At 42.9% G+C, this 288,358-nt stretch overlaps 7 protein-coding genes, 1 long non-coding RNA gene and 1 other non-coding gene across 15 annotated transcripts in view; 4 read left to right on the top strand and 5 right to left on the bottom strand.

Moving 5' to 3' along the window:
* Positions 1-129,875: 129,875 nt before the first annotated feature.
* LOC110524179 lies at positions 129,876-131,953 on the bottom strand. The gene is made up of 3 exons (XR_002473551.2): positions 131,625-131,953; positions 130,853-130,968; positions 129,876-130,755 (listed from the first exon to the last, which is right to left on the bottom strand). It is a non-coding gene; the product is annotated as an uncharacterized LOC110524179 (long non-coding RNA).
* A 25,800-nt stretch (positions 131,954-157,753) lies between these two features.
* fam43a (family with sequence similarity 43 member A) lies at positions 157,754-159,769 on the bottom strand. The gene has a single exon (XM_021603574.2). The coding sequence runs from the start codon at positions 159,521-159,523 to the stop codon at positions 158,489-158,491; it is 1,035 nt and encodes a 344-aa protein (XP_021459249.2). The 5' UTR covers positions 159,524-159,769; the 3' UTR covers positions 157,754-158,488.
* A 1,007-nt stretch (positions 159,770-160,776) lies between these two features.
* Positions 160,777-168,054, top strand: lsg1 (large 60S subunit nuclear export GTPase 1). The gene is made up of 14 exons (XM_021603571.2): positions 160,777-161,123; positions 162,774-162,900; positions 163,010-163,130; positions 163,279-163,365; positions 164,762-164,848; positions 164,942-165,002; positions 165,158-165,334; positions 165,457-165,852; positions 165,977-166,078; positions 166,193-166,336; positions 166,578-166,701; positions 166,833-166,912; positions 167,083-167,253; positions 167,412-168,054. The coding sequence occupies exons 1-14, from the start codon at positions 161,031-161,033 to the stop codon at positions 167,601-167,603; spliced, it is 1,962 nt and encodes a 653-aa protein (XP_021459246.2). The 5' UTR covers positions 160,777-161,030; the 3' UTR covers positions 167,604-168,054.
* A 140-nt stretch (positions 168,055-168,194) lies between these two features.
* On the top strand, positions 168,195-174,125 carry tmem44 (transmembrane protein 44). Of its 2 annotated transcripts, none has more exons than XM_021603573.2 (10): positions 168,195-169,613; positions 169,707-169,836; positions 169,949-170,036; positions 170,345-170,508; positions 170,613-170,699; positions 170,880-171,047; positions 171,171-171,311; positions 171,554-171,655; positions 171,767-171,913; positions 173,832-174,125. In XM_021603573.2, the coding sequence occupies exons 1-10, from the start codon at positions 169,432-169,434 to the stop codon at positions 173,958-173,960; spliced, it is 1,338 nt and encodes a 445-aa protein (XP_021459248.2). In that variant the 5' UTR covers positions 168,195-169,431; the 3' UTR covers positions 173,961-174,125. The 2 variants fall into 2 exon arrangements, with proteins under 2 accessions (XP_021459248.2, XP_021459247.2); XM_021603572.2 differs by having other exon boundaries at positions 171,551-171,655.
* A 9,975-nt stretch (positions 174,126-184,100) lies between these two features.
* On the top strand, positions 184,101-244,086 carry atp13a3 (ATPase 13A3). Of its 4 annotated transcripts, none has more exons than XM_021603569.2 (32): positions 184,101-184,479; positions 204,563-204,643; positions 220,826-220,910; positions 222,106-222,279; positions 226,953-227,132; positions 227,321-227,391; positions 228,938-229,021; positions 229,475-229,544; positions 230,825-230,959; positions 231,513-231,585; positions 231,910-232,041; positions 232,250-232,426; positions 232,589-232,746; positions 232,961-233,149; positions 233,283-233,495; positions 233,813-233,932; positions 234,097-234,114; positions 234,219-234,372; positions 234,644-234,889; positions 235,741-235,913; positions 238,255-238,383; positions 238,474-238,553; positions 238,695-238,737; positions 238,849-238,958; positions 239,138-239,234; positions 239,343-239,415; positions 239,846-240,023; positions 240,321-240,499; positions 240,677-240,765; positions 240,928-241,008; positions 242,036-242,128; positions 242,939-244,086. In XM_021603569.2, the coding sequence occupies exons 3-32, from the start codon at positions 220,860-220,862 to the stop codon at positions 243,149-243,151; spliced, it is 3,783 nt and encodes a 1,260-aa protein (XP_021459244.1). In that variant the 5' UTR covers positions 184,101-184,479; positions 204,563-204,643; positions 220,826-220,859; the 3' UTR covers positions 243,152-244,086. The 4 variants fall into 4 exon arrangements, with proteins under 4 accessions (XP_021459244.1, XP_021459243.1, XP_036833872.1 ...); XM_021603568.2 differs by having other exon boundaries at positions 231,907-232,041; XM_036977977.1 differs by lacking the exon at positions 242,036-242,128.
* A 4,953-nt stretch (positions 244,087-249,039) lies between these two features.
* On the bottom strand, positions 249,040-260,819 carry LOC110524173 (small conductance calcium-activated potassium channel protein 1-like). Its single transcript, XM_021603566.2, has 8 exons — positions 257,521-260,819; positions 257,283-257,378; positions 256,746-257,164; positions 256,340-256,481; positions 255,507-255,617; positions 253,658-253,785; positions 253,456-253,525; positions 249,040-253,359 (listed from the first exon to the last, which is right to left on the bottom strand). Exons 1-8 carry the CDS (start codon positions 259,162-259,164, stop codon positions 253,078-253,080), a joined length of 2,892 nt encoding a protein of 963 aa, XP_021459241.2. The 5' UTR covers positions 259,165-260,819; the 3' UTR covers positions 249,040-253,077.
* A 2,083-nt stretch (positions 260,820-262,902) lies between these two features.
* On the bottom strand, positions 262,903-273,201 carry LOC110524172 (coiled-coil domain-containing protein 124). 3 transcript variants are annotated; one of them, XM_021603564.2, is made up of 5 exons: positions 273,059-273,201; positions 267,114-267,297; positions 266,714-266,921; positions 266,504-266,609; positions 262,903-264,881 (listed from the first exon to the last, which is right to left on the bottom strand). In XM_021603564.2, the coding sequence occupies exons 2-5, from the start codon at positions 267,270-267,272 to the stop codon at positions 264,680-264,682; spliced, it is 675 nt and encodes a 224-aa protein (XP_021459239.1). In that variant the 5' UTR covers positions 267,273-267,297; positions 273,059-273,201; the 3' UTR covers positions 262,903-264,679. The 3 variants fall into 3 exon arrangements, with proteins under 3 accessions (XP_021459239.1, XP_036833870.1, XP_021459240.1); XM_036977975.1 differs by lacking the exon at positions 273,059-273,201 and adding an exon at positions 272,849-273,029; XM_021603565.2 differs by lacking the exon at positions 273,059-273,201 and adding an exon at positions 267,552-267,742.
* On the top strand, positions 272,608-272,680 carry trnaa-ugc. Its single transcript has one exon. It is a non-coding gene; the product is annotated as a tRNA-Ala (tRNA).
* Positions 273,202-286,123: 12,922 nt separating the features above from the next.
* Positions 286,124-288,358, bottom strand: part of LOC110524171 (N-acetyllactosaminide beta-1,3-N-acetylglucosaminyltransferase 3) — a 5,750-nt gene continuing 3,515 nt past the window's right edge. Inside the window, exon 2 of the mRNA XM_021603563.2 lies at positions 286,124-288,358. This exon is cut by the window's right edge and continues 371 nt beyond it. Coding sequence (XP_021459238.1) covers positions 287,559-288,358 — 800 coding nt within the window. The 3' untranslated portion in view covers positions 286,124-287,558.

Here is a 288,358-nt window from a genome sequence, read left to right as displayed (position 1 = left end):
CCATCCCTCCATAGGTCACTCCATAGATCCTCATCAAGATCAACACCCAGATCTTTTTCCCATCTAAGTCAGGGTTTATCTAGCCCAGGCAGTGTTAGTCCTGACATAAGAGCATCGTATACACGGGAAATGGTCTTGAACAGTGGTTGGTCTGCGTGGCAGAGTTGTTCAATAGGTGACATCTTAGGTAGGTTCCATTGTCCCTTGAGAGTCACCCTAATAAAGTTTCGTAGTTGTAGGTAGCTAAAGAAGTCCCTGTTAGGCAAGTGGTATTTCTGTTTCAGCTGATCAAAAGACATAAGAAGTCCCTCCTCGTAACAATGTTCCAGAAGAGTGATCCCCTTATCAGACCATGGTCTAAAGTTACTATTCTGGAAAAACATAGGGATCAATCTATTGTTCCATAAAGGGGTTTTAGGGGAAAGGAATCCCCCTTGTCCGAACAGCTCATGCAGTTTGCACCATGCCAGGACAGAATGTATGATTAAAGGGTTGTATATGATGTTTTTTATAGATTTTCTGTCCCATTTGTAAAACAATTCTGCCCCAGTGTCATCATTTATCTCAACCATGAGGGAGAGGGACCATTGTCAAACCTCTGAGCCAGAAACTTAGACTGTGCAGCCCAGTAGTACATTCTAAAATTGGGGAGGTTTAAGCCCCCTTGACTGTAATCAAGGGTCAGTTTATCCAGGCCAACCCTAGGGGTTTTGCCGTGCCAGATAAACCGTCTGGTCAGCTTGTCGAGAGAGGAAAAAAATGCTGCGGGAACAGGGATAGGGAAAGATTGAAACAAATATAGAAATCTGGGCAGGACATTCATTTTAATTACATTGATTCTACCCAGTAGCGTGAGAGGTAAATCCATCCATTTACAAAGGTCAACCTCCACCTTTTGCAACAAACTGGCCAGATTGAGTTTATAGAGGTTGTTCAGATTACCATCCACCATTATGCCCAAATATGTGAAGCCCATAGGCGACCATCTAAAAGGAAAATTGTGCTTGATGGTATGATGGTCAAAGACAGACAACGGTAAGATTTCGCTTTTATCAAAATTGACTTTATATCCAGAGAAAGAACTATAACACTGTAGTAGGATCTGCAAGTGAGAGAGGGAGTGTTCTGGGTTTGTTAGAAATAAGATAAGGTCGTCCGCAAAGAGTGATAATTTATGGGTATGGGGGCCCACCTCAAAGCCATGTATGTCAGGGCACGTTCTAATAGCCTCAGCCAACGGTTCGATGGCGAGGGCAAAGAGGTGGGGGCTAATTGGGCAACCTTGTTTGTTACCCCTATAAAGAGGGAAAGGGGAGGAAGTAATCTCATTGGTAGCAATCCTAGCTTTAGGAGATTTGTAGAGTGATTTTATCAAATTTACAAACACGGTGCCTAAACCGAACTTTTCCAAGACGAGAAAGAGGTATGGCCATTCAACCCTATCAAAGGCCTTTTCAGCGTCGAGGGAGACTGCGACACTAGGTATTTTGTTTTTGTTAGCAAGGTGAATCAGATCAAAGAACCTTCTGAGATTATTGGAGGACAATCTATTAATTATGAAGTCAGTCTGATCTGGGTTGACCAACAGGGGAAGACATGACTCCAGTCTCTTAGATAGCATATTGGTGACCAGTTTACAATCTGTGTTAAGGAGAGAGATTGGTCTATTGGAGGCACACTTTAGCGGGTTTTTCCCTTTCTTGTGAATTACAGTAATCACTGCTTGAGAGAAGGACTCTGGAAAGCAGTTGTCTTCTCTGGCTTTTTTAAGTACCTCCATAAGATAGGGGACCAACAGCTCCCTAAATTCTTTATAGAACTCTGGAGGAAAGCCATCCTCCCCAGGAGATTTATTAGAAGGTAAGGATTTAATGGCCTCCAACAATTCAGGAACTGAGAAGTGTTCACTCAGGCGCTCGCTGTCTTCCCCTGACAGGCATGGGAGGTTGAGAGAGGAGAGAAAGGAGTCGATCTCTGATAGATCATCGCTTGATTGGGAAGTGTAGAGGTCTTCATAGTATTTCTTAAAAGTATTATTAATTTCAGTAGGGTCGAAAGATATCTCATTAGTAAGAGTTTCTATGGCATTAATTGTCCTCTTACTTTCCTCTGCTTTCAGTTGCCATGCCAATACTTTGTGAGCTTTCTCTCCAAGCTCGTAATAACGCTGTTTTGATTTAGTGATGGCCCTCTCAGCTTGATATGTGTTCAGAATATTATATTTAAGTTTTTATTTACCAAAAGCCTGTATAGATCTTTAGTCGGGCCTCTTTGGTAGGTTTTCTCTAGCTCTGAGATTTCAGATTCAAGGGCACTCAGTTCCGCACCGTGTTTTCTCTTCAACCCTTTAGTATAGGAAATAATCCCCTCAGATAGGCCTTCAATGTGTCCCAAAGAATGAAGCTGTCAGGAGCAGAGGGTTTGTTTGTCAAAGTAAAAATATTGATCTACTCTTTGATGAATGCACAAAATTCAGGTTGCTTTAGGAGTGTAGAATTTAGTCTCCATCTATATGCTCCATTTACCTTGGTAGGAATGGAGATTGATAATACCAAAGGAGAATGGTCACTAAGCAATCTGGGGAGATACTCGACATCTAACACTCTATGAAACAGTTGTGTTGAAAGTAAAAAGTAATCTATGCGTGTGTGTGTCTTGTGTGGGTGTGAATAAAAAGAGTAGTCCCTATCCTGCGGGTGCAACTGTCTCCAGATGTCTAGTAAATTGAGATCTTTCATGAATGACATGGTGAGCTTGCCAGCTTTGGTAAGAAGTGAGGGTTTATCAGAAGACCTATCAAGAACTGTATCTAAGCACAAATTTTAATCTCCTCCAACCAGTAGCCATCCTGGTGGTACTTGAGCGACCTGAAGGAAGACATTCTGAATAAACATATGGTCATCGAAGTTAGGAGCATAAATATTCAATAGGGTCCAAGACTCTGAAAACATATGCCCCTGCACCAAAACAAACCTGCCAGAGGGATCAGAGATGGTGTTGTTGACGCAGAAGGGGATGTGTCTACTTATCAAAATTGCAGTTCCTCTTGCTTTGGAGTTAAAAGAGGATGCAAAAACTTGTCCTACCCATTCCCTCTTCAATTTCTTGCGTTCACTGGCTGTAAGATGTGTTTCTTGTAAAAACAGACTATTTTCCTTTTAATCGGGCTGTTAAGACCTTTTACGTTGAATGTGACATATTTTAGTGGATTAAGCATAGGTTGGGTTTCACATATGTAACTGAATAGAAATCTATCATATGCAGATAATTAGGAAATGTTTCAAATTTGGTTTGAGCACAAAAGTGACCTGTGTGTCTCTTTAGGAAGGAAACAAAAAACATAGAAAAAAGGAATAATTTTTTTTTTTTAAATCCCACCCACCCCGATTGTCAGACTAAAACAACAATCCCAACAACCAAACATGAATACACTTGTAGAGATACGTTGCTGCTCGCTTTCCATCTTGCTCTTACTAGCTAAACCTTGGCGTAAACTAAAACCTGCGAGCTCTCTAAGTTGAAAACAAACGTTGTGAATAGATATTTATGGCTGAATATTTACTGCCCACGGTAAGGGCTGCTTGAGTCTCTTTATGAAAGATTAACATAAATGAGGGGGAAAGCAGTGGGCCTATGCCCACTTATTGCTTCGCCCAGTAGATATGGACTAAACCAAAATATACTCTCCTGTAAATGTAATAGAACTCACTCCGGAAAGATACGGTTAGTTGAAAATGTACAAATCAATTATAGTGACCGGGAGATACCAGCAGTTCAGTTCTTGATAAGAGAAAACAAACTAACTGTATTTTATCCCCCAGAGAGACCGTCCTGGCTCAGACGTTGCTCAGTTCTTTGAGAAAAGTGTGCACTTCTCCCGGTGTGTTGAAGAGATGGCTTCGGCCTTTGTACTGAACTTTCATCCGCGCAGGGTGGATGAGGTAGCCGGTGATGTTCTTCTCCTTCAGTGCTTTGGCGGCAGGTCTAAACTGCTTGCGATGTCTGGCGAGATCCGTGCTCATATCTGGGAAAAGGCTGACCCTCTTTACCATCGATGGTGATGTCCCCTTTGGCTCTTGCGAGTTGCAGTATCTTCTCTCTGTCTTGGAAACGGAGGAACCTGATCAGGACGGCTCGTGGGGGCTCATCTGGCCGTGGTTTCGGCACTGATGTTCTGTGGGTGCGTTCGATTTCCAGCGGCTTGGTGAAGTTGATTATGCCTAGGACCTCTGGGATCCATTGAGTGAAGAAACGGATTGGGTCACGGCCCTCGCTGTCCTCTTTCAATCCCACCACACTGATATTACTACGTCTACTCTGGTTCTCCATCTGATCTACCTTGTTTTTGAGGTAGGCATTGTCCTTTTGCAGTTGTATCAAGAGCTGGTCATGTCTAGCGATGGTATCTTCAACTGTGCTAATGCGCAACTCTGCCTCAGTCGTTCTCAAAAGGAGATCGTTCATGGAGGATTTCAGGTCGTCAATGGAAGAATGGAGTTCAGCCGATTTCTTATCAATTTTCATAGAAAGACCTCTGTTACCATCCTGAATTTCCCGGAGGAGAGTAGCCAGCATGTCGACAGGCTCGCAAGAGGCTGCTGAGAGCAACAGTCTGGAACTGTCGTCTGAGTTATGAGGGCTAATGCTAATCGTGCTAGCTGTAGTGTTATCGCTATCTTGGGAATCAACTACATTTTGGTCGTCCTTCTTGCCTCTCGGTCGGAGGTCCATGGCTCTTTGGGAAGGTAAGTACTTGACAATTTATCAGCTGATGTTAGAACATTGTTTCAACATTGTTATTTAGGTAAAAATAGAATGACTTTGAAGAGCTCGGTTTGTCAACGTCTGCGAAGGCCAAATTCAATATTTTATCCCTCCAAAAAGTGTATATATTTTTTTTTATATCTAAAGGTCCTAAAATGCAATATCATATAGCTAAATGATCCATGGTATGACCATCATAAAACAATTCCCCAACGGCTTAGACTTTTATCAGCCTCAGGTTTGAGACTAGGTGAGGGTTAATAATCAGTGCCCATTCACTTCACGTCCCGGTGACATTCTGAGAGGGCTTTTGTTTGCCAATTCTGGACTCTTCTCTGGCAGGCTGAGTGGGCAGGAGGCAAGACACACTGGCACCCACTAGGACATCCCACTGAGTGCCTAATGGAGAGAAAAGAGGGAGAGGGTAGAGGTGAGGGATGATGAGAGTGCTGATAGGCTACACCTACAGGTACTTGACCCACTCACACACAAGGTTTTTTTCAAGTGAGACGCAGACACCATAGTGACTGTACACACGGACCCACTTTTGTTTCCTATTTCATAAAAAAAAGAGGAAGCTTTGAATGTATAGTCCAGTTAAATGTGTAATTAATCTATAGGGGGTATTATTTCCTTCCACTCTACCCTATGCCTACCTCCGGTATAGTGATAAAGATGTTCATTAGATAGCAGCTGATTTGATTCATATTTCCAATGTATTTACAAAATAAATCTAAAGGCAAGCTAATGAGGTCAGTCTTTTTTGGGATTTGGTCCATTGACTAGATCCTATGTGTATATACAGTGGGGCAAAAAAGTATTTAGTCAGCCACCAATTGTGCAAGTAATTTTCATCATAGGTACACTTCAACTATGACAGACAAAATGAGAAAAAAAATTCCAGAAAATCACATTGTAGGATTTTGAATGAATTTATTTGCAAATTATGGTGGAAAATAAGTATTTGGTCAATAACAAAAGTTTATCTCAATACTTTGTTATATACCCTTTGATGGCAATGACAGAGGTCAAACGTTTTCTGTAAGTCTTCACAAGGTTTTCACACACTGTTGCTGGTATTTTGGCCCATTCCTCCATGCAGATCTCCTCTAGAGCAGTGATGTTTTGGGGCTGTTGCTGGGCAACACGGACTTTCAACTCCCTCCAATGATTTTCTTTGGGGTTGAGATCTGGAGACTGGCTAGGCCACTCCAGGACCTTGAAATGCTTCTTACGAAGCCACTCCTTCGTTGCACGGGCGGTGTGTTTGGGATCATTGTCATGCTGAAAGACCCAGCCATGTTTCATCTCCAATGCCCTTGCTGATGGAAGGAGGTTTTCACTCAAAATCTCACGATACATGGCCCCATTCATTCTTTCCTTTACACGGATCAGTCATCCTGGTCCCTTTGCAGAAAAACAGCCCCAAAGCATGATGTTTCCACCCCCATGCTTCACAGTAGGTATGGTGTTCTTTGGATGCAACTCAGCATTCTTTGTCCTCCAAACACGACGAGTTGAGTTTTTACCAAAAAGTTCTACTTTGGTTTCATCTGACCATATGACATTCTCCCAATCTTCTTCTGGATCATCCAAATGCTCTCTAGCAAACTTCAGACGGGCCTGGACATGTACTGGCTTAAGCAGGGGGACACGTCTGGCACTTCAGGATTTGAGTCCCTGGCGGCGTAGTGTGTTACTGATGGTAGGCTTTGTTACTTTGGTCCCAGCTCTCTGCAGGTCATTCACTAGGTCTCCCCGTGTGGTTCTGGGATTTTTGCTCACCGTTCTTGTGATAATTTTGACCCCATGGGGTAAGATCTTGCGTGGAGCCCCAGATCGAGGGAGATTATCAGTGGTCTTGTATGTCTTCCATTACCTAATAATTGCTCCCACAGTTGATTTCTTCAAACCAAGCTGCTTACCTATTGCAGATTCAGTCTTCCCAGCAAGGTGCAGGTCTACAATTTTGTTTCTGGTGTCCTTTGACAGCTCTTTGATCTTGGCCATAGTGGAGTTTGGAGTGTGACTGTTTGAGGTTGTGGACAGGTGTCTTTTATACTGATAACAAGTTCAAACAGGTGCCATTAATACAGGTAACGAGTGGAGGACAGAGGAGCCTCTTAAAGAAGAAGTTACAGGTCTGTGAGAGCCAGAAATCTTGCTTATTTGTAGGTGACCAAATACTTATTTTCCACCATAATTTGCAAATGAATTCATTAAAAATCCTACAATGTGATTTTCTGGATTTTTTTTCTCATTTTGTCTGTCATAGTTGAAGTGTACCTATGATGAAAAGTACAGGCCTCTCTCATCTTTTTAAGTGGGAGAATTGGTGGCTGACTAAATACTTTTTTGCCCCACTGTATACCCTAAGAGCCTATCGAGTAGATTGAATAAGCAGCCATGAATAAGGATATGCCACTCCAGACTTGTCGTTGCACTCCCAACCATATAAAACAAAATGCAATAGGAGATTGTCATCTGCTGCTGTTGTGTGATGACGGAGCCAAAGTCATGCATTTCCTTTTCAGTTGTCGAGTGAAACAGAATCACTTGTATTTTTTTTTTTAAATGTTAAATTATTTTTTAGCTTGTCAAGTGAATTGTTGTCTATTTTGGGCTCTGTGGGTTATGACATTTAATTCTGACAATGGCTGTGTGTGTCCCAATAGACAAGGCAAGAACAAAGTGTGTTTTCAAGAGCGATTTTGTAGTCAACATCCAATGTACAGTATCTTTCGCCAGGCAGCTAAAACTCCCAATTTGGCGGAATATGATTAGATTCAATTATATTTTTGCAGAAAAGTAGGGTGATTTTGTTAAATATTTTTGGTAGTTTGTACTATGAATGTACTAAACATTAGAAACACCTTCCTAATATTGAGTTGCACACCCTTTTGCTCTCAAAATAGCCTCAAATCGTCTGGGCGTGGACTCTACAAGGTGTCGAAAGCGTTCCACAAGGATGCTGGCCCATTTTGACTCCAATGCCTCCCACAGTTGTGTCAAGTTGACTGGATGTCCTTTGGGTGGTGGACCATTCTTGATGCACACAGGAAACTGTTGAGCGTGAAAAAGCGTTGCAGTTCTTGACACAAAGTGGTATGGCACCTACTGCCATAAATAAAAAAATACAGACCTCTACATGCTTTGTAAGTAGGAAAACCTGCAAAATCGGCAGTGTATCAAATACTTGGCATATTACGTCATTTATGCAGCAGAATACAATACATTTTTGGACTGAATAGCAGGCTAATGATTGATTTGCAATGGTTGCATTTAGCCACTGATTCCTTCTAAACCATTCATTGTTGAATTTGCAATTTCCAACTTGTTTAATGTTTATGTCCAATGGCCGATGAGCTCCAATGCGTTTTATCTATAATTTCTCTTCATTATTTCTCTTCATATGACAAGGATTAAATCGGATTTGCCAGTAGATTGTCAACTTGATTCATGATGACGACTGCAGATGATGAAGATTTTGAAAGTATGAAGTTCACATGATCAACACAATCAATATTGAATTTTATCAATGCACTTTTAATGCACAGAGATTAGATGAGTTTCTGAGGCTCATTTTCCTGCCATTCATCCACTGCCATCAACTCATGTTCCACGGCCTCATGTTGCAAGGATCTGTACACAATTCCTGGAAGCTGAAAATGTCCCATACTCACCAGACATGGCACTCATTGAGCATGTTTGGGATGCTCTGTATCAACGTTTATGACAGCGTGTTCCAGTTCCTGCCAATATCCAGCAACTTCGCACAGCGATTGAAGAGGAGTGGGACAACATTCCACAGGCCACAATCAACAGCCTGATCAACTCAAAGGAGTTGCGAAGGAGATGTGGCGAATGGTGGTCACACCAGATACTGACTGGTTTTCTGATCCACGCCCCTACCTTTAAGGTATCTGTGACCAACTGATGCATATCTGTATTCCCAGTCATGTGAAATCCATAGATTAGGGCCTAATTTATTTATTTTAATTGATTAATTTCTTTGTATGAACTGTAACTCAGTAAAATCTTTGAAATTTGTGCCTGTTGCGTTTTATATTTTTGTTCAGTGTATATGAGTTTTGTCAACCAGCCAGTACATCGCACCACTCTTAGAAAATACATTGGCTCTTGTAGGGACGCCCTATGCTAGTTCTAAATCACTAGTGTCACTTTTCATACCTCTCTGTTGCCTCATGTCAGGCGCTACACAGATTATCTGAAGATGACAGAGTGTGTTTTTGTTTAAGAGAGAGAAACACTGCCTATTTCTGTCACTTTCCTCCCACACATGCCATTCTTTCATCCCAAGGTGCTAGTCGCTCGGTAGCATCACTGTACGGCCATTCCACACAGCGCAACGAACAGTAACCTTGCCTCCCAACGTGTAGAGTAAGGTGAATTTCACAAGCCGTTTCCTACATTAAGATAGAAGTATCCATGTAGTAATTAATGCTGACGTTTGGACAAAAAGTTGTATGTAATTTCCCTCCTACTTATAATTGGTAGCCATAGTAATTTCAAGCTGAAACAGCACTCTGCAAGGACATTCATTAGAGATACTTCACCTGTGTGTCTTCATGGGACCTGTCATTGTCTCGCGACTCTTGCCACTTATTCTGCACTAGGTAGTAGTCATGACTTGAGTCACGCACTGTAAAACGTCAATTTAAATGCTGTCTCAAATAGCTGCCTGTCCCTTTTAATAGGAAGGCATCGGCACACATTTCAGCCAATAAACACCTGTTTGAAATAAACGCGGGGTCTAAATTAATTGTTTCTGAGTAGGCTACCGTAAAGATTGCTCAAAAGAAGATGGAGAGCAACTTCATTGCTTGGATGAGACATCGGTGTGGTTTGACATGGTTGGCTCAACTATGGTGGATATAAGAGGGGCAATGGGTGAGATTGCTGCGGAAGCGTGAAATTGGGGGGTGAATGATAGGCCGATGATCTACGATAGATTTGTTATGTTTTTACTGGTCATAATAAACAGTTTGGTAGTCTTTTCAACATTTTATTGAGCTAAAGTTGTGTGCATTAAGGAAATAGATGACAGGTTCAAATAGAAGCGCCAGTTGTGTTCAGTGATTGAAGCAAATAAATGCACTGGCTATTAGAAGTTTTACGGTACATTATTCCTACATGACAAGCTTGCATTTTTCACAGAATTCAGCCAGATAGACAACGGAATTACCTCTTATTCTTACCATTTAGGCTACACACAGAGAGATTGTCTATCATTAACGTTGTGCATGCATAGGTTTGTGGAATAAATTAGAAGTTAATTAATTTGAAGAGTCAAATTTTTATACCTTATCAACATTGTCTGCATATTCATGTTGCGAAATCAGTTCCATTGAGGGGAATTTACTCCTGCAATTGCCACTGTTTGATAGTCCCCCTTCACTTGAAAGAGCTGTGGTAATGCACACCTCTCCAATTACACTTCTGTTTCCACTCGGCCTGCCAGCCCCGCTTCTGTTCTTCTGGAAGGCAGAGGAAGAAAGAGGGCAAGAGAAAGAGTGAAAGAGCAACAGAGAGTAAGTGCTTGACATTCATCTTCGTCAGAATGTGGGTCAAACTAGAGGTGGACATGGCTGCTCTAGTAAATCAAATCAAATTGTGTTTATCACATGCGCCGAATACAACCGGTGCAGACCTTACCGTGAAATGCTTACTTTTATTTTTTATTTGTTATTTTTTAAATTTGACCTCTATTTCCCCCAATTTCGTGGTATCCAATTGTTTAAGTAGCTACTATCTTGTCTCATCGCTACAACTCCTGTACGGGCTCGGGAGAGACGACGATTGAAAGTCATGCGTCCTCCGATACACAACCCAACCAAGCCGCACTGCTTCTTAACACAGCGCGCATCCAACCCGGAAGCCAGCCGCACCAATGTGTCGGAGGAAACACCGTGCACCTGGCAACCTTGGTTAGCGTGCACTGCGCCCGGCCCACCACAGGACTCGCTGGTGCGCGATGAGACAAGGATATCCCTACCGGCCAAGCCCTCCCTAACCCGGACGACGCTAGGCCCGGAGCCTGGGCACCCTTAACCACTGCGCCACCCAGGAGGCCCCCGTGAAATGCTTACTTACAAGCCCTTAACTCTTTTTCTTGAACTGCGTTGTTGGTTTAGAAAATATTTACTAAAACTAAAGTAAAAAAATCTAATCAAGAAGTAACACAAGAAATGTACATAACAATAACAGGGCTATATCCAGGGGGTACCGGTACTGAGTCAATGTGCGGGGATAGAGGTTAGTCAAGGCGGAAGGAAGTTACCCACACCGTGACTGATAGACCACTTCAATCACACAAACGACACCGTCTCCCATTGCCTTTCTCCACGTCAGACTCATTAGGCTGTTGAGGACCAGACATGGTCTCTCTCACTCACTCACACACACACACACACACACACACACACACACACACACACACACACACACACACACACACACACACACACACACACACACACACACACACAGGCCCCTTTGTCCTGTCTCTGTTACACATCTGGCCTTGAATACAGTGGGATTGGTTTGGCTTGTAGTGACGGAGGTGAACAGGTGGCAGATATGCCCTGCAACATACTGACCCATATCCCTAAGATTGTACTCCAATGATTGTAAATCTCTATTCTCTTCTCTACCTTACCATTTAAAGGACAAAGACGTCACCCCTGTGCTTCCCAGTAATGATTGCAAATTGTTTTGTTGACATTTGCCGGTATAAATGTGTAGCTTAAGGAAAATAAATAGGTATATGTCAGAGAATGATGAGCCTCAACAACAAAATAAGTTGGACAGCATGTTTTTCCATTAGTGGTTTCCTATTCCTGGTGTCCTTAAATTGGGAGACTAAACTCACCAATCAATAGCTCGAACAGTGATGACACGTGACACTGTTCTTTGAAAGCGAGTTCTGCTGGCTGCAGCAAGTTTCCATTTGCCAAGCGGCAGCAGTTATCTTAGTCTTAATTAGGCCATTTGACATCCTCGTCAGAGGCTTTATGTAAGAGGAGCTGCAGGGGGATGAGAGCAGCAGTAACAGATTCACAGAGGCATCACAGCACACTATAGTTCTCCCTCTGAACCTGAGTCAGTACCAGTAATATTGCCTCCTTCACTCATCTCCTTTCCTTCAGGACTAGAGCCTGGAGGTTTTACTGACTATCTGATCTGTCCGGGAAAAACTATGGGTCCCACAGAGGCTATAACTTGGGCCTGTTCTTTTTCCTGGTCAGGTCATTCATGATTACTGATTAATGAAAGGACTGAGTAGTTCGATCAACTGCACCCAGGAGAGATTTTTAGGGAAACAGGAAAACCAGAGGACGGCACCCACTCCAAAGGTCCTCAAATTAATGGAAAAGTGGAAAAGTGAATAAACACACACACAGGGGGATAGGAGGAGGGGCGTGCACCGCTGCCGAATCGCTGAATGACACTGATGAAGGCTTAGGCCGAAAAGTTTGTCTATCTACACACCCCTGAATGAAGTAAAAAAAGGAAAAGAAACCTTGAATCTCCTTTTTGAGTGAGGACTAACTACACAATTTTGAACTGGATAGTTTCCGTCATATTACTAACATCTACCATGGTCATTTCAAAGGAAGGGTTCATGGAGAATAATATACACTATTGAAAGACCATAGCCAGGGATCCCACTGGGCAGACGTCAGTTCAATGTCTAGTTTTGATATATATATATTTGGTTGAGTCAACTAATGCCAAATCCAATCATTTTTCCCACATTGATTCAATGTCATCACATAGATAAAAAAAAAAATTTAAAAAAGAGTATTACAATGATGTGGAAACAACGTTGATTCAACAACTTTTTTGCCCAGCGCGGTGTCTGTCTGGTTCCCCTTATTAGTTACGACCAGCTGTCACTTATACCCCTATAAGTCTAAACATTAATGGCATCCATCTCTGGCCCCTCCCACCTCAATTCATCCTCAGTGGGTGTTGTGAAGGAAGTTGACTGATTCAGTTTCCACAAAGTTGAGCTCTATAAAAGTTGAGCTCTATAGGAGCTGCCGGTCAATGTGACTGATGGGTGTGACTGATGATGATTATGTTGGCGGTCTGAATAAGTCCTTTGCGGGTAGTGATTATAGTCCTTCTGTGGAGGGATGAGGGCAGAGTAATTGAGCTTCACACACTGACGACACAGATTGGTGCTTCTACAGCGTGTGGTGACTTTGAACTCGTTTTGGAAGAAATTGCCACCTTCTGAGATGCACTACCACCCTGAATTGGTTTCAGGGAATCAGGTGTGCGGTATTACGGTGCTAACTCACGTGTAGAGTATCATCAGGTGCTACGTGGTGCCTGTGATTGAAAAATGTGCTGTCAGGCGACTGGTGTCTTTGATCGTGTGTGTGTGCGCATCAGTGGAGGCTGCTTAGGGGAGAACTGCTCATAATAATGGCTGGAGTGGATTAAATGGAACGGTATCAAAAACATATATGTTATTAGTTGGCAAGGTCTTTACTGCAACATTATTGTGTTTGATGTATTTCTAATACATTTTAAAACTTTTTCTGGTAGATGTTTCTGACGACCACTTTTCCATCTGTTTGATCAGAAATCAAAGCCTTTGCTTTTTACACATTTTTATGATGGAAAATGGTTGAAAAAAATTGACATATGACTTCATAAAAAAAAAAATAGACTCCTATCTTTAATTTGATACCCAATTTAACATGCTCCTATAAACTTCACATGTTGGTGCTCATGGGTACTTTTACATGGAAATTACCTTTGCTCCACTATGTACAGTACAGTATGCAATCATGGACTATTGAACATTTTAAATGATCTGATAAGAGGTTAGTTCTGCCTTTGGAAGTAGCAGCGACACTGAAATGAATTGCTCAGTCATCCGTTATAAAATAAACATTTAACTGCTTTAATGTTTATTCATTTGCTATATCGATTATTCTCAGATGTCAAAATCCCAAATATAAGTAAATTGTGTATTTTCATTAACATCAAATGTAGTTACCGAAAGTTCAATCAGGAAGGCTGGTCTGAATGCTCTTTTATCTTCATCCAGTAAGCATAGCATAATTCACGTTTGTTTCCTATTCTACAGGCATAGTGGGAATGAATACAAACATAATATCATCAGCATAGCGTCGCGATTCTTCTATTTCCTATTAGCCCAACCTGGTCTCAGATCATGTCCATCACAAATTTGCAAAACGTACAATGTGTTCAGAATTTGCAAAACCGAGTCTGTTACGAATTTGCAAAACGTTTGATACATGTATGTAGCGAATTCTAGCTAGGTGGCTAACGTTACGGGGTTAGGGTTAAAGGGTTAAGGTTAGGGTTAGCTAAAAGGTTTAGGGGAAAGGTTAGCTCGCATGCTTAGTAGTTGCAAAGTAGCTATAAAGTAGTAAGTAGCTGAAAAGTTGCTAAAATGCTAAAGTTGTCCGTGATGAGATTCAAACTCGCAACCTTTGGGATTCTAGACGTTCGCGCTATACATCCACCCCGACCAACCACCCTACTTTGTTTTTGCCTTAAATAAGCATCTGTCTATGTAACCATACCAAACATAACATATCAAGTTCCTCGGCGTACACATCCCTTACAATCTGAAATGGTCCACCCACACAGACAGTGTGGTGAAGAAGGCACAACAGCGCCTCTTCAACCTCAGGAGGCTGAAGAAATTCGGCCTGGCACATAAGACCCTCACAAGCCTTTCGCCACCCCCGCAATAACATCTGCTAAATATGTGTATCTGGCCAATTAAAATTTGATTTGATTTCACACAAATTTGAGAGTCCAGGATTTACTTTACTATTTTACGTCTAGTCTATGAGACCAATTTGATTAGCCATGTGTGGAATGTCATCCACCTATTTACCTTGTAGCCTATAAGCACTGCACAATAATGCACATTCTTCACACTTTCTGTTTAACCTATGGGCTCACTTTTGCAGTTATCTCTCAACCAATGTGCGTAAATCTTGGGATAAATGTATGTCAACTTATATTTATTCCCTCGCTTGCTGTTTTTCAGCAACATTTTTCGACAACAATCCACCTCCCAACCACCACCAGCTATAATAACCTTAAGGCTCGTCATTGGAACTCTTTTCCCCCAGTGGGGGGTTTTGATGCCAGCAGTCCCGCATAGGGCTACCTGCCATCACATAATTTGGCTCCGAGGTTCCCAAACGACCATTTCCCAAACTATTGAATAAAATGTCATATTGCGTTCAGTCTTTGTTCTTCATTAAGTTAAGCCTGTACAAGATTGAACTGTTATTGACTTGCACCATTTTTCATAACCCATTCGGCTGCTAGTTCACCACAAGGGCAAATATTCCAGACCTATATTTGATAATAACTTTGATCAGGTTTTTATGCAAAGCCTACGTCAAGAAACAGGCTGTCATCCAAATGTTTCCCCGAAAATCTTTGAATCATTCATTTCTTAACCATTGAATAATAGGGTATGTTACAAAAGAGCACTAGGAAACCTTTGAAGTTTGTCTATTTTGAGACCTCATCTCAGGATAAAACATTTTATGGATCAAAATGGGTCAGTCTCATGGTTTGGTTACTCATACCGCCTTTGTAGTTGTGTCCTGTGAATAGACGGCTTAAACAGGCCTGGTTGAGCTCTTGAGACAGCCTTTTCCTGTATCACACTGTTCATTATGACCAATACGGATCCACTGTGGCTGGTGACCAGGACTTCTCAATACACTCTCTATTTCCATCAGTCTTTCTCAACCCTGGCAGTCTTGCAGCACTCACATGATGGAAAATACAATGTGGCGTACGCACAGGAGAAACAGGTCAAGATGCCCTAACTCGGTAATACTTGACTTGACACCCAGTGTCATAACATGTTACGACACGGTCGTAACCAAGTCATAGTATGTCATAACAGCTGACATAACTTGTCGTAACCTGCCATAACACTGTCATGACTCATATATGGGGCGGCAGGTAGCCTAGTAGTTAGAGCGTTGGGCCAGTAACTAAAAGGTTGCTAGATCGACAAGGTAAAAATCTGTCGTTCTGCCCCTGAACAAGGCAGTTAACCCACTGTTCCTAGGCCGTCACTGTAAATAAGAATTTGTTCTTAACTGACTTGCGCAGTTAAATAAAGGTCAAATAAATAAATAATATATATTTACACATGTTCTGATATATTTTGCATTATTTTATGGCTGGTTATGACAAAAACCAAAATGTTTTCTTCAAATTATTTTTTCAAAGATTTTCCTTTCAGTTCAAAGTTTGTTTCTTAAATCCGTTGTTGTTGTTGTAATGATTTTTTTTCTTCCCATTATATTTTAAATAACTTGACACTGTCAAGAATCATTATGGCCATCCTGTGTCACTTTACTTGGACTAAGAAAATACAATTTATAACACTGTCAAGAAGCATTATCACCTTTATAATCATATAAGCCAGATAGGCATATCATGTACTTGCCCTTAAATCAGTCATCAGTAAAAAAGAGGGTGTCTTGTCCTGCTCCCAGTCATCAGCAACAGAGCATTGGGGTAAGTGTATGTCTGACATTAATGTGTGCACAATTACAATGATAATTTAATATGGTCAATAAAAAAATGTATATACCATAAACATACTGTTGTTGACTATGGCTATGGTGTAATGGAATGTTTTTCCTTGTGTGGAAGGTTTTGTGCGTTTTGACACTCTTATGTTGGTGTCATAACAAGCCATAAAATAACTACTGTGGTAGGTTTTGCTGGTTTTTACACTCTTGTGTATGTGTTATAACCAGTCATAAAATAACACAATATATGTCACAACAGGTCTATGACAGTGTTATGACCATGTTATGACAAGTTATGTCAGCTGTTATGGCATTGTTATGACCATGTCATAATGTGTTATGATGCTGGGTGTCAAGTAAGGTTTTACCATAAATTCTAGAAACGTAACATTTTCCTCTGACTTTTTACCTAGGCTTTGCTCCGTTCATATTTCTTTTGATCCTGACCAACTCCCAAGTCCCTGCCGTTGACAAGCATACCCATAACATGATGCTGCCACCACAATATTTGAAAATACTCTGTGTTGTGTTGTGTTGGATTGTTGGATTGTGTTGGATTGGAATTGACCCAAATCTGTAGTTTCTAATTTAGGCCAAAAAGTACATTTATTTGCCGTGTTGCAGTATTATTTAATGGCCTGTTGCAAGAAGAATGGATTATTTGGAGTGGATTTTTTTTATTACAGGCTTCCTTCATTTCAATTTGTCATATAGGCCAGTAATGTGAAGTGAATGCAATGTTGTTGATACTCTGTATTTTCAAGTATTGTGGTGGCAGCATGATGTTATGGGTATGCTTGTCATCCACAGGAACTGGCGAGTTTGTCAGGATCAAATTAAAGATAAAAGGAGCAAAGCCCAGGTAAAAAGTTAGATAACCTCAGTCTTCTGAAAACCTAACCCTGGGATAGAGTCTTAAATCTGCTTGAAATCAGAGAAGGTTTGAATATTGCTGTCCATCAATGATTCCCAAACAAATTTACTGAGCTTGAGCAATTTTTTTACAAAAATAATGGATATGACGTCTTAAGAGTTGTGCAAGGTTGATAGAATCTTGTTCAAAATGATTCACAGCTGTAATGGCTGCCAAAGGTTCTTTCACCAAGTGTTAACGCTGGGGTGTGAAGACAAGACATACACAATCAATACAAAAATGGTTGACTTTGAAAATGTGGAGTAGGTTGTGTAGATCGGTAGGAAAACAAGTGTAATCCCTAGATTACATTTTAAGTCAGCAAAATGTGAAATGGAGTGAGTAGACTTTCATTAGTGACTGAATGTGCATGTCTCTCAAGGATTTGTCCCTAAGCTCTCATATTGATAACAGCAATTGAACAGTGTGTTCCTGTGTTTTCTTGGTTCTCAGGGATGGTATTGGTATTCTGTGGCACAGTAGTAATCAGTGGCGTGCTGACCTGGTTTCCTGCACACTGGCTCTCTACCCACTGAGCCATACAGCAATGCTCAGGAACCATTTCCCTCAAATTTGTATCAATTATGGTGTATGTGTGTAAAGTTCGCCGTTGGTGGAAGAAGAGGAGGACCAAAGTGCAGCGTGGTAAGTGTTCATCATATATGTATTAAACCGAGAACACTAAACAAAATAACAAAGGAGAAACGAAACGAACCAGTTCTGAAAGGTGACATACACAAAACAGAAAATAATCACCCACAACTCAAAGGTGAAACCAGGCTACCTAAGTATGGTTCTCAATCAGGGACAACGATTGACAGCTGCCTCTGATTGAGAACCATACCAGACCAAACACAGAAATCCCAAATCATAGAAAAAAGAACATAGACAACCCACCCAACTCACACTCTTACCATACTAAAACAAAGACATAACAAAATAACTAAGGTCAGAGCGTGACAATGTGTGTATGTGTGAGTGTGAGAAAGAGGAGGGAAAGCCCCTCGGACAATGATCCTGCCGCAGGCGACGGCGTTCTCCCTTTACTTGCATCCGTCCTGACCTCATCATCCTCGCTTCAGTTGATTAGTGGCACTTCCTCCCCACCAGAGACCTGTCCTGATAGCAGATAATAACATCATAACGTCAGCCAGACCCCCAGGGGATGGACAGACACAAGAGCTGCAGAACACACTGCCTGTCCGTGTTTCCGTCCGTCTGTCCATGTGCTCTCTCTGTCTTTCTGCCATTCTGTCTGTCCGAGATATCCAACAAAGTGAACCAAAGCGTGGGATATCTGGTCCAGACCAGTAAGTGATATCCCCCCAAGGTCCATATCCTGTTGTGACTCAGTTCGTACTTGTGGCAAACACGCTATAATGTCAACACACTGTCCGTGGTGACGCAGAACTTCAGATCGACTGACCTGTATCTGGAGGACATTGGTATATTGGTATTGGTAATCAGCAAACAACTAGTCAACTGCTATAACAACTAGTCAACTGCTATAACAGTTGTAACGTGTATGGAGGATCATGTAGTAATGTGTAGACTACCAACCTTCCAGTGATGCATATAATCAGCATGTAAATACATTGTTTACTTTATTTGTATTTAATTTTAATTTCACCTTTATTTAACCAGGTAGGCTAGTTGAGAACAAGTTCTCATTTACAGCTGCGATCTGGCCAAGATGAAGCGTAGCAATTCGACACATACCACAACACAGAGTTATACATGGAATAAACAAAACATACAGTCAATAATACAGTAGAACAAAAGAAAACAAAAAGTCTATATACAGTGAGTGCAAATGAGGTAAGTTAAGGAAATAAATAGGCCATGGTGGCGAAGTAATTACAATATAGCAATTAAACACTGGAATGGTAGATCGGCAGAAGATTAATGTGCAGGTAGAGATACTGGGGTGCAAAGGAGCAAAATAAATAAATAAATACCAGTATGGGGATGAGGTAGGTAGATAGATGGGCTGCTTACAGATGGGCTATGTACAGGTGCAGTGATCTGTAAGCTGCTCTGACAGCTGGTGCTTAAAGCACCATATAGAATGGGATGAAAATTGTCAAAAGAAAACCAGCATTTTAACAGATAACGTCAACAGAAACACCAACTTGCAGTAAATACCCAACCAAGAGTAATTTTGCAAACATCCTCCTGAATTTTCAGTCTGACACATGAAGTCTTCCCACACACCAGGCGCTGTGCAGCGTTGGCCCTCTCCTTGAGATAGGGCAGCATTTTGCCAAACTATTCATAGAGATGTCGAGAGAAGATGGGAAAATGTGCCTGCTTGCTTTTGTGCTGCTCAACAAAACAGGCAAAAGGGTCTGAGAAAAACTGATTTCACCTCTGAGCCTGTGAGTGAATGGAAGGCTTTTTTTACAGTCTTTAGGTGGAATAATAATGTGTAAAGGCAAGCTCAGGCGAACGTGGTTCTGTCTCGAAGAAAAGCACCATCATAGGATGGAAATGAATAATGAGGCTAAATGTACTTATTCTGGCAGCTTTGCTTTCAGAAAACAGAATAAAGACAGCAAATGGATTTCAAAACAAAAATGATCAATATACGGAAATGGCTAAATTAACATTGATATATGAAAACATAGAAATGTAGCCTTTAATCTGACGGTCAATGTGATGTAGGGATTGATTTATGTTGCAGACTGAGGGACCTTTTGCACCCGCACACACCTCTCTCTCTCTCTCTCTCTCTCTCTCTCTCTCTCTCTCACACACACACACACACACACCCACACACACACACAGGCGCAGACTGGGGGTGGATGTGTGCAGATGGATGAAGGTTTCAGACACGAAACTGGGAAGCACAGAAGCTCCTTCCTGGCCTGGCTGGCTGGGGACAGACCCAGGGAGCACACTGGAAGTGCAGCACACACACTGGCACCCAAGCAGGCACACACTGTAGGTAAACACACACACACAATCATGTCTCTTTGATGTTCCTTCAGCAGCTTCCGCCACCAGTCTGGAAATACATTGTCCTGACAGGTCAAGCAATTGCAAAGCTTACTCACTCTAGGGTTGTGTGTGTGAGTGAGTGTGTGTGTGTGTGTGTGTGTGTGTGTGTGTGTGTGTGTGTGTGTGTGTGTGTGTGTGTGTGTGTGTGTGTGTGTGTGTGTGTGTGTGTGTGTGTGTGTGTGTGTGTGTGTGTGTGTGTGTGTGCATGCGTTTGTGCACAGGAAATATGTGTTTATGTCTGTTTTGGCATCATTGGGGAGAGAAGACATCACCAATTTTGGATTTGACATGGCCTGAGATGTCCTGTAGACAGTTACATAAAGCCATTACTGCCAGTGGAGTCTGTGTCATTTTAGTGATTATTTCCTGTATTATGTCAGATCAGTTTTCTGTCTCTCCTGCCTGCATCTTTTTCCCCCCATCATAGATTCTCTCTCAGCATCTATCTGGTTTTCTATTACATCCTTCTATTGACATGATGTGTGTATAATAGAATTGTGTGTGTTCACTTCAGAGACTCAGTCTATTTTGAAGACTTGTGCTGTTTTTTTTGTGTGTTTTTTTTTCTCCTGCAAGCTTTCTCGCTGTAATTGCCATGGTGACAAGGCCAGAACTGTGTGATGGATAGGACCAGCAAAAAATTCTGCACATGCCTACAAGCCTCCAAGTTGTTTGCATGCTACATGAAAGATGTTTGAACATTTGATATTAGGCTTGGGCGATAGCCAGATGGTCATACCTTCCTACCGACCTTGTGCCATCCAGATATTTTTTTGTAATACCGGCACTGAACACAAGGGGTGCTATTTTCTTTGAATTGCATTTTGGCATACACACAATACCCAACAATATAATTACAAATAAGCTGACATTTCTTGATTTCTTGCGTGTGTGTGTAGGCCTATTGTATGTGTATATGTGTGTGTGTTTGTACATGTGTCTAGAGATAATCTAAGGATACTCACATGCAGCAAAATAGCTGAGTGAGTCAACAAACAATAGAATAGCGAAGTAACTTCTCTACCGCTGTAGTGCTTTAGCCTTGTCTCTGATGTCAATCTACCGGAGTTGGAGAGCCATAGCATTCCTCTTAACTCTCACATAGAGCAGGATCTAGTTATCTGTGTTCTTTGGATTGGGAACAAGAAGACTAGGAGGCTGTTTTCAAGCTAGGTTGTTATAAAACATGTAGGTGTGTGTATGATTGAAACTTGGCAGAAGAGATGAAAGCATTTTGAGGATTTCATCTGTGCCATCGTGATCCACTGTTACTGTGGTGGATACACAGTGTAAAGTGTAGTGGAATGAAATGTAATTTTTGAAGATCCAAGCATCCAGACAATACTGAAGCCAAAAAGAACATTTCAATCTCAAAGGGAAATGGAACAGAATTGTATCAAATTATTTTATCATGCTTCTCAACAGGTGGATAATGGGATGATGGAGTTGGATAACAAAGTGCGTGCGTGTGCGTGTGGATGCTATGTTACCATGGAGACTGGACCTGACTCTCTGTCATAGTCGCACATTCTCTCCAGATATTCTCACCAGATATAGCAGTCACTTCATGTTTACAGACACCAGTAATCCCATTCCGTGCAACAATTGCCCCTAATGTGCTCATCATGACTGTTTTAGCCTGGCTATTATGGTAGTTAATGGGCAATATAAAGGCGTCTTGCTCTCATGGTGATAGAAAGGCTGGTCATGGCTCACATCAACACCCTCATCCCAGACACCGAGGCTCACTCCAATTCGCATACCCCCCCACAACAGATCCAGATGAGGCAATCTCTATTCCACTCCACACTGCCCTCACCCTGGACAAAAGGAAGATGTATGTAAGAATGATGTTAATTGCCTACAGCTCAGCATTCAACACCATAGTCCCCTCCAAGCTCATCACCAAACTAGGGGCCCTGGTACTAAACACCTCCCTCTGCAACGGTATCCTGGAGTTCCTGATGAGCCGCCCCCAGGCGGTGAGGGCAGGTAACAATAAATCTGTCAGCCTGACCATTAACACGGGGCCCCTCAGGATTGTGTGCTTAGTCCCCTCCTGTACTCCCTGTACATCCATAACTGCGTGGCCGCAAACGACTCCAACACTATCATCAAGTTTGTTGACCACACGATGGTGGTAGGACTGATTACTTCAACGAGTTGGCAACTGAACTAGGCCTCAATCCCAGTCCTTAATCCCTGGGACTCGAAAGGGGAAGCTGTTTTTTCTGTCGATCGTCAAGGCCTGTCGGCAGCCTCAGGTAACACAAAGGTGGGAGGGGTATGTCTCTTTTTTAACAACAGCTGGTGCACAATCTTTAATGTTAAAGAAGTTTCTGGTTTTTGCTCGCCTGAGTTAGAATACCTCATGATAATCTGCAAACTATACTATTTACCAAGAGAGTTTTCATCTGTATTTTTCGTAGCTGTCTATTTACCACCACAAACTGATGCTGCCACTAAGACCTCACCCAATGAGCTGTATAGGGCCATAGACAAACCAGAAAAAGACACATCCAGAGGTGGTGGTGCTTCTCGTGGCCGGTGATTTTAATGCAGGGAAACTGAAATCCGTTTTACCATATTTTTACCAGCATGTCACCTGTTTTATTAAAATTTTATTTCACCTTTATTTAACCAGGTAGGCTAGTTGAGAACAAGTTCTCATTTACAACTGCTACCTGGCCAAGATAAAGCAAAGCAGTGTGACAAAGACAACAACACAGAGTTACACATGGAGTAAACAATAAACAAGCCAATAACACAATAAACAAGTCAATGACACAGAAGAAAAAAGAAAGTCTATATACAGTGTGTGCAAAAGGCATGAGAAGGTAGGCAATAAATAGGCCATAGGAGCGAATAATTACAATTTAGAAGATTAACACTGGAGTGATAAATGAGAAGATGATGATGTGCAAATAGAGATACTGGTGTGCAAAAGAGCATAAAAGTAAATAAAATAAAAACAGTATGGGGATGAGGTAGGTAGATTGGGTGGGCTATTTACAGATGGACTATGTACAGCTGCAGCGATCGGTTAGCTGCTCAGATAGTTGATGTTTAAAGTTGGTGAGGGAAATAAAAGTCTCCAACTTCAGCGATTTTTGCTATTCGTTCCAGTCACTGGCAGCAGAGAACTGGCAGGAAAGGCGGCCAAATGAGGTGTTTGCTTTGGGGATGATCAGTGAGATATAACTGCTGGAACGTGTGCTACGTGTGGGTGTTGTTATCCTGACCAGGGAACTGAGATAAGGTGGAGCTTTACCTAGCATAGGCTTATAGATGACCTGGAGCCAGTGGGTCTGGCGACGAATATGTTGCGAGGGCCAGCCGACTAGAGCATACAGGTCGCAGTGGTGGCTGGTATAAGGTGATTTGACAACAAAACAGATGGCACTGTGATAGACTGCATCCAGTTTGCTGAGTAGAGAATTGGAAGCAATTTTGTAGATGACATCGCCGAAGTCGAGGATCGGTAGGATAGTCAGTTTTACTAGGGTAAGTTTGGCGGCGTGAGTGAAGGAAGCTTTATTGCGAAATAGAAAGCCGATTCTAGATTTGATTTTGGATTGGAGATGTTTAATATGAGTCTGGAATGAGAGTTTACAGTCTAACCAGACACCTAGGTATTTATAGTTGTCCACATATTCTAGTGAACGGTTGAAGAGCATGCATTTGGTTTTACTAGCATTTAACAGCAGTTGGAGTGCAAGGAAGGAGTGTTGTATGGCATTGAAGATTGTTATGAGGTTAGTTAGCACAGTGTCCAAGGAAGGGCCAGAAGTATACAGAATGGTGTTGTCTGCGTAGAGGTGGCTCAGGGAATCGCCCGCAGCAAGAGAGACATCATTGATATAAACAGAGAAAAGAGTTGGCCCGAGAATTGAACACTGCAGTACCCCCATAGAGACTGCCAAAGGTCAGGACAACATGCACTCCGATTTGACACACTGAACTCTGCCTGCAAAGTAGTTGGTGAACCAGGCGAGGCAGTCATTAGAAAAACCAAGGCTATTGAGTCTGCCGATAAGAATACGGGGATTGACAGAGTCGAAAGCCTTGGCCAGGTCGATGAAGACGGCTGCACAATACTGTCTTTTATCGATGGCGGTTATGATATTGTTTAGTACCTTGAGCGTGGCTGAGGTGCACCCGTGACCGGCTTGGAAACCGGATTGCAAAGCGGAGAAGGTACCGTGGGATTTGAAATGGTCAGTGATCTGTTTATTAACCTGGTTTTCGAAGACTTTAGATAGGAAGGACAGGATGGATATAGGTCTGTAACAGTTTGGGTCTAGGGTGTCATCCCCTTTTTCCAATCTTTAGGGATCTCGGACGATACGAAAGAGAGATTGAACAGGCTGGTAACAGGGGTTGCAACAATGGAGGCGGATAGTTTTAGAAAGAGAGGGTCCAGATTGTCTAGCCCAGGTGATTTGTACGGGTCTAGGTTTTGCAGCTGTTTCAGAACATCTGCTGTCTGGATTTGGGTGAAGGAGAAGCTGGGGAGGCTTGGGCGAGTAGCTGCGGGGGGCGGAGCTGTTGGCTGGGGTTGGAGTAGCCTGGAGGAAGGCATGGCTAGCCGTTGAGAAATGCCTATTGAAATGTTTGATTATCATGGATTTATCATTGGTGACCGTGTTACCTAGCCTCAGTGCAGTGGGAAGCTGGGAGGAGGTGCTCTTGTTCTCCATGGACTTTACAGTGTCCCAAAACCTTTTGGAGTTAGAAAAAGCTAGCCTTTGCTTTCCTGACTGACTGCGTGTATTGGTTGCAGTTGCATATCACGGGGACTGTTCGATGCTATTGCAGTCTGCCACAGGATGTTTTTGTGCAGGTCAAGGGCAGTCAGGTCTGGAGTGAACCAAGGGCTATATCTGTTCTTAGTTCTGCATTTTTTGGAATGGGGCATGCTTATCTAAGTTGGTGAGGAAATTACTTTTAAAGAATGACCAGGCATCCTCGACTGACGGGATGAGGTCAATATCCTTCCAGGATACCCGGGCCAGGTTGATTAGAAAGGCCTGCTCACAGAAGTGTTTTAGGGAGCGTTTGACAGTGATGAGGGGTGGTCATTTGACTGTGGACCCATATCGGATACAGGCAATGAGCAAGTGATCGCTAAGATCCTGATTGAAAACAGCGGAGGTGTATTTGGAGGGCAAGTTGGTCAGGATAATGTCTATGAAGGTACCCATGTTTACAAATTTTCCTTGATGATTTGTGTTAGATTGAGGGCATCTAGCTTAGATTGTAGGACTGCCGGGGTGTTAAGCATATCCCAGTTTAGGTCACCTAACAGATCAAACTCTGAAGCAGATGGGGGGGGCGATCAATCCACAAATGGTGTTCAGGGCACAGTTGGAAGCGGAGGGGGGTCGATACCAGGATGCAACAGTGAGAGACTTGTTTCTGGAGAGGTTAATTTTTTAAATTAGTAGTTCAAACTGTTTGTGTATAGACCTGGAAAGTATGACAAAACTTTGCAGGCTATCTCTGCAGTAGATTGCAACTCCTCCCCCTTTGGCAGTTCTATCTTGACGGAAAATGTTGTAGTTGGGTATGGAAATCTCAGAATTGTTGGTGGCCTTCCTAAGCCAGGATTCAGACACGGCAAGGACATCAGGGTTGGCGGAGTGTGCTAAAGCATTGAGTAAAACAAACTTAGGGAGCAGGCTTCTGATGTTGACATGCATGAAACCAAGGCTTTTTTGATCACAGAAGTCAACAAATGAGGGTGCCTGGGGACATGCAGGGCCTGGGTTTACCTCCACATCACCCGAGGAACAGAGGAGGAGTAGGATGAGGGTACGGCTAAAGGCTATCAAAACTGGTCACCTAGAGCGTTGGGGACAAAGAATAAAATAATAAAAGGAGCAGATTTAGCGTTTTAGAATAGATTCAGGGCATAATGTGCAGACAGGGGTATGGTGGGGTACGGGTACAGCGGATGTAAGCCCAGGCACTGAGTGATGATAAGAGAGGTTGTATCTCTGGATACGCTGGTTATAATGGGTGAGGTCACCACATGTGTGGGAGGTGGGACAAAGGAGGTATCAGAGGTATGATGAGTGGAACTAGGGGCTCCATTGTAAACTAAAACAATGATAACGAACCTAAACAACAGTATACAAGGGATATTGACATATGAGATTGACATACAGCGAGGCATAAAGTAATCACAGGTGTTGATTGGGAGAGCTAGATAAGACAACAACGGGTGAGACAACAACAGCTAATCAGCTAAAACAACAACAGGTAAAATGTCGATGACTGGGCAGAGAGGGTCGGTTAACTACATACAGAGCCTGAGTTTGCGGCTGGGGCCGATAGGTAAACAAAAAATAAATAGAATGGAGTACCGTGATTAATGGACAGTCCAGAAGGCATCAGCTATGTAGCCAAGTGATCATAGGGTCCAGGGGGCGCAATAGAAGGAACAGGGAAGCCGCGGAGCAGTCGCTACTACACTAGCACGGGGGCGACACAGCGTTTAAAGTTAGTAGCCCGGGGCTAGTAGAAGCATCTGCTCCGACATCCGACGGAGGCCGGTTGAAGGCACAGCGGATGGAGTATTCGTTGGCAGACCAGACGGGGCGCCGTGTCGACAAAGGATCCAAGCCAGATGGCGAAAGAGGTATTGTAGTTGTAGTAATTTAGTTTTCAAGCCGGGAGATGCGTCTGGCTCACGGCTAACTGGTGCTAGTTTCGGGGCAGGGGCGTTAGCCACTATAGCCACTCGGTAGCAGCGGTGATCCTGTGCCAAGGTCCAGAGCTTACGGCAAGGATCCGGTGGAGTAGTTTGTTCTAGCCGTGTTTGGTGGAGTCCGGGTGAACAACTGAGTAGGCCGGGAGGTGGGCCTCAGGGATAGCTTCGGCACTGGGTAACTCGGTGCGGGCTAGCTAACTGTGAAGATCAGGAGTAAAGTTCCAGGGATTACGGCAGGAATCTGGCGTTGTAGTGGAGAGACAGTCCGTTACTGGTAGGCTGGCGAGTATTATCTAGGCTAAACATTTTTTTTAAAGGGCTGCTATCTGTGCAGAAGGTAAAGGCCGCTAGCATTGGCTAACAATGACTAAATAGCTTGTAGCTAATTAGCTGGTTAGCTTCTGATATCTAGGTGGTTCTTGCTATAATATACAGTGCCTTGCGAAAGTACTCGGCCCCCTTGAACTTTGCGACCTTTTGCCACATTTCAGGCTTCAAACAAAGATATAAAACTGTACTTTTTTGTGAAGAATCAACAACAAGTGGGACACAATGATGAAGTGGAACGACATTTATTGGATATTTCAAACTTTTTTAACAAATCAAAAACTGAAAAATTGGGCGTGCAAAATTATTCAGCCCCCTTAAGTTAATACTTTGTAGCGCCACCTTTTGCTGCGATTACAGCTGTAAGTCGCTTGGGGTATGTCTCTATCAGTTTTGCACATCGAGAGACTGACATTTTTTCCCATTCCACCTTGCAAAACATCCCGAGCTTAGTGAGGTTGGATGGAGAGCATTTGTGAACAGCAGTTTTCTGTTCTTTCCACAGATTCTCGATTGGATTCAGGTCTGGACTTTGACTTGGCCATTCTAACATTTGGATATGTTTATTTTTGAACCATTCCATTGTAGATTTTGCTTTATGTTTTGGATCATTGTCTTGTTGGAAGACAAATCTCCGTCCCAGTCTCAGGTCTTTTGCAGACTCCATCAGGTTCTCTTCCAGAATGGTCCTGTATTTGGCTCCATCCATCTTCCCATCAATTTTAACCATCTTCCCTGTCCCTGCTGAAGAAAAGCAGGCCCAAACCATGATGCCATTGTGGCAAACTTTAAACGACACTTCGTATGGATATCTTTAAGAAATGGCTTTCTTCTTGCCACTCTTCCATAAAGGCCAGATTTGTGCAATATACGACTGATTGTTGTCCTATGGACAGAGTCTCCCACCTCAGCTGTAGATCTCTGCAGTTCATCCAGAGTGATCATGGGCCTCTTGGCTGCATCTCTGATCAGTCTTCTCCTTGTATGAGCTGAAAGTTTAGAGGGACGGCCAGGTCTTGGTAGATTTGCAGTGGTCTGATACTCCTTCCATTTCAATATTATCGCTTGCACAGTGCTCCTTGGGATGTTTAAAGCTTGGGAAATCTTTTTGTATCCAAATCCGGCTTTAAACCTCTTCACAACAGTATCTTGGACCTGCCTGGTGTGTTCCTTGTTCTTCATGATGCTTTAACGGACCTCTGAGACTATCACAGTGCAGGTGCATTTATACGGAGACTTGATTACACACAGGTGGATTGTATTTATCATCATTAGTCATTTAGGTCAACATTGGATCATTCAGAGATCCTCACTGAACTTCTGGAGAGAGTTTGCTGCACTGAAAGTAAAGGGGCTGAATAATTTTGCACGCCCAATTTTTCAGTTTTGGATTTGTTAACATTTTTTGAAATATCCAATAAATGTCGTTCCACTTCATGATTGTGTCCCACTTGTTGTTGATTCTTCACAAAAAAATACAGTTTTATATCTTTATGTTTGAAGCCTGAAATGTGGCAAAAGGTCGCAAAGTTCAAGGGGGCCGAATACTTTCGCAAGGCACTGTATAGATATTATATATATGATATATATTCAAAATAATAGCGGTTCCGTATCGCATTGGGTGAGGCAGGTTACCGGAAGGTATAATTGAACTAAAATGGAGAAGAGATTGAAAATAAAATAGAAATATATTTTTTTTTAAGATGAAAAATACACAAGTACACGAGAGGATGAACAAAACACGTCTGCACTGCTACGCCATCTTGGAATTTTGTGCAACTGAAGGCGACAAGGCGAAAAAACTCCAAATCACCTTCACTGCACACAGATAAAAGTCTCCCCGGGCGCCTATGATGTGGACGTGGATTAAGGCACCTCTATGATTTAGAGGGGTTTGGTTAAATGTAGAAGACACGTTTCGTTTGAATGCATTCAGTTGTGCAACTGACTAGGTATTCCCTTTCCCTTCCATTTGGCAAATCTGACCATAACTCTATTCTCCCGATTCCTGCTTACAAGCAAAAACTTAAACAAGAGGTATCAGTGACGCGATCAGGACTGTTTTGCTAGCACAGACTGGAATATGTTCATGGGTTTCATCCGATAACATTGAGGAGTTTACAAACATCAGTCACCGGCTTCATTAATAAGTACATTGACAATGTTGTCCCCACACTGACCGTGCGTACCTTTTCCAACCAGAATCTATGGATTACAAGCAACATCCGCATTGAGCTAAAGGCTAGAGCTTCCACTTTTAAGGAGCGGGACACAAATCTGGACACTTATAAGAAATCCCACTATGATCTCCGACGAGCCATCAAACAGGCAAAGGGTCAATACAGGACTAAGATCACATCCTACTACACCAGTTCTGACACTCGTCGGATGCGGCAGGTCTTGCAAACTATTACAAAGTGCCTGGAACTTCTCAGTGACGCGAGCATACCATACGAGACAGATAATTGTAGTACAGAGATGAGGTAGTCATTCAAAAATCATGTTAAACGCTATAATTTCACACAGAGAGTCCATGCAACTTATTATGTGAACTGTGTAGCAAATATATTATGTTTTATGTTTTTTCATCCCAGTTGGTAGTTACAGTCTTGTCTTATTGCTGCAACTCCTGTACAGACTCAGGAGAGGCAAAGGTCGAGAGCCGTGCGTCCTTTGAAACACAACCCAACCAAGCCACACTGCCCGCTTAACCCAGAAGCCAGCCACACCAATGTGTCGGAGGTAACACCGTACACCTGGAGACCGTGTCAGCATGCACTGCACCCAGGCCGCCACAGGAGACGCTAGTGCGCAATGGGACAAGGACATCCCTGCCAGCCAAACCCTCCCCTAACCCGGACAATTGTGCACCTCCCCATTGGTCTCCTGGCCACGGCCGGCTGCATCAGAGCCTGGACTCCAACCCAGAAACTCTAGTGGCACAGCTAGTACTGTGGTGCCTTAGACCACTGCACCACTCGGAAGGCCAAGCACATTTTTACTCCTGAATTTATTTAAGCTTGCCATAACAAAGGGTTTGAATACTTATTGGCTCAAGACATTTCAGCTTTTCATTTTTAATCAGTAAAAAATTCCACTTTCAATTTCATTTCAACTTTTCATTTTTAATTAATTCGTAAAAATGTGTAAAAACCTAATTCCCCTTTTACATTATGGGGTATTGTGTGCAGGCCAGAAATACAAAATCTAATTTTAAATGCAGGCTGTAACACAACAAAATGTGGAAAAGTCAAGGGGTGTGAATACTTAGTCAAAGGGTCTGAAGGAACTGTACGTAGGTGGTGCCATGCTTTTCTCCTGGAAATACTTTTTTTCTAGTGATGCATGCTGTGCAGCTCCTCAGAGAGTGATGGAGCGTTACTGGAGAATGTGACCTTATGATGCAATTCAGTCATATTGCCAAGTAGCTATGTTTTTGTTGATGGTTGCAACTTGGAAAATATGAGGTTCACACAAAATGCTTAAGTGATTTGAAGTTGTATGAACTGTTGTTTTTGATGAAGAGAACAAATGTATTTTAGATGAATTTCAATGGTTTGGCCTAGATTGACAGTAGACAGAGGGCCACTCACTGCCCATATGGTCTATGATACTCCTCCTTGGCAGTGCCACTTCCACTTCACCGCTCTGGCCCAGTGGCCTCTGCCAGGCCAGCCTTGGCATCAACCTGTGCCACTCGCCCATGGCAGGCGTTTGGTTATGGAGCCGCTTTATAAATGGCACCACTGATAGCTCTTACGCAGTGTGCCCCCCACTCAGATGTTCTGCCAGGCTGATATTCATTCCTAGAACTCGAGCAGATGCTGTGCCTCCATCTTATCGCTCTTGTAACATTGGTCACAGCTTATTATTTAGGGTCCGTTGGCCCTGTGTGACTATGCTGCTTTTAAAGACACACTGCAGTTAATTTACATAGTTGGGATTTCATTTTCTCTTACCTTGTTAGTATGGTTGGATGTATTTCCTCTGGGTTTAGGTGCAGGTAATTTCACAGCAGCATGGATCAATAATATATTTTTACCTTTATTTAACTAGGCAAGTCAGTTAAGAACAAATTCTTATTTACAATGATGGCCTAAGAACAGTGGGTTAACTGCCTTGTTCAGGGGCAGAATGACAGATTTGTACCTTTTCAGCCCTGGGATTCAATCTAGCAGTCTTTTAGTTAGTGGCCCAACGCTCAAACCACTAGGCTACATGCCGCCCCTGATAATGGGGTATTCACATATGTTGTGATCTCAGGAGAGACTGAGGAGAGAGATCAGACAACCAATAAATACAAACACACAAACTGAGATCAGAGAGGGGGTTGCAGGGGAGTACTAAATCAGCTGAGTGACATTCAAGCCCTCCAGGTGGGACATACAGTCATTAGCCGTGACTTCCCTTCACTGCCTGTAGGGGCCACCTACATTCTCTTTGGAAGCCTGCTTTGCAGTTGCTTGAACGGGGCAAACCACTCTCATACTCACAATAAATTAGTCTAACACTTTAGTCTAATCTGACATTTTTAATGAATTTGTTTATGGGGGTGTTTATTTGTATCACCAACAGATTGCTAGTGAGTCTGAGCAGCTTGAAAAGTGCAGCCCTCTATTTTTCTCTCTCTCTGTGTCTGTCTCCCTCCCTCCCTCAACCCACTGGGGATTAGTTTGGACCAGGTGCTGCTGTCCCATCTGCCAACCCCAGAGAAATAGAGGGATAGACAGTGAGGGAGAGAAAGGAGGGCATGCTTGCAAATAGGGAAAGAGGGAGAGTGTGTGATAGAGATGAGGAAGACAGAATGCACAGGGGGGTGGAGGGAAAAAGGGGATAGTCAGGGAGAGATCAATGGAGAAGAAGAGAGAAGGGAATAAGGAAAAAGTGGGAGGGAGAGGAAAGGAAGGACAGAATGAGACATGGTGAAAGAGGAATTAGGGAGAGAGAGAAGATTTCACAGATCAACAAAGAATTCGAAAACAAACCCAATTTGGATAAACTCCCATATCTACTGGGTGAAATTCCAGAGTGTGCCATCACAGCAGCAAGATTTGTGACCTGTTGCCACAAGAAAAGGGCAACCAGTGAAGAACAAACACCATTGTAAATACAACCCATATTTATGCTTATTTATTTTCCCTTGTGTACTTTAACCATTTGTACATTGTTACAACACTGTATATACAGTGGGGCAAAAAAAGTATTTAGTCAGCCACCAATTGTGCAAGTTCTCCCACTTAAAAAGATGAGAGAGGCCTGTAATTTTCATCATAGGTACATTTCAACTATGACAGACATAATACCAATACCATCGCTTTTCTTCACATATGAGCTGATAGCGTTTCTATGTTGAACTAGGTTACTATGAGGGTCGTTCTGTAATGTCATATGAGCTACACTGTACTCAAGTATATGGTACACAACATAGAAATTCAAGTCTATAAATAGTAAAAGGGCAATCGATTTGTCAAACTATTCTTCACTTCTCTTTCTCTGTCTTTGTCCCGTGTCTCTCACGCATCTCTGTCTTTCTATGTTGCTGTATTTCCCTCTCTCCCTGTGTTGTTTTCTCCCTCTTATTCTCCTCCTTCCCCCTATTTCTCCTCTGATCTTCGAAGGTGTGCTTTGCTGTTCTTTACACACTGACATACATTTGTGAATCGATGACCTACATTCAGGAAACTCTCTCTCTTTCTCTCTCTCTCGTTCCTTCTTCAGTACCTCTGTTTCTACCTTTCACACACTGCCTCTCTTTCTTTCTTTATCTATCTATCTACCTCACTCTGTCTCTTTCTCTACATCTCAATTCAATTATATCTCTGTGTGTCTCTCTCTTTGTCTCTCCCACTCCTTTTCATCAACACCCACTATAACAAACTAGAGTGCTTTTGGAAAGTATTCCAAAAAATTTTGTTACAACCTTACTCTAAAATGGATTCAATTGTTTTTCCCCGCTCATCAATCAACTCACAATACCCTATAATGACAAAGCAAAAACAGGGTGTTGTTTTTTTGTGCAAATTTGTCAAATATTTCAACTGAAATATCACATTCACATAAGTATTGAGACCCTTTCCTCAGTACTTTGGTGAAGCACCTTTGGTAGTGATTATAGCCTCAATTCTTCTTGGGCATGACGCTACAAGCTTGGCACACCTGTATTTGTGGAGTTTTTCCCATTCTTCTCTGCAGATCCTTTCAAGCTCTGTCAGGTTGGATAGGGAGCCTCTGGAGCAGGTTTTCATCAAGGATCTCGCTGTACTTTGCTCCGTTTATCTTTCCCTCGATCCTGACTAGTCTCCCAGTCCCCGCCGCTGAAAAACATTCCCACAGCATGATGCTGTCACCACCATGCTTCACTGTAGAGATGGTGCCAGGTTTCCTCCACACGTGTCGCTTGGCATTCAGGCCAAAGAGTTCGATCTTGGTTTGATCAGACCAGAGAATCTTGTTTTTCATGGTCTGAGAGTCCTTTAGGTGCCTTTTGGTTAACTCGAAGCGGTCTGTCATGTGCCTTTTACTGAGGAGTGGCTTCCGTCTGGCCACTCTACCATAAAGGCCTGATTGGGGGAGTGCTGCAGAGATGGTTGGCCTGGAAGGTTCTCCCTTCTCCACAGAGGAACTCTGGAGCTCTATCAGAGTGACCATCGGGTTCTTAGTCACCTCCCTGACCAAGGCCCATCTCCCCTGACTGATCAGTATGGCCGGATGGCCAGCTCTAGGAAGAGTCTTGGTGGCTCCAAACTTCTTCCATTTATGAATGATGGAGGCCACTGTGTTCTTGGGGACCTTTAATGCTACAGAACATTTTTGGTACCCTTCCCCAAATCTGTGTCTCGACATAATCCTGTCTTGGAACTCTACGGACAATTCCTCTGACCTCATGGCTTGGTCTTTGCTCTGACATGCAATGTCAACTGTGGGACCTTAAATAGACAGGTGTGTGCCTTTCCAAATCATGTCCAATCAATTGAATTTATCACAGGTGGACTCAGATTAAGTTGTAGAAACATCTCAAGGATGATCAATGGAAACAGGATGCACCTGAGCTCAATTTTGAGTCTCATAGCAAAGGGTCTGAATACTTATGTAAATAAGATATTTATGTTGTTTATTTTGTATAAATGTGACTTGTTTCAGGAAACTAGGTGTATGTCCCGCGTCACTACTTCACAGGAGCGCCATTTGAACGTAAACAGTTTTTTAAAATCAAAATGCGTTTCTTTGGCAGAAATGTCTTCTTGAACATGTGAACTTTCATGTGCCTTAATAACAAACGTGTATGCCATCTGTAAATACGAATAAAATTGTTCAATTACAAGCCTCTTTGGTTTAGTCGGGGAAAAGGACAGCAACCTTCCTGCTAGCTCTTGAACAGCTTTTATCCCCAAGCAATAAGACTGATTAACAGCTAACAAAATAGCTACGCGGACTATCTGAGTTAACCTTGTATCCTCATTGACCTTTTTATTTTTTTATTTCTGTCTCTATGCACACTCACGGGGCCCTACACATTCACACACACACTAACTCCATCATCTGCTCACTCACACATAATATGCACGTACATTTATACTGACTCTACACACACACCCACTCACATACAAGCTGCTGCTACTCTGTTTATCTTATATCCTGATACCTAGTCACTTTACCACTATAAATATCTACCTCCATCACTCCAGTATCCCTGCACGTTGTAAGTATTGTATTGGAAATTACCCTGTATATAGCATGCTTACGTACTTACTTATTGTGTTATGCACATTATTTCTCACCTTTTTTTTCTAATATTACATTGACTTGCCTAGTTAAAGAAAGGTTACATTTTTTTTAAACATTGTTATTGATTATTGTATTGTTGGGTTTTGAGTTTGCAAGAAAGGTGTACTTGTACATGTGAGATTAGAACTTGAAACTTGAAACATGAAACTAGACAGGTGGACAGATGGACAGACAACCATACGGACAGATAAACAGATGTACAAATTGTCAGATGGACAGAAAGACAGATGGATACCTGGTTACTGTTTTGATTGAATAAGGCAGTCATGTTCCAGTGGGGACTGAAGCCAGACTCACCCCCCCCCCCCCCCCCCCCCTCTCTCTCTCTCTCTTTCCCTCTCTCTCTCTCTCTCTCTCTCTCTCTGGGTGGCTAATGTTTCCCCAGGCCCCTACACAAGGGACATGCATCCTCCCTATGGAACCCAACACCTCTTGCTTCAGTAGACACAGAGACAAGACTTTATCTAACAGCTTTTTTGGAGGTCTGGCTGGAACCAGCAGTCTCACTTGAGCTGTTAGGGGTGACCTGTTACAAAAAAAAAAAAAAAATTGCTAGGAGTGCTTCTCTTTTTGCAAAAAGAAATCAAATGATTTGCTTCAGAGATTTGTTCTGCCTCTCCCATACTTGCTACTTGAGGTTTTCTGGGCGGTGTACTGTTGAATTTCCCACAGCTTCACCACCTCTCTGTGTCATGAAGGAGTGCTTGAGTTCTGAGACAACATTCTACATTCTCATGTTGTGTGTATGGAGCTAAAATTACAGCATTATACATTCAGCATACTGCACCACCGTTCCTCTCTTCATTCCTTTTGGATACATGCTCTTAGTTGTGGAAAAAGTACCCAAATGTCATACTTGAGTAAAAGTAAAGATACCTTAATGGAAAATGACACAAGTAAAAGTGAAAGTCACCCAGTAAAATTATACTTGAGTAAAAGTCTAAAAGTATTTTGTTTAAAATATACTTAAGTATCAAAAGTTAAAGTAAAAGTATAAATAATTTGAAAATCCTTATATTAAGCAAACTAGACGGCACCATTTTCTAGTTTTTTTTCATTTACGGCACTCTCCAACACTCAGACATTATTTATAAACGAAGCATGTGTTTGGTGAGTCCGCCAGATCAGAGGCATTAGGAATGACCAAGGATGTTCTCTTGATAAGTATGTAAATTAAACAATTTTCCTGTCCCGTTAAGCATTCAAAATGTAACAAACACTTTTGGGTGTCAGGGAAAATGTATGGAGTAAAAAGTAAATTATTTTCTTTAGGAATGTAGTGAAGTAAAAACAAAAGTTATAAATAGTAAAGTAAAGTACAGATAAAAAGTAGTACTTAAGTAATACTTTCATGTATTTTTACTTTGACTTTACACCACTGCATGCTCTTGATCAACTCTTAAATGAAAGAAAGATGACAGGAGTACTGATTGAAAAAGCTTCATCTAGTTACTTTGATGTTTATATCATCATCTTTATTTGCAACCTCAGCAACCCTCTGTATCTAGCATAGTGTTGGAGGCTATTTTGGTCAGAATGGTTTCTCCTTGGTGTGAGAACACAAGCTAATACATGCAGATTACTAGGCTTGGGCAGTATCCAGGTTGTCCTACCTTCATTCCGACCTCGTGCCATCCCGGGACATTCAATAATAAGGTTGCAAGATCGAATCCCCGAGCTGACAAGGTAAAAATCTGTCTTTCTGCCCCTGAACAAGGCAGTTAACCCACTGTTCCTAGGCTGTCATTGAAAATAAGAATTTGTTCTTAACTGACTTGCCTAGTTAAATAAAGGTAAAATAAATACAAATATTTTAAAAATACCGTCACTAAACACAAGAGGCACTATTTTCAAACACGACTGAGCCTCTGTAATCCGAAGGTTAGCAATGCTAACAAGTACATGTAAAATCACAAGGCAAATGCTAGCTAAATGCTAACGAGCACATTGCAAACCTTTTATACAGTCTCTGATATAAACTATTTGATAGATAACTACTAAGTTAACAAACCAAATACACAACTGCAAAGCATTTAGCATATTTTAGATAGTTAACTTAATGCTACTTAATGTTATGAGATATCTAGATGGAAAACATTTAGTTATGATTTCCAAACTGTAACTAGAGCACATGGCGTGTGCTGCACAACAGTGAGTGAGGCACAAGTCTCCTGTCTTTCTTTGTTTTGTGCTTGTAAACGAACACCATTTGACTGTGGACTACCGGTAAGCTTACTAATGAAAAATAATGTGACAGGTGAAATGAGGAACACAATCTGCTTTATCTCCTAACGTATTGCGCAAGTTGATTGCAGGATCAGTATATACCTAAAAAGTAGCTACAAATATTCAAATTAATAAAACAAACTTAAAATAAATAGTTTCTGTGGCTGTTTGCAAATAGCCCAGTATACGGTATGCTGCCCAAGCCCAGCAGTTACAGGCCTGATACCTCAGCGTTGGATGCAAGGAAGCCTGTAGTTGAATAATTTAACATTGGATTTCTTAACCCTCTGAAGCCCAGTACACAGTGGACAACAGCCATTTTGGTTCTACCCTTATCTATTTTGTTCAGTCACTGTCTAAAAGGCCTTGGAGTTAACCTGCCTGACCGTTCTGAAATAGACCAATAGGGCAATTAAGTGTCAAGTTCTAAAACATTGTGTGCATGCGTTTCAATGGAAAGTTCTGTGAACTGCAGCAAAATACCTTTAGGTAACTTGGCATACAATATACTATAGTATGTGTGTGTGCCAACGACCCATTTCGGATGAACTCTCTCAGCTAAACCTTTGATTGCAGTTGTACAATAAAGTGCTCTGCAGTGCCAACAAAAATGATCTTCCAGCATGCCAACCGCCACCCGTCAACAACGTGTTACCAGCACGTTACCAGTCGCCATTGCTATTGTTTTTTGGCCTGCATTTCCGTGACACATTCAGGAAGGGAAAATAAGTGCTAGCGTTCAAAAGTACAGTAATTGCCTTTGAAACCAGCATCCTGTCAGAGGAAAGGGAAGGGAGCAGGAACAGGGAGAGATGAAAGGACCAGGGCAGCATGGCCAGCGAAGTTAAGCTGATCTTAATTGAAGAGTGGAGCCCTGGAATCTGGGATTAGACAGGGGCTTTGCCTAAGATTCAATTTCAATCACTTAATGGGGATAAAAGTGCTTTGAGATACGGAGCGAGAGCGAGAGAGCGCGAGATAGAGGGATTCTCTACAAGTCTTTCCCTACAATGCTCAAATGTTGCAATGTCCTCCAGTTCACTATTAAATTGATGTGAGTGTACAGTACCTTATAAATCCTCATAACATCAGTCACTTCAACCTCGTCATTTTTTAAGACTTAATTCATTGTATCCTGGCTTCAGGGTAGCTCCAGCACTCTTGTTAATTGGCTGTGCAGCCAGAGGGTCTGCTCTTTGGGATGGCAGATAATTGGGAGGGTTGGGCCGCCTGCACTCCGCTAACCCAGTAATTAACTTTTGCTCGGCCACAGCTTCACACAGCCAGACTCAATTTGATATCGTGTGTGTGTGTGTCTGTGTGTCTGTGTGTGTGTGTGTGTGTGTGTGTGTGTGTGTGTGTGTGTGTGTGTGTGTGTGTGTGTGTGTGTGTGTGTTAGAGAGAGAGTGAACGAGAGAAAGAGATGTAGAGTCACTCACAGTTGCATTCCTGTAGTTGCCAGGGCAATGATGAAGTGGCAATTACTCTATGACTGTTTATCATAGTAGCTACCGGTAATTAACTAACAGTGCTGAGATCCCATATCTCTCAGACTTCTACTCACTGAGCACTGTTACATGGACACAATAATATGATTATTGTGGATAGTCAGATTAATATAATAGCTTGTTTAAAATGTTTACATGCTTTGCAAGAAGAACGATTTCCCTAACAATCCTGTTTACATGGACACGTCTGAAATCAGGCTACCTGATGGGACTTTTGATAAATGCAGAAAATCGCCTATCAAAAATAAACATTCTACCGCAGTGACCATGTTATTTTTGAGAAACCTTTTTGATTCTGAGTTCAGACGTATAACGTTTGTATGCAACAACTCTTTCTAAGATGCATTTCTAAGAGAACTCACTTCACTCACAATAAGAGGGAGGATCACTCGGCTGGTGCTGGCACATGCGCAGATCCAATACACCGCTGGAACACCGATTAAGCTGTTAACATGTCCTAATCCTTTGAAACATTGCTTAGGAGACCAGGTGTTTTCATCGGCGTATGCTTACTTCGATTCTGACCTCACGCCGATTAAGATAAGCAGAGTAAGGCGTTTACATGACTGTTTCTATACTCAACCTACTGCCATAATCAGTTTAATATCAAATGATTCGTGTGCATCTTAACATACTCCCTGTTTCAGAGAGCATACGGTATAATATTACCTTCTAACACACTGAATTCCCAGTGATGCCAAAATCAATTACTGTGGGATTCATGTAATTAGCCAACCTCACAACAATTTGATTCCGATGCAATTTAGTTTGAAGGGCTTTGGCTGAGGTTACAGAAGAGGCATGCTGTATTCATGTGATGGGCGTGGTTGAATTAACAATGTGAATATGAAAAATATGTTTCTGAAACAACCTTGATTGAGAACAGAGGTCATTCCGTTCCCATTGAAGCAATGAGCACTTCCCTGCCCTTGTCTTCCCCTTTTGTTTCTCCTCTACACACTCCACTCAAAACATCACAGAATAATGGTACAATGTCATGAAGACCAATCAAGCCTTTCAACCGCTGAATCTACTGTATGGTCATAGGTGACCTACTATGTCCGTTTCATGGTCACAGAATAAAAGTGGCATACTGTTTAACATTGTTTTTTTTATTTTATTATGTTAGTGTTAGTTTAATACGGAATGAATACTGCTTTCATTCATAATTAATCATTCCCTCCCTTTCTCTCTCCCTCTCTGTGTGTGTGTGTGAGAGTAAGTGAGTGAGTGTATGTGTCTGCATGTGGATGAGCATGTGTCTCTCTATCTCTCTCTCTTTCCCCTAATCCCTCCTCTCGCATTTAATTGCTTTTTTGACCTCTTTCTTTGCATGCCTCCTGTCAGAACTGCCATTATTGTTCCACGAAAGGTTTTCATAATAGAATCAGCATGTAACCTTCAGAGACTTTGGACTGTCTGCCTGAGGTGGAGCAGGAAAGGAGGTTGGGTGAGGTACAATGTACTCTCAACCCAGGAGGCCGGATTTTATGGATAGGATGCTCTACCTATTACATTATGAAAGACAGAAAGCCTTCGTTCATCTGAGGACAAGCAATCTTGAGTGAAAAGGAAAGCAAGGCGAAGCATATTTAATGTGGACAATGAATATTGTCTGTTTTGACAAGGTTGCTATGAGCCCCTCTATGCAGAACCAACATTTTATTCAAAATTGCCATGGACACAATAATAACTCATTTGTATAGTCACCTAAACTAAAGTACTTTAAATAATAAATGGCGGGATGGAACTCAGTGCCCTCTGCCCTTTTGGATAGAGCTGTATCCCTGCACATACTTTATCATAGTACACTGTATAAGGGCAGGACACCTTTATTTGACCAGATTGGTCCATTGAGAACCAGTTCTCATTTGCAATTAACCAACAGTCTGCTATAATGTAACCTCTGCTCCTCTGAAGCCACTCCTGCAGGCTGGCTGCACCAATTTGATAACAGCCCCTAACTACTGGATGTCCTTGAGTCAGGTCAAGATGCCCTCTGAATTGATGTGGGCAGAGCAGTGTGGGCCCTCACACATGATGGCCTACAGCTCTAGGAACATTTACATTTGAGTCATTTAGCAGACGCTCTTATCTAGAGTGACTTACGGTTAGTGCATTCATCTTAAGATCGGTGGGGAAACAGTCATAGTAAGTACATTTTTCCTCAATAAAGTAGCTATTAGCAAGGTCAGAGCTAGTAAGGGGGGAAAAGTTAACATTTGAGTGTGTGTCGGGGTGAGGAGGGGGTGCAAGTTGGGGTGCCCTAGGATTATTTAAGATACTCTTTGAAGAGGTATGGTTTCAGATGTTTTCGGAAGAAGGGAAGGGACTCTGATGTCCTAGCTTCAGGGGGAAGCTGATTCCACCATTGGAGTGCCAGGACAGAGAATAACGGGAGGGCCAAAACACCAGAGCCGGCAGAACGGAGTGCCCAGGTTGAGGTGTCGGAGTGCCCAGGTTGAGGTGTCGGGTTTGAGCACAGCCTGAAGGTAGGGAGGGGCAGTTCCTCTTTCTGTTCGGTAGGCAATTACCATGGTCTTGTAGAAGATGCGAGCTTTGACTGGAAGCCAGTGGAGTGTATGGAGGAGTGGGGTGACATGGGAGAACTTGGGAAGGTTAAACACCAGGCGGGGCTGAAGCGTTCTGGATAAGTTGCAGGGGGTTTGATGGCACAAGCGGGGAGCCCAGTCAACAGCGAGTTGCAGTAATCCAGACCGGAGATGGCAAGTGCCTGGATTAGGACCTGCGCCACTTCCTGTGTGAGGTAGGGTCGTACTCTAAGGATTTTGTAGAGCATAAACCTGCAGGAGCGGGTCACTGCTTTGATGTTTGCAGAGAACGACAGGGTGTTGTCCAAGTTCACACCAAGCTTCTTTGCACTCTGGGAGGGGGACACCGTGGAGTTGTCAACCGTGATGAAGAGGTCTTGGAGCAGCCAGGTCTTCCCTGGGAAGAAGATTGGCTCCGTCTTGTCGAGCTTGAGGTGGTGGGCCGACATCCAAGCTGAGATATCTGCCAGGCACGCAGAGATGCGTGTCGCCACATTGCTATGCGGATGACACTCAAAAGTGTCATCCCCATAGCAATGATAGGAGAGACCATGTGGGGATATGACTTAGCCAAGTGACTTGGTGTATAGAAAGAAGAGGAGAGGGCCTAGAACCGAGTCCGTGGGGACACCAGTAGTGAGAATACGTGGTGCAGGCACAGATCCTCTCCACGTCTTATTTACTGTATATCGTGTTGTCGTTTCTACTGTAGTATACAGTCTGTACGTATGTAACGTTATGTATGTATTTACAGTTTTATTCACGTTTTCAAGTACTGGTGACAAATAATGCATTCCAGTTATTGCATAGATTGTAACGGACACCTATGATGTGTGTAAAATACTTTTTTGAAGGTTGTAATGATTATAATGAGCTAAATTAATTAGCTAATGCTAATTAATATGGTCAAATCTGGAAACAATCATTTCGAAAACAAAATGTTTATTATTATCGCATATACCCTGACTCTGCGTGCAATGAACGCAAGAGAAGTAACACAAAATAGGGATGTCTCATCGCACACTAGTGACTCCTGTGGCGGGCCGGGCGCAGTGCACGCCAACCAGGTTGCCACGTGCACGGTGTTTCCTCAGACACATTGGTGCTGCTGGCTTCCGGGTTGGATGCGTGCTGTGTTAAGAAGCAGTGTGGCTGGGTTGGGTTGTGTTTCGGAGGATGCATGGCCTTCAACCTTCGCCTCTCCCGAGCCCGTACGGGAGTTGTTGCAATGAGACAAGATAGTAACTACTAACAATTGGATACCACAAAATTGGGGAGAAAAGGGGGAAAAATTAAAAAAATATATACATACACTGCTCAAAAAAATAAAGGGAACACTTAAATAACACAATGTAACTCCAAGTCAATCACACTTCTGTGAAATCAAACTGTCCACTTAGGAAGCAACACTGATTGACGATAGATTTCACATGCTGCTGTGCAAATGGAATAGACAACAGGTGGAAATTATAGGCAATTAGCAAGACACCCCCAATAAAGGAGTGGTTCTGCAGGTGGTGACCACAGACCACTTCTCAGTTCCTATGCTTCCTGGCTGATGTTTTGGTCACTTTTGAATGCTGGCGGTGCTTTCACTCTAGTGGTAGCATGAGACAGAGTCTACAACCCACACAAGTGGCTCAGGTAGTGCAGCTCATCCAGGATGGCACATCAATGCGAGCTGTGGCAAGAAGGTTTGCTGTGTCTGTCAGCGTAGTGTCCAGAGCATGGAGGTGCTACCAGGAGACAGGCCAGTACATCAGGAGACGTGGAGGAGGCCGTAGGAGGGCAACAACCCAGCAGCAGGAACGCTACCTCCGCCTTTGTGCAAGGAGGAGCAGGAGGAGCACTGCCAGAGCCCTGCAAAATGACCTCCAGCAGGCCACAAATGTGCATGTCTGCTCAAACGGTCAGAAACAGACTCCATGAGGGTGGTATGAGGGCCCGACGTCCACAGGTGGGGGTTGTGCTTACAGCCCAACACCGTGCAGGACGTTTGGCATTTGCCAGAGAACACCAAGATTGGCAAATTAGACACTGGCGCCCTGTGCTCTTCACAGATGAAAGCAGGTTCACACTGAGCACATGTGACAGACGTGACAGAGTCTGGAAACGCCGTGGAGAACGTTCTGCTGCCTGCAACATCCTCCAGCATGACCGGTTTGGCGATGGGTCAGTCATGGTGTGGGGTGGCATTTCTTTGGGGGGCCGCACAGCCCTCCATGTGCTCGCCAGAGGTAGCCTGACTGCCATTAGGTACCGAGATGAGATCCTCAGACCCCTTGTGAGACCATATGCTGGTGCGGTTGGCCCTGGGTTCCTCCTAATGCAAGACAATGCTAGGCCTCATGTGGCTGGAGTGTGTCAGCAGTTCCTGCAAGAGGAAGGCATTGATGCTATGGACTGGCCCGCCCGTTCCCCAGACCTGAATCCAATTGAGCACATCTGGGACATCATGTCTCGCTCCATCCACCAATACCACGTTGCACCACAGACTGTCCAGGAGTTGGCGGATGCTTTAGTCCAAGTCTGGGAGGAAATCCCTCAGGAGACCATCCGCCACCTCATCAGGAGCATGCCCAGGCGTTGTAGGGAGGTCATACAGGCACGTGGAGGCCACACACACTACTGAGCCTCATTTTGACTTGTTTTAAGGACATTACATCAAAGTTGGATCAGCCTGTAGTGTGGTTTTCCACTTTAATTTTGAGTGTGACTCCAAATCCAGACCTCCATGGGTTGATAAATTTGATTTCCATTGATCATTTTTGTGTGATTTTGTTGTCAGCACATTCAACTATGTAAAGAAAAAAGTATTGAATAAGAATATTTCATTCATTCAGATCTAGGATGTGTTATTTTAGTGTTCCCTTTATTTCTTTTGAGCAGTGTATATACTTCTGTGTATTGATTTTAAGAAAGGCATTGATGTTTATGGTTTTACGCGAATGCGCACCGCATCTATTATATGCAATACAGGACACGCTAATAAACTAGTAATATCATCAACCATATGTAGTTGACTAGTGATTATGATTGATTGATTGATTGTTTTTTCTAAGATAAGTTTAATGCTAGCTAGCAACTTATCTTGGCTTCTTACTGCATTCGCATAACGCATTGTAGTGCAATGAGAGGCAGGTGGTTAGAGCGTTGGACTAGTTAACTGTAAGGTTGTATGGTCAAATAATAATAATCACAGTAGTTGTCGAGGGTGCAGCAAGTCAGCACCTCAGGAGTAAATGTCAGTTGGCTTTTCATAGCCGATCATTAAGAGTATCTCTACCACTCCTGCTGTCTCTAGAGATTTGAAAACAGCAGGTCTGGTACAGGTAGCACGGTATCGGCGTTGAAAAATCATAATCGGTCAACCTCTATCTGAAGTCCAAAATGGTTGTCATGTGTCTTTTGAGGAGGAGTCGCTTCTGTCTGGCCACTCTACCATAAAGGCCAGATTGGTGGAGTGCTTCAGAGATGGTTGTCCTTCTGTAAGGTTCTCCCATCTCCACAGGGGAACTCTGGAGCTCTGTCAGAGTGACCATCGGGTTCTTGGTCACCTCCCTGACCAAGGGCCTTCTCCCCCAATTGTTCAGTTTGGCCAGGTGGTCAACTCTAGGAAGAGTCTTGGTGGTTCCAAACTTCTTCCATTTAAGAATGATGGAGGCCATTGTGTTCATGGGGACCTTCAATGCTGCAGACAGTTTTTGGTACTCTTCCCCAGACCTGTGCCTCGACGCAATCCTGTCTCGGAGCTCTACGGACAATTCCTTCGACCTTATGCCTTGGTTTTTGCACTGACATGCACTGTCAACTGTGAGACCTTATATAGACAGGTGTGTGTCTTTCCAAATCATGTCCAATCATTTGAATTTACTGCAAGTGGACTCCAATCAAGTTGTAGAAACACCTCTAGTATTATCAATGGAAACAGGATGCCCCTGATTTCAATTTCGAGTCCCATAACAAAGGTTCTGAATACTTATGTAAATAAGGCATTTCTGTTTTTATTTTGAATACATTTACAAAATTTTCAAAAAACCTGTTTTCACTTTGTCATTATGGGATATTGCGTGTAGATTGATGAGGATTTTTTTTATTTAACCAATTTTAGAACAACGCTGTAACGTAACAAAATGTGGAAAAAAGGAAGGGGTCAGAATACTTTGAATGCACTGTACATGTACGGTACCTCTGTGCCAAATGTGGTGCTTTTATCACAAAGTGTACTATCGAGTCTACATTTTCATCTTAGCACCACTAGTATACAAAAGATAAATTATTTGTTAATTTCTCCATATTTGTCAGTAACTAGATGATTGACAAAGTCCCAATTTTTCAGAAAGATCAAAAAAAGGTTTGACATTTTTGACAACTCAAAATGTATCCCTGTTGGCACTTTTAGGGTTAAACAGACAGCATGCACTTTTGCAAAGTGAATGGCAAAACAGTTTCATCTGGTTTGTGAACCTGAGTGAACTGTATTAGGATAGGTAGGACAGCAGGCCGTATTAACATGCAGTCAGTCTGCCAGCCTCTGTCCGTAGGCGTCCATTTAGTGCTGCAGACGGGATAGACGAAATGTTGAGTATCGGCAGGGCCAAAACATGCATCACTAAGCAGAGCCACCCCATCAGCAGTCCCTGGAATACCCCGAAATCCCCAGTGGAGATCTGGCCTCTCACTGTGAATAATGAGAGACAGAGTTATGATGGGTTTTATGAGTTCAGAACACATAGATCTATATCTCTATGGTTTTGAATGCCCTAGTTCTGTGACTGTGGGAACTGCGCTTCACTACTCCCTGTACTTTGCCATGGCTATGAGCATAATAAAAGCAGTCATATATTTACTTTTATTAACCATGCATTTATGTACAGTATCAGGCTACCACTGATATCACCGATGTGACTGTTTAGAGAAAATGGTAACCATATAGATTACTATTTTACAGCAACTGAAAAAAAATGGGTTTGCTCAGGTGGATTTGAACGAAGACAGGTAACAGACTCTGTCCTTGGGTATTGTTGCTGTAGTACATATGCGTGACATCAGAGCAGAGTTTGACATTATGTAATTGAACTTAGTAAGACGGATAAATGCGTGTTAACACATTATCCGTGCTCCAGATAATTCCTGAACACAGCCTTACGTAAAATGCACTCTAATAGGGTGATCCATTTGGGTTAAACAACATTGTTTTCTTCCTTGAGCACTTCCTCCTTGCAGCGTTGGAAAATATGTTGCAGCTGTGTCATGTGTTATGACAGTTTCAATGCCTAAGGATTCAATGTTGATCAACAGGTGGATATGAATGTATTCCAGGACAGCATGGGTCTGTGAGAGGGCGTCAGGGTGTACTCTGCACACCATGATTTTGTTTCTAAAAAAGAAAGTCCATTTGAAGAAGTCTGACAAGGTCATGTTGAAAACATGGTGATAGAGAGTGTTTCTAGTTATTTGAGCCGTTGTTTGGTAGCTGACCCCTCTCTGTGGGATTTCTCTGTGGGGTTTGTTGGTGGGTTAGAGACTGAGTGCAGTGTGAGTGCATTCTGAGTGCAGTAGCCTAGTTTGGTGGTGAACTGCACTTTGTGCGGTGGGGCTGTGAGCTTGTGATGGGGATACTGGGTGAGTGAGGGCTGATGGACCCACTGGCCTTGTCTTTGTGGAGACCGCATGTCTGATCCTCCTGCGGCTCAATCCACTGCATCGGGTAACACACATTTTTAAAGGTGTGTGTGTGTCTGTGCACTTGTCCATGAGTGATTTAAACTGGTTTGATTAATAGTGAGTTGCCTCCCTCATTGCTGTAAAGATTGACCATGCCCTGTCATGTGTCTTTTACAGCCTCCATGTGGCCAGCCCCACACAACCAGAGGATGGGCCTGGGTCCTAAAGGAGCCCATTGTATTCAGATCAATGGTACCGCTCAACTTCTTCAACGTTACAGGGATATATCATGAACTTCGATCTGGGAAATTACATTTACAACCCCGTAAGGACCTTAGTAAGCCTCAAACACAGCATGGCATTGTGCGTGTTATCCGAGCATCTTGCCGGGCTGAGACACGGTACATTAGGATTACAGTGAGCCGTGCTGGAGCTGTGCTGTGTGTGTGCGTGTGTTTTTCTCAGCATGACTTGGTTCTCTTAGTCAGCTGTCTCTTTGCAGCCTCTCATTGCTAGAGTTCATAAGCAGGACCAAGCACATAAGACTGTACAGTACCTGCTTACGACAGCCTTTTTATCTGCCGTACCTCATATCCATCCTAGCATGTGGGCTTGTGTTATTTTTTGGACTGTGCAAAACGTCAGTGGTGTAAAGTACTTTTAAGTAAAAATCCTTGAAAGTACTACTTTAGTAGTTTTTTGGTATATCTATACTTTACTATTTATATTTTTGACAACTTTTATTTTTACTTCACTACATTCCTAAAGAAAATGTATACTTTTTACTCCGTACATTTTCCCTGACACCCAAAAGTACTCTTAACATTTTGAATGCTTAGCAGGACAGGAAAAGGGTCTAATTCACACACTTATCAAGAGAACACCCCTGGTCATCCCTAGTGCCTCTGATCTGGTGGACTCACTAAACACATACTTTGTTTGTAAATGATATCTGAGTGTTGGAGAGTGCCCCTGGCTATCCGTAAAACTTGTATTTTTTAAATGGTCTGGTTTGCTTAATATAAGGAATTTGAAATGATTTATACTTTTACTTTTGATACTTAAGTATATTTTAGCAATTACATTTACTTTTTATACTTAAGTATATTTAAAACCAAATACTTTACACTTATACTCAAGTAGAATTTTACAGGGTGACTTTCATTTATACTTGAGTCATTTTCTATAAAGGTATCTTAACTTTTCCTCAAGTATGACAATTTGGTACTTTTTCCACCACTGCAAAATGTTTTCTACCCTTTAATTAACAACACGTACGCCCCGCCCACATGAGGATCTGTCTTTTTCAGCCATCTATTTCCTGTGTTTGAGGTGTGCAAAATCCCCTTGTTACATAAATCTCGCTGGATTGATTGCTTTCATTTTACTCCTGCAACTTTTTCATACGCTTGCTTGTGCCTTTCGATTTTTCATGTTAACGTTAAGACCCCGGAAATGTTTGTAATGACCTGTCAAACACACCCTGGTAATGGCTGAAATGGGCTCAATGGAATACATTGGCTTTCCATTGAATCTATAAGAATGCTAACGCTTTGTCTGGGATTTAACACATCATCTCAACACTTACATCACAAGAAAGAGTAGAAAGATAACTTTATTTTGATGGGTGTTCATTTTTTGTGGAATTGAAAAAAGTACAAATTTAATAGTTGAATTGTTTACAAATGGCCTGAAATGAAAGCAACGTCCAAAAATAAACACTTGGATTATAGTGGTATTATGATTGATCTCGCAAACAATGTAAAGTATGTTTAGTGTGCTGATTTTGAATTGGAGACTGCCCTGGTGAGTGCAGGTAGGGTAGACAGAGCTGGTGAGTGCAGGTAGGGTAGACAGCCCTGGTGAGTGCAGGTAGGGTAGACAGAGCTGGTGTGTGCAGGTAGGGTAGACAGCCCTGGTGAGTGCAGGTAGGGTAGACAGAGCGGGTAGGGTAGACAGAGCAGGTGACTGCAGGTAAGGTAGACAGCCCTGGTGAGTGCAGGTAGGGTAGACAGAGCTGGTGTGTGCAGGTAGGGTAGACAGCCCTGGTGAGTGCAGGTAGGGTAGACATCCCTGGTGAGTGCAGGTAGGGTAGACAGAGCTGGTGTGTGCAGGTAGGGTAACAGCCCTGGTGAATGCAGTTAGGGTAGACAGAGCTGGTGTGTGCAGGTAGGGTAACAGCCCTGGTGAATGCAGTTAGGGTAGACAGAGCTGGTGTGTGCAGGTAGGGTAGACAGAGCTGGTGTGTGCAGGTAGGGTAACAGCCCTGGTGAATGCAGTTAGGGTAGACAGAGCTGGTGTGTGCAGGTAGGGTAGACAGAGCTGGTGTGTGCAGGTAGGGTAGACAGAGCTGGTGTGTGCAGGTAGGGTAGACAGAGCTGGTGTGTGCAGGTAGGGTAGACAGCCCTGGTGAATGCAGTTAGGGTAGACAGAGCTGGTGTGTGCAGGTAGGGTAACAGCCCTGGTGAATGCAGTTAGGGTAGACAGAGCTGGTGTGTGCAGGTAGGGTAGACAGCCCTGGTGAATGCAGTTAGGGTAGACAGAGCTGGTGTGTGCAGGTAGGGTAACAGCCCTGGTGAATGCAGTTAGGGTAGACAGAGCTGGTGTGTGCAGGTAGGGTAGACAGAGCTGGTGTGTGCAGGTAGGGTAGACAGAGCTGGTGAGTGCAGGTAGGGTAGACAGAGCTGGTGTGTGCAGGTAGGGTAGACAGCCCTGGTGAGTGCAGGTAGGGTAGACAGAGCTGGTGTGTGCAGGTAGGGTAGACAGAGCTGGTGTGTGCAGGTAGGGTAGACAGCCCTGGTGAGTGCAGGTAGGGTAGACAGCCCTGGTGAGTGCAGGTAGGGTAGACATCCCTGGTGTGTGCAGGTAGGGTAACAGCCCTGGTGAATGCAGTTAGGGTAGACAGAGCTGGTGAGTGCAGGTAGGGTAGACAGCCCTGGTGAGTGCAGGTAGGGTAGACATCCCTGGTGTGTGCAGGTAGGGTAACAGCCCTGGTGAATGCAGTTAGGGTAGACAGAGCGGGTAGGGTAGACAGAGCAGGTGTTTGGTGGTTGCAGCTCCCCTTTGTGTTAATGTATGTATGCAAATTTACCTATTGTGTTTATGCAAACGAGCTACATATCATTTATTTTATTTGACACACACAAAAAAAAGAATACCTGATACAATACGAAAATGTATATAAGAGTGCATTTTAAGAAAAAAAAGTGACATTTGACAATAAATTGAATACCTGATATCCCACCAAGATGACTGTCCGTACCAGTAAAATGTTTTATGTGCTATAATTCAGTCAATATCTGATGGATTCAAAAAATTCTAAAAGTTTGGAGTATCTTTGTACATTGTCCAACTGTTGCATTTATTAAAATTGTTTTTAAAACCTTTTAACAATTTTTGATGACCATTGCTACTTTTATGTAGCACAACCATGACAGGTTAATGTATTTCACGTTCCTCCCATTTTTGAATGGCTAATGAGAGACCAGATATTATAAGAGAATATTACAGTCACATCAAGTATCTATTCCATTTACTTCGATTTAATTATTCAAAAGGATTTTTAACCAGTGAATAACTTTGAAATGGTCATAATCAGTCAATGTTTCAGCTTGAAAAGTGTGAGTAAGACTGAGTGCCACAGGATGGACAACTGATTCGATCAGTTGATGGGGGAACAGTCAAACACATACACAAAGCAAAAACAGGTAATGGCTCTTCTGCGTTTCCGCCAGCATCCTTTGTCAGGGACAAAAACAAGTTTGCTGGTCTGTGATATGTACCATGTACTGTGCAAGAGCAGAGAGCACTGGATACAGTACTGTACATCACGCTTGCACTGTACCTCATTACAATCATCTGAGGTTCTGAGAAACGTGGCCTCTTTTGATAGTTTCAATGAACAGGTACAGGCATTTTCAGTATTCATATACAAAAATCTTAAATTTGTTCTGCTTTCTTTTTCATTAATGATAGGATGTGTGGTTTCAAAGGGAAAGCAAATCTGTATCAGGTGTGAAACGAGGAGACATCAGAGGGGAGTCTGACAACTGACCTAGTTTTCTGTGCCATGCTAGGATCATTGCTGGCCAGGGTAGTGATCAGGGACTTTATCCAGACCAAAAGTCTCCTTTTAGGCTTTTTTTGCCGTTCTATTTTGATGCACATATGTTTCGTTCTTTCATCCACTCAGAGGTTGCAAGGAACTTCAGGCACACTTAAACCACTATGTGTGGAAAATACTAATCAATTAGGACACACAGAAGTTGGCTTGCTGACCCAGTGCCCATCCTAAGACTTCTATGGCCATCCTTCAACTGCCCCAGTGGGATGTGTTATACATTTAAAGCCTTAACCAGAAGCCTTGATCAAATACTTGATCAGAGAGACAGTTGAAGTCGGAAGTTTACATACACTTAGGTTAGAATCTTTAAAACTTGTTTTTCAACCACTCCACAAATTTCTTGTTAAACAAACTATAGTTTTGGCAAGTTGGTTAGGACATCTACTTCGTGCATGACACAAGTAATTCTTCCAACAATTTTTTACAGATTATTTGACTTATAATTCACTGTATCACAATTCCAGTGATTCAGAAGTTTATATATGCAAAGTTGACTGTGCCTTTAAACAGCTTGGAAAATTCCAGAAAATGATGACATGGCTTTAGAAGCTTCTGATAGGCTAATTTACATCATTTGAGTCAATTGTAGGTGTACCTGTGGATGTATTTTTTTCTGGCTTGGGCTCATGTATAGGCCTATGCCCATACATAAGCTCTAATATGCATATGGGGATTTTGAATTAATCATCACCTTAGAAAGCACTGTCCCTGTCTTTGTATTAGGCTTTGAAACGACACCCACAACAACATCTTATCCACTCAGTTTCAACCTGTTGTTGAACTTCTTTCTTCAAATTGATCAATCACAGTGAGGTGAGTTTTAAATGCACTTACTGTTTTGATGATAACTGTTTGTTGTGATTTTGCATCTCATTTGCATTGATATCAGTGTTTAGAGGGACAATAGAGCCCTGAGTACCAGGCCATTAGTGGCCTGATGATCGTTAGCGAGTTGGCTACTACTAACGCATGTCAAGAGTGCATAAGAGGAGATCACTGTGAGTCAACTGTCATGTAGAATTTGACTGAGGTCATGATTCATGACTACCGGTGTGGAGATAATACGGTCACCACACATACCAACACAGTTGTGAAAAGAGCACTACAACGCCTCTTCCCCCTCAGGAGGCTAAGAAAGATTTGGCATGGGCCCTTAGATCCTCAAAACGTTCTACAGCTGCAACATTGAGAGCATCTTGAATGGCTCCATCACCGCCTGGTATGGCAACTGCTTGGCATCCGACCACAAGGCGCTAGAGGTAATGCGTACGGCCCAGTACATCACTGGGGCTGAGCTTTCTGACACCCAGGACCTCTATACCGGGCGGTGTCAGAGGAAGGCCCTAAAAATTGTCAAAGACTCCAGCTACCCAAGTCATAGACTGATCTCTCTGCTGCCGCATGGCAAGCGGTACCGATGCACCAAGTCTGGAACCAACAGGACCCTGAACAGCCTCTACTCACAAGCCATAAGACTGCTAAATAGTTAGTTAAATAGTTAGCCAAATAATTACTTGCACTACCTGCAATTATCATTTTTGCACTAACTTTTTGTAGAGAAAAAATTATGTGTATTATATATAATGTGGCCTAGTGACTTTATTCCTAGTTTTATGTATATATCTACCTCAATTACCTCGTACCTCTGCACACATCGTGTATTTATTATTACTTATATTATTACGTGTTATTACTTTTCTATTATTTCTCAATTTTCTCTCTCTGCATTGTTGGGAAGGGACCATAAGTATGCATTTCAGTGTTAGTCTACAATTGTTGTTTACTATGCGTGACAATATATATACAGTGCATTTGGAAAGTATTTTGACCGATTGACTTTTTCCACATTTTGTTACGTTGTAGCCTTATCCTAAAATTGATTATACCTCATAATGACAAAGCAAAAATACCCAAGGACATTCAGAGACTTGTCCCAAAGCCGCTCCTGCATTGTCTTGGCTGTGTGCTTAGGGTCGTTGTCCTGTTGGAAGATGAACCTTCGCCCCAGTCTGAGGTCCTGAGCGCTCTGGAGCAGGTTTTCATCAAGGATCTCTCTGTACTTTGCCCTGTTCATCATTCCCCCGATCCTGACTAGTCTCCCAGTCTCTGCCGCTGAAAAACATCCCCACAAAATGATGCTGCCTCCACCATGCTTCACCATATGGATGGTCCCAAGTTTCCTCCAGATGTGACGCTTGTCATTCAAGCAATGCAGGTGTAGAAGCACAGAAGAAGCTTGGTGGTTCCAAACTTCTTCCATTTAAGAATGATGGAGGCCACTGTGTTCTTTGGGACCTTCAATGCTGCTGACACTTTTTGGTACCCTTTCCCAGATCTGTGCCTCGACACTATCCTGTCTCGGAGCTCTATGGACAATTCCTTCGACCTCATGGCTTGGTTTTTGCTCTGACATGCACTGTCAACTGTGGGACCTTATATAGACAGGTATGTGTCTTTCCAAATCATGTCCAATCAATTAAATTTCTCACAGGTGGACTCCAATCAAGTTGTAGATCAATGGAAACAGGATGTACCTGGGCTCAATTTTGAGTCTCATAGAAAAGGGTCTGGTGAGCTGGTGAGATAAAATATTTTTTTTTTAGAATAAGGCTGAATTATAACAAAATGTGGAAAAAGTCAAGCGGTCTGAATACTTTCCGAATGCACTGTATAAGAGACTCACCGAAATGTAAATAGTCCAGGCATAAATAATATATTGAGCTTCAACGCGTGCTGCTGCTGATGGATTATCTCTGCACTAAGCACACAGGACGAGTCCTCAGGAACACTCCGTCTGTGGAGAAGCCTGGGAGATGAATTCACAACTTCTTCTTTATTAATATTGAACTTTATATCTGCTGTGGCCGCCTGTGTTGGTAGTACATGGGGACCAGCCGGGACATACAGTAACTATCCCCTTTATTGCCACTTGCATTCCCAGAATGCAGAAAGATTTGGCCTGGGGGTGTCCTGAAATGACCCCATGTGAGTGGTGGTCTCATTACCCACCCAGCAGGTTTAGAGCAATGAGGGCCTGTCTAAATTTAGCGTGCTCAAAAAAGAACAGACAAACACAATAGAAAAACAAGCTGAATGGCAGCGTGAGGAAGGGCACATATTGTGACACAGGGCACGGGGTGAAGCTATTTTCAGAAAATAGGGAACATGTCTGTTTCCTGAAGTACAATATTATATACACTGCTCAAAAAAATAAAGGGAACACTAAAATAACACATCCTAGATCTGAATGAAATATTCTTATTAAATACTTTTTTCTTTACATAGTTGAATGTGCTGACAACAAAATCACACAAATATTATCAATGAAAATCAAATTTATCAACCCATGGAGGTCTGGATTTGGAGTCACACTCAACATTAAAGTGGAAAACCACATTAAAGGCTGATCCAACTTTGATGTAATGTCCTTAAAACAAGTCAAAATGAGGCTCAGTAGTGTGTGTGGCGTCCACGTGCCTGTATGACCTCCCTACAACGCCTGGGCATGCTCCTAATGAGGTGGCGGATGGTCTCCTGAGGGATCTCCTCCCAGACCTGGACTAAAGAATCCGCCAGCTCCTGGACAGTCTGTGGTGCAACGTGGTGTTGGTGGATGGAGCGAGACATGATGTCCCAGATGTGCTCAATTGGATTCAGGTCTGGGGAACGGGCGGGCCAGTCCATAGCATCAATGCCTTCATCTTGCAGGAACTGCTGACACACTCCAGCCACATGAGGTCTAGCATTGTCTTGCATTAGGAGGAACCCAGGACCAACCGCACCAGCATATGGTCTCACAAGGGGTCTGAGGATCTAATCTCGGTACCTAATGGCAGTCAGGCTACCTCTGGCGAGCACATGGAGTACTGTGCGGACCCCCAAAGAAATGCCACCCCACACCATGACTGACCCATCGCCAAACCGGTCATGCTGGAGGATGTTGCAGGCAGCAGAACGTTCTCCACGGCGTCTCCGGACTGTCACGTCTGTCACATGTGCTCAGTGTGAACCTGCTTTCATCTGTGAAGTTCACAGGATGCCAGTGGCGAATTTGCCAATCTTGGTGTTCTCTGCCAAATGAAAAACGTCCTGCACAGTGTTGGGCTGTAAGCACAACCCCCACCTGTGGACGTCGGGCCCTCATACCACCCTCATGGAGTCTGTTTCTGACCGTTTGAGCAGACACATGCACATTTGTGGCCTGCTGGAGGTCATTTTGCAGGGCTCTGGCAGTGCTCCTCCTGCTCCTCCTTGCACAAAGGCGGTCCTGCTGCTGGGTTGTTGCCCTCCTACGGCCTCCTCCACGTCTCCTGATGTACTGGCCTGTCTCCTGGTAGCGCCTCCATGCTCTGGACACCACGCTGACAGACACAGCAAACCTTCTTGCCACAGCTCGCATTGATATGCCATCCTGGATGAGCTGCACTACCTGAGCCACTTGTGTGGGTTGTAGACTCCGTCTCATGCTACCACTAGAGTGAAAGCACCGCCAGCATCAGTGTTGCTTCCTAAGTGGACAGTTTAATTTCACAGAAGTGTGATTGACTTGGAGTTACATTGTGTTGTTTAAGTGTTCCCTTTATTTTTTTGAGCAGTGTATATAACTTCACTGTCTCTGAAGCAACTTGCATAGCAGAGGTGGTCTTATATATGAGGACAAAGAATAATAATGTATTTAGGTGAGATATCTCACATAGCCCTGCTGAAAAAATCTGCATAGACCTGCATACATTTCACGCTGGTCCATGCTGGTCTGTGCTAGTCAGTGTTGGTCAGTGCTGGTCAAGTTGGTCTGACCATGACTCCCCTGGGTAAGTAAGTCTTGCGACTAGCTATATACATTTGTATGAATCATGGTGGAATTATTGACCAGGGGAACCCCATTGATTGTGTTAGTCACTCTCATTCAGATATCATATTATATATCATGCAAACATTTAAATTCCACCCTATTGCAAAATGTGTAGAATTGCAGGAAATGAACTGTAAAACATTTATTAAGGGTCCCAAAAAGTGTGAGGCCGGCTTTGACTGCATTTGTGGGTATGGATGTGGGTACACCATTTTTTTTCCTTCCGTTTTTGGAAATTGATCCGCGGACCTACAAAAGGGGAGCCGCCAGTTGCCCATGCCTGGTCTAGCTGGTCAAGCTGGTCTTCAAAACCACGACCCTCATTATCATATTTGCCAGCATGCACTATTGCAGTTCGATTTTTGGAGTTGTTTGTTTCAATATTTTTTTGTTTGTGTTTTTGCATGCAGCCTATATTGATCGATTTAATTCATTTTATTGTACTAAAATAATCCAATCTGTTAGCTGGATTAATTGCTCCCGTTACTGAAATGATTGTTCCAGTTTAGATGGTATAGGTAGTCTCATTTATTCATCTTTCGAACCCTGGCAATCAGTGTGAATTAATATTGTGGGTGATTAAAAGGTCCAATTGTTGGATATCCCCACTCTGGCTGGATCCCAATAGGAATTAAACATAACTTTCAAGCCAGCATAATGTGACTTGATGCAGATTTTGCTGGTGACCATCATATGCTGGTACGCTGGTGACCAGTTTATGCTAGCTAATGCTGGTCACCAGTGTCCAAAGCACAGTGAAGGCTGGTCATCAGCAAAACCAGCACTAGTCACCAACATATGCTGGTGACCAGCATGACCAGCCTATGCTGGTCAAAGTTTTATTTTTCAGCAAGGAGTAATTTACCGAACAAAAATATAAACACAACATGCAACAATTTCAAGATTTTGCTGAGTTACATTTCATATAAGGAAATCAGTCAACTGAAATAAATTAATTAGGCCCTGATCTATAGATTTCACATGACTAGGCAGGCACACAGCCATGGGTAGGCCTGGGAGGGCATAGGCCCACCCACTTAGGAGCCTCGCCCACCCACTGGAGAGCCAGGTCCAGCCAATCAGAATGAATTTTTCCCCACAAAAGAGCTTTATTACAGACAGAAATACTCCTCAGCACCTTGCCACCCCCCCCCCCCCCCCCCCCCCCCTCTGATGATCCAGCAGGTGAAGAAGCCACATGTGGAGGTCCTAGGCTGGCGTGGTTACAAGTGGTCTGCGGTTGTAAGGCCAGTTGGACATAATGCTACATTTTATAAAACGCTGTTGGAGGCAGCTCATGGTAGAGAAATTAACAATAAATTCTCTGGAAACAACTCTGGTGGACATTCCTGCAGTCACCATGTCAATTGCACGCTCCCTCAAAACTGTGTTGCGTGACAGAACTGAACATTTTAGAGTGGCCTTTTATTGTCCCCAGCACAACGTGCACCTGTGTAATGATCATGCTGTTTAATCAGCTTCTTGATATGGCACATCTGTCAGGTGGATGGGTTATCTTGACAAAGGATAAAATGCTCACTAAAAGGGATGTAAATACATTTGTGCACAACATTTCAGAGAAATACACTTTTTTTTGCATATGGAACATTTCTGGGATCTTTTATTTCTGCTCATGAAACATAGGACCAGCACTCTGTATGGTGAGTTCTTATTTCTGTTCCAGTTATGAACTGCAGTACCCACTGATTTATTTATATTCTGAGAATAGAGATACAAACAGTATATTACTTTTCCTCTTCAGTTTCAATGTCAACCTTCCTGCTCCTCTGCTGTTCTTTGTTCTCCTCACCTCCACCTCCTCCTCCTGCCATTTCCTCCTCACGTCACCTCACTTCCTCTTGTCCAGAGACGAAACCAATCTTAAGAGATCAGTGGCCATGTTGCATAAACTGCAGCTCACCTTGAACAAAACAGCCTCACCTTTTCTCTTTGTTGCCACAGCAAAGTCTCCTGCGTCAAAAAAAGGGATCCTCAGTCTTTACACCCATGGTTCACGGTGGTAAGAGCCTGGATCCCTGATACTAACTAGTAGCTATAATTGGCTATTGCTGTCAGATTTTCATTTCAGGCTGTAGCTCAGTTGGTAGAGTGGTTACACGTGGCTGTGGTTGTGGACATACAATTTTACCTTCACCTACTAGCCCCGTTATCATAGAAAACACATCATGACAGTTACTTCTTTCTGTATTCCCTCAAAACCACTCTACTGTCATTTATAGTATTTACTGTCAATTATTTGTAGCTTCCCCTTTTCTTTGAATGCAGTCAGTTTTGGAATGTAAAACATCCTGTTTTGACGTCCTGTGTTCACTCATGTGAAGTCAGTGTGTCTTATTTTCAAAAGGAAAATGTTGAACACTTCCTGAATTGCAGACTCTGATGAAACACCAGGGAGGGGTCAAAGTTGGCTTTTATCTACAGTACCAGTCAAAGGTTTGGACACACCTACTCATTCAAGGGTTTTTCTTTATTTTTTCTACATTGTAGAATAATAGTGAAACATCAAAACTATGAAAATACACATATGGAATCATGTAGTAACCCAAAAGGTATTAAACAAATCAAAAACATTTTTTAAAATGTTAGATTCTTCAAAGTAGCCACCCTTTGCCATGATGTCAGCTTTGCACACTCTTGGCATTCTTTCAACCAGCTTCATGAGGAATGCTTTTCCAACAGTCTTGAAGGAGTTCCCACAAATGCTGAGCACTTGTTGGCTGCTTTTCCAACTCACCCCAAACCATCTGAATTGGGTTGAGGTCGAGTGATTGTGGAGGTCACGTCATCTGATGCAGCACTCATCACCCTCCTTCTTGGTCAAATAGCCTTTACACAGCCTGGAGGTGTGTTGGGTCATTGTCCTGTTGAAAAACAAATGATAGTCCCACGAAGCGCAAATCAGATGGGATGGCGTATCGCTGCAGAATTCTGTGGCAGCCATGCTGGTGAAGTGTGCCTTGAATTCTAAATAAATCACTGACAGTGTCACCAGCACCCCAACACCATCACACCTCCTCCTCCATGTTTCACGGGGGGAACCACACATGTGGAGGTAATCCGTTCAACGACTCTGCGTCTCACAAAGACACAAGGGTTGGAACCAAAAATAAAACATTTTGACTATTTCTTGGCCCAAGCAAGTCTCTTCTTATTATTGGTGTCCTTTAGTAGTGATTTTGTTGCAACAATTTGACCATGAAGGCCTGATTCACGCAGTCTCCTCTGAACAGTTGATGTTGAGATGTGTCTGTTACTTGAACTCTGTGAAGCTTTTATTTGGTTTGCAATTTCTGAGGCTGGTAACTCTAATGAATTTATCCTCTGCAGCAGAGGTAACTCTGGGTCTTCCTTTCCTGTGGCAGTCCTCATGAGAGCCAGGTTCGTCATAGCGCTTGATGGTTTTTGTGACTGCAATTGAAGAGACTTTCAAAGTTCTTGAAATTTTCCGGATTGACTGATCTTCATGTCTTAATCTTGGGCAGGCGTTCCACCAGCAGAATCCCTCCACAACATTCCGCTGAAAAGGCGAAATTCAGAAATATTTTTTAGAAATATGTAACTTTCACACATGAACAAGTCCAATATAAGTATTCACTTACCTTTGATGATCTTCATCAGAAGGCACTCCCAGGAATCCCAGTTCGACAATAAATGACTGATTTGTTTCATAAAGTTCCATAAAGTCCATCATTTATGTCCAAATAGCCACTTGTTGTTAGCGTGTTCAGCCCAGTAATCCATCTTCACGGGGCGCAGGCACTTCGTCCAGACAAAAACTAAAAAAGTTCCGTTACAGTCCTTTAGAAACATGTCAAACGATGTATGGAATCAATCTTTAGGATGTTTTTAACATGAAACATCAATAATGTTCCAACCGGAGAAATCCTTTGTCTGAAGAAAAGCACTGGAACAAGAGGTAACTCTGTCGGGAGCGTGCATCATGAGACCAAGGCACTCTGCCAGACCACTGACTCAAAGAGGTCTCATGAGCCCCTCCTTTATAGTAGAATCCTCATTCAAGTTTCTAAAGACGGTTGACATCTAGTGGAAGTCGTAGGAAGTGCAACTTTATCCATATCTCAATGTGTATTCGGTAGGTCAAGCTTTGAAAAACTACAAACCTCAGATGTCCCACTTCCTGGTTGGATTTTTCTCAGGTTTTTGCCTGCCATATGAGTTATGTTATACTCACAGACATCATTCAAAAAGTTTTAGAAACTTCAGAGTGTTTTCTGTCCAATACTAATAGTAATATGCATATATTATCATCTGGGACAGAGTAGGAGGCAGTTCACTCTGGGCACACCTTTCATCCAAAAGTGAAAATGCTGCCCCCTATCCCAAAAGAGTTAAAGTAATGATGGACTGTTGTTTCTCTTTGCTTATTTGAGCTTCTCTTGTCATAATATGGACTTGGTATTTTACCAAATAGGGCTATCTTCTATATACCACTCCTACCTTACAACACAACTGATCGGCTCAAACGCACTAAGAAGGAAAGAAATTCCACAAATAAACTTTTAACAAGGCACACCAGTTAATTGAAATGCATTCCAGGTGACTACCTCATGAAGCTGGTTGAGAGAATGCCAAGAGTGTACAAAGCTGTCATCAAGGCAAAGTGTGGCTACTTTGAAGAATATCAAATATAAAATACTTTTTTGGTTACTACATGATTCCATATGGGTTATTTCATAGCTTTGATGTCTTCCCTATTATTCTACAATGTAGAAAATAGTAAAAATAAAGAAAAAACCTTGAATGAGTAGGTTTGTCTAAACATGACTGGTACTGTATAACTTGACAGTAGGCCTAGGTCTAATCTGTTCAATTGTATTGCAATTTAGTCAGTGACTGATGGATATGTTGTTATAGCTTTAACTCTTCAATGTGTCCATACCAGTTGGTGTGTGTTTTGACCACTGGGAGGTAGTAGCGGGGTTTCATCTACTCTCTCTGCAGCACTCACTTACCAGCACACGTTGGTCTGGGTGATACCCTGCTTCACTGCCAGACAAACAGTGGGGGACATTGTGAGAATCAAGGCAACATGCACAGCTGATACACTAGGTGTTTATAGTAGGCCTTGTATTATTTAATGTAGGTTGGAACAGTAGGTGAGATTATTGTGTGTGTATGCTTGTTTGTGTTTGTTTTCAGAATGCTTGAGAAAAAACATGAACTTTTTCTGTTGAGTGCCTTTGTAAAGGTAAAAGGGAAATGTATTTTGACAGAGATCTAATGCTTCCCCCACAGTCCTAATGTCATTCCCTTTTCTTCCTATCTGTAGTTCCTAGCTCCTCTTGTCACGGCTTGTCACGACTTCTGCCGAAGTCGTTGCCTCTCCTTGTTCGGGCGGTGCTCGGCGTTCGACGTCACCGGTCTTCTAGCCATCATTGATCCATTTTTCATTTTCCATTGGTTTTGTCTTGTCTTCCCACACACCTGTTTTCAATCCCATTCATTAACTGTTGTGTATTTAACCCTCTGTTTCCCCTCATGTCTTTGTCAGAGATTGTTTTATTGACAGTGTTGTTTATTTGTTGTATTGGTGCGCAACGGGTCCTCGTACCCATGTTTTTTCATGTCTATACTATTTAGTGTTATGGAGCATGTTCTGTGGACAGTTATTAAAAGACGCCATTTACACTCTATTTCGACTCTCCTGCACCTGACTTCCTTGCCACCTATACACATGGCGCTGACAGAATCTCTGACCAAAAAAATATGAAGTCAGCAGGAGAGGACACTACGCCCATGGAGGTGGAGGAATGTGTCCGGAAACAAGCGGAGGCGATTGACTGTTTGAGCACTGTAATGGATCGCATTGTCCAGAATATGGATCGCTGGGAGAGACAGGGAGTTTCTCCAGCGCCACCACCACAACTGGAATCTCCCTTGAACGCTTTTTCCCCTCCGGAACCGAAGATCCATTTATCCCTACACATGGGATACAACGGAGATACTGCCGGCTGCCAGGGTTTCCTCCTTAAGCTGAACTTGTATCTGGCCACGGTCTCCCCAGTACCATCTGACCGTGAGAAGAGTTACGCCCTCATCTCATGCCTCACCGGGAAAGCCCTGGAATGGGCCAGCGCTGTGTGTAGAAAGGAGGATGCGGCGATGGACCATTTTGAGGAGTTCACCCGCCAATTCCGGATAGTATTCAACCATCCACCCGAAGGCAAAGCAGCGGGTGAGCTCCTCTATCATCTGAGGCAGGAGACGAGAAGTGCACAGGAGTTTGCTTTGGAGTTTAGGACCTTGGCTGCCGGCGCTGGATGGAGCGACAGGGCCCTGATCGACCATTAACGTTGTAGTCTACGCAAGGACGTCAGTCGGGAGCTAACCTGTAGACCTGTCTACTACGGTGGAAAGTCCAGACCAGGTCTCCACTGTGCGCATTCCCCCCGAATATGCCGATTTGGCTCTCGCCTTCTGTAAAAAGAAGGCGACTCAATTACCACCCCATCGATGGGGGGATTGGGCGATAGATCTCCTGGTAGACGCTATCCCAAGAGTCACGTGTATCCCCTGTCGCAAGCGGAGATGGAGGCTATGGAGACATATGTCTCTGAATCCCTGCATCAGGGGTTCATTCAGCCATCCATTTCACCCGTCTCTTCGAGTTTCTTTTTTGTGAAAAAAAAGGATGGCGGTTTACGCCCGTGCATTGATTATCGAGGTCTAAATAAAATCACAGTGAAATATAGTTACCCGCTACCTCTGATCAATACGGTTATTGAGTTAATGCACGGGACACGCTTTTTCACAAAATTGGATCTCAGGAGTGCGTACAATCTGGTGCGTATTCGGGAGGGTGATGAGTGGGAGACGGCATTTAGCACCACCTCAGGTCATTATGAGTACCTTGTCATGCCATATGGGTTGATGAATGCTCCATCAGTTTTCCAATCATTTGTAGATGAGATCTTCAGGGACCTGCACGGGCAGGGTGTAGTGGTGTATTTCGATGGTATTCTGATATACTCCGCTACACGCGCCGAGCATGTGTCCCTGGTGCGCAGGGTGCTTGGTCGCCTGTTGGAGCATGATCTATATGTCAAGGCTGAGAAATGCTTGTTCTTCAAACAATCCATCTCCTTCCTAGGGCATCGGATTTCCACTTCAGGAGTGGAGATGGAGAGCGACCGCATTACAGCCGTGCGTAATTGGCCGACTCCAACCACGGTAAAGGAGGTGCAGCGTTTTTTAGGGTTTGCCAATTACTACCGGAGGTTTATCCGGGGTTTTGGTCAGGTGGCTGCTCCCATTACCTCACTGCTAAAGGGGGGCCCGGTGCGCTTGCAGTGGTCGGCTGAGGCGAACAGGGCCTTTGGGAACCTGAAGACTCTGTTTACCTCGGTGCCTGTGTTGGCTCATCCCATTCATATTGGAGGTGGACGCATCCAAAGCTGGGATAGGAGCAGTGCTCTCTCAGCGTTCGGGTACGCCACTGAAGCTTCGCCCCTGTGCTTTCTTTTCGAAGAAGCTCAGCCCGGCGGAGTGAAACTATGATGTGGGGAACCGAGAGCTGTTAGCTGTCGTAGAAGCCTTGAAGGTGTGGAGGCATTGGCTTGAGGGGGCTAAACACCCTTTTCTCATCTGGACTGACCACCGCAATCTGGAGTACATCCGGCAGGCGAAGAGACTGAATCCTCGCCAGGCAAGGTGGGCCATGTTTTTCACTCATTTCGTGTTTACTCTTTCTTACAGACCAGGCTCCCAGAACGTTAAGGCAGACGCATTGTCTCGGCTGTATGACACAGAGGAGCGATCCATGGATCCCACTCCCATACTCCCAGCTTCGTGTCTGGTGGCGCCTGTAGTGTGGGAGCTGGACGCGGACATTGATCGGGCGTCACGTGCAGAGCCCTCTCCCCCTGAGTGTCCAGCTGGTCGTCTGTACGTTCCGTCTGCTGTCCGCGACCGATTGATCTATTGGGCTCACACGTCACCCTCCTCTGGTCATCCTGGGATAGGTCGGGCGATGCGCTGTCTTGATGGGAGGTACTGGTGGCCCACTTTAGCTAAGGACGTGAGGATTTATGTTTCCTCCTGCTCGGTGTGCGCCCAGTGCAAGGCTCCTAGACACCTGCCCAGAGGTAAGTTACAACCTCTACCCATTCCTCAACGGCCGTGGTCACACCTGTCGGTGGATTTTTTGACTGATCTTCCACCTTCACAGGGTTACACCACGATCCTGGTCGTTGTGGATCGGTTTTCGAAGTCCTGTCGTCTCCTCCCTTTGCCCGGTCTCCCTACGGCCTTACAAACTGCAGAGGCCCTGTTTACACACGTTTTCCGGCACTATGGGGTGCCTGAGGATATAGTGTCTGATCGGGGTCCCCAGTTCACATCAAGGGTCTGGAAGGCGTTCATGGAGCGTCTGGGGATCTCGGTTAGTCTTACCTCAGGTTTTCACCCCGAGAGTAATGGGCAGGTGGAGAGAGTTAACCAGGATGTGGGTAGGTTTCTGCGGTCTTATTGCCAGGATCGGCCGGGGGAGTAGGCGAAGTTCGTGCCCTGGGCAGAGATGGCTCAGATCTCGCTACGTCACTCCTCCACTAACCTTACCCTAATACACATTGAAAAGGGGTATCAGCCGGTTCTGGCTCCTTGGCATCAGAGCCAGACCGAGGCTCCTGCGGTGGACAATTGGTTTCGGTGCGCTGAGGAAACCTGGGAGGCAGCCCACGTCCACCTTCAGCGCGCCATAAGGCGCCAGAAAATTGGCGCAGACCGTCGCCGCAGTGAGGCCCCAGTGTTCGCACCAGGGGACAGGGTCTGGCTCTCGACCCGAAACCTGCCCCTCCGCCTGCTCTGCCGGAAGCTGGGTCCGCGGTTTGTAGGGCCGTTCAAGTCCTGAGGAGAGTGAACGAGGTATGTTATAGGTTGCAACTGCCCACTAATTACCGTATTAACCCCTCGTTCCATGTGTCTCTCCTCAGGCCGGTGGTGGCTGGCCCGCTCCAGGAAGCTGAAGTGCGTGATGTTCCTCCGCCTCCTCTAGACATCGAGGGGGTCCCGGCGTACTCTGTTCGATCCATTTTGGATTCGAGACGTCGGGCGAGGGGCCTTCAGTACCTTGTGGACTGGGAGGGTTACGGGCCAGAGGAGAGAGACGTGTTAGATCCTTCCATGTTATCAGAATTCCACCGTCTCCATCCGGATCGCCCTGCACCTCGCCCTCCGGTGACGTCGAACGCCGAGCACCGCCCGAACAAGGAGAGGCAACGACTTCGGCAGATGTCACGACTTCTGCCGAAGTCGTTGCCTCTCCTTGTTCGGGCGGTGCTCGGCGTTCGACGTCACCGGTCTTCTAGCCATCATTGATCCATTTTTCATTTTCCATTGGTTTTGACTTGTCTTCCCACACACTTGTTTTCAATCCCATTCATTAACTGTTGTGTATTTAACCCTCTGTTTCCCCTCATGTCTTTGTCAGAGATTGTTTTATTGTCAGTGTTGTTTATTTGTTGTATTGGTGTGCGACGGGTCCTCGTACCCATGTTTTTTCATGTCTATACTATTTAGTGTTATGGAGCATGTTCTGTGGACAGTTATTAAAAGACTCCATTTACACTCTATTTCGACTCTCCTGCGCCTGACTTCCTTGCCACCTATACACACGGCGCTGACACAGCCGTTGTTGGTGGAAGAAGGTGAGGACCAAAGCGCAGTGTGGTATGTGTTCATGATGATAATATTTAATTAATCAAACTGAAATACAAAGCAACAAAGTGAAAAAATAACGAAACGACAACGAAACAGTCCTGTCTGGTGAAGACACACAACAGAAAATAATCACCCACAACTCAAGGGTGAAAACAGGCTACCTAAGTATGGTTCTCAATCAGGGACAACGATTGACAGCTGCCTCTGATTGAGAACCATACCAGGCCAAATACAGAAATCCCAAATCATAGAAAAAAGAACATAGACTGCCCACCCCAACTCACGCCCTGACCATACTAAAACAAAGACAAAACAAAAGAACTAAGGTCAGAACGTGACACCTCTGTAGTTCCTCTCTGTACTCTCTCTATCTTTCTCTTGGACATGAAACACACACACACTAACATCACACACACATCTTGGGTAACACCGATCCTAATGGAGACGAGGGGCCGGAGTGCCAGGCTCTCACCTTCCAGACAAGGTGGGTATTATTGATAACAACTGCTGGGTGAATTTGATCCCGGCTTGTGGCTTCTGTTACTTTCAGTTCAGTAGGATATCAGCCCAGAGATGTTTGGTGACTTGAGGTAACAGATCTTTCCACTTTAATGGACTCCCTTTTCCTTTTGGAGATTGTGGGAATTACAAGGCTGGCTAGCTTTTGTCTTGTAACTCTATCACAGTTAATCCCTGGGCTGTCTGATTTCCAGGGCAGCGTGACTGTGGGCACCACTCAGTGCTCAACCTCAAGCCCCAACTCCTCAGAGAGCTCATATCACACCAGGCCAGCTGTCTCCAATCCAGTGTCACCAACACAGCTTCTCCAACCCCCTCTCTCCCTCTGCCTCTTCACTCGCCTCATAGATCCCAGAGTCAATGTTCTCAATGTTCCTTTCATCTATTGAGTGCAATATGCTTTTTCTCTGATTAAAGCTTAAATGAGAAAAGCTCAAATGAATCTCCTTGAAGTGGAGGTTAGAGTTGGGCCGTCGACACAGTCCAGAAGGAGGATTGGACACGTGATGTAAGATCTCTTCTATTTCTGTCTGCATCGGACAGCCTCTAATGTAGCCCAGCCTCTGAGTAACCTCAGACTTAAAAAAAAGAAGAAAGTTTTCTTGCTTTATTTCATCAGTAATTAGACAGTGTGTCTCCTTACAGCACATTGAGGCCCAGACTGAATAATAAACGCATTGGTGCATCGAATGGTGCTTTGGTTTTATTGCCCAGGTAATGGAGGGCTGACGGAGTGTTGGCAGGCTGGCAAACATCCTTGCCTTCCCTCCTCTCCTTCACATGTAAAATATGAGTTGCACCTGTATAATCAGTTTCCTAGTTGCAAAAAATATGCAACCATGTAACTCTTCGAGAATAAACGCAACACTCGCAAGCATGTAAGTCGATATGTGAATATGTTCAAACCGTCCTAATACGACACCTACTCACTGCTGCGAGGAGAACAATATCAGTTGGCCTCAATATTTATGAATGAATTTATGAGTATGGGTGTGTTATGTGCTAATGATATACATATTGTGTGTGTTTGTGTGAGCGTGAGTGTGTGTGTGCGAGAATGTGTGTGTGCACATGCAGGTAAGCTCACACGTGTGGGTGGGTGAATGCTTGCGTGTGTGCGTGCAACATGCGCGTGCGTGTGTGTGTTGGTTAACCGGTTCCCCAGTGAGTAGGCTGGCACGGTTCCTACACTTCTAATATTTATAAAAGGTTGTTCTCTATTATTTATAGGCGGAAAGCTGAAATCACTGGAGCCATTCCTCACTGGCTGTCGTGCTGTGCCAGCAAGAAGGGCGAGAGAGAGAGGATGATAAGAGGCACCTCGAGAAAGCAATTATTACAATGGAAATCTGCCAGCACCAAACTAAAAAACTGAAAAAGTTTTATCTGTTATTGAGTTGAACATCCTCCCAAAAAGACATCTCTCTGTGTTAGAATTCTTAAGAGTAGTGGGAGCAGCAGACGATGTCAGTATAGTTTAGTTTAGTTTCGGAGAGAATATGGGGGAGCCTCAGTTACCCTCCAAAGAGGGAATCTTTGATTCTGTTGCTCTTTGATGCATTTCCCATGCTTCACCCCTTTATCTCCAAGTTCAAAATGGAAGCTTCGCAACACATCCTCATCCCGGAGTCAAGTGCCAGGCAGCCTTCTTTCAGATCTTTGACGATATTGATGTCCCTTTGTTGAATACATTTTGCAGTCGGCGAGAAAGAGACACAGTTCGTCAGGCTTATTATCCGTCTGTGTTTGGCAGCCTTCTGTCTCCAGAATGTTTGTCTGAGTGTGTTTCATCAAGTTATAAAGGGGGCCTGTCTGTGTAAGAAGTGTCACACTTGGCCCGGTATGGTCATCCTTGGAAACATATGTACCCCGCAGCACTGCGTACATATCACCACAACATCTGCTCACTAATCTGTAAAGCCCCCCCCCCCTATACCAGGGAAATTCACTATTAGCGTCTGTACCAATCACAGCAGGTTGGTGGCACCTTAATTGGGGAGGACGGGCTCGTGGTAATTGCTGGAGTGGAATTAGAGGATTGGTATCATATACATCAAACATATGGTTTGATGCCATTCCATTCCCTCCATTCCAGCCATTATTATGAGCCGTCCTCCCTCCAGCAGCCTCCACTGTTACCTGATCTGATTGGAGGCTATGTTAGAACGGTAATCTTATCTACCACATGATACCATCACATCATTAATGCCCACTTTGGTATTATGTGTACTGTTACTGAAAGTACTGCTACTTCTCAGAAATCGACCAAAATCGCCTCGCCTCACCTCCATTAGGATGTTTTGTCTTTACTCGGATAGAGTACATGATCATCATTAGTTGTTCATGTCACTTAGGCCTGGCATGAGTATGAAATCATGTTACAGCCTTGTTTTGAACAACATTATGTGAGCTGCCTTTTACTTTTGTGCATTATGCACTAATAGTCCTCATGCTTTCCATTCATTTGGGTCATCTCTGTTATGGTACTGTTGATTCTGGATTCCTCTCCATGATGACGGCCTTGCTTCATCAGGCCACGTGAGATGAGGGTAGTATCTCTCTCAATAACGGCATCTGCCACCGGGGAGGAATGTAAACACTAACGAGCGTGGTGCTGCCATCCGTCTTCGCTAAGGGCCCCTGCTGGGAAGATGGTTCTGGTCTCTAAGTGGGAGTGGAGGATGGAGGGGAGGGAGAGCAACACGTACCTGATGAATAGAGGGAGCAGAGAGGCCCCAGATGGCCCCCTCCAGTGAGGATTTGGCAAGGTCCTCTGAAAGTCAGGCAGAGATGGGACAAAGAAGCTGCTCCATGAACATGATATGATGTCATCCTCTATTGTTTCAGTGTTATTTTCTCTTCCTCCTGTCGGCCTTAGAGGGGACCTCTACTGGGCTTAATTGGACCGCCGCATCGCCGCCATGCTGCTACCGCCAGTAGGCAGCTCATTTGGAGAGAGGATGAATGTTGTGTCTAATTATTGCCTCTTCTTCATCCCCTATTTTTCCAACTCTGATGAATTTGCATAAACATGCTGCGTAATTACACACACCAAAATAAAGGACGCAAATACCATTTGAGGTCAGGGGTATGATGGGAAATGGATGGATATCGTCCTGTTCTCCATAATGGAAGAATGCAGGGCCGTCCAAATCAGCAACAACAACATCATCAACAGCAAAAATAGCCCCACAAAAAAACACTTCAAATGGGGTAATGAGAAAGCTGATATAACTGTCAGAACAAGGTCCTGTCTACCTTTTTCCAAGAATTACGAGGTTGGCTTCGCAGCATTGCATTCATTCAAGATGTCATGTTAGAACACATCACACATTATGCTTTGACTGTAACCTTAACCGCAGGCTTGACCCCTACCTGAACCCCTACCTGAACCTCTGTGATGTCAGGTTAGCCATAACAAATGTGAAAGCGTCTTACAAACTGGCCTCAACCATAGCCACGGGACGTAGGTGCCAAAACATAATAAAACATAATAAAACAGGTGACAAAACATAATACAACATAATAAACATAATAAGACAGGTGACAAAACATAATACAACATAATAAACATAATAAAACAGGTGACAAAACATAATACAACATAATAAACATAATAAAACATGATAAAACAGGTGACAAAACATAATAAAACATAATAAACATAATAAAACATAATAAAACAGGTGACAAAACATAATAAAACATAATAAACATAATAAAACATAATAAAACAGGTGACAAAACATAATAAAACAGGTGACTAAACATAATAAAACATAATAAACATAATAAAACATAATAAAACATAATAAAACATAATACAACATAATAAACATAATAAAACAGGTGACTAAACATAATAAAACATAATAAACATAATAAAACATAATAAAACATAATAAAACATAATACAACATAATAAACATAATAAAACATAATAAAACAGGTGACAAAACATAATAAAACATAATAAACATAATAAAACATAATAAAACAGGTGACAAAACATAATAAAACATAATAAACATAATAAAACAGGTGACAAAACACAATAAAACAGGTGACTAAACAAAATAAAACAGGTGACAAAACATAATAAAACATAATAAACATAATAAAACATAATAAAACAGGTGACAAAACACAATAAAACAGGTGACTAAACAAAATAAAACAGGTGACAAAACATAATAAAACATAATAAACATAATAAAACATAATAAAACAGGTGACAAAACATAATAAAACATAATAAACATAATAAAACATAATAAAACAGGTGACTAAACATAATAAAACAGGTGACAAAACACAATAAAACAGGTGACTAAACATAATAAAACATAATAAACATAATAAAACATAATAAAACAGGTGACTAAACATAATAAAACAGGTGACAAAACACAATAAAACAGGTGACTAAACATAATAAAACAGGTGACAAAACACAATAAAACAGGTGACTAAACACAATAAAACAGGTGACAAAACATAATAAAACATAATAAACATAATAAAACATAATAAAACAGGTGACTAAACACAATAAAACAGGTGACTAAACAAAATAAAACAGGTAACAAAACATAATAAAACATAATAAACATAATAAAACATAATAAAACAGGTGACTAAACATAATAAAACAGGTGACAAAACATAATAAACATAATAATTTTAAAAATGAAATAGAAATATCCTTTAAGTAGTGCATTGGGCCTTTACTAGTCTTGTATTAGCATAATTTCACTGAAATTACATTTGAAAGCAGTGGTTATTTTCCACATAAATCTTGGTGAGGCAAACATTATACACTGCTCAAAAAAATAAAGGGAACACTTAAAAAACACAATGTAACTCCAAGTCAATCACACTTCTGTGAAATCAAACTGTCCACTTAGGAAGCAACACTGATTGACAATAAATTTCACATGCTGTTGTGCAAATGGAATAGACAACAGGTGGAAATTATAGGCAATTAGCAAAACACCCCCAATAAAGGAGTGGTTCTGCAGGTGGTGACCACAGACCACTACTCAGTTGCTATGCTTCCTGGCTGATGTTTTGGTCACTTTTGAATGCTGGCGGTGCTTTCACTCTAGTGGCGGCATGAGACGGAGTCTTACAACCCACACAAGTGGCTCAGGTAGTGCAGCTCATCCAGGATGGCACATCAATGCGAGCTGTGGCAAGAAGGTTTGCTGTGTCTGTCAGCGTAGTGTCCAGAGCATGGAGGCGCTACCAGGAGACAGGCCAGTACATCAGGAGACGTGGAGGAGGCCGTAGGAGGGCAGCAACCCAGCAGCAGGACCGCTACCTCCGCCTTTGTGCAAGGAGGAGCAGGAGGAGCACTGCCAGAGCCCTGCAAAATGACCTCCAGCAGGCCACAAATGTGCATGTGTCTGCTCAAATGGTCAGAAACAGACTCCATGAAGGTGGTATGAGGGCCCGAGGTCCACAGGTGGGGGTTGTGCTTACAGCCCAACACCGTGCAGGACGTTTGGCATTTGCCAGAGAACATCAAGACTGGCAAATTCGACACTGGCGCCCTGTGCTCTTCACAGATGAAAGCAGGTTCACACTGAGCACATGTGACAGATGTGACAGAGTCTGGAAACGCCGTGGAGAACGTTCTGCTGCCTGCAACATCCTCCAGCATGACCGGTTTGGCGGTGGGTCAGTCATGGTGTGGGGTGGCATTTCTTTGGGGGGCCGCACAGCCCTCCATGTGCTCGCCAGAGGTAGCCTGACTGCCATTAGGTACCGAGATGAGATCCTCAGACCCCTTGTGAGACCATATGCTGGTGCGGTTGGCCCTGGGTTCCTCCTAATGCAAGACAATGCTAGGCCTCATGTGGCTGGAGTGTGTCAGCAGTTCCTGCAAGAGGAAGGCATTGATGCTATGGACTGGCCCACCCGTTCCCCAGACCTGAATCCAATTGAGCACATCTGGGACATCATGTCTCGCTCCATCCACCAATACCACGTTGCACCACAGACTGTCCAGGAGTTGGCAGATGCTTTAGTCCAGGTCTGGGAGGAGATCCCTCAGGAGATCCCTCCCCAAAAGATTGTGTGGTGACGTAATGTCCCCATGAGTGACAGAACACTGAGCCAATCACGGCCCAACTAGAGAACATTACCAACCCCTATGCTCTGTGTTTTCCGCTGGCTGCCCCACCACCACAGAAAGCACTGAGCTAAGCTGAAACACCTGCATTTTGGAGCTGCCTTACTCAAGAAAGCAAAAAGAGACCATGTTTGTATGCGGCTTTATTAGCTCAATGATTATTTATTTTACATAGTTTACATTGTTTGGAAACTGATATGTGACTCGTATTAATGCCAAAATAACATGCAAAACAGGCATAAAAAAAGCTAAACACGTAGGGCTAAAAAATGATATTGGTGTCATGCAAGTTGGGTTAGTGTAAGTGTAGTTTGACATTGTTTTTTAAAACATCTCTTTTTATCTTTAGGTTAGCATGATAATGCATTGTCACCATTCCCGTGTCTTATTATAAACAATGGAGACGTTTCAAGAGTTTTCCCTTCTGGCAGACTGGTATCCCATTTTACTCCTGTCACACCCATAATATCTGGGTAAAAATACACTCCATATGACCAAGGTAGTCTTGTTGAATCCTCTACCTTGTTCTTTATTTAGAGACATTTTGTCACGACTTCTGCCGAAGTTGATTCCTCTCCTTGTTCGGGCGGTGTTCGGCAGTCGACGTCATCGGTCTTCTAGCCATCTCCGATCCATACCCAGTTCTGCTCTCCTGCGTCTAACTTATCTGCCACCAGTTATGCACCCCTTACAGAATTCTGCACCGAATCTATGGAGTCAGCAGGAGCAGGTGCCCCTGGAATGGGGTCGAGGAGCACATCCAGGAACACACCGGGATGCTCCATCATCTCGGCACCGCCATGGACCGCGTCGTCCAATCTATGGACCACTGGGAGAGACGGGGAGTTCCTCCGGTACCTCCACCAGCACAACAGGGGCCTCCACTACTCGCTCCCCCTGCACCCGGTTCCAGTGGGATTTGCCTCGCCCTCCCTGGGGAGTACGATGGGACGGCTGCTCCCTGCCAGGGTTTCCTGCTTCAGTTGGAATTATACCTGGCCACCGTCCACCTGGCTCATTTGGGCCGTGAAAGGGTGTTCGCCCTCATCTCATGCCTCTCGGGGAAAGCCCTGGAGTGGGCCAACGGCGTGTGGGTGGAAGGAGATGTGGTGCTGGATCACTTTGAGGAGTTCACCCGTCGTTTCCGGGAAACTTGACCACCCGCCCGAGGGTAGAGCGGCGGGTGGACGTCTTTTCCACCTGCGGCAAGGGACAAGTAGCGCACAGGAGTTCGCTTTGGACCTTCGGACCCTGGCCACCAGAGCGGGATGGAACGACAGGGCCCTGATCGACCGCTATCGTTGCAGTTTGCGCGAGGACGTCCCTCGAGAGTTGGCCTGCAGGGACACCACCCTCACCTTCGACCAGCTGGTCCTTTCGGCCGGACAAGGCTTTGAAGGCATGGAGACATTGGCTTGAGGGGGCTAAACACCCTTTTCTCATCTGGACTGATCACCACAATCTGGAGTTCATCCGGGCGGCGAGGAGACTGAACCCTCGCCAGGCAATGTGGCCCGTTTTGTTTTCACCCTTTCTTACAGACCAGGTTCCCAGCATGTGAAGAGCCCACTCCCCTCCAGTGTCCCGCTGGGTGTCTGTACGTTCCGTCTGCTGTCCATGACTGGCTGATCTATTGGGCCCACACGTCACCCTCCTTTGGTCATCCAGGCATCGGTCGGACGGTGCGCTGTCTGAGTGGGAAGTACTGGTGGCCCACTTTGGTTAAGGGCGTGAGGGTTTATGTTTCCTCCTGCTCGGTGTATGCTCACTGTAAGGCTCCTAGGCACATTCCCAGAGGTAAGTTACACCCCTTACCCGTTCCACAACGGCCTTGGTCGCACCTGTCGGTGGACTTCCTTACCGATCTAACTCCCTCACAGGGTTACACCACGATCCTGGTCGTTGTGGACCATTTTTCTAAGTCCTGCCATCTCCTCCCGCTGCCCGGTCTCCCTACGGCCCTACAGACTGCGGAGGCCTTGTTTACACACGTCTTCTGGCACTACGGGGTGCCTGAGGACATAGTGTCTGATCAGGGTCCCCAGTTCACCTTCAGGGTCTGGAGGGCGTTCATGGAACGTCTGGGGGTCTCGATCAGCCTTACCTCGGGTTTTCACCCAGAGAGTAACGGGCAGCTGGAGCGAGTTAACGGTCTGCGCCAGAAAGTCGGCAGTGAGGCTCCGGTGTTCCCGGGTCTGGCTCTCGACCTGAAACCTGCCCCTCTGCCTGCTCTGCCGGAAGCTGGGTCAGCGGTTTGTTGGGACATTTAAAGAACTGAGGAGACTGAACGAGTTACAGGTTACAGCTTCCCCCCGATTACCGTATTAACCCCTCGTTCTTTGTGTCTCTCATCAGGCCTGTGGTAGCTGGCACACTCCGGGAGTCTGAGGTGGACTGGGAGGGGTCCTCGTGGACTGGGAGGGGTATGGTCTGGAGGAGAGATGCTGCGATCCGGTGGAGGACGTGTTGGACCCTTCAATGCTGCATCTCCCTCCATCTCTGTCCGGATCGCCCTGCACCTCGCCCTCCGGGTCATCCCCGAGGCCGTGTTCGGCGGTCGATGTCACCGGTCTTCTAGCCATCGCCGATCCATTTTTTATTTTCCATGTGTTTTGTCTTGTTTTCCCACACACCTGGTTTTCATTCCCTCATTACGTGTTGTATATATAACCCTCTGTTCCCCCCCATGTCTTTGTGCGGAATTGTTTGTTGTAAGTGCTTGTGCACATTGTTGTCTGGTGCGCAACGGGTTTTTTACCCATACGTTGTTATTCTGGATGCCAGTGGTTTTGTATATTAAACTGCTCCGGTTATTACCCAGTTCTGCTCTCCTGCATCTGACTTCTCTGCCCCCAGTTACGCACCCCTTACATATTTTGCCATGTCAGTATCTCTGTCACGTTCTGACCTTAGTTCCTTTATTATGTTGTTATGTTAGTTTGGTCAGGGCGTGAGTTGGGGTGGGTAGTCTATGCTATTTTTTCTATGTAGTATTTATGTGTTTGGCCTGGTATGGTTCTCAATCAGAGACAGGTGTTGTTCGTTGTCTCTGATTGAGAATCATACTTAGGTAGCCTGTTTTCCCCATTTTAGTTGTGGGTGATTGTTTCTGTCTCTGTGTCTTTACCAGACAGAACTGTTTTGTTTTCGTTCGTTCTCCTTGTTATTTTGTTTTTGGTGTTCAATGTTAATAAATTATCAACATGGACATGTACCACGCTGCATATTGGTCCGATCCTTTATACTCCTCGTCAGAGGAAGACACATTTCATTACAATCTCTCTATCTACCATTTCATTTGTCTGTACATCCAGGTCACGTTGAAACATCTTCTTATGGTTCTGTTGACAGACAGTGTAATAAATTGAAGCATAATAAATACACTTTCCATTTTTGGATGTGAGACATGGTAATAATCACTCCTCTTCAGAATTCAGTCTCCTCACATGGTGAGGGAATGTAATCTAAAGCTGATTTGTTTTATTTTGGTCATAATGGAGTGAACATCCGGATTAAATTACAATTACATAAAACAAAAATTTTCAGGCACATCATCAGAACACACCTGTGGGTAAAGAGACTATAATCTCCTATATAATTAAAGAGCTGTTCTCAATCACACAATTGGATACTGTACAGGACCTACAGTGCCTTCGAATTTAAAATGGATTAAATTGAGCTTTTTTTCATTGGACTACACCGAATACCCCATAATGTCAAAGTGGACATTTTTTAAAATATATTATAAAGGACATAATGAAATGTCTTGAGTCAATTAGAATTCAACCCCTTTGTTATGCCAAGCCTAAATAAGTTCAGGAATACACATTTGCTTAACAAGTCACATAATAAGTGACATGGACTCACTCTCTGTCCAATAATAGTGTTTAACATGAGTTTTGAATGACTACCTCATCTCTGCAACACAGATTCAACCACAAAGAACAGGGAGGTTTTCCAATAACTCGCACAGATGGGTAAAAAAACAAAACAGACATTGAATAGCCCTTTGAGCATAGTGAAGTTATTAATTAGACTTTGGATAGTGTAATAATACACCCAGTCACTACAAAGATGCAGGTGTCCTTAACTGAGTTGCTGTAGAGGAAGGAAACCGCTCTGGCATTTCACTATCAAATCAAAGTTTATTTGTCACGTGCACCAAATATAACAGACCTTACAGTGAAGTGCTTACTTACATGCTCTAACCAATAGTGCAAATAAAACAACAGTCAAAAGACAGGCTATATACAGTAACGAGGCTATAAAAGTAGCGAGGCTACATACAGACACCAGTTAGTCAGGCTGATTGAGGTAGTATGTACATCTAGATATGGTTAAAGTGACTATGCATATATGATGAACAGAGAGTAGCAGTAGCGTAAAAGAGGGGTTGGCGGGTGGTGGGTGGAGGGACACAATGCAGATAGCCCGGTTAGCCAATGTGCGGGAGCACTGGTTGGTCGGCCCAATTAAGGTAGTATGTACATGAATGTATAGTTAAAATGACTATGCATATATAATGAACAGAGAGTAGCAGCAGCTTAAAAGAGGGGTTGGGGGGGCACACAATGCAAATGGTCCAGGTAGCTTTTTGATTACCTGTTCAGGAATCTTACGGCTTGGGGGGTTGAGAAGCCTTTTTGTCCTAGACTTGGCACTCCGGTACCGCTTGCCATGCGGGAGTAGAGAGAACAGTCTATGACTGGGGTGGCTGGGATCTTTGACAATTTTTAGGGCCTTACTCTGACAACACCTGGTGTAGAGGTCCTGGATAAAAGGCAGCTTAGCCCCAGTGATGTACTGGGCCGTAAGCACTACCCTCTGTAGTGGCTTGCGGTCAGAGGCCAAGCAATTGCTGTACCAGGCAGTGATGCAACCAGTGCTCTCGATGTTGCAGCTGTAGAACCTTTTGAGGATCTCAGGATCCATGCCAAAACCTTTTAGTTTGCTGAGGGGGAATAGGCTTTGTCGTGCCCTCTTCACGACTGTCTTGGTGGTTTTGGACCATTCTAGTTTGTTGTTGATGTGAACACCAAGGAACTTGAAGCTCTCAACCTGCTCCACTATAGCCCCATCGATGAGAAAGGGGGTGTGCTCGGTCCTCCTTTTCCTACAGTCCACAATCATCTCATTAGTCTTGGTTACGTTGAGGGATAGGTTGCTATTCTGGCACCACCCGGCAAGGTCTCTGACCTCCTCCCTATAGGCTGTCTCGTCGTTGTCGGTGATCAGGCCTACCCCTGTTGTGTTGTCTGCAAACTTAATGATGGTGTTGGAGTCGTTCCTGGCCATGCAGTCGTGGGTGAACAGGGAGTACAGGAGGGGACTGAGCACGCACCCCTGGGGAGCTCCAGTATTGAGGATCAGCGTGGCAGATGTGTTGCTACCTACCCTCACCACCTGGGGGCGGCCCGTCAGGTAGTCCAGGATCCAGTTGCAGAGGGAGTTGTTTAGTCCCAGGATCCTTAGCTTAGTGATGAGCTTTGAGGGTACTATGGTGTTGAATGCTGAGCTGTAGTCAATAAATAGCATTCTCACATAAGTGTTCCTTTTGTCCAGGTGGGAAAGGGCAGTTCAACACCATAGTACACACCTACTACTTCAAGAGTTTCTTTATTTGTACTATTTTCTAAATTGTAGAATAATAGTGAAGACATCAAAATGATGAAACAACATCAATGAAATAGAAATATAGATAAAATGAATCACTATGATGATCTTCATCAGATGACACTCATAGGACATCATGTTACACAATACATGTATGTTTTGTTCGATAATGTGCATATTTATATCCAAAAATCTCAGTTTACATTGACGCATCACGTGCAGTAATGTTTTGATTCCAAAACATCCTGTGATTTTGCAGAAATACTCATAATAAACATTAAATAAAAGATACAACTGTTATTCACAGAATTAAAGATAGACTTCTCCTTAATGCAACCGCTATGTCAGATTTCAACAAACTTTACGGAAAAAGCATAATCTGAGAACGGCACTCAGAGCCCAATCCAGCCAGAGAAATATCCGCCATTTTGGAGTCAACAGAAGTTAGAAACAACACCATAAATTTTAACTTACCTTTGATGATCTTCATACGAAGGCACTCCCAGGAATCCCAGTTCGACAATAAATTACTGATTTGTTTCATAAAGTTCCATAAAGTCCATCATTTATGTCCAAATAGCCACTTGTTGTTAGCGTGTTCAGCCCAGTAATCCATCTTCATGGGGCGCAGGCACTTCGTCCAGACAAAAACTCAAAAAGTTCTGTTACAGTCCTTTAGAAACATGTCAAACGATGTATGGAATCAATCTTTAGGATGTTTTTAACATGAAACATCAATAATGTTCCAACCGGAGAATTCATTTGTCTGAAGAAAAGCACTGGAACGAGAGGTAACTCTGTTGGGAGCGCACGTCATGAGACCAAGGCACTCTGCCAGACCACTGACTCAAACAGATCTCATGAGCCCCTCCTTTATAGTAGAATCCTCATTCAAGTTTCTAAAGACGGTTGACATCTAGTGGAAGCCGTAGGAAGTGCAACTTTATCCATATCCCACTGTGTATTCGGTAGGCCAAGCTTTGAAAAACTACAAACCTCAGATGTCCCACTTCCTGGTTGGATTTTTCTCATGTTTTCGCCTGCCACATGAGTTCTGTTATAATCACAGACATCATTCAAACAGTTTATGAAACTTCAGAGAGTGTTTTCTATCCAATACTAATAATAATATGCATATATTAGGATCTGGGACAGAGTAGGAGGCAGTTCCCTCTGGGCACGCTATTCATCCAAAAGTGAAAATGCTGCCCCCTATTCCTTTAAGCAAACCAGAAGGCACATGTTATTAATTTATGGACAGCCAGGGCCACACTAACATTCAGACATAATTTACCAAGGCAATATTTGTGTTTAGTGAGTTCGCCATATCAGAGGCAGTAGGAATGACAACGTGTTATATTGATAGGTGTATGAATTGGACCATATTGCTGTCCTGTACGAGCATTTGAAATGTAATGACTACTCTTGGGTGTCAGGCACAGGAGGTTGGTGGCACCTTAATTAGGGAGGATGGGCTCGTGGTAATTGCTGAAGCGGAATGGGTGGAATGGAATCAAATATATCAACCACAAGGTACATGTGTTTGATGCCATTCCAGCCATTATTATAAGCCATCCTCCCCTCAGCAGCCTCCACTGGTGTCAGGGAAAATGTATGGAGTAAAAGGTACATATTTTCTTTAGGAATGTATTGGAGTAGAAGTAGAAACCCCCCAAAATAAACTTAAAAGTATTTTTATTTAGTTACTTTACCCCACTGTCGAAGAGCTCTACAGTATGGACATCAAAGGGGATGATCCCGCATTGTTTGCCCACAGTCTGCCTCCTGATCCAGTAACATTTTCTTCTTAGCCCCGCAGCGGCCCAATAAGAGGAAACAGCTTAGGAGGCTGGAGGAGCTAACAATATCGTAAGGGCTAAAATTAAACGCCCATCTCTGACTCGAGGCGCTGACGGTCCACAGCCGGCACACAGTGTGGCAGTGAGTCAGCCTTCACTCGAAAAAACACCAAAAGATCCCAAGGCCAAACTCAACCAAAACAAAGCTCTTAAAAATGAATCAGTATTGGTTAAATGCCGAGCACTGAGTGTTCTGTGGCTGTGAAGTCACAAGCTTTTTGGTACAAATACCCCTACTTACCATACACACACACACTGTTCTAGTCAGGCACATGTTGTGTCTGAAGGAGATTGGTTAGAGGACGTAAATATCGTTTGAGGTCAGGGGTATGATGGGAAATGGATGGACATCTTCCTGTTCTCCATAATGGAAAAATGCAGGGCCATCCAAATCAGCAGCAACAACATCAACAGCAACAATAGCCCCCACAAAAAAACTTCCAACGGGGTAATGAGAAAGCTAATATAACTGTCAGAACAACGTCCTGTCCATCTTTTTCCAAGAATAACGCATTGCATTCATTCAAGATGTCATGTTAGAACACAGCACTGGTGCGTAGCCTACACATCACACGTTATGCTCTGACTGTAACCTTTAACCCCAGGCTTGACCCCTACCTCAACCTCTGTGACGTCAGGTTAGCCATAACAAATGTGAAAGCGTGTTACAAACTGGCCTCCACCATAGCCACAGGAAGTAGGGGTGAAAAATCCTAATAAATACAAAATATTAATAAAATATAAAATATGTATAAGTGGACACCTGCTCTTCGAACATCTCATGTTGCCCCCATTGCTGCTATAACAGCCTCCACTCTTTTTAGAAGGCTTTCCACTAGATGTTGGAAATTGCTTGTATTTGCTTAAATTTAACCACAAGAGCATTAGTGAGGTTGAGCACTGATGGTGGGCAATTAGGCCTGGCTCGCAGTCTGCATTCCAATTCATCCCAAAGGTATTCAATGGAATTGAGTTCAGGGCTCTGTGCAGATCAGTCAAGTTCTTCCACACCGATCTAGACAAATCATTCCTGTATGGACCTTGCTTTGTGAACCGGGCATTGTCATGCTGAAACAGGAAAGGGCCTTCCCCAAACTGTTGCCACAAAGTTGGAAGCACAGAATTGTCCTAGAATGTCATTGTATGCTGTAGCGTTGATTTCCCTTCACTGGAACTAAGGGGCCTAGACCGAACCATGACCATTATTCCTCCTCTACCAAACTTTACAATTGGCACTATACATTGGGGCAGATAGCGTTCTCATGGCGTTCTCCAAACCCAGATTCGTCCGTCAGATTGCCAGATGGTAAAGCATGATTCATCACTCCAGACAACGCATTTACGCCACTCTGCATTGCGCATGGTGATCTGAGGCTTGTTTGCATCTGCTCAGCCATGGAAACCCATTTCATTAAGCTCCCGATGAACAGTTTTTGTGCTGACATTTCTTCCAGAGGCAGTTTGGAACTTGGTAGTGAGTGTTGCAACCGAGGACAGATGATTTTTACGTGCTATGCGCTTCAGCACTCTAGAAGGGCAGAAATTTGACCAACTGACATCTTGAAAGTCAATGATGTCTTCAGTAAGGCCAGTCTACTGCCAAGGTTTGTCTATGGAGATTGCATGGCAGTGTGCTCGATTGTACACACCTATTAGCAACGGGTGTGGCTGAAATAGCTGAATCCACACATTTTGAGGGAAGGCCACATACTGTTGTATATACAGTGTATCTTGATTAGATAAGTATTCAACCCACTGAGTCTCAGCGTGTTAATACTCACCCTGTCATCCAGTAACAACTCACTGGGCAAAAACTTGTTGAATCAACGTAATTTCATCCCGAAAAGTCTATGTGATGAAGTTGAATCAATGTGGAAGACTAATGAGATTTTCAAAAAGTAATCAACGTAAGGGCATTTCATATTTTTTCACCTAAATCCAATGACATGGTGACTTTTTAAAAGATTCACAATGAATTCACAGTAGTTGACAACGCAACCAAATGTAAACCAAAACTAGAAGTTGAACTGACGTCTGTGCCCAGTGGGAAGTGTCTTTGAGAGAGACACCGAGAGCTCTGATATAATTACTTCTCCTTGCTAATTGTGTCTCTCTCTCCTCAGTGTCCCCTCACACACCCAGGCTTCCTCATTGTTCCTGCCTGTCTAGTTCAACACTCTGGCAGTTACCCTTCACACGTTCTCTATGTGTCAATGTTGAAATGATGTTCGGGGAGTTACAGTAACGTAAGTCAAAGTAGATAACTCTCACTGCTGAATACTTAACCCTCATCTACTTTCTTCTCCCTCTACTTTTGCTTCTCTGTTTCTCTCTCACTTTCTCTAAAAAATAATACAGTTTACTATAGCACTTACTATAGCATTCTACAGAATTCTGTAGATAACTGTAGTATTCTGTAGAGTATAGTATCACTCGATCGAATCAAAAATCGTATTGTAAATTGTATTTGTTACATACAGTGAAATGTTTACTTACAAGACCTTAACCAAAAATGCAGTTTTAAGAAGACATTTATTTTTTAAGTACTAAAATAAGCTGAAGTAATACAATGTATAGAATAAAACATAAGAAAAATAACAAATAATTAAGGAGCAACAATAAAATAACAGTAGCAAAGCTATATACAGGGGGTACCGGTACAGAGTCAATATGCCTGGGCACCGGTTAGTCGAGGTAATTGAGATAATATGTACATGTAGGTAGAGGCAAAGTAACTATGCATGGATAATAAACAGAGTACCAGCAGTGTAAAAATGGGGGGTGGGGTGGGGACAATGTAAATAGTCCAGGTAGACATGAGAACTCATTGAATAGACAGTGACCTAAAAAATAAATAATTCTGAATGGTTAGTCCTCTGGATTTTGCCTGCTACATAACTTCTATTATACTCACAGACATGATTCAAACAGTTTTAGAAACTTCAGAGTGTTTTCTATCCAAATCTACTAATAATATGCATATCTTATATTCTTGGCATGAGTAGCAGAAAGTTGAAATTGGGCACGCTATTTATCCAAAAGTGAAAATGCTGCCCCCTATCCCAAAGAAATTTGTGGAGCGGTTGAAAAACGAGTTTTAATGACTCCAACCTAAGTGTATGTAAACTTTGTATATCCCTCTAGGGGTGCGCCCCACGGTTTGGAAACCACTGTATTATATCACAGGCCCACCCAGTCAACACCACCTCATAAGATTGCCTGCTGCATTTGGTCGAGAGATGCCCAGTTTGCAGCCGAACATGCAGCGTGTGTGTGTGTGTGTGTGTGTGTGTGTGTGTGTGTGTGTGTGTGTGTGTGTGTGTGTGTGTGTGCGTGTGTGCGTGCGTGCGTGCGTGCGTGCGCGTGCGTGTGTGTGTGTAAGAGAGAGAGACTGACCAGTATCTTTGATGGGGGGCCAGGAGCTGATCTACGCTGCCATGCCCATCAATGGGGCTCTGGCAAAGACTTTACCTCTAGCCTCCCTCTTGCCTGCTCTCTGACGGTCATCGATGGGGAGAACAGAATTAGGTAGGTTTAGTCTGACATTTTCAACCTTCAACATAGTATATGTTTGTTTGTCAGATATCACCTATCGCTAACTGCCATTGGTAATAGAACAGTGCCTGTGTATGTGTTTACAGAAACATGTATGGAGCCACCACACAGAGACTTGCAAGATAATGTGATGACAGACGGTCTTGGTAATGATGTCTCTGAATTTAGAGAGTCCTGGCCCTGGCATCAACATTTTACTAGACAAATCTTTTACTTGTTTAGTCTTTTTTTATTATTGAGTTGAATGGTATAAATCAATATGGGGAGAGAGAAACCCTGTGTATTCTGCACCAGGATCAGGGAAGTCCTGTTCTATATATGAGACACCACACAGGAAGGTGTGACCATGGTAGCCCCGTTTCCAAGGTAGCCCCATTTCCATCAGACAAAATCCTGATGGTGCTTTTCGACACATCTTTCTTTTATGTTTTTATTTTTTATCATACAGTTTCTTGGCACAGAGATGCTGTACAATAAACAATCCTTGGGCCTGGAAGTGTGCATGTTAGCAAGCGAGTGTGTGGTGTACCAGCAAATTGGCGTGACAGCTAATGCAAACAAGTGCAGCCTTCTGTCCTTTTGTCCTTACCTGTCCTGCCAGGAGAGCTGAGGAGGAAATCACACAGCAACAGTGGATGTTATTTTTGCCCCAAGGCACAATTTCTGTTGATACAAACGTCACATTTGATTTTAAACGGGGGCTTATTGCCTGCTGTGAGAGGTTGTCCTCATAATGACCTATGGTCCTTCTTAGTCACAACTAATCAAGATCACCAGAGTACAGTTATCATATATTACCGCCTGTCCTTGTTACACATAGAAGAGATGGAGAATTAGCTCAAGATTTTCTCCACCATATCAAATCAAAGTTTATTTGTCATGTGCGCCGAATAAAACAGGCTTACCTTACAGTGAAATGCTTACTTACAGGCTCTAACCAACAGTGCAAAAAAGGTATTAGGTGAACAATAGGTAAGTAAAGAAATACAAACAACAGTAAAAAAGACAGTGAAAAATAACAGTAGCCTATTTACAGTAGCGAGGCTATAACAGTGGCGAGGCTATATAAAGGCACCGGGCTGAGGTAGTATGTACATGAATGTATGGTTGAAGTGAATATGCATATATGCTAAAGAGAGGGGAGCAGCAGCGTAAAAGAGGGGTTGGGGGAGGCACACAATGCAAATAGTCCGGGTAGCCATTTGATTACCTGTTCAGGAGTGTGATTATTACTGTTCTGCCTGTGATTATTATTATTTGACCATGCTGGTCATTCATGAACATTTTAACATCTTGGCCATGTTCTGTTATAATCTCCACCCGGCACAGCCAGAAGAGGACTGGCCACCCCACATAGCCTGGTTCCTCTCTAGGTTTCTTCCTAGGTTTTGGCCTTTGTAGGGAGTTTTTCCTAGCCACCGTGCTTCTACACCTGCATTGCTTGCTGGTTGGGGGTTTTAGGCTGGGTTTCTGTACAGCACTTTGAGATATCAGCTGATGTACGAAGGGCTATATAAATACATTTGATTTGATTTGATTCTTATGGCTAGGGGGTAAAAACTGTTGAGAAGCCTTTTTGTCCGCGACTTGGCACTCCGGTACCGCTTGCCATGCTGTAGTAGAGAGAACCGGGGCCAGACGGCCCCGTCTATGACTGGAGTGGCTGGGGTCTTTGACAATTTTTAGGGCCTTCCTCTGGCACCGCCTGGTGTAGAGGTCCTGGATAGAAGGCAGCTTAGCCCCAGTGATGTACTGGGCCGTACGGACTACCCTCTGTAGTGCCTTGCGGTCGGAGGCCGAGCAATTGCTGTACCAGGCAGTGATGCAACCATGCTCTCGATGTTGAAGCTAAAGAACCTTTTGAGGATCTGAGGACCAAATATTTTTTATTTCCTGAGGGGGAATAGGCTTTGTCGTGCCCTCTTCACCACTGTCTTGGTGTGTTTGGACCATTCTAGTTTGTTGGTGATGTGGACACCAAGGAACTTGAAGCTCTCAACTTGCTCCACTACAGCCCCATCGATGAGAATGGGGGTGTGATCGGTCCTCCTTCTCCTGTAGTCCACAATCATCTCATTAGTCTTGGTTACGTTGAGGGATAGGTTGTTATTCTGGCACCACCCGGTCAAGTCTCTGACCTCCTCCCTATAGGCTGTCTCGTCGTTGTCGGTGATCAGGCCTACCCCTGTTGTGTTGTCTGCAAACTTAATGATTGTGTTGGAGTCGTTCCTGGCCATGCAGTCGTGGGTGAACAGGGAGTACAGGAGGGGACTGAGAACGCACCCCTGAGGGGCTCCAGTGTTGAGGATCAGCATGTCAGATGTGTTGCTACCTACCTTCACCACCTGGGGGCGGCCCGTCAGGAAGTCCAGGATCAAGTTGTAGAGGAAGGTGTTTAGTCCCAGGATCTTTAGCTTAGTGATGAGCTTTCAGGGTACTTTGGTTTTGAACGCTGAGCTGTAGTCAATGAATAGCATTCTCACGTAAGTATTCCTTTTGTCCAGGTGGGAAAGGGCAGTGTGGAGTGCAATAGAGATTGAATCATCTGTGGATCTGTTTGGGCTGTATGCAAATTGGAGTGGGTCTATGGTTTCTGGGATAATGGTGTTGATGTGAGCCATCACCAGCCTTTCAAAGCACATCATGACTACAGACATGAGTGCCACGGGTCTGTAGTCATTTAGGCAGGTTGCCTTCATGTTCTTGGGCACAGGGACGATGGTGGTCTGCTTGAAACATGTTTGTGTTACAGACTCAATCTGGGACATGTTTCAAATGTCAGTGAAGACACCTGCCAGTTGGTCAGCACATGCCCGGAGCACACGTCCTGGTAATCCGTCTGGCCCCGCAGCCTTGTGAATGTTGACCTGTTTAAAGGTCTTACTCACGTCGGCTATGGAGAGCGTGTTCACACAGTCGTCCGGAACAGCTGATGCTCTCATGCATGCCTCAGTGTTGCTTGCCTCGAAGCGAGCATAGAAGTGATTTAGCTCGTCTGGTAGGCTCGTGTCACTGGGCAACTCGCGGCTGTGCTTCCCCTTGTAGTCTGTAATAGTTTGCAAGCCCTGCCACATAAGACGAGCATGTAGTATGATTCAATCTTAGCCCTGTATTGATGCTTTGCCTGTTTGATGGTTCGTTGGAGGGCATAGCAGGATTTCATATAAGCTTCCGGGTTAGAGTCCCGCAAAAAAAATTGGCAGCTCTACCCTTTAGCTCAGTGCGAATGTTGTCTGTAATCCATGGCTTCTGGTATGCACGTACAGTCACTGTGGGGACGACGTCCTCAATGCACTTATTGATAAAGCCAGTGACTGATGTGGTGTACTCCTCAATGAAATCGGAAGAATCCCGGAAGATGTTCCAGTCTGTGATAGCAAAACAGTCCTGTAGTTTAAAATATGCTTCACCTGACCACTTTTTTTATAGACTGAGTCACTGGTGCTTCCTGCTTTAAACCTCTTAGCGCACGGACCCTGCTAGCGGGATCAAATTCGAAAACATCCTGTGAAATCGGAGTGCGCTAAATTCAAAATACAAAATCGTAATATTAAACATTCATGAAAATACAAGTGTCATACATGACTCTTTAGCTTAGAATATTGGGAATCAAACTGCATTTTCTGATTTACAATAGGCTTTACGGTGAAAGCATAGCATTCGATTATCTGAGGACAGCGCCCCACAAGAACATATGTTTTCAAACCAGCACAGGCGTCACAAAATCATAAATAGCAATAAAATAAATAACTTACCTTACCTCTGTTTGCAATCTCACGGGTCCCAGCTACACAATGAATGGTCGTTTTATTAGATAAAGTCCTTCTTTATATCCCAAAAAGTCAATTTGTTCAACATGCAGACAAAGAAGTCCCAAAAGTTACCGGTAAAGTTCATCCAAACAAGTCAAACAAAATTTGTAATTAATCGTCAGGTAGTCTAATATGTAAATAAATGATAATATTTCATACGGAGACTAGTATGTTCAATAGGAAAGGAAAATAATGAAGAGCGCACCCTTGTTCACGCACACAACGAGACTACTTTTGCCTTAGTGCTCCCCTTGGATTAACTACTATTACTCGTTGGTTTTTCAAAAAACTGAAACCATGCCTGAAACCATGTATAAAGACTTGACATCTAGTGGAAGCCATAGGAACTGCAATCTGGGAGTCGGAAGTCATAGTTTCAATAGCTTCACATTTGAAGTGGCTGGGAGCTAAAGAAAAACAAAATTCTGGATGGATTTTCCTTGGGTTTTTGCTTGCCATATCAGTTCTGTTATACTCACAGACATTATTTTTAACAGTTTTAGAAACTTCAGAGTGTTTTCTACCTAATTCGACATGCATATTCTAGCTTCTGGGCCTGAGTAACAGGCAGTTTACTTTGGGCACGTCAGACAGGCGGAAATGTTTTTAAAAGTACATTTTTGCTTGTAAGCAGGACTCAGGAGGATATCACACAGCACCAGTGGACCTCGATAGACTCTTTCTACTCATTAATCTCTTTCACTCTTTCTGAGTATTTATATTTGTATACTCCATTTGTTTGGTGTCCTCCGCCCGTCTTGTTTTGTGTGTTATCTATTTGCTGTATTTTCAAGAAAGCTATCTTGAAGCTTCATGGCCATGTCATTTGCTACTGCCTATTATTGCAATAAACAACCAGTGACATCATGGTCAAATTCAATATAGATAGACTGAACTAAAAATAGCAATATGGGTCACTTGAATCATGCTTTCTTAAAAGAGCCACCTTGAGATTATTTCAATCAATATCACAACATATTGGGCAATACAAAATATGTGACCCAGGTTTGATTTCGATGTCCTGATTGGTGTTTTTCTAATGAACTTGAACTTAAGCTGCCTCCGAAGTGACTTGTATATGGCTATATGTGGTCATTGACATCTCAGAGCTATTGTTTTGGTTGTTTTTGAGTTTGATGAAGTTTTATAGCCGTCTTTTTTGAGTCACAAATCTCCTCCAAAAACATCAGTAAGATCGGCAATTCAATTAGAGTCAAAACGGGAAATGATGCTCCATCATCACCCATCCCTTTTAAAATTCAAAGGTCACCCTGGCTTTATATTCCGTGGGCGGTCCATATCTGATCCAGAGTCATTAATCCTGCTATTAATGTGACTCAAATTGTTCATGAATCAAGAGCTGTTCTCAAAGGGGTGGAGATGAGGCCACCGTAATGGCGTCGGCAATCAGTGGACTCATGAAGACACCATTCATCATCACGGCAGAGACGTTCTGGGTCAGAGCAGTGTACTGTACGTCAGAAGAAGCCTGGGGATGTGGTGGCGCCAGAGTCTGGCTGTCAAGATACACAGTGTTAGACTGAGGATGAGAGCTGAACATAGAGAAAGCTCAGATCAGTACCCATAGTTCAACACCATGCCATTATGAAGCTGAGTTAATGGACCCTTGTGATTAGAGCGTCCCATATCCTATTATGTGTTAATGTATTGACCACTTGCAAATATTATAATGGATGATTGTGCTTTCTGAGTTTTGTAAGCCGAACTGGATAAAAGCCCTTAGATTAGGCACTAGATGATGTCCTGTTTTCATTCTCTTAAGTGTATCAGGGAGGTCAAAGAAGAATGTGTCCTACTTCTCCCGTCAGCTGTTTTTTTTGTCACCCACTGTCAGCCCCTCCTCTACCCTGTGTGACCTACCTATTCACCTTCAAACAGTGGTCTCATTGACCTACAATGTAAAACCACGCTCATTCATAGAACACACAACAAAATCCTTGAAGATGTGCATCATTAGCATGTTTGCCCATGACAAGCAGTGCTCAGAATTTTGAGGTCGGCCCAGTTGCTGCAATAGGACAAACCACCAATTAAAATTCTACCCACACACTGTACAGCAGTTATCAGAAAACTGCTGAACTTCTTCTAAAGGTTCTCAGAACACTAATGGAACATTTCCAAATCATTATCTGCTGTTATCAACCAGGATACTAAATTTTTCATCCTTCTCCTTTCTGCTGAGATTCACATTATAAGCCACAGGGGTGTGAAATCCTCCCCAATCAGACACACATCAAGCAGACTCCTCTGTGAGCTAAATTGAAGAGCTAAATCACCCGTATCAAGGTTCCCCTAGCATCATCCACTAGCCCTCCACCTGAGCTATATTTCCCAGATAATCGGGTTCCTGCTGTATCCCACTCAGAGGGCCTGGCGGCCTGAGTTGAACTGATATCCCTGAACACCACTTTACCTGCCCATGACTGCCTCAGAAAGATAGAGGAGGGACTCTTTCATGTTCAGTTCTCTCGCTGAATTTCCTGCAGTTTTCGGGAAGGATGTAGGGTCCTGCAGAGATATGCTGCTCTGAATGAGATGGTTTTAGTGGTCCTCTAAAGTGCCTTAGCAAAGTGTGTGTATGTGATGATAGTGACACGTGGATCCTTTTAGAGTGAGGTTTTTTGACAGCATGGGATATGTTCTGTACTGGTCTTTATAAAGGGAATGGAAAGAACTCACGTTCATACCCATAGTTTTTTCGTTGTTTTCACAGAATTCACACTTGTCTTTGCCATGTGCTGTTTTAACGTCACGTCATGTGTATGATGCTCAAGCAGGGTAATCCCCACTACACGCTGGGTTGCACACAGTGCAATGATTGCCATTAGTTAACAAGCTGACACATGCAAATGCCATATCAAATATGAATTCCGCCTCCATCCGTCCCGCTGCCACTTCCTCAATGACCTACGAGAAGGATTCAACTACCAACGGGACATTAAAAACTGTAATATCTTATGCTTCATGGAGTCGTGGCTGAACGGCGACATTATCAACATACAGCTGGCTGGTTATACGCTCTATCGGCAGGATAGAACAGCAGTGTCTTGTATGACCAGGGGTGGCGGACTATGCATATATGTAAACAACAGCTGGTGCACGATATCTAAGGAAGTCTCAAGGTTTTGCTCGCCTGAGGTAGAGTATCTCATGATAAGCTGTTGACCACGCTATCTACCTAGAGAGTTTATATCTGTATTTGTTGTAGCTGTCTACATACCACCACAGACCCATGCTGGCACTAAGACCACACTCAATGAGCTGTATTTCGCCATAAGCAAACAGGAACATTTTCATCCAGGGGAGGCGCTCCTAGTGGCCGGGGACTTTAATGCAGGGAAGCTTAAATTGGTTTTACCCAATTTCTATCAGCATGTTAAATGTGCAACCAGATTGAAAAAAACTCTGACCACCTTCACTCCACACACAGAGACGCGTACAAAGCTCTCCCTCGCCCTCAATTTGGCAAATCTGACCATAATGCTATCTTCCTGATTCCTGCTTACAAGAAAAAATGAAAGCAGGAAGCACCAGTGACTCGGTCAATAAAAAAAGTGGTCAGATGAAGCAGATGCTAAGCTACAGGACTGTTTTGATAGCACAGACTGGAATATGTTCCGGGATTCTTCCTACGGCATTGAGGAGTACACCACATCAGTCATTCGCTTCAACAATAAGTGCATCGATGATATCGTCTCCACAGTGACCGTACGTACATACCCCAACCAGAAGCCATGGATTACAGGCAACATCCGCACTGAGCTAAAGAGTAGAACTGCCACATTCAAGGTGCGGGACTCTAACCCAGAAGCTTATAAGAAATCCCGCTATTCCCTCCGACGAACCATCAAACAGGCAAAGTGTCAATACAGGAGTAAGATCGAATCGATCGACACTGGCTCAGACGCTTGTCGGATGTGGCAGGGCTTGCAAACTATTACAGACTACAAAGGGAAGCACAGCCGAGAGCTGCCCAGTGACACGAGCCTACCAGACAAGCTAAATTACTTCTATGCTCGCTTCGAGGCAAATAACACTGACACATGCATGAGCGCACCAGCTGTTCCGGACGACTGTGTGATCACGCTCTCCGCAGCCGACGTGTATAAGACCTTTGAACAGGTCAACATTCACAAGGCCGCAGGGCCAGAAGAATTACCAGGACCTGTACTGCGAGCATGTGCTGATCAACTGGCAAGTGTCTTCACTGACATTTTCAACCTCTCCCTGTCCGAGTCTGTAATACCAACATGTTTCAAGCAGACCACCATCGTCACTGTGCCCAAGAACACGAAGGCAACCTGCCTAGATGACTACCAACCCGTAGCTCTCACGTCTGTAGCCATGATGTGCTTTGAAAGGCTGGTAATGGCTCACATCAACACCGTTATCCCAGAAACCATAGACCCATTCCAATTTGCATACCACCCTAACAGATCAATCCGCAGATGATGCAATCTCAATTGTACTCCACACTGCCCTTTCCCATCTGGACAAAAGGAACACCCAAAGTCGGAAGTTTACATACACTTAGGTTGGAGTCATCAAAACTCTATTTTCAAACACTCCACAAATTATTGTTAACAAACTATAGTTTTGGCAAGTCGGTTAGGACATCTACTTTGTGCATGACACAAGTCATTTTTTCAACAATTGTTTACAGACAGATTATTTCACATAATAATAATTCAATGTTTATACACTAAGTTGACTGTGCCTTTAAACAGCTTTAAAAAAAATTGAAAATGATGTAATGGCTTTAGAAGCTTCTAATAGGCTAATTGACATAATTTGAGTCAATTGGAGGTGTACCTGTGGATGTATTTCAAGGCCTACCTTTTTGCTTGACATCATGGGAGAATCAAAAGAAATCCGCCAAGACCTCAGAATTTTTTTTTTGTAGACCTCCACAGGTCTGGTTCATCCTTGGGAACAATTTCCAAACGCCTGAAGGTACCACGTTCATCTGTACAAACAATAGTACGCAAGTATAAACACCAAGGGACCACACAGCCATCATACCGCTCAGGAAGGAGACATGTTCTGTCTCCTAGAGATGAACGTACTTTGGTGCGAAAAGTGCAAATCAATCCCAGAATCCCAGAACAGCGGAAACAGGTACAAAAGTATCTATATCCACAGTAAAACGAGTCCAATATCGACATAACCTGAAAGGCCGCTCAGCAAGGAAGAAGTCACTGCTTCAAAACCGCCATAAAAAAAACAGACTACGGTTTGCAACTGCACATGGGGACAAAGATCGTACTTTTTGGAGAAATGTCCTCTGGTCTGATGAAACAAAAATAGAACTGTTTGGCCATAATGACTATCGTTATGTTTGGAGGAAAAAGGGGGAGGCTTGCAAGTCGAAGAACACCATCCCAACCGTGAAGCACGGGGGTGGCAGCATCATGTTGTGGGGGTGATTTGCTGCAGGAGGGACTGGTGCACTTCACAAAATAGATGGCATCATGAGGGTGGAAATAAATGTGGATATATTGAAGCAACATCTCAAGACATCAGTCAGGAAGTTAAAGCTTGGTCACAAATGGGTCTTCCAAATGGACAATGTCCCCAAGCATAATTCCAAAGTTGTGGCAAAGTGGCTTAAGGACAACAAATGTATTGGAGTGGCCATCACAAAGCCCTGACCTCAATCCCATAGAAAATGTGTAGGCAGAACTGAAAATGTGTGTGCGAGCAAGGAGGACTATTAACCTGACTCAGTTACACCAGCTCTGTCAGGAGGAATGGGCCAAAATTCACCCAACTTATTGTGGAAAGCTTGTGGAAGGCTACCCGAAACGTTTGACCCAAGTTAAACCATTTAAAGGCAATGATACCAAACATTAATTGAGTGTATGTGAACTTCTGACCCACTGGGAATGTGTTGAAAGAAATAAAAGCTGAAAAAAATCATTCTCTCTTCTATTATTCTGACATTTCACATTCTTGAAATAAAGTGGTGATCCTAACTCACCTAAAACAGGGAATTTATACTAGGATTTTAAATGTCAGAAATTATGAGAAACTGTGTTTAAATGTACTTGGCTAAGGTGTATGTAAACTTCCGACTTCAATTGTATGTGAGAATGCTATTCAATGACTACAGCTCAGCGTTCAACACCATGGTGCCTTCAAAGCTCATCACTAAGCTAAGGACCCTGGGACTAAACACCTCCCTCTGCAACTGGATCCTGGACTTCCTGACTAGCCGCCCCCAGGTGGTAAGGGTAGGTAACAACACATCCACCACGCTGATCCTCAACATAGAGGCCCCTCAAGGGTGCGTGCTCAGTTCCCTCCTGTACTCCCTGTTCACTCATGACTGCACGGCCAGGCATGACTCCAACACCATCATTCAGTTTGCCTTTGACACAACAGGGGTAGGCCTGATCACTGACAAGACAGCCTATTGGGGTGTGGTGTGTGGTGCCAGTGTGGTGCCAGGACAACAACCTCTCCCTCAACATGATCAAGACAAAGGAGATGATTGTGGACTACAGGAAAAGGAGGACTGAGCATTCCCCCATTCTCATCGATGGGGCTGTAGTGGAGCAGGTTGAGAGCTTCAAGTTCCTTGGTGTCCACATCACCAACAAACTAAAATGGTACAAGCACAACAAGACAGTCATGAAGAGGGCACAACAAAACCTATTCCCCCTCAGGAGACTGAAAAGATTTGTCATGGGTCCTCAGATCCTCAAAAGGTTCTACAGATCCACCATCAATTGCATGGTTGGTTCACTACCTGGTGGACCAGATTATTCTAAAGTGTTCCCACAGGGATGCTGGTCCATGTTGACTCCAATTTTTCCCACAGTTGTGTCAAGTTAGCTGGATGTCCTTTGAATGGTGGACCATTCTTGATACACACGAAAAACTGTTGAGCATGAAGAACCCAGCAGCACCTACTACCATACTCCTTTCCCCCTCTAAATGGCACACATTCACAATCCATGTATCAATTGACTCAAGGCTTAAAAAAATCTTGTCTCCTCACCTTCATCTACACTGATTGAAGTGGATTTATCAAGTGACATCAATAAGGGATCATAGCTTTCACCTGGATTCAACTGGTCAGTCTGTCATGGAAAGAGCAGGTGTTCTTAGTGTTTTGTATACAAAGTGTATGTTGAGCAACACTTTGTCAAGATATTATTTGCAACACCATGGTGATGATTCTGTAAGGATGAGAATTGGATGTTTATCATTGTGTCTATAAATTCCTGTCTATCACGTGAACTGATGGACACGGTGGTTGCTTCTAGAGAAAGAAGACACATTTTATGACTTTATTTATAGTTAAAGTTCCACACTCTGAACCCTCTGAACGGGGCATTGCAATTGAATGAATCTTTCCTGATGGAGGATCTGTCCAGTGAGTTCATTATTGGCCACTGTGTATTTATTGGGGCTTTGTCATGTTCCATGCGTTGCCATTAGTGAAAGGAGACATGTACTGTGATCATTAGTACACAATATCTGGCCACATTGATTAAGATGACAAAACTGCCTTTCAACGGTGCACATTCCATTTCTGTCACACAACACTGCATATCGATCATCATACGCCGTGTAAACAACCAGACACGTGGGGTGGGGCAAGCAGAGGACTCCTGTGTTTCATAACCATTTGCTGGCCTTGAGTCCTGGGCATTACAAGGTCTCATTCTGCCAGACCACAGGGATGATAGATGTTCCATTGCGGGAAGCCTTGCTCAGCCCTAACAACAGCAGTATTTCTTTGGGTGTCCTTGGCCACTGGTGGAGTCACAGAGACATTAGTCACAGATACTGGCATTGAATACATGAACCCCTTTGCCCGGTCATCATGAGCCACACTAGTGATCTGACAGCCTCCTGTGTACAATATAGTCTGCTCCCAAACTACAGTATATTCCTATATCAGATGGCAGCTACTGAGGAACTGGAAGTGCTGAAAAGATAATAGATTGACTGGCTCCCACGGTATCTACAGCAACAACACTTGCATTAAGGCCCTTAAAAGGAAGCGCCAAAAATAGGTGTACATACTGTATCTCTGATGGTATGTTGCTCTTGGTGACAGAGATAGCTAGATAACCTAATTGTGTTGCCTCTATCAGATTAATCTCAGACACATAGTGGAATACCACAGCACTATTCACTGGACTGGGATGTGTGTGAACATTTGAGGATGGGTGTTGTTAAGAAAGAATGGGAGAGAGAGCTATAGATTTTTTTTTTTTTGAATTACCATCATACCACACAATATTAAAGGAAGTAAATAAGGGGTTCATGCAGGGTACGCCCCAGCTAGAGTTAATACAGAGGCAGTTTGAGCAACTCTCTTGTGGAATAGAATGATTACTATGTCAGGGAGGGAAAAGGGAAGAAAATGCCAGCTTCAGTATCCACACTGACATTTATAATTTCAGAACTGGGAATTATCACACGCTGTGATCAAAGCAACCCACTGATTGCTCCATGGGGCTGTGAGAAAATCATAATGTATCCCCTAACTAGTGCATCCAGCCTCCTTCGTCTCCCACAGATGAAGAGACGGTTGATAAGAAGGAAAAGGCAATGAACACCGTAATTGGTACACTGAAGGTCAGTCTTTTCATGGCTCAGACGGTGTGTTTTCCAGTGAGTTGAAAAGGCAAATCTTCGTTGCCTACGCAGTGTTTGTGGATGTGAAAATGTGACATTCCATTGAACACACATGAAGTTGTTTTGAAATCAACAGTTGTCGTATGTAGGTCATGAAGAGGAGTTGCCAGACTGACATGAAGAGACTATTGTAATGTTGTTGTCGTCACCCCCCCCCCCCCCCCCCCATTCTCCTCCCACCCTCTGAACGTGAAGTCTTTCTTATACAGAACTCAGAATGCAGTGATCACAAACCTTAAACAACTGGTGACCTTGTACTCTATAACTGTTCAAATAAATGAATCTCTGACTCTGACGTCTAATATAAACTGAATGTCTTTATTTATTTTCTGAAGGAGTGTGTACAATTATTACTATAAATTATTCAAATCAGGGCACCAGTCCGTTATTGGACAAAATGTGTGTTTTATGAAGACCTGAATTATGAGTTATTTTAACAATAAATCTTTAAGACAAACATTTCAATGAAAGTGATGATATTGATTTATCTGAAGCTTTGAATTCATTTGAGATTCAATTGAAGCTCACTTTACCAGAATAAGACAACAGAATGTAAATCCGGAACACTCAAATTAGTATGATATGTTATGTTTGGTATGGTTACATAAGACAGAAGTTGGTCGGGCGTATAACACGAAGCTCTAGTTCGAATCTCATCTTGGACAACTTTACCTAATTAGCAACTTTTCAACTACTTACTACTTACCGTGTTAGCTAACCCTTCCCCTAATACTAACCTTAAACATTTTAGCTAACCTTAACCTCAACCCTTTAACCTTACTCCTAAATTTAACCCTAAACCCTAGCCTAGCTTACATTACATTTGACATTTTTTGTCATTTAGCAGACACTCTTATCCAGAGCGATTTAAAGAAGCAGTTAGGGTTACGTGGCTTGCTCTAGGGCACAACAACAGACTTTTCACCTAGTCGGCTCTGGGATTATGAACCAGTAGTTACTGACCCAATGCTCTTAACCGCTAGGCTACCTGCTGCCTTGGCTAAAATAAACCACCTAGCTAGAATTCGCAGTGGAATTCGCAGTGGGTACTTACATAGTTTTTTGGGGTATCTGTATTTTTTTATATTTGTGACAACCTTTACTTCACTATATTCCTATAAAAAATGATGTACATTTTACTCCATGCATTTTCCCTGACACCCAAAAGTACTCGTTACATTTTGAATGCTTAGCACGACAGGAAAATGGTCCAATTCACACACTTGTCAAGAGACCATCCCTGGTCATCCCTACTGCCTCTGATCTGGCGGGGTCACAAAACACACATGCTTCATTTGTAAATTATGTCTGAGTGTTAGAGTGTTCCCCTGATTATCCATAAATAAATAAAAACAAGAAAATGGTGCTGTCTGGCTTGCTTAATCTAAGGAATTTTAAATGATTTATACTTTTACTTTAGATGCTTAAGTATGTTTTTAGCAATTACATTTACTTTGATACTCAAGTATATTTAAAAGCAAATACTTTTAGACTTTTACTCAAGTAGTATTTTACTGGGTGACTTTTACTTGAGTCATTTTCTACTAAAGGTATGTTTACTTTTACTCAAGTATGACAATTGTGTACTTTTTCCACCACTGAGAATTCGTAACATATCATACATTTTTCAAATTTGTAAGATAGTACATAACATATAATGCGAATTGTAATTCGTAACATATCATATGCAATGGGTGATGGACATCCACAAATGAATACATACCAAACGAAACGTAACATATGGAGTGTTCGGATTTACGTGCAGAATAATACGAAATGCTCTGACACCAGGTTGAAAATATTGACTGGTTTTCATCAAGCTGTTCGCTCAAGAGGAAGCTTCTCACTGTAATCTGGTTCAGGTTATTAGTCAACCTACCAACGTCTTAGACTCAATTAAAAAAATATAATTGAAATTGTCAAAAAGACAAATCTTTCATCAAATCAGATGGCTTATTCATCACAACCATTTGGTATAGCCAATTGTCTTAATGATGACTTAATTGGCAAAGTGAGTTAACTTAGGCAGGAAATGCCAACAACGAACGGTGAGCCATCGTATTCATGCATAAAAACAAAGCAAGTTTGAATTTAGTAAAGTTAGTGTGGGAGAGTTGGAAAAATTGTTGTCAATCAATAATGACAAACCTCCTGGCATTGACAACTTAGGAGTGGCTATAGAGTCAGCTAACATTCTCAGTAGCTTTTCTATCTGTCATGTCTTTAATCTGAGCCTAGAAGAAAGTGTTTGTCCTCAGGCCTGGAAGGAAGCCAAAGTCCTTCTGCTACCAAGAATGGTAAAGTGGACCGGCCTATCGGCTTGCTGCCAGTTCTGAGCAATTTGTTGGAAAAAAATTGTGCTTGAGCAAATACAATAATATTTCTCTGTAAACAAATTAAGACTTTCAGCATGCTTTTATAGAAGGGAACTCAACATGTACTTTGATATTATTGACCATAACCTGTTGTTGAAAAACCGCAACATGTTTTTTCAACATCTGTCACATTGTGGATTCAGAGCTATATCTATCTGTCTTCTAACAGAGGATTTTATTCAACTGAAGATTCTCTGTTAAACATATAAAATGTGGTGTAACTCAGCCCAGCTATCTTTCCCTCTAATTATTTTCTATTATTACCAATGACCTGCCACTGGCATTAAACAAAGCCTGGCAAGGAAAATGGGGGAACTGTTTACTGCCAGATTACATTACAGGTTGTGGCACTCCAGTGAGTGTGACTCATTGTGGAAACGGGCACTAGTAAAAGGGACTCAGACGTAGCTCAGATGTTCACTAGTCATTTTGCTTATCTTGTATGTTTCCCTTTCCTGCATGTACCCCCGTCTCCTGCATTCCCCCTCTCCCTTGGATCTTGTTTTCTCTTTCTTATCCAAGACATCCTGTATGCCAGCTTCCCTTCATTTCATTCATGACTAATGGCCTTGAAATTAATGTTATGGTTATGATAGAGATTTAAAATGTGTCTTTATGTTCAGGTTTGAATGAGACAATGTATTCCCCTAAGATTATTCATTCAATAAAGTTGTTGTTTTATTAATATTATATCACTTGTTTGTCTTTCCTTATATGTAAGACTAAATGCTATTTGTAATATGTTTTGGTGCATATGTGTTTAATATACTATCAAGATAAGATAGTGTCTGATCACAGAACATTCCATAGAATTTGAGAGAAATACTATCGGTCACTAAAATGTCTGTAATCCATTCACAGTAAAAGGTATTTCTATTCTGATTTCAGATAAGGCCTTACAAAATAAGGAAGACACTATATTCTCCTCGTTTTCTAAGATACGCACACGTTTTCTTTCTTCACTGATGACAATTTGATTGTGGTGCTATTGTATGTCATATCATTTGAAAGAGCTGTTTCTCAGCTTTTAAAATATGTATCATGTTTTCACAAGGTTTGACGGCAGCAGATTATTCTAATTTATGCACACCGAGGTCATGGTTCAGTAAAAAAATGTAACATTACGCCTGCATGAAAGGGTTAAAGCATTTGTAAAGGCCTACTTTATTCTTGCTGGAATTGTCATGTACTAGAACTTTATGATTTTGTTTTTTTACAAACTGTACCTACGTTATCAACCACCAGTTGGACCAACCCCAATCACCACTAAATAGTGAGTAGCATAAGGTGAATAGAAATGCATTGATTATAGAATACAGAACTATTTTCTTTGGAATGTGCATGCTTACCCCGGTCCCCTGTCTAAAGTGGCTATAGAACTTGAAGTCACTACATCAAGTGGAAACTATTTGCACGGAATAAGTGGAAAACTATTCATATGGAACATTTGGATGCGACTTTCTCACACGGATGATCCTTCATTAATGAATTCAGTTCATAGACGGAAAGCAGCAACAAAGTGAAGCCAGCAGTACCATGAGTAAACAAAACCACATGAAACAACTTAATTCCGCTGGGATATTATTATGATTGAAACTAAGGAAATTGGAAAACAGTCATTGATGTGCAAGGACTGTGGTCTGAAAAATTTCATATTCAGACCACATCATATTCGGCTGGCGAAAATGTGGATGAACTGATTGGCTCTCGTAGAGGGAAATTGAGCGTGCTGACAAGGAGAATGAATTAAATGAACTGGTTGATAATGATGAAATCTCCTTGGAGCATGGGAAAGCTGCATTTTATATAGGATCATTTAAAGTAAACAGACAAACACAAGATCCATGACCAAATGACAAGATAACAAATTGTACATGTTCCCAAACTGAGGAAACAAAACAAAGCAGCAATGGAATCATTTAGTTTTAATGAATTCATTTGCTGAACTACATAAATCTATTGTTTGATGACGAAAAGGAGGGTGATGAACTAGACTGGTATCAACCCAAAGTAGAATTATTTATGGATAATATGCAAGCATGGATTGACCAATGTGGCAACCCTGAACACTGTGAAATCCGACCTTAGGACAGTGCCAGCAATTTAGGAAAATGTCACAAGCAAAGTATCAAACTGCTTCTGCTCTGATGCTGAAGCCGAAACTGAGCGAGCTGCTCTGATTGCACAAGCAGCGGCTTGGGACCCCTAATGTAAACTTGAGGAAGAACATAATGTGGAATCTGCAGCCTTTGAAGATCAATTAAATTTGGACAAAATAGATTGCCGAATTGAGGGCAAGAAAGGAAAGATTGGAAATTGAAACTGGAATTGCAATGCCCAATGCCAAAATAAAAGTCCTTGCAGAACATGAGGGTTTATCTTCATCCTGAGCTGATGACTCCCAAAGAACACATTAATTAATATTATTAAAGGAGACCTCTCGTGATCCTTGATCGATTTAAACCTGGTTCCTTTAACCTGGTACTTGATAACACCATTTCAGAATGTCAGACGGATGTGCGGATGAAACAAAGATCACCTACCACATCTCATCACAGAAAGGTTCCTGCAGGAGGTAGCATTCAGCTGGGGGAAGCATTGGAATACAAAATTGATGAAAATGGAAACTCCAATTAGAATGCATTGATCGGTATTATGAAAAGGCTAAATAAAATGACCGTTTTTGCTAGTGCACAAGAAGCTCTATCTTTACTTCCTGCCAGAGTTATCCCGGTTTTTGGAGAAAATCCATTGCAGTACCAGTCTTTCATCACTGCTCTCGAACAACCTAGATACATGGTGTGTAGCTGGCAGTATATGGACCCCAGAGGTGGATACAATGAAGCAAAGAGGCTGCTGAAGTGACGTTTCAGTGATGAAATCAGGATCACAAGTGCCTATATGGATAAGGTCCTTTGCTGGGCTGTTATCGAACCTAAGGACAGGGCAGCATTGCAGGCCTACTCATTGTTTCTGCGAAGCTGCTGTAATGTTAGACAACCCCTCAATTATGATATTGGTCATATCCAAGCAGCCATTTAAGCTCGGAGACAAATGGAAGTCCACTGCATGTGACCATCTCGAGCAAAGAGGTCAAAGGGAAACGTTCAAGGATCTGGTTGACTTCCTTGAGCAGCAAGCCAGAGTGGCAAAGGACCCTATTTCGAGGAATATTCAAGACATTACTCCCAGTATGAAGGTTCGCAAGACTAGGGTGAGTGACCCCAAGCATCAGTTAATGTCCAGAGGCAAAACCAGCAGTTTTGCTACCACAGTTACATCAGTAGCTATGAACACAACAGATGAAAGAGGGAATCAGGAAAGCGAGCAGAAGAGAAGCATCAACACAAGTGTCACTTTTCGCAAACCGTTCTTGTTTTGTGCTGGAGACCATGTGATGGAATACTGCCGTAAGATGGCGCTGAAACTCCATAAGAAAGATTGAATTCCTCAGCGGAAAATTAATTTTTTATGCATGTCTAACTTGACTAAAATGTGTAAAAAGCTTAGTACCCGTCAATCTTGCCAGAGAAAGCATCCAACCCGCCTACACATTGAGAACCTGGGGAGCTCACCAGAAGGGAGGAAGGCAGTACAGAAGCAGCTAAGAGTGAGGATACTAATATTACCAGTACCACAGTTCTTTCCAAGACTTGTGTATATACTGGGGCTGGCACCATGGACTGCAAATGATCAGCTTACCCTTTCAGATCAAGATGGCCAAGAGCAGTGGAATAATCCAAACATATGCATTCGGAGGCACTGCAACCTTTTGTACGAAGAAGCCACTGGATACACTGGATTTCTACTTTTAAAACAACGGGTCAAGAGAAACAGCAAAACATTTACAAGCTGTATGGACTGGAGGTGAGCAGCCTTGGCAGTAACAAGTTCCTAGCTTTGCCAGAAGTGTTTACCCAGAGCTCAATACCAGTTGACAAGGAGAATATACGCAGCCAAGAGGACTTAAAGAAGTTGTCATATCTGACCACTATTGAAGCAGATGTCGGACTGTTGATCGGGTTCAACGTCCCCAAAGCAATGGAGCCATGGAAGATCTTTAACAGTGAATGAAATGGACCCTATAGGCTCAAAACCCATCTTGAATGGGGGGTTAAAATGTCCACTGAGCAACATCTCACCCATCAATATACAGGGTTGACCATGTGTTACTTCTAACAGAATCTCACTTGCAAATCGGGAAGAGCTTCTCATCAAACAGTATAACCAATACTTCTCAGAGCAAGGCTATGACGAGAAACCTGAACTTTCTGCAGAAGATAAACAATCTCTGAAGATTGCAGCTTACACAGTAACACAGAAGACGATCACTTTCAACTTTAACTGTCATGTCGCAAAGAGGATGTGAATCTGCCAAGCAACTGAAAGATGGACGAGTAGCGAGCCACGACCCTCATCAAGAGATTCCGGAGGGACAAGACATTCTTTACTGATTACAAGGGATTTATGAGTGATATCCTGGAGAAAGGGCATGCCGAGAAGGTGCTGCATGATCAGCTGCACAGAAGAGTGTGGTAGATAACCCACCACAGGGTTTACCACAAGAAGAAAGGGAAGATCTATTTGACTGTGCTGCATCATTCCAAGGCACTTCACTCACTGCTGAGCTACTGCAAGGTCCCGATCTTATGAATACATTTCTGGGCGTCATACTTCGATTCCGCCAAGAACCAGTGGCATTGATGGTGAATATCGAAGGTATGTTCCACCAAGTCACATCAACCAACCACTGGCAGAGTTCCGGATGCTAGCCCATCTCTTTGGTGAAGTCTCCTCTCCCAGCTGTGTGAACTATGCCCTCAAGAAAACTGCTGACGACAATGAGAGCAATTTATGTAAGGATGTCTAGAACACTGTCAATAATAACTTACAGTATGTGGATGACTGAGACACCTTTTCCTTCAAGTCTGTAGCAAACTCCGTCTATGACCCTTTTGGATTTCTAGCCCTATTGGTTCTGCCGGCAAATACGATTTTTCAGGATCTTTGCAGATTGAACTGTGGATGGGACGTCAATATCCCAGAGGTCCTTGCTCAGTCATGGCAGGAATGGTTTAGTGACGTAGACAAGCGATCAAGCTTCTACATCAGCAGATGTTTCAAACCCTGTGACTACGGAGAGCTGTACACTGCACAGTTACACCACTTCTGCGAGGCAAGAGAAGTAGGGTACGGTATAGCTAGCTACTTGAGGCTAACAAGCATCAAAGGTAATGTACGTATTGCCTTTGTAATGGGCAAAGCAAGAGTAGCCCTGTTAAAACAAATTACAATACCCAGATTAGAATTCCACTGCAGTTGTTGTCACTGTGTGCGTCAACAGAATGCTGAAGGAAGAACTTGAAATGACACTCCAAGAATGAATCTTCTGGACAGACAGCACTGCTGTCCTGAAGTACATTGCCAATGATTTAAGGATATTCCAGATGTATGTGGCAAACAGAGTTTCTAACATCCTAGATCTGTCACAGAAATCACGGTGGCAGTACTTGAATATTGCACTCAATTCGGCAGATGGTACTTGGCATGACATTCCAAAAATACGAGCGACGGCTAAAGGGTCTGAAATTCTTGGCAAAGACTGAGTCGAGCTGTTTGAAACCCCCATAGAGGAGCCACACTCCATCTCTGATAACGACCCCGAGGTTAGAAAGGACGTCACCACCTTCAGTACAACAGTGACTCATGAACAGAATCCTATCACCAAGCTGAGAGAGTACTTCTCATCCTGGGATAGCCTGAAGAAAGCAACAGCATGGTTAATGAAATCCTAAGAAATACTCTGGCAGCTAAGTTGGAAGAGGAAAGAAGCACAAACATCAGGATGGACAAATGACAAAGGCCAGAATTCAGCTCAGTGAAGGACCTTGTATGCCAGGTCCAGCAGCAGTACTTCCAAGACGAGATAGCCACACTAAGAGCAGGGAATGGCGCGGTGAAGAAAAGGTGCCCCATCTACAAACTAGATCCTGTTCTTACCAATGGAGTCTTGAGAGTTGGAGGAAGGCTGAGTAATATCGCAATGCCAGTGGAGTCAAAGCATTCAGCAATCCTGCCTGAAGACTACCACCTATCCAAGCTACTTCTGAGCCACATCCACAAGGTAGTGGGTCGTTGTGGAAGAAACCAAATGCTCTCTAAACTCAGACGGAAGTACTGGATCATTCGAGCCAACTCTGCTGCCAGAATAATAGTAAATGACTGTCTTATCTGTCAACGCTGGGGGATCGACACCGGCGAAGCGAAACCGGGGAAGCGACACAGTTTTCTACTGCAATTGACGAATGCACGGCATGGCCGTTTAGTTTGATTTCCAATCATGCTCTTCATTTCAGGCTCTGTTGATTCTTGTTTCATTTAAAGCGTTTGTAAAGGCCTAATTAATTTTTGTTGGAATTGTCATGTATTAGAACTTTATATGATTTTGGTTTGTACGAACTATACATACGCTATCAACCACCTGTTGGACAAACCCCAATCACCACTAAACAGTGAGTAGTCTAAGGTGAATAGAAATTCATTAAATATAGAATACAGAATTTTTCTTTGGAATACATATGGTTACCAGTGTCCCCAGTCTAAAGTGGCTATAGACCTTCAAATCAAATGTTATTTGTCACATGTGCCGAACACACCAGGTGAGGGAGGACCTTAGTGAAATGCTTACTTACAAGCCCTTAACCAACAATGCAGTATTAAGAAAGTACCTAAAAAAAAGTAAGAGATAAGAAAACAAATAAGTAAATAACATTAGTGGGGCTATATATGTGTGCCAATGTGCGGGGGCACCGGTGTCGAGGTAATTGAGGTAATTATGTAAATGCAGGTAGGGTTATTAAAGTGTCTATGCATAGATAATAACACAGTAGCAGCAGTACGGTGGGGGGGGGGGGGGGGGGGGGGGGGCAAATAGTCTGGGTAGCCATTTGATTAGCTGTTCAGGAGTCTTATGACTTGGGGTAGAAGCTGTTTAGAAGCCTCTTGGACCTAGACTTGGCGCTCTGGTACCGCTTGCCGTGCGGTGGTAGAGAGAACAGTCTATGACTGGGGTGGCTAGAGACTTTGACAATTTTTAGGGCCTTCCTCTGACACCGCCTGGCATAGAGGTCCTGGATGGCAGGAAGCTTGGCCCTAGTGATGTACTGGGCCATATGCATTACCCTCTGTAGTGCCTTGCGGTTGAAAGCCAAACAGTTACCATACCAGGCAGTGATGCAACCCGTCAGGATGCTCTCGATGGTGCAGCTGTAAAACGTTTTTTTTTATTATCTGAGGACCAATGACAAATCTTTCAGTCTCCTGGGGGGGAATAGGTTTTGTTGTGACTCATAGTATTGACTGGGTTTGTGCAGATAACCAACAATTTACGACGTTTGGAATGAGACTAACGTGAGGTAAAGTAAATCATTCATTAATCAGAAGACTGTTGATCAGATATGAAAATATCTGAAAGGTTATATTAGGAAATTATAACTTTGTAATCTGAATATTTTCCTTGGTGCCCCGACTTCCTAGATAATTACAGTTACATGATTAATCAGTTTGATCGCATAATACTAATTACAGAGAATGTTTGATAAAAACTACAAGTCTTCAGTTTAATGATAGTAAAGACACGACACATACATATAGTAAATTGTAAAGAAATTAGTCTGAAATGTATTTTTCGTTATGTGTCGGACGCCAGTAAGACTAGCTGTCGCTAATGGGGATCTTAATAAAATCTAACTCTAATATTCCCTTAATGGTACTTTCCCTAACTTATCAGTTACCAGTTCTTGCCATTAAAGGCAAAGCCCCCTTGGTAGGCCTGCTAAAGGGTTATTTTCCCTTCCTTGAGGACCAGGATAAGAGAGGTTCAGGAAATAAGAGAGTGAGAGAAAGAGAAGACCACTTTTGTATCACACGTGAGAAGAGACATTTTTACGACCCACTGTCTTGGAGGAAAGTATTTGGGGAGAAAACTTAGTTGGCTAAAGTCAGTTCAACATAATGTTCAACAAATGACATTAAAACGCTATATTTTTGCAGGGGAAAGTTGCCAGTGACACTACCTGGAGTCATGCAGTAGAATAGAATGACATTGAGTTCAGCAGAGCATTCAGTGTTCAATGTAATTGTGATTTATAACAGACCTTGGGAGGCAATTGTATCAAGACAGAGAAAAGCTTGTCAGAGGCAACACTCCCGGTGATCTCATTGGCCCTTGGCGTGCTGTAGATTGGATAACAGTAGGCATCTGGGGAACATTTAAGCCTTTTTCTATAGGCACACCAAGGCTAAAGTGTAGAGAAAATTGACAGTTTAGGAAAGAAGCAACACTACTGTGACTCAACAGGTGCAGAGCGTGTCCGAGGGTTGACCTGTGATTATTGATGTCTTGCTTCCCTACAGGAATAGAGATGCGTACAAAACATACAAACACTTAGACGTAACAGAAATTAGGTACAAGTGTATTTATTACACACAACTGTACATTCAGCGCTGATCAATCGATGAACACTAGCCATAAATGTTTGGTCTATCTCCAGTCCTATTCAGTACAAGCTAAGTGGCTTGGTTAACGATCTGATAACATTCAGTGGAAAACAATATGCAAACATCGAGAAAATCTGGAAGGGGGCAAATACTTTTTGCACTGTACATAAGAAACCTGAAATACCCCATACCTCTGCACATTGATCTGGTACTGTTACTCCCTGTATATAGCTTCATTTGTGTCTTTTATTCTTCTTGTATTACTATTTTTAAATCACATTATTATTTTTGAACTCTGCATCGTTGGGAAGGCTGGTAAGCAACCATTTCACAGTGAATTCTACCTCCATTGTAATCGGCGCACGTGACAAAAAAAAAGTGATTTGATTTGTCCACAGCTGGTATATTAGTAGGATTTACTCACTTTGGCAGATCAAAGGTGTTTACCTTCAGCAAGACTCTCTGAAAAGATAGACCAAGGCAATTGATCCTTGCATGACCCAAAATGGTGGATGTTATGTAACTTGGTTGTTGAACCACGTTCAAAAACATCAGGAATTGAGTCTGTTTCCATGAGTCTCATTCCATATCAGAGATGTTCACATTAAGAGGAAAAAGACGAGTCCGTCTTTCTAACAAGCTGTGTGCGGAAACTACAGTATGTGCGGCTGACCTTCTGTCCACAGACGTTTCCTCTGCCTGTTGTTGTTGTTCTCTCTCAACACCCTGGGGCTCCCTCACTCTCATGGCTGAATTATCCTCAGCACAATGGACAAAAGTCTGTCACACTCTTTTTGTTCTATTCTCAGTGCTTTTGAAATGTTGTTGTACAAAATAACCATAGTGACTGTATGTATATCAGTAAAATGAATTAAAGTGTCGGCTGCCCTCATTTTAAACGATGGATTTGTTGCTTCCCACCATTGGCCCTTCAGCCACAAGAGTGTATCCCTCACCTCGGTCTGTTTGGTCTCCATGTGAACTGGGGAGGAACAAAAAGAGCCTTTTTGGAGCAAACATCACTGCAAAGAATGTGTTCTCACCTCTTTTCCCTCACCTCTTTTCCCTATCCTCTACCTTACCCATTTTCCCCACCTCCAACCTCCTCCTCGCCCTCTCCTTTCCCTTTCTGCAGCTACAGTACAGGGCCTTTGACAGGGCCTTTGCAGCTACAGTTCAGACCCCTTGACTTTTTCCACGTTTTGTTACGTTACAGCCTTATTCTAAAAAAAAATGCATACATTTTTTTCCTTATCCATCGACACACAATACCCCATAATGACAAAGCGAAAACAGGTTTTAGAAAGGTTTACAAAAGGTTTATAAAAAAAGTACTGAAATAACTAATTTACATAAGTATTCAAAACCTTTGCTATGACACTCGAAATTGAGCTCAAGTCCATCCTGTTTCCATTGATCATCCTTGAGATGTTTCTACAACTTGATTGGAGGCCACATGTGGTAAATTCTATTGATTTGACATGATTTGGAAAGGCATACACCTGTATATACAGTTGAAGTCGGAAGTTTACATACACTTAGGTTGGAGTCATTAAAACTCGTTCTTCAACCACTCCACAAATTTCTTGTTAACAAACTATAGTTTTGGTAAGTCGGTTAGGACATCTACTTTGTGCATGACACAAGTCATTTTTCCAACAATTGTTTGAAGATAAATTATTTAACTTATAATTCAATGTATCACAATTCCAGTGGGTCAGAAGATTACCGACACTAAGTTGACTGTGCCTTTCAACAGCTTGGAAAATTCCAGAAAATTATGTCATGGCTTTAGAAGCTTCTGATAGGCTAATTGACATAATTTGAGTCAATTGAAGGTCTACATGTGGATATATTTCAAGGACTACCTTCAAACTCAGTGCTTCTTTGCTTGACATCATGGGAAAATCAAAATAAATCAGCCAAGACCTCAGAATTTTCTTTGTAGACCTCCACAGGTCTGGTTCATCCTTGAGGGCAATTTCCAAAAACCTGAAGGTACCACGTTCATCTGTACAAACAATAGTATGCAAGTATAAACACCATGGGACCACGCAGCCGTCATACCGCTCAGGAAGGAGACGCGTTCTGTCTCCTAGAGATGAACGTACTTTGGTGCGAAAAGTGCAAATCAATCCCAGAACAACAGCAACGGACCTTGTGAAGATGCTGGAGGAAACAGGTACAAAAGTATCTATATCCACAGTAAAACGAGTCCTGTATTGACATAACCTGAAAGGCCGCTCAGCAAGGAAGAAGCCACTGCTCCAAAAACCGCCATAAAAATGCCAGACTACCGTTTGCAACTGCATATGGGGACTAAGATCGTACTTTTGGGAGAAATGTCCTCTGGTCTGATGAAACAAAAGTAGAACTGTTTGGCCATAATGACCATCGTTATGTTTGGAGGAAAAAGGGGGAGGTTTGCAAGCCGAAGAACACCATCCCATCCGTGAAGCACGGGGGTGGCAGCATCATGTGATGGGGGTGCTTTGTGGCAGGAGGGACTCATGCACTTCACAAAATAGATGGCATCATGAGGGTGGAATTTTATGTGGATATATTGAAGCAACATCTCAAAACATCAGTCAGGAAGTTAAAGCTTGGTCGCAAATGGGTCTTCCAAATGGACAATGACCATTCTTCCAAAGTTGTGGCAAAGTGGCTTGATGACAACAAAGTCAAGGTATTGGAGTGGCTAGCATAAAGACCTCAATCCTATAGAAAATGTGTGGGCAGAACTGAAAAAGGATGTGCGAACAAGGAGGCCAATAAACCTGACTCAGTTACACCATCTCTGCCAGGAGGAATGGGCCCAAATTCACCCAACTATTGTGGGAAGCTTGTGGAAGGCTCCCCAAAACGTTTGACTAAAGTTAAACCATTTAAAAGGCAATGCTACCAAATACATTGAGTGTATATGAAATTCTGACCCACTGGGAATGTGATGAAAGAAGTAAAAGCTGAAATAAATTATTCTCTCTACTAGCATTCTGACATTTCAATAAAGTGGTGATCCTAACTGACCTAAGACAGGGAATTTTTACTATGATTAAATGTCAGAAATTGTGAAAAACTGAGTTTAAATGTATTTGGCTAAGGTGTATGTAAACTTCCGACTTCAACTGTGTAAGGTCCCACAGTTGACAGTGCATGCCAGAGCAAAAACCAAGCCATAGGGTTGAAGGAATTGTCCGTAGAGCTCAGAGACAGGATTGTGTCGAGGCACAGATCTGGGGAAGGGTACCAAAACATATCTGCAGCATTGAAGGTCCCCAAGAACACAGTGGCCTCCATCATTCTTAAATGGAAGAAGTTTAGAACCACCAAGACTCTTCCTAGAGCTGGCTGCCCGGCCAAAGTGAGCAATCGGGAGAGAAGGGCCTTGGTCAGGGAGGTGATCAAGAACCCAATGGTCACTCTAACAGAGCTCCAGAGTTCCTCTGTGGAGATGGGAGAACCTTCCAGAAGGACAACTATTTCTGCAGCACTCTACCAATCAGGCCTTTATGGTAGAGTGGCCAGACGGACGCCACTCCTCAGTAAAAGGCACATGACAGCCCACTTGGAGTTTGCCAAATCGCACCTAATGACTCTCAGACCATGAGAAACAAGATTCTCTGGTCTGATGAAACCATGATTGGCCTGAATTCCAAGCGTCACGTCTGGAGGACGCATCCATGATTTATGTTAGGTATGTCTAATGAAACATTATGATATGAAGAAAATGTAGCCTATTTCAAAAGTACACAATAGCACATTCTGAGTTGTCCTTATGTTAGGCCCTGATCTGGCTATGCCATATGGCTGTGGGCTACACTAGTTGATTTAGCTGGCAAGATTTGCTTATAATTCATGTGGCATTATTTTATATTTTTTAATAGTATGAACAATAGCCTACAATTGAACACAGATGAAAAAAAAGAAAGGATATTTTCCCCAAACAATTTGAGGGAGTGCGCATATGCCGCTATATTGTGTTGAGCAGAATAAAGGCTCCGAACATGCACTGTTGAGTAAAAGGACTGATGTGCGATGCTCTTAGCGCTTGCATTTAGCTGTAACCATGACGACACATCTTGGAAGGTATATGTCTGCCCTGTATCATCTTTGATGATTCTTAGTGTGATGCAGTACTCCACAAAGCCATCACGATAAGCAGCTGGCAGCTTGCCAAGAAGTCTGTCTACGAGAGGCACATTTCACATTTTCACTGTCATTTTCACCTTCCACTGACTGCAGCCTTCAGATCAGTGGGAACAGGGAGGGAGAACTCCTATAAGGCATCGTTATCCCCTGGCCTGATAAGTGGGGCTTTCAGGATGCTGTTGATCTCACTTTGTACCAGCTGGGGAGGCTGACCATACTTTGTTCTTAAAACTATGAGAGCAACAGTATATAGGTTGGTGGCATCCATGTAGAACAGACAGACAGCATGGCAACATGAAAGCGGAAGCCAGCAGGACTTGAAACTTGTAGTGCTCTGATAGGTGACTGTGGATGCCCATCAGGCTGTCTAAGGGAGTGAACATTATTTATAATAAAGGTTACATGGGGAAAATCGGACCTCTGAAATTAAAATGGATGGCCCTCCCTTCAGCAAAATCTATTTGACCTAACCCCTCCCTGAACGCTTAAGAAAAGAAAGTGACCCTCCCCTATACCCAAAATAATAATTTTAAAAAATCTGGATAGCAGAGAACACCTCTGTCCACTTCTTGGACAGACTAGGGCCTTAGATATGCAGTTTTAGAAACTGTTCTTTGTTATTTAAGTATTACATGGCAATGCAGGAATTTTGATAGCGCACATGGCTATGGGCCAGAAGGTGGTTCACAGACCACCGTGGACAAGAGAAGGGGTGGAAAGATCTCCTTTATAGTAAAAGCATTGAATTAATCTATCATCATATTTGCAGGTTCGAGAAAAATTTGACCTTTATAAACATTTCATGCAGTTCTTCCTCAGTTTACATATTAGCAGAATCTTTTTTAATACCACACAAATTACAGAAATGCAACGAAACAGTACCTGTTAGCTAATAATTTAATTTGAGACATCATTAGGAATCTGAGCATGGTACTTTCAAAAGTTAGGCCTATTTTTCCACCCAAACAGAGTAGGCCTACTGACACAGAAAAATGGAAGCTTTAACTGCTGGCTGCTCTTCTTCTGTGACTTTACCCAACAAGAGAAAGTCAAAAGTGTTTCCTTAAAAGCTGTCTGAGTTTAACCATCTTCTATTGTATAGAAAGTAAATAGCTTAATCAATTGATAGCAACAGAATTAGATTACTTCCCAAGCAAAGTCTATTTTTTGTTTACTTGGCTATAGATGGTTGTGGCTCAGCTTCTGAACGTCAACAAAACAAAACAATGATATCTGCATATGCATCGGAGTCACGTCTGTCTCAGATATTTTACAGCTTGTTTCTAGCATAAAGTATCACTGAACAAAGCGCTGTTATACACTGAACAAAAATATAAACGCAACATGTAAAGTGCCAGTCCCATGTTTCATGTTTCAGAAATGTCTTTCAAATGTTGTGCACAAATTTGTTTATGTCCCTGTTCATGAGCATTTCTCCTTTGCCAAGATAATCCAGCCACCTGACAGGTGTGGCATATCAAGAAGCTGAATAAACAGCATAATCGTTACACAGTTGCACCTTGTGCTGGGGACAATAAAAGGCTACTCTAAAATGTGCAGTTTTGTTACAGAACACAATGCCACAGATGTCTCAAGTTTTGGGGAAGTGTGCAATTGGCATGCTGACTGCAGGAATGTCCAACAGAGCTGTTTCCAGAGAATTGAATGTTAATTTCTCTACCATAAGCCCCCTCCAATGTAATTTTAAAGAATTTGGCTGTACGTCTAACCGGCCTCACAACCGCAGACCACCTGTAACCTCCCCATTCCAGGACCTCCACATCCTATCACATTTCAGGTAAGACCCAGACGCAGACTGTGTTGAAGTAAAAATGTTTGTTACAGCAACAGAGGCAGGAAAACGACAGGTCAAGGAAGGCAGGGGTTGATAAACCAGAGTAGTGACAAAGGCACAGGACGGCAGGCAGGCTCAGAGTCAGGCAGAAGTCGGTAATCCAGAGTAGGGGCACAGGCACAGGACAGCAGGCAGGCTCGGAGTCAGGCAGAGGTCGGTAATCCAGAGTAGTGACAGAGGCACAGGACAGCAGGCAGGCTCAGAGTCAGGCAGAGGTCGGTAATCCAGAGTAGGGGCAAAGGCACAGGACGGCAGGCAGGCTCAGGGGCTGGCAGAGGGGTCAGGCAGGCAGGCTCAGAGTCAGGACAGGAGAGCAGGTCAAAACCAGGAGAGTGAGAAAAAGAGAGACTGGGGAAAAGCAAGAGCTGAGACATAACGCTGGTTCACAGACAAATAGAGAACACAGGTATAAGTACCCAGGGGATATTGGGGAAGATGGGCGACACCTGGAGGGGGGTGGAGATAAGCACAAGGATCGGTAAAACAGATCAGGGTGTGACACATCCTGCTTCTTCACCTGTGGTATCAAATCAAATCAAATCAAATTTTATTTGTCACATACACATGGTTAGCAGATGTTAATGCGAGTGTAGCGAAATGCTTGTGCTTCTAGTTCCGACAATGCAGTAATAACCAACAAGTAATCTAACTAACAATTCCAAAACTACTGTCTTGTACACAGTGTAAGGGGATAAAGAATATGTACATAAGGATATATGAATGAGTGATGGTACAGAGCAGCATAGGCAAGATACAGTAGATGGTATCGAGTACAGTATGTACAAATGAGATGAGTATGTAAACAAAGTGGCATAGTTTAAAGTGGCTAGTGATACATGTATTACATAAGGATACAGTCGATGATATAGAGTACAGTATATACGTATGCATATGAGATGAATAATGTAGGGTAAGTAACATTATATAAGGTAGCATTGTTTAAAGTGGCTAGTGATATATTTACATCATTTCCCATCAATTCCCATTATTAAAGTGGCTGGAGTTGAGTCAGTGTCAGTGTGTTGGCAGCAGCCACTCAATGTTAGTGGTGGCTGTTTAACAGTCTGATGGCCTTGAGATAGAAGCTGTTTTTCAGTCTCTCGGTCCCAGCTTTGATGCACCTGTACTGACCTCGCCTTCTGGATGATAGCGGGGTGAACAGGCAGTGGCTCGGGTGGTTGATGTCCTTGATGATCTTTATGGCCTTCCTGTGACATCGGGTGGTGTAGGTGTCCTGGAGGGCAGGTAGTTTGACCCCGGTGATGCGTTGTGCAGACCTCACCACCCTCTGGAGAGCCTTACGGTTGAGGGCGGAGCAGTTGCCGTACCAGGCGGTGATACAGCCCGCCAGGATGCTCTCGATTGTGCATCTGTAGAAGTTTGAGAGTGCTTTTGGTGACAAGCCAAATTTCTTCAGCCTCCTGAGGTTGAAGAGGCGCTGCTGCGCCTTCTTCACAATGCTGTCTGTGTGAGTGGACCAATTCAGTTTGTCTGTGATGTGTATGCCGAGGAACTTAAAACTTGCTACCCTCTCCACTACTGTTCCATCGATGTGGATAGGGGGGTGTTCCCTCTGCTGTTTCCTGAAGTCCACAATCATCTCCTTAGTTTTGTTGACGTTGAGTGTGAGGTTATTTTCCTGACACCACACTCCGAGGGCCCTCACCTCCTCCCTGTAGGCCGTCTCGTCGTTGTTGGTAATCAAGCCTACCACTGTTGTGTCGTCCGCAAACTTGATGATTGAGTTGGAGGCGTGCGTGGCCACGCAGTCGTGGGTGAACAGGGAGTACAGGAGAGGGCTCAGAACGCACCCTTGTGGGGCCCCAGTGTTGAGGATCAGCGGGGAGGAGATGTTGTTGCCTACCCTCACCACCTGGGGGCGGCCCGTCAGGAAGTCCAGTACCCAGTTGCACAGGGCGGGGTCGAGACCCAGGGTCTCGAGCTTGATGACGAGCTTGGAGGGTACTATGGTGTTGAATGCCGAGCTGTAGTCAATGAACAGCATTCTCACATAGGTATTCCTCTTGTCCAGATGGGTTAGGGCAGTGTGCAGTGTGGTTGAGATTGCATCGTCTGTGGACCTATTTGGGCGGTAAGCAAATTGGAGTGGGTCTAGGGTGTCAGGTAGGGTGGAGGTGATATGGTCCTTGACTAGTCTCTCAAAGCACTTCATGATGACGGAAGTGAGTGCTACGGGGCGGTAGTCGTTTAGCTCAGTTACCTTAGCTTTCTTGGGAACAGGAACAATGGTGGCCCTCTTGAAGCATGTGGGAACAGCAGACTGGTATAGGGATTGATTGAATATGTCCGTAAACACACCGGCCAGCTGGTCTGCGCATGCTCTGAGGGCGCGGCTGGGGATGCCGTCTGGGCCTGCAGCCTTGCGAGGGTTAACACGTTTAAATGTCTTACTCACCTCGGCTGCAGTGAAGGAGAGACCGCATGTTTTCGTTGCCGGCCGTGTCAGTGGCACTGTATTGTCCTCAAAGCGGGCAAAAAAGTTGTTTAGTCTGCCTGGGAGCAGGACATCCTGGTCCGTGACTGGGCTGGATTTCTTCCTGTAGTCCGTGATTGACTGTAGACCCTGCCACATGCCTCTTGTGTCTGAGCCGTTGAATTGAGATTCTACTTTGTCTCTGTACTGACGCTTAGCTTGTTTGATAGCCTTGCGGAGGGAATAGCTGCACTGTTTGTATTCGGTCATGTTACCAGACACCTTCCCCTGATTAAAAGCAGTGGTTCGCGCTTTCAGTTTCACGCGAATGCGGGAGGGAGGAGGAGGAGGGGAGAGGGAGGAGGAGGGAGGGGAACTGAGGAGTATTTCTGTCTGTAATAGTCATTTTGTGGGGAAAAACTCTTTCTGATTGGCTGGGCCTGGCTCCCAAGTGGGTAAGTCTATGCCCACCCAGGCCCACCCATTGTATAATCAGATCAGCTTTATTTTCTTCAAAATCTTATGCTAACAAGGGGTAGGCCTGTTTTGTAGTTTTCTTTAACAGCCCTTCACTGACACAAAGGTAGGCTATTTAAAGAGTGCAGGGTGGAGGAATTGACTGACACTGTCACTTTGTATAAATGATTGGAGACAGGCACAGGAATAGTAATAGGGGGGTTTAAAACTCAAAAAATACAACATGGCATGAAAAGGCACGGGGACGAATCCCAAAACAAACAGGTATACAAAAACAGGGATGTAACCCAAACAAAAGAGTGAGGTTAAACCTCTAATAAATACACAGGACGAGACCCGTAATACACTACACGGGACAGACCTGTAATAACAATTGCACAAAACGCACAGCATGAAAGCCGCAACAACAACCCACAGGTACTCAGAAGACCAATGGACATGGGAACAATAATCAACCAAGACAATGGTGAACAGAGGGCGCACACATACAATTACTAATCAGCGGGGGACTGGGAACCAGGTGTGCGGTAATGAGTTCAGTGATGCCTAGAGGCCAGCAGTACCGGGGATCCGTGACAGACACATCTATGGATATAGTAGGCTATAGTCTGTCAAACAAGTAGGCCTACCTATTATTTCTTAAATAGGAAGAAATAGGCTCCAACACAAAGCCCTTTTGTTGTTAGTAAAGTCTAATTAAAGTGACCACACTTCGAGGGTGGCAAGGAAAGTTAATTAATTATCCTAGATATGGCATTACTGTAGGGATGGATGGAAATGTACATAATGGTTACCTGAAGGAAAATGGGGGAATGGGGATTCAACCAGTGTGTGCCCAGTGAGTGATGCAATCCAATTTTTTCAATTTCAGTCAAGGGGAGGGTTTAGTATTTTTTTTAAAATCTAGTCCAGGGGAGGGTCATATAATGTGTAATTGATGAAATATCAATATTTCTCAGTGTTTTAGCCTATAATATTTGCATGAAAATCTGTCGCCAATTGGGTGGAAACCTAGCTATTATGGAGAAATGTTTGCCATAGCCCGGAAATGTCTGGATACAGGCTTCGATTGATAAAAAAGGTTAGTAGCCTCCATGTGGAGCAGAGGCAATCATATATCTTCTTTCCTTCACTTAGTCTCCCTCTCCTATCACTGAGTTGAATATTTCATAACCAAAGTACCAGCCTGGTTCCTCTGTGTGTGCTGGCTTCTGCTTTCTTGTTGCCATGCTGTCTGTTCCTCAGGTGGAATATAGTGGGAGTTTGTTTCATTTCATTCATTTGATACCCACGTGGTGTGAGTATCAGCACACAATGTTGTATTTGCATGCAATGTATGTTGCTATCATGGCAGAGACGGCCCCTTCGGGGCTTCTCAGGGCTACTGCAGGGCAGCCTGTTCAAGTGGATGATACACTGCAACGAGAAACGATGAGAAAGCGAAAGAGAGAGGCTTTCCATATAAACATACTGACCATTGACTCTCAGTCTGCCACCACTCTGAGACACCATGGTTTCTACTTATGTCTGCATTGTGGGCAGTGTGTGTGTGTGTATGGACTCCTTATGTCATCAGTGTCCTTTCTGTGGGGAACATGCTGGCTGAGCAGGCCATTAGTATGCTGGTCTAAAGCAGGCAGGGTGGATATGGTAAGCTTAGTGGGCTGGTCCCTAGCGCTACAAGCTTAAACAAACGTAAAGCTCCATCTGCCCACATACTGTCCCTTTATCGACCAGAGCAACGACCCTCAAACTCTGCATGCTGTGGTCTGTCTATGAGGTGATAAGCGATTGATGGTTTGTGACTGTGTGTGACGGTTGTGTGACGGGTTGTGTTTGTGTGTGTGTTTGGGTGTGTACGTGTGTGTGTGTGTGTGTGTGTGTGTGTGTGTGTGTGTGTGTGTGTGTGTGTGTGTGTGTGTGTGTGTGTGTGTGTGTGTGTGTGTGTGTGTGTGTGTGTGTGTGTGTGTGTGTGTGTGTGTGTGTGTGTGTGTGTGCTTGTGCATACTCATCAGGAGCTGAGAGATTTCTCCTGTGGGGTATGTGAACGTGTCAGGGTGCGATAAGAGGAACTGAGTCCTCGCAAGGTGTGTCTGCTCTGAACATGGCTACCAATGTCTTTTCTCTGAAGAACTCTACCCTCTCAAAGACGGCAATTAATCCATAATAATCCAAGAGCCCATCAGGTTGTGTAATGGTGATAGTGGATGAGCAACAAGTGACAGTAACAGTAAAACAGGTTTAGGGAGTGGCCACTGGCCGGTTGTCAGAAAGCACAGATGTCAATTCAACGCCTAATCTACGTTGGTTCAATGTCATTTCATTGAAATGACGTGGAAACAACGTTGATTCAACCAGTGTGTGCCCAGTGAGTGATGCAGCCCTTATGACTCATAAAGAGAAGATGGTCAAATACACCCTGGTGGAGATTCACTTAAGCATCCTACTGTATCTGCCACAGGCCTTTGTTACCTGGGCTTGGGGTTCAACACTGGGAAAATTGACTTGTTTTTAAACGGGTTCAGTGCACAAAATGCTAGTCTAAAGTCATTATAGTGAAGGATTTCTATACCATGACCCTACTCACCCACACATAATGAGTGTGAATGTGTCGAAATTAAAGTGACATTTTACTGCTTCTCTTTCACTGTATATGTCCATTAATATGTTATTAACATTAATATGTGTCATAACTACATGCAAATAGATGCAAATACTACATGCAAATACAAGCGTTTCTGCATCACACCGGTAAAAACGGACCATCTACATTTCCTGGTTGTAAGGAACCCAACGATATCCAGAATTCATTGCGATTTCAGGACATAGTACCGCCGCTGTCAAGGTGGATCCAGTTGAGAATGGGCGCCAACAGTTACTAACTGGACCAGCCACTCATTCATAGAATATCAGCTACTCATTCATAGAATAGCAACAATTCTAACCAAGTTTAGTTGTGGTGCTCAGTACCTGGATGTGCAACTACAAGCAAGCACAGGCTGCTGCGGTGCCATTTCATTGGTTACCTGCCGGAGATATTCCTCGGAGCAGACAGTGGGTGGGGGCAATTATGTGAATACTCCCGTGCAAAGCACCCCACATGTCCATGTTTGTAGCCAACACTTTCAGCCAGAGGATTTTGAAACGTACCTGAAGTCTCAACTGATGTGGTTACCAGGTCGTTGAATGTTAAAAAGTGAAGCTATTCCATCCATTTTCCCCTTTACCTCAAACAGGAAGGAATCCGACCAGCAAACATTAGTACAGCAAAAAAGAAGTCGAGCAGAGGTAACCTAGCTAACTTAGCTAATTAACTACCGAACTACATTTGTTTGTCTAAACCAAAATGTAGCTAGCTAGCTTTCATAATACGCTGGCTATATATTCCAAAGCAAATCAATGTAATTAGCCAGCTGCTATCTGGATTTGTTACTTTGCAAGCTAATGTTAGCTACGTTAGGTTACGTTAGCTACAGCCTACTAGACTATAATTAACCATTAGTTAGCTAGCTAACTAACTATCGCAGAAGCTAACGTGACTGGCTTATGTGTTCTATATACATAATCTGATCCCACCAACATCAAACACAGCACCATGTAAGTCACCGTTGCTAAATCTTTCCATGACTCCATGATGAGCCAATAAATATACTGGAGCTAGGCATTAACATGGTTTGTGCCGTGTTGTCATAGCTGGTGTGTTTACAAGTAGGCTACAACTTCTACTGTAGTTGTCTTTGTATTATGGAGGCTTAGTTGATTGTTTATGGAAAGCTTGAAGTCTAAATTGGAGAGAAGCAGAGGTATTCGTAAGGAGGAGATGGTGTGGGTGGGTGACTGACTGGTGTCTGTTGGGTGTGGGTACTGAGTGAAGTTGAGCATGCATGATTTATTGACATGAGGGGAATGGGTAGATATACCCTGCAAACAAAAATGAGTCATTAGGATGTCCCCCGGAAAGTCATGAAATAGTTGCCAGGTCAGGACATTGTGTCATAGTCCCCTGGAGGTTTTGTCCTGTTCCCGGTTTGTTCCGGGACGTACCCAAGGACGTTGTTTCAAGATCCCCTGAAAGTTTTTGTCTAGTTCCCGGTTTGTCCCGAGGACATCACTGAGGACATTTTTAGGACGTTCTTGGGATGTTGTGTCATGGTCCCCTGGAGGTTTTTGTCTAATACCCGGTTTGTTCCGGGTACGTTTGTGATGGAAATGTTTATGTTTGCGTTTTTTTAATAACCAATTTCTGTGTCATTGCAAGTGACTGATTGAACCACTGATCTATTCACATCTCTTTGGCTTTTGGCAATGTTAGTGACACCTCCACACACAGTGCTTTTACCATACAATGTTATCAACATGCATATTTGGACACGATTTGACATACATGATTGCATTGTCCATGTTCATTTATACAATAATGATGTCCTAATTATGTCCCCAGCTGGGATTTTAACTCACAACCTTTTGGTTCACAGCATTCTGCTCTTCCTGCTGTGTCGATTAATTATTTTGCCGGTATTCCTACAATTTGCAGTAAAGCTCTGCTATGTTAAAAATACACTCAAGAAAAACTACTATATTTATCATAGTGATTCAGGAGTAACATTAAAACGGAATAATATGCCCCACCAACATTAGGCAACTACTGAACAGGCAACTCCGGGATGCTGGCCGTCTAGGCAGAGTTGCAAAGAAAAAGCCATCTCAGACTGGCCAATAAAAGATTAAGATGGGCAAAAGAACACAGACACTGGACAGAGAAACTCTACCTAGAAGGCCAGCATCCCGGAGTTGCCTCTTCACTGTTGACATTGAGACTAGTGTTTTGCGGGTACTATTTAATGAAGCTGCCAGTTGAGGACTTGTGAGGCGTCTGTTTCTCAAACTAAACACTCTAATGTACTTGTCCTCTTGCTCAGTTGTGCACCGGGGCCTCCCACTCCTCTTTCTATTCTGGTTAGGGACAGTTTGTGCTGTTCTGTGAAGGGAGTAGTACACAGCGTTGTACGAGATCTTCAGTTTCTTGGCAATTTCTCACATGGAACAGCCTTAATTTCTCAGAATAAGAATAGACTGACAAGTTTCAGAAGAAAGTACTTTGTTTCTGGCCATTTGAGCCTGTAATCGAACCCACTCCAAATACTCAACTAGTCTAAAGAAGGCCAGTTTCATTGCTTCTTTAATCAGAACAACAGTTTTCAGCTGTGCTAACATAATTGCAAATGGGTTTTCTAATGATCAGTTAGCCTTTCCAAATTATAAACTTGGATTAGCTAACACAACGTGCCATTGGAACTCAGGAGTGATGGTTGCTGATAATGTTCCTCTGTACGCCTATGTAGATATTCCATTAAAAATCAGCTGTTTCCAGCTACAATAGTCATTTACAACATGAACAATATCTACACTGCATTTCTGATCAGTTTGATGTTATTTTAATGGACAAGAAATGTGCTTTTCTATAAAAACAAGTTCATTTCTAAGTGTCCCCAAACTTTTGAACGTTAGTGTATAGATTTTTTTACTAAAATAGCAGTGCAGATGTATTATAGGTAATGAATGTGTTGGGCACTTCTGAAATTCTGGAGACTTTGTGGCGCAGCAGAGAGATCCGTTTCCCTGAAATCCAGAGGTTGTGAATTCAAATCCCAGGTGGGGTCATATTGAAAGTCAGTACTAAGTGATCAGGTCAAATTTAGTCCTATTGTGATTTATTAAATATTTGTACACAATTTTAGCTGAACAGCATACCACAGCTTAAAATCCCAATACCATTTCATTACTTTACTTATAATGGTTTGGGACCATCTCATGACAAAAACCTCCAGCAGACCATGACACAACGTCCCAAGAACGTCCTAAAAACTTCCTCGGGGACGTCCCCGGGACAAACCAGGAACTAGACAAAAACCTGCAGGTGACTATGACACAACGTCCTGACCAGCAACAGAAGCCTAATGTTTTTATATTTTCAATCAGAAAATCCATGCTGTCTTGTCTTTATAAACACACAAGCCACCTGGAGGCATTGCACAGTGCTCTCCTGAAGTACAACTCAAACTGGCAGCATTTTGGGCTCCTGGGCATGAAGGGAGAGGACACATCTTGTTATCCCGGATTATAATGAGAATGTGGGACGCAAACAAGCCCGGACAGCCAAAGGTATTTATGAAAGCATAATCCCCTCTTGAGAAAACAAAATCACCAATACACAAGCCAAGTGCTCCTCAAAATGTTCACACCCTTGCATCAGTTCTTTGGCATAGGGGAGATGGGCTGTTAGTACACTCTTCTAGCCTATTTACTCTATTGATGGCAGTGCTTGTCTACTCAACAGCACGGCTGTAGGTGCTCATACACAACAATACAGTAGACTATCTGCAAGTCGAGACCCCTCAAACTTAACACACCCGCATTCAGTTTGTTGGTATGGGGAAGAAAGGCTGTTAGTACACTCTTCTAGACTATTGTTGGCAGTGCTTGTCTACTTAACAGCACAACTGGAGGTACTTATAGACAGCAATACACATCTATACCCTCTACAAGTCAAGCCCCCTCAAGCTGTTCATACCCTTGCAGTCAGTTCTTTGTTAACAGCCGGTCTCAATGCCCGGTTATTGACTCTGAGTGTGCCAAAACACATACCAGTCTATTGTACCCATTTTTGTTTAAAGATTAAAATGGTTTCTTATATGGTTACACGGCCTCATGATCAGTCTTCAGGTCTTTCCAGGAGACTTGCCGTACAAACAAATCTTCTGCGAGAGGTCGAAGCAGTAGGTGGCAAAAAAAAATGCATGAGGTGTTCTTAATGTTTTGTACATTCAGTGTATTATATTTTATAGACTGTTTTATAGAATCTTTTTTACAAGTGTACTGACAAGTGACTAAATGATTCCAGCTGCATCAGAAACCAATAAAGTGTTGACTTCTGGATCAATTCATTGTGATATTCATGAAATGTATTTGAAATTAACTACCTACAATCTTCCCACTGGGCACAATCTGGTTGAGGAAACGTAGGATATGTCCGGTCCCGGTGGCATGCATTGAAACGTGTGGCTTTCTCGTGGCTTTCTTTTGCAAAATAACTATGAATTACCAGATTTATTTTCAAATAATTGTCACCATGTAACATATTAAGGTGTGGAAAGGTCACTGTATTACAAGGAACAACAAACAGGTTGTAAGGATGTTTAACTGGCGGCAGAGAAGTCAGACGCAGGAGAGAAATAACTGTGTTTCCAACGGCGCAGTTTATTTACAAAAAACCCACCGGAAAACATAATAAAAATCAATGGGTATCATGACCCGACGCACACCAGTACAGACGTACACATACACTTACAATAAACAATCACCAACAAGGACATGAGGGGAAACAGAGGGTTAAATGCACAACATGTAATTGATGGGATTGAAACCAGGTGTGATGGAAGACAAGACAAGACCAATGGAAAATGAAAAAGGGATGAGCGATGGCTAGAAGGTGGGTGATGTCGACCGCTGAACACCGCCCGAACAAGGAGAGGGAACAACTTTGGCGGAAGTCGTGACACAGGTCTATTTTGCTCCAGCAGCTAGCATAAACTGTCCTTACGCAATTCACCTGAGGGAACATGGGGGCTCTCAACACCTAACATAATATAGAGCTGGCTGCTACTGACCAAGAGATTGTTTGTGGAGAAAATTACCTCTTCCCTTGACTTGCAAATAAAACCAGTAAATCAATATCTTAATCTACTAACTTCTGAAGTGGATATCTACTCAACTAAAGTGGAAAGTTTGGAGACAGGCCAATGTGACATAGTGGCGACTCCATGACCTGGAATCAGCGCAAACTAAATTATTCCTAAACAAAAATATAAACGCAACAATTTCAATGTTTTTACTGACTTATAGTTCATATAAGGAAATCAGTCAATTGAAATAAATTCATTAGGCCCAAATCTATGGATTTCACATGACTAGGCAGGGGCACATCCATGGGTGGGCCTGGGAGGGCATAGGCTCACCCACTTGGGAGACAGGCCCAGCCAATCATAATGTCATTTTCCCCACAAAAGGGCTTTATTGCAGACAGAAAAACTTCTCAGTTTCATCAGCTGTCCGGGTGGCAGGTCTCAGATGATCCCGTAGGTGAAGAAGCCGGATGTGGAAGTCTTGGGCTGACGTGGTTACATGTGGTCTGCGGTTGCGAGGCCGGTTGGATGTACTGCCAAATTTTTTAAAGCAAAGTTGGAGGTGGCTTATGGTTGAGAAATTAACTTTCAATTCTCTGGCAACAGCTCTGGTGGGCATTCCTGCAGTCAGCATACCATTTGCACACTCCCTAAAAACTTGATCTGTGGCATTGTGTTGTGTGACAAAGCTGCACATTTTATAGAGGCCTTATATTGTCCAAAGCACAAGGTGCACCTATGTAATAATAATGTTGCTTAATCAGCTTCTTAATATGCCACACCTGTCAGGGGGATGGATTATCTTGGCAAAGGAGAAATGCTCAAAACGAAATACGTTTTATAGATTTTCTGGGATCATTAATTTCAGCTCATGAAACATGGGACCAACACTTTCCGTGTTGTGTTTATATTTTTGTTCAGTATAGTACCCCTCTGTTTTGAGAAGACACCGCCTGCGAGGGTGAGAACACAATTGGACAAGGATGTAGGGCTCCCGTCAGGCTATCGTCTTTACAAATCCAGGGAAAATTTGTCCAATCGCTCTATTGAACAAGGACAAACATATCTATAGGCTGCTAGAATGATCGTGCAATCGGTGGAACACAAAGGCCACAATAATTGCTGCAAAATATGACTCCATTCATTTTTAGATCAGACAGCAGGCTCAATCATACCGCCTTGGTGCATAATTATGTCTCATCAGTCATAATTAGCTAAGGAGACTTGAAAAAGTTTCCCTTTAAGAAGGGATGTTTTTTATTATGGTCGTTGTCCATGTAGGTGTCCCAGAAAAAAGCAAGCAGCTTGTTACTTTTCCTGAAACTATATAGAGACCCACAGATATTCATGCATCCATAATAGTCTCTGAATTAGGCAACTACACAATCCATTATACCCTGTAATGAATTACCAGTAGGTGCCATAAAAAGAGCCATGCAAAACATTCTTTGAAAATGTTCCTATTTATCGTTTCTTTGGGGAAATGCATCCCTCTGTAACAGACATGTTATATCACAGTTGTTGTGGTCATGTGCATTTTGTCCTGTTTTTTATTTTTTATTTAACTAGGCAATTCAGTTAAGAACAAATTCTTATTTTCAATGACAGCCTAGGAACAGTGGGTTAACTGCCTTGATCAGGGGCAGAATGACAGATTTTTACCTTGTTGGCTCGGGGATTCGATCTTGCAACCTTTCGGTACAACGCTCCAACCACTAGGCTACCCGCCGCTGCAACTTATCCCAGCTTGTGAGCCTGGGAGACATCTATTAGTGTAACACCAATAAATCTCTCTGTGTGTGTTTAATGAAAAGGTGTCGGTTCTGACACTCCCATGAAATAGATACTATATTCACTCATCTGCGGGAATCACCCCCTGAAAAATCTGAATACAGAATCAGAAGATTATTCATATTTTTTAACATATATTTTTTCACAAAAGTAGTGCACTGGGCCTTTAATAGTCTTGCATTAGTGGACCGATATAGCCTTTTGCAGAACCAGATAAATGTTTTCTCCAGCCTGAAAGCAATCAGATGTTAGCTTTAAGAGTAGCATGTACCATAAAGAACATTAGTCTATCAAGAGATTTGATTCTGCATATTACAGTAAATGGTACGATTCTAACGGGAGAGAGAAAATTACTTGATTTTAAATGAACTCCAAGTAGCCATTTAGTCTCATCTGTGTGTAAGTGGTTTATGAGAACAGTGACAGGCCTCGTCTGGCTCTTATGATATAATCTAGCTCTTAGTCACAGAGAGAGGATGGGGGGGAACCTTTAGCCATGCTGTGCTAGGGGGTGATGGGCTCTGCTGAGAAGGGACCATGCTAGTCTGTAATCCCTGTGAAGTAGTTCAGCCTCCACGGCTGCTGCTTTCCTGCCACCCACTCCTCCTCCCCCACTGGTAGCACAAGCAAGCTCACTGTGAATGGTACTCAGGAACTCAAAGCAATGTTTTGAGGCACGGTTGTGCCAATAACACTTAAAATGACATTTTCTCTTTTGGAAAGTCATGTAGAATTTCCCATCTCAGAATGAGTACTGGACTGAATTGGGGTTAGAAGTGCTGCTCTGGAGGAATGGGACAGCGAGCTTGTAAACTCCAGAGAATTCCAAACTGGGAATTGCTGGGAGATAGTCAGAGCACCTAGCAGCTGAGTACATGGGTTTGTTTGTTTGTTTGTTTGTTTGTGTGTGTGTGTGTGTGAGGACATCTGTGTGAGTTCTTGGGAATGTAGCTTAAGCTAAGCATCTGCTGCGACTGTGTTGCTGGTATATTGTACAGTTTAGGAAGTAAATAGCTCTGTGAGAAAGCTGGCACTCTAATGCAGTTATCAATAGGCTACTAAACTGCATGTAGCTGAAAACCATATAGATCCTATAATGAATTATAGAATCATTAATGCCAAAAACCCTGTTTCTAGAGCTTTGTGACAGGATGTGGTACAGACAATCAACTCCTACATATTATATTCTGGTAAGAGCAGACTCTGTTTAAGTGCAGTGCAGTTCACCCACTCCACTTCACATACAGTGCATTCTGAAAGTATTCAGACCCCGTGACTTTTTCCACATTTTGTTATGTTACAGCCTTATTCTAAAATGGATTACATGCACTGTCAACTGTGGGACCTTATATAGACAGTTGTGTGCCTTTCCAAATCATGTACAATCAATTGAATTTAGAAGAAAAAGAAACGCACACCTATTTAGGCGAGGTGCTGGCTAGCGGAGTAGAAAACTTGAAAATAAAAGAGAATTTAGCCGCACACTCTAGGAGCTCAGATGCAAAAATGTAATTACCAACGTTTCGACAGCCAAGCTGTCTCCATCAGGATATAATCACAAACACTGCGGGATGACTCGTTTATATAGTGTCAAAAGACACAGGTGTCTGTAATCATGGCCAAGAGTGGCCTAATATTATTGGTTAATTCTCAAATATTAAAATGGCATACAAATATTAGCATACAAACAACAAATGGATAGCATACGATCATAGATTCATTTTAGACTACACAAGCTTACAAAAAATTACAATGGCAAAGTCACAATAATCACAAGAATGGCTTCAGATCAAAGTCTACGTCAATTGAATCAATTGAATTTACCACAGGTGGACTCCAATCAAGATGTAGAAACATCTCAAGGATTATCAATGAAAACCGGATGCATCTGAGCTAAATTTAGAGTCTCATTGCAAAGAGTCTGAATACTTATGTAAAAAATGTATTTATGTTCTTTATTATTGATACATTTACTCAAAACCTGTTTTGCCTTTGTCATTTTGGGGTATTATTTGTAGATTAATGAGGAAAACATTTTATTTAATCAATTTTAGAATAAGGCTGTAACTTAACAAAATGTGGAAAAAGTCAAGGGGTCTGAATACTTTCTGAATGCACTGTACATAATTGTACAAGCTACAGATGAGGTGTCTGCTTGCTCCAGTTTAGTGCATTCATTCACAAATGTCCCAAGCAAAGCCACAACACAAATCAGGACTCAGGACTGTGTTATACATAACCTGTGACCAATGTTCCCTCAAAAAAAAATTCATGCACTGGGCAAATTTCAGGTCTGCTGAGTGCAAACTTGAATGTTGTGAAAATTGTGTGCAACTTCCGTGGGGGGGTTTACTGTGAACACTGAGGCTGTACCCACTTTAGGTTACAGTTTAGTGTAGGCCACTGTGGCTATTTGATCATAATGTAGGCCCACCAGAGTGACCTACCATCAAATAATATGGAGAAAATGCATCCCATACCATTGTATCATGTAAAGATTTATGCCATCTCGATTTAAAACAAAAGTTTTGTCCAGTCATCAAGCTAGGGAAAATATAATTTGAAATATGTTTTAAGTGATTAAGACTGAATTAGATCAAAGGTAATTCAATTATGCATATTGTGTAGCACCTTTAACCAATGGCCTAACAAATGAACAAACCCTAAAAAATACAAAGACTTTTGATTGCCTTTATTAAGACACCCTCTACATCAAATTTCAGCCAGACCGACCAGCCAGCCCGAGCTGCCTGCACACCCAACCCCCAACAATCTGGTCAATAACTCAACTGTCTCCCAGTACAATTTCCTAATTCAATTTCCTTCCCAGTTTATTCCCAAGGGAAAGGTTTGAAAAATGAAGAGAAAAAAACAACACCACATAGACCTCAAATATACATTAACACACAGAAACCACAAATCCTCCATATAATTCATATCAGAGGACTAATAGTACTGTAGCGCTCTTGTTACTTGCATACGATATAGCTGTGTCGCCCCATCCTGTCAATGTGCTGGGGTACAGGTTAGTCGAGGTAATTTGTACATGGAGGTAGGGGTGAAGTGACTATGCATAAATAATAAACAGCGAGTAGCAGCAGTGTACAAAACAAATTTGGGGGGGGGGGGGGGGGGGGGGGTCAATGTAATAGTCTGTGGCCATTTGATTACTTGTTCAGCAGTCTTATGCAGTCTTAGAGCTTATGGCTTTTTTTCCTAGACTTGGCGCTCTGGTTCCACTTGCCGTGTGCTAGCAGAGAAAACAGTCTATGACTTGGGTGACTGGAGTCTCTGGCAATTTTTTGAGCTTTCCTCTGACACTGCCTAGTATATAGGTCCTGGATGGAAGGAAGCTTGGCCCCAGTGATGTACTGGGCCATAAGCACTATCCTCTGTAGTGCCTTACGGTCAGATGCCGAGCAGTTGCCATACCAGGCGATGATGCAATCAGTCAGGATGCTCTCGATGGTGCAGCTGTAGGAACTTTTTGAGGATCTGGGGACCCATGCCAAATCTTTTCAGTCTCCTTAGGGGGAAAAGGTGTTGTCGTGCCCTCTAAATGACTGTCTTGGTGAGTTACGATCATGACAGTTTGTTGTTGATGTGGACACCAAGGAACTTGAAACTCTCGACCCGCTCCACTACAGCCACGTCGATGTTAATGGGGGACTGTTCGGCCCGCCTTTTCCTGTCGTCCGCGATCAGTTCTTTTGTCCACTAGGGATTGCCTAAATAGGCATCCCCCCTCAAATGGGCATGCTTTCATTGGGCATGCATTTCTTAATCCCTATAAATGCTTGATTACACAGTTTCTTCAGATAACAGTCTCCAGAGCAACATTTCCAAGCAAACAAAAACAGGCAGAAGGGAGAATCTGTAGACATGCTAAAAATAAAAAGGAACATACTCTTTGCCAGCCTTCATAAGACCATAACATATGCAAATATGTCCCCTTTGTGTTTTAAACCTCAAGCAGAGGAATGACATTTCTGAGTGCATGTAATTCAGTTTCACTAGCATTTAGTACGTTATATGAATAGCCTTAAAGTACATTAATGTATATCTGACATGATATGAACATGACTGGGCATTCAAACATATCTGTATCTATTCCTCATCAGCAATAGCTTCTACCAGGTCTTCCTCACATCTTTGTTTTACATGTTTTGTGTCTAGAAAAGCCTCTATCAACCCTTGATACAGTTTGGAAGTCAACTTTGAAGGTTTGTCAGACTATAGCATCTGGCTTGTCCAGTGTTTGCTGCACAGAGAGAATAAAAATTCACCTCACCCCGTCACAGACTGGTCTTGCCTGGCAGCATGACCCTGCTGAGACCCCTGTCACCATCTGATCCTCCTAAAATGAGGCATCACAAAGAATGACCTTGGTGTACATTTATACATTATATTATCCAATTATAGAATCAATGGTTCAATAATTGAAATTACTGTTATTGTCACGCCCTGGCCTTAGTATTCTGTGTTTTCTTTATTATGTTGGTTAGGCAAGGGTGTGACATGGGTGATTTATGTGTCTTGTTTTGTCTAGGGGTTTTGTGGTCTATGGGGTTGTGTTCAGTTGAGTGTTCTAGGTAAGTCTATGGTTGCCTGGAGTGGTTCTCAATCAGAGGCAGGTGTTTATCGTTGTCTCTGATTGGGAACCATATTTAGGCAGCCATATTCTTTAGGTATCGTGTGGGTGATTGTTCCTGTCTCTGTGTTTTGCACCAGTTAGGACTGTTTCGGTTTTTGCCACGTTTTCTTATTTTGTATAGTGTTCACGTTTTCATCTTTCATTAAAGATGTTTATAAATAACCACGCTGCATTTTGGTCCTCCTCTCCTTCCCAGGAAGAAAACCGTTACAGTTATTCCCAGGTCTGAGACTGTAGCTTTAAGCTTAAACTTCTGTCTTGTAACTACTGTAGGTCTACCCAACAATTCAAGAAGGAACTTTGTATAATTCACTGATTGTTAATATACTGCAGAATTCACATGAGCTCCGTAGACTGGTCTTCCATGGCTGTTTTAACCTGCTGGGACCCCAGACAGACATCTTTGGGATGAAAATATTGATCATGGAAAGAAGTGGAGGGGTCTCAACCAACATGAGTTGAAGTGCAATCAAAACATGTAAATCATCAATGAAAAGGCACAACGTGCACATAGGTTAGGCTACTATGGTGAGCGAGCATTGCACACTTCATTTTCAAAAAGTATTGATTACAGATTTGTCTCTGCCTGCAAATTGTCCTCCTAAAAGCTAGGCTATATCCTATAGGCCTATACAGTGGTGATTTTAGCATGTACATATTGGTGGGGCATGCCAGTAAAGCCACTAGACAACACTAAACAATACATGAATTTCACTATAATGGTGACAAACGGTGCCTACATAATGCTGTCCCAACAGCAAAGCTTTCTTTTCAGCTGTTATGCAGAGCAGAGCCAGGTTCTGAGGCTGAGGCTGGAGCTAGGGGAGTTGGGGCTGGGTAAGCAGGTCCGGAGAGAAATTCAAGTAAGCGGTAGAGTGGGGGATCCAGGACTGAGTAGCAGGACTGACGAGATGTGGAACTGGAGACAGGGACCAGAGTCAGAGCAGACAAAACTGTAGCGGAGGGGAAAACAGCATCAGGCAAGGGAAAACAGGCACAACACGAAAACAGGATCTATGCAGGAACAAACGGTTAAAAACGCAGACTGACTGAGCAGAGGTTACGATCTGGCAGCGTGGAAGTGGCAGGCCTGAGTATTTGTAGAGGTCTTGATTATGGAACATGTTGCAGCTGGTGGAGATCTGCTCTGCCTCCAGCACACCTGACTACACACACACACACACACACACACACACACACACACACACACACACACAGAGGGAGAAAGCACTGGGGGAGTGGAGGCAAGGTAGGGAGACACAGGATGAGCAGTAGAGGGTGTGGCATGGAGTGAATCCTTAACACTGCTACACCTGGCTATCAGCGGAGCCTTGTCTGGCAGCAAAACAGTTCATTCAGCCTCATTTACTGCCTTTAAAAAAACAGCTGATTTTCATAAAAATGGCTGACTTGCATAAACAAATGTGGTTTACACTGACAATTGAGATGTACAAACTATGGCATAAGGGGACGACGAGCTGATAAGAGGCAATCCACAATTTTTATTAAGCAATTAATGTGCGAGCTTGGATGGACGTAGTCAATATAACTATAAGCACTTTTGAAATGTACAGTGACAGAATTCAGTATATGGGCCGTTCTTACAGTATTCTCCAAGTCAGAACCATAGGATAAATAAAAGGTGGCATATAAGCAGACCATGAAAGCTCTTACAATACACAATGATGACATTTCTCTAAGACAGGCTATGGGCTACTTGTGCACCACCAAGTCAGAACGGTAGGCAAAATGATGTTTTTATTTAACCTTTATTTATCTAGGCAAGTCAGTTAATTAAGAACAAAATACAATGATGGCCTACCCCGGATAAGGCTGGACAAATTGTGCGCCACCCTTTGTGACTCTCAATCATGGCCAGATGTGATGCAGCCTGGATTCGAACCAGGTACTACAGTGACGCCTCTTGTACTGAGATGCAGTGCAGTAGACCACAGCGCCACTCAGGGTGAAAGGGACCAAATAATTAGGGTGAGGCACATGGGCTACAAACAGCTCACTACACAACAGACACTTAGTATTACTTCGTTAACTATAGTATACATCACAGTGGCTATACTATAGTATACTATATATATATATATATATATCACACTGGCTTGCCGAAGTATTCACCCCCTTCACATTTTTCCTATTTTGTTGCCTTACAACCTGAAATTAAAGCCAATATTTTGTAGAGCCACCTTTTGCAGAAATTAAAGCTGCAAGTATCTTGGATATGTCTCTATAAGCTTGGCACATCTAGCCATTGGGATTTTTGCCCATTCTTCAAGGCAAAACTGCTCCAGCTCCTTCAAGTTGGATGGGTTCCGCTGGTGTACAGCAATCTTTAAGTCATCCCACAGATTCTCAATTGGATTGAGGTCTGGGCTTTGACTAGGCCATTCCAAGACATTTAAATGTGTCCCCTTAAACTACTCAAGTGTTGCTTCAGCAGTATGCTTAGGGCCATTGTCCTGCTGGAAGGTGAACCTCTGTCCCGGTCTCAAATCTCTGGAAGGCAAACAGTTTTCCCTCAAGAATTTCCCTGTATTTAGCGCCATCCATCATTCCTTCAATTCTGACCGGTTTCAAAGTCCCTGCCAATGAAAAATATGAGGATGGTGTTCTCAGGGTGATAGGAGGTGTTGGGTTTGCGCCAGATATAGCATTTTCCTTGATGGCAAAAAAGCTACATTTTTGTCTCATCTGACCAGAGTACCTTCTTCCATATATTTGGGGAGTTTCCCAAATGCCTTTTGGCCAACACCAAACGTATTTGCTTATTTTTTTCTTTAAGCAATGTCTTTTTTCTAGCTACTCTTCCATATAGCCCAGCTCTGTAGAGTGTACAGCTTAGTGGTCCTATGGACAGATACTCCAATCTCTGCTGTGGAGCTTGCAGCTTCTTCAGGGCTATCTTGGGTCTCTTTGTTGCCTCTCTGATTAATGCCCTCCTTGCCTGGTCTGTGAGTTTTGGTGGCCGGCCCTCTCTTGGCAGGATTGTTGTGGTGCCATATTCTTTCCATTTTTTTTTATAATGGATTTAATGGTGCTCCGTGGGATTTTCAAAGTTTCTGATATTTTTTTATAACCAAAGCCTGATCTGTACTTCTCCACAATTTTGTCCCTGACCTGTTTGGAGAGCGCCTTGGTATTCATGGTGCCACTTGCTTGGTGGTGCCCCTTGCTTAGTGGTGTTGCAGACTCTGGGGTCTTTCAGAACAGGTGTGTATATATATACTGAGATCATGTGACAGATCATGTGACACTTAGATTGCACACATGGACTTTATTTAACTAATTAAATTACTTCTGAGGGTAATTGGTTGCACCAGATCGGTATTTAGAGGCTTCATAGCAAAGGGGGTGAATACATATGCACACACCACTTTTCTGTTTTTTATTTTTAAGACATTTTTGAAACAAGTTGTTTTTTTCATTTCACTTTACCAATTTGGACTATTTTGTGTATGTCCATTACAATAAATATAAATCTAGTTCAATTATAGATTGTAATGCAACAAAATAGGAAAATGCCAAGGGGGATGAATACTTTTTGCAAGGCACTGTACATTATTTAGACATTAGCACAAATTAGCATAATACATTTTTGGACTCACCTTGTTGTGCTGTGCTCACTTGAACAGGAAGGTGGTGCGGCAGTGCTTCGTGGGAACATTTTCTTATCAAAATTTGTCATCAAAGTCTGGCATCCTCTGGATTTATGGTATTTTCAAGACAACTGGGAAAAAAACAAGGTCGAATCATGATGTCAGTAATCTTCAGGTCGGAGCTCTAGAAAGAGGCCACAGTTCCCGACTTGGAATTCCGGGTTGGATGACCATTCAAAACGTATGTTCCCAGTCTGAGTTATTTTTCCCAGTTGTCCGAGAATTCCCAGTTCAGAGTACCAGTCAAAAGTTTTGACACACCTACTCATTCAAGGGTTTTTTATTTTTACTATTTTCTACATAGAATAATAGTAAAGACATAAAAACTATGACATACTACATGATTCCATATGTGTTAACTAAAAAAAGTGTTAAACAAATCAAAATACATTTGATATTCTTCAGTAACCACCCTTTGCCTTTATGACAGCTTTGCACACTCTTGGCATTTGACATAAACACTTAAGAGGACCATTGGAAGACCACCTTCCATCAGCCCACAACCCCCAGGTCCTATATCTGGCTCCTGTCCCTCTCCTTAGCCCAGTCTGCTCCCTGAAATAACCTTCGCTGCCTCCTGGCTTAGACACTGCTAGATTTGTCTCCCGTCACACTTCCTCACCTCAGCTCATCGCAGTAATCAGCCATAAGATAGAGGAGGAGGAAGTCAAGAGCTAGGTCAGGACATGACAGGGTGGGCAGAGGAGAGGCAGACGACTGGAGGCGTAGGAGGGTGCGAGAGGAGGGGTGTGGGGGTTTGGCTGTCTGACAACACAGGCTTGGCTCCTCTCCACTGGCCTGCTCAGACTCTTTCTATGTATGTTTTAAATCAACTGGGGCTCTCTTAAAGTAACAATTAAGTCAATTTTTCTCAAAAAATGACAGATTATTTGCATACGTCATTAGAGACGTAGAAACGTATGCCTTGGATGCCATAATTGTTTAGACACCATTTGTTTAATTGTGTGCAAGAGGCATAGCAATCCAATACAGTGCCTTGCGAAAGTATTCGGCCCCCTTGAACTTTGCGACCTTTTGCCACATTTCAGGCTTCAAACAAAGATATAAAACTGTATTTTTTTGTGAAGAATCAACAACAAGTGGGACACAATCATGAAGTGGAACGACATTTATTGGATATTTCAAACTTTTTTAACAAATCAAAAACTGAAAAATTGGGCGTGCAAAATTATTCAGCCCCCTTAAGTTAATACTTTGTAGCGCCACCTTTTGCTGCGATTACAGCTGTAAATCGCTTGGGGTATGTCTCTATCAGTTTTGCACATCGAGAGACTGACATTTTTTCCCATTCCTCCTTGCAAAACAGCTCGAGCTCAGTGAGGTTGGATGGAGAGCATTTGTGAACAGCAGTTTTCAGTTCTTTCCACAGATTCTCGATTGGATTCAGGTCTGGACTTTGACTTGGCCATTCTAACACCTGGATATGTTTATTTTTGAACCATTCCATTGTAGATTTTGCTTTATGTTTTGGATCATTGTCTTGTTGGAAGACAAATCTCCGTCCCAGTCTCAGGTCTTTTGCAGACTCCATCAGGTTTTCTTCCAGAATGGTCCTGTATTTGGCTCCATCCATCTTCCCATCAATTTTAACCATCTTCCCTGTCCCTGCTGAAGAAAAGCAGGCCCAAACCATGATGCTGCCACCACCATGTTTGACAGTGGGGATGGTGTGTTCAGCTGTGTTGCTTTTACGCCAAACATAACGTTTTGCATTGTTGCCAAAAAGTTCAATTTTGGTTTCATCTGACCAGAGCACCTTCTTCCACATGTTTGGTGTGTCTCCCAGGTGGCTTGTGGCAAACTTTAAACAACACTTTTTATGGATATCTTTAAGAAATGGCTTTCTTCTTGCCACTCTTCCATAAAGGCCAGATTTGTGCAATATACAACTGATTGTTGTCCTATGGACAGAGTCTCCCACTTCAGCTGTAGATCTCTGCAGTTCATCCAGAGTGATCATGGGCCTCTTGGCTGCATCTCTGATCAGTCGTCTCCTTGTATGAGCTGAAAGTTTAGAGGGACGGCCAGGTCTTGGTAGATTTGCAGTGGTCTGATACTCCTTCCATTTCAATATTATCGCTTGCACAGTGCTCCTTGGGATGTTTAAAGCTTGGGAAATATTTTTGTATCCAAATCCGGCCTTAAACTTCTTCACAACAGTATCTCGGACCTGCCTGGTGTGTTCCTTGTTCTTCATGATGCTCTCTGCGCTTTTAACGGACCTCTGAGACTATCACAGTGCAGGTGCATTTATACGGAGACTTGATTACACACAGGTGGATTGTATTTATCATCATTAGTCATTTAGGTCAACATTGGATCATTCAGAGATCCTCACTGAACTTCTGGAGAGAGTTTGCTGCACTGAAAGTAAAGGGGCTGAATAATTTTGCACGCCCAATTTTTCAGTTTTTGATTTGTTAAAAAAGTTTGAAATATCCAATAAATGTCGTTCCACTTCATGATTGTGTCCCACTTGTTGTTGATTCTTCACAAAAAAATACAGTTTTATATCTTTATGTTTGAAGCCTGAAATGTGGCAAAAGGTCGCAAAGTTCAAGGGGGCCGAATACTTTCGCAAGGCACTGTATACTCAAAACAAAGCACTACTGTCTCATACTATTACCAGATATGATATTGTTACTGTGTCTTAATTGTCTCTTCCTCAGAGTTTGCCCGGCAGGCATAGTAGCACTGTACAGTAACTCTCCATGGGCAGAACAAGCCATATCTGTGTCCGTAGTAGCCAGCATGTCTAATTCTGACATTTTTTCCACTAATTTGTCTTTTAACCAATCACATCAGATCTATTCAAAAAAAATGAGCTGATCTGATTGTTCAAAAAACCTATTCGTGAAAAAAATATCCAAATTTGTCTTGCCTGTCTAAACGCAGCATAGGAGGGGTGAAAGGTCAATACTGTGCTAAGGGTATTGATCAATTAGCCTGTGTGCTTTCTTATTCTCTGAATTTCGTGAGATGATGCAGGAAAGTGGGATGATGTTTCCCTATGGGGGAGTGTGCCGTCTCATGTGTAGCGTCGAGTGGGAATTGGTTGTCAGAATAGGAATGTTACGGCAACGTTTCCTTATAATTGGTATAGTGTAGATTATTAGAAAAATGTTTTGTGCAATGCTCAGAAAATAAGTAGAACTTAGAACTGTGGTGGATCAGAAAGGAGGAGGGCCCTGAGACTGTTGGCCAGCATTTGGTTTACAGTGTGGGACAGATATTTATCTTAGCTGACATTGTCAGTGTGCTCACTACTCCTCCTTCTCATTAATTGTGCCTGTCTGAGAGAGATGGGGAGAAATTGAGAGAGAGAAAGAGAAGCTGACTGGTAGAACTGCATGATTGTGTCATTTGCTTGGGAGTAGCTGACACACTCAGACTGAATCATCCTCAAACTACTGTGAAAGTAACAGCAGATTATTTTTTTTTAGCAGACAGTTTCACAATACCGCAAAGCAAATTTCAAACTGGTGTCAAAGTTCAAACCGGTGTCATTCTGTAAAGAGGTTATGTGAACACTCAAGTACAATAATATAAACACAATATTCTCAGGTGCTGCCACATTGTCATGTCACATTTTCAGGCATTGGTAAGTATCAACTGAATACGTTGCTGTGGTATAACTCATAAAGGACTTTAACATTAGATGGCATACTGGATTGAACCAGTTCCAGTTTGGCATGTCAATAAGCAGTATCGTGCTGGAAAAGTACCAACAGAATGTTAAGTACGTCACCCAGAAAGTTGTCACTCATTGTTCTTTTGCCTCACTCTGAAACGAAGATGATGATAGTGATGCCTTCCTTTTTTTATTATGGCTAAAATAAGAGGATAACCTATACCGCTCCTGAATGATGTTGTTCCTTACATTTCCGTTGGCTTTTCTCTAACACCCCGTACTTTATCTTTGTGCTCTGTTCAAAGAATAGCTGAAACTCTCCTTGTAAATTGGTTAATTATTTCCCTGGTCCATTGTTCAATCTCACTGGAAAGTATTGTTCTACATGGTGCCACAAATGAAACAGTGAATATTATTTTGGATTCTTATGTCACTTCCTCCCAGTGTCTTCTTGGCCTGCAGGAAGTTCTAGTGCACACAAGCGTGTGCATAGTCGCATACACTGCTTGTTATTTTTGGTCCACTGGAGTACAAAAGTAGACCTCGTGGATTTAACAATAGGGAGAATCTGAGATCAAGAAGAAGAGACAGAGAGAGAATCTTGGCCCAAAACAAATGTGGACTTTTTGTTCAACTACAGCATATCACCAGAGGCTCAGTTTAAACCAGGCTCACTGTTTCAATGATGAGGAGCTAGAGGCTGAATCAATCTATGACTACTTTGAGTTTCGGGCAATTGAAGAAACTGGTAACAAGCATATGCAGGCAAACTATTATCAAAAGTACATAGCGATGTAGTCATGTTTCATGTAGTGCAATGGCTGACAAAAAAATAAACATTGCTTCCCTCTTAACGGCCCTTGTTCAGGAGAGAAGGAGGAATGGAAAGCATTGCCCATAAATCAGTAGGGCATACTCACAGGGGTCTGTCCTGTCTGTCCTGGCCCTGCTTCCATCCGCCATGACGCTTGTTTATCTTACACACTTCCTGCAGATGGACACTGCTGGACCTGAAACAGACACACACACGCGCGCACGCGTGCGCACCCACGCGTACCCGCACACACACACGTGCGCACCCACACACACGTGCGCACCCACACACACACAAAAACATTCCAGATGATAAATCAAATCATAGAATTGTGGACCTGTCAGAAGAGACCCAGGAGGCTATAGCATTAGCATGGTCAAACTGGAGGAACAACAAGACCAGCTGGGTTGCCTGTGGGTCTATGGCAGCAGCACACACTCACACGCACACACGCACAAACGATGGCTGCTCTCTCCATCACACCAGCCCCATTATGCCTCCCTCCCTCCACAGGCCAACGGCTCTGGGACAGGTCAAACACAACACAGCAAGCCTATATTTAGCAACCCTCTCCTGTTTTTCCTGAATATGCTTAATGTTTTGGTAGCGTGCTCAGGCATGTGTGACCCAGAGGATATACTCCCTGACTCTAAATTCAGCAAAGTACAGTAGAGTACATTGAGGGCAGTGGTGTAGTGGAGGGTATATGCAGGTATACGCTGTATACTCACTTTAATCCCCACTGATACGTATCAAGGTAGTGTAGTGGAGGTATACGCTTAAAGTGTTGATAAACTATTATTTATTCACATTTAAGGCGCAGCAATGTACACATGGCAGTAGGCCTACACGTGAATGTTCCATAAATGCAATTTGCGGGAAAACACAGTTCTAAAATGTGCACCAGACGTTCAAGCGGTTTCATGGACAGACATAGGTGGAAATATCAGTTAAAAAGAGGGGGGGATTTAAAGAGGCAAGAACTATCATGGCTTGCTAATATGATTAGGATATTTATTGCCTTTGGTTGCAAGGCAATGAAAGAAAGTGGAAAGAAAACCAATCGAACAGGATACACAAGTCGTTCTAAAAATAACTGTCTCCACGTTTGTATGGTGGGATTTTGGCTACAGGCGACTTTGAAGCAAGGTAAGACATGCCTCATAATATGAAGTAAAATGTCCAGGTTTCAAACAATTAAGGAGCAGGAAAAAATATAGCAATGATAATGATAGACCTAATTGTCTTCTGGTAGATGGAAAGGCTTTCCCAAAAACCTTCCCTATTAAACGGTTAACTAGCTACAACTAGCATCAATCCAGTGGCCATTTGGTTTGCAAACTCTATCTCATGTGCTACAGAAACACAGCTAGTCTAACAGTAGTGCTAAGTGCCTGCACACTTGAATTTTAAAAAATCTACATTTATTACATTTTTCCCAGACCACAAAAGTGTTCGCGTTGTGTGGTTTAAGCATTGTTATGGCCTTAGAGCATCCAATTTTGTTTTGTTTTTTTCTGAAAAAAAAAAAAGAAGTGTGACTTTGAGAACTAAAACCTGAAATAAAATGGGGAAAATCTGAAACCTGTGAATTTCTGATTCTGTTTATCTTTTTTAATAGTAGGCCTGGGTTGGCCTGACTGTCAAAAACCAATATGTGATTTATCATTTTAGGTCATTCAGAGTGCATGTCACTGTTTCTCAACACATTTTTCCACATAGGGCACCTTTCCTTCGCCGGGCAGACTTAGAGTATCCCCACTTCTCAAAGCACCACTACATCACTTATTGAGGGACACAGTCAGTGCTGAAGACAGGTCCCCTGGAACCTTTTCAATGACAGGACATCTTTATTTGGCATTCTTGCCTCAAAAGACAGTGTAATGGACCCCCCCTTTGCTCTGGCACATCCACCCTGACCTTGTGATAGCCTTGTTAACACTTAGTGAGACAACAACAGTCTCGGTGGACCTTAGTGCGCTCCTTGCTGATCGGAATCTAATTCCAGATTATTGTTGTTTTTCATCAGGTTAATGCATAAGTACTTATCCCAGCTCAGCTTTTCTGACCCGTTTTTTTAACCCTTCCCCCCCCCCTCTCTCTCTCTTTCTCCTCCTCTCCCGCAAGCACTCCACATGAAGGCCCCATAGGGAAGAGAAAAATACAGGAAACTGAGAGATGGGAAAAGGAGGAGTTAAGTATACAGGCCCTGGGAGTGTACTTCTGAGTTATTTCAAAATACTGGTTTTGAAACTCTGAGAAATTGCATGGATTAAGGTCAGTGCCTGGAAGCCCTAGCCAGAGCCAGCTTGAGTTTGTCTACATGTTCTATATCTGGAATGATGAAGTAGGGCCCACCCAAATAGCTGGTGATGGTAGTGTGTTCACAGATACATTGTTGTGCTGCACTGAGCACACCTGTACTGCCAAAGTCCTTTTGATAGCAGTCATAAAGATATATTGTGTTTTGTTTATAGCACCAGAACTACTCAGATAGAATAAAATGCCATTTTTATTACATAGCTGCACTTATTCTGAATACCTCACTGGCAGTTTTAAAGAGGGGATTGTCCTGATTTGAACCATAATGAGATTAACTCTATAGTGTCATATACAGTACATACTAGTATTCAAACTAAGAGCATACCATTCAGACCCCTTGCTGTCAATAGTTATGAGCCAATGCATCTCATCTACTCTCTATTCCCCTCTCTCTCTCCTGTATCTACCCACATATAAAAAATACTATAGTGTACTATGGTAAAAATTCTCTAAATCATATCAAATCTCGTCCAATTGTATGGGTCACATACACATATTTAGTAGATGTTATTGCGGGTGTAGTGAAATGCTTGTATTCCTAGCTCCAACAGTGCAGTAGTATCTAACAATTCACAACAATACACTCGACCTAAAAGTTTAAAAATGTCATTAAGAAATACATAAATATTACATTGAGCAATGTCGGAGTGGCATTGACTAAAATATAGTAGAATACAGTATACACATATGAGATGAGCAAAGCAGCATGTAAACAGCATTTAATGGCCAGTGATTCCAAATCTATGTATTTAGGGCAGCAGCCTCTAAGGTGGAGGGTTACGTAACCGGTTGGACCGGTTGGAACCCGGCTAGTTATGGCTATTTAACAATTTGATGGCCTTGAGATAGAAGCTGTTTTTCAGTTTCTCGGTCCCAGCTTTGATGCCCCTGTACTGACCTCACCTTATGGATGATAGCGGGGTGAACAGGCCATCGCTCAGGTGGTTGATGTCCTTGATGGCCTTTTTGGCCTCCCTGTGACGGGTGCTGTAGGTGTCCTGGAGGGCAAGTAGTTTGCCCCCGGTGATGCGTTGGGTAAACCGCACCACCCCCTGGAGAGCCCTGCGGTTGCGGGTGGTGTAGTTGCTGTCCCAGGCGGTGATACAGCCTGACAGGTAGTATTCACTGTAGTGTTGTGGACATGACTGTAGTATACTGTAGCTTTCTCCTTGAGGAAATCTACTGGACAAAATACTCAGAGAGCAAATGTTCCATAACCTGTAAGTGGTAGATACTGTAGTATAATATACTATAGTAATTAATGTAGTGTTTTTGCGGAATGTAGTGTTTTTGCAGTCATTACTGTAGTATTTAATGTGATGTTTTTGTGGTCTGTAGTATACTGTAGTATTTACTATAGTACTCTGCAGTATACTACAAAATTATATAGTAAGTACTACACATGATCGAGGGATACTAGTGTGTAGTATAGTATACTACAGTTTACTACAGAATTCTATAGTAAGTACTGTAGTATTCTATGGTAAACTGCAGTATTTTTATATATCTCCCTTTTACTCATCCTATGCATCTATCTGAATGAACAACAGTGCACTGACTTCTGATTGACTATCAATTGGACCTACAGTATCCAGGTGAGTGATCTCACTGTAGCCTAGCATTCGAGAAATCCACATGGTACTCTGAGGCATTGCCAGTGATGAGCTATGCTGATAGCAGAGCGTGGGAGAGCTGAGCCTCCCAGAGCGAGAGAGGTTTACCTGACCAGAGGGCAAGACAGGGTGTGGTCAGCAACAGTATACCACTTCCCTTTTTTCTCTCTCTTTCTCTCTCTCGACCCATTTATTCATAAGTGTGAGTAAAGCTAGACTGAGTACACTGTTTGACACTATTCAAATGGGTCTGATTCAACTTTTGCTGCTACCCATCTCTACATTTCTCAGTGGTGTAGTGTAATACTGTGTAATTGAGCTGGGTTCCCTTGTCTATAAGGTGCCACTCTGTGTGATTGTATCTGTGCGTTAGTGAGATGATTCTGTTGAGATATGTTGACTCCTGTCTTGATAACATCTACCTGTAATTCAGCATGGCAATAATAGGGTAGCCTAGTGGTTAGAGCATTGTGGTTAGAGCGTTGGACTAGTAACCGGAAGGTTGCAAGTTCAAACCCCTGAGCTGACAAGGTACAAATCTGTCGTTCTGCCCCTGAACAGGCAGTCATTGAAAATAAGAATTTGTTCTTAACTGACTTGCCTGGTTAAATAAAGGTAAAATAAAATAAATATACTGATTTGAATGGGCACGCCTCACTAATCTCTGTATGAGGGCACCTGGGCGCGCGCACACACGCGCATGCAGACACACACACAAACACACACACTGTGTACAAGGGAGAAACCAGTTGCTTGGGAGGCATCCAAGAGCCAGCATCTCTATTGTTGAGGAACAGTGTGTGTCCACCTGATGGATAGGGATGCATGCTCAGATTACAGATGCAGGTCATGAAACAACTACAGGCTGGGCATGTTCACTATAGAGACACGTGAACACAACAGACCGAACATGTTGGTTACAGTGAGGCAAACCTGTCAATACAATGTAAATTACAGTGTCTTAGTGTTAATTCTATGCGATGTGAAATGCATTCCATTACCCAGTATACATGTGTGTGTTCATGTATGCATGCGTGCGTGCATGTATGCGTGCGTGCAGGTTGATAGTGTGCATGCGTTTGTGTGTGCGTGCCTGCATGCATCTGTGTGTGTTTGCTTGCACAGATCAGTTGTGTGTATTGTAATGGCTTGGGGTCAAGGCTCACCAGTGAATTGAAACAAAGGAAACAGGAAGGAAGTGATGTGGGTTGCTCTCTACAACTGCCACTCTCCCTTTGTCATCACTGTCTCTTTCTTTATTTCTCCCTTCCTACCTCCCTCTCTTGTTTTTCTGTTTTGGTCACTGCATTAAGAGCTGTCCAATAAATTGGACACAGCCGAGTAGTCACACAACCAAACAGTGACCTCAGCCTCATGCAGAGTACCTTAGGGACCAGTGTGGGAGAAAGGGAGAGCAGAGAGGAACCCAAACATCACAGGATGATAGCTGCCGGGGCAGGAAATCACAGAGAAGACGCCACCACCACTGGCAAAAACCAAAACAAAATCGGAATTCCACACAGAGGTTAAAAGTCATAACAGTTCTGTTGACCCATATGTTCGGCGTCAGCCCTCCCATGACTTGCATTCATCTATCCATTTATGCATTCCAGGAAAGAGAGGAGAAAACAAACTATTCTTATCATAATTGGTAGATCTCGGCCTATCATGTTTCCTCCATGTTTTTGTTTCTCTTTGATTACGATGTAAATTGTGATGTCAATTCAAACCAATTCAATAGCTTATTCCTCATACCTCTGCAAATGCAAAACAAGGAACCAAGTTTGCCCTCAGGCACATATCTGCCATAGTTCCTGCCATAACTCTCCTTGAGAACAAAGATAGTTTTTGTTGTGTGTGTGTATGGCTATGGGTATGTACATTGCCTTCAGAAAGTATTCTCACCCCATGACTTTTTACACATATTGTTGTGTTACCGCCTTAATTAAAAATGGATTCAATTGGGATTTTGTGTCACTGGCCTACACACAATACCCCATAATGTCAAAGCGGAATTATGTTTTTACATGTATTTTTTTATTTTTTTTACAAATTAATAAAAAATTTAAAGCTGAAATGTCTTGAGTCAATAACTATTCAACCCTTTTGTTATGGCAAGCCTAAATAACTTCAGGAGAAAAACAATTCTTAACAACACACATAAGTTGCATGGACTGGAATAAAAGTCTTAAACATGAGTTTTGAATGACTACCTCATCTCTGTACCCCACACAGTAGCGACGCGTCGTTCAGGGCAGCTGGGGCTCTAGCAGTAAGTAAATATATTATAAATAGTGTGCCTGTTTTGCATTAATATGTGTTACATATCAGTTTGCAAACAATGTAAAAAAATAAATAAAATGACATTGAGTTCATATTGCCGCATACGGACATGGTCTCTTCTTTTCTTTTTAAATAAGGCAGCTCCAAAATGCAGGTCTTTCAGACTAATTCAAGCCCGTTGGGTGCTGCCATAGACTTACATTAGAAGTGCCCATCCAAAAAGGCTCAAGGTCATTGGCCACAGATAAAATGACGTCAAATCATGTATATCTACCATAGCTTTGATTGGACTGATCATAGATATATATATAGATAATAACGTATTGGAACTCATCGGCCATTGGACATAAACATTACACAACAAGTTGGAAATCGCAAATTCAACAATGAGTGCTGAGGCACAATTGCAGACACGTGTTCAGTCCCAGGCTGAGTCACAGCCCGGGCGTGACCGGGAGACCCATGGGATGGTGCACAATTGGCCCAGCGTCATCCGAGTTAGGGGAGGGTTCGGCCAGCCGTGATTTTCTTGTCTCATCGTGCTCTAGCGACTCCTTGTGGTGGGCCGGGTGCCTGCAAGCGGACTTCTGTCGTCAGTTTGACAGTGTTTCCTTTGACACATTGGTGTGGCTGGCTTCCGGACAATGTGTCAAAAGCAGTGCGGCTTGTCTCTCAACCTTCCCCGAGACCGTAGGGGAGTTGCAGTGAGTAGACAAGATTGTAACTTCTGGACCATGGCATTGCATGTGAATATTTATCCTTTTGTATTTTTTTTACCCCCCTTTTCTCACCAATTTCGTGATATTGAAATTGGCCATGGTGTCAATCCAGCATGACTTCTGCCACGTTCAAAACAACTGGAAAAATGGAACTGGGAAATCTCAGACATCAGTGAGTTCAAGACAACTGGGAACTCTAAAAAATAAAACTATGTCAGACTGGAAAAATACAGAAAATAATTTTGAACTGTCATCCAACTCAGAATTCCAAGTCGGGAACAAGAAGGACCGTCGCGTCACATTCCTGTTCAAGTGAGCACAGCACAACAAGGTGAGTCCAAAAATGTATTGTATGCTGCTACATAAATTATGTAATATGCAAGGGAGATATGTATACTGTAGCCAAGAAAGTAATATTAAGTATATGTTGTGTAGTAAGCTGTTAGTAGCCCATGTTCCTCACCCTAATAACTTGGTCCCTTTCCCTCCTCATAATTTAGCTTACTGTTCTGACTTGGTGGTGCACATGTAGCCTATAGCCAGTTTTAGACAAATGTAATCATTAAATAATGTAAGAGTTTTCATTGTCTGCTTATATGCCCCCTTTATTTATCCTACAGTTCTGACTTGGTGTACAGGGAGACTACTGTTAGAACGGCCCATGTTCTGAATTCTGTCGCTGTACATTTTAAAAGTTCTGAACAAATAGTTATGACTACGTCAGTCCTAATCGAAATTACGGATTGTCTCTTATCCACTTGTCGTCCTCTTATGCCATAGTTTGTACATCTCAATTGTCAGTAGAAACCACATATGTTTAAGTAAGTCAGCCATATCAGCTATGTTTTTTTTAAAGGCCGTAAATAAGGCTGAATTAACAGTTTCGCTGCCAGACAAGGCTCCGCTGATAGACAGCTTTATGTAATTTGAAAGACTAGCGTTATAGCATTGTTGCATTAGATATTTGTTAAATTATATTTTATTATATATTATTTTATATTTTGTGATAACTGCTCTGTGATTTAATTTTTTAAACGTTAACATGCCCAATTTAGTTTAAATATTCGCACGAAAGGGCAAGAGATTACAGTAAATAGTAAACCATTAGATAGTATTGGTAGTCTAATATGGTCTTGATGTGTCCAGAGGATTTTGGCCTCAGTCCTGAGTCTTTAAGAGGCTTTGAGTGGGTACTGAGTACCGACCATCTGTCTCCACCAGTCTCACATTGTGGACAGGGTCCTTCTGGGAATCTAGGTTAGTAGTGTCACTACGGAGATTAGCCCCCGTCGAACCATAGGGCTAATTCATGTTGAACTGCATACTACTTTATTCTTTAATTATTTTTTTTACCCTATTTCCTCCCCAATTTTGTGGTATCCAATTGTTAGTAGTTATCTTGTCTCATCGCTACAACTCCCATACGGGCTCGGGAGAGACGAAGGTCGAAAGCCATGCGTCCTCCGAAACACAACCCAACCAAGCCGCACTGCTTCTTATCCAACCCGGAAGCCAGCCACACCAATGTGTCGAAGGAAACACCTTGCACCTGGCGACCTGGTTAGCGTGCACTGCGCCCGCCCCACCACAGGAGTCGCAAGTGCGCGATGAAACAAGGCTATCCCTACCGGCCAAACCCTCCCTAACCTGGGCAACGCTAGGCCAATTGTGCTTCGCCCCGCGGTTGCGGCCGGCAGCGACAGAGCCTGGGTGCGAACCCAGAGTCTCTGGTGGCACAGATAGCACTGCGATGCACCCGGGAGGCCGCATACTACTTTATTCTGTTCTATTCTAATAAACATGCATCACGATTTGTTGATTCAAAATCAAGCAAGCTGCATGATTGCTCTGATGCCTCTTATTATTCATCATGGCTGCCGTTTATGTATGTAACTGCTTAGAGTACATCTGTTGTGGAAATCATAGACAATAAGCACTCCCTCCTAGGTTTGTTTTGCAATACGAAAATATGGGGTGGTCACAATTTCAAACAAACAGAAAGGTGCAATGGAATCGCACGCATAAAACATCATCATTTAGTGTTTTAAATTATTTTCACTGCATCGGGGATAGCACTGTTCCCCGGGCGCCGAAGACGTGGATGTTGATTTAAGGCAGCCCCCCGCACCTCTCTGATTAAGAAGACACACTTCAGTTGAATACATTCAGTTGGACAACTGACGAGGTATCCCCCTTTCCCATACACAGACGTTTTGGCTTTACAGCCTTCTTTGGTGTGAACCCATTATACATTTTTGTTTGTGTCAATTCACAGGGTTTACACACAGGCTAAATTTCAGGGAGAGCGTGATGGTTTTGCTTAGAATGGTCACAATATCACACATCCATCAACTGATGTGTCATCATCTCCCATAATGCCCCAGGGGAGTAAGGGATCATATGAGCCAGTTAGCCTAACCATTTACCAGTCTGCATGTAGCCTTCTGTGTAACTGGGGTTTCTAAGGATTCAAGCTATATACACTGCTTTAGCTTATACAGTGCCTTGCAAAAGTATTTATCCCCCTTGGCGTTTTCCTATTTTGTTGCATTACAGCCTGTAATTTAAATGGATTTTTATTTGGATTTCATGTAATGGACATACACAAAATAGTCCAAATTGGTGAAGTGAAATGAAAAAAATAACTTCTGTCAAAAAATTCTAAAAAATAAAAAATGGAAAAGTGGTGCATGCACCCTTTGCTATGAAGCACATAAATAAGATCTTGTGCTACCAATTACCTTAGGAAGTCACATAATTAGTTAAATAAAGTCCACCTGTGTGCACAATCTAAGTGTCAGATGATATCAGTATATATACACACTTGTTCTGAAAGGCTCTACAAAGTATTGACTTTTGGGGGGTGAATAGTTATGCACGCTCAAGTTATTTTTTGTGTGTGTCTTATTTCTTGTTTGTTTCACAATAAAAAATATTTAGCATCTTCAAAGTGGTAGACATGTTGTGTAAATTAAATGATACAACCCCCCCCCCCCCCCCCCCCCCAAAGAATACATTTTAATTCCAGGTTGTAAGGCAACAAAATAGGAAAAATGCCAAGAGGGTGAATACTTTCGCAAGCCACTATAATGCTGTACTTAAGTAATGAGGCCCAAGGGGGTGTGCCTAAGAACAGCCCTTAGGCGTGGTATATTGGCCATATACCACAAACCCCAGAGGTGTCTTATTGCTATTATAAACTGGTTACCAACGTAATTAGAGCAGTAAAAATAACTTGTCATACCCGTGGTAAACGGTCTGATATACCACGGCTGTCAGCCAATCAGCATTCAGAGCTCGAACCGCCCAGTTTCTAATATCCTATACTTCTCCAACCTTGATATTGATACATGTCATTGTAAACACAACAGACATATAGAAGAGGCCTAGAAAAATGTCAGGTTTGCAGCAGTCAGCTTCTCAGTATTGTCCGCTGCATGCCGCTGGATCAACATTGCTGGGATGTCTATGGACAAAAGGCTCTGTTTTATTTACATTCTGGTCTCAAACGTCGCATGATATGGTGTCTTTGGTGTGCCAGCAGCACACAGTCCAGTATTTAGCTACGATCTCTTGTGATCTCTTACACTATTATTCAACATGCAGCCGTGTGTTATTTCTCATATATATATATATATCTCATATCCGTTATGATTATAGAAAGGTTATTCTGTGGAATTTAATGAAAACTGCACTGCATGAAATTACATAGCAATTTTTGCTTTGCAAAAAAAGGATTTAAATACTGTAATGTAATTTGTTTGATGTTTTCTGATCATTTTCTGATCACAGATTTAATCCACAGTGAGGGACTGATAAAGGTAAGCGGGTGGAAAACTACATCCTCTCAGTTCAAGGCTGGTATCCAATCATTTCCATTGAGTCATTGTGAGAACCATGTCAGAACCAAAGTCAATATGTTTCCACATGGGCGCCAACTGTTGACACGTACATACGTTGGTGAAATAGCACAGATCGATGACACCAGCCCCAGTGCCCTACAGTATAGACCATCTTGGCTCGTCGGCCAGCACGGTAGTACATACCATGTGTCAATACAACAATGAGGCCTGCCTATTATAAGGTATTTCCAATGGAATATTCAGCTCTGGTTATGTATAATCTAAATCAATCACGAGAGTTCCTACAATCCCATAGCTACATAATATAAACCCATAACTAAAAACACTTGGGGACGGTTTCCCAGATCCTGATTAAGCTTAGTCCTGGTCCAAAATGCACTTTCAATGGAAATTCTCTTAATCTGGGTCCAGGAAACCTGACCGTAGTGGCAGATATACCCAGACTGTACAGTCAATAAAGATATGGTGGCATGTTTTCATCATCCCACGGTAATTGATGGGGCAAACCAGATTAACATATCCGTTCACAACAAATAATGAGTTTTAAACTTCCACTTGTGTTAAATAAGAGGGCACTATACTGTTAGGGGAAATGTTTTGTTACATCATGCAGCCAGCCAACAGAGAGACCTCCAAATAGAAACAAATACATCTGTTTGGCTCAGTAGCAGACCTCCAAGGCTATCTCCCACAGTGGTGTGTATTCTTTACACATTAACACTATTCTCCTGTGCCAGCTCGACACACCAGTCGCCACTGGTCCTCATCTCAAATGATGAACTCGCACTCAGTCCCTCTGGGAGAGCAGAGTGGAGGCACTGTAGCCGCTGCTTCAGTCTTCTGCCCATAAACATGTAGCTACTGAATGAATTAATCGAGAGGGTACATGGGGACATTTTCTGAGAATCTCAGAGATATCATCTTGAGTTTCGGGGTAAGTACTGCAATACGATAAGAAGATGCTGTACTTATTGTACAATTTTCACTGACTCCACTGTTTCCACATGGATGAACCGGTAGCATTTTGGGATATTAACATGGCCACCGTATCCTGTTCTGAAAATGAAAGAGGTCGTGGACGGATTCTGTTTTGATGGGATCTCCCATACCATACAGACAGGCAGTCTGTCAGTCAGTCCTGTGATTTTCCCCGCTCTCCTCCTGTTATTATTCAATTCTGCTAACGGAAGGACAGAAATAACCATGCTGAAATCTATGACTCTCCTGGGGGAAAACATTTGTGTCAGAAGCAGTGGAAAACAAGAGCAACTGGCAGCCAAGTGGGGCTTTGGGGGCTCTAGTGTCTCCACCACCACAGACATGGCTCATTACCGGGTGGCCATTATGGGGATAGGGCGAGATGTGCCTTTCCAAAAGAAGCTCCCTATGTCTCATACTGAAAAGTGGATGGTTCACATGGCCCAAATTACATCTGAGAGCAAAGTGATGACAGATTTTGTCAGTGATATATCTATAATGTAGAAGTTGTGTAAGCCTGGTCCATTCTCAAGAGAGGCAATTGAATTTTGCTTATAGAGTATATTCTAGCTGATGCTGAAATCATCTTGGCCTATTTTACTGTGTGTTTCATATGATAAGCTTTATTCAATGAATGTGAATAATTGTACATTAAACATGTCTGCCACAACATTGATGTTTCTGTACTCTCTCCACCAGAATAGCATAGCAAGCTCCTGTTCCTTTGACACCGAACTTCCAGAGACAACTCAGAAAAAGAAAATCTACAAATGTGTTGACATGAAAGCGACTCGGTGCCATAGACGATCTCTCTCTCTCTCTCTCTCCCTCTTTCTTACACACACACACACACACACACACACACACACACACACAATTTCCAGGCTAATGTCTCTCAGAGCTTATCTTCCCTTACACAGCCTACGAATGTCATCAGGAGTGTCAGATTAGATTGGCTTGTCTTTGACACCTGCCATGTCACTAAACCAGAACGACCAGATGTATTGTACCACTGCCAGGGAGGGCCGGATTACATTGAGTCTAGCCTATACATGCTATGCCTCAAAATGTGCCATTATAGCAGCCTAGGATGAATTGTGGACGGATCTAAAAAACACAGTCAAAGTTAATTACTGTAATTGAAGCTCCATTTGATTATAGATCTCCAGATTATAAATCAGACTCCAAAACAACTAGAAAGTTATCTCTGCCCCCAGGCAAGCTCGTTCCAGCTGTCTAAGCTTCTATTGTCATATTTCACCATCTGTGTGTGTCTGTGTAAAGGCGCAGGCCAAAGCACCTTTGTTTTTGCCATCCAGACGATGTATTTGTGTTTTTGTGTATTGCCATTATTCAAAGGGTCAATGGTCTCTTCATAATGATCCAGGCCAATGTTGCCTCTCTGCTGTTGATGTAACAGGAGCTCGACCTAAAAGGCCACTGTTCCAAACATCACATGCATTATTTAACAACGGATTGATTTGCACGGCTCAAAACAAGTCCCAGGTCTAGTTGTTCTGGTTCAACCTGTACTGTTATGTTCCACAAGCAGATGATTAGCAAACCTCTTACGATTCAAGTGAGCAGCATTTATTGAGATCTTCCATGGAGCACACAAAATATGTGTTTCTGAATTGCTGACGGCAGTGACGATTACAACATGGCAAAACCACTTGAGGAAAAATGAATGTAAGTCAGACATGAGAGGCGTTGAGATCTACAGTGAGCTCCAAAAGTATTGGAATAGTCACACATTTTTTGATGTTTTGGCTCTGTACTCCAGCACTTTGGATTTGAAATGATACAACAACTATGATGTTAAAGTGCTGTCAGCTTTTATTTGAGGGTATTTTCATCTATAAATCGGGAGAACCGTTTAGATATTAGAGCACTATTTGTAATGAGTACCCACATTTTAGGGGACCAAAAGTATTCGGACAAATTCACTTATATACACAATACATTACCAAAAGAATGTGGATACCTGCTCGTCGAACATCTCATTCTAAAATGATGGGCATTAATATGGAGTTGGTCCCCTCTTTTCTGCTCTAACAGCCTCCACTCTTCTGGGAAGGATTTCCACTAGATGTTGGAACATTGCTGCGGGGACTTGCTTCCATTCAGCTACAAGAGCATTAGTGAGGTTGGGCACAGATGTTGGGTGATTAGGCCTGGATTGTAGTCAGCATTCCAATTCACCCCTAAGGTGTTCGATGGGTTTGAGGTCAGGGCTCTGTGCAGGCCAGTCAAGTTCTTCCACACAGATCTCAACAAACCATTTCTGTATGGGCCTCACTTTGTGCATGACTAAAGGCACCGACTAAATGATTACAATGTGCACTTCAATTATTTGGGGAAATGGGTCTGTGTTATGAAATATATGTTCAATCTGCATTATTTGAACTTTTACTGTTGAAAATACTGTAAATACAGTAAAGTACACACACTAAAGGGTATCATTTTTTTTCAGGTAACTTCAAACTTCAAGAGGTAGGGTATTCAAGGAGTCGGTCTGACGGGGATTCGTGATGTCATCGGCTTCCCCCTTGCTTGAGAAACAATAGAGGAGCAATAAAGAATGACAGAGGAAATGCCCCCCCCCCCCCCCCCCCCCCCCCCCCCCCCCCCCCCTCCCCCCCCCCTATCATGAGGATACCCTGACCACCTATTGAGATGTGGCTTTTGTTAAGTAAATCAGGTGATAAATTAGCTTTAAATGAGACTGGAGTAGGACTATAGTATATACAATTTGACAGGTTAGCGTGTTATCTTGTACAAACATGAGTGGTGTACTATTTAACAAACTATTGAGTCATATACCTTACAGTAGGTTAAACAAAACTGTTTGTTTAAAAGGCCCAGTGCAGTCAGAAACATGATTTTTCTATGTTTTATATACAGTGCATTTGGAAAGTATTCCTCTTTTCCACATTTTATTACGTTACAGCCTTATTCAATTTTTTATTTTTATTTTTACAATACCCCATAATGACAAAGCGGAGAAAAAAATGCTAATTTATACAACAAAAAAATAAACATACCTTATTTACATTCAGACCCTTTGCTATGAGACTCAAAATTGAGCTCAGGTGCATCCTGGTCCCATTGATCATCCTCGAGATGTTTCTACAACTTGGAGTTCACCACTGGAAAATTAAATCGATTGGACATGATTTGGAAAGGCATACACCTGTCTATATAAGGTCCCACAGTGCATATCAGAGCAAAAGCCAAGCTGAGGTCGAGAAAATTGTCCGTAGAGCTCCGATACAGGATTGTTTCGAGGCAAAGATCTGGAAAAGGGTACCAAAACATTTCTGCAACATTGAAGGTCCCAAAGAACACAGTGTCCCCCATCATTCTTAAATGGAAGACGTTTTGAACCGTCAAGACTCTTCCTAGAGGTGGCCACCTGGCTAAACTGAGCAACAGGGGAGAAGGGCCTTGGTCAGGGAGGTGAGCAAGAACCCGATGGTTACTCTGGCAGATCTCCAGAGTTCTTCTGTGGGGATGGGAGAACCTTCTAGAAGGACAAACGTCTCTGCAGCACTCCACCAAACAGGTCTTTATAGTGGAGTGGCCAGACGGAAGCCACTCCTCAGTAAAAGGCACATCACAGCCCGTTTGGAGTTTGTCAAAAGGCACCAAAAGGACTCTGACCATGAGATACAAGATTCTCTGGTCTGATGAAACCAAAGTTGAACCCTTTGGCCTGAATGCCAAGTGTTACGTCTGGAGGAAACCTGGCACCATCCCTACGGTGAAGCATGGTGGTGGCAGTATCATGCTGTGGGGATGTTTTTCCAGTGGCAGGGACTGGGAGACGCATTGAGGCAAAGATGAACGGAGCAAAGTACAGGGAGATCCATGATAAAGTCCTGAGCGCTCTGGAGCAGATTCCCAGACTAGGGCGAAGGTTCACCTCCCAACAGAACAACAACACTAAGCACACAGCCAAGACAACACAGGAGTGGCTTCGGGAAAAGTCTCTGAATGTCCTTGAATGGCCCAGCTAAAGCCCGGACTTGAACCTGATCGAACATCTCTGGAGAGACCTGAAAATAGCTGTGCAGCAACGCTCCCCATCCAACCTGACAGAGCTTGAGAGGATCTGCAGAGAAGAATGGGAGAAACTCCCGAAATACACGTATGCCAAGCTTGTAGCATCAAACCCAAGAAGGCTCAAGGCTGTAATCACTGCCAAAGGTGCTTCAACAAAGTACTGAGTAAACAGTCTGAATACCTATGTAAATGCAATATTTCAGGTTTATATTTGTAATAAATTAGCAAAAAATATATATATATATTTACAAAAAAAATGTTTTTGCTTTGCATTATGGGGTATTGTGTGTAGATTGATGAGGGGAGGGAAAAAACGATGTAATACATTTTAGAATAAGGCTGGAACGTAACAAAATGTGGAAAAAGTCAAGGGGTCTGAATTCTTTCCGAAGGCACTGTATATATTTCAAGAAAATATATACTGTATGGGTGATTGGTAATAATGCAGACAATTAAATTGTTGGAAGCTACAATCTATCTGCAATATTAAAGCTGAGCTACCTGTCACGCCTGCTCCCACTCTCCCTCTCTGACACTCAAGGGCGCCAGGCTGCCTTTCATTACGCACACCTGTCATCATCATTACAAGAATCAGCGTTCATTTAACTCACCTGGACTCCTTCACCTTTTGATTGCCTTCCCTATATCTGTCGGTTTCCTCTGATTCAGCCCTGTGTCAGCATTGTGGTTGTTCCGTTTCACCTGTCCAGAAACAGTCCTTATTCTGTTCCTGTCCGTGGTTATTAAAATGTTCACTCCCTGTACCTGCTTCTCGTCACCAGCGTCGATCCTTACATTACCCCCTCATTTTTTTTAACATTAAAAAATATATACATATTTTGGTTATTCTTTTACCATTTTATTTGAAAACAATCACAGTAAGGTACTTAATTGTTACCCAGGAATGATTTGATATTGAAATACAAACTGCTGCATTGGACCTTTAAGGTGAAGTTGTAAGTGACATTTGAATTTTAAAAGACTATTTTATTCCTTTTATCAGTGAAAAGGGAGAGACAATAACATCTGCTCTCGCCCCACGAGGTTTGAATTAACATATGTTTACATGCACTAAATGTCAACACATCGTGTTAAACTGTTAAATCAGACACACTCAATAAACACGGAGAGGATATTCAGGTTATGCTGAAAAACAAAAGAGACAGGAACAAGGTTTGGCGGCCTTGTAAAGGCATCCGCATACTTGGTCCGGTTTGTTCCTAGCAGAACTCAGCTTGGCGAAGCGAACATCTGTGCCACGCATAATCCCTTAAAAAGATTTACTTAAAAAAAATTGAAAAAAGCAGAAATATTACTGTTTGTCCCTCTTGAGACGCTGTACAAAACAACCTCCAGTAACACTTCAGAAAAATAGTCACGAATCAATCTAAGATAAATCATGACTCTGCCATTCATTTTGACATTTTTTAGTCGCCTGATATTACATCTAACCAAGATGTTTGATGCAGTATTGCTCAAGTTAACAACATTGGCATGAAAACGAGTCATCTGTCGTTGAAAGACAACAATCACTTAATTGAAGAATCCTTATTGTTGACCAATCACAGACAAAGGAGTGTAGACTTCCGCTACCGAACTTTGGCTTGCCTCAAGAAAAATGTGCGCTCAAACAGCCGAACACCAAAACGAACAGAAACGTCACAAAATGTTGTCATAATATATGCATTAGCCATTTTTACTAGGAAGCATATGGTAAGCTTAACAAAGCATCCAAATGTAGCTTGCTGGCACTGAGGGAAAATATACAGTAGGTCACGGCTGCACTAGGGCGAAACTGTCTAGTGATGGCAAGGGGTACTTTAAAAATAGAAGACTAATGGACAGTTTCGCTGTCTTTATGAGAGGTTTATAGCGCTAGTTTGCAGTTGTCCACTAATAGCACATCCTGCTGGTTTATTATATGGTGAGCATGGGCTGATGATGTCATACTGTCTGTGGTGTAATTATTGTATGGGAGGCTTCAGTGAGACTGCAGCTAGTGCAGATGGAAGCAGCACCACATTGACAAGGGGAACTGTGTGGGTTGACACACTGTTGCTATTTCGATTCCCCCAGTACAGTTTCCATCCACTCCCTGAAAGAAAGAAAGTGCAGCGAGTGACACAGCCTTGGTGTTGTGTAGTTTTGTCTTACTATGTCCTAGTGACCACCATTGCATCAATTCAAAATGAGGAGATGTGTTGCTTTTTATAGGACCCATGGGCAATCATTGATTGGCCCAAAGCACTGACTTCCCATTTCTAGAGCCGTGGTGGGCCATCCAGGCTATATATGAAGTGTTGGAAAGGTCTTGGGTCTGTTGGTTAAGTGCAATAGGCACTGTTCATATAACAAGACACCTTCACACATCACCTGGATTCTAAACAGGGAAGAAGCTCATCTTTCTCGCCTCATCTCTAATTCAGTTCTTATTACTGTGCCGCAGCACAGGTAGAAGTGGCTGCCTCTGAAGTAGCATCTCTGCATGCTGTAGAGTGCTCTGGAGTAAAGCACTGGCAGACAGACTGAGGCTAATGCTGGACTGAAGCAGCACTGAACTATCCCCAACTAGAATACTAATGTCCATATCAATACAGTAGTCCTTGCAGACAGACAGCCACAGAGAGTGGAGACTGCCCTCAGCTCCCTTCTCATGAAATATGATCTTAAGAACACCATGCCCAGTAGTGTGACAGCCCTGACAGAGCAGTGCTGTGACCATGGTGGCACTACTGTGTTATTAATACCACTCAATGTGACAGGCAGGATCTGAATACAGTTGGTGGTATTCATGTGGGCCTGTTGCTATGCGTGTTTGGTAGAGCATGGACGGGAAGCTTCCGTGACAGTCCTTCTACTTATAGAAAAGCAATAAAAGTAGCAGTGTGGCTGCAGTCTGTGAAAGCAGATAGCACCCTAAGAGATACTGTAGGTCACACGTGTGTGTGAGCCTGAACATAGAGTCACGAATTGAATAGGATCTGTATGGAGCCTAATAAGAGCATATTCTGTTTAGGCAAGACAACCTAGGCTGTAGGCAAGACTTTAAATATCAAACACGCTGACAATTGGGCTAACATACACACATGACTCAGATGTATTGATACACATCGTTATTTGTAAAGTACGTACGGAACTTGAATCTGTACCAAATTCTGCAGTAACAAAATTGTAATAATAAATTAATAAGAATTAGCTTAGTAACTACTATAAATAGACACCTTGGTCTTACATTAAGTCTTGTTTTTTTATGTAACACAATACTCCCTCTTTAATGACTTGAGCCCCTAGTGGTTTACCTGGGCCTGTTCCTGTTGTACGACTACAACCATAATAACAATCATGAAACATTTCTAGAAATCCCCTAATTACAATGGTGACTGCGATACAGCGAGCCCACCTTTCAAAAACAGAGCTGGAGAGAAAATAGAGGTGTTGTTTGCGGTGTGATTTTCACTGCAGGTGTCGACGCAACAAGTAATGGATCTACTACCTCTTGAAACATTGTCACCAAAATAAACTGAGCAACGCAGAAATGTCTGTGAGAGAACTGACAGTTGACTAATTTACTAGAAATCATTAGAACAAGAGAGTATTTTCCCTTTCCCAGAATAAACTTGGCCATGAGATGTCTCTCCCATGCATGCCAACCTCCACTAAAACTATTTTCCCCAAATTGTGTGATTCCCAAGGATGGGGGGGGGGGGGGGGGGGGGGGGGTGGTGTAATGTTGGTAAATTAATCTTTATCAATCAGCTACATACAAAAAAGTAGGCCATCAAAAAATGTAAAGTGTGAATGCTGATATGTTCCATTAACTCATTGCAATTCTAAACCCAGTGGTGCATGCATGGACCTAAATTTGGAGGGGTAAAGTTGAGGCATCAAATAACAGGGTGCACATACTCTACGGAAATGATACTGGATTCTTAGAAGTATTGTACCAAATGAGTGCATGAACTATACAAACGCCTGCATATTCTTTCATTTTTATTTTGTATTGGTCTTTTTTTAAGGTTCACATAAACAAACCACATGTTCTCCTTTAAAAAAGAATGGATATCTGTATACACATAATGCATTTACGATGTACATATTAATACATTAGGGTAATTTTCTTTTGCACAGCAAAGATATGACATTATGTTTATGAGACCATATAGGCCTACGAGAAAACGATATTATACACATAGCCTAATAAACGTAATACTCGACTGAATTTAACAACAGTTTTTAATTGTAGAAAAGCGTTCTGAAAGGAGAGTGAGGGACATCTACTCTAACCCATCGAGCCAAAAAGTAAACGTGCTTTTAAAACGTAAAGTTACATATTCGTGGACAATGTTGTTCAAGAAGAATGTCATTTCCATGAGGGAAATAGGTTGGGTAAACAAGCTCTAATACAAACCCTCTTATTGAAGAGTGGAAATCACTGTCCTGGTGCGCACTGCGAGTTTGGGGTTCAGTCTCAGCATGCAGTCCTCCCCTTTTCTGTAGACTATCCATGTTTTCCCAGAATATCATTCAATAATAGGTGTTTTTTGTGCGGATTATGTCCACAATCATTGTAACATGTATCCTTTCACGAGGAGCCGCAATACTACAGGCATTGCCTACACTCATTTAATGGACAGCGTGAAATAAACAGAAAAGCAAATTATTTGTGGAGGCAATTTTGGCTCCAGGACAATGCAGACTTATTTATGTTATTTCCTGCATCTTCCCCCCTCGAATCCGTTAGAGACCGAAATTGGCTCCTGGTTGCTTTCTATTGACGATTCGCTGCCCGTGCTCTCCCCGGAGAGGAGTCGGGTAACCCTAAAGTCCGCTTTTAGCGTTTGTACGTCGTTTCCAATGCACATCTCTCCAAGGTCACTGATAATCTGGGACAGCTCCTGTTTACCATTGCCCACACAATCGTCATTCGTGTCTAGAATGTCCTCACACTCAAAGAGCATCGCTTTCTCCTCCTCCTCCTCTCCGATCAAGTCCTCTGTGATAGAGCCCAATTTGGGTGCGCTCCTGCTGCGCTCCACCGGGGGTTTGTAATAACACTGTCCGTTTAGAAGCTTCCTGAGAGGCACAAGGGGTATGGTTTGTTCCCCTATCAGCTGCTGTTGCTGGTGCCTTGCATCGTCCCTCCTTTTGAGTCTTTTAAATTCAGCAAGCGCTGTTGCCGAGGTCTGGTACAAAAGCAGTGCCATGGCCTTTGCCTTCTCCGGCTTGGACACCAGCACCGCATGGCATCGCAGCATCACTGCCTTGTGCTTCATCTCATGTCTGTATATCCAAGCGAAAATTTTGTGTAATCTTGGGTCGGCAACGCAATAGGTTATCCGGTGCAATAAATACAAATGTCCCGGTCTCCTCGCCTTGTCGTCCACATGCACCATCCGGATTCCCTGCGAGCTGATGGTCAGTTTCATCTTCGTGCCATTTTTGCCCATTTCGCTCTTGCCCCAAATCTTGCTCACAGCCACGTCCGTACAGCCTTCTCCTTTCGACTGGATGGTGGTGGCATTGCCCAGGTAGAGGACCGTGTATGTGGGGTCTTCGCTGGTAATTTTCACCTTTTTCCTTTTTGACTTGAACATGCTTCCAACCCTGTTCAAAGCACTCTCCGGACAAGACTTGGCAAAGGAGGTCAGCGCAGAGTAGTTCAAACTCACGGCATAACCCTTCTGCTTCGACTGTTTATCTTCATCTATCAGGTCGAACTTGTTCTTCTTCCAAGGCAGCATTATATGGTCGTGTCACGTAAACAGCAAAAAATCTACAACTACAGCGAACGTTTTACTGCAACTAAATCGTATCTTTTTACTGACCCTTTTCATATAATAGCAACTCCAATACAACAAACAGTCAAGTTATCCTGTAATGCATGTGTTCATCCTCTGAAGACTTCTCCATAACCAGACAACTGCGCTATCCCATTCTGCGGTTAATGATTGCTGTGAGGTTGGTTCTGCTGTGAGTGGGATGGTCTACAGTGGATATATACTGGGTTGAACCATTTCAGTGTCGCTGCAGGGAACATAGAGGAGGAGACCAAAGTCAAACAGCTCTCCCTTGAGGATAAAATTGGCACTCAGAGCGCACTTACAAAGGTTTATTTATGAACTGAAATCATACGAATTTGGGAAATATAGGCTAATATACAAAACTGATAACTGCTTATATACACCCGTCCTGTAAATTGCAACAATAATTCCGTTGTGCCTACATTCACTCAAAACACAACGGATATAACTTCTGTTTCTAGTTCGTTTAAAAACATAAATCTAAATGCAAGAGGGATACAAATCGAGCCTATACATAGCCTACCTAAAGTTTCATTATATCAATCGTATAATACAAATTAACGCTGGTTTGCTGTCAATTATTCAATGTATGGCAATGCACCAAAATAATTATTTTGGTCCTCATCCTTTGTTTTATGCTGCCATCTGTTGGCAATGATACAGAGTTTCCCCCTGTACTGATAACATGCGTTCAAGCCTCTTTCATTCGTCTGTAACAAGTTTAAAATAAAATAACATTTAAGAATAAGAATGTTAGGCTATACGTATAAGTAGGCTATACAAGCAGGCTATACGTATAATTAGGCTAGAGTATAATAGTCTCTTCATGAAACACCCCCAAACAAAAGTGTGGAATCTTCTGAAAACTTTCCCCACAAAAAGGAAAAAATAACTGTATATATAATATATAAGGCCTATAGTTATGAAAAAATATAGTTTACAAATCTATCTGAACTAGTTTGTGTTGCGCATGGATTGCAGAAATATAATTATAAATATATTGAGTAGGTTATATATTTAGAAATGAATACAATTTAGTATCGACATTTAGGTGGTAGCATCTGTCACATGACCTTGTCCTTGGCGGAACTATAATTTGCCAAAGGATGTTTCCTTCAATGCATATTTGAGTGTTGGACACATCTTTTGGAATGTACCACAAATCAAAAGTCAATGCACAAATCATTACATTAAATCCTAATGAAAGCTATACAAATACACAGCGAGTTTGATTCAATAACCTCCAGGTTCAATAATCTCCAGAAATAAGTCTAATTATACATTAGAGAAAACGCGATTAATCTCGATAGTTATTCGTCATTCTGCAGTGAAGTTGGGACGTTCCGTTTCACTTCCTCATGGGATAACAATTCTCACATGGGCTACATTTTTACAAAAACAGATTTGTGGTAACGTTAACAAGCAAGGCTAAACAAAAATCGAAAAAATGGGTAAGAAAAAGTCTGCCATGGGGCTCGGGAGATCACTGATAAAGGAGAGACTCAACGCAGGCCGAGGCAACAAGAGGGGCGATACTTGGGTAACGTTAACTGTTACTATATGTTGATGATACATGTTTCAACAGCTAGCTAGCTAGTTAGCGAGCTAGACATATAACAGGGTTCTATCCAGTTCTACCTTACTATTTCGCTGAGGAACGTTAATTGGAGGAAAGCAGAATTTGGTGAATACTGACCTGTTAAATGAACTACATTGCCTTTGGAAAGTATTCAGACCCCTTGAATTTTTCCAAATTTGGTTACGTTACAGCCTTATTCTAAAATGGATTAAATAAAAAATTATCCTCAGCAATCTCCACAAAATACCCCATAATGACATAGCTAAAACAGGTTTTTAGATAACAACTTTAATATTTACATAAATATTCAGACCCTTTGCTATGAGACTCGAAATTAAACTCGGTTGCATCCTGTTTCCTATGATCATCCTTTAGTTGGTTCTACAACTTGATTTGAGTCCACCTGTGGAAAATGTAATTGATTGGACATGATTCGGGAAGGCACACAAGTCCCACAGTTGACAGTGCATGCCAGAGCAGAAACCAAGCCATGAGGTTTAAGGAATTGTCTGTAGATTGTGTCGAGGCAAAGATCTGGGGAAGGGTACCAAAACATTTCTGGAGCATTGAAGGTCCCCAAGAACACAGTGGCCTCCATTCTTAAATCAAAGAAGTTTGGATCCACCAAGACTCTTTCCAGACTTGGCCACCTGGCCAAACTGAGAAATCTGGGGAGAAGGGCCTTGGTCAGGGAGGTGACCAAGAACCTGATGGTCACTCTGACAACTCCAGAGTTCCTCTGTGAAGATGGGAGAACCTTCCAGAAGGACAACCATCTCTGCAGCACTCCACCAAACAGGCCTTTATGGTAGAGTAGCCAGATGGAAGCCACTCCTCAGTAAATGGCACATGACAGCCCACTTGTAGTTTGCCAAAAGGTACCTAAAGGACTCTCAGACCATGATAAACAAGATTCTCTGGTCTGATGAAACCAAGATTGAACTCTTTGGCCTGAATGGCAAGCATCACGTCTGGAGGAAATCTGGTACCATCCTTATGGTGAAGCATGGTGGTGGCAGCATCATGTGGCAGGGACTATGAGACTTGTCAGGAACGAAGCAAGGATGAACAGATCAAAGTAGAGAGAGATCCTTGATGAAAACCTCTTCCAGAGTTTTCAGGACCTCAGACTGGGTTCACCTTCACCTGGGTTCACCTTCCAACAGGACAACGACCCTAAGCACTCAGCCAAGACAACGCAGGAGTGGCTTTGGGACAAGTCTCTGAATGTCCTTGAATGGCCCAGCCAGTGCCCGGACTTGAACCCGATCGAACATCTCTGGAGAAACCTAAAAATAGCTGTGTAACAACGCTCCCCATCCAACCTGACAAAGCTTGAGAGGATCTGCAGAGAAGAATGGGAGAAACTCCCAAAATACAGGTGTGCCAAGCTTGTAGCGTCATACCCAAGAAGACTTGATGCTGTCTAAAAACCTGTTTTTGCTTTGTCAAATTGCTTTAATTAAATCAATTTTAGAATAAGGAAGTAATGTAACAATGTGGTCAGAATATTTTCCGAAGGCACTGTACATGTTTTAATGACCGTCTGTCTTATTAGCTGTAGCTAGCTAGACAGCTTTCTGATGACTAAACTTGATCTCACATTGCCAGCTCCACACCAGTGAACTGAACGATGGCTACGACTGGGGTCGTCTCAACCTGCAGTCAGTGACTGAACAGAGCTCTATGGATGACTTCCTTGCAACTGCTGAAATGGCCGGGACAGAGTTTGTTGCAGGTAAATACTCTATTGCATTGACGTGACAAGTGATCCTTGAAAACAGTCATCTACAAGTACTTTAGACTGGATTCCCAGGATGCAACTAATGGATAAAATGTTTCCCCAGAAAAGCTCAACATCAAGTTTGTGGCAGCTGAAGCTCGGGCAGGATTACTGACAGCCGAGGAGACGGCAAAGCTGAAGAAGCTGCACGAGGAGAACAAACAACTCCTCAGAATTCCACGAAGGTGCAGTAAGCCCAGAGACTTCAAAGTTATTACACTGTCAACATGTATTTTATGTCTTCTTTCTAGTTGTCTTAGAAGTAAGAATTGTGCTAATATTGCATTGCATCTGATGTTCCATTACTGCCTTATTTTTCTTGTAATATTTCAGGCCTCACTGGGATGAAGGCACCAGTCCAGAGGTCCTCCAGCAGACAGAGAGAGACAGCTTCCTGGAGTGGAGAAGAGAACTGGCAGAGTATGAACCCCCCCCCCCCTTTAATTGAATAGGATGTAATTGTTTTGATGTTATAGATTGTGTGCCTGCATTAAACCTTTAACCCTATTCTTAATTGTCTGCTATAGCATGTTTTGGGAATGGATTTAAAAGTTAACGTGAAAAGAAATCTTCACTTGAACTTGATTGATCAACTCCAACAGCCTTCCTGCATCTAACACAATTTGTATAATTTTGTTTTCCTGCAGTTCAGTGTTGTCACTAACTTTGCTCACTCAGAGGGCTGTAAGAACAAAAAAATGGTAACCAAACATATGGGATAAAAGGCATGGTGAGGGATTAATGCTGCACCATCCTGTTAGTAGTTCTTAAAGAGTAAGAATATGAAATTAAATAGTTACAATGTAAGAATTTTGTATATAAAAAAAAGTGTGGAAAATATTATTGAATGGTTGACAACACACTATTAGGCAACATAAATTGGATCAACCACATTACGTGGACAATTAATCAATATTCAGACTTAAGGTTGTCTATAAAATAATGCCTATAGAGAGCAATAGTAATGAAGTATTTTTGTAGGCACTAACTCCGCCATGGCTCATTGGCCAAAGCCTATGGGGAAATCAATGTCTTTTTGTAGTGCTTTTGGATAAATGCCGAAAATAAAGTCTGGTAAACACAGGCTTAGGAGATCTTGTGTTTTGTTCTATGAGAATCTTCATCAGCTAATGTCACTTTTTGTGAATTTTGAAGCATTTATGTAATCAAAACAAGCACAAAGGTTGATTCTATTATCTTAGACTAAAATGTATAAGATCTCCAAAACATGTATTTATCCCAAAACTCCAATATTTCCACCATAGAAATGGCTGAACGAAACAGAGGTAACTCATTTCTGTTTTTTAGGACTACAAACTAGTTAGTTCTATAATAGTAATTTTAAAAAAAACCACTTTATCATATCTCAACATGTGGAAATATGGAAGAACCGGGATCATTTGAAATGTAAGGGACATCGCACTATACATCACCTGAAAACGCATTCATTTCCATTTAATTTCATATTCAAGTTTGGACATACAAAATAACAATAATGTCCTTATTTCATTTATTTAGCTGTGCTTACCAACCTATAAAAGCCATTGAAGCAGACCTAAAGTAATTGTTTTAATATTGTTGAGATGAGTAAAAATGCAATGCAAATTGCCATTCTAATATGGCATTGCTAGTATGACCCTCTTGACTTCTCAACCACCTGGTAAAGCGCTGTTACTTCCAAAAGTTGGGGGTTAGGGAGAAGAAGAAAAAAACCTGAAGGTCTTATGAGTTAGTAATAACCCTTTAATTTACCTTAAATTCCTAACACTGTTTTATGTCAGCAGTGCCTGGATCTTTATCTTATCTTGTTTTATAGGCTTGAAGAGGAGCAGAAAATGATTCTCACACCTTTTGAGAGGAATTTGGATTTCTGGAGACAGCTCTGGAGAGTGATTGAGAGGAGGTAGGAATCAGAGCTGCTCGGTCTTGTGACACTGATTGTCAGCTGTTCGATGCCTTGTATGATGGTGGAAATGTTGTGAATTTCCCTCCGCAGTGACATTGTTGTTCAGATTGTTGATGCCAGAAACCCATTGCTATTTCGTTGCCCTGACCTGGTAAGTAAAGGGCCTAAGGCTGTCACATCAAACAATTGAGGCCAATTTTTCTTGAATGTGGGATGAAATTGCCAGGTGGGGGAACCCACCCCACCAAACTGATAGTAGGGGAAACATTGCGGTATTTCACCCATTGATCTTCCTGGTTCCTGTAGGAGTGCTATGTAAAAGAGGTGTCCCGGTACAAGGTGAACTTGTTGCTGGTGAACAAGGCTGACCTGCTGACCCGGCAGCAGCGGAGGATCTGGGCCAGATACTTCCAGAGAGAGGGCCTCCGCGCTGTGTTCTGGTCCGCACTGGTGGAGAACGAGAGGCTGGAGGCAGAGGAGAAGGTGAGGAGGCAGTCACATTTTAATTGGAAGGTCTTAGCCTGTTTAAACCTGGTTACTTTATTTGACTGATGAAAGACAAGTTGCTAGGGTTCTCCTCTTCTGCCTTTGTTCACTCGTCACAGGGAATGGAAGTGGAGGAGCAGGAGGATGAAAAGAGCGAAGCGGAGGATGAAGGTGAGGGAATGCCAGACAACGACAATATGAGCCGAAGACAGGAGGTAGAGGATAACAAGGAGAAGAATGAGGAAGAGAGCGAGGAGGAAGATGATGAGGAGAGCGATATGGAAGGGGAGCAGTTTAAAGACTGCGTAGCAGAGGGAGACTGGCAGACGGCATCGGAGGGTGAAGAGGCATCAGAGGATGAGGAGGCAGATGACGAAGAGAGTATAGATGGCTCCACCCACGGCTCCTCCTTCCACAACTCCAGTCGCCTGCTGACAAAAGATGAGCTGCTTGCCATATTTAAGGCGGCTCACGATGGGCCAACATTGAAAGAGGGCGAGCTCACAGTGGGGCTGGTGAGTACACACAGATACACACACACTGGAAATCGATAGGCTCAAATGTTGCAGTAGGAGAACAGGTCTTGTGTTTGGAGTGACGTTTGTGGGATCTCAATTCTCCTATATACTCTCTGAACAGGTGGGGTATCCCAATGTGGGCAAAAGTTCGACCATCAACACCATTCTGAGAAATAAGAAGGTGTCCGTCTCAGTCACGCCTGGGCACACCAAGCACTTTCAGGTAAAGACCGGCTCTGATGTAGCCTGCTGGACCTCTTAAAATGTGTTCCTTTGGTGACGATACATTATTTTCTTGTGGGGTCAAAGCATTCAAGTGTGTTTGTGTGTGTTCCAGACGCTGTATGTGGAGCCAGGTCTGTGTCTGTGTGACTGCCCTGGCCTGGTCATGCCCTCCTTTGTGTCCACTAAAGCTGAGATGATGTGCTGTGGGATCCTACCCATCGACCAGATACGAGACCATGTGCCTGCCATCTCTCTCATATCCTTCAATTACCAACCCTACACACCGCTCATCTGTTAACTTATGGGTGTAGAAGAGTCATATTTATTGTCCCAATCAATAGATAATACTGGAACAATCTCTTTCTGAAATACATGAGTCACGGTTAGATCTGTTTTAAGTTGGACGAAAATAGAGCTGCACATTTTACACCGGTAAAGGAGTTTTCAGATGTTTGATTGGGTGTTCGGTGTGGTTAAGGCCTTAACAGACTTCTCACGTGTGTCAGACAATTCCTCGGGATGTGCTGGAGGGCACCTATGGCATCAACATCATCCGCCCGCGAGAGGACGAGGACCCCGACCGCATCCCCAACTATGAGGAGCTACTGATGGCCTATGGATGTGAGACTATAAACCGTGACCGTATTCAGTACAGCGCAGTGTAGAACAACTGACATAGCACAACGTTAGCCATATGATAGTGATGGAGTCCGAACAAGCCATTGGCACTGTTCTGATCGGTTCTCTTTCAGACATGAGGGGCTTCATGACAACACACGGACAACCTGACCAGTCGAGATCAGCCCGTTACATACTCAAGGATTACGTCATTGTAAGTTAACCCTCATCCTTCTCCTCCCGCCGCCAAATACATGCTCTTGTTGTACAACTCTGGTTTATTAGGCAGAATAGTCTAAATATGGTTTAGTCTGTTTACCTACAATTCAGTCGGTAGTAATGGGAGAGCAGCACCACTAACTGGTTCTGTCTGACCATCTCCAGGGAAAACTGCTGTACTGCCACCCTCCTCCCCACATCAGTGCTGCAGACTTCCAGCCCCAGCACAGCAAGTTCCAGGCCGGAGATGCAGACGGTGAAGACTCCAAGATAGGCAACAAACCGAGCAAAGTCAAGAGGCATGAGAATCTTGTGGACAAGAACTTCTTCCATCAGGTACAGTAGAAGGCAACTCCATAGAAATTACATTCAAATGCTGCATTTGCAGAATTGACACCAAACTCAAGCCAGTCTAGGCAGATTACTTTATTACCATGGGTTGTAGTGAAATGGGATAATTCAGATAGTAACCCCATTGTGTTTTTTTATTCCAGGAGAATGTTCGGGCGCTCACAAAGGGGGTCCAGTCTTTCATGGGTTACAAGGAAGGCAGCATAGGCCAGCGTGAACTGGTAAATCAAGGGAAACCTGGCTTAGAACAGCCTGTGGGCAAACCCTGGAAGAAGCATGGCAACAGGAACAAGAAAGAGAAAGTACGCCGACTCACCAAGCACCTGGATGCCTGAAGAACATCTATAAACTGTTAGAAATCGCTGGTAGTTTGGATTGTTAACCCCCAAAGGACTTTCCAATGCAATTACACAGATATTGGTATGTAGATACTGGTCAACAACAATAACCTCCATTGCACTTTTGCAATATGGAGAAACGGGGAAAGGTTGCCTTTTGATATCAAACATAATTCAGGATATTCTGTGTAACTCATCATGCATTGCAGTGACAGTACATTCCACTATTACCAGAGCAGAGTTGGGGTCAACTCAATTCCAGGAATTTCTGCAACTGCGATTGAGCCTTACTCTGAACCAGAAGAAATTCATTGGAAATCAATCAGTGAAGATTGTCATTTTTCAATAATGTTTGTTACAAGGTGCAGCCTATTGTACTTTACAGCAGGGATATTCAGCAGGGGGTCCGCAAAAGTATATTAAAAAAAATAAAATAATGCTTTTTTAAATGTCAATGTTTTTACGAATATCGCTAGTAACAGATAAATTTGTACTTACATACCTACAGTAGAAAAGAGAAGAATATATTTATGATAATGTCAACTTTATTTGTCAACTCCTAATATTGAGCAAATTACACTCACATAGGAATTGAAAAAGCACCCGTGAATAGGCTACCAGTGCAGCTTGTAAGCTTTCTTGACTTGGACATACATTTTTGCCAACACATAGCTAACCTTTCAGCGAAAACGTGTTTTGGAGTTACCTTTTGTAGTTAATAGGTTATTTTAGAGTTTACACTTACACGTCCAATTATAAATGTGGCTGCTGGTAAGCTTTTTTGATTTGGGCATAACGTAAATTTTTGCTAGGTAAAAAAAAGGTAAAAAAGGTTAAAAAAAAAAAGACTCTTCAGAGAGTCTGTCGAAATTGGGCAACATAAATATGAATTGCTCATTTGCTACGTGAGGCTTATTTGATCGAATAGAAGTTTCATCATGGTTAGGTTGTTATAAATGCACTGATAAGTTGGCGCACGTGGCATTTTGGCAACTTACCCAGTAAACGACCAGTATACCGGAGTTGCGCCTGCTGTCATAGAGCTAGATAGAGGACTCATCGTGAGTATTGCCACCATTTTAATGTACTTAACTGGGTGGGCATTCCTATATGAGTTGGGAGCATTCAGCAAATGAACAACCATTTACTTCTTTAAAATTGAGATAGCCTCAATGGCGCTTTCACAGACTGTAATAGCACAGATACAAAGATGAATCTTCTATTTATCTCTATGGTCTGTTCACACGGGTATCTGCCCTCTCATTGGCTAGAATGGTCCCACCTGATCTCACCTCTCGCCTGCCTTCCATCTTTGAGGACAGGCATTTCCATTGTTTGAGCTGTCACTCGAATATCAATATAATAGACAATCTTTGCGATAGCTCACATTTTTTTCTCAAGAGAACTGCCTTTTATCTTTCAGTGTACAGCAAAAATGTGTCTGACTGTACCATTAGAAATGGTTTCCTTGGTTTGCAATTGATTTGCTTTGTTGCACATGACTGGTGTACGCAAAAAAGAAGCGAAGTACATTTTCATATTAATATAAATTAAATTGACCGAGTTTCTCATTACATCTACCTCCATTTGTTTAGTAAATGCATCAACATTCCCTGGCAAGATCATGCGTTTAAATTCGTATATTGAACCAGTGCCTCTATTGGGCAGCGCTTTTGTGAAGTAAATGTGCATGTGATCAGGGCACAATCGCGCACATCTTTTACATACCTGTGCTGTGCACCACCTGTCGCTCGCGCCACTGACGCAGCTGGTCATATTTGCCATTCCCTAGATTTGTTTTAGGTCAACGGCATAGTTAGAAGATATGGGAGTGGAAGCACAGAGTGTCACAAATGGACAAAGCAGAGCAGAAAGCCTTTCGTTTGACTTTACGTCTTGGTGGCGCCACGACATTATATCGACCTGTTTTTCAAACAGACAGAACGTTTGCATCTCGACCGGACTCGTCTGTTTGTCCGTGCTTCTTTTGATAATATCCTGTTTTATGTGAGTATGTGGGTAATTATGCATTTAAACATGGAGTAAAGGCTACTTATTATAGTTGTTTTACTTCACTTTTGTCCGAAATGCTTGTTCAAGGCTGGTATGTCTGAGATGCAGAGGCCGGGACAGGAATTCCGGCAAGGAGGCAGCCTGTATCCTCTACTGTTTCTTTGGAAATTTGTGCAGCACCATCGGGGCATTTCTCTCCAATCAGCTGGCTCTTCAGGTGACAAAACGATATTCTATTTCCAGACCCTGTATGGGCCTATACTGCATAAGATCATGATTACCTGCTACATTCATTATATTCCATGTTTCTTCCATTGTGATTGTTTTAGGTCATAATGGGTGGTTTTATGGCAGCTGTAGAAGTTATTCATTTCATCTCCATCTTCCCGATATTTTTGCGTTGGAACACCAGAGCAGGTAAGCGAGAGGGTGGGTCCCTTTTACACATGTATCACTTTTGCCTTTTTTCCTCAGAGTTGCTCACAATAGCCCTTTTGGCACAGCTTGTGCTTTGTATCCTGTCCTACAAGCCCTTATCAACACCCTACACTTGCACAATGTGCATAGGCAAAACAGTAAAGAAATGTTTTATCTATAAAGCCGAGAGATACCAAACAAATGAGGCTGAAGAGAGGGCCTTGTGAAATATATTTTTTCATGTTTCAATGGGCAACATTCAGTCACCAGAGCTGCAATCCTTAACCTTCACCCCCTTTTCCCCTCAGAGAAGAGGCTGAGGATGATGAAGAGGAGGAGGAGGCAGAACTTCATGGCTGTGTCTCTGCTGTTGGTGGTGGGTGGAGGGAGCTACCTAACCTCCAGGACCAGCCATGGGCTTGTAGACAGACCTCTCACTGGGAGAAGACTTCTTCTCACTGACCTCCTGCATGTAAGTGTGCAGATTCTCCTATGAATTCACTCTTCTATTACCTCCCATAAATTACAGAGTGACCTTTTCAATGGCTCACTGACTACGCTTGTCTTCTTGGGCAGGACCATATGGAGGTCCTCGGTTACATTCTTGGTCTACTCTCTTTTGTGATTGCCTGGACCTCTAAGTTCCCTGACCTCTCCAGAGCAGTAAGTGACACCCCGTCACAGTTCACGTCCATTCATGTCTGAGTTGCCCATACTTTGCTGTATTGTCACAACAGTCCCTCAAAGCCAACTGTTATGTGGTAAAACACAGCGTTATACATAACGCTCACCGCAATACTGCATAATGCCTGTAGCACTTTAACCTCTACGTTGATCTTTTAGCACAGAGGGGAGAGTTCAAGGGCACACGTGTCCTCTGGGTTGCTGTGCTCTTTGGCCGGTGCCCTCTACACCTCGGCCATATTACTTTACGACACCCAGTATGAGTTTGTACTGAGAGCCATGCCGTGGCTCCTGGCGTCAACGTGCTGTGCAGCCCTGGATCTTGCTGTATCCTTCTCAAGCTTATGAATATGTGAATAGAATATCGGGTCATCTCCCTAAATTGACAGAGTTCTAATTTAATTGAACCCCAACCTCCCCCTTTCAGTTTTGTCTTGACTTTGTGGTCAGATTGTGGTCCTGTCCTGGTGTAGGAAGGGTACCCCTGAGCTGCAGCCTGGGGGGGGTTCTCCAGATACAGAGAGTCTCCTGGGTGGCTCCTCTCCCCCCAGTCAGCACAACTCCAGTGGGAAGACAAAACAAAAACACCCAGTAAGCCCACAGTCCTGTCTTCATATGCCCGGGTTGGGGAGCTGGACTCTGAATGTCTGATTAAATACTTACTTGTATAGAAAGTATTGGAATGAAAGACCAACTAAAGATCTTTAAGCTACAGAATGAAAGACAAAATGGCAGTTTGAGAACTCTTTCATTCATATCCAGGCTTTGCTTCACACAGTATTTGATAATCCTCTTTTTAAATAAACACCACTCTTATTTCCTCATGTGAGTTGGACTTGGATGGAGCTCCTCCCCGGGTTCTCTCCAGTAAGAAGAATCTAAAGTTTGCTGACATGGGGCATTACATGGATGTCAACATTCAACCCATGCGAAAGGTGAGGGTCAAGACTTCTTCAGAACGTCTGCCATGGGCAAAGTTTTTATTTTATTTAAAAAAAACTTGACATACAACTCAGATTTGTACCTCCTTTGATGTATGATTTCAGGTGTGTCTAAAGGAGGTGACTCTCTCTAGGGAGGAGGGGGTTTCAGAGAGCCTTCCCCTCAGGAGGACAGTGAGGGTAGTGAGAGTGGATGAACCCTGCACCTCCGAAACGTTCTCAGACTCCTCATCCCTCAACTCGGATCTGGAGGTCAGATGAAGACAAATCTTTATATCCTGTAAAATCATCTTCTACAGTGAGATATGGTCCAGGTCTTCTGAGTTAGTGAAGTGTAGTATGTGGTAGTCAAGAGATGTGAACTGTAAAACCACTTTCTGCCACAAGGTTGTGATAGTGTTCAACCATCCTCCACACACTAGTTGCTTGTGATTTATCTACACATCAAGGAAGCCGATAATTTTCTGTCAGAACACATTGCAGGCCTATTACCAAGTAATGAAGGTAAAATCAAGACCTTTACCTGCAAGCTCTTCTGAAGTGCTTTGCTTGCCAACTTACTATTTATTTAACTTTACTTCATTATGCTCAGGTCTTCCCATGTGAACTTGCTATTCTGGTGCAGTGACAGTCCACTCATGACCAACCTGTCATCCTCATAATTAGGAAAAGTTTAGAATGGTTAGGGTGAGCGTGCGATGTTTTTAATGCCTTGTGGGAAATACATTTTCTATTGGCACCCTCACTTTCGAATAATGGTGCTCTCTGTGGTTTTGCAGAAAGCCAAGTCACAGAGGATGTCATTTAATCTGAAACAATTGCAAATGGTGTGAGGGAAAACAATTGGAACGTTATACTATTCACCAAACAGGAAAAAGCAAATGATGTGAACCTCCCCTGGCAAAGTGCATTAAAGAGCAGTAGGGCCCAAACAAGGGTTCAGAACATTCTGTAGTTAACATGGCTGAATTGAGTCATTGTCATTTTGTCAGCAGTGGCATTCTACAGCTATGGGCTGTAGTTTGTACAGTATGAGGTTTTTCATCCTTTCACTTAACATCTCAAATGTTATTTGCCTTTGGTTAGCATTAACTATGGTCTGATAAAGGCCAGACGTCCAGTTACTTAGTAATATATGATGGGGGTTCAGTTAGTCCGTTTAGTTCTGTCAACACGTATTGCATAATCTTCAATCACTAACGCTCAGACAAATCATCCATAAGTGGGGATGGGCTGGCAGCCTGGCACACGTGTTCCTTTAGGTCTGAAGGGCTGTTCTGGATTCTTTGAATGTAATGCCCCTCTACCTTCATTTCTATTATATAATACGAGACTGTCTAGGGCCATACAGCTGTAAAGTTGTTTGGTCTTATTTGGAGAACAAACGGGCCAAGTATTTAAAGCATTTAATTTACTACTGAATGATATAAAAAAATAATTAGCATAAACCATGATGCTGCCAAAGGATTTAGGTCATTTTTGCATATCACTATTTGCTTTTGTATTGAAATCTCATATGAGGAAATAATAAAGGCTTTTTGCAATTTTGCCGGCTGCATAAACTCACCACAGGGCTCTGTATAAATGGTCTGTTTTCTTGTTACTCTGAAAACAACCCCAGCCACAAGAAAGCTGCTTGGAATTCCCATTAGTATTGTTTTTCTTGCTCATTTCTGCTGAGCGCTTGTTCGAGTTGGGTTGAGGTGAGGCGGAGGGGTTGAATTGTTCAAGATTTGCGTTGTGGCCCCATTATTCTGCTTTTAAAAATCAAGGATTAAATAGCAGGGCCATTCTGCCTCGGAAGCAGGCACAAAATGGTTGCCTAGTCTATAGGAGATTCGTCACTCAGCTCTGCTATTTTGGGAGCTGTTTACGGTCTCCTGTGTGTTGCCTGCTGGTCAGGGGCTTGGCTCAACATTTTGGACACTGCTCTCCAAGGACTGAGGAGTTTTTTTGGTTGAACATGTGACCACATTGAGTATCACAGTTTGCAGGTTGCAGTGAACAAATTTAACATTTGTGTTTTTATTGCAGTGTAGAATATTTCCTTAGAGACCAAGAACACAATGTAATTAAGAGGTAGACATAAACAATGTGTCAACCATAATGAATATGCATAATGGGTAAACGCTATCTCTGCCCTGTAACAACACAACTGTCTTCTCTCCAGTGGGATTTTGAAGACGCAAATGCACAGTGGAACAAACTGCTAAAAGAGAACGTGGATGGGTTTCCCCTGCAAGAATGGCCGAAGAACCCAAGCCCAAAACCCACCTGCAGCTGTGGTGGCATCATTTGACAGGCTGGGAAGCGGGTATAAAGCAGAGTGGGTGAAGTGGTGTGATAATTTCAAACACTGGTGAATGACCTGGTGACACTTCCTCATTACATCACATGGTCAGATCTGTGTTTTGGATTGTGAATATAAAGATAATAAAAGTACAAAAATTGATCTTCCATCAAACTTTGTTTTTGTCATGTCTTATACTCTCATTGGGTGTAATAAGTTATTGGTTTGTTGACATAACAATGTGGACATTGAGCCAGCTGGTTTTAGTTTCATGGAAGATTTAATTAATGGGTTCAATTACTAATGGATGCACTATGGCAGTGCATCTGATTCTCTTTGTAAGTTTGTCAACTACAGATGCTGTCATCGCTCCTCAGATGCTCAGCTCGCCTCAGACAGCTTTCCTGTAATGGGTTTGCACCACTCATTAAACAGATGACACCCAGACTCATCAGTTTGGCGTTTGCATGGACTGCACTAAATAACGAGACCCATTTGGGATGTGTCACTGTAGACCATCCTTAATAAAACAATATCGCTCCATGTCTGCCTCGCAAGGTCAAGGGTTCACTTCCTGAATTTTCCTAGTCAGGCCAGGTTATCAGGGCTAAACTGGGAAAGGCCCAGCAGACCTGATTGGAGCCAGATTAGAGGACAAGGGCTCCTCCGTCCTTCCCAGTAGCTCCCAATCCTCTGCCTGTCTGGCCCGTTTCTCTAACTAGCGGATAGTATGGTGGCAGAGTTGTTTTAACTGATGGGCATTCAAGTGACTTCCCTGGGTTCTGATAAAATGACAAATACAGTGCCTTGCGAAAGTATTCGGCCCCCTTGAACTTTGCGACCTTTTGCCACATTTCAGGCTTCAAACATAAAGATATAAAACTGTATTTTTTTGTGAAGAATCAACAAGAGGGACACAATCATGAAGTGGAACGACATTTATTGGATATTTCAAACTTTTTTAACAAATCAAAAACTGAAAAATTGGGCGTGCAAAATTATTAAGCCCCCTTAAGTTAATACTTTGTAGCGCCACCTTTTGCTGCGATTACAGCTGTAAGTGGCTTGGGGTATGTCTATCAGTTTTGCACATCGAGAGACTGACATTTTTTCCCATTCCTCCTTGCAAAACAGCTCGAGCTCAGTGAGGTTGGATGGAGAGCATTTGTGAACAGCAGTTTTCAGTTCTTTCCACATATTCTCGATTGGATTCAGGTCTGGACTTTGACTTGGCCATTCTAACACCTGGATATGTTTATTTTTGAACCATTCCATTGTAGATTTTGCTTTATGTTTTGGATCATTGTCTTGTTGGAAGACAAATCTCTGTCCCAGTCTCAGGTCTTTTGCAGACTCCATCAGGTTTTCTTCCAGAATGGTCCTGTATTTGGCTCCATCCATCTTCCCATCAATTTTAACCATCTTCCCTGTCCCTGCTGAAGAAAAGCAGGCCCAAACCATGATGCTGCCACCACCATGTTTGACAGTGAGGATGGTGTGTTCAGCTGTGATGCTTTTACGCCAAACATAACGTTTTGCATTGTTGCCAAAAAGTTCAATTTTGGTTTCATCTGACCAGAGCACCTTCTTCCACATGTTTGGTGTGTCTCCCAGGTGGCTTGTGGCAAACTTTAAACAACACTTTTTATGGATATCTTTAAGAAATGGCTTTCTTCTTGCCACTCTTCCATAAAGGCCAGATTTGTGCAATATACGACTGATTGTTGATTTGTTGACTGATTTGCAGTGGTCTGATACTCCTTTAATTTCAATATTATCGCTTGCACAGTGCTCCTTGGGATGTTTAAAGCTTGGGAAATCATTTTGTATCCAAATCCGGCTTTAAACTTCTTCACAACAGTATCTCGGACCTGCCTGGTGTGTTCCTTGTTCTTCATGATGCTCTCTGCGCTTTTGACGGACCTCTGAGACTATCACAGTGCAGGTGCATTTATACGGAGACTTGATTACACACAGTTGGATTGTATTTATCATCATTAGTCATTTAGGTCAACATTGGATCATTCAGAGATCCTCACTGAACTTCTGTAGAGAGTTTGCTGCACTGAAAGTAAAGGGGCTGAATAATTTTGCACGCCCAATTTTTCAGTTTTTGATTTGTTAAAAAAGTTTGAAAAATCCAATAAATGTTGTTCCACTTCATGATTGTGTCCCACTTGTTGTTGATTCTTCACAAAAAAATACAGTTTTATATCTTTATGTTTGAAGCCTGAAATGTGGCAAAAGGTCGCAAAGTTCAAGGGGGCCGAATACTTTCGCAAGGCACTGTATATTCGAGCAAAACTGTAAAGCACATTCTTCACCACATTACATATCATTTGACATGTCTGCTGAAGACATTGGTCTGTGACAAGAATGACGGGTATCCCAATAAATTGATATATAAACAAAAATATAAATGCAACAATTTCAATAATTTTACTGAGTTACAGTTCATAAGGAAATCAGGCAATTGAAATAAATTCAGTAGGCCCTATGGATTTCACATGACTGGGCAGGGGTGCAGCCAATGGTGGGCCTGGAAGGGCATAGACCCACACACTGGGGAGCCAGGCCCAGCCAATCAGAATTCGTTTTACCACACAAAAGGGTTTTTACAGACAGGAATACTCCTCCAGTTTCATCAGCTGTCTGGGTGGCTGGTCTCAGACAATCCTGCAGATAAAGAAGCCAGATGTGGAGGTCCTGGGTTGGCGTGGTTACATATGGTCTGCGGTTGTGAGGCCGGTTGGACGTACTGCAAAATTCTCTAAAATGACATGGAAGCGGCCTATGGTAGAGAATTCAACACATTTTCTGGCAACAGTTCTGGTGGACATTCCTGCAGTCAGCATGCTAATTGCACATTTCCTCAACTTGAGACATCTGTGGCATTATATTGTGTGATGCAACTGCACATTTTTTGTGGCCTTTTATTGTCCCCAGCACAAAGTGCACCTATGTAATAATCATGTTTAATCATCTTCTTGATATGCCACACCTGTCGGTGGATAAATTATCAAGGCAAACAAAATTTGAAAGAAATAAGCTTTTTTTAAAATCTTTTATTTCAGCTCTTGAAACATGGGACCAACACTTTACATGTTGAGTTTATATTTGTTCAGTATAAATGGTAGGCTAAATAAATGCTTCAGAGTTCAAGTAACAGACACATCTCAACATAAACTGTTCAGAGGAGACGTGAATGGTTGAATTGCTGCAGAGAAACCACTACTAAAGGGTAACAATAAGAAGAAGAGACTTGCTTGGGACAAGAAACATGAGCAATGGACATTAGACCGGTGGAAATCTGTCCTTTGGTCTGATGGGTCCAAATGTTTGATTTTTGGTTCCAACCACCGTGTCTTTGTGAGACGCAGAGTAAGTGAACGGATTATCTCTGCATGTGTGGTTCCCACCGTGAAGCATGGAGGAGTGATGGTGTGGGGGTACTTGCTGGTGACACTCAGTGATTTATTTTAGATTTCAAGGCACACTTAACCAGCATGGCTACCACAGCATTCTGCAGGGATACGCCATCCCATCTGGTTTGTGCTTAGCGGGACTACATTTGTTTTTCAACAGGACAATGACCCAACACACCTCCAGGCTGGGTAAGGGCTATTTGACCAAGAAGGAGAGTGAAGGAGTGCTGCATAAGATGACCTGGCCTCCGCAATCACCCAACATCATCCCAATTGAGATGGTTTGGGATGCAGCCAACAAGTGCTCAGCATATGTGGGAACACCTTCAAGACTGTTGGACAATCATTCCAGGTGAAGCTGGTTGAGAGAATGCCAAGAGTGCAAAGCTGTCATCAAGGTAAAGCTTGGCTACTTTGAAAAATCTAAAATATATTTTGATTTGTTTAACATTTTCTTGGTTACTACATGATTCCAAATGTGTTATTTCATAGTTTGTCTTCACAATTATTCTACAATGTAGAAAATAGTAAAACTAAATAAAAACTATTGAATGAGTAGGTAGGTGTGTCCAAACTTTTGACTGGTACTGTATTTACAAAAGTATGTGGACACCCCTTCAAATGAGTGGATTCGGTTATTTCAGCCACACCTGTTGCTGACAGGTGTATAAAATCGAGTACAAATCCATGCAATCTCCATAGACAAACATTGGCAGTAGAATGGACTTACTGAAGAGCTAAGTGACTTTCAACGTGGCACCATCATAGGATGCCACCTTTCCAGCAAGTCAGTTCAGCTGCCCCGGTCAACTGCAAGTGCTGTTATTGTGAAGTGGAAATGTCGAGGAGGAACAACGGCTCAGCCACAAAGTGGTAGACCACACAAGCTCACAGAACGGGACCGCTGAAGCACGTAGTGCGTAGAAATTGTCTGTCCTCAGTAGCAACACTCACTACCAAGTTCCAAACTGCCTCTGAAAGCAATGTCAGCACAATACCTGTTCGTCGAGAGCTTAATGAAAAGGGTTTCCACAAGCCGAAGATCACTATGCCAATGCCAGGCAGCGGCTGGAGTGTTGTAAAGCTAACACACACACATCTAAGTAAAGGAATGGAATGGAATTAAGTAAGAATATGGATGAGCAATGTCAGAGCGGCATAGGCTAAGATACAATATATAGTATAGAATACAGTATATACAATCGTGGCCAAAAGTTTTGAGAATGACACAAATAAAAAATTTCACAAAGTCTGCTGCTTCAGTGTCTTTAGATATTTTTGTCAGATGTTACAATGGAATACTGAAGTATGATGTGTTTTTAGGCAAAATTGTGAGTGAGCCCACTCCCTTGGCTGAGAAGCAACCCCACACATGAATGGTCTCAGGATGCTTTACTGTTGGCATGATACAGGACTGATGGTAGCGCTCACCTTGTCTTCTCTGGACAAGCTTTTTTTCCGAATGCCCCAAACAATCGGAAAGGGGATTCATCTGAGAAAATTACTTTACCCCAGTCCTCAGCAGTCCAGTCCCTGTACCTTTTGAAGAATATCAACCTGTCCCTGATGTTTTTCCTGGAGAGAAGTGGCTTCTTTGCTGCCTTTCTTGACACCCAGCCATGCTTCAAAAGTCTTCGCCTCACTGTGCGTGCCGATGAACTCATACCTACCTGCCTGCTGCCATTCCTGAGCAAGCTCTGTACTGGTGGTGCCCCGATCCTGCAGCTGAATCAACTTTAGGAGACGGTCCTGGCGCTTGTTCAACTTTCTTGGGCGCCCTGAAGCCTTCTTCACAACAATTGATCCCCTCTCCTTGAAGTTCTTGATGATCTGATAAATGGTTGATTTAGGTTCAATCTTACTGGCAGCAATATCCTTGCCTGTGTAGCCCTTTTTGTGCAAAGCAATGATGACGGCACGTGTTTCCTTGCAGGTAACCATGTTTGACAGAGGAAGAACAATGATTCAAAGCCTCACCCTCCTTTTGAAGCTTCCAGTCTGTTATTCGAACTCAATCAGCATGACAGAGTGATCTCCAGCCTTGTCCTCGTCAACACTCACACCTGTGTTAACGAGAGAATCACTGACATGATGTCAGCTGGCCCTTTTGTGGCAGGGTTGAAATGTTTTGGGGGGATTCAGTTCATTTGCATGGCAAAGAGGGACTTTGCAATTAATTGCAATTCATCTGATCACTCTTCATAACGTTCTGGAGTATATACAAATTGACATCATACAAAAATGTACATTTGTGTCATTATCAAAACTTTTGGCCACAACTGTACATATGAGATGAGTAATGCAAGATATGTAAATATTGCTAAAGTAGCATTATTACAGTGGCTAGTGTTCCATTTAAAGTGGCCAATGATTTCAAGTCTGTATATAGGCAGCAGCCTCTCTGTGCTAGTGATGGCTGTTTAACAGTCTGATGGCCTTGAGATAGAATCCGTTTTTCAGTCTCTCGGTCCCAGCTTTGATGCACTTGTACTGACCTTGCCTTCTGGATGATAGCGGGTGGAACAGGCAGTGGCCTTCCTGTGACATTGGGTGCTGTAGGTGTCCTGGAGGGCAGGTAGTTTGTCCCCGATGATGCGTTGTGCAGACCGCACCACCCTTTGGAAAGCCCTGCGGTTGTGGGCGGTGCAGTTGCCGTACCAGGCGGTGATACTGCCCAACAGGATGCTCTCAAGTGTGCATCTGTAGAAGTTTGTGAGTGTTTTAGGTGACAAGACAAATTTCTTCAGCCTCCCGAGGTTGAAGAGATGCTGTTGCGCCTTCTTAACCACACTGTCTGTGTGGGTGGAACATTATAGTTTGTCACTGATATGGAGGCGAGGAACCTTCTCCAATGCTGTCCCGTCGATGTGGATAGGGGGGTGCTCCCTCTGCTGTTTCCTGAAGTCCACGATCATGTCCTTTGTTTTGTTGACATTGAGTGAGAGGTTATTTTCCTGACACCACACTCCGAGAGCCCTCACCTCCTCCCTGTAGGCTGTCTCGTCGTTGTTTGTAATAAAGCCTACTACTGTTGTGTCGTCTGCAAACTTCATGATTGAGTTGGAGGAGTGCATGGCCACACAGTCATGGGTGAACAGGGAGTACAGGAGGGGACTGAGCCCGCACCCTTGTGGGGCCCTAGTGTTGAGGATCAGCGAAGTGGAATGTTGTTTCCTACCATCACCACCTGAGGGCGGCCCGTCAAAGTCCAGGACCCAATTTCACAGGGCAGGTTTTAAACCCAGGGCCTTAAACTTAATGATGAGCTTGGAGGGTACTATGGTGTTGAATGCTGAGCTATAGTCAATTAACAGCATTCTTACATAGGTATTCCTCATCTAGATGGGATAGGGCAGTGTGATGGTGATTGCATCATCTGTGGACCTATTGGGGCGGTAAGAAAATTGAAGTGGGTCCAGGGTGAAAGGTAAGGTGGAAGTGATATGCTTCTTGACTAGTCTCTCAAAGCACTTCACGATGACAGAAGTGAGTGCTACGGGGCAATAGTAATTTAGTTCAGTTACCTTTGCATTCTTGGGTACAGGAACAATGGTGGCCATCTTGAAGCATGTGGGGACAGCAGACTGGGAAAGGGAGAGATTGAAAATGTCAGTAAACACACCAGCCAGCTGGTCTGCGCATGCTCTGAGGAAGCGGCTAGGGATGCCGCCTGGGCCGGCAGCCTTGCGAGGGTTAACACGTTTAAATGTCTTACTCACGTCGGCCACAGAGAAGGAGAGCCCACAGTCCTTGGTAGCTGGCCGCGTCAGTGGCACTGTGTTATCCTAAAAGTGGGCAAAGAATGTGTTTAGCTTGTCTGGCAGCAAGACGTTGGTGTCTGTGACATGGCTGGTTTTCCTTTTGTAGTCCGTGATTGTCTGTAAACCCTGTCACATACGTCTTGTCTGAGCTGTTGAATTGCAACTCCACTTTGTCTCGATATTGACATTTCGCTTGTTTGATTGCCTTGCGGAGGGAATGGCTACTCTGTTTATATTCTGCCATATTCCCCGTCACCTTGCCATGGTTAAATGCGGTGGTTCGTGCTTTCAGTTTTGCGCGAATGCTGCCATCTATTCACAGTTTCTAGTTAGGGTAGATTTTAATAGTCACAGTGGGTACAACATTTCCTATACACTTCTTGATAAACTCAGTGACCGTTTGCACACGTCCATATTATTCTTAGTGGCTACCTGGAAACATATCCCAGTCTGCGTGATCAAAACAATCTTGAAGCGTAGATTCCGATTGGTCAGACCAGCGTTGAATAGTCCGTAGCATGGGTGCTTTCTGTTTGAATTTCTGCCTATTGGAAGGGAGGAACAAAATGGAGTCGTGGTCAGATATACCGCAACACCAACTGCGAGCCAGGTCGAATCGCCCAACATCAGTGCCCGACCTCACTAATGCTCTTGTGGCTGAATGGAAGCAAGTCCCCTCAGCAATGTTCCAACATCTAGTGAAAAGCCTTCCCAGAAGAGTGGAGGCTGTTATAGCAGCCAAAGAGGCATGCAGGCATGCAGAAACCAGCACAGCACACATGCATATTGTAAATGCAGGTCCTGAAACCAAGTCACTGCCAGTGCATTGTATTCATTCTGATGTCGTCTGAGTGCTGAGCTGGCGTTCCCCGGCCTGTGGGCTGTGAGGGTCCAGACCCTGAGATTTATTATTTTCCCTTCTGAGACTGGGGCAAATGACAACAAACTGTCTTGTCCATATAAATATGTGGAATTCTGTTTGCACAACTGACTGGGAGCAAGGATTAAAACATCTGAAGCAGCAGTCCTGAATGGGCTTTCTTGTTTTTCTTTAGGATTGGTGAGTACGTCATAGAAGCCCACGCTTTGAGGGAAGATAGATATGGGATGTATTCAATCCAGTCTAAGCTATTAGAGCTTTTGCTCATTATAGACTATGCATATGCTACAGGACCTTCAGAAAGCATTCAAACCCCTTGACCTTTTCCACATTTTACTGTGTTACAACCTGAATTTAAAATAGATTAAATTGAGATTTTGTGTTACTGGCCTACACACAACATCCCATAATGTCAAAGAGGAATTATGTGTTATTATTTATTTATTTTTTACAAATAATAAAAAATGAAAAACTGAAATGTCTTGAATCAAGTATTTAACCCCTTTGTTATGGCAAGCCTAAATAATTTCAGTATTTTGGGGGGGACTTAAGTCACATAAGTTGTATGGACTCTGTGTGTAATAATACAAAGCACTAAAGTAATACAGCAAAGCAATTCACTTTTTGTCCTGAACACAAAGTGTTATGTTTGGGGCGAATCCAATACAACACCCGAATTAGTACCACTCTCCATATTTTCAAGCATAGTGGTGGCTGATTGTTATGGATGTATCCAAATAAATTTCACTAGAAAACAACTTAAACAAATGCACTGGGGAGAATGTCTCCCCCACATTCTGAAATTAAATTTTTGTCCCCCCAGTTCTATAAATGGAATGTGATACAGAACGAGGTAACGGTTTGCTTTACGACAATGCAGATGCCTCCAAGCGGTCGGATAGGCTGTTTGGAGTGTTTATACGACTGGATAAAATATATATATATATATATTTTTTAGGTGCCCCCACTTCTAAAACCAAAGTTGCGCCCCTGAGCAACCGAACCAATAGAACGTACGACCAGCCGGCTTGGGTAGCAACCCTAGATTTGTGTCGGGACTATTTATTGTGGAAGGATTAAATAGTATGAATAAATTCACCAAAATAACGTTTTTAATGAAAATATGTCAATCATTATTTGAATATGTTGTATAAAAGTGATAATGCCCTCGAAGCTGGTGTTTGGAGGATATATTGGCACAGTTTTCCGACCCTCGACTTAGTCTCGGACCTAACAACCCCCATTCCAATATATCCCCCAAACACCAGTTTTGAGGGCATTATCATTTAGAGACTTTTCCAGAAAGAATCATAGCTGTAATCTAATCGCTGCCAAAAGTGCTTCTACAAAGTATTGACTCGGGTGTGAATACTTATGTAAATGAGATGTTTCATTTTCAATACATTTGCTTTAATTTCTGATAACGTTTTCTTTTTGTCATTATGGGGTATTGTGTGTAGATGGGTGAGAACAAAATATCAATTTAATCTGTTTTGAATTCAGGTTGTAATACAACATGTGGAATAAGTCAAGGGCTATGAATACTTTCTGAAGGCACTCAAGTTCTTGGATGCATTCAGATTCAGTTTTCAAATTCAGTTCTCTAAATTCAGATCCAAAACCAGAGACATCCTGGTACTTTGTCAGCCAGGAATGGTAGAGAACAGATAGAATAACCCTCTCTCTGTGGTAAACATAAGATTCTGGCAATTTCTGAAGCCAATGTGGCATGTTTAAATGTATTTTTTTTTCATATAAATGTGTCTAGCGTTTGAACCGTTTTGGTTATAAGCTATTATGACCCCATTCCTAAAAACTTAGTCTATTGAACATGGACGTGCCTTCTGTCCCCTCTATGATGACCACAGCCCGCCCACATTTTGAGTTTAGTGTGTGTCATATCTATACATTTAACCACTTTTGAGGTAAAATATTTTTTTTAACAACCATCCATTTTATAACTGGGAGACATTAGAGATGTGAAAAAAACATGGTTGTCTTTTGTTCTACCTCGGGTAGGGGTATCTCAAAAACTAAAGCCCTTTTTGAGGATTGGCCACTAGCCTATTCATGCTGTGGCTATGCATGCAGAGTACAACCATGAATGAAATGTAACGCTAGATTGTAATGTTTAAAGACAACAAATGTGACCCAACGAGGTGAATGAATAGAAGATTTCATAAGGAAAGAATGTGTGCCATTTCACCTTGCGTAGGTTCTCTCGTGATCTCATATCCTGTGACAAACATCCTCTTGGTAAGTGAGCCAGTTTCAGGCAGTTCATTCGACGACTCATTCGCTCGCTCTTCCACTGAGCTGTCAAACACGTTAGATATTAAAATATAGATGGCCAGCTAGCTAAGGAACTATTTGACTCTTCAACAACGTTTTCCCATTTAACAATAGCTGTTCTCGTCTTACTATGACTCTCAGGTGATCTTCAGAGAGTCCAGGCGGTTCTGGTAAGTGTCTTTATTAATTTAATTTGAACCCTCCACATCACCCCATGTACTGTTGGAGCGTGCTATATAGGCTAGCTAGCTGTCTATAAGAAAGCAACCTAGACACAGTGCCAGTCATCCTCAGCCATGAGTGTAACGTTAGATAGACTTTGTCAGATTGCGTTCCCATGTGTATAATCAAATGGGGATTCCTCATGTCGGTTGTCTGCCGTCTCTCCTGACCCAAGTAAGTAGTTTCACATTGACAGCTGAAAGAGTAGGGCTAGCGAGAGAAACTCATGATATTATCTGAAGAAAACATAAGCTAATTTAGCTAAGCTTTGCTAGCTGGTATTGTATGCCGTTTATGACAGAGTTGGCTGGCTAAAATAACCAAGATGACAAAACAACACGACTATTTGCTTTTGCTACTAACTAACGTTAGGTAGCTAGCTAGTGTGTATCATCGCTGTCTGGCTCTGTATCTAATGAGTGGCTACTGCACTGCACTCAGGCGGGCAGGTCTGCCGGTTTTGACTAACAGAAGTGACTTTTCGTACAAGGTTAGGAGAATTTACGCAGCAGGTTAGGAGTATTAACGTAGCAGGTTAGGAATTAGTTTTAAGGTTTTAAAGCTGGAATCCTTAGTTACTACATCCATCTTTGGACGTATAAATTAAAGATATACCCATTGATTCTTGAATATAACAAAAAAATGCCTTATGAGCTTCAACTTTTGTACCCCATCAGAAACAAATATAAGCTTGTTTTACTCCAATGTTTGTAAACAAACACTGTATAGCCTCAAAACATGGTTAAAACTATAATTGTTATATCATGGATAGTCAGTCCTTTCCTCCATAGCTGTCTATGGATTTGAGTGGTTACATTTCTCCAGGCCCATCACTCAGGCTATCTCAGAGGGCTAGTTAAAGACTGTCAATAAATTTCACAATATAATTAGGCAATTTTTTCATGTTGTTCACCTTTTAGTTCTCATTAAATGCTTTCAATGTTTGTATATACATTTCTACAATGTATAGTATGTTTGAGGTTAAGTCATTGAAATTTGGAGCTATTGGAATTTTAACATTGTCCCATGTACAAATTTACCCTAACTAACCCCTATAGGGATATCCAAAGTCAACCCAAATTATGCTTGGGTTGTGTGCTTCTGGACTCTGAATTGATGATCACTTGGGTGCTGCCAGCTGTGAGCATGTGTGAAACAAGCCGAACCTTCATTGACATTGTGATGCAGTCACAACCACAAGTCTCACAACTCTGTTTTAGATGTGACTGAAATCATGACCCAAATTATCCTATTTACAGGTAGTACATTTAGACAATAAATGTTTAACTCAAATCAATGCCACATAGTCTGTTTCCTATATGAGAAGATTAGTTTTTTTAGTGGCAGTTGCTCTTTCAGGAAATTAGGGCTTTGCCCAAATCAAAGAAATTAAGTAAACCTTAGGATACCAGTGATCAGCCGGATCAAATCACATTTTATTTGTCACATGCTTCGTAAACAACAGGTGTAGACTAACAGTGAAATGCTTACTTACAGGCCCTTCCCAACAATGCTGAGAAAATATAAAAATAATAACACAAGGAATAAATACACAACGAGTAATGTTAACTTGACTATATGCACAAGGTACCAGTCAGTCGATGTGCAGGGGTACGAGGTAATTGAGGTAGAGAGATATGTATGTGTGTATATGTATTTATATTAGTGGTGCCCAGTCAGCTGTTTGTTCACCCGCACCCGCCTGCAATTGCTAATAACCCATTCGCAACCGCCCAACTATATGTGGAAATCTGAGGCTTGCACCTGACCATAACTCGCTAATATAGAAAATGCGCTGGAGGCTACAGTCAGACTGCAAAGTATTTTGTTGACTGGGTGCATGATTATGCTTTGCATGATTTAGATACTTTTCTGCTTATAATTTCCAACATATTGGTACGGTTTTTTGTTGTTGTTGTAAGTCATCTCTATAATTAGATGCATGCAGCTTATCTTCTGTCATTATATGTTGCCCTAGAAGACTAAATAAACCCATGCTCACCAGAACGTCGTAAATAGTTTCAATCTAGTTGACATCGGGAAAGTTTTCTGTCATCCCTGCTTCTTTTGTAGAGCAAAGGCGTTTAGGGACTGGGGGGAGAATGTAATAACAAAAGAGAACTGGAAAGTTTACAAATTACATTTGCATTCTCTCAAGATGATGAAATAAATAATATTTCTTCACACCTGTTCTCAAGTTAACATTTTGCCACCATTTGGTGTATAATTTTACAACTAGAAATGATTAATTCTGCAGGAGTTAATATTAAAGCTATATGAGGTTATAGGTCTACAGTCAGTCAAGATTTCAGTTTCCATTTAACTCATCTGAACAGTAGGCTACAGTTTCCATGATGTGCCATCGGCCTATTGGAAGTCCCTAGCTGTGTTCAATTACCCATACTAACATACTACATACTTAATGAGTATATACTACATACTATTAGTTCATTTGTAAATGAACGGTATCCTTTCAGTTGAGCGTACTAGAGCTTTGCCTGTCTACAGGAAGTTGATGCTGTTGCTATGCAACTTTTTGCTAGCTTTTCAGAGCTCTCAGGGGGTTCAGAGCGCACACTGGACGCTCTGGCTGAGGAGTAGGGTTGATCTGAGAGTTCTGATGTCATAACGGCAGTCAAGCACCCAAATTAACGTTGGCTAGTTACTTCCAGACACAAATGAGAGGACATCTCACTCTGGCCATTTTACTCGCCATAGCAGAGCTGGTTAGGCTGTTTTCATGTTATCCAGAGCGTTGGTGAGTGTAACTGTGCTGTGCTGCTGGCAACAATTTAAATATGTTTTTTTTTACGAAGTTTACTGACACTGGTCATATTCCACGGGTGTTGAGTGTTCGTAAATTCATCAGTTATTCTGCGCTCTGGCACAGAAAGTGCTCTGAAATCGGAGTAGATAACCAGAGTGAATTAACAATGTCCATTGAAAACACAATGTCTATACCACTTAGCTAAGAATGATGAATTATCAAGTCAATAAACGTTGGGTAGTTAGTTAGATGGCATATAGTTAATATACTGGCAAGTCCGATATATTAGTTACACTAGGTAGCTAGTTAACTTCTTAAGGTATAAGGGGCAGCATTTTCACTTTTGGATAAATAGCGTGCCAAATTTCAACTTCCTGCTACTCAGGCCAAGAATATAAGATATGCATATTATTAGTAGATTTGGATATAAAGCACACTGAAGTTTCTAAAACTGTTTGAATCATGTCTGTGAGTATAACATAACTTATGTAGCAGGCAAAACCCAGAGGACTAACCTTTCAGAATTTTGCTTTTTTGAGGTCTCTGTCTGTTCAGTGTGTTCTCATTGGGAAACTATATTTCTTAGGAACTTGTTTTCAGTTCCTACTGCTACCACTGGATGTCACCAATCTTTGGAATTTGGTTGAGGTTATTCATTTGTGCAATGAAGAAGTATGGCCATCTAGGAACTGCGTAACACTGTTGAGAGTTGCGCAAGACTTGAAAAGTAGCTTGGTTTGTTGTCTTCCTTGAACACAGATAGACCCTGATAGTCTTCAATTTGATCGATTATAAACATTTAAAAATATCTAAAGTTGTATTACAAAAGTAGTTTGAAATCTTTTGGCAAAGTTTTCAGGCAACTTTTGAAATATTTTCTAGTGCCGTTGCGCAATTTGGAAGCTGTTTTTTTTCTGGATCAAACGCGAACGAACCATCAAAAATGCAAAGCGTCAATACAGGACTAAGATTGAATTCTACTACACCGGCTCTGACACTCGTTCGATGTGGCAGGGCTTGAAAAATATACGGACTACAAAGGGAAACTCAGCCGCGGACTGCCCAGTGACGCAAGCCTACCAGACGCGCTAAATGCCTTTTATGCTTGCTTCGAGGCAGGCAACATTGAAGCATGCATGAGAGCACCAGCCGATCCAGACGATTGTGATCATGCTCTCCGTAGCCGATGTGACCAAGACCTTTAAACAAGTTCACCACTAAGCCTAGGACCCTGGGACTAAACACCTCCCTCTGCAACTGGATGCGGGACTTCCTGACGGGCTGCCCCCAGGTGGTAAGTGCAGGCAACAACTCATCTGCCACGCTGATCCTCAACACGGGCCCCTCGGGTGCGTGCTTAGTCCCCTCCTGTACACTGTTCACCCACAACTGCGTGGCCAAGCATGACTCCAACACCACTAAGTTTGCTAACGAGAACAGTGGTAGGCCTGATCACCGACAACGATGAGACAGCCTATAGGGATGGTGTCATAGACCTGGCAGTGTGGTGCCAGGACAACCTCTCCCTCAATGTGAGCAAGACAAAGGAGCTGATCGTGGACTACAGGAAAAGGTGGGCCTAACAGGCCCCCATTAACATCAACGGGACTGAAGTGGAGCGGGTCGAGAGTTTCAAGTTCCTTTGTGTCCACATCACCAGCAAATTGTCATGGTCCAAACACACAAGACAGTTGTGAAGAGGGCATGACAGCACCTTTCCCCCTCGGGAGACTGAAGATTTGGACTCTGTCCCCAGAGTTCTAAAGTTCTAGAGCTGCACCATTGAGAGCATCCTGACCGGTTGCATCACCGCCTGGTATGGCAACAGCTCGGCATCTGGACCATAAGGTGCTAAAGAGGGTAGTGCGTATAGCCCAGTACATCACTGGGACCAAGCTTCCTGACATTCAGGACCTATATGCTAGGCGGTGTCAGAGGAAGGCCCCCAAAATAACCTTCTTGTTATCATTTAAAAAAAAATGTAAACATTTATTTTAGTAAATATTTTCTTTACCCAACAATGCAGTTCAAGAAATAGAGTAACTTCTTGGTGACTGGGGGGGCAGTATTGAGTAGCTTGGATGAATAAGGTGCCCAGAGTAAACTGCCTGCTACTCAGCCATAAAAGCTAGAATATGCATATAATTAGTATATTTGGATAGAAAACTGTTTGAATGATGTCTGTGAGTATAACAGAACGTATATGGCAGGTGAAAACCTGAGAAAAAAAATCCAACCCGGAAGTGGGAAATCTGAGGTTGGTTGTTTTTCAACTCATGCCCTATTGAAGATACAGTGGGATATTGGTCATGTTGCACTTCCCCTGGCTTCCACTAGATGTCAACAGTCTTTAGAACTTTGAGGCCTCTACTGTGAAGTGGGGCCGAAATGAGAGGGGAATGAGCCAGGTGTCTGGCAGATTGCCACGAGCTCGTGACGCGCGGTCATGTGAAAGTTAGCTTGCGTTCCAATGCTTTTCTACAGACAAAGGAATCCTCCGGGTTGGAACATTATTGAATATTTATGTTAAAAACATCCTTAAGATTGATTCTATACTTAGTTTGGCATGTTTCTACGACCTATAATATAACTTTTTGGACTTTTCGACCAACCTTTCGGCTCGACTTGCACGTGCGTTTGGATTTGTTTACCAAACGCCCTAACAAAAGTATCTATTTGGACATAAATTATGGACATTATCAAACAAAACATTTATTGTGGAACTGGGATTCCTGGGAGTGCATTCTGATGAAGATCATCAAAGGTAAGTGAATATTTATAATGCTATTTCTGACTAATATTGACTCCACAACATGGCGGATATCTCTTTGGCTGTTTTGGTCTCTGAGCGCCATTCTCAGATTATTGCATGGGTTAAATCTGACAGCGGTTGCATTAAGGAGAAGTTCATCTAAAGTTCCATGTATAATAGTTGTATCTTTTATCAATGTTTACTATGAGTATTTCTGTAAATTGATGTGGCTCTCTGCAAAATCACCGCATGTTTTGGAACTACTGAACATAACACGCCAATGTAAAATGAGATTGTTGGATATAAATATGCACTTTATCGAACAAAACATGTATTGTGTAACATGATGTCCTATGAGTGTCATCTGATGAAGATCATCAACGGTTAGTGATTAATTTTATCTATATTTGTGCTTTTTGTGACTCCTCTATTTGGCTGGAAAAATGGCTGTTTTTCTGTGACTTGGTGGTGACCTAACATAATCGTCTGTGGTGCTTTCGCTGTAAAGCCTTTTTGAAATCAGACACTGGCAGGATTAACGAGAATTTTATCTTGAAAATTGTGTAAAATACTTGTATGCTTGAGGAATTGTAATTTTGAGATTTTTGTTTTGAATTTGGCGCCCTACACTTTCACTGGCTGTTGGCGGGGTGGTACACTACCGTCCCGAATATCCCAGAGAGGTTAAGGGCTTGTACGTACAATTTCTCGCCCCAACTCCCGATCCTGGATGTCAGGAAGTCCAGGATCCAGTTGCAGAGGGTGTTTAGTCCCAGGGTCCTGAGCTTAGTGATGAGCTTGGAGGGAACTATGGTTTTGAATGCTGAGCTGTAGTCGATGAACAGCATTCTCACAGGTGATCCTCTTGTTCAGGTGGAGGAGGGCAGTGTGGAGTGCAATAGGGATTGCGTCATCTGTGGATCTGTTGGGGCGGTATGCGAATTGGAGGGGGTCTAGGGTGTCTGGGATGGTGGTGTTGATGTGAGCCATGACCAGCCTTTCATTGCTACAGATGTGAGTGCTAGCTGGCAATAGTCATTTAGACAGGTTACCTTGGCATTCTTGGGCACAGGCCCTATAAAATCATTTATTTTTTCTCAAGTTTCTGCTCTCAATCACACTTTAAATTAGGTCTTTGGGAGACCCTTTCTATCTACCAGAACACTTTTCACTAACAGAAAGTGGTACACGCGTGCACCGCACATACAGAGATGGCGAATTCTTATTGTCTCTTCAGAAAGTTGCAGGAAATACGAATCACTGATGCATTCTGTTAATTTCTTACGATAAACTTAGGCTATTTAATAAATAATCAATATAGTTGATTAGTTGATTCCTTAAGTTCAATTCATTTTTGAGTATTGCATTCCGTTTATGTCTGGATTCCATCTGCGTTCTCTGCATCGCAGATTTTATAGGGCCCTAACTATGGTGGTCTGCTTGAAACATGTGCGCAGTCTCTCCCAGACTGGGTCAGGGAGAGGTTGAAAATGTCAGTAAAGACACTTGCGAGCTGGTCAGTGCATGGTCTGAGTATGCGTCCTGGTAATCAGTCTAGCCCCGCGGCCTTCTGAATGTTAACCTGTATAGGTCTTACTCTCATCAGCTACGTAGAGAGGGATCACACAGTTGACCGGAACAGCTGGTCCTCTCATGCTAGGTTCAGTGTTGCGTGCCTCGACGCGAGCACAGAAGGCATTTAACTCGTCTGGTAGGCTCACGTCACTGGTCAGCTCGCGGCTGGGTTTCCCTGATAGTTTCCAAGCCCTACCACCTCCACCGAGTGTCGGGCCGTGTCTCGACTTGACAGTTTGTGCAGCTTTAGTGCTCTGATGGAATTCTGACAGCGTCATGCGTCTACATTTAAATGTCTACAGTGTGTCCGGATTCCCTTATCCCGCGCTATATTCAAATGCCAGAGTGCGCTCTACAAACACATACTGGTGTTATTATATTTTCAACTAATTGCAGTAGCTAACTAGCAAGCTAGCCTCTGTAGCTAGCAAGCAACACTAAAGGGATTGTAAAAGGATTAGCATAACGCTAGCCAAACCAAAAATATATTTTCTAAATATTTGCTACCCCCTCACATTTGAGGCCAACAAACGCGTTCCTCATGCTAGGAACGTATTTCCTCCAACGCTATAATGAAAATGTTCCTCTTACTCCCAAAACATACGTTTTCTGGATACTTGTGGGAGCAGTGTTGATGGCGTCGCTCATTGTATGTGCTTTTGGTAGCCTGATTGCGTTCAGAGGAGAAATCTGCACACAATGCATCCCTGACCACCTGTTGAAGTGGTCAGCCAGATCTGAACACAATCAGACCACAAAACGACTTTTGTGTCTCCCGTCTTTTCAATGCGGTCTTCGTATTTTGATAGCAAAAGTCGCATGTAAGTGTCAAGTGTTTACACGACCAGAGCCGGCGTAGTAGGATTCGATTTTAGTCCTGTATTCACGCTTTGTCTGTATGCTGTACTTGTCGGAGGTCTTAGTGGAATTTCTTATAAGCATCCCACTCATTGAAAGCGGCAGCTCTAACTTTTTGCCCAGTGAGGGCGTTGCCTGTAATCCATGGCTTCTGGTTGGGATATGTACGTACAGTGCATTCGGAAAGTATTCAGATCCCTTGACTTTTTCCACGTTTGGTTACGTTACAGCCTTATTCTAAAATGTTTTTTTTTTAAATTCCTCAATCTACACACTATCAAATGTATTACAAATAAACATGCATTATTTCATAGTTTTGATGTCTCCAATATTATTATACAGTGTAAAAAATAAAGAAACCTTTGAATGAGTAGGTATTCTAAAACTGTTGACTGGTAGTGTATGGTCACTGTGATGAATAAATAACTAAACTGCCTTTGAGGAATAAAATGCTATCTACTACTAGCCCATATTTCTTTTTTTCTTTGATCAGGAGCATCTTGGAGGTAAGTCTTTGTTAATAGATTAGTTTGGGTGTCAGATTTTATTTTAAGACTTGACAGTCTCTTCTTGGTTTCCTCATGAATGTGCCAACTGCAGAAGTTGAGGCTCTTCGGCATCCTGTTTTGCCATGATTTGTATCCCATTGATAATGTACATTCCATTTTTGGGATGAATTGATTAGGATAATTAAACATTTCAGATGTGAAGAAAAGTACCTCGTTACTTTTTCTGCATCTGGCTGCAGTGTTCACTATCACAGTACAGTTAGAGCCCCTCTTTCTGTTAGAGCCCCTCTTTGCTTTCTGGAAAGCTCAAGTTAGTACAGGGTGTTCTTGCCAAACTGGAGATTTGGAGGTGGTTATGGAGGGCTTGAGAAGCGCGGCACCAATCTCCCCCAGGCCTTTGAGCCGATGCCTGGGTACTTTTCACAGGTGAGCTCAAAGACTGTGGTCTGTAACAGGTCTGCCCATGTTGATCCGGAGTTGGGGCGAGAAATATCCTGACATGGTGCAAGTCCCTTCAGTAGCCTGGCACTGTTTGCACTCCAAGCCCACGGGCTGCGGCACATAGAGGGTGGCCTTTCTAGTCCCTGCCCTGCGGTTTACCTTCCAAGGCCAAGACAAACCAGCAACCCCCATCACTGAAAGCGTAATTAAGTGCTTTAGATTAAAATAGAAACAAATGTGAAATTTTGCGCTACGGAGTGAACCAGAGAATCAAGTTTTTCTGCCGAAATGGGGAGTCCGAACTGGTACCCTCGAAGACTGAACATTGTTGATGTGAAATGGCACGCTGAAATTATATCTAGTGAAGTTGACGAAACTAAACTGCTTGGAGTAACCCTGGATTGTAAACTGTCATGGTCAAAACATATTGATACAACAGTAGCTAAGATGGAGAGAAGTCCATAGGTTTGTCGCACCTGGACTGCTGTTCAGTCGCTTGGTCAGGTGCCATAAAGAGGGACTGAGGAAAATTGCAATTGGCTCACAACAGGGCAGCACATCTGGCCTTTGGATGTACACAGAGAGCTAACATTAATAATATGCATGTCAATCTCTCATGGCTCAAAGTGGAGGAGAGATTGACTATCACTACTTGTATTTGTGACTTTGACATGTTGAATGCACCGAGCTGTCTGTTCGAACTATTGTCACACAGCTCGGACACTCATGCATACCCCACAAGGCATGCCACCAGTCTCTTCACAGTGCCCAAGTCCAGAACAGACTATGGGAGGCACACAGTACTAAATAGAGCCATGACTACATGGAACTCTATTCCACATCAAGTAATTCATGCCAGCAGGAAAAAAATGTATTTAAAAAAAACTGGTAAAAATACAGCTTATGGAACAGCGGGGACTGTGAAGCAATGCAAGCATAGACAAACACATATACGCATAGTGTTCAAGATGGCACTGGAGGAAATGGCCGCCGTTTTACGGCCTCCTAACCAATTGTGCTATTATGTGGGTTTTTTTTCACGATATTTGTAAATTATTTTGTACATAATGTTTCTACAACCTTATCTTACGGCAGAAAAGAGCTTCTGGATATCAGGACAGCGATCACTCACCTCGGATTAGACAAAGATTTCTTCTTCAACAACAACAGCAAGCAGGACTCACACGATAATCTCCAAACAACCCACAGGGCAGACATCCCAGTTATTCGCAAGAGGAAGTGAAGCCGAGGATGAAGAGCCGGATGCCTCGTTCGGACCCGCAGAAGACAACTAGGAAAGCTGCTGTTACCGTCAATATTACTCGCCAACGTGCAATCAATGGACAATAAACTAGACAAGGTAAGATCACGAATATCCTACCAACAGGACATCAAAAACTGTAATATCCTATGCTTCACGGAATCGTGACCGAACGACGACATGGATATATGCTGCACCGGCAGGATAGAACAGCACACAGGTCATAAGACGAGGGGGGGGGGGTGCGGTCTGTGCATATTTGTAAACAACAGCTGGTGCACGAAATCTAAGGAAGTCTCTAGATTTTGCTCGCCTGAAGTTGAGTATATTGGAATAAACTGAAGACCACACTACTTGCCTAGAGAGTTCTCAGCTATACTTTTCGTGGCTGTTTATTTACCACCACAGACAGATTCTGGCACTAAGACCGCACTCAGTCAGCTGTATAAGGAAATAAGCAAACAGGAAACCACTCACCCAAACCACTCGCTCCTAGTGGTCAGATACTTTTTTTAATGCAAATTTAAATCAGTTCTACCAAATCTCTATCAACATGTTAAATGTGCAACCAGAGGAAAAACAATTCTAGATAACCTGTACTCCACACACACAGACGCGTACAAAGCTCTCCCTCGCCCTCCATTTGGTAAATCCGACCACAACTGTCCTCCTGATTTCTGCTTACGAGCAAAGATTAAAGCATGAAGCACCAGTGACTCGGTCTATAAAAACAATTGTCAGATGAAGCAGATGCTAAACTACAGGACTGCTTTGCTATCACAGACTGGAACATGTTCCGGGATTCTTCCGATGACATTGAGGAATGCACTGGCTTTATCAATAAGTGCATTGAGGACGTTGTCCCCACAGTGACTGTACGTACATACCCCAACCAGAAGCCATGGATTACAGGCAACATTCGCACTGCGCTAAAGGGTAGAGCTGCCGCTTTCAAGGTGTGGGACTCTAACCCGGAAGCTTTGCCCTGCGACGAACCATCAAACAGGCAATACAGGGCTAAGATTGAATCATACTACACCGGCTCCGACACTCGTCGGATGTGGCAGGGCTTGCAAACTATTACAGACTACAAAGGGAAGCACAGCCGCGAGCTGCCCAGTGACAATAGCCTACCAGACGAGCTAAATCACTTCTATGCTCGCTTCGAGGAAAGCAACACTGAGGCATGCATGAGAGCATCAGCTGTTCTGGACGACTGTGTGACCACGCTCTCCGTAGCCGACGTGAGGAAGACCTTTTTAAACAGGTCAACATACACAAGGCTGCGGGGCCAGACGGATTACCAGGTTGTGTGCTACGGGCATGTGCTGACCAACTGGCAGGTGTCTTCACTGACATTTTCAACATGTCCCTGATTGAGTCTGTAATACCAACATGCTTCAAGCAGACCACCATAGTCCCTGTGCCCAAGAACACAAAGGCAACCTGCCTAAATGACTACAGACCCGTAGCACTCACGTCCGTAGCCATGAAGTGCTTTGAAAGGCTGGTAATGGCTCACATCAATACCATTATCCCAGAAACCCTAGACCCACTCAAATTTGCATACCTCCCAAACAGATCCACAGATGATGCAATCTCTATTGCACTCCACACTGCCCTTTCCCACCTGGACAAAAGGAACACCTATGTGATAATGCTGTTCATTGATTACAGCTCAGCGTTCAACACCATAGTACCCTGAAAGCTCATCACCAAGCTAAGGATCCTGGGACTAAACACCTCCCTCTGCAACTGGATCCTGGACTTCCTGACAGGCCACCCCCAGGTGGTTAGGGTAAGTAGCAACACATCTGCCACGCTGATCATCAACACTGGAGCTCCCCAGGGGTGCGTGCTCAGTCCCCTCCTGTACTCCCTGTTCACGCACGACTGCATGGCCAGGCACGACTCCATCTCCATCAAGTTTGCTGACGACACAACAGTGGTAGGCCTGATATCACCGACAACGACGAGACAGCCTATAGGGAGGAGGTCAGAGACCTGGCCGGGTCGTGCCAGAATATCAACCTATCCCTCAATGTAACCAAGACTAAGGAGATGATTGTGGACTACAGGACTACCATTCTCATCGACGGGGCTGTAGTGGAGCAGGTTGAGAGCTTCAAGTTCCTTGGTGTCCACATCAACAACAAACTAGATTGGTCCAAACACACCAAGACAGTCATGAAGAGGGCACGACAAAGCCTATTCCCCCTCAGGAAACAAAAAAGATTTGGCATGGATCCTGAGATCCTCAAAAGGTTGTACAGCTGCAACATCGAGAGCATCCTGACCGGTTGCATCACTGCCTGGTACGGCAATTGCTCGGCCTCCGACCGCAAGGGTCTACAGAGGGTAGTGTGTACGGCCCAGTACATCACTGGGACAAAGCTGCCCGCCATCCAGGACCTCTACACCAGGCGGTGTCAGAGGAAGGCCCTAAAAATTGTCAAAGACTCCAGCCACCCCAGTCATAGACTGTTCTCTCTACTACCACATGGCAAGCGGTACCGGAGTGCCAAGTCTAGGACAAAAAGGCTTCTCAACAGTTTTTACCCCCGAGCCATAAGACTCCTGAACAGGTAACCAATGGTTACCCGGACTATTTGCATTGTGTGCCCCCAACCCCTCTTTTACGCTGCTGCTACTCTGTTCATCATATATGCACAGTCACTTTAACTACACATTCATGTACATACTACCTACATTGGCCTGACCAACCAGTGCTCCCGCACATTGGCTATCTGCATTGTGTCCCACCACCCGCCAACCCCTCTTTTTATGCTTCTGCTACTCTCTGTTCATCATATATGCACAGTCACTTTAACGATACCTACATGTACATACTATATAAGCCTGACTAACAGGTGTCTGCATATAGCCTTGCTACTCTTTTTTTTCAAATGTCTTTCTACAGTTTTTTATTTCTTTACACACATGTACCTTTTTTGGCACCATTGGTTAGAGCCTGTAAGTTAGCATTTCACTAAGGTTTACACCTGTTGTATTCGGCGCACGTGACAAACATTTGATTTTGTGTTAAAGGTCAAATCAAAGTTTTATTGCCCACATACACATGGTTAGCAGATGTTAATGCGAGTGTAGCGAAATGCTTGTGCTTCTAGTTCTGACCATGCAGAAATATCTAACAAGTAATCTAATTTCACCACTACTAACCTTATACACACAAGTGTAAGGAATGAATAAGAATATGTACATATATGGATGAGCGATGGCCGAACGGCATAGGCAAGATGCAGTAGATGGAATAGAGTACAGTATATACATATGAGATGAGTAATGTAGGGTATGTAAACATTATGTAAAAAAAAACATTGTTTAAAGTGACTAGTGATACATTTATTACATCCAAGTTTGAATTATTAAAGTGGCTAGAGATTTGAGTCAGTATGTTGGCAGCAGCCACTCAATGTTAGTGATGGCTGTTAAACAGCTTCTCTCAAGGACTGTTATTCACTCTCTCGGCCCCAACTTTTATGCACCTGTACTGACCTCGTCTTCTGGATGATAGCGGGGTGAACAGGCAGTGGCTCGGGTGGTTGTTGTCCTTGATTATCTTTTTGGCCTTCCTGTGACATCGGGTGGTGTAGGTGTCTTGGAGGGCAGGTAGTTTGCCCCCGGTGATGCGTTGTGCAGACCTCACTACTAGAGGTCGACCAATTATGACTTTTCAACGCCGATACCGATTATTGGAGGACAAAAAAAGCCGTTACCGATTTTAAGCGGACAATTTTTATTTTTTACATTTCTTTAATTTTTTTTATTTTTATATATTTCTAATGACAATTACAACAATACTGAATGAACAATGAACACTTATTTTAACTTAAATAAAATCAATTTAGTCTCAAATAATGAAACATGTTCAATTTGGTTTAAATAATACAAATGGTGTTGGAGAAGAAAGTAAAAGTGCAATATGTGCCATGTAAAAAAAAAAAAAAAGAGCTAACGTTTAAGTTCCTTGCTCAGAACATGAGAACATATGAAAGCTGGTGGTTTCTTTTAACATGAATTTTCAATATTCCCAGGTAAGAAGTTTTAGGTTGTAGTTATTATAGGACTATTTCTCTCTATACCATTTGAATTTCATATACCTTTGACTATTGGATGTTCTAATAGGTACTTTAGTATTGCCAGCCTAATCTCGGGAGTTGATAGGCTTGAAGTCATAAACAGCTTGAAGCATTGCGAAGAGCTGCTGGCCAACTCTGTAAAGTGCTGTTTGAATGAATGCTTGAGCCTGGCTCGTTGCGAACTAATTTGCCAGAATTGTACGTAATTATGACATTGAAGGTTGTGCAATGTAACAGCAATATTTAGACTTACGGATGCCACCCGTTGGATAAAATACAGAACGGTTCCATATTTCACTGAAAGAATAAACGTTTTGTTTTTGAAATGATAGTTTTCGGATTTGACCATATTAATGACCTAAGGCTCGTATTTCTGTGTGATATTATAATTAAGTCTATGATTTGATAGTGCAGTCTGACTGAGAGGTGGTAGGCAGCAGCAGGCTCAAACTGCTGCATATTCCCTGACTCTGTTTCACAGAACGCAAGAGAAGTGACACAATTTCCCTAGTTAAAAGAAATTCATGTTAGCAGGCAATATTAACTAAATATGCAGGTTTAAAAAATATATACTTGTGTATTGATTTTAAGAAAGGTGTTGATGTTTATGGTTCAGTACACATTGGTGCAATGAGTGCTTTTTTTCGCGAACTTGATGATTGAGTCGGAGGTGTGCATGGCCACGCAGTCATGGGTGAACAGGGAATACAGGAGAGGGCTGAGAACGCACCCTTGTGGGGCCCCAGTGTTGAGGATCAGCGGGGTGGAGATGTTGTTTCCTACCCTCGCCACCTGGGGCCGTCCCGTCAAAGTCCAGGACCCAGTTGCAGAGGGCTGTGTCGAGACCCAGGATCTCGAGCTTAATGACGAGTTTGGAGGGTAATATGGTGTTGAATGCTGAGCTGTAGTTGATGAACAGCATTCTTACATAGGTATTCCTCTTGTCCAGGTGGGTTAGGGCAGTGTGATTGTGTCGTCTGTGGACCTATTGGGGCAGTAAGCAAATTGGAGTGGGTCTAGGGTGTCAGGTAGGGTGGAGGTGATATGATCCTTGACTAGTCTCTCAAAGCACTTCATGATTACGGAAGTGAGTGCTACTGGGCGATAGTCATTTAGCTCAGTTACCTTAGCTTTCTTGGGAACAGGAACAATGGTGGCCCTCTTGAAGCATGTGGGAACAGCAGACTGGGATAGGGATTGATTGAATATGTCCGTAAACACACCAGCCAGCTGGGCTGCGCATGCTCTGAGGCCTGAGGGCACACACTTAATATGTTGTGAAATCTGTTATGAATGTATTGCAATGTTTTGAAAATGTTTAACTGTGTTAATTTTGCTGGATCCCAGGAAGAGTAGCTGCTGCCGGGGATCCATAATAAATACGACTCTCAAACTAAAAGCATACTTTTTAGGACAAATCACTCAACGCTAAACCTTGGTTAGATCTATTACTGAATAATGTGGCTATTGAGCAAGTTGAGGAGACAACTGCTGGGTGCAACCCTAGATAGCAAGCTTTCATGGTCAAAACATATAGACTCAATGGTTGCTAAAATGGGGAGAAGTCGGTCGATAATAAAGCGCTGCTCTACCTTAACAGCACTATCAACAAGGCAGGTCCCACAGGCCGTAGTGTTGTCGCACCTGGACTACTGCCCAGTTATGTTGTCATGTGCAGCAAAGAAGGACGTTGGTAAATTTGCAGTTGGTCCAGAACAGCACTTATCGCACTTAGATGTACGCATCGCACTTAGATGTACGCGGATGGAATGTGTCAGTAACATGCATGTCAGTCTCTCCTGGCTCAAAGTTGAGGAGAGATTGACTGCATCACTATTGGCCTTTGTGCGAGGTGTTGTTGTTGAAGGTACCGAACTCTGTTCAAGCAATTGGTACTCATCTGGTACAACACAGACAGGCAACCAGAGTTCTCCTCACAGTCCCCAGGTCCAGAACAGAGGCTGGGAAACTAATCGTCTTAAATAAAGCCATGACTACATGTACCCCTCTGCCACCCCAGGTAGCTCAAGCTAGCAGAAAAACAGTTTTAAAAAACTGAAAAGAATATTTACTGTGGAAAGACCCAGCCATTTTATTAATCTTGTTGCGCTGTACTATGTATTAGACCTAGATATTGTGTATGTACTGATATTTAGACTGTGTGATGTTTTAAATGTATGTGTTTGTCCTTGACTAATAATGTTCTGTACTATGCATTATTTCATGTGGACCCCAGGAAGAGTAGCTGATGCTTTTGCAGTGGCTATAGGGGATCCTAATAAATAACAATATTTATTGGTCCTCACAGGTATACTAGTGCTAGAAATTGCCAGGGACCTTGCGATACGATATTATCACTTAGGTAACAATACGATATCTATTGTGATTCGATACTGTGATTTTATTGCAATTCAAAGTTCCAAACCTATTGCTCACCATATTTCTGCTGCAGAGCGACAAGCCATGAGAACTAGTTTTGATCATTTGCGGAAATAAAAGTGCTGAAAACAAATCTCAACAAGTCTCCCTATTTGAAAAGATGGAGAACAAGCTATGAAGGGAAAATACTGGAGTTTTGGTGCAGGTACAGCAAGCTATTGTCAAAAATAATATCTCTATGTATGTGTGTGTATAACTGTTGCATATGGACATTGACTTTGTGGACCTCCTTCCACTTTGAAGTCCTTATCCAGCATGTTTCTCTTTGAAAGGCACTTAGCTAGAGATCTTGCTAGTTAGTTCAGGATCAGACGGAAGTCATGACCTCCCTCTTCGTCTTTGTATTACGACATTCATAAAGAGGGCCTCGGTTTGTTTAGAGCTAGTGCCAACAATCAGAATGGTCATCTGCAGTAGCCTATGCTTGCCGTGCTGAGGTCTATTCAGTGCCAAAAAAGCGTCTCTTATGTAAAACATATTGCTTAATCTCTCAAAGGGTGTTATCAGCCGTTTTTCCCAGGCTGTAGGGCCATGCCACGGCTAATCCAGGAGCATGTGGCCTGACTTAGGGCTCCACGGCTGTTTGATCTCTACATTTTGTTTTTCTCTCCTCTATCAGTCCCTCTCTCTCTCTGCCTCCGGAGCTAGCCTACACGCATTTTATCTAGGGCTCTCCTTTACCTCCCAATCTGATTTCATCTCTAGTTCCCCTCTACCTTCTGGTCGGTGGATGAATGCCACCTCTAATGTCAACACCGTGGTCTTGTCTGTTATGAGATATACCGTTTGTGCGGTCTCCACTCAGGATGACTTGAGTCCCTCATCTTGACGCTGCGATTTTGGTAATAGCGGTCTCTGAGATTGATTGAGTCTTCACTGACTACTGCTTTGGACTATCGCTTAGAGTTAGGGACTCCTACCGCAGCTTAAGGTGAGTTTGACTGGGTGAATCATGTTGTTTTGACAGGTTGGGATTGAACCGAACGCTGCTCATAAAATAAATGGATATGGCAAGGAGCTCTTTCTTTATTTGCAGTTTGTAAAAAGCTTGGTTTCATTAACACATTCCTGCCATTTGTATTGGTTGTACAAACCTCTTTTTACTTCACCTCTAGCAAACTTGGGTCTTTTTTCACTTGTGTATAATCAATTCACTTCAATTCAACTTTATTTGCATCTGTTTAACAGATGAATGCTCATTTGAATGAATCTAATACCACAAAATGTACAGTCGAGGGACACATGAATATCAGCCATGGCTTACAGTGCCATGTCTGGTACTTGGCTCAGCAGAAGCTCTATCAGGAGGGAGGGGGGATGGGGTTCACACGCACTAAACAAAAGCAGATGCAGGGGGTCCAGGATCCTGACCTGAGAGCAGAGGGGCAGGTGAGCACGGAATAAGGCCACTGGTGGGGGTGATATACAACTGGATGTCAGCACTGCCGGGAACAAAGCCCAGCAACAATGCACTGTAAGTAGGAGGGGAAGTGATAAAGAAAGCATATTGAGCTGAGAGCACGACTACAACAAACACTTTTCCCTCTGAATTCTTCCATGAATTATGACAACCCGTCATTAGGTCATGGGTTATTGTTAGCTTTTCTATCCCAGTGTCCAAGAACAGGCGAGGGGCAAAAAAAGAGAAGGAACACAGTCTGTCTCATCCAAATTGCTGAGTTATTGGTTTTTGAAGGCGTGTTTATCCTGAAGTCGAGTCTTTCACTCAGGTTGTTGTGAAACGTATGCAGTCAGTCAACTATGTGGGTGGCTGAATTGCTGCTGCTGCCGAAGGCCTCCTTGATTCCAAAAAGATTGCTCAACCTCAGAGCGGTGTGTAAAAGCCTGACTGTCCACCGTTAACTGTTTTCATCCTGAGAGCAAACTTGCTCTGTGACATTTAAGAGAAAAGTGTTAAAGATGAAACAAACCTGCTACTCACTAATGCTTAGTTTTTTTCCAGTGGACCCTGGAACATGTCTTTTGATAGCTGGTTTCAACCTCAGAGTTTAGGCCAGTTCCTTTTTATATTACTGTCAATTTTACGCTCATGGACAAAATGACAGTTAAGAAATGACCCACAGGTACACTACAGGGTCCGTCTGTATGCTCTAGGCAGAAAGGTCAGTTGATGTCTTTTTGTGTGACTGATTGGCTGTGTCTTGTCTCCAATTTCACAGGTTAGAGTGGTTTGGTTTTGTGGGTAGCGCCTGGAGAAGTGGGTGGGTCCCCTCCTTCAGTAGCCGAGTGAACTCTCATCTTGTGGTCTCTTCTTGCCTCCAGGCTGGGAAATGTGTCATCGGGTGTTCCAATTATACGGCGGCATCTTCTCTGAAGGCCTTCCATGTGTTTGATCAGGTGCTTTATGAGACCTGGCCAAACCGGTGAACCGTATTTCAGGACAGGCCTGAAGAATGTCACACATATTTGTGTTATAACATTGCCCCAGACAGCTTTGTGAACTGATTTCACTCAGAACATTGTTGTTAGAAAACCAAGCTTTTTTTGAGCCCCTTGTAGAAAGGGCTTCTTGAAGTACGGCTACAGACTGCCTGTGGGACTGTGTCATTATTGGCCTGTTATACAACATTGACAGTGGTGCAGGTTTGTCGTGATGTGCGGAAGTCACTTAACCTTAACCCTACCTGCCTACCAGTCTCACATTTTAACAGGAAAATGTTTGGCACTGGCAAGTTCTTATTCTTCTCTCCAAGCCACATGTGGCGGGGCCAACTGTGGTCAACTGTGGTCAACTGATGGCCTTGTTCTCGTTCTCTACATAGCATAACCACGAACCAGAGACTATGCTAGGTAATCAAATGAAGACCAACAATGCAGGGTTTACCCGGCTGTGGAGAAGTCTAATAATATCTGCGGTCATATCTGACTGAGCCTACCAGGGGGTTCTGAACTGTAGCGTAGCTCACAAATAAATACAAGTTCTGTCAACCATGATGGTTCCAGCTGCGACTCTTTGAGCATTCAGAAACCGATGGTACATTTTCAAGAGTGCAATGACAAGTGTTATTTTTATTTTGACAATTGACAAGAATCTGAATCCAGGGATGTCTCAAACCTAAACTTACAAAATGACTGTCAAAATGCTCACCATTGTTCCTTCTGTTTTCAGTCTAAAGTCTCTTGTTTGACAGACTTCTTGATTTTCTTCAACAGGTCAAACTTTTGAATGTTCCCAACTACACATGCTATCAGCCAGTTGCCATATAGTCCCCCCTGGGTGTGTTTATACGTGGTAAGATTTTAGAGAAAGGGTTCAGAGCCTTTTGATCAAAGTGTCTAATGATGGTTCTCTCCTGTCTGTCTCCCAGGGGTCCAGGCTCGTGTCGTGAGAGGGAGAGCTACAGAGGGGAGGAGGAACGTCTGGGGGCGTCGCTGCCCGGGTTCTCAAGGTAACACCTGGATCTCTTCTGATATCTGTCATGGCTCTCTAGAGTATGTGTGCCAGTCTATGTAAATCTGTCTGACCATTGAGACTTTAGTTATGTCACTCTATTTGTACAACTCCCCCTACACTCTCACCTACCCACTCTGAAGTTATACAGTGCCTTCAGAAAGTATTCATAACCCTAGACTTTTTTCACACACAAGTTATTTTACAAGCCTGAATTAAAATGGATTCATATTTATTTATTTATTTTGAATTTTACCCCCTTTTCTCCCCAATTTCGTGGCATCCAATTGTTAGTAGTCTCATCGCTACAACTCCCATACGGGCTTGGGAGAGACGAAGGTCGAAAGCCATGCGTCATGCATCCTAAAATTGATTCATATTGAGATTTTGTGTCACTGGCCAACACACAATGCCCCATAATGTCAAAGTGGAATTTGTTTTTAGTAATGTGTACAAAAAAAAAAATTAGAAGCTGAAATGTTTTGAGTCAATAAGTATTCAACCCCTTTATTATGGCAAGCCTAAATAAGTTCAGGAGTAAACATTTGCTTAACGAGTCACATAAATTGCATGGACTCACTCTATGTGCAGTAATGCTGTTTAACATACTTTAATCATTTTTTATTACTTCCTCCTCTCTGACCCCGCACATACAATAATGTGTACGGTCCCTCAGTCGAGTCGTGAATTTCAAGCACCAATTCGACCACAAAGACCAGGGAGATTTTCCAACCCCTCACAAAGAAAGGCACCTATTGGTAGATAATTAGCAGATTTTCATGCAAATATTCTAGAATCCGCATAAAGAAAATATGCACAGTTTCCACCAACTGGACTTTACACCACAAAATCAGTGCGTGATGATGTAGTGCACAGAAAATGTACTTGTAAGTAAAATGTAAGTTTTTGTGTACTAAATACAAAACTAAAGTTCAATGTGTGTCCATTTGCCTTTTCAACTCTACTGATAGTTTTGTCTAAAAAAATGGTTGTGTTAAATAGCAAATGTGCCGAACAGCTCGCAGTTTGTGCGGTTTGTCTAATCTACACGAGATTATTATGGAGACGAGCGAGAATATTTTTTGGGGTCAAGTGGCAGTCCAGCATCGATCATGTCACCAGATTAAGACCCTCGATATTTATTGGAAAGGAGCATCAAGTTCATCACTGTGCACTATCACCACCCTCTGAAGTTCATCATCACTTCTTTCATCTGTAGCCTAATAAACTGCATGGTTTTCTGAGTTGTAGTGGGAGGACCACACACCATATAATTGACTCAAACTTGACTTTGATATGGTTATTATATCAATTATTTGCGCATAAAGGCATTTCCACAGCCATTTCAACATAATACATTTTACAGATACAAAAAGATCCCACCATGTCAAACAAACACCGAAACTTCCTGTTTCCATCACCCCTGTCATGATTATATATTTTTTTTAATACAACATGACTTTAATTGCATAAGAACTGAGGATGAGTACATGGTTATTGAATATCCCTTTGAGCATGGTGAAGTTATTAATTACACTTTTGATGGGTGTATCAATACAGCCAGTCAAAACAAACAGCCATTAAACAGTTTAATGGCTGTGATAATAGCAAACTGAGAATGGATCAACAACATTGTACTTACTCCACAATATTAACCTAAATGTTACAGTGAAAAGGAAGCCTGTACAGAATAAAAAATATTCCATAATGTGCATCCTGTTAGCAATAAGGCACTAAAGTAAAACTGCAAAAAATGTGGTAAAGAAATTAACTTTGTCCTGAATACAAAGCGTTATGTTTGGGGAAAATCCAACACAACACATCAGAGTACCACTGTTCATATTTTCAAGCATGGTGGTGGCTGCAGTATGTCATTGGCAAGGACTAGGGAGTTTAGAATAAAAAAAAACAGAATAGAGCTAAGCACAGGCTAAATCCTAGAGGAAAGCCTGGTTGTCAGCTTTCCAACACACTGGGAGACAAGGGGAGGTCACAGTTCAGTTTGTAAACTTGTTTACATGGCTGACTTACTGCAAATTGAGAAATTATGTGACTATAATAACTCAACAGAAAGAAGAAACCGTATTATGAGTCCAAGATCAATGATATAAAGAATGCATATTTTTGGGGGTACTTTAAATGAAATTATAGGCAGAAAAATGAATTCGACATCTTTTGTTGAATCAGATGGCTTATTCATCACAACCATGATGTTGCCAATTATTTACATTTCTTAATTGGCAAAGTGGGCAATAATAAACAGTTAGCCATGTATATAAAAAAAAAAATAATAATAATGAAGGAAAGCATTGCAAGTTTGAATTTTGTAAAGTTAGTGTGGGAGAGGTGGAAAAATTGTTATTGACCAATAACGACAAACCTCCTGGCATTGACAACTGAGGATGGTAGCTGACTCTCTAGCCACTCCTTTATGTCATATATTTAGGAAAGTCTTTGTCCTCAGGCCTTGAGGGATGCCAAAGTCATTCCGCTACTCAAGTGGTAAAGCGGCATTTACTGTTTCTAACAGAAGACCTATCAGCTTGCTTACAGCTCTCAGCGATATGTTGGAAAAATTGTTTGACCAAATACAATACTACTTTTCTGTAAACAAATAAACACTTTCAGCCTGCTTATATAGACACAAATGACTGATAATTGGTTGAAAGAAATTGATAATACGAAGATTGTGGGATCTGTACTGTTAGATTTCATTGCAGCCTTTTGATATTATTGACCATAACCTGTTATGTTAACTTATGTGTTATGGCAGATGTTGAAAAGCCATATGGTGGATTCAGCGCTATCTAATAGAACTCGGGGGGTTTTCTTTCATGGAAGCTGGCCCAGAGCAGAGCGGCATGTCATGCTCTTCATTGTAATCAGAGGGCTAATATTAATACTATGCATGCCAGTCTCTCTTGCCTAAGAGTTGTGGAAAGACTGAGTCACTTGTTTTTATAAGAAACATTGTGTTGGAGATTCCATATTGTTTGCATAGTCAACTTACACGTGGGCACTGATACACACACTTACCCCACTGGACATGCCACCATGGGTCTTTTCACAGTCCCCAGGTTCAGAACAAATTCAAGGAAACGTACAGTATTATACAGGGCCATGAGTGCATGGAACTCCCATCTTATATAGCGCAAGTAAACAGCAAAAACAAATAAAGCAACACCTCTCCCCCTTGTGACCTATTTGTTGTGTTTATGTACTGACATGTACGTGTAACTGAGATGCGCGTGCGCACACACACACTCCATGTTTTTAAATGTATGTAAATTGTGAAGTCTTTTATAAGATTAAATCATGACATGAACGTTTGATTCTTATTGAAGAGATGGTCCGGACAGGCTAGGCCTACTTCAGCGAACTCACACAAGCACACCCCCGTAAAAGCACCCGTCAATCAATCATGTCAGACACGAGCAAATATTTCTCCTTTCAACTTTGTGCATGACACAAGAATTTTTCCAACAATTGTTTAGAGATTATTTCACTTATACTGTATCACAATTCCAGTGGGTCAGAGTTTACATACACTAAGTTGACTGTGCCTTTAAACAGCTTGGAAAATTCCAGAAAATGAAGTCATGGCTTCAGAAGCTTCTGATAGGCTAATTGACATAATTTGAGTCAATTGGAGGTGTACCTGTGGATGCATTTCAATGCCTACCTTCAAACTCAGTGCCTCTTTGCTTGACATCATGGGAAAAGCCAAAGAAATCAGCCAAGACCTAAAATTGTAGACCTTCGCAAGTCTGGTTCATCCTTGGGAGCAATTTCCAAATGCCTGAAGGTACCACGTTCATCTGTACAAACAATAGTACGCAAGTATAAACACCATGGGACCACACAGCCGTCATACCGCTCAGGAAGGAGACGCGTTCTGTCTCCTATAGGTGAACGTACTTTGGTGCGAAAAGTGCAAATCAATCCCAGAACGACAGCAAAGGACTTTGTGAAGATGCTGGAGGAAACAGGTACAAAAGTATCTATATCCACAGTAAAACGAGTCCTATATCGATATAACCTGAAAGGCCGCTCAGAAGCCACTGCTCCAAAACGGCCATAAAAAAGCCAGACTACGGTTTGCAACTGCACATGGGAACTAAGATCATACTTTTTAGAGAAATGTCCTCTGGTCTGATGAAACAAAAATAGAACTGTTTGGCCATAATGACCATTGTTTTGTTTGGAGGAAAAAGGGGGAGGCTTGCAAGCCGAAGAACACCATCCCAACCCTGAAGCACACCACCCCAACCCTGAAGCACGGGGGTGGCAGCAACATGTTGTGGGGGTGCTTTGCTGCAGGAGAGACAGGTGTACTTCACAAAATAGATGGCATCATGAGGCAGAAAAATTGTGGATATGGGTCTTCCAAATGGACAATGACCTCAAGCAACTTATTGTGGGAAGCTTGTGGAAAGCTACCCAAAACGTTTGACCCAAGTTAAACTATTTAAAAGGCAATGCTACCAAATACTAGTTGAGTGTATGTAAACGTTTGACCCACTGGGAATGTGATGAAAGAAATAAATAAAACCTGAAATCATTCTCTCAACTATTATTCTGACATTTCACATTCTTAAAATAAAGTGGCGATCCTAACTGACTTACGACAGGGAATTTCTACTCGGATTAAATGTCAGGAATTGTGAAAACTGAGTTTAAATGTATTTGTCTATGTAAACTTACACCTTCAACTGTACAAGGTATCTGTACACTGCTTCAAATTAGTGGTTTCAGCTATTTCAGCCACACCCTTTCTTGACAGGTGTATAAAATTGAGCACACAGCCATTCACTTTCCATAGACATGTTGGCAGCATAATGGCCTATTGAAGAGCTCAGTGACTTTCAACATGGCAACGTCATAGGATGCCACCTTTCCAATAAGTCAGTTTGTCAATTTCTGCCTCGCTAGAGCTGCCCCGATCAACTGCAAGTGCTGTTCTTGTGAAGTGGAAACATATAGGAGCAATGGCTTAGCTGCAAAGTGTTAGGCCACACAAGCTCACAGAACGGGACCTCTGAAGCGTGTAAAAATCATCTGTCCTCGGTTGCAACACTCATTGCAGAGTTCCAAACTGCCTCTGAAAGCAACTTCAGCACAAGAACTGTTCGTCTAGAGCTTCATGAAATGGGTTTCCGTGGCCGAGCAGCTGCACACAAGCTAAAGATCACCAAGCGCAATGCCATACGTCAACTGGAGTGGTGTAAAGCTCGCTGCCATTGCACTCTGGAGCAGTGGAAACGCGTTCTCTGGAGTGATAAATCACGCTTAACCATCTTGGCAGTCTGACAGATGAACCTGGGTTTGGCGGATACCATGAGAAACTACCTGCCTTAATGCATGGTGCCAACTATAAAGTTTGGAGGAGAAATAATGATCTAAGGCTGTTTGTTTTTCATGGTTCTGGCTTGGCCCCTTAGTTCCAGTTAAGGGAAATATTAATGCTACAGCATACAATGACATTCTAGACTATTCTGTGCTTCCAGCTTTGTGGCAACAATTTGGGGTTAGGCCCTTTCCTGTTTCAGCATGACAATGTCCTCACTAATGCGCTTGTGGCTGAATGGAAGCAAGTCCCTGCTACAATGTTCCAACATCTAGTGGAAAGCCTTCCCAGAAGAGTGGAGGCTGTTATAGCAGCAAAGGGGGGACCTACTCCATATTAATGATTTTGAAATTAATTGTTTGATTGAGTAGGTATCCACAGACTTTTGGTAATGTAGTTAATTTCATGGGAAAATGTTTAAACACTGTATTTCACCACTGCTTTCCCTTAGTTAAACCACATAAGAGAGCAGTAGATGGATTCTGAAAACCTTGGTTTACAACTGGTCTTAAAAAATCCTCAGTTAAAAAAATAACATTCAAGTTGTATGAAAAGTTGGTCACAAATCCCTATCCCCTGAATTCTGCAAATTTACAAAAAGTATAACACATTTTACTCGCCTACGTCAAATTTCCCCCCAAAATATTTTACTACTGTGAAGCATGGGGGTGGAAACATCATGCTTTGGGGCTGTTTTTCTGCAAAGGGACCAGGACGACTGATCCGTATAAAGGAAAGGAAAGAATGAATGGGGCCATGTATCGTGAGATTTTGAGTGAAAACCTCCTTCCATCAGCAAGGGCATTGAAGATGAAACGTGGCTGGGTCTTTCAGCATGACAATGATCCCAAACACACCGCCCGGGCAACGAAGGAGTGGCTTCAGATCTCCAGATCTCAACCCCATAGAAAATCTTTGGAGGGAGTTGAAAGTCCGTGTTGCCCAGCAACAGCCCCAAAACATTACTGCTCTAGAGGAGATCTGCATGGAGGAATGGGCCAAAATACCAGCAACAGTGTGTGAAAACCTTGTGAAGACTTACAGAAAACGTTTGACCTCTGTCATTGCCAACAAAGGGTATATAACAAAGTATTGAGAAACTTTTGTTATTGACCAAATACTTTTTTTCCACCATAATTTGCAAATACATTCATTCAAAATCCTACTATGATTTTCTGGATTTTTTTTTTTCTTCTCATTTTGTCTGTCATAGTTGAAGTGTACCTATGATGGAAATTACAGGCCTCATCTTTTTAAGTGGGAGAACTTGCACAATTGGTGGCTGACTAAATACTTTTTTGCCCCACTGTACATCTTCCCCAAATCAATGCAAACTGGTATTGTTCCTGAAGATGAAATTGCCAAAGTTATCCTACCTCTATAAATCTGGGGATCCCAGTTCTTTTACAAATTATCGGCCAATATCTGTATTACCACGTTTTTCTAAAATCCTGGAAAAATTGGTGTATAAGAGAATGTTGAAACATTTAAATTAACTATGTATCCTATATGAGCACCAATATGGTTTTTGTCAACTAGTCCACAGATGTGGCTCTTTTGTGGAAACGTCATAAAATAGGCCTACCTGATTACTTCTTATCAGTGCTGGACTTGGACTGAATTAGGTTCCGGTACGCATTTTGGGTGCTAGTATTGTTTTATATTGAGGTGCAGGAGCTCCACAATACTTTTGAGCTAATATTCTACATAACAGGAACAGAAGCTCAAGCAGTAGAAAATTAGGTGCCGGTACTTAGCTCAGGTGAGCTCCTGCCCAAGTCGAGCACTGCTTATTATCGCTTACGCAAATAGTCTACAGCTGTGTCTGTCCCGAGCTCACTGACCCGGGAATATAAGGTTTGCTAGCGCAAGCTTCAGGCCAGACCCAAGTAGATAGTTGATGCAATGTTTCAAGTTCGTTGCAGACAGGCTATCAAATCAAATCAAATGTATTTATATAGCCCTTCGTACATCAGCTGATATCTCAAAGTGCTGTACAGAAACGCAGCCTAAAACCCCAAACGGCAAGCAATGCAGGTGTAGAAGCACGGTGGCTAGGAGAAACTCCCTAGAAAGGCCAAAACCTAGGAAGAAACCTAGAGAGGAACCAGGCTATGTGGGGTGGCCAGTCCTCTTCTGGCTGTGCCGGGTGGAGATTATAACAGAACATGGCCAAGATGTTCAAATGTTCATAAATGACCAGCATGGTCAAAAAATAATAATTACAGGCAGAACCATTGAAACTGGAGCAGCAGCACGGCCAGGTGGACGGGGGACAGCAAGGAGTCATCATGTCAGGTAGTCCTGAGGCATGGTCCTCCGAGAGAGAGAAAGAGAGATTTAGAGAGAGCATACTTAAATTCACACAGGACACCGGATAGGACAGGAGAAGTACTCCAGATATAACAAACTGACCCTAGCCCCCCGACACACAAACTACTGCAGCATAAATACTGGAGGCTGAGACAGGAGGGGTCAGGAGACACTGTGGCCCCATCCGAGGACACCCCCGGACAGGGCCAAACAGGAAGGATATAACCCCACCCACTTTGCCAAAGCACAGCCCCCACACCACTAGAGGGATATCTTCAACCGCCAACTTACCATCCTGAGACAAGGCCAAGTATAGCCCACAAAGATCTCCGCCACAGCACAACCCAAGGGGGGGCGCCAACCCAGACAGGAAGATAACATCAGTGACTCAACCCACTCAAGTGACGCACCCCTCCTAGGGACGGTATGAAAGAGCCCTAGTAAGCCAGTGACTCAGCCCCTGTAATAGGGTTAGAGGCAGAGAATCCCAGTGGAAAGAGGGGAACCGGCCAGGCAGAGACCGCAAGGGCGGTTCGTTGCTCCAGAGCCTTTCCGTTCACCTTCACACTCCTGGGCCAGACCACACTCAATCATATGACCCACTGAAGAGATGAGTCTTCATTAAAGACTTAAAGGTTGAGACCGAGTTTGCGTCTCTCACATGGGTAGGCAGACCATTCCATAAAAATGGAGCTCTATAGGAGAAAGCCCTGCCTCCAGCTGTTTGCTTAGAAATTCTAGGGACAATTAGGAGGCCTGCGTCTTGTGACCGTAGCGTAGGTGTAGGTATGTACGGCAGAACCAAATCAGAGAGATAGGTAGGAGCAAGCCCATGTAATGCTTTGTAGGTTACCAGTAAAACCTTGAAATCAGCCCTTGCCTTAACAGGAAGCCAGTGTAGGGAGGCTAGCACTGGAGTAATATGATACATTTTTTGGGTTCTAGTCAGGATTCTAGCAGCCATATTTGGCACTAACTGAAGTTTATTTAGTGCTTTATCCGGGTAGCCGGAAAGTAGAGCATTGCAGTAGTCTAACCTAGAAGTGACAAAAGCATGGATTAATTTTTCTGCATTTTTGGACAGAAAGTTTCTGATTTTTGCAATGTTACGAGTAGCCAATGTGATTTCTAGGATATTTATTTTGATCAGGTTATTTTCAATCTGCAGGCTGCAATGTTTTTATTTGTTGGCCTTTTACATAGTTTTTAGGTTTATCATTTTCATTTAGATTTTGATAGAATTTTGATTAACCACATGACAATGATTTTGAGATATGAAGAAGTTATTTTGAATTAAATAAAACGGTTTCACAAAAATGTGCATATGAAAAATTTAACTGGCACACAGATCGGTAGAAATGGTAAGATAAATTGTGCCGACTCCTTGTTTGGCATATTACCGGCAACTTCAGGAGAGTAACAGGCTGACTACACAGCTCGCTTCATGTTCGCAAGCGTTGAAAAATAAATGTAGGAATCTATGTTGTTCAATTATTGTACCCACACTGCTCGTGCGTGCCAACTAGCGTCTGCGTTGCCATGGGCTAAAATAGTTCAGTTCTATTTCTGACGCAGATGGCGCTGCAAGTCCTGCCTCTCCCATCTCCTCATTGGTTTATAGAAGCAGGTACCCACGTGCCATCTGTTCATTGGTTATACCCAAGTGGGTGACTGAAAGACAAATGAGGTCAGTGGCAGTAATGCACCTAATTTATGAAAGTTGCCAATCGCAATATAAAGTCAAGAGAAGAAAAGGCCTGGAAGGAAGAGAAATGACTTTGGTTGACGATTTTATGTGTTAATTAATTGGCGGAGCACACCAAAATGTGGAATAAGTCAGTGTATGAATACATTCTGAAGGCACAATGTTTACCAAACATGCCAAAGAAACATTAACTGCTCTATTCCTCTTTAGCTGAACTTAAAAGGTGAGGTGTTGATGTTTTAGTCACAGCAGAGATTTTATTTTACCTTTTATTTAACTAGGCAAGTCAGTTAAGAACAAATTCTTATTTACAATGACAGCCTAGGAACAGTGGGTTAACTGCCTTGTTCAGGGGCAGAACGACATATTTTTACCTTGTCAGCTCAGGGATTCGATCATACCTTTCGGTTACTGGCCCAACGCTCTAACCACCTACCTGCTGCCCCATAAATGTGTTGGGTTGGTTAGACCGTAGTCACGCCTCTGTTTTATTAGTGCTAAAATATAGATGAAATGGATGTATCTGTTCTGTATCGACATGAATAATCCCCACATTATATGTCTGGTAATATTTTTATTTTTTATGGTGACAAAATCAATGGATGATGATGATGCCTTAAATTACCTCAGTTTTTGCATCGACTTCAGTGCCAACCATCCAGCAATGTTTTAATAATGAATGGCCTCAAAAGTCCCACATTGGTGTTCTGTATACACTGTCTGGGACTGTTATGAACTGTCTGTTTGTCTTTAATACACTGCCCATGTCATTTCCACACACCATAGGGTGGCCTGCACAGCGGCCCGTCGCCCTCCCTGGACTCCTGACCTGCTGTAAAATAGTAGGAAGGGCTTGGTCCCAAGCTAAATATCCTGCTGTGTGCCAGGGAAAGAAAGGGCTGAGTGCTGTGGGCAGATAAGATCAGGGCCGGGGGCCAGTGGCATAGTGCAGGGGAGCGCGGCAGCGGGGTGGCCCAACCCAGCGCCGGCCCTGACAGCCAGCCAGGGTTAGCCCTGCTGCTGAGTCCCCTTCTTTTCTCCCTCTCTCCCCTTTCACACTGCTCTTTCTCTGCGTCTCTCTCTCAATCTCTTTTCCCTTGTCGCTCCATTGTTGTTACAACAATGTCCTGCCAAAAGCCCCTCTATATCGCTGCTGGCCGGCCTGCCTCCCTCATGCATCCTTTTTTTTCTCCACCTTTGGGCCTAGAGAAAAGCCAGTCCCCTGAGATCACAGGCAAAGTGTCTGCTCAGAGGCCTTGTTGGGGTAGGAATGGTTTCTGTAGTCTGTACCATGGCGATATACCCCCACTCCATATGTGGAAGCAGAAGGCACCTGCTGTTTGTAGTGCACTTCAATGGGGCACGACCTACATGAGGGGGAAAATATGTTGCTGCAGTCAAATATTTGGTGTGTGTAAAGAGGACGCACCTAATAAAAGTTGAGGCTTTGATGATTATAATAACCACTGGCAACATTGATGGCCATAAAGCTTCTCTGTTTTCAATGACAAGTCTAATCCTGTAAAAGCGACTGAGCATTAGAGCTTTTTGTCCTTGAGTGCTGTCTGTCTGTGCGCACAGCCCCCCCCGCTACAGATATACTGTACATTAATTTATTGCGATTCTCTCCAGCATGATATCTGACACCAGCCCAGCGATGGCTAAAGCCAACCTGTTGTTTTTGTTGGGGGTGGATGTTTAAACGCGTGTGTTATCCCCCCTGCTGCATCTAATCGCAGACATGCATGGGCCAGCCTGTTTCCTACCATAGCCCCAGACCTCAGCAGTGAGCCCAGCTAAATCTGGAAAACCAGTACCACACAACCGGCACATGTACAAAGAGAGGATGGACCTCCCTCCGGGTCACCCAGGCCTGCTATAATTTTTAAAAATGTTTTATTAAAGGTATTTGTTATTTTCATTGACGCCTAGTGCCCCTGGCACAATGCGACAATGAGGCATTCAACCTGCTGCCATCATGCTCTGGTGGGCATCATGGAATCTGGTTGGAATTCCAAGCCTTCCGTAGTGTGACTCTGGGGACCGTCCCTATCATGTTGTCAGGATATGAGAAAACATTCCATGGGTTAGGGCCTCCCGTGTGGCGCAGCAGTCTAAGGCGTTACTAAAGACCGGGTTCATTTCCCGGGCTGTGCCACAACCGGCCATGGCCAGGAGCCCCATAGGACAGCACACAATTGGCCCAGCGTCGTCCGGGTTAGAGGAGCGTTTGGCAGGTTGAGCTCATTGTGCTCTAGCGACTCCTTTTAGCAGGCCGGGTGCCTGCGGGCTGACCCCGGTCGCCATTAGAACGGTGTTTCCTCCGACATATTGGTGCGGCTGGTTTCCTGGTTAAGCCTGCGGGTGTTAAGGAGCGCGGTTGGGCAGGCCATGTTTCGGAGGACGCATGACTCCACCTTCGCCTCTCCCAAGCCCCTTGGGAAATTGCAGCGATGACACAGTAAATAACATTCCATGGTTTATTTGGGGGGGGGGGGGGTTCAGTTTGGGGCTGATATGGTGCTGATGTTGGAAGTTATGATTGCATTCCATTACGGTGTCACTTTATGTCCATAACGTTGAGAGTAATCTGGCCCTTAGGAGTTTAGCTAATTGTTTTGAAACAGACTGTTGCTGTAGACGCTACACATTTGTTGATTGAATGGATGCTTGTTTTTTAGCCAGATGCATGTTGAAGTTCTGTAGCGTCTCTTGCTGCATCTTTGATTCTCTTTCAGCTTTGGCTGTACTGGTTGATTCCAACTGCCTTTTCGACCCTGACATTCCCCTTCAAACCCTTTCCTCTTTTGTACAGAGAGGTCAGGTTCCTCTCAAAAAGGTCATTGCAGAACACACACACAGACACACACTCCCACTGAGTCCTGAGTCATCAGATGGGTGTTACTCAATACCCCCCATGACTCTTCTTTCTCCCTCTCAGCTGTCCTCCAGGGATGGCCAGCTGTTGGGAAAGGAGCTTGTCACTGTCTGTGGGAGTGTTCCATACCGGTTGTCACAGCTGCACCACTCATGCTTTGTTTCAGGTGTTCTCCGGTCACCCGGCTGTCTGATCCTGTAGGGACCTGCAGAGGCAAACCTAGAGTCATATGGCAAACCCAATGTCATACTGTAGGGCTACTTACTTTAATGCATGTAACTTACAATGGGTTTTGACAATTTCGCTACCTTTTTGGAAACAAAACACTGTTTAATAGAAGGATCCTTTCACAGCATTATAAGGCTGCGTTGAGACAGTGACTTATCAATGACCCAAACCCAGCTCAGTTAATCCCTACCATTGTGACGCTGAGTTGTCATAATGCTTCCTCAAATGTACATTAAACCACGGGCGTTGGTAGACACAATGTAAGTAACTTAATGTATCTGTTGATCCTACAGCTATTGTATGCAGCAATCATGTGCCTATGAACCAGATGTATACTGTTAGCACTGAGGCGGTGTGCCCTAGTAGGAAGACACTGTGCAGCTCACCCTGCACTAAGATAAATAACATGAGCATATCTACTTCTGCTAAGCTTCCCAGTAAAACAGTGAAAACAAGTAAGCATCCTAGACAAGTGCTCAAAATTGCCCATGTTAACATATGTAGCTTAAGAAACAAGGTTCATGAAATCAATAATTTGCTAATAACCGATGACATTCATATTCTGACTATCTCTGAAACTCACTTAAATAATACCTTTTTATACAGCGGTATCAACAAAATGTTATAACATTTACATAAAAGACAGAAATGCCATTGGACATGTTGCTGTTTATATTCAGAACCACATTCCTGTAAATCTTAGACGATCTCATGTTTTAAAAACTGTAGTAGTAATATGCCTTCAGGTTCATCTGCCTCACCTAAAGCCCATTTGTGAGGTAAGCTGCTATAGACCACCAAGTGCTAACAATCAGTATCTGGATAATGTGTGAAATGCTTGATAATGTATGTGATATCAACAGAGGTATATTTTCTTCTGGGTGATTTTTAAATATTGACTGGCTTTCATCCAGCTGCCCACTCAAAAGCTTCAAAATGTAACCAGTGCCTCCAACCTTGTTCTGGTTATCAGTCAGGGTAGTTATAAATAGCATGTATTGATCACATCTTTAATAATGCTGCAGAAATTAGCTTGAAAGAAGTATCCATATCCATTGCATGTAGTTATCACAATATAGTAGCCATATCTAGGAAAACCAAAGTTTTGGGATGTTAGTCCTAAATATTTCTCAACTAATTCTGTTATAAATATTGTGGAAATGGAACAAGTTGAGGAGACTAAACTGCTTGGAGTAACCCTGGATTGTAAACTGTCATGGTCAGAACATGGGGAGAAGTCTGTCCATAATAATGTGCTACTCTACCTTCTTCACAGCACTATCAACAAGGCAGGTCCTACAGGCCCTAGTTTTGTCACACCTGGACTAGTGTTCATTAGTGTGGTCAGGTTCCACAAAAAGGGACATAGGAAAATTGCAAATGGCTCCGAACAGGGCAGCACGGCCGGCCCTTGGATGTACACAGTTAACATTAATAATATGCACGTCAAAGTGGAGAGGAGAATGACTTCATCACTACTTGTATTTGTGAGAGGTGTTGAACATGTTGAATGCACATGTTGAATCAGACACCCATGCATAACCCACAAGACATGCCACGAGGTTTCTTCACAGTCCACAGACGATGGGAGGCGCACAGTACTACATAGAGCCATGACTACATGAAACTCAATTCCACATGAAGCAGGAAAATTTGATTTAAAAAAACTGAAAAATACACCTTATAGAACAGCGGGAACTGTGAACCAATACAAAGATAGGCACAGACACATGCATACACACCCACGATAACATACGCACTATACACACAAGTACACATGGATTTTGTACTGTAGATGCAGTGGGGAGAACAAGTATTTGGTACACTGCCGATTTTGCAGGTTTTCCTACTTACAAAGCATGTAGAGGTCTGTAATTTTTATCATAGGTACACTGTGAGATGGAATCTAAAAAAAAATCCAGAAAATAAATTTTAAGTAATTAATTTGCATTTTATTGCATGACATAAGTATTTGATCACCTACCAACCAGTAAGAATTCTGGCTCTCACAGACCTGTTAGTTTTTCTTTAAGAAGCCCTCCTGTTCTCCACTCATTACCTGTATTAACTGCACCTGTTTGAACTTGTTACCTGTATAAAAGACACCTGTCCACACACTCAATCAAACAGACTCCAACCTCTCCACAATGGCGAAGACCAGAGAGCTGTGTAAGGACATCAGGGATAAAATTGTAGACCTGCACAAGGCTCAGATGAGCCACAGGACAATAGGCAAGCAGCTTGGTGAGAAGGCAACAACTGTTGGCGCAATTATTAGAAAATGGAAGAAGTTAAAGATGGTCAATCACCCTCAGTCTGGGGCTCCATGCAAGATCTCACCCCGTGGGGCATCAATGATCATGAGGAAGGTGAGGGATCAGCCCAGAACTACACGGCAGGACTTGGTCAATGACCTGAAGAAAGCTGGGACCACAGTCTCAAAGAAAACCATTAGTAACACATTAGGCTGTCATGGATTAAAATCCTGCAGCGCACGCAAGGTCCCCCTGCTCAAGCCAGCGCATGTCCAGGCCCGTCTGAAGTTTGCCAATGACCATCTAGATGATCCAGAGGAGGAATGGGAGAAGGTCATGTGGTCTGATGAGACAAAAATAGAGCTTTTTGGTCTAAACTCCATTCACCGTGTTTGGAGGAAGGAGGATGAGTACAACCCCAAGAACACCATCCCAAACATTAAGCATGGAGGTGGAAACATCATTCTTTGGGGATGCTTTTCTGCAAAGGGGACAGGACGACTGCACCTTATTGAGGGGAGGATGGATGGGGCCATGTATTGCGAGATCTTGGCCAACAACCTCCTTCCCTCAGTAAGAGCATTGAAGATGGGTCGTGGCTGGGTCTTCCAGCATGACAACGACCCGAAACACACAGCCAGGGCAACTAAGGAGTGGCTCCGTAAGAAGCATCTCAAGGTCCTGGAGTGGCATAGCCAGTCTCCAGACCTGAACCCAATAGAAAATCTTTGGAGGGAGCTGAAAGTCCGTATTGCCCAGCGACAGCCCCGAAACCTGAAGGATCTGGAGAAGGTCTGAATGGAGGAGTGGGCCAAAATCTCTGCTGCAGTGTGTGCAAACCTGGTCAAGAACTACAGGAAACGTATGATCTCTGTAATTGCAAACAAAGGTTTCTGTACCAAATATTAAGTTCTGCTTTTCTGATGTATCAAATACTTATGTCATGCAATAAAATGCAAATTAATTACTTAAAAATCATACAATGTGATTTTCTGGATTTTTGTTTTAGATTCCGTCTCTCACAGTTGAAGTGTACCTATGATAAAAATGACAGACCTCTACATGCTTTGTAAGTAGGAAACACTGCCGATTTTGCAGGTTATCAAATACTTGTTCTCCCCACTGTATGTGGTAGTAGTGGAGTATAGGCTTGAGGGCATACAGTGTGCTGTTGAACGTGTGAATGCATTGTAATGTAATGTAATGTAATGTCCAGTCTCTTCTAGTTAATCATTCATTCAGTTGTCCAACTGTGCGTTTATGGCTCTGGTTTCAGTCACTGCACAGGTGGTGTGGTTGATCTCATTGGTCTCACTTGAAGGTTCAGTGTGGTTGAGTCATGTTCTGGTATGCACTGGGTTGGACACCCACTCTGAGATATACTCATGCCTTCGTACTGGGGGTAGACTCACGTTCTCATGTAGTGGTGTCATTGTGCTCTTGTTTCAATGAAGCGGTGCTCAGTGGGCTTGGTGACTCATCTGCAGAATGGAGAAAGAAGACCTGAAGATCGTGAACAAGGATGAGGAGGATGAGATGGTGTGTTCCCTCATTTTATTACCTCTTTCTACCTTGTTTCTCCCCCCCCCCCCTTTCCTTCACTCACTCGCACGGCCCTGCTACACTACAGCCATCGGGCGTCCGGCATTGCCTTCAGCCATTGAGGGAATGCTTCCTTTGAAATCATTGAAAGCCGCTATACTGCCGGTGTTGCGCTCACATTGCGTCACGTCCAATGGCAGTGTCCAACTCAAGAATCTCCAATGTTCAATTCTCGATGGCTGAATTAAAGTAATGACAAATAGTTGATTTTGGTTGCATATGGCCTCCAAGAACTACTAGCTAGCAGAATCTCTAGCTAGCTACATTGACTATTTTCACAATGTAAACAAAAGTTTTAATGAATACTTGCGATAAACTGGACCAAAGCTATTGTACTTCAGCGTAATCGATGAATATGGTACAGTAGGAAAATAGAATACACACTTCCCCTCTGCTGTCAAAACATCACACTCTGTGTAGCAGGTAGTGTCACATTGACGCGACGCTTATGGCAAAGTAACTTGACTTGTATAGTGGAGCTGAAGTGTCTCTTGCTCTCTCACACTGTCACAGCTACACCACTCAGGCTCCACTCTCAGGTCAACCGGCTGTCTGAGCCTGTAGGGACTGGCAGAAGTAAACCCAGAGTCATATGGCAAACCCAATGTCATACAGTAGGACTACATTTGGCCAACTCGAGTAGGACAGCATGTTGGAGAGTATTCCAACTCTGTCCGGTCCAGGCTATTTTAGTTTATAATTTAATTCAGTTGTCCAACTGTGCGTCTCAATCTCGCTCGCTCTGTCCCTCTCATTTGGTTGCTCTCTCTCGCTCTGTTGCTCTTGCTCACACGCTACCTCTCCCACATCGCTCACATGCTTCCTCTCTCCGTCTCTTACTCTTTCGCTGTCTCGCCATCGCTCTCTCGCTCGCTGTCTCTCCATCGCTCTCTCGCTCGCTGTCTCTCCATCGCTCTCTCACTCACACACTCTGACGCAAACACAGCCTGGCTAGCTACTGCCCCCTTGAAGATTCAGACAAATTACAAAACAGACTTGATCCTCTCAATCCGTATATGACGTGACACACATTTGGTAGAAGTACCGAAAAAGTACAGTTTTGGTATACCGTGCAACAGTAATATGAACTACAATTTTAACTGTCCTCTCTCCCCTCCATGGCCCCCTCTAGGAGCTCCAGGGGTACCGTGTGTGTCGGTGGCGTGTGGCGGTGGTGGGTTTTTGGGTGCTCTGTACGGGGGGCTTCCTTCTGCTGCTGCTCTACTGGATGCCAGAATGGTGTGTGAAGGCCACCTGTAGCCGGACCACTGTCAGAGAGGCCGAAGTGGTGCTGCTCCAATCCACTGTAAGTCATTGTCCTCGTTACTATGGCAGAAACCATTCTGGATATTTCAGTAACTATTTTATTTTCAGCCACCAATTTGTAGTTAAAAAATAAATATATTAGGCCTTAAGTGTTTTCTTATTCAAACATTAAGTCACTAGCAGTACCCCACGCTTACATGTGGTAAATCATTGGAAATTAATCGTTCTAGATAATGCAATTCCCAAATCCTGTAAATAAAAAATGTGTATCTGAGTCGTTTCACTAATTCAGTACCCTTTGAGATGTGTAACATGGTGTTTATTTGGGGGGGGTAATTTTAAGATTCTGTCATAAAGAGCAAATGTTCAACTTAATAAAAAACATGTTTTTTTCCCCAACTCGAGGTTAAATAATGGCTCTAATTATTTTTGTGTAGTTTTAGTAGTTCTGAAAGCAGCAACCAAGAGCCAAATGGGGTCCCTGAAAGTTGTGAACTATGTTATCACGTAATTGCTGTCAAGCCCCTGCAACTGTGCACAAAGACATGCACATGCTTGGGCTCACCCCACAAACTCTTTTAAACTTGCAACATCATTGGACATCATTCCACCTGCCAGTCAACATTGCTGGCTAATTCCTTGTTGTACGAACTAGTATGTTACATGCTATATGTGTGGTGTCGTATCGCGCCTGGTAAAAACCTTAGTTTATTGTTCAATATATTCAAAATTTCTAACTAAATACACCATTGAGATACAGGTTGTGAGCATAGTGTTTCTGATCGGTTTGAGAATTGTCTTCTAATGTATTTGTCTGGCTAAAATGGCATGTTTAGCTAATTTAATTTTCTGCTTGGTTTCCAGAGAAATGGAGCCTATTGATAGCGAAATTAAACAAGGTCTAAAAGATAGATGGTTTATTATGCATGTACGAGACATACATTGACACATTTGTTCCAAAACGGGCGGGTTAAAAAAGAACAATGTTTTCATCCTCTGGAATGCCTCTAAGTGCCAAATAAAGTAACAGGGTTGACCGTAACAGGGTTGACCGTAACAACCATCAATCCCCTTGTGACAGGGCAAGTGGAAACTTGTGTACAACAGGGAGGGGCAATTAAATGTAATCTATCTATGGGTAACAAGGATGACCTGTTATACTTGACCCACTCAGTTTTCCGTTACAAAACACCAGAAAATGGCCAAAAATACACTGCTCAAAAAAATAAAGGGAACACTTAAACAACACAATGTAACTCCAAGTCAATCACACTTCTGTGAAATCAAACTGTCCACTTAGGAAGCAACACTGATTGACAATAAATTTCACATGCTGTTGTGCAACTGGAATAGACAACAGGTGGAAATTATAGGCAATTAGCAAGACACCCCCAATAAAGGAGTGGTTCTGCAGGTGGTGACCACAGACCACTTCTCAGTTCTTATGCTTCCTTGCTGATGTTTTGGTCACTTTTGAATGCTGGCGGTGCTTTCACTCTAGTGGTAGCATGAGACGGAGTCTACAACCCACACAAGTGGCTCAGGTAGTGCAGCTCATCCAGGATCAATGTGAGCTGTGGCAAGAAGGTTTGCTGTGTCTGTCAGCGTAGTGTCCAGAGCATGGAGGCGCTACCAGGAGACAGGCCATTACATCAGGAGACGTGGAGGAGGCCGTAGGAGGGCAGCAACCCAGCAGCAGGACCGCTACCTCTGCCTTTGTGCAAGGAGGAGCAGGAGGAGCACTGCCAGAGCCCTGCAAAATGACCTCCAGCAGGCCACAAATGTGCATGTGTCTGCTCAAACGGTCAGAAACAGACTACATGAGGGTGGTATGAGGGCCCGACGTCCACAGGTGGGGGTTGTGCTTACAGCCCAACACCGTGCAGGACGTTTGGCATTTGCCAGAGAACACCAAGATTGGCAAATTCGCCACTGGCGCCCTGTGCTCTTCACAGATGAAAGCAAGTTCACACTGAGCACGTGACAGACGTGACAGAGTCTGGAGACGTCGTGGAGAACGGTCTGCTGCCTGCAACATCCTCCAGCATGACCGGTTTGGCGGTGGGTCAGTCATGGTGTGGGGTGGCATTTCTTTAGGGGGCCGCACAGCCCTCCATGTGCTCACCAGAGGTAGCCTGACTGCCATTAGGTACCGAGATGAGATCCTCAGACCCCTTGTGAGACCATATGCTGGTGCGGTTGGCCCTGGTTTCCTCCTAATGCAAGACAATGCTAGACCTCATGTGGCTGGAGTGTGTCAGCAGTTCCCGCAAGAGGAAGGCATTGATGCTATGGACTGGCCCGCCTGTTCCCCAGACCTGAATCCAATTGAGCACATCTGGGACATCATGTCTCGCTCCATCCACCAACGCCACGTTGCACCACAGACTGTCCAGGAGTTGGCGGATGCTTTAGTCCAGGTCTGGGAGGAGATCGCTCAGGAGACCATCCGCCACCTCATCAGGAGCATGCCCAGGCGTTGTAGGGAGGTCATACAGGCACGTGGAGGCCACACACACTACTGAGCCTCATTTTGACTTGTTTTAAGGACATTACATCAAAGTTGGATCAGCCTGTAGTGTGGTTTTCCACTTTAATTTTGAGTGTGACTACAAATCCAGACCTCCATAGGTTGATAAATTTGATTTCCATTGATAATTTTTGTGATTTTGTTGTCAGCACATTGAACTATGTAAAGAAAAAAGTATTTAATAAGAATATTTCATTCATTCAGATCTAAGATGTGCTATTTTAGTGTTCCCTTTATTTTTTTGAGCAGTGTAGTAGAATCAGCTCACCTGCTTTTACACTATGATTTGACTATTAGATGTTAAAAGTTTTTTTTTATAGCAATTTTTTTTAATAAAAGGCATTATTTTCAATATGTTAAAACGAGAGTTCAGTTCATGTAACAGGGTTGACCTTAAAATGAGGGACATGCTGAATTTTGGCACTAGCAAGACTTTATTCATATAAAAATCTGATTTTATTGAATTGTCCGTGTGGTCTATATTGAATGTAACAGGCTTTTAAAATTCAATATTGGTGCACAATTTGTACTTAAAATATGAAAAGGCACTCATTTTGTGGAATGACTCATCTGTTCAGCTTTTTGGTCTCTGGATAGACTATAATGCCCATATTCTCAACGCCGGAGCATAACAAACTCCCATAGTCCTATTTCCTGTGGGATCATGGCACTTGCTTTCTCTTTAACATGCAATGCTAGCCTACAATGAACCCATGTTATCCATATATAGGCAACTGCCAACACAATTGAGCCATTTGAGTAAATGAGGGATGTACAGTATATTGAAATCAGGTGCTTCCACACCGGTATGGTTCCTGAGTTCAATAACAATTATATCCCGTCATGCTTAGGAACATGTATAACAATTCGGAGCAGGCCATTATCTTGGCTATTCCCTCATAGGATGACAATGTCCCCATCCACAAGGCAGGTTTGATTACTGAATGGTTTGATGAGCATGAACCGATGTAAACCATATGCCATGGCCATCACCAGATCTCAACCCAATTGAACACTTATGGGAGAATCTGGAGAGGCGCCTGAGACCGATTTTTCCAACCACCACCAACAAAACACCAAATGATGGAATTTCTCGTGGAAGAATGGTGTTGCATCCCTCGAATAAAGTTCCAGACACTTGTAGAATCTATGCCATGGTGCATTGAAGTTGTTCTGGCTCGTGGTGCCCCAATGAGCCCTATTAAGACACTTTTTATGTTGGTATTTCCTTTTCTTTGGCAGTTACCTGTACTGTATTTTTTTTTTAACAGTATGGTTTCAGACTAACTTTTTCCCCTTTTGGCACTGGTGCCACTGCCACTAACATTTTCAGTTGGTGGCACCAGCCCATGATTTTGTTACGGCGTCACGCAATAGAAAACATTTGGAGTAATGTTTTAGGGTCATTTTCAGTGCTATTGCGATGGTATGATTAAAGAAATACGTAGTTATGTCGAAGCAGGAATGCATGATAAATATATTTTGACGTGCAAACCAGTGATTGGCATGTATTTGGGTTGCCAATTAGGCTATTGTTGCTACAATTTTGCTGTCAAGATAGGGCTCCGGAATTGCAGATTTATTTTGTTCAGGAGAGATTAATTTGCTTATCTTTTTTTTTGTTGAACAAATAGCACAGGCTAATTGACTTTGGGCAACTTGAAACCAAAACCCCAAAAATATAATGTTTTGAGTGAAGTGACCAGGTATAATTTGTAGCTCGCAATGATGCAACCACATCCAAGCGTGGAGGTGTAGTTTACACCTCACTGGTGTGTCTACCAGCTTACGTTTGTTGCCTATGTTTTAACCTAGTGCTTATTTGACTCATTATATACCTTTTATTTGAAAGGATTTGGGAGTTAGTTTAAGAGTTTGGGATTACAGGGCAGCGGGTCATCAGGAAATTTTACGCAGGGGCCCGACAGACTATAAGTGCAGCAGTGCAGTTGATATTGTACCGGGGATTATATTTCTATTGTGATGAATAATTATCATGGTAAATTGGAATGTCCCGTCAATGAGCATAGTGGATAGAAAAATACAAAACCAGGATAATGCATCAGACTCTCCATCAATGAATCTGACGCTGTTCACATACAAAGGCTTTATTTTTGCTTCACTTAAGTAATGGGAATACAAGACAACCTGTCACCGCTGATTGTGTGTGTGTGTGTTCTCAGGATGAGTTTAAGCGCTGGTTCCTAGCCAAGGTGCGTGTGATGCTGGCCCCCGGGAGGAACCCCTTTGACAGCCTGGAGACCCAGACCACTCCCCCCATGGCCAACGGACACTCCCCCCACTCCTCGAACAGCCCCACCCAGGAGTTCAACAGGAAGTACGCAGAGTACCAGCCCACTCAGGTAATAACACGTGATGGCACACACAGTAACATACATGGATGGTCTTTTTACTTATTTTACCTGTCTTTCTCTCACACAGTCACAAAAATATAAACTTTCATGGTCAATTGGGGGGGTGCACCAAAAAAGTTTCTGCCTTCTGTTGATAACATTGTGTTATTCTTTTTTTTTTTTCCTTCTCATTTCAGATTCGCTATTTTACACTCCATAGCACAAAGTACTACTGGAATGACGAGGTCCAGAATTTTGAGGTGTTAACGTAAGCAATTTAACGAACCATAATTATATTCAGTGACCTGGAAATTTTTTGAAGTTACAGTGCATTCAAAAGGATTCAGATGCCTCCAATTTTTCCACATTTTGTTACGTTACAGCCTTATTCTAAAATAGATTAAATGCGTACATCTCATCAATCTACACACAATACCCCATGACAAAGCGAAAACAGGTTTTTAGAATTTTTTTTACAAATGTAGTATATAAGATTATATATATATATATATATATAATCTTATTTACATAAGTATTCAGACCCTTTGCTATGAGACTTGAAATTGAGCTCAGGTGCATCCTGTTTCCATTGATCATCCTTGAGATGTTCCTACAACTTGATTGGAGTCCACCTGTGGTAGATTTTGATTGATTGGACATGATCTGGAAAGGCACACACCTGTCCCACAGTTGACTGTGCATGTCAGAGCAAAAACCAAGCTATGAATTTGAAGGAATTGTCCGTAGAGCTCCGAGACAGGATTGTGTCGAGGCACAGATCTGGGGAAGGGAACCATAACATTTCTGCAGCATTGAAGGTCCCCAAGAACACAGTGGCCTCATCATTCTTAAATGGAAGAAGTTTGGAACCACCAAACTGAACAATCGGGGAAGAAGGACCTTGGTCAGGGTGGTGACCAAGAACCTGATGGTCACTCTGACAGAACTCCAGAATTCCTCTGTGGAGATGGGAGAACCTTCCAGAAGGACAACCATCTCTGCAGCACTCCACCAAACAGGCCTTTATGCTAGTGGCCAGATGGAAGACACTCCTCAGTAAAAGGCACATGACAGCCTACTTGGAGTTTGCCAAAAGGCACCTAAAGAACTCTCAGACCATGAGAAACAAGATTCTCTGGTTTGATAAAACCAAGATTGAACTCTTTGGCCTGAAAGCAAAGCATCACGTCTGGAGGAAACCTGGCACCATCCCTATGGTGAAGCATGTTGGGGGCAGCATCGTGCTGTGGGGATGTTTTTCAGCGGCAGGGACTGGGAGACGTGTCAGGATCGAAGGAAAGATGAATGGAGCAAAGTACAGAGAGAGATCCTTGATGAAAACTTGCTCCAGAGCCTTCTGCCCCAGTCTGAGGTCCTAAGGTTCACCTTCCAACAGGACAACGACCCTAAGCACACATCCAAGACAACACAGGAGTGGCTTTGGGAAAAGTCTCAATGTCCTTGAGTGGCCCAGCAAGAGCCCAGAATTGAACCCAATCAAACATCTCTGGAGAGACCTGAAAATAGCTGTGCCGCAATGCTCCCCATCCAACCTGACAGCGCTTGAGAGGATCTGCAGAGAAGAATGGGAGAAATTCCCCAAATACAGGTGTGCCAAGCTTGTAGCATCAGACCCAAGAAGACTTGAGGCTGTAATCGCTGCCAAAGGTGCTTCAACAAAGGACTGAGTAAAGGGTCTAAATACTTAGGTAAATGTGATATTTCAATTTTTATGTGTGTGTATCCAAGCAAATGTGTTCCAGTGGAGGTTTCTGGTTTCCCCTCTTTCACGCATGCCTGCACACACACCACAGGGGCTTGGAAGACCTGGAGGTGACCTGTTCCAACATCCACTCAGAGCACAGCACGGGGCTCACCAGCAACCAGCAGGAGTACAGGTAGAGACTATTTCATTGCACTTTACCCTCGACTGGACTCCGGACTACAGCTACTACTGCAGCTTATTGAATAACCCAGAGGTTTGCCCTTTCCTATGGTAGATTCACCACCCCCATCCCCCAGACTTCACAACTGCCGGCCACAGCAGCATCTCTTGTCGCCTTAGACGACCGGACATCTAATAGCCCAGTCACCTAACAAAGCCCTGAAAACACCTGATAATAGCCCTGCTGTCAGTCTGCTCAGGACTGGCCTAATGCTCCCTGTGTATCACATACCCAGCGTCTAGTGTGTGTTGAGAGTGTGACTCTGACCTACTTAATGCAGCACTGTCAGTGTCGGCACCTTATCAAGGGTTTTATTACAACCCTTTACAACGGTTTGTTATAAAGTGGAATGAGCTGTTGGGTTCAACATTTACAGTTCAAACACTGTCTCATTCTTTCCCACAGGAGACTGTTTTTCGGAGTGAATGAAATTGCAGTGAAAGTGCCTTCAGTTTTCAAGCTGCTAATCAAAGAGGTAGGAGAGGTTTTGGGGTTTAAATGGGAATAAGGTATTCATGTCCTTTACTTAAAGAATGCTTGATGTTCTTGCCATGGTTCCTTTTTTACTGTCTCTGAGAAGTAATTGATATCATTAGCCTACAGTGAGTGTACAAAACATTAGGAACACCTGCTCTTTCCATGACTGACATACTGACCAGGTGAAAGCTACTCTCCCTTATTGATATCACCTGTTAAATTCACTTCAATCAGTGTAGATGAAGGGGAGACGACATGAAGGGTTTTTAAGCCTTGAGACAATTGAGACATGGATTGTGTCTGTGTGCAATTTAGAGGGTGAGTGGGCAAGACAAAAAATTAAGTGCCTGAGTGTTTTAAGAACTGCAACGCTGCTGGGTTTTTCCCGCTCAAAAGTTTTCAGTGTGTATCAAGAATGGTCCACCACCCAAAGGACATACAGACAACTTACTAATAATTTACATCCAAAGCTGCATATGAAAATCAATAGCTATTTTATCTGTGATCCTGATAGATGTAGGATCTTAATTTTAGCGTGTTTGCTACAGCTGGAAAATAATCCTTCAGCAACAGGAAATGTGAATTTATTATGTGAATTTTAATTAATGGACATTTTTGTAGCGGTTGTTACATTTTTCAAAAGGGAAAATCAAGTCTGAAATGACAAACGTCAGAAGCACTTTTAAACCTCAAATACACTGCAAGTTTTACATTTACAGCTCTCCTGCAACAGTGTGATCCAAATAATGAGAATCATATCCAAGAGCTGTGCGTGGCATTCTAATGATTACATTTTGTTGAATGGAAGCCAACAGCTTTAAAAAAAGAAAAATGTTTTTTTTTAAATAACCGGACATAATGATTCTCAGTTGTTGCAGGGAGGTTGTCTTTAGTCTAATGAGTGAACAGGGCCAACAATGGCAGTACAAACAGCATTTTCCACCTCCGCAGTTCCTCTCAGCTCCTTATTGTCTTTCTATCTCTCTGATGTCTCTCTCGCTCTTTCTGACCTCACTCTCTCTGCGACAGTCTCCATCTCGCTCTCTGTCTCTGTTGTGCGCTCTGTATAAGAAACACATTGAACCATATGTGTCAATCAAAGGGATATTTGGCGTTCATTTATACCATCTTCACACTTACGCCAAACCATGACTGGTTAAGTCTGGCTTAATCAGTCATTATTCTAGTAGTATGTCCAAATTGATGTCTTTTGTTGCAGCTTGTTGTTTTGAAGAAGTTGGCTGAACTACCTGTCCCCCGGTCTCCTCCCCCCTGCAGGTCCTCAACCCTTTCTACATCTTCCAGCTCTTCAGTGTGATCCTGTGGAGCGCCGACGAGTACTACTACTACGCCGTAGCCATCGTCTTCATGTCGGTCATATCCATAGCTACCTCTCTGTACACCATTAAAAAGGTACGTCTGCCCCCCCTCACGTTCCCTTCTTTGTCTTTCTCAACTCCTCCTCTTACTTCCTTCATTTTTACAACATTTATGAAATAATCAAAAGTTAAAGGTGAATCTGGGGCCTTGCTGATCCAGCCTGAGCTCAACAAAGCTGGACTAAGCCAGAGTTAACTGCAATAGCCCCCTCCCCACTCTAATCCCAGAACCATTCAGGCCTGCATGAAAGGGCCCATCTCTGTATGGTCTGCTGCCCCCGAGGCCCTGGGTTCACCCCCTTACAATCACACCGCATAGGTAGGGAGATGGAAGAGGAGGGGTGGAGACTTCTGCCGGTGCCCTGGGTTTACCCAAAGCCCCCTTTAGAATCACACTGCATTTGTGAAGAGAAGGATATGTAGAGGAAGGGCATGGATGGAGAAAGGGTGGAAGAAGAGGGGGGGGTGAAGGCTTCTCTCTAACCCCGAGGGAAATTAGAAGCTGTTAGCTAGAGGCCTGTTTTTCTAGCACCTGATGTGTGGTTCTGCTTATTTTCTGTTTTCTGAAACTTTTCTCTACTTTTCAGCAATACGTCATGCTTCACGACATGGTGGCAGCACACAGTATTGTCCGTGTTTCAGTCTGCAGAGCCAACAACGGTTTGTCTAACATACCTCATTTAGATTTTATGCACTTTGGCTAGTGTTCAATTAGCCGCTAGAAGGTCACACTTTTTTTGTGCGTGTCTGCGGCAGTGAGCTCAGGCCCACATATGATGATGCCTCAGCGTTTTTCCCCTGCTGCCCAGAGTGGCAAGAGTAATGAGAGATGTGCTGAACAAGAGATGCACAGAATACCTCTCGTTTTCTCTCTCTCTCTTACCGCCCTCTACTTTCCCTTCCTTTCTCTCTTTCCTCTGCTCTCCTCCTCTCCCCCCTGTCTCCACACCTACTGCCTCTCTCCTTTGTGTTGGATCATAGCAGACATCGAGGAGGCCCTGTCCACTGACCTGGTGCCCGGCGATGTCATGGTCATCCCTAGCAACGGGACCATCATGCCGTGCGATGCGGTGCTGGTCAGCGGCACCTGCATTGTCAACGAGAGCATGCTGACAGGTGAGACCTGGAAATTCTGCTACAGACAGACAGACCAACGTCTGTCTGTCTCACTACCCAAATACAAAATGTATATTTTACATTTGTGCAAAACAGCACACAACATTACACTCTGTAAATGCTGTATACTTATGCATCAAAGCTCCCAGACTCAACCTCCTTCTCGCCCCCCCCCCCTCCTGTCCCACCCACCTCCTCCTCCCCCAAGGTGAGAGTGTGCCGGTCACCAAGACCAACCTCCCCAACCCGGGTGAGGGGGACAAGGAGGGTGACGGGGCCTACAGCATGGAGGAGCACAAGAGACACACCCTCTTCTGTGGCACGCACATCATCCAGACCCGTTTCTACTCAGGGGAACTGGTCAAGGCAGTGGTGGTCCGCACAGGTTAGTGTGTATGTGTCCTCAGTCACAACACGCGCACTCACGACCTATTTTATTTTTGTTCGATCATGATCTACCCTCAGATTTATTTTTAGGATCAGTTGGCACATTCTGAATTCTGCTATCATCGTAAATATGCTCGTCCGTGTCCCCCTCCCCCACCAGGCTTCAGCACAGCTAAGGGCCAGCTGGTGCGCTCCATCCTCTACCCCAAGCCCACGGACTTCAAGCTGTACCGCGACGCCTACCTCTTCCTGCTGTGCCTGGTGGCTATAGCCGGTATCGGCTTTGTCTACTCCATTGTCCTCAGCATAATGAACAAGGTACTGGACTGAACATTCAGGGAAGAGGGAGAGTGACTAGTCCTTTTTAGATGGTGTACAGTGGTAATGGTCAGTGGTAATGTGGTCAGGGCATTTAATTGGAAAATGGAGTTGAACTGAAAAAGACTGGCTATTTAGCATCACGTTCAATTCCTACATGAACTCCTATTGTATTGGACTTGTTTTCTTTGCCCTCTCCTCTACTGTGGCCCAGGTACCAGCCAAGACCATCATCATCGAGTCCCTGGACATCATCACCATCACCGTGCCCCCCGCGCTGCCCGCTGCCATGACGGCGGGCATCGTGTACGCCCAGCGCCGCCTCAAACGCATCGGCATCTTCTGCATCAGCCCCCAGAGGATCAACATCTGTGGCCAGCTCAACCTGGTCTGCTTCGACAAGGTGGACACACAGACACACACACTAGTAGAGGCTATGCTTGGGAAACTACTTGTATTATGGCCTGACCTCTATATTTACTTTGACGAAAGGGTTATTCTCCCCCTATTCACCATCTCTGTTACTCTCTCCTCAGACGGGTACACTCACAGAGGATGGACTAGACTTATGGGGAGTCCAGAGAGTGGAGAATGGCTCTTTCCACCTGTCAGAGGAGAATGCTTACAAGGAGAGTCTGGTCAAGTCCCAGTTTGTAGCCTGCATGGCCACCTGCCACTCTCTTACCAAGATTGATGGCCAGCTGTCCGGAGACCCTCTGGACCTGAAGATGTTTGAGGCCACAGGTTGGGTGAGTGACCGAAACTGGACCTTTAACCTCTGTCCTTCACTATTTCTTAATCCGTCCAATGTGTTTCATGCCGAGATATGTCGAAAGTATATTGGACAAGTTGCTTTGATAGATTTTCCGGCTTACTATTTCTTACTTTGATGTAAGAAATTGTAAGCCGGAAAATATCTCAAAGCATATTCGCTTTCCCCTGACTTTCAATAAATGTGCCGATCACGCTTATGGGTCCATTTTGAGATGTTGGTCAGTTGAAATATCCACTTTCGATACAGCTTAGCGTTTCTTTCATGTTTACTCCTCCCTCTTCTCCTTGTCAGATCCTGGAGGAGGCCACTGAGGAGGAGACCTCCCTCCACGACCGCATCATGCCCACCGTGGTGCGGCCCCCCAAGCAGCTGATGCCCCCCGAGCCCGTCATGTCACCCGAACAGGACATGGTACGAATAGTTTACCCCCACCCCACCCGAGAGCAAGGCACTGATGTGTAAATGATTAAGATTAAGCTCTGTCACATATTCACCTGTCACAACCTGTCACATATTATTTGAAAGGCACTGTTTGATTGTACATTCACTCTGTTTACTTCACTGTCACACTGTAGGAGCTGTATGACTTGTCGGTAAGTAGTGCTGTCGCTCTTGTTTTTAATATTTCTCCTAGTTTGACTTGGAGGTGAAAGATCTGGAGGTGAAAGGGAATTCTGTGTGTTGTGTCCCCATACAGTTGGCCTATGAGATTGGTATTGTGCGTCAGTTCCCCTTCTCCTCGGCGCTGCAGAGGATGTGTGTGGTAGCCCGTCTGCTGGGGGAGAAGCGCATGGATGCCTACCTCAAGGGGGCGCCAGAGGTGGTGGCCAGCCTCTGCAAGAAAGACACTGGTTGGTCTCTTAACTGTTTACTCTGAATTTGACAGTACATTTTGCAGATGCTCCTATTGAGAAGTTATGGCCAGTATAGTAAGGAACGAACGCTCGGCTATTCAGTCGTAGCCTTGGACTAACTAAGTGTGATTATCATGGTCACGTCATACGACTGGTGTATTGACCTGATGCCAATGCCATGATAAAGACGAGCATTTTCAGTGAAATGTTTTGCTCCCTGGAATTGTTCATTTTGAAGATGTTTTTTCGAAACCGTCTGTCCATGTAGTTCCAGAGGACTTTGCGGATGTTCTGGAGGACTACACCAAGCAGGGCTTCCGTGTCATCGCCCTGGCCCACCGCCGCCTCGAGTCCAAACTCACCTGGCACAAAGTCCAGAACGTCAACAGGGACCAGATGGAGGCCAACATGGAGTTCCTGGGGCTGATCATCATGCAGAACAAGCTGAAGGCTGAGACCGCCGGGGTACTGGAGGACCTCCGCAGGGCACACATCCGCACCGTCATGGTCACTGGTGAGAAAGCGGGCACACCAACATGTTTATCATATCAACATACACAGTAAAACATCATCACTGATCTGACTTGACTGGATCTGTGAAAGCCATTCAGTAGACTTGGATGCCAATGGTCTTGAATCAGTGATGAGTGACCTCAAGGTATATGCCATTTAGCAGAAGCTTTTTTCCCCAAAGCGACATATAATCATGCATGCATACATTCCACATATGGGTGGCCACAATACTGGTGTTTCAAGCGCCATGCTCTACCAACCGAGCCACACAGGATCACTATCGGACATGAGTTGTCACTCTCTAATGACAACCACCAGGACCCATTCATACTGTAGCCATGCCTCACACACGTAGAATGTGATGTTGGCTGTGATGATCTTTGGATTTTTCTTGTGGTTCTCAACGCTTTACGGAGGTATTCCTGGAATCCAGACTAATACAGTTCTGGGCCGTGCAGCTTAACTGGCAGAAAGAGCCAAAGTCCTGCCCGGTGTCCCTCTCTCTCCTTTTCTCCCTCTGTCGCTTTCAGCACTGTAAATGTAATCACACAATTATATGGTTTCACCGCCCGCCAACCCCTCTCACTAACCCGTGGCCTGTCATGCGGACCACTGGTCCAGAGCCAGTATGCCCAGGCCGCCCCATCCCAACCCCTACCCAGGTTTAGAGTTTCACAAAAGCATAGCGCCAGGACAATACCCCCCTGTACCTCAGGGAATAGGAGGCAGTCGCCTCTTGGGCAATGATCTAAAAATCTGTTTTGTGTGTCCCCCCCCCCCCCCCCCCCCCCCTTCCATAATGGTTATGAGTAGGTCTGTGCCTAAAGGCAACATTTAACATCTTTCCTCCAGGTGACAACATGTTGACGGCCATCTCAGTGGCCAGGGACTGTGGCATGATCCCCCCTCAGGACCGGGTCATCATCGCCGACGCGCTGCCCTCCAAAGATGGTCAGTCGGCCAAGATCAACTGGCGCTACGCAGACAAACCCAGCAAACATGTGGGCAAAGCCCCACGCCTGGAGGTGAGAGACGGACCCCTGGCGGTGGGTGTGGCTAATTACAGCTCTGTCAGACAGACACACACACACACACACACACTAGATGCTGGGTGAGTGAGATGGAAAACAGAAACACCACACATGAGTGCCCTCTGTGGGCCAGCATGAGTCATGATTAAGCTAGTTGTTCGGATCCCCCTCAGTTTCAATGAGAAGCTGGTTACATCAGAACTCAGAAATAGCCCAGTGATCACATGCAGCAAGAATGGATGAATGAATGGGTGTGTTCTGGGTTCTAGACAATGGCAGCCAGTCATTGTGTCAGATTGTGTCTAGATGCTATCAGGAATATGTATATTTACTGGCATACCTTAAAGGGATAGTTTGGGATTTTGGCAATGAAGCCCTTTATCTACTTCCTCAGTCAGATGAACTTGTGGATACCATTTGTATGTGTTCAGTTTGAAGGAAGTTGCTACCTAGCGTTAGTGCAATTACTGGAAGTCTATGGGAACAACTAGCACGCTAACTGTCCTTGTGGACTTCGTCGTTGCGCTAAAGCTAGTTAGCATTGGCTCACGAAACTTGCTCCAACTTCCTTCGTACTGGACGTTGAGACATAAAAATGGTATCCCTTGTTCATCTGACTCTGAGGAAGTAGATATAGGGATTTGGCAATGAAGCCCTTTAAGGTCTCCACATCAGTTTATATGGAAACCAGTGGTAATTTCGTCAACAAAAATAGTGACAAAATATTTTTCAGTGGCAATTGACGAGACTTTAACTAACTAAATAGACCCAGAAAAAAAAACGAAACGAAAAAGCTTTTTCATTTCAGTTGACCAAAACGAGACACGAATAAATTACCTCTGTGACTAAAATCTGACTGCTAAGTGGACTTGAAAAAGTTTTTGGGTGAAATTGAGAGCTTTATTAGCAGCACAGATGCGCAGCACAGTTCTGTTGCGCAGTGGGAAGGATGCACCAAACCCGGCCTACATCATGTGAGCTGCGGGGGAGCAAGAGGTGAGGCAGACGGGCTCCGCCTCTGATTATACACATCACGTTAGCGACTCTCTCTTGCTTCCCGTAGATAACCAGTCACCACCAACTTCCTCGTTGGCTATCCTTTTATCCTTTGCCTGGTTAAGAAACACAAGCTGCTTTACGAAATGAAAAACAGTAGCTGCATTGAGTTTAATAGTAAAACAAGTCTAGCTATGTTTTTCTCTCCCTTGAGTATAGAGAAGGAGGCTGTCTTTGAATTTGTAGTCTCGCTCAACCCTCCCACTTTCCCCACTGCATTTCATAGGCAGGTTCTGTAGCCAACTCTCCCTCTTTTCCTGAGAGAAACAGCTTGATTCTAGCCCTTACGGTTCTAAAGATATGACCCATAATACCGGCACTACGTGTTTTTCTCTCTATCGTGCATTGGCGGGACACATTTTGCATTTTGCAAGTGGCTCGTTCTAAAACTAGGCTACTTGCAGACCGGACCGTTAACTATTTGTTTAGGCGACTACTTGTTCAGTCATAGGGGTCAATTTATTGACTCAATTCCTCTTGCCACTACACTGTATCTGACTGGGTAAATCACTTTTATTTTGTGTTAATGGGGACTCAGACTTGAACACTTGGACCAGTACTCGAGCACCGATTCGGACTCTACGTTTTTGTGACTCCACTACATCACTGGGCGAAACAGTCATTAGCTCCCATTCTACTTTTGGACCCCAATGTGGCTGTGGCATCTGTGGAACGTTGACCACAATGCCAATGACGTGACCGAGTGACGGATGTGCAACCCTTCCTGCTTTGCGGCACCATCTGGTGATTATGCTTCTCTCGCGCTCTCTCCACTTGTGTGTGTCTATTTGTTCTGTATGTAATGTACACTATCTATGTAGGCTGAGTGAGGAATTTACATGGCCAGATAATTCTTCTATATGTTTGTCATATTTCTGCTACTGGGAAGAGAATAGGATGTTACTCAGACATGTGTTGGTAGGACAACGCTATGCATGTTTGTGCACATAGAAGTCAGTGACGTATGTTTACTACAGGTTAATGAGGCAATACAAATGTGACGTCACTAAAAATGAAAGGGCATTTAGTTGACTAAAATGGCCCACTGTTTTCGTCATTTTGACAATAACTACACCACTTTTTAACTACACCAAGTCTTAATGATATTTTAGAGTGCCACAGTGAATATTGGTGGAAACTGAAGTTGTCAGTCGCTAGCTTTTACAACTGTTACTCTACATAAGCCATGTTGTATCACTCATCTGCAAGATGTCATTCTTCCCTTGTTCACCTGTACCTGCTTGCCCCCCTGTCCCTGCTTGCCCCCCTGTCCCAACAGGAAATAGAGATCAGTCTAGAGGATGTGTGTCACACTGACGAGCCCACGTCTCAGGACCAGTACCACTTCGCCATGAGTGGCAAGTCCTTTGCTGTCATCTCTGAGCACTTTCAGGATGTGCTGCAGAAGGTAATGGGGTCCATTCCCCAATAAACACATAGCTATTGCTGTTGTGATTTGGTTGTGTCTAATGCATTGTTGTCGGCCTATGTGGTGTAGTTGGTGCTGCATGGGACAGTGTTTGCCCGAATGGCCCCCGACCAGAAGACCCAGCTCATTGAAGCACTGCAGAGTGTGGAGTGAGTAGAGACGCTGTTGACCCCATGGGCACAAATAGCACAGTACACACTCACCCTCTTCATAGATCTGTTTAAATTGCATTCATTACACATTTTGTAAATTACAGTTAAAAACAGTAAATTATCTTTCCCCATCTGCAGCTATTTTGTGGGCATGTGTGGAGATGGCGCAAATGATTGTGGTGTAAGTACAGACCTCTTTTGAAAGTGTTTTTTGTTGTCAAATGATCATGCAGATAGTGTCTTCTATGTTATTGCTTCAACTTTCCCCCCCCCCTCCAACCTCGCTCTCTAGGCTTTGAAGAGGGCTCATGGTGGGATCTCTCTCTCCGAGCTGGAGGCCTCTGTAGCCTCTCCCTTCACCTCCAGGACCCCCAACATCTCCTGTGTGCCCAGCCTCATCAGGTAGGCCTGCTCTGGGCCTCAAGCACCAGAACCCTACCCATCAGCTCAACATGGCTAACAAATGAACACCAGCCTACTGCCAAGCTTAGAGACTAATCAGTGAGCCTTATAAAAGCACTTGCATACTGACTCGCTCGATTTGTTCCTAAAAAAAAATTTATAATAATATCTATCCACAGAGAAGGGCGAGCGGCTCTCATCACCTCCTTCTGTGTGTTCAAGTTCATGGCCCTCTACAGCATCATCCAGTACATCAGTGTCACCCTGCTCTACTCTGTGAGTACAGTACCCCTCCCTTAGTCTCTGTACTCCTGTCAGGATATTACTAGTCTCTGGTGTATACAGTAGCTGACCTCTGACCTTATCTCTCTGTAACCATGTCAGATCCTCAGTAACCTGGGAGACTTCCAGTTCCTCTTTATCGACATCGCTATCATCCTCCTCATCGTCTTCACCAGTAAGTAGATCAATACTAGCTAGTTTGACACTTGTCCACAAGTGTCCTGACACTTTTATTGCGATTTAATTTGGTTTTTAGAAACTTACCCCACCAGCAATAGACTTCCTCATTGCTCGTTCTGCAGTATGGGAGTCACGGATAAAAATGAACAAAGTCTCCAAAAACACCCAAATACTTTTATTTTAGAAACGGCAAAGCTCTCAGTAGAGTGATGCAGGTCTTTAGATGTTGGTAAGTTTCTATAAACCAGGTGAAATTTTAGAAAATGGAGATTTGTTAGAAATGAAAGTGAACTTGTCCTTTTAAATTAAATGTTTGATCTACTACCAGCTTCGCTGGGTTTGTACTTCACTCTCTCTACCCATCCTACCTTCCGGTTCCTTACTACTTTCCCTGTGTCTTTGTCTCTCCCACCTTCTCTGTCCAGTGTCTCTGAACCCAGCGTGGAAGGAGCTGGTGTCGAGGCGTCCCCCCTCAGGTCTGATCTCAGGCCCTCTGCTGTTCTCCGTACTGACTCAGATCCTCATCTGTCTGGGCTTCCAGACCATCGCTTTCCTCTGGGTCCGACACCAGGCCTGGTACGACATCTGGACGCCAGAGTCTGAGTGAGTCCAAGTTCAACCCCCAAGCTAACTACTGGACCTATTCAAAACACCATTAGGGGGACAGCAGTAAGAATGTAAAATCACCAATTCACACCAATAACCTGTAACAATACACCAATGTACCAACGAGACGACACTACCAGACTCAAAACAAACCAATAAGCCATATACTGTGAATGTCTTATTGTATACCATTACTGCAAACAGTAGGGACGTCGCCAGTCAACCTTTGACGTGTAAAACTGCTTCCCGATATACATATGACTGTGTGTGCATCTCTGTTCTCTCCTCTCCCAGTGCCTGCAACTCGTCCCCCCATGCCAACTTCTCCCCGAAGCACAACTCCTCTGAAGACGACCACAACATCAAGAACTACGAGAACACCTCCCTGTTCTACGTCTCCTCCTTCCAGTACCTCATCGTGGCCATCGTCTTCTCCAAGGGGAAGCCCTTCAGACAGCCCAGCTACAAAAACTGTGAGGACCAACGTTCCCACGTATTCGCCTGAAAATCGTCTAACAGTATAAAAGTGTTTTTTTAAGTGTTGGATCCAAAATCAAGTTAAGGTTTGAGATTGGTTGGAAATCCACAATTTTTTCCTGTGTGACTGACCTATGTTTGATTAGTTGTTCTGTCCGTCTCTTTCTCTGCAGGGCCCTTCGTGGTGTCATGTATTGGCTTGTACATATTTCTGTTCTTCATCATGTTCTACCCTGTGTCTGCTATCGATGAATTCCTAGAGGTGAGTGGGCATCAACCAGGAGAGACGAGCTTCATACAGATATTAGCCTCAAGCTTCGGTTGAATTGGGTCCTACAGTAATGACTGTGAATTAACATGGCGTTGCTTCACTTTTCTTGTTTAAATGTGCTCTTGAGAATCTGTTCCTCTCCCTCCCATCTAGATTGTGTGTGTTCCATTTGAATGGAGAATCGCTCTGTTCTTCATCATCGTAGTCAATGCAGCCGTGTCTGTCTTGGCGGAGGTAAGACACACACACTAAACTGTCCATTTTGCAGTATTCTGGGCTCTCTTTACACCATGTTACATAGGTATTTTTCGCATGTACAGTTTTTGTTTTGTCAGTGTTTGTCAGTTTTTGTTTTGTCAGTCATCAATGTTGTCGTCATCGTCAGTGTTTTGATGAAGGTGCATAGGTTGTCACGTGGTGTTCGATTGTGCGTTGACTCTGACCTACTGTCGGAGAGTGTTAAAGGATGAAGTAGAGGGCTGAGCTGTGATGTACCATTTGACTATCTTTTCAGTATGAAAAAGACAGAAACTGCCTCGTCTTTCATTGACGTAACCAACTGAAAATGCCCTCTTGTAACTTGAGCGGGGACACTCACACAATTCCTCCCTTTCTTTAAATACAACCGGTCATCACCACAGTGACGGCCACGCTGTAAACCACTCAGCGCATTAAATCTAATGGGTGGTTGGTTACACACCCAGGCTCTGCTCTTTCTCAATCTCCAAGCGTAGACAAGTGGCAGAAAATGATGACCTAGAGCTGTGTGGCCCAATGATAGAGATGGAACACCGGTGATTTACTATTAGAAAATGCCCCTGGCTTGCCCTGCGCAGTAGAGCAGTTCTCTCTCCCCGCTCTTGAGCCTCCCACACACAGCTTAGCAGTGACACAAGATGGCGGTCTCGCCAAGGCTGCCAACCTCCCGCACACCAACCAATGACGCTCAATGGATAATCACCAGGAACAGATCCCGGTCTCACAACAAAATCCACTTTTAAAAAGCACCATCCTGTTGTAGATGATGACACCCTCTTTCTCATTGTATTTATTGTCTTCGTTTATGTTAAGAATAACTCCTTTTGCCTCTACTCACGACTAACGCACAGAGCTGAAATCACCTCAAATGTCCTTTCAGTAGTTTGACTATACAAAACACAAATGAGGATGGACAAAATCTGCTTGAGAAAAGCTGTGTGATCAAGTAGCCACTCTGCTCTTTGTAATTTTTTTCCCGCCCACTGCGCCTATTATTCCATAGACCCTCGTCCTTGACGTCGTCTTATGGAAGCTTGTGTTCAGCCGAGACAAGCAGGGCAGCTATGGCACCACCCCCGCCACCCCGACAACACAGGTTGGGAAATCTGACACTCCTCTTCCACCGTCGCTTTTAATCTCCCCTGGTGACCCCCCCCTTCTTTCTCTCCTTTCTCTTTCTCTATCACCCAGCACTCTTATTATATAACATACCCAAACATTGCATGTGTGGACCTTATTGTTCTCTGACCCTCTTTCGCCCCATGGTGGGTTGTCTGTGTTATTACTCTGGGAGCACGATTCCTTCCTGTATTTAATACCCCCAGCAGTAGTACAGTATTGGCTCCAGTAAGCTCCTCCCGCTGCATGCGCCATCAAAGCGTCCCCTGTTAGCTCCAGTGTGAGTGGAAACCACATGGTCTAGGTCAGGTACAGTATCCACTGCAGGCTAGCTGAGAAGGGTATGTCTCCCACCCATGGTGTCACTCTTGATCCCACCCATGGTGTCACAAATTATCCTAAGTAACTTCTCTGTTGCACTGCTTATTTTGAGGTAATTCTCGGCAGAAAAACGACAATCCCCCAAACGTATTGCCAGCCATGCTTGACTTGATTTGAATTACCTAATAACTTATTCTGTTGAAATTATAGAATTTTTCACAACAGTTAAAAACCATAATAAAACAATGTGTATGCATGCTGCAATAGTGAACCAATCTGAATACCATCACTACCTTTTTAGGTTATATAGCGCATGTGAGATCATTCTACCTTCTAAAGGCACAAAAATACAAAAGACATTTGGGAAGACAATGAATGAGGAAACGTATCCACAGAGGAAAAAAATATTCATTAAGTTTTCTTTGCCCTTTCCCTCCTCTTGTTGTTGTTATCGTGTGGTTTCCAGGGTGGCATAGACCTCTGGGGACCCAAGTGTCTGTCGTGGCTGTGCTGCCGGCAGAGGAAGGTACCCAAGGCACTCTACATGCACCTGGCCCAGGAGCTGAGTGTGGACCCCGACTGGCCCCCCAAACCCACCACCACCACCGAAGCCAATCCCCCGCCGCCCGGCAACACCCCAGAAAACTGCTCCTCCTGCCAGATCATGGCCGATTCCTAGCACCCCCCCGCCCCCGATATTGCTAAAGTAGATATACATACACGACCAAAAGGACAAACTGTTGTCTATGAAAAGGACGAGGCGAAAGACTATGAAAGATGGGGTGATGGTAAAAATGGTTTGTGGGATGGACAAATGGGAGTGTCCAGGTATCTGGTCTCTCCATGCTCTTTGCTGCTCAGATCCATCACAGTGTTCAGAACCTGGCTAGTCTACATAAGCCCCACCAACCAAACCCCTCAACCTGCCACCACCCCCTGGTCTACAAAGGTTTGTCTACTACACAAATACATCCCAAGGATAGTTTACTCCAGCGATTCTCAACTGGTGGGTCACAACCCAAATTTGGGTCACGGGTGGTTTTGAATGGGTCGCAGTTGTCTGGACTTAAACGACTAAAACCAGTTAGAAAGTGATTAAATAATGTAATCTGACCTATTTTTCTTCAATCACTATTTTCAATATAGAGCTAATTAGCGGCACTATGTTAGTTGATTTTGTGGTCTCAAACCAGTGAGTTTATTGACATACATTTTTCCAGATTGCATTGCTAATTTTCTTTGTGATGCAAATACACTATATGACCAAAGGTATGTGGACACCTGCTTGTCAAACATCTCATTCCAAAATCATGGGCATTAATATTGAGTCGGTGCCCCCTTTGCTGCTACAACAGCCTCCACTCTTCTGGGAAGTCTTTCCACTAGATGTTGGAACATTGCTGTGAGGATTTGCTCCATTCATACACAAGCATTAGTGAGGTCAGGCACTGGTGTTGGGCAATTAAGTCTGGATCACAAAGGTGCTCAATGGTGTTGAGGTCAGGGCTCTATGCAGGCCAGTCAAGTGCTTCCACACCAATCTCGACAAACAATTTCTGTATGGACCTTGATTTGTGCACAGGGGCATTGTCATGCTATAACAGTGAAGGACCTTCCCCAAACTGTTGCCACAAAGTTGGAAGCACAGAATCGTCTAGAATGTCATTGTATGCTGTAACATTAAGATTTCCCTTCACTGGAACTAAGGGGCCTAGCCCGAACCATGAAAAACAGTGCCAGACCATTATTCCTCTTCCACCAATCTTTACAGTTGGCACTATGCATTGGGACAGGTAGCGTTCTCCTGGAATCCGCCAAACCCAGATTTGTCCTTCGGACTGCCAGATGGTGAAGCGTGATTAATCACTCCAGAGAATGCGTTTCCACTGCTTCAGAGTCCATTGGCGGCGAGCTTTACACCACTTTAGCCGACGCATGGCAATCTTAGACTTGAGTGCGGCTGCTCGGCCATGGAAACCCATTTCATTAAGCTCCCGACGAACAGTTCTTGTGCTGACGTTACTTCCAATGGCAGTTTGGAACTCGGTAGTGAGTGTTGCAACCGAGGACAGGTGATTTTTACGCGCTTCCGTACTCGGCGATCCCGTTCTGTGAGCTTGTGTGGCCTACCTCTTCGCGGGTGAGCCTAGACGTTTCCACTTCAAAATAACAGCACTTACAGTTGACCGGGGCAGCTCTAGCAGGGCATAAATTTGACGAACTGACTAGTTGGAAAGGTGGCATCCTGTGACAGGGCCATGTTGAAGGTCACTGAGCTCTTCAGTAAGGCCAATCTACTGCCAATGTTTGTCTATGGAGATTGCATGGCTGTGTGCTCGATTTTATACACCTGTCAGCAACGGGTGTGGCTGAAATAGCCGAATCCACTAATCTGAAGGGGTGTCCACATACTTTTGTGTATGTATATATATATATATATATATATAGTGTATCAAATCGCCAACCTGGTTTAATTTGTGTCCGGGGCAAAACCAGTTGAGAACCACTGGTCTACTCTATATTCACTCCCCTTCTCCTCACCCGGTGTACCTGCAGTCCAATAGTCCTTGGTGTCGACAGGCTGGGTCCTGTGGCAGAGTCAGACCCCGTGCTGAAATATGCAGCAACCGAACACACTCCAATCTTAGTTCTTATTTCTACAGTTGTAGTTGCTGCTGCCGTGATTCCTAAAGAGGCTCAAGGTCTTCTCCCATTGCTTTTGTTTGTAAGCAGCCACCAGACATCTCCACTAAGGTGGTTATCATCATACAGGAGACTCGAAGCATGGATGTGCATGAACCCAGCTCCATATAGCCATTGTTACATGGTGGTTGGAACACTACTGCTTACCCAACAGTACTGTAATCTTATTATTGCTGAACCAGAACCTTTTTGTATTATGAAACAGTATGTGCGCAGAAGAGGCAGCATGCAATTGGCTTGGAATCATGTGTAGCAGCAACAAACCCCCCCCTCCCCCCCGCATGTAGAAACCATCCATAGGCGAATAGACTTGCAAAATCGTGTCAAACTGGCCACACATGGGCCAGCATTGCTCCTCATTGCTCCTCTTTGGAAGGAAAAAAAAAATGATCCTGTATTGCATTTCTTCCCATGGAAGAAGAAACAAGGTATGATAATGGCATTGTGAAATTCATTAGCTAGCTGTATGCTCTCTCCATACAGCCGTGCAACTGGCAACACACACTGTACTACCGATACACACTGCGCAATAGCCATAATAGCATGCATGTATAACCACTGCACAGTCAAAAGAGAAATCAAAGGGCTAATACTCATTGTCCATGAGAGGAAGCTGCTGGGTGGAGATCTAGGATGACGGGCTCAAATCAAATACAATCTCATTTCATTTGTCACATGCTTCGTAAACAACCGGTGTAGACTGAGTGAAATTATTACTTCCGGGTCCTTTTCCAACAATGCAGAGTTAAAGATATAAAAAATAATTACAATAGAAATACTAACAAGGAATAAATATGAATAACAAAACATTGCTATGTTCAGGAAGTACCGTGCAGGAGTACAAGGTAATTGAGGTCGATATGCACATCAAGTAGGTGTAAGTGACTAGGCAACAGGATAGATAAGACTGTAGCAGCAGAGTATGTGGTGAGTGTGAAAGTGTGTGTGTGGCATCAGTATGCATGTGTGCCCGAGTTTGTGGGTGTGTAGGTAGATTCCAGTGTGTGTGCATTGAGTTCATGCATAGAGTTAGTGCAGAAAAGGGTCAATGCCGGAAGTCCAGTAGCCATTTCCTTATCTATTTACCAGTCTTGTTTAGCAGTAGTGCTAAGCGATTAGTGTTTTTTTGGAGGTCGTTTCGGTTCGATTATTAAAAAATAGTCACGGTTTTAGGTTGTGATTATTTGGGTTAAATGCTGCCCATTTACTGCTGATCACTTATTAACCATTTATTCACATTACTTTAATATAAAATATATTTCCGTGTATTACATTTGTTTTATTTGATGACTTTATTTCATTACAAGTCATCATCTCATGTCTATAGAGCTGCTGTCTGACAAAATCACTATTCTGTAGCTCGTCAAAGTAAATAATACTTATGACTGCTGAATAACAACGATCAATCACTTTAATCATGTATTTTCTGGTAGGGATACCTCGCGAAGCAACAGCTGCTCTGTCACCTCACAATCGTGCATTCTTGTCTCTTCCTGTAGCAGGCGTAAAAGAAACATAGACCGGACAAGTAGATGCACAGTGGATTATGGTCATTGTAGTTAATTAACATGTTATATGCACTAAACTATGTAGAATACTGGCCTGTTGGAAACTACATCGCACAGTTCAGGCCGGATCTGATGTATCTCGAGAGAAACTGTAGAATGTGCTCATTGAGCATACAGAAAAAAACTTAACAGAATGGAATTCAAATAATTGAACCAACTTCAGCCAATTAGTTGCTTAAAACAACAAAAAATAAACGTAATTGCTCAGCAATATTTAGCGGTCTTATGGCTTGGGGGTAGAAGCTGTACAGGGTCCTGTTGGTTCCATACTTGGTGCACACTGGCACTGCTTGCTGTGAGGTAGCAGAGAGAACAGTCTAAAACATGTGAGGGAAAAGTCTGAACGTGCTTGATACCATTTAATTCTAATTCCATTACAATGAGCCAATCCTATACCTCTGCCACCATTGTTGTCCATATACTCGAAGATACAGTACACAAACATGCACGCACGCATGCACACACACACACACACACACACACTGTCGCGATTCATATATTCTCAACAGCTAAATTGGTTCACATTATTTCATAACATAAAATGTTCTGTGTGCATTGCTGTCCACCCTCATGTGTTCACCATATTGTAGATGTCATATTTTCTGCCGGTCAGGTGTGTACTATAAGCCAGTCTTTCTCCTCATAGTAGCAGATCAGGTATCGTCAGAGATCCTAGTTTGTGTTCATCCAAAATGTGTTTCAGAATTGTCAGAAACACGGTACTGAGAGATACCGCTAGAATGCTAGTTCAAATCAAAAATAATTTTTAGACAGAATGACATGTTAAGGCAGTGTTAATTTATTCTGTTTTTTTCTGCATCAATCACTTTTGTTTATTTAAGATTCATATTTAAATTTCAAGAATAACAAACGGTTGTTACTTACAATGTCGTAGTTATACATAATTACCAGATCAACCCTTACAGATCTCTATTGTAATGTTAATGATTTCCTGTGTGTTGGTAGTATGGCAGGTCCTACGGGCCCTAGTTTTGTCGCACCAGGACTACTGCTCAGTCGTGGTCAGGTGCCACAAAAAAGGACTTATGAAAATTGCAACTGGTTCAGAACAGGGCAGCACGGCTGGCCCTTGGATATACACAGAGAGCTAATATTAATAATATGCATGTCAATCTCTCCTGGCTCAAAGTGGAGGAGAGCATGCCTGTATTTGAATGCACCAAGCTATCTGTTTGAACTACTGGTGCACAGCTCAGATACCCATGCATACCCCACAAGACATGACACGAGGTCTCGTCACAGTCCCCAAGTCCAGAACAGGCTATGGAAGGCGCACAGTAAATAGTAAATAGAGCCATGACTACATGGAACTCTATTCCACGTCAAACAACTCATGCATGCAGTCAAATTAGATTTAAAAAAACAGATTAAAAAAACACCTTATGGAACAGCGGGGACTATGAAGCAACACAAACATAGGCGCATACACACGCACACATGGATTTTGTACTGTAAATATGTGGTAGTGGTGGAGTAGGGGGCTGAGGGCACACAGTCAATGTATTGTAATGTTTTTAAAATTGTATAAACTGCCTTAATTTTGCTGGACCCCAGGAAGAGTAGCTGGCAGCAGCTAATGGGGATCCATAATAAATACAAAATATGATAAAGGTGTATACAATGCACACTAAAGAGCATTTTCCAGAAATACCGGTCATTGATTGACGATATGACCAGGGGCAATAGTACATCCTTATGTGCCAATTCACATGTCTAAACGAACTCTATGATTGAATCCAGTTTTGCTTTTAGTAAGGGTATTTTTACTAAATGTTTCTGAAGAATTATTCATGTTGGTTATTGTTATTTTCTTCTGTTCAAGGGGATCTTTCCTAAATATCTGTAGAAGACTCCAATTATTTTATTTAAATGTGGCATTTAGTTCAATTCAAAATCAAATGTTAGTTTTGTTGAATGATTATATAAAACAAACCATATTTTGTCTTTCCCAAAGAGTAAAGAACATTTTAATCAATGTTCAAATGGTTGTAAACAAGTAATATCTGTTTCCAGATCGGTCCAAAAAGCCGAAATCAAATTAGACTGGAATATTATGTGTACATTTACAGTATTTGTGTGTTTTTAAAATTTTGCTTAAATATTGTTTAGAGATGTGCTTGAAGTCTGAAGTCTGTATTTTTCATTCATCTAAGGGCTGTAGTGTTGCTTTCGACTCTCTATTTGTGGTACTGTTTCGTCACGATCAGTTGTCTGTACACTTTTTATTTTCTTTTTTTACCGGAACAGCAACGCTGTGTTCATCTTTCTGAATTAGACATGATTCTATTGGGCATTTCTATAATTATTATTTAAGCCAATGATGAAGTGCGATTGTCTAGGGCCAGAAGTTATTTCTGACCTTGTGACCTAACCAGGAAAAACTGGGCTGTAGTTATACTTTTAAAGCCTGGAATGTTGCTTGGTGAGGTGTGAAACTCCTTGCCCTACGACCAATATCTAGTCACGTGAGGAATATATCTTGTCAGTACTCTGAAAACAGTTACTATTAATCTAATGATTTGAAATAAGGGATTCCATATAATATCCAGTGCCTTCAGAAAGTCCCACCCCTTTACTTCTACACACAATACCCCATAATGTAAAATGTTGTTTTTTAGAATTTATTTGACAAATTAATTAAAAATGAAAATCTGAAATGTCTTGAGCCAACTATTCAACCCATTTCATATGGCGAGCCTAAATACGTACAGGAGTACAAATGTGCTTAAGTTGCATGCAATAATAGTGGTTAACATTATTGTTGAATGACTACCCCACACATACAATTATCTGGAAGGTCCCTCAGTTCAAAAGTAATTTTCAAGCACAGATACAACCACAAAGACCAGGGAGGTTTTCCAATGCCTCGCAAAGAAGGGCGCCTATTGGTAGAAAACAAAAAGCAGACAATATTTGAGGGTGGTGAAGTTATTAATTACACTTTGGATGGTGTATAAATACACCCAGTCACTACAAAGATGCAGGTGTTCTTTCTATCTCTGTAGCCGGAGAGGAAGGAAAACCGCTCAGGGATTTCGCCATGAGACCAATACTGATTTTTTAAATTGTTAGAGTTTAATGGCTGTGATGGGAGAACTGAGGATGGATCAACAACATTGTAGTTACTCAACAATACTAACTTAATTGACAGAGTGAAAAGAAGGAAGCCTGTACAGAATAAAAACATTCAAAAACATACATCCTGTTTGCAACAAGGCACTGAAGCAATACTGCAAAACACTTGGTAAAGAACTTTTTGATCTATATACAAAGTGTTTTGTTTGGTACAAAATCCAGCACATCACTGAGTACCACACTTCATATTTTCAAGCATGGTGGTGGCTGCATCATGTTAGGGTATGCTTGTCATTGGTGAAGACCGGGAGTTAATTCAGATCAAGATAAATGGACTAGAGCTAAGCACAGGAAAAATCCTAGAGGAAAACCTGATTTGCTTTCCTGGTAGACAAATTCACCTGTCAACAATAACCTAAAAAAACAAAGCCAAATATACACTGCAGTTGCTTACCAAGACAACATTGAATGTTCCTGATTGGACTAGTTACAGTTTTGACTTAAATCTGCTTGAAAATCTATGGCAGGACTTGAAAATGGCTGTCCAGCAATCATCAACAACCAATTTGACAGAGCTTGAAGAATTTTAAATGGCATAATAAGCTAATATTGTACAAGCCAGGTATGCAAAGCTCTTAGACTTACCCCAAAACACTCACAGCTGTAATTGCTGCCGAAGGTGATTCTAACATTTATTGAATACTTATCTAATCAAGAAATATGTGTTCTATTTTTCATAAATATATAATTTTTCTTCCACTTTGACAAGAGTATTGTGTGTGGATTGTTGACCAAAAACTCCCACTCCAACAAAAATGTGTAAAAAGTAAATGGGTGTGAATACTTTCTGAAGGCATTGTATTGGCACCTCAGTTTGACAAATATTGTTTCTGGGCAGAAATATTCTGACAATCTTTAGTTGAATGTTCATTTCAGCACCTGGCACCTAAAATATGTAAATGATGCTTTGAGTTTTTATACACAGTCTGTATGTAAAATCACAATGTACAGGCTGAAGAGTGTGCATTGCTGTGGATATCACAACCCCTCTCCTCTAGAGAGGATTGTTTTGCTGCTAGGGGAATGATTCTCTCAACTGTCATAACCATGCACCTTAATGCTTCAACTTTGAATCAATAATGATAACCCTAAAACTTACAAATTGTTATTCTGATAAATGATATTTTACCCAGATACGGCTATATCATAGCAATGAAGTGTATGCTGAAACTCTATGCTCTTAAAAGGTACATTATACCAGTTGTTGACATCTGTAATCACCTGTTTTTTTTATTAAGTGTTTGAAACGAACCATTGAGGCATTTAGAACATATCAGCCACTGAGTCTGTAGAACTTCCAGTGGAATTGTTTCCTCAGGGAAATGTGTGTATTTGTTACATATAGAGAATTATAATAAAATTAATACCTAACTGAATGCAAAACAAAGCCTGTTGGTTAACATTTTATTCAAATTTTCTGTCTTTGTTTGTTGCCACAAAATCTAATCTCCCAACCCTCAGTAAGATTCTTCTCTGGAAATGTTTTTGTTTTTTGTTGCAGAGATGTAGATTGCTTGTAATTTATATATATGATTTCTTTACTAAGGATTGTTTCTAATTTCTTTAGATTTCTTTTGATTGTCTTTTCAATAAATGTGGTCTTCAAAAAAACATGTTTGACTACTTTATAGTAAAACAAAAAAATTTAGTCCGGGATTTAATCCAATCGCGCTTTGTCGACAATGTGCCATTTACAGGTAGTTTGCGATTGAGCGGACATATGCAGCATCTACCATGAACGCAGACTGTTCTTATTATACCTCCGTGATGCGGATTCCATGAATGCAGGAACACATGCGCCTTTAAAAGGTATGTTTAAAAGGTATGTTGCTGACAAAGCGCAATCGCATTGAATCCCGGCCATACTAGAGCCCCACAGTGTGTCAGAATACCCATAAAACCTAGTGGTCTAACAGGAAAATGGTTCCAATCGTTTTACCAACATTCATTTTTCCCACGCAAACTACAAATCCCTATATTGTCCAATGTAAAACTTGCACAAGACAGTTTACAGATTGTCAATTTTTAAAGAAATGTAGCCTATTTATTCATTACTACATTTAGCAAACATCACATCGTTAATCCAGAGATTCTTACCTTTGCCTCGATTCGGCAGTCTCGTCCAGATCATTATGGCATTTGTAGTTCTTTATAATAGCCACATTAGCAGCTAATTAGCTTTTAATTTTGGGGAGGTAAATACAGGCGAATATATGGATGTCACCTTGTCCTAGAGAGATTTACATGGTTATCAAAATGTCACGCCAGGGTAAGCCTGCATGGAACGCAACCCTAATTTGAAGTGTTTCTCAAATCAACTATGGGGAAAAATGTAATGGTGGAAAAAACATTTGGAACCATTTCCCTGTTTGACCACTAGGTTTTATGGGTATTATGACTCTTGGTACTCTCTTAGGCCAAGATGCAATCAGATCAGCGGTAACCCACATTTAGCTGACAAATGCATATGTGGCTTTTCACTGCTTTTGTTTAGGCGGTGTCAGATGTGTAATGTTAGACCTGTCAAATCTACAAGTGGCTCTTGACGTTATCTATCGCGGACATTGCCATGGAATGAACTGAGTAGAAATTCCATGCTTCTGTTACAAGTTCAAACACTGGAATGTGTGATGTAATGTACACCGATTTAGTCTGATAAATCCTTGATATTTAATCATTTTAAATGTAATTGTCATTATTTCTATATAGCCTGCAGTTTCTCGTTCTAAACTTCTAAAGCGGGTGTGGTTTCATGACTACTACAAAAGCAGCTCACTGATTCGACAGGTATAATGCAGGCAGTTACACCACAGACAAGGGGAAACCCAGATACGTCACGGGGTATAAATCTGAAGCTTCGTTTAGAATTTAATGGGACAGCCCCAAGTTTTGCCAAATTATGTCGTCTGGTCTTTGGTGTCCCAACGCAGGTAACGTAGCGGGAAATAGTTAGGGTGGCTAATACGGGAGCAGCATTAGCCACCCTAGCACGATGGTGTAATGGGATTTTATTAAGACTAGCATTTTTCCCTTTTTGGGGGGACTGCACAAAAAAGTAACTTTTTCCTAAAATGCCATGCCTAAATGCCACCTCTATTCAAGAATGGCCCAGGTACACAGACTGGCAATCCAGGATAAATCCATTTAAGGTCACAATCGTGGAAATGTGGCTAGGCTGTCAGCTGTAAGGAATGGTCTGTGGTGCAGTGGAAAGGGACCGTTGGCACCTAGCGGGAACCCAGTGAAGCTCCGATTCCGACGAGGCTTTCCGTACACGGTGGGCCAAGCCATCCAGGAAGTCCTTGTGCTGCTGTGTGACCGCTTGGGAGAGCAGGCTGGGTAGGGCCTGCAGATTGACTAGGATGGAGTCCAGTTTGTCGTCCAAACTACCAATCCTCCTATCCAGCTCCTCGCTGCGCAGCTGCAGGTCAGACACCAGGTCGTACATCATGTTCTGAGTCTGTGGCGCAAAAACAATGTCAAACTTGTGATCGGTGTTTAGAAAGAAATATATCAATTAAATATGATGATAATGAAGATGATCATGAAGGTCCACCTTGGCTAGATCCACAAGTGTGTTAGCCTGGTCGGTGAGTTTCATCTGTTCCAGTTTGACTCTGCGCAGTCTAGGGGAAAGTGAAGTGGAAGGGAGTTATGGAGGGCAAAGGTAAGGGGTAAGTTGGGCTGCATAACATACTCACAGATATACGCACATCAACTATTTATTTAACAATGGTTTGAAAAGGCACACTACTTACTGGTGAATGGCTTGCAGAAATTTGCGCTGATGTTTGCGTACCCTGGCGTGATCAATCTTCTTGACTAACTTGGTGTGTTTGTAGATAAGCCATGTCTCTCTGAGTACATTGGCAGCTGTGTTTTTCACCTGTAGGGAACATTCCAGAAAACAACATAAATGTTTTGGTACAGTCCTATGATGGTATCTAGCCCGTAGCGTGGGACTTGGGCCGTGATTCAAGCTGATCACGCTTTGTCGGCAATAAACCTTTTAAAGAAAAGGCCATATCTCTGTCCAGTGTCTGTTATTTGCCCATCTTAATCTTTTATTTTTACTGGCCAGTCAGAGATATGGCTTTTTCTTTGCAACTCTGCCTAGAAGGCCAGCATCACAGAGTCGCCTCTTCACTGTTGATGTTGAGACTGGTGTTTTGCGAGTACTATTAAATGAAGCTGCCAATTGAGGACTTGTGAAGCGTCTGTTTCTCAATGTACTTGTCCTCTTGCTCTATTCTGGTTAGAACCAGTTTGTGCTGTTCTGTGAAGGGAGTAGTACCCAGTGTTGTACCAGATCTTCAGTTTCTTGGCAATTTCTCGCATGGCATAGCCTTCATTTCTCAGAACAAGAATAGACTAATGAGTTTCCGAAGAAAGTTATTTGTTTCTGGACATTTTGAGCCTGTACTCGAACCCACAAATGCTGATGCTCCAGATACTCAACTAGTCTAAAAAAGGACAGTTTTTTTGTTGCTTCTTTAATTAACACTACAGTTTTTAGCTGTGCTAACATAATTGCAAAAGGCTTTTCTAATGATCAATTAGCCTTTTAAAATGATAAACTTGGATTAGCTAACACAACGTGCCATTTGAACACAGGATATATGTGTGTTCTATTTTTCATAAATATAAAATATTTCTTCCACAAAATTCTGTACAATTCAAATGTTGTTATGATTATGATCCAGGCCTACAGTTAATGACATGACAGCCAAACCCAGTGAGCACCGATTGACGCAGGACATCTATTGACGTTTATTATTGGTTGACATTTGGTCCATCCACCCTGGCCTTGGGCGTGTTTGAGCGGATCACTTTTGTCAAGTCGGTGACCATCACAGATTTAGCCTTGTCTGGACCAGCCTTGATTTGCCCAATAATACTAGTCTATGACTGGTCCAGATTTTAGACTTGTTGTAGTTAAAATATTATTTTGGTTGTGTCAGTAAACTTCAAACATGATCACTGCCATTTCTGAAGCTTTTGAAAAGTCTGACATAAGTGACAAACAATCATGAGTAATTGATACTTTAATCTCCATTTTGCCCCATTTTGCTATTTTATTGGGACATAATAACTTGGCATAATGTTTTCTTCTTTGATATTTTGCCGTAGAAGCAACAACCAAAATAGACGTCTTTTCAACTAAAACTAGATGTCAATAGGAGGTTCGGCAGAGTCGTCTTTTCAACTAAAACTAGATGTCAATAGGAGGTTCGGCAGAGTCGTCTTTTCAACTAAAACTAGATGTCAATAGGAGGTTCGGCAGAGTCGTCTTTTCAACTAAAACTAGATGTCAATAGGAGGTCCGGCAGAGTCGTCTTTTCAACATCTGTAAAAAGACACCTTGATAATGTCTTAAAATACATCTTTTAAACTTTCACTTAGAACTGAAAACTAAAGTGGCTTCAATGTCCGACAACATTTTGCTTACTGGGTTGCTGATTGGGGGGCATTGTCTTTATTTGTAATGTCTCTTCATAAAATATTTTGATTATCCGATACGTATCAGGTTAGGGTCGTAAATCCACGGGTTCAGTTCGGGTCAGGCCCAACATTTTGGAGCCATGAAGACCTCTAATGTCCACTTACTCGTTTATAGAGCTGAGTGTCCATCATAAAGTTGTGAACATGCTTCTCAGCTCTGGTCAACTCAGACTTCCTGGCAACTACAGCAACCACCAGGGCAGTGCAGCCAGCCCCCTAAGGAGAAAAGACAAAGGCAGTAATACTTTTTCATGGGGAAAAGTGTTGTCTTTATATCGCATTAGATATTATTTATTCAATATAATAACACATGTACAGGCATATGTTTGTTTTGTTGCTGTTGCCAGTATATCAGTGTATTTTCACCATAGTTCATCCAACTACAAACCCCTTCTCGGATTACACTGATCTGGTTCTGTGTACTAACTCCTGAACTTGGGATAGGGTTAACTATCACGTATCATATTGAAATATTGAGTGTTTAGGTTTAGAGGGTCTACACCAGAAGTTAATGCTTATCTGTAGGAGGAAGGTATATGGTGTGTGCAATTAAGCTTGGAATGTACTGAATGTAGGGAAAGTGGCAGGCATTGATAAGGGGAGAGAACCATGGATTAGTGCTGAAGGGGGTCGAGGTCAGGTCACATTAAGGGAGATAGAAAGGTTTATGGCACGTATCACTTAGGATCCTGCCTAGCAGCCTTCCTCCTAGGCTGAGGAGACTCAGCCTAGGAGGAAGGGTTAAATATCAGTGTTTGTGTGAAAAGGTTTTTATCTAATGCAGCTGTATCGATCCTCTGGGAAGAATAAACTTGGTTAAGTTTTCATAGTGTCCATTGAGTTTTTACTCTGAGAAATTCAAACTTAACACCTTAGAGCTGCCTCATCCTGAATGTCATAGATCTCTTTTGACACTTGCGGATGCATAGGAAACATACCATGATTCCAGTCAGCAGACACACACCCTTTCCACAGTAAGTGTGAGGGACCATGTCTCCATAACCAATGGAGAGAAAGGTGATAGAGATGAGCCACATGGCCCCAAGGAAGTTATTAGTCACTTCCTGTGTGTCATGATACCTGGAGGAACAAGAAATATATATGTATTATAATAAACACGTATCTCTTTTTTTTTACAGTATAACATCTTATACTCTATTCCATACATTTGTGTATGTTTCATTATATATCAAGCAAAGAGGCATAGTAGAAGTCCATAACATCTTGATCTCACCCCAATCAAGCGAGGCATTAATCTTACATAAGGATCTTCTTCACTGAGAAATGTACTGGGTAGTAGTGATACAGTGTTGATGGAATGCCTACTGTGTCTGGGGCCTGTACCTCTCACATACACGCACCGTCCACGCTGCGATGATCCAACAAGAGACGCTGAAGACCAGCAGCACCGTGCCGGGGCAGATGGTCATGAGGGTCTTCATGACGAACCGCGTGTTGAAGTTGATCTTGTTGAGGGCGCCGATGCTGCGTGACGAGGCATCCGTGAAAAGCTTGCTGTGCAGCAGCATGACGCGACCGATTAGGTAGAGCCTGAGGAACATGGGGATGGAGAGGACGAGGTCCACGTCGGCATTGGTCAATGAGTGTGGGTAGGTGAAGGCCAGCCGGGCTGTCCAGGTGAAGATGTACTGGCCCGGGATGGGGTGGATGGCACAGACCAGCAGCTCCAGCACAACCAGGAAGATCCGCTCATATGTCATAGCAATCCTCCAGTCGTCAGCTGCATTGTCCACCATGAAGAGCTGTGTGTGTAGGTGTAAGGATAGGAGGGCAAACAAGGAGATTTAGATGTGGGGGGGAAAAGAGAGCAAGGGGAAAAAGTGTAAAATGAATGTATTAATGGTGATGGTGGCATATCACCTGTATTTCCCGTGCATGGTACATCACAATGAGGCCAAGCAATACAGCAGTTGAAAGGCTGACGAGGCATTTCAGAGCAAATGAGTATGATGATTCCTGCAGAGAAGATAGACAATTAAGATCCCCTCTTTTAAAATGTCTTGTCTTACCATTACGCTGGGCCTCATATTCATGGTAGACCTCTAATTCTGCATGACATTATGACGGGTCAATCCACTGCAATAGAGACATTTCTTACCTTCGTGTAAACCCCCCAGGACAGTTCCGTCTCCGTCACCATGACAACAATCCCAAACATCCCGAAAATCAAGGCATAGTCGCTCAGCTGTTTGCGCTTTCCAAATAGCGCTCTACGCTGGCCCAATCTGTAGCCAATGTCCTTAGTCCTCTTCTGTGGCGCGTCTCCTCCTCCCTCGCTGTTGCCCTTACTATTGTCCTCACTGAGGCCTTTGGAGAACACCTCCTCCAGGACGGACCTGTGAAGAGTCTGGAGGGGCTCTTGTCTTGCTGAGTCCAGCTCTGAAAGGTTGGGTGGCGAAGCTCCTAAGCTGCTCAGGGGTCTCCCAACATCCCCATTGTATTTAGCGCTTGTCACTACTGTGTCGGGAGGGAGTGGGCTACTGCTCTTGGACAGGGAAGGCGTTGAACCAACATGGCCAACCTTTTTGGTATGAGGATGTACCTGTTGCTCCCCTTGTCGTTGCCCTTCTCCCTCTAGTTGATGGTTCTCCTGCCACCGCTGGCTACTGGAAGAGGAGTGAGCACTGCTTTTGTCGCTAGTAGCCGGGAATGAATTCTTCCCTCGTGGGCTGCTGCTGGATGGGTAGAGAGAACACTGATGGCATTTTAGAATGCTAAGATGGTCACAACAATGCTGCCTTTGAGGGTGTTGCTGTAGTTGCTGGTTTAAGTAAGGTTGTTGGCTTCCACAATGCACTCCACACTCATTGGCACAGCAGCTAGGTAAACCGTTTCCTAGCATCCATTGGTGTTGTGTATCTAAGGGAAGTTTCTGTTGGTCCTGAGATTGAGACAAAACCAAGAGCTGCCTAACTTTACTTGACTCATTGCCATTCAGAGGTATATTCAGTGAAGGCTCTGTTTTTTCAGTAGTCGAGACTGGTGGTAGGTTATGCTCTTTAATCTTGAAACGATTATGGGTCTGCTGCTGCCATTGATTATACTCCTTCAGCCCGTCTTCTCCTCTGCATCGGGATGTGAAATTATCCTTCTCGGGATTGACAGTCCCTGTTGAGGGATCCTCTTGACTTGGTTTCTGCCTGAAAAACCGGGATGACGATGACACCAGGGAGTTCTGAGGATAGGAGTGGGTATACTGTAGAGAAGGAGGAGTTCCCTTCTTGGAGAATGTGGAGAGGCAGTCCTTCAAGAAGCCCTGCTTTGATTGTGGCTGGAAACCGGCCACCTCTGATCCATGTTTTGTACTAGGAGAATAGCAAACAGAGCCACAGTCCGCATCAGGATGTCCCACCGTGGTCCCATGCCACTCAGCCAACAGTGGGCTTTCACGCTGCAGTTCAAGAGTACCACCCACCTGGCTACAAAAGAGCAGGAGATCTTGATTGCTCAGTTTTGACAGTGTAGTTTTTAATGGTGGAGATTTCCGTGGTGGAGCGACTCCATTTGGAGTAGCCTGTGGCGGAGAAGTGGAAGTGGAAATGCTGTTATTGCTCTGCTCTGGTATTGACATTTGGGGCTGGAGGGCAGTTCCAGAGTAGCGATACTGCATGACCTCAGGGGCTTTGTCTGGTAGAGACTGCCCTCGAGAGTTGCAGTGATCCGGGTCTTGGTCGTTGCAAGCGTCTCCTGTTGAATCGAGCCGACGTGTTGCATTGGTGGGTTTGACCAGAACCAGCCTCATAATGTATGATGATGACAATTATTTATTTAATTTCCTGTGTACTATGGCAGCTAAAAGCTGAATTGCAGTAACACATACAAGGAACCAAATTTCAATGAACAAAACAAGATACAAGAAGATCAAAAAGTCAGGGAGTTGAGGCAAGAATGGAGGTTGAACAGTCTGAGCGGTGAAGGGATGGAGGGAGCATTTTGGTCACAGCAAGGGAGGTCGGTGGTCATATCAGAGTCAGTCCGAGACTTTTCCGGAGCCTTTACCACAGCTCGCTGTCCCCGGCGTCCTCAGCCTCCCCGTATGGACTCTGTAAGTAGCTGGCTAGCTACTCCTCCGTACTACCAATGTGTAGCACCGACTTGGGGGGTGCCCCACAATCCGATAGCAGCTTAACTTAATGTTTCCTGTACATGTTGTATATTTTATTCATATTTAGTTGTTTTTAACTGTCTTTTTAATCAACATTCAGTTTTTGTTAGTTAACTAAGTATTGTTGAATAATTTTATGAATTTAGAAAAAACGGTGATGCTGGCAAGTTAGTTGAACATGAACTTAATGGGAAAATCTTGTCACTTGTAACACTGTTTACATTGATGAACTGCAAAGACTTTGCTAGGAAGGAATCCAGATTCAAATGAAAATGTTTGGCATTTTCAACCCAACTGCTTATGTTGGTATAACCATGTGCAATAGCCAATGCATTGTTGATCATTTTTTGAAGAACAAAAATAAGATTCAGTCCATAATATTATTAATAACCTATTTCCTCAGGTTATGCCGGTTGCTGCATCCATATTCATGGTGTATTACAGTCATCCAGCTAAAAGAGCGTTGGGTTCACACAAAAATAATCTGTAAGAAAGCAGAGGAAACATGAAGGAATACTATACAAAAGACATTGACACTACTCCCTCTTAAAAGCTGTAAAGTATCTGATCAATAAGACATCATTTTAAGTGAACAACATGCTCTACATTTTACGGCAAAAGCTAACAAAGATCCAAGTCAAACATAGAAGTTCTAACAGATAAAACATTTTTAGGAGACATGTGTATAACAGTCTCCCAAAGTGAGACTGGAGAGCTCCTGTCAAAACCAGATGAGCCCCTCTGATAGGAATCTTCCTCAAACAGGGATATCACCATTGCTACGGATGTAGGCACTAAGGACATATATAAACCTATATTGTCAACCATAACTGAGTTATCAATGTTGAATATACAATATAAAAAAACATTTGTGTGTACGCTAACCTTTGTCATTATTTAGCCTTGTGTATTTTCCGACTGAGCTTGTAGAATGTGGTGACGGTAAAACATCCACAGTACTATTTATTTTAGAAACTTATTAGAATCCCATATTATTCAATTGATTTTACATTTCCGTCTAACAGTGTCCTAATGCACCGCAGATACTTGCCCCCGGGACAAGAAACCTAGCCTAATTTATCAAACGACTACATAATATTCAAGAAACTCCACAAGGAACTGGTTAAATGCAGTTCACAATATTGTGCATTTAAACTGAACAACTATCAGACCCTCTCTTTGCTTGCTTAATACATGTATGACTCTTTAAGGAGAAAAAATCTCCCATTTATTACTTTTCTCTGCTCTATCGACCCAAAGCATGAGAAATAACTGACTAGACCCCCGTAGCCCAGAGACTCTTACCTTGTTCCTTCAGATACGTTTCTCTCACTCTCCTTGTAGAAAGCCACGCACAACTTGGAGGTGATCTTGGCTAGTGCCGGGGTAGGGCACCGCTCGAAAGGCTTTTGAAGTGGGAGCCAGACAGCAGACTTCCTAGTGCTCAACACTTGAGATAGGGCCGCTTTCCTTTGAAAGTGATCATTAGGATTCAAACTGAAGAAAGGGCAGCTGCTGGGCTTATTAAAGGCCTGGCATGCAAATGCAATGGGGGACAAAGCATTGGGTCTGTGCGGGATACAGAAAATGATGTGACATCAGATCTAAGCAATAAGGACCAATTCACACTTCACACATACATAAATGGACTCAAAGCAGGCCCATAGATAGCTAAAAGAACAGTTGGTTGTAGGGGGAGTCGGTCGGTGCTTTCAAAGCAGAATTGTCAATTAGGGGTCAGAGAAACTTGTCATTGATGTTTCGTCGTTCAAAAGCCTACACAGAGCCTCTTATCTCCTCCGCCACAAGGAACATACAAAGCCTCTTTCTCGTTCATCTTTCCTTGCATCCTCTCTCCTTTTAAAAACGCATTGGAGAAAAAGGTCTCGTGTAGGACCTTGGGTCTTCTTCTCCAATACGTTTGAGAAAGAGTTGACGGAAATAATATGCGTGGAATCATAAAGACAGACTGAGCAGGGGCCAAAGTTTCTTTAATCTGCACGTGAGCGAGATCACCTGAACATAATACATCACATCAAATCTGTCACACACTTAGACAACTGACTTGTTGTTCTCAATGTATGTCTTGTTCTACAGAACAATAGCCTATATACACAGCTATTATATACAGCTATTAATTAAGTGTCTATCGTATATACAGTTGTCATAAATTATAGCACTTGCATCAGCCCATTGTCCAAAAGTGACATTGGCTTTCGCCATAGCAAGTAATCATAAAACATTGGATTTAATAATGCATTTGACAACATACACAGTGCTTAATGTGGTCATTGGGCCATTTACTTATGTTTACATAATTAAACCTATAGGTGTAATAAAGGTTTTATATTACGCTTTATGTACTTATTTACTATAGTTGAGGGCTTAATCACATTGGATACCAGGGATTGTCTCTCACCAACCAAGAGCAACTCTGAAGGTTATGACATTTGAATGAACAATCATATAAACTGAACAAAAATATAAATGCAACATGTAAAGTGTTGATCCCATGTTTCATGAGTTGAAATAAAAAATATAATGTTCCATACACACAAAAAGCTTATTTCTCTAAAAGGTGTGGCATATGACATTGTGCTGGGGACAATAAAAGGCCACTCTAAAATGTGCACTTTTGTCACACAACACAATGCCACAGATGTCTCAAGTTTTGGGGGAGAGTGCAATTGGCATGCTGACTGCAGGAATGTCCACCAGAGCTGTTGCAAGAGAATTTAATGTTCATTTCTCTACCATAAGCTGCCTCCAATGTCGTTTTAGAGAATTTGGCAGTACGTCTAACCGGCCTCACAACCGCAGACCACATGTATGGCATCGTTTGGGCGAGCGGTTTGATGTCAACGTCGTGAACCGAGTACCCCATGGTGGAGGCGGGGTTATGGTATGGGCCGGCATAAGCTACGGACAACGAACACAGTTGCATTTTATCGATGGCAATTTGAATGCACAGAGATAGTGACAAGATCATCAGGGCCAGACTTCGTGCCATTCATCTGCCGCCATCACCTCATGTTTCAGCATGATAATGCACAGCTCCATGTCGCAACGATCTGTACACAATTACTGGAAGCTGAAAATGTCCCAGTTTTTCCATGGCCTGCATACACTCTTTCCTGTTACGCTCTTTCAAACTGGTGGCAGGCAAAGTTACAAAGACCACTGCGTGCTTGGTCAGCAGGCTACTGTTTGAATGTTGCTGTGCTTTAAAAAAACATTGTAAAGAAAGGCAGCACAGGACACTGTCATAAGCCAAATAAATATTTGCCGTGCTTCAAAGGTCAGTGTATATCGTGTTCAAGTGAATTGTAATATAAATGTGGCATAAATTAAAAAACAAAAAGACAGTTGATTTAACAGCAAATATGGTAATGAGATTTATTGTTCGTCCTCTCAGTTACAACTTTCATTTGAACTAAAAAGAAACACTACCTATGCAGATTTACTTGGATAAGAGGGTTTTGACTATATATATATATATATATATATATATTCCACAGTAACTTCTTACACCTGTCTGGTATTGGCATCTATAACAGTATTGTAGCAGAGTAAAAGGCATGGCTACAACAATACTGTATTCTTGTATAAATGCCAACAGCCAATTCCACCTTATAAATATAAAATTGATAAGATATCTTATAGATCAGCAATTAACTAAATGGATGAGGATGTGAGTGTAGTCTGCTGAGTGTCATCCAGTGGCATAGCATGAGAGTCAAATTCAGGAGCCACTGGGAACAAAAGATGAGTCACATGGATGAATTCCAATTCCCTTCCTTTTTACTGTAAGTGTGCACTTGTTGACTCCATTGTGTTTAAAAGCACTGGATTTGTGCAAGTATTCCTTACACTCGTCTATTCATTTTAAATCTATGAAAGGGAGTGAACATGTGTGCACTTCAAATCAGAGTTTAGTCGCGTACAGATTACTTGTTTCTAGCTCCAGCAGTGCAGTAAATGCCTGTCTGCACTTTGGGAGAAGGACAGAGAACTAGAACACAGCTAAACACTTTCAGTATCCTCTTCAGACGGAAACCTGGCTGAAAACGAGCACTAATGTAAGGCATATGCACACGTCTGAAAGTCTATTTAAGTGGCGAAATGAATGTAGATCAAAATGCAGTGAATTTTAAAAACCCTCTTGTGCTAAATGATTGTGCTGTTGAAACAGAAGTGGTGGGCGTTAGGAGACACTTCTTAGCTGCAGCTCCTAAAACACAACTGACGAGATGTGGTGAGCTGTATGCTTTCAATAAATGAGATGGCCTTTCTACATAAACGCTCAAACGTGAAGGTGAGAAAATGGTACGTAAACCTGCATTACATTTTTTTTTGGGGGGGGGGGGGGATAATTTAGATTTACATGAATTTGAGATTTGAAATATTTTTTTGTAGTCTTTTCAAATTTCACTTACAAAAAAGCAATAACAATCTCCATACAATTCAATGTAACCTGAAAGCAGATGCAGGATTCAGACCTAATATTGCATGATACCAGGATTAGCAACAACAGTATTGATTTATTGAGTGGGTGCACCTAATAAGGCCTTGTTAGGATGGGGAACAGGTGCCACAATACACTTTATCATAGGGAAAGGGGTGGTCATTTCCAATGGTGCCCAAAATGGCAGTTCATAACAAGTCAACTGGCTCTGGTCATGATTTTCTTACGTGAGTTATTATCATCATCATTGGGGGGTTAATGGAGGCGATTACGATAGGCAAGAGTGCAGATCACATACCTGTAGTCTCATTCTCAGAAAGAATTAGATATGTTAGTGTATTGTGAACTGAAATAAATTACTTTAATCCCTTTTCAACATAAGTGCCAAAAACTGACAGTGGGAATAAAATCCATAAACTGCCGAGATGCTTCACAAGTGGACATGCACAGTAAAATAAAATCATCAGGAACATTGGTTGGGAGTTTGCTTTTCCTTGTCAAATCGGAACGAAACAAGCGGAAGTCCCAAGGTGATTCCTTGCATCGGAGGTCCTTCCTAGGGAATGAATGCAGCTTTTCCAGCAACACATTCATAAATGGGGGAATAATTATAGGTTGGGGGCATCTTCCATTGTAAGGTCCAATGTGCATAGGTAAACAGTTTTTTTAGCTGCTGCTGGAGTTGGTTCACTTTGTGTTGTAGTTGGCAAAGCGCTGGTTCAGGGGGTTCTCTGGCGACTTCATCCACTCCTTTTTCAGCTGTTGCTTGAGCTGCGACAGCCGCATGTTGGGGTTCTCTTTTTTAAGAAGGGGCATGTTCAGATCCTCGAACGCGGCGAACGCTGCCTTCACCCTGCGCTCTGGGTGGCGGTCGAGCTCTTCAGCCGTGCTGGGAAAGAAACACACAAGAGGACGGGTTGAAATTAGGCTCTCGACTTCTCTCACGTTAGCTACTCTATGGACCCTCATACTTATGATACCTGCCATGCCTGCTTCATCTTCTTTTATATAGCCTAGAGTATGAGAAGTAACTGATGTTATACAGTGCCTTCAGAAAGTATTCACACCCGTTGACTTTTTCCACATTTTGTTGTTACAAAGTAGGATTAAAATGGAATCCATTTACATTTTTTGTTAACAATATACAAATACTCTGTCAAAGTGGAAGAAAGTCTAAGAGCTTTGCACAGCTGGATTGCAAAACATTTGCCCATTATTCTTTTAAAAAATTGTTCAAGCTCTGTCAAGTTGGTTGTTGATCATTGCTAGACAGACATTTAAGTCTTTCCATAGACTTCCAAGCCAATTTAAGTCAAAACTGTAACTAGGCCACTCAAGAACATTCAATGTCGTCTTGGTAAGCAACTGCAGTGTATATTTGGCCTTGGGTTTTAAGTAATTGTCCTGCTGAAAAGGTGAATTTGTCTCCAAATGTCTGTTGGAAAGCAGACTGAACCAGGTTTTCCTATAGGATTTGCATGTGCTTAACTCTATTCCATTTCTTTTTATCCTGAAAAACTCCCTTGCCGATAACAAGTGATGATGATGCAGCCACCACAAAAATATGGATTTTCAAAACACTTTGTATTCAGGACAAAAAGTGAATTTCTTTAGTGCCTTATTGCAAACAGGATGCATGTTTCGGAATATTTTGTAATCTGTACAGGTTTACGTCTTTTCACGCTTTCATTTGGGTTAGTATTGTGGAGTAACTACAATGTTGATTCATCGTCAATTACCTCCCATCACAGCCATTAACCTAATGGTTTTAAAATCACCATTGGCCTCATGGTGAAATCCCTGAGCGGTATCCTTCCTCTCCGGCAACCGAGTTAGGAAGGGTGCCTATATCTTTGTAGTGACTGGGTGTATTGATACACCATCCAAAGTGTAATTAATAACATCACCTTTCTCAAAGAGATATTAAATGTCAACTACCAATAGGTGCCCTTCTTTGCGAAACATTGGAAAACCTCCCTGTTCTTTGTGGTTGAATCTGTGCTTGAAATTAATTGCTGGACTGAGGGACCTTACAGATAATTGTGTGTGTGGGGTATAGAGATTGGGTTGTCATTTAAAAATAAGTTTAAACACTATTATTGCATACAGTAAGTCCATGCAAATTGTGACTTATTAAACACATTTTTACTCCTGAACTTACTTAGACTTGCCATAACAAAAGGGTTGAATATGTATTGACTCAAGACATTTCAGATTTTCATTTTTAATTCATTTGTAAACATTTCTAAAAACACAATTCCACTTCGACATGATGGGGTATTGTGTGTAGATCAGTGACACAAAATCTAAATCCAATACATTTTAAATCTAGACTAACAACAATATGTGAAAAAAAGCCAAGGATTGTTAATACTTTCTGAAGGCGCACCAAACCCACTTGGTTGATAACGGTATGGTACACCAATGGAAATGCTCCCCTGGTAATCTTAACATTGTTACCCCCTACAAAAGCAACATTGAGAGATTATGCCTGTATACAGTACTCTGTACCTGAGCATGGCAATGGCATCCTCTATGGTTCTAGCCTCCACAACACCTTCCTCAGGAATGATGCGATTCACGTTCTCCTCCAGGGGTGTCTCCAGGTGGCTCTTCTCTGTGGACACGAACATAGGAGAGGGAGACCATAAGAATACAACAGAACCCGGAGAGGAAAGAGAGCCTGGTTAATGATTGAAGGTATATTGGTAAGGTCATTGCCTTTCTCTTTGGGTTGCTCCTGCTGTTGTAGCTGCTGCTCGACATGCAACATCTCCTCAATCTGGGCCCGAGTTACTTTGCCTGCCACCACAGCAGCAGCAGCAGCCTCCTTGGCCTTGCCCTTAATCTTTGCAGCCTCCTCATCTAAGAGCCGCTGGTTCTCCTTCTTTCGCTCCAGGGCCTCAAGGCGCTTTTTCTCCTTGTCATCCTGCAGGTTCAGAGAGGGGACATTTAAAGTCAAGCCTAAATGATCAGGCCCACTTCAACATTCAGTAGATTCTAGAGTGTGGTGTCTGTACATACATAGCCAGATACTGGATCGTGATATACCCCAATATAATACTACTGCAGACTATTTGACCCCGTGTGAGAATAGGAAACGGAGTGCGAAAGGCCTCACCTTCCTCTGTTCTTTCTTCAGGACATGTTTGTCGTTCTCCTGCCATAGTGCATCCTCCAGCTCCTTCTTCTTGCGGGCGTCTTCCACTGCTTTGGCCTCTGCCTTGCGGGCCTTGGCAGTGACCGCCTTGGAGTTCTCACCCTGGAACTTCTTCGGCATCCCTAAGACTAGGCCTATTCTTCAGCTGACAGAATCAATGTATTATTTTGACATTGTTTTCGACGAACAACCTAACTATACATAGAGCCATTCTATCATAAACCAAACTAGGTGGCAAGTTGACTCACCATCGAATTGACACAGACAAAAATACTCTGAAATCGTAATAGATAGCCAGAGTGAATTTATGAATGCACCCCCAGTAGCTAGCTAGCAAGCTAGCCAACTTTGGGAAAAGGAAAGGGGGATACCTAGTCAGTTGTCCAACAATGTATTCACCTGAAATGTGTCTTCTGCATTTAACCTCAATCAGAGAGGTGCTGGGGCCTTAAATGGACATCAACGTCTTCGGTGCCCAAGGAACAGTGGGTTAACTAACTGCCTTGCTCAGGGGCAGAACAACATATTTTTTACCTTGTCAGCTCGGGGATTCGATCCAGCAACCTTTCCCAAAAATGGAAAAATGCCGCTGAAGAACATGGCTGACGTTTCACATTCTCCCAACCAATTGTGCTATTTTGTTCTTTCTTTTTTTAGTTTTGTGTAACTTATTTTTTAAAGTATTGTCTACATAATATTGCTGCTACTGTCTCTTATGACCGAAAATAACTTCTGGACATCAGAAAAGCGAGTACTCACCGCGGACTGGAAGAAACTTTTTCCTTTAACGGGTACGACAAGAAGGATATCCTGCTTTCATTGGAACAGGCCCAGATCCACACTTTTTGCGTGAAGAGGCGAGCGAGTAAACTCCCAATGCCTTCCATGCTTCTTGTTAACGTGCAATCATTGGAAAATGAAATTGATGACCTACTATTAAGATTATCCTACCAACGGGACATTAAAAACTAACATCTTATGTTTCACCGAGACGTGGCTGAACGAAGATACGGACAATATAAAGCTAGCGGGATTTTCCATGCACCGGCAAAACGCTACCTCTGGTAAGACGCGGGGTGGGGGTGTGTGTCTTTTTGTCAATAACAGCTGGTGTGCGATGTCTAATATTAAAGAAGTCTCGAGGTATTGCTCGCCTGAGGTAGAGTACCTTATGATAAGCTGCAGACCACATTATCTACCAAGAGAGTTCTCATCTGTATTATTCGTAGCCGTCTATTTACCACCACAAAACGAAGCTGGTACTAAGACCGCTCTCAACCAACTCTATAAGGACATAAGCAAAGAAGAAAATGCTCACCAAGAAGCGGCGCTCCTAGTGGCCGGGGACTTAAATGCAGGCAAACTTAAGTCAGTTTTACCAAATTTTGTGTAACCGGGGGGGGGAAATCCTAGACCACCTTTACTCCACACACAGAGATGCATAGAAAGCTCTTCCCTGACCTCCATTTGGCAAATCTGACCATAATTCTATCCTCATGATTCCTGCTTACAAGCATAAACTAAAGCAGGAAGTACCAGTAACCCGCTCAATACGGAAGTGGTCAGATGACGTGGGTGCTACACTACAGGACTGTTTTGCTAGCACAGACTGGAATGTGTTGCGGGATTCATCCAATGGCGTTGCAGAACACACCACCTCAGTCATCGGCTTCATCAATAAGTGCATCGATGACGTCGTCCCCACAGTGACTGTACGTACATATTCTAACCAGAAGCCGTGGATTACATGCAGCATCCGCATCGAGCTAAATGCTAGAGCAGCCGCTTTCAAGGAGTGGGAGACTAATCCGGACGCTTATAAGAAATCCCACTATGCCCTTAGACATACCATCAATCAAGAAAAGCGTCAATACAGGATTAAAATTGAATCCTACTACACCGGCTCTGACGCTCGTCAGATGTGGCAGGAATTGAAAACTATTACAAACTACAAAGGGAAACCAAGACATGAGCTGCCCAGTGATGCGAGCCGACCAGATGAGCTAAATGCCTTTTATGCTCGCTTCGAGGCAAGCAACACTGAAGCATGCACGAGAGCAACAGCTGTTCTGGAGGACTGTGTTATAACGCTCTCGGTAGCCGATGTGAACAAAACCTTTAAACAGGTCAACATTCACAAAGCCGCTGGGACAGATGGAATACCAGGACGTGTACTCAAAGCATGCACGGACCAACTGTCAAGTGTCTTCACTGACATTTTCAACCTCTCCCTGACCTAGTCTGTAATACCTACATGTTTCAAGCAGACCACCATAGTCCCTGTGCCCAAGGAAGCGAAGGTAACCTGCCTAAATGATTACAGACCCGTGCCACTCACATTGGTAGCCATGAAGTGCTTTGAAAGTCTGGTCATGGCTCACATCAACAGCATCCTCCCGGACACCCTAGACCCACTCCAATTCGCATACTGCCCCAAAAGATCCACAGATGACGAACTATCATGGTCCAAACTAGAGGTCGACCGACTATGATTTTTCAACGCCGATACCGATACTGATTATTGGAGGACCAACTAAGCCAATACCGATTAATCGGCCAATTTTTTTACATTTATTTGTAATAATGGCAATTACAACAATACTGAATGAATATTTATTTTAACTTAATATAATAAAATAAATTTAGCCTCAAGTAAATAATGAAACATGTTCAATTTGGTTTAAATAATGCAAAAACAAAGTGTTGGAAAAGAAAGTAAAAGTGCAATATGTGCTATGTAAGAAAGCTAACGTTTCAGTTCCTTGCTCAGAACATGAGAACATATGAAAGCTGGTGGTTCCTTTTAATATGAGTCTTCAATATTCCCAGGTAAGAAGTTTTAGGTTGTAGTTATTATAGGACTATTTCCCTCTATACCATTTGTATTTCATTAAGCTTTGACTATTGTATGTTCTTATAGGCACTTTAGTATTGCCAGTGTAACAGTATAGCTTCCGTCCTTCTCCTCGCTCCACCCAGGGCTCGAACCAGCAACACAACGACAACAGCCACCATCAAAGCAGCATTACGCATGTAGAGCAAGTGGAACAACTACTAGAAGGCTCAGAGCGAGTGATGTTTGAAACGCTATTAGCTAGCCATTTCACTTCGGTTACACCAGCCTCATTTCGGGAATTGATAGGCTTGAAGTCATAAACAGCACAATGCTTGACGCACAACGAAGAGCTGCTGGCAAAACTCACTGCTGGCAAAACTCAAGTGCTGTTTGAATGATTGTGTACGCGCCTGCTTCTGCATACCACCGCTCAGTCAGATACTTAGATACTTGTTTGCTCAGTCAGATTATATGCAATGCAGGACCACCATGTGTAGTTAACTAGTGATTATGATTGATTGTGTTTTATAAGATATGTTTAATGCTAGCTAGCAACTTACCTTGGCTTACTGCATTTGCGTAACAGGCAGTCTCCTTGTGGAGTGCAACGAGAGAGAGGCAGGTCGTTATTGCGTTGGACTAGTTAAATGTAAGGTTGCAAGATTGGATCCCCCGAGCTGACAAGGTGAAAATCTGTCGTTCTGCCCCTGAACGAGGCAGTTAACCCACCGTTCCTAGGCCGTCATTGAAAATAAGAATGTGTTCTTAACTGACTTGCCTAGTTAAATAAAGGTATAAATAAATATAGAAATAAAAAAATTGGCAAATCGTCTCCCAAAAATACAGATTGTTATGAAAACTTGAAATCGGCCCGAATTAATCGGCCATTCCGATTAATTGGTCGACCTCTAGTCCAAACATACCAAGACAGTCATGAAGAGGGCACGACAAAACCTTTTCCCACCTCAAGAGACTGAAAAGATTTGGCTTGGGTCCCCAGATCCTCAAAGATTTCTACATCAAGAACATCCTGACCGGTTATGTCACCGCCTGGTATTGCAACTGCTCGGCGAATAGTTTTATGGGCTTTCCTCTGAACCACCCAGTACATCACTGGGGCCAAGCTTCCTGCCATCCAGGACCTATATATTTTTTATTTTACCAGGCAAGTCGGATAAGAACAAATTCTTATAATCAATGACTGCCCCTGACGACAGATTTTTACCTTGTCAGCTCGGGGATTCAATCTTGCAACCTTTCGGTTACTAGTCCAACACTAACCACTAGGCTACGCTGTCTCACCATAAAATTGTCAAAGGAAAGCCCATAAAATTGTCAGACACTCCAGTCACCCAAGTTATAGACAGTTTTCTCTTCTACCGCACGGCAAGCGGTACCGGAGCGCCAAGTCTAGAACCAAAAGGCTTCTACCCCCAAGCCATAAGACTGCTGAACAATTCATAAAATTGCCACCGGGCAATTTACATTGACGACCCTCCCCCCTTTTGTACACTGCTGCTACTCACTGTTTGGTTGTTACATATGATGAGTCACTTCACCCCCACCTACATGTACAGATTACCTCAACTAGCCAGTACCCCCACCCCTGCACACTGACTCGGTACCGGTGCCCCCTGTATATAGTATCTTTATTCTTATTGTGTTACTTTTTATTATTCTTATTTTTGCCGACTTAGTAAATATTTTCTTCTTCTTGAACTGCCCCGGTTAAGGGCTTGTAAGTAAGCATTTCAAGTCTACACTTGTTGTATTCGGCGCATGTGGCAAATAAAGTTTGATTTGATTTTGGCCCAACGCTCTAACCACTTTGGCATGTTAGCTTGGGTGCTTGACTGCCGTTGTGAGGTCAGAACACTCTGATCAACCCTACTCCTCGGCCAGAGCGTTCAGAGTGCGAAACGCTCAGAGTTTACAAGCGCTCTCTGGCACTCCAGCGTGAATTTACGAACAATAGGGCTAATATGGCTATCTTCTCCGATTTCAGAACACTCATCTGAGTGTGCCAGAGCGCAGAATAAGTGATGCATTTACGGACGCTCAACACCAGTTGATTATGGCTGATGTCAGTAAACGGCAAAAATAAATAATACAAATGTTGCCAGCTGCGCAGTTAGTCGCCAACGCTCTGGATAACACGAAACCAGCCCAACCAGTACTGCTAGGGCGAGTAAAATGGTCAGAGTGAAGTGTTCTCTCATTTGTCTGGAAGTAGCTAGCAAGCTAGGAGTAGGGTTGATCCGATCGTTCTGACCTCAACGGCAGTCAAGCACCCAAGCTAACGTTGGCGAGCATGCTTACTACTTCCAGACACAAATGAGAGAACACCTCACTGACTATTTTTACTCGTCCTAGTGGAGCGGATTAGGCTGTTTTCATGTTATTCAGAGCGTTGGTGATAAACTCTGCAGTTGGCAACCATTTAATTACACCTTTTTGCCGACGTTTACCGACACTGGCCATATTCAATGAGTGTTGAGCGTTCGCAAATACATCAGTTATTCTGCGCTCTGGCACACAGACGAGAGTGCTCTGAAATCGGAGAAGATAGCCAGAGTGAATTTACGAATGCGCCCATAGTTAGGCACCTGCAACGTCACGGTCTTTGTGGCTCAGTTGGTAGAGCATGGAACTTGCAATGCCAGCGTTGTGGGTTCGAGTCCCACGGGGGACCAGTACGAAACGGTACAAAAATATATCCACAGATTGCTGTAAATCGGTCTCGATAAGAGCATCTGCTAAAATGTAAACATGTCATCGGCTACCAAGTTGATATAGCTAGAAGCTCTCCATGTCAACTATAGCATGATAACGTTAACAAGCTAAGCCAAACGTTAGATACCTGAGTCACACGAGTTCTGTATTTACCAATGGCCAACTTGCATAACGCGCTGTTTAGCTAACGTTAGCTATAGAAGTTAGCTAGCTACTAAGCTAAAGTTAGCTAGCAAAGATGAACAAATAAAATATTTCACAGAGTCTGAATTCGTGGCAATTGACTATTAACCAATGTAAAAAATATATATCTTTGTGAAAAGAAAAAGGGTCGTACCTGAGCGACAACAGGTTATTGTTGTTTCGAAAAGGCATCTGCCAGCCCCCCTTTCGTGACGATGACGTACTTCTTCTTCCATGGGGGTTAACGGCGGTTGGGATCCAATGTTAATGGGGCATTACCGCCACCAGCTGGACGGGGTGTTGAATAGGAAACTACAAAAATATTTTTATTTTTTATTTTATTTCACCTTTATTTAACCAGGTAGGCAAGTTCTCATTTACAATTGCGACCTGGCCAAGATAGAGCAAAGCAGTTCGACACATACAACAACACAGAGTTACACAAGGAGTAAAACAAACATACAGTCAATAATACAGTAGAAACAAGTCTATATACGATGTGAGCAAATTAGGTGAGATAAGGGAGGTAAAGGCAAAAAAAGGCCATGGTGGCAAAGTAAATACAATATAGCAAGCAAAACACTGGAATGGTAGATTTGCAATGGAAGAATGTGCAAAGTAGAAATAAAAATAATGGGGTGCAAAGGAGCAAAATAAATAAATAAAATAAAATAAATACAGTAGGGAAAGAGGTAGTTGTTCGGGCTAAATTATATATGGGCTATGTACAGGTGCAGTAATCTGTGAGCTGCTCTGACAGCTGGTGCTTAAAGCTAGTGAGGGAGATAAGTGTTTCCAGATTCAGAGATTTTTGTAGTTCGTTCCAGTCATTGGCAGCAGAGAACTGGAAGGAGAGGCGGCCAAAGAAAGAATTGGTTTTGGGGGTGACCAGAGAGATATACCTGCTGGAGCGCGTGCTAAAGGTGGGTGATGCTATGGTGACCAGCGATCTGAGATAAGGGGGGACTTTACCTAGCAGGATCTTGTAGATGACATGGAGCCAGTGGGTTTGGCGACGAGTATGAAGCGAGGGCCAGCCAACGAGAGCGTACAGGTCGCAATGGTGGGTAGTATATGGGGCTTTGGTGACAAAACGGATGGCACTGTGATAGACTGCATCCAATTTGTTGAGTAGGGTATTGGAGGCTATTTTGTAAATGACATCGCCGAAGTCGAGGATTGGTAGGATGGTCAGTTTTACAAGGGTATGTTTGGCAGCATGAGTGAAGGATGCTTTGTTGTGAAATAGGAAGACAATTCTAGATTTAACTTTGGATTGGATATGTTTGATGTGGGTCTGGAAGGAGAGTTTATAGTCTAACCAGACACCTAGGTATTTGTAGTTGTCCACGTATTCTAAGTCAGAGCCGTCCAGAGTAGTGATGTTGGACAGGCGGGCAGGTGCAGGTAATGATCGGTTGAAGAGCATGCATTTAGTTTTACTTGTATTTAAGAGCAGTTGGAGGCCACGGTTGTATGGCATTGAAGCTTGCCTGGAGGGTTGTTAACACAGTGTCCAAAGAAGGGCCAGAAGTATACAGAATGGTGTCATCTGCGTAGAGGCTGCACAGTAAAGTTTCTTATCGATGGCGGTTAAGATATCGTTTAGGACCTTGAGCGTGGCTGAGGTGAACCCATGACAAGCTCTGAAACCAGATTGCATAGCAGAGAGGGTATGGTGAGATTCGAAATGGTCAGTAATCTGTTTGTTGACTTGGCTTTTGAAGATCTTAGAAAGGCAGGGTAGGATAGATATAGGTCTGTAGCAGTTTGGGTCAAGAGTGTCCCCCCCTTTGAAGAGGGGGATGACCGCAGCTGCTTTCCAATCTTTGGGATTCTCAGACAACACGAAAGAGAGGTTGAACAGGCTAGTAATAGGGGTGGCAACAATTTCGGCAGATAATTTTAGAAAGAAAGTGTCCAGATTGTCTAGCCCGGCTGGGCGGCAGGGTAGCCTAGTGGTTAGAGCGTTGGACTAGTAATTGGAAGGTTGCAAGTTCAAACCCCCGAGCTGACAAGGTACAAATCTGTCGTTCTGCCCCTGAACAGGCAGTTAACCCACTGTTCCTAGGCCGTCATTGAAAATAAGAATTTGTTCTTAACTGACTTGCCTATTAAAAAATAAAAAAATAAAAAAAATTGTAGGGGTCCAGATTTTGCAGCTCTTTCAGAACATCAGCTGACTGGATTTGGGAGAAGGAGAAATGGGGAAGGCTTGGGCGAGTTGCTGTGGGGGGTGCAGTGCTGTTGACCGGGGTAGGGGTAGGGGTAGCCAGGTGGAAAGCATGGCCAGCCGTAGAAAAATGCTTATTGAAATTCTCAATTATAGTGGATTTATCAGTGGTGACAGTGTTTCCTATCTTCAGTGCAGTGGGCAGCTGGGAGGAGGTGTTCTTATTCTCCATGGACTTTACAGTGTCCCAGAACTTTTTTGAGTTTGTGTTGCAGGAAGCAAATTTCTGCTTGAAAAAGCTAGCCTTGGCTTTCCTAACTGCCTGTGTATAATGGTTTCTAGCGGTTCAAAATTTCTTGAATGGGGCATGCTTATTTAAGATGGTTAGGAAGGCTCTTTTTTTTAAATAACCAGGCATCCTCTACTGACGGGATGAGATCAATATCCTTCCAGGTTGATTAGAAAGGCCTGCTCGCTGAAGGGTTTCAGGGAGCGTTTGACAGTGATGAGTGGAGGTCGTTTGACCACTGACCCTTTACGGATGCAGGCAATGAGGCAGTGATCGCTGAGATCTTGGTTGAAGACAGCAGAGGTGTATTTAGAGAGCAAGTTGGTTAGGATGATATCTATGAGGGTGCCCGTGTTTACGGCTTTGGGGAGGTACCTGGTAGGTTCATTGATCATTTGTGTGAGATTGAGGGCATCAAGCTTAGAATGTAGGATGGTAGGGGTGTTAAGCATGTTCCAGTTTAGGTCGCCTAGCAGCACGAGCTCTGAAGATAGATGGGGGGCAATCAGTTCACATGTGGTGTCCAGAGCACAGCTGGGGGCAGAGGGTGGTCTATAGCAGGCGGCAATGGAGAGAGACTTGTTTTTAGAGAGGTGGATTTTTAAAAGTAGAAGTTCAAATTGTTTGGGTACAGACCTGGATAGTAGGACAGAACTCTGCAGGCTATCTTTGCAGTAGATTGCAACACCGCCCCCTTTGGCAGTTCTATCTTGTCTGAAAATGTTGTAGCTTGGGATGAACATTTCTGAATTTTTGGTGGTCTTCCTAAGCCAGGATTCAGACACAGTTGGCAGAGTGTGCTAAAGCAGTGAATAAAACAAACTTAGGGAGGATGCTTCTAATGTTAACATGCATGAAACCAAGGCTATTACGGTTACAGAAGTCATCAAAAGAGAGCGCCTGGGGAATAGGAGTGGAGCTAGGCACTGCAGGACCAGAGGAAAAGAGGAGGAGTAGGATAAGGGTACGGATAAAAGCAATGAGAATTGGTCATCTAGAACGTCTGGAACAGAGAGTTAAAGGAGGTTTCTGGGGGCGATAAAATAGCTTCAAGGTATAATGTACAGACAAAGGTATGGTAGGATGTGAATACAGTGGAGGTAAACCTAGGTATTGAGTGATGATGAGAGAGATATTGTCTCTAGAAACATCATTGAAACCAGGAGATGTCATCACATGTGTGGGTGGTGGAACTAATAGGTTGGATAAGGTATAGTGAGCAGGACTAGAGGCGCTACAGTGAAATAAGCCAATAAACACTAACCAGAACAGCAATGGACAAGGCATATTGACATTAAGGAGAGACATGCTTAGTTGAGTGATCAAAAGGGTCCAGTGAGTAGTGAGGTTGGTTGGGGTCACGGCGATTCAGACAGCTAGCCGGGCCATCAGTAGCAAGCTAGCATAGGATGGAGGTCTGTTTTTAGCCACCTCGTGCGTTTCTGTCGGTAGGATTAGTGGGGTTCCGTGTGGTTGATGGGATCAATCCAATTCTCAAAAAAAAATAGATATAGTTATAGAGGCCCAAGAAAAAAGAAAAAAAATAGTCCGATAGGTCTATTCAGATAGCAGCCGATAAGACAGCTAACGATTAGCGGACCGCAGATGGGCGTTCAGGTAACGTCGCGACGGAGGAGCCAGCTGGATAACTCCCTGGGGCAGATAACGTCGGTAGTCCAGTTGTGAAGGCCCGGTGGGGCTCCGCGTTGGCAGTAAAACGGGTCCGGATAGGTAATTGTAGCCCAGGAGTGGCTGATGGAACTCTTCAGCTGGCTTGCTTCGGAATAATTGATGTATGCTCCGGAATCGACGAAAGCCGATAGTCACACGGATAGCAGCTAGCTAGCTGCGAGATCCAGGTATAAATGTCCAGAGCTTGCGGTTGAAATCCGGGGACATGGAGAGAAAAATAGGTCCAGTATGTTCCGGTCCGAGTCGCGCCGTACAAAACTGGCGATAGATTTTCGAGCTAAAGGATAGCTGATGACCACAAACCGTGGTTAGCTGAATACTAACGATTAGCCAGTAAAGAAGCTAACTAGCTTCTGGTTAGCTTCAGGCTAGCTTCTGGTTAGCTTCTGGCTAACTTCTGGCTAGCTTCTGGCTAGCTTCTGGCTAGCTTCTATGGAGGGTTACAGATTTGAGGGAAATAATACTTTCTTTTTTATATATATATAAATTGGTGAGGCGGGTTGCAGGAGAGTGTTTTGAAGATGAGTTTATGGAAAATAAAAAAATATATTTAAAAACGTATGCAAAGAACGTTGTAAATATATATATATACGGGACACGACAAGACGAGGACAAAAGACGTCTGACTGCTATGCCATCTTGGTGACAATATTGCGGGAAAGGGGGAAAACGTCATCATACAAAATAAAACACCAACTAAGAAAACCCGTCCCACTTATTCATTCACAGCACTCCAAAATACATCCCTACACAGGCTCAGGGGCCTGTGATGGTGGTACATTCGCCGACAGGAATTCTTGCATGGACTCGGCTGTGAAACCACAAAAACCAAAAAACTTTCAGTGGCATTCACAATGATTTCAATGTTCTTAGACTTCTTCTCCACGTGTGCTGTACAGTTTATGCCCATTGCAATAAATAATACAAAGTCCACCTTTTAAAAATGTATAATTTCACTATCCCTCAGTTGATAAGAACTCTGGTCATGTTAGCTCTACTACCATTGTTTCTTCCCCGCCACTCGTTCCTTCTAATCGTCTCACCGCCTCCAGATAAGAGACACGCTGGACATGCCTTACCCTTGCCACCTCATTCTCCTTCACCCTAACAGGGCACTCCAGGAATTCAGGCGCATGTTCACCTCCACAGTTGCAGAATTTCACATCATCTGGCATATGATAGTCTTCCCTTCTGCACACACTTGACACATGACCAAATATTTTACATTTATGACACTGAAGGGGCTTATGCACAAAAAGCATGTATCGTAGCTTATGTACAAAATCATGAATCCTAACTTTATATAAGAAGGGAGAGACTCTTCATCAAAGAACAGTAGCATGGATGAAGTTAATATATTTTCTCCATCCACCATACAGGTCAGTCAACGTGCATCAACCACTCCATCGGTGTCTTCCGTAATATCCTCTGCCTTTATTTCTTGTGCCACCCCAGAAATAATCCCCTTGATAGTTGCCCGGCTACGAAAATCTATACAAGAAACCTTCCACTCCGATATATTTTTGAGTCTTAAAACACACTTCTTCTGCTCGGCAGACACACAAAAAATCTAAATAAGATCACTTCTTGTGACTCTCGCCGACTTCACACTTTCCTTCAAAACACTCCAGATTTTCCTCGAGACGTTAAATTAATTTCCCAAGAAGTATTGATTTCAAAACCCTCACCCCGACTAAAAACAAGTCTAGTGGTTTCCTATTTTCCACCACAGCTTTCGATCTCTTGTTCCCCTTTTCTTCGCCACTGTAACCCACTCATTCTCTCTTTCTGTACTATTAGCTTCACCCGTCTCACTGGCAGTTTCAGTAAAGGCCACAGCTACAAGTTCTCCAGGCCTGCACATCTCAGACGACCTGAAGTGATCCCTTTACACAGACAGTGCAGTGAAGACGGCACAACAGCGCCTCTTCAACCTTAGGAGGCTGAAGAGTTTCGGCTTAGCCCATAAGAACCTCACAAACTTTTACAGATGCACCATTGAGAGCATCCTGTTGGGCTATATCAACACCTGGTACAGCAATTGCAACGTCCACAAACACAGGGCTCTCCAGAGGGTGGTGCGGAAAGCCCAACGCATCACATGGGGAACACTGCCTGCCGTCCTTGACATCTCCAGAACCCGGTGCCAAGAAGATCATCATGGACCTCGTCACTCGAGCCACGGCCTATTCACCACGAAGACAGTACAGGTTTTTTATTTTTAACATTTATTTAACTAGGCAAGTAAGTCAAGAACAAATTCTTATTTACAATGACAGCCTTGCCCGGCCAAACCCTAACCCGGACGACGCTGGGCCAATTGTGCACCGCCCTATAGGACTCCCAATCACAACCAGTTGTGATACAGCCTGGAATCGTCTGTAGTGACACCTCTAGCACTGAGATGCAGTGCCTTAGACCGCTGCGCCAGTCGGGTTCAAAGTTGGGACCAAGAGACTGATAAACAGCTTCTATCTCTAGGCCATTATACTTTTAAACAGTCACCACTAGCTGGCCTCTGCCCAGTACCCTTCCCTGAACCTTATTCACTGTTACTAGCTGGCTACCACCCGGTACGCAACCCTGCATCTTAGAGACTGCTGCCCTATGTACAGTACATAATCATTGAACACTGGTCACTTTAGTAATGTTTACACACTGTTTTATCCACTTTATATGTATATACTGTTTTCTAGTTATGCTCATCCTATATAACTACTGCTGTACACACCTTTTCTATTCATATACTGTCCATATTGTCTATACACTATTATTCAGTACATTCGGAAAGTATTCAGACACCTTGACTTTTTCCACATTTTGTTATGTTGCAGCCTTATTCTACAATGTATTTAAAAAATAATTGTAAAATAATTTTCAATTGATTGAACATGATTTGGAAACGCACAGTCTTGTCTATATAAGGCCCCACAGTTGACAGTGTATGTCAGAGAAAAAAACAAGCAGTGAGGTCAAAGGAATTGTCCGTAGAGCGCTGAGACGGGATTGTGTCGAGGCACAAATCTGAGGAAGGGTACCAAAACATTTCTGAAGCATTGAATGTCCCCAAGAACACAGTGGCCTCGGGGGAGAAGGGCCTTGGTCAGGAAGGTGACCATGAACCCGATGGTCACTCTGACAGAGCTCCAGAGTTCCTCTGTGGAGATGGGAGAATCTTCCAGAAGGACAACCATCTCTGTAGCACTCCGCCAATCATGCCTTTATGGTAGAGTGGCCAGGAAGCCACTCCTCAGTAAAAGGCAAATGACAGCGCACTTGGAGTTTGCCAAAAAGGCACCTAAAGGACTCTCAGACCATAAGAAACAAGATTCTCTGGTCTGGTGAAACCAAGATTGATCTCTTTGTCCTGAATGCCAAGCGTCACATCTGGAGGAAACTGGCACCATCCCTACGGTGAAGAATGGTGGTGGCAGCATTATTCTGTGGGGATATGTTTCAGTTGCAGCATGTTCTGGTCCACTATATGGGACTCTGACAGTTCAGGCTTCTCAGGTAAGTATTAGGGAAAATGTGGCATCTGTAAATCCTTTTTGGAGCCGTTGGAACCTGTGTGGGCCTGGGCTGCCTTGGGCTTCCTAATGTGTCACCCTCTGAGCCGGCTTGCAGCGTGAATGTATGGTCCCATAGTATGTTATACCAAGTGACCAACTGAAAGGGAATGAACAGTTATGAATATTACTACTGTTACCTGAAGGAGGGAACGAGGCATAACATATTTGGGTTTAGGCTCGCTGAAGAGCAGAACTGAATTGAGGAAATGGATGTGAACCCCGATATTATAGCCTGGAAGGAATGGATTCCGGGGGCGGGCTCAGTATCCACTGGGTCGTTGAGTGCGACTTCGGTGACGAGGATTGGTCATTGACGTATGTTCTACTTCGTTCCCTCCTTCATGTTAAATGTGCAACCAGAGGGGAAAAAAAACTCTAGACCACCTTTATTCCACACACAGAGATGCATACAAAGCTCTCCCTCGCCCTCCATTTGGCAAATCTGACCATAATTATATCCTCCTGATTCCTGCTTACAATAAAAAACTAAACTCCAACCAGAAGCCATGGATTACAGGCAACATCCACACTGAGCTAAAGGCTAGAGCTGCCGCTTTTAAGGAGCTGGACTCCTTAAAAGGACTCTAACCCTGAAGCTTACAAGAAATCCCGCTGTGCCATCGAATCAACCAACAAACAGGCAAAGCGTCAATACAGGACTAAGATCGAATTGTACTAGAACCGGCTCTGAAGCTCGTGCAGTTTAAAAAATACAAATAAGAATAAGAAATATACCAGATATACCAATCCTGCCTGTTTGCATCACTGGTATATTTCTTATTCTTATTTGTATTTTTTAAACTGCATTGTTGGTTAGGGGCTTGTAAGTATGCATTTCACTGTTAGGTTTATATACCTGTTGTATTCAGCGCAAGTGACTAATACATTTAGATTTTTTTATTTGATTTGAATACTTACGTAATTGTGATATTTCAGTATTTTTACCGCTTTTTGCTTTGTCATTATGGGATATTGTGTGTAGATTGATGAGGAAAAAAGCAATTTAATCCATTTTAGAATAAGGCTGTAATGCACTGTACTTCCATTCATTTTTTAAACTTGAGGCCCTAGAGCAAAACCAATGTTTTCGTGAGAGTTTCACCTTTCCACAGGGATTTCATATTAGTGTGTAGCCCAAACTGTTCAGACACTACAGACAGAAGTTGGCAGATCGGTTTGAATTGACACATTTTTATAGAGATTTTTTTATTACAGTAGCAGTTAAAAGTTTGAACACACCTACTCATTCAAGGGTTTTTCTTTATTTTTTACTCATTTCTACATTGTAGAATAATAGTGAAGACATCAAAACTATGAAATGACACATATGGAAGGAATCATGTAGTAACCATTTATTTGTATTTTTTATAAATCAAAAATATATTTTAAATTCTTCGAAGTAGCCACCATTTGCCTTGATGACAGCTGTGCACACTCTTGGCAACCCCTCCCCTAATTGGAGTAAACTAATGGAAAGTAACACGTAGGCTTCTCCTTCCAGCGTATACATACTATATATATTTGACGGACACAGTATATTTTACATTACTTATTTTTTGTTTGTTTTATTTAGGTATTAGAGAGGTGCACAGTTACACTGTCTGTACATTTTGAATAGCTGTTAGGGTTAGGGTTAAAGATCTTCAGGGCTATGTAATACTTGACAGTGTACTTATGAGGCGATTACAACACATTATTACCTTGTGTAGTAACTTTTCAATGTCACCAAACCAGGATGTGGGGGGGGGGGGGGGAACAGTGCACATTAAACAACGTTTCTGTAAAAGTGCCGGGTTTTGGCCAGCCGGCTAATTTTCAACCGCAGTCCCTGGGCAAGTTATTAAAAACAATAAAAAATAAATTTACAAACTGTAAAAATACCCACTTCTTTACAGGGTGGTAAATCGTGTAAGGGGAGTGCCAGTGAAAATATTGGCAGTAGCAGAAACCTATGACTCATCAGGAATGACTTGAAGGGCTGGGTACTCCTTATACAGGAAAATGCCTCTCCTTTGAATATGTCAACATTGCAGCTTCGGATGGAAGCAGACACTTATGACGTCACCTACAGTGCATGCTGACTTAATTCATCCTTAAAGAAAACGTCAATTTCATCTAGCCAATGACAACATGCTCTGGTATTAAACCAAGAAACAAGTTATATTAACCAATATTCAAAAGGACATGCTAGAATTTCTTCATAAAACATCCTGGGAATAGGCTATGGAATTAAACAATTTTTATTTGGATCGATATCCTAGTTGTAAAGCAACACATTATCAAAGCTTATTGTGAAATTACTTAGTTTTACTTTGTGCAACTGGCTCAGTGTGATTGTGGTTTTATTAAAACACGTGAACTTTGCCTTTAAAAGGCTAATTGTCGACAGTAGACCTTCTCTGAATACTTATGTAAATAAGGTATTTCTGTTTTTATTTTTAATATATTTGTAACAATTTTTTTTTATCTAAAAACTTGTTTTCGCTTTGTCATTATGGGGTATTTTATGTAGATTGATGAGGAAAATATGTTACTTAATCCATTTTAGAATAAGCCTGTAATGTAACAAAATCTTGAAAAAGAGAAGGGGTCTGAATACTTTCCGAATGCACTGTATATCAAGTAAATTAAATAAAACGTGTTATTCAATTCCAACTGCATAACAGACAAAGTACAAATGTAGGATCTTAATGGAATAACCCTGTTGCAGGAGAACTTAAGAAATAACAAAAGAAAATAATTGAGGTTTAAAAAGACTTCCCTTACGAAAAATGTAACAACCCCTACAAAAATGGCCATACCTCAATTACCTCGACACCAGTGCCCCCCGCACATTGACTTTGGTTTTCCTATATACAGGGGGGTACTGGTACAAAGTCCCAAAGGCTGGGCCTAATATAGTGTATAAGAGGTCAATGAAAATGAAGAAATCATGTGACTAAGCTAAATAAAAATAAACTATATTATGAAACAAAGATCAATTATATAAAATAATGATACTAAAAAGCTTTGGAGCACCTAAAATTAAATTTTGGGGAAAAAAGCCAACTCGGCTTCATCATACATTGAATCAGATGGCTCATTTATCACAAAACCCACTGATATTACCAACTACTTTAATTACTTTTTCATTGGCAAGATAAACAAACTTAGGGATGACATGCCAGCCACAAACACTGACACTACACATCCAAGTATATCTGACCAAATTATGAAAGACAAGAATTGTGCTTTTGAATTACGTAAAGTCAAATGTGGAAGAAGGGTCTGACAATCTGGATGGAAAATTACTGAGGATAATAGCGGACGATATTGCCACTCCTATTTGCCACATCTTCAATTTAAGCCAACTAGAAAGTGTGTGCCCTCAGGCCTGTAGGGAAGCTAAAGTCATTCCACCACCCAAGAATAGTAAAGCCCCCCTTACTGGCACAAATAGCCTGACCAATCAGCCTGTTACCAACCCTTAGTAAACTTCTAGAAAAAATGGTGTTTGACCAGATACAGTCCTATTTCACAGTAAACAAATTGACAACAGACTTTCAGCACGCATATAGGGAAGGACACTCAACAAGCCCGGCACTTACACAAATGACTAATGATTGGCTGAGAGGAACTGATGATAAAATTATTGTGGGGGCTGTCTTGTTAGAATTCAGTGCAGCTTTTGACATTATCGATCATAGTCTGCTGCTGGAAAAATATATGTGTTATGACTTTACACCCCCTGCTATAATGTGGATAAAGAGTTACTTGTCTAACAGAACACAGAGGGTGTTCTTTAATGGAAGCCTCTCAAACATCATCCAGGTAGAAGCAGGAATTCCCAAGGGTAGTTGTTTAGGCCCCTTGCTTTTTTCAATCTTTACTTAACAACATGCTACTGGCTTTGAGTAAGGCCAGGGTGTGTATGTATGTATGCGGCTGACAACACTATACACGTCAGTTACTACAACGACTGAAATGACTGCAACACTTAACAAAGAGCTGCAGTTAGTTTCAGAATGGGTAGCAAGGAATAAGTTAGTCCTTAATATTTCCAAAACTAAAAGCATTGTATTTGAGACAAATCATCTACTAAACCCTAAACCTCAACTACATCTCATAATGAATAATGTGGAAATTGAGCAAGTTGAGGTGACTAAACTGCTTGGAGTAACCCTGGAATGTAAACTGTCATGATCAAAACCTATTGACACAACAGTAGCTGTGATGGGGAGAAGTCTGTCCATAATAAAGCACTGCTCTACCTTCTTAACAGCACTATCAACAAGACAGGTCCTACAGGCCCTGGTTTTGTCGCACATAGACTACTGTTCAGTCGTGTGGTCAGGTGCCACAAAGAGGGACTTGGGAAAATTGCAGTTGGCTCAGAACACGGCAGCACGGCTGGCCCTTAAAAGTAAACAGAGAGCTAACATTAATGACATGCATGTACATCTCTCATGGGTCAAAGTGGAAGAGAGATTGACTTCCTCATTACATGTTTTTGTAAGAGGAGTTGACAAGCGGAAGGTACCAAGCTGACTGTTTAAAAAACTAGCACACAGCTCGGAAACCCATGCATACCCCACAAGACATGCCACCAGAGGTCTCTTCACAGTCCCCAAGTCCAGAACAGACTATGGAAGGCACACAGTACTACATAGAGCCATGACTACATGGAACTCTATTCCACACTGGGTAACTGATGCAAGCAGTAGAATCAGATTTAAAAAGCAGGTAAAAATACACCTTATGGAACAGCAGGGACTGTGAAGTGACAAACATAGGCACAGACACATGCATACACACATGATAACATACGCACTATACACACACGTACACATGGATTTTGCGTTGTAGATATGTGGCAATGGAGTATGGGCCTCCTGCCAAGGCAGCAGCTAATGGGGATCCATAATAAATACAAATACTAAAATGTATACCTGGTGCTAACATGCATCCTTTGTCCTGATCTTGTCCATGTTCTGACCGTGCCCAAATTTTTGGACAAGTGTAGATGATTAAAATAGCATTGGGATCTGATCTTCCCAGGGGCGGACTGCCCTGGCATTTCTAACACAACGGATCATTTTTTTCTGGAAGCCTCCACACCGGCCCATTTTTTTCCGAGGCCCCCTTTATTAGACAAATAATGACACTTTTGCTTAAAAAAAAAAAGTGTGTGTGGTCATGGAAAATCAGCTAATTGTATCACAAGTAGCGCTGAAAAATTGCTTAAACTATGATGCATTAATTGAATACCTGTTTCTAATGTTAATTTATGTCCCTAATCCATTAAAATAAACCAATTAGAAAATGAAAAAAGGCTAAATATTAAAGTTAGATACATGTTCAGTTGTAACTCACTGGCATTGAATAATTATCGTCCTTTCAAAACAGCATCAATGATGAGATGGAATGATTGTGCTACTATGCCTTCCTTCTTTTAATCACTGACCTGATTCTGACATGGTCAGATTGCGATAGTAATGAAGTGGAAACCTGGAACCCCCCAAAAATCCCCTTTATTATAAAGCATTGCATGCATCTATTATATGCGGGTCCGGGAAAGAATAGACCTTTATATAAAATGATTTCACACAATTGTACATAGTTTTACATGACTGGAGACATTAGACAAATATTTTTTAATACCACACAAATGACCGAAATGACAATTAAAAGTCTGTGTTCGTGTGTGTGATTAAAGACAAATAAATCACACATGCAATTTGCAACAACACTGTGTGAGAGTTCAGCGACCAGCCAGATGAAGACTAAATGACAGCACCCTCCTCAGGGGACAGGTATTCAGTGTGAAGCCAATTAGTACACAGCTGGGACCACTAATTGCTTTGAGTCTTCCTCCTATATCGGTGTGCCAGGAGAGGAGCTGGGGGAGGATTGGGAGTAGAGACGAGGACCTGTGAGGGCGTGGGTTTTTCCTACCTCAGAGAAAGCATCTGGGACTGGGCACCTTGTCTCTCTGTTAACCTAGGCAGGTTTTAGGTAGAGAGAAGCGTTCCTCCTGTAACTGTTACGTATAGACGATAGTTTAAGACAGGAGTAGCTGTTCATTGTTTTGCTTTCTCTTTTTGGCCACAGCCTTTAGGCCAACAGCTTAGTTCTTGTTTTGTTACGCTGGTGTTTCAGCGTTGGATGTCCCCTGTACTGGAGTTATTTTGTCGGGCAAAAGAAGACCCGTTTAGTAAATGATACAAAAGAAAAGGAACCCACAACCACTGCCTCTGGTCTGTTCATTTTATGTCTCCAACCTGTGTTAGGGTGCGACGGACAAACTGATCTGTTCACAATTGTTATACAAATGGATAAAAAGTATATTCTATAAACATGCAGTCAGCATTAGATTCACAGAAAGACACACAGGTGTTCATCCTCTGATTATGAATTTAAAAAGAGAACATTTTCAAGAAAACATTTCCAAAGAACAAACAGAATGCCTAAAGACAAAGAATGCCCTGTCTAACCGTATTTTGTGCAGTGAACCACAACAGTTTCCTATCTGAGCTTAGCGGGTGGTGGCGTGTTCCTGAGGCACTGTGCTTTACACTAGAGTGTTCAGATAAAAAGGTCAAACACAGCAGACAAGGAGTGTAAAGAAAGTGAGAATCAACGGCTAAACAAAATGGACATTCATTTCCCCTTTAAAGTATAATAAATAAAAGTGATGCATAGTGACAGGTATACACGTCTACTCATTTTTTTTTGGGGGGGGGGGATTATAAATCAATGTGTCGTCAATCATTTACATGAATAACAGTGCCAGCTGTCAAATTTCACAGTAACCTGCCATATGCCAATAGATCCGGCATTGTTCAAACATCTGCAGGAATAACACCTGCTTTGAGAGAGCACACCTCAGTAACTGCTTGGCAAAAAAAGATTGGAAAAAGGAACCTGAGCAGGCGTCTGATTTCAAGGGTTAAAGTGAACCTTGCAAATTCCCACATTTCAAGTTAGGTTCATGTATTCCATGCCACATAATATATATCTGATGGGGTAGAAATCTGTGTACTAGAATTATTTCCCTGTAATAACAAGGGTCGTAAGCGTCCACTTTTTGGGAGGGGACTTGCAGTCCAGCAGTCTTGACACCAAAATGGGACTCTGGCCTAAGACCAGCCTTTTCCAGACACATTCCCATGTAGACGTCGTCAATTGGCAAAATGGGAATGGTATGGGACATTTTGTAAATGACCATAGCTGTGTATCCAGAGAGCAGGAAACCCCCTCCACCACAATAAGGGGGATACGAGTCTGACTCTTGAACCTGGACTGGGACATAGTATTTGCTCCCTGACTCTCTAATGGGTCCGACATAGCGGATTAGATAGCCCGCAAAAAGGTGCTTGTCACCATCTTTGTTTTCTTGGCTCTGAAGGAAGTCCACCATGTTATCTGTGTTCGCGAAGATATCATCGTCACCGTTGAAGAGAAATCTGGCCTGGCGGCAGTTCTTGTCCATCCACTCTAGGAACACGATTTGCTTCAGGGTGAGGTTGAAGAAGGAGTCATTGAAGTCCCACTGCAAGATATCATTATGCTCACGATTCTCCAGTCGTAAAAGCTTGTTTAGCGTGCGCTTCTCAAAGCCTGTGCCTGTGGTTCCAGAGAGAAAAATCCTGCGGATCCACACTTCGTTTTGCAGTCTCTCCTTGGCCCAGGTTTTCCGTAGTACCTCACGGCGGTCGTAATTCACGGGTGAGCTTTTTATGACCAGCA

This window comes from Oncorhynchus mykiss, chromosome 5 (assembly GCF_013265735.2).
Source record: "Oncorhynchus mykiss isolate Arlee chromosome 5, USDA_OmykA_1.1, whole genome shotgun sequence".
In the NCBI taxonomy this organism is placed as follows: domain Eukaryota; kingdom Metazoa; phylum Chordata; class Actinopteri; order Salmoniformes; family Salmonidae; genus Oncorhynchus; species Oncorhynchus mykiss.
This window is presented reverse-complemented; position numbering and strand designations above follow the sequence as displayed.

What these genes read in the sequence shown, in the direction of transcription:
- fam43a (XM_021603574.2), bottom strand. Translation starts at nt 159,523, where the DNA reads ATGCTGCCTTGGAAGAAGAACAAGTTCGACCTGATAGATGAAGATAAA.
- lsg1 (XM_021603571.2), top strand. Translation starts at nt 161,031, where the DNA reads ATGGGTAAGAAAAAGTCTGCCATGGGGCTCGGGAGATCACTGATAAAG. An exon ending in GCTACTGATGGCCTATGGAT is followed by an intron (nt 166,702 to 166,832) that starts GTGAGACTATAA and finishes GTTCTCTTTCAG; the next exon opens with ACATGAGGGGCTTCATGACA. An exon ending in TACTCAAGGATTACGTCATT is followed by an intron (nt 166,913 to 167,082) that starts GTAAGTTAACCC and finishes GACCATCTCCAG; the next exon opens with GGAAAACTGCTGTACTGCCA.
- tmem44 (XM_021603572.2), top strand. Translation starts at nt 169,432, where the DNA reads ATGGGAGTGGAAGCACAGAGTGTCACAAATGGACAAAGCAGAGCAGAA. An exon ending in TTGATAATATCCTGTTTTAT is followed by an intron (nt 169,614 to 169,706) that starts GTGAGTATGTGG and finishes TGCTTGTTCAAG; the next exon opens with GCTGGTATGTCTGAGATGCA. An exon ending in TTCTCACTGACCTCCTGCAT is followed by an intron (nt 170,509 to 170,612) that starts GTAAGTGTGCAG and finishes CTTCTTGGGCAG; the next exon opens with GACCATATGGAGGTCCTCGG.
- atp13a3 (XM_021603568.2), top strand. Translation starts at nt 220,860, where the DNA reads ATGGAGAAAGAAGACCTGAAGATCGTGAACAAGGATGAGGAGGATGAG. An exon ending in GGCAGTGGTGGTCCGCACAG is followed by an intron (nt 232,427 to 232,588) that starts GTTAGTGTGTAT and finishes CTCCCCCACCAG; the next exon opens with GCTTCAGCACAGCTAAGGGC. An exon ending in ACAGCCCAGCTACAAAAACT is followed by an intron (nt 240,500 to 240,676) that starts GTGAGGACCAAC and finishes CTTTCTCTGCAG; the next exon opens with GGCCCTTCGTGGTGTCATGT.
- LOC110524173 (XM_021603566.2), bottom strand. Translation starts at nt 259,164, where the DNA reads ATGAGGCTGGTTCTGGTCAAACCCACCAATGCAACACGTCGGCTCGAT. An exon ending in ACGGTGCGTGTATGTGAGAG is followed by an intron (nt 256,482 to 256,745) that starts GTACAGGCCCCA and finishes TTGTTCCTCCAG; the next exon opens with GTATCATGACACACAGGAAG. An exon ending in GTCTGCTGACTGGAATCATG is followed by an intron (nt 255,618 to 256,339) that starts GTATGTTTCCTA and finishes TTTTCTCCTTAG; the next exon opens with GGGGCTGGCTGCACTGCCCT.
- LOC110524172 (XM_021603564.2), bottom strand. Translation starts at nt 267,272, where the DNA reads ATGCCGAAGAAGTTCCAGGGTGAGAACTCCAAGGCGGTCACTGCCAAG. An exon ending in GGAGCAACCCAAAGAGAAAG is followed by an intron (nt 266,610 to 266,713) that starts GCAATGACCTTA and finishes TCGTGTCCACAG; the next exon opens with AGAAGAGCCACCTGGAGACA. An exon ending in GATGCCATTGCCATGCTCAG is followed by an intron (nt 264,882 to 266,503) that starts GTACAGAGTACT and finishes TTTCTTTCCCAG; the next exon opens with CACGGCTGAAGAGCTCGACC.